At 42.3% G+C, this 288,358-nt stretch overlaps 2 protein-coding genes across 5 annotated transcripts; one reads left to right on the forward strand and one right to left on the reverse strand.

Annotated features, from left to right (window-relative positions):
- The first annotated feature begins 764 nt into the window (after positions 1–764).
- FARSB (phenylalanyl-tRNA synthetase subunit beta) lies at positions 765–78,834 on the forward strand. Of its 3 annotated transcripts, XM_088845291.1 has the most exons (18): positions 771–887; positions 7,898–7,953; positions 11,763–11,917; positions 15,448–15,517; positions 16,062–16,177; positions 22,182–22,332; positions 23,630–23,738; positions 24,863–24,933; positions 26,736–26,797; positions 27,612–27,663; positions 31,364–31,425; positions 31,701–31,908; positions 32,408–32,488; positions 36,345–36,437; positions 41,898–42,015; positions 54,631–54,786; positions 58,369–58,398; positions 78,557–78,834. In XM_088845291.1, exons 1-18 carry the CDS (start codon positions 830–832, stop codon positions 78,706–78,708), a joined length of 1,800 nt encoding a protein of 599 aa, XP_088701417.1. In that variant the 5' UTR covers positions 771–829; the 3' UTR covers positions 78,709–78,834. The 3 variants fall into 3 exon arrangements, with proteins under 3 accessions (XP_055254732.2, XP_088701417.1, XP_055254731.2); XM_055398757.2 differs by lacking the exon at positions 11,763–11,917 and having other exon boundaries at positions 765–887; XM_055398756.2 differs by lacking the exon at positions 58,369–58,398 and having other exon boundaries at positions 773–887.
- Positions 78,835–85,332: 6,498 nt separating this feature from the next.
- SGPP2 (sphingosine-1-phosphate phosphatase 2) lies at positions 85,333–227,967 on the reverse strand. 2 transcript variants are annotated; one of them, XM_055398758.2, is made up of 5 exons: positions 227,709–227,967; positions 173,564–173,722; positions 128,092–128,271; positions 123,361–123,450; positions 85,379–88,863 (listed from the first exon to the last, which is right to left on the reverse strand). In XM_055398758.2, exons 1-5 carry the CDS (start codon positions 227,925–227,927, stop codon positions 88,312–88,314), a joined length of 1,200 nt encoding a protein of 399 aa, XP_055254733.1. In that variant the 5' UTR covers positions 227,928–227,967; the 3' UTR covers positions 85,379–88,311. The 2 variants fall into 2 exon arrangements, with proteins under 2 accessions (XP_088701427.1, XP_055254733.1); XM_088845301.1 differs by lacking the exon at positions 128,092–128,271 and having other exon boundaries at positions 85,333–88,863.
- Between the last annotated feature and the right edge of the window lie 60,391 nt (positions 227,968–288,358).

Here is a 288,358-nt window from a genome sequence, read left to right on the forward strand (position 1 = left end):
ACTCCCGGAGTTCACTCAAACTCATGCCCATTGAGTCGCTGATGCCATCCAGCCATCTCATCCTCTGTCGTCCCCTTCTCCTCCCGCCTTCTATCTTTCTCAGCATCAGGGTCTAAAGAATGAGATAAAAGCAGAAGCGCTAACAGTTTGGCTCCCGCTACCTGGGTTTGCATATCACGCAGTCCCGGCTGCCTGCTAATAAGCGTCAGTCGTGTCTGACCCTGCGACCCCACGGACTGTAGCTCGCCAGGCTCCTCTGTCCATGGGAGTCTCCAGACAAGAATACTGGAGAGGGTTTCCGCGCCCTGTCCAGAGGATCTTCCCCACCTAGAGATGAACCCAAGTCTCTTGGCTCTCCGGCACTAGCAGGAGGACTCTTTTATCCCTAGCGCCACCTGGAGCTGCCTGAGACCTCGCCTTCTCACATTCTCACTCCCCCGCAAGAGGCGTCTCCATCTCTAGGTCCCGCCTCCTCCACGCACTCGCCCCCCCTTCGCCCCGCCCACCTAGCTGGCCGTCCTCCTTCCGTAAAGTGTTGGAGGCGTGAGGACCTTCGCGGGCTGTTCATCTTACTGCCTGTCAAACCCTCGCCCATTCTATCCAAGTATGTCACCTTTTTCGGCCTCCAGATTATTCTCCCAATGAATTAGATTTAATGAGCTTCATGGTGGTAACTCACCTGCTTTCAAATGAAAATCGAGAGGAGGAACTGTGAGAATAAGACCGGCAATATTCAAGACAGCCCGCACGGAAGCGTCGGGTCCTACACACAGCCCGGTCGCCGAGCCCGGGTCCGCGCCCCGCGCAGGCGCAGTGGGCCGGACTCGCCATGCCGACTGTCAGCGTGAAGCGAGATGTGCTCTTCCGAGCCCTGGGCAGGACCTACAGTGAGTGCGCGCCTTGTAGCCTGTGCTCTCCGCCTCTCCTCGGAGGCTGGGACCCTCTTGCAAAAAGGCATTGTGGCCACGTTTATGCTGCGCGCAGGTTTTGGCCTCTGGCGTTCGGGGTCCAGCTAGGGTAGGCCAACCGCGGATGTCGCCTTTGGGAACAGAGTTTGCCGCGGGTGTCAGGGCAGGACCCGCATGTGCTGGGCTCGCAGTGTCATTCACTCACCGGTCTCTTACGGAGCACCTTCGGCGTACCTGATGCCAGGGGGTAGAACAGGAATGAAGCTCCGGATAGCATTCCAAGTGTAGTCAGTGGAGTGCAAGAAGAGCGCTCTGGGAACTCCATTTGTGAGCAGGAACAGGGGGGACAGCTTGCTTTTCTTCCTAGTTTTATTTTTATTCACGTTTACCTAATGCCGGTTATGTGCCAGGCATTGTTCTTGCTGCTGCTGCTGCTGCTAAGTCACTTCAGTCGTGTCCGACTCTGTGTGACCCCTTAGACGGAAGCCCATCAGGCTCCCCGGTCCCTGGGATTCTCCAGGCAAGAACACTGGAGTGGGTTGCCATTTCCTTCTCCAATGTGTGAAAGTGAAAAGTGAAAGTGAAGTCGCTCAGTCGTGTCCGACCCATAGCGACCCCACGGACTGCAGCCTACTAGGCTCCTCCATCCATGGGATTTTCTAGGCAAGAGTACTGGAGTGGCATGCCATTGCCTTCTCCGGCATTGTTCTTGGCGTTTTGGAAATACAGCGGTGCACAGGGCGCATAAAGTCCACTACGTTCACATTCTGATGAAAGGGGCAGATAATAAAATCTGCTTAGTAACTGATGCTGGTTTGGATAATGTTAAATGCTAGAAGGGAAACAAAAAAGATACTGTGTTTGGAAAAACGTTAATTAGGTGGTAGCCTGTGGGCTGAGCCCTGAGTGACGAGGAGTCGACTCGGTGGACCTAGTCTTCAGGCTGCCCTTCATCTCTTCAGTTTTAAAAAAACACTGCTACTGAAAAAAAAAGGGGGAAATATAAAGTACACTTATCAATTATTCTATACATGTCGCAGTTGAAATGACATCTGCCGTGTCCAGTGTATCAGCTTGTGTAACGACTGTGATAATTGGTTTGTGAGAGCAGTTTTTAGTTCAGGGGCTCATTATAGCAACCCCCTCAGGTACTGCTCCCTACAATAAGGCACTATTGTGGAAATAAAGTTAGCTTTTAAAAACTAAAAGCTCTTCAGGTGTACTTCTAGATACTGTGGTGCAGCTAAGCCTTGAACAGTCCAAGTTTGAACTGAGCGGGTCCACTTATAGAAGGTTTTATCTTCAGCAGTAAATACTGAGGTTCTGCATAATTTGTGGTTGTTGAATCCTCCCATGTAGACCACAGGAGGGCCGGCCGTAAGTTATACAGAGATTTCCAACCTGGTGGAGGGATCGGAGCCCAGATCCCTGCCTCCTTCAAGGGTTACCTGTATTCTTAAAGTGTTATTCTCCCTAGTCTTTTGTCCTTGTTGTTTTGTCGCTAAGTCATGTCTGACTCTTTTGCTTCCCCTTGGACTGTAGCCCTCCAGACTCCTCTGTCCATGGGATTTCCCGAGAATCCTGGGAGGTGGGTTGCCATTTCCTTCTCCAGAGGATCTTCTGCACCCAGGGATGGATCCTGAGTCTCCCACATTGGCTCTTTACCACTGAGCCCCCTGGGAAGCCCAATATTTCCTATGTCCCTGAAAAGAGATGTAATTCTCTTGTCCTCTAAACGGGGCTTTTATTCTCTACACTGTTTATTTCATGCTATGCTTTTTTATATTTCTTACCATCTTTCTAAACCGTATTCTCACTAATTGTTTAAGATATATCTGAATTACACACGATGGTATGTAGCAAAATCTGTTCAGTCCAACCGTGGTAAATTTCCACTTGGATATCCATATCTGGCAAAGTAAGAAATAATCTAGGTTTTAAAAAATGGTAAGATTTATAGCTTATTTCCCATCATCTGATGTTTTATTCTCTAGCTGCCCTCTCCCTTTTTTTCATATTGAGAGACATCAGGTAAACTTGATTATTCATAAATATCTGTCGACTGCTGGCTCATTAAAGTTTCACTCAGGAGGATTGATGTTGGTGTACTTCAGACAGTTCAGGAATAATAGTCATCATTATTTTATATTTCACGTGTTCTTAATCTTTTAAATGTTAATTGAATTAAGGTCAGATTCTGTACCGCTGAGCCATCAGGGAAGCCCTCAAGCTGCTTTTATTCTATTCATTTTGCTCTTCTGGGGCGGTTTTGTCTCATTAGTCCATCTTTTTTTAATCACCTTTCTGTTAAGATGTTTTCCTCTTGCTACTCATTTTCTTGTTGACTGATTTGTTTTCACTGTTCTTCAATTCTGGTCCTGTCTTGCCTTGGTATAATTGCTGGCAGTGCTGCTAGAGCCACTTCTGTATATCATGTAAACCCCAAAGATGTAGTTACTTAGGGGTGTCATTTTGTTAGAGGGAATTATTAAACATGATTTATTATTGGTTCTTCCTTGCGTTTAAATGGTGAAATACAGCTGAGAGGAATAAAACAAATTGTCTGATAATTAGGACTCAATAAAGGATTCAGTATATTTTAATGATTCTGAACAATTTGGTCAGTAACCGTTTAGTTATCTATAGATAATCCTCAAATTTAGCACCTTAAAACAATGGTCATTTGGTATATGTTTCTGAGGCTCAAGGATTGGGGAGTGACTTAGCTGAGTGGTTCTAACTTTCACCTGGTTGTAGTAAAGGTGTCAGGTCTATACTCATCTCAAGGTCTAATGGGCTGGAGAGTCTTAATTCCAAGTTCACTCAAGTGCTTGTTGGCAGACAGCAGTTCCTTGCTGAGTTTTGGTCAGAGATTTCAGTGCTTCCCACCTTGACCTCTCCATAGCACTGCTTGCAACATGGTGACTCGTTTGTCCCGGAGTGAGAGGTCCAGGAGAGCAGATAGTCAAGAGAGAGCTCACAATAGAAGCCATAGTTTTTCCTAATGTATCAGAAGTGATATACCATTCCTGGCCATATTCTCTGGGTCACAGAAACCAATTCTGGCACTGTGCAGGTGGAGACTGCAAAGGATGTTGGTACCAGAAGACCAGAGGCAAGTGTTCTTGGACACCTCTTGGGAACTGACTAGTACTGTCTGTCCTGTGGCCCCCAGTGATTCATGTTCCTCCCACATGCAACATACGCTCCCTCCCAAAGAAGTGTCATCACATTACAGCAGCAGCTCAGAATCCAGTCTCTTCATCTAAATCAGGTCCAGTTGCGGACGAGGCTCTTCAGTGTAGTTCCCTAAGTGCAGCTCCTCGAGTATCATTACTCTTGACCCGAGAGACTGAAGAGACAGGTTACCTGCTCCACCTGCCCTAACATACAGGGGTAAGACAGGTCTAGGACATTGTTCTTCAAAAGAGAAAGATGAGAGACACAAAAGAGTTACTGGTCCATGGTAGTTCTGAAATTGAGCTGGTAAATGATGGAGATGCTTGATTAGAACTGCAGGCCTGGGACCTTTGTCCTTGGTTCTGCCCTACCCTCTAGTCTCTTGGTTCTACCCTCTGAGTGATGCTCGTCACTTTATTTTTTTGGTGAAAGGAAAGCACTCTTTACAGCTGATTGGTTTTCCTAGTCTTCTTCCCACTAACAGATTTTTGGGTATTCATTTCTTCCCATCTCTGTCCCTTTTAGCCCCAGCTTGCAATGTTTGTGCATATGTATTTCTTTAAAAAAAGAAAAACAAAAAAACTCTGGCTCTTCAGTCAGTTTTGTTGGTTTCCACTTCCTTGGTCAAAAGCCACAATACCCACGAATCTCTGAAATAAGCTGTTTTGTACCTTGGGCTTCTGCTGACACAGTGCTCTTATTTAAACTCAGTTGTGTGGCTGAATAAATTTGTGAGGCCAATCCTTCATTTCTTGATCCATAGTGCCTTTTGTCTGAATGATGTTTTTGATTTTGCTGAGTCTCAAGAGTTTACAGTCACACCCTTGATTTCATCTTTAGTCCATGTCTCCCTGGCAATACTCTGGATTTGCTCTTAGCTCTGAAGTCATTTTTTAATCTTAGCATTTGTTACATCTGGGGAGACTGAGAATTTTTAAAACCGTCAAGTCCCAGCTCCTTTTTATTTCCTAGTCTTCATCTCTTTTCTCACATTATAAACCAGGCGACACTGTCAGCCCTGGACGGAAAGCTTAGTTAACATCACCCTGTTCAGTGGGTACTTTTTTCTGTTCCTGTAACCGTCAGCAACAATGTTGCTAAGCTTTGCATCTACTTAAAGAGGATGCCGAAGAATTGATGCTTTTGAACTGTGGTGTTGGAGAAGACTCTTGAGAGTCCCTTGGACTGCAGGGAGATCCAACCAGTCCATTCTAAAGGAGATCAATCCTGGGTGTTCATTGGAAGGACTGATGCTAAAGCTGAAACTCCAATATTTTGGCCACCTCATGCGAAGAGTTGACTCACTGGAAAAGTCTCTGATGCTGGGAGGGATTGGGGGCGGGAGGAGAAGGGGATGACAGAGAATGAGATGGCTGGACGGCATCACCGACTCTGTGGACATGAGTTTGAGTGAACTCCGGGAGTTGGTGATGGACAGGGAGGCCTGGCATGCTGTGATTCTTGGGGTCGCAAAGAGTCAAACACGACTGAGTGACTGAACTGAAAGAGGATGCCGGGTCTGTCAGTTTCCAGTAACACTTCCTCACTTTCCTCCATATCCTTACCTGCCTCCTTGTCGGAGACTGAGGCTTCAAATAACAGCTTTGTCAGGCACTTGAGGTTTTACTTACACTGTCAAAGCCCACCTCCTGACTCCAGAGCCTTTCTTGGTTTTGTTCCTGCAGCACTGCACTTCCAGGGACCGAAGTCTGTGTTAGTTATTTACTGCTACAGCACTGATTACACCGGTACTTGCTGCTGCTGCTGCTAAGTCGCTTCAAAGGCTAAAATGACAAGCCTTTATTATTTCGCACAGTTTCTGAGAGAGGAATCGAGGGAGGAGTGGCGTAGCTGGGAGAACTGGCCGTGGGTCTCCCACCAGGCTGCAGGCAAGCTTTCAGCTGGGTGTGCAGTCATCTTAAAACTTGGCTGGGCTGGACAGTATGCTTCCAGGTTCATTCATGTGGTCGTTTGAGACCTCAGTTAACAGGGTGTGAGCACCAGGAGGAGGGATCTCTGGGGCCTCTGTCACCTCCTGCCCTAGTTAATGATACCCCTCACCTACGCGTTCACCCCAGGGACACACCAGGGACCTGGGAGCCATCCTACACGCCTCCTGCTCACTCACTCTTCCCACCTCCCAGTCAGCCTTTGAGCCTTACAGATTCTGCCTTCCACATTTCTCACATTCTTCCTTCTCCCTCTCACTCACTGCTGCTGCTTTAATGAATTCCTCACTGTCTCACTGGTTTGCAGTAGATTCTCTGCTCCAGTTCGTCTGCCGCCCTGCCACCATTCTTTTTTTTTTTGGCTGCACCATGCAGCACATAGGATCTTAGTTCCCTGACCAGGGATCGAACCTGTGTCCCCTGCATTGGGATTGCAGTCTTAACTACTGGGGATGCCAGGGAAGTCCTCTGCCACCATTATTTAAAGCAGGGGTCCCCAACCTCTGGGATCGAAAGCCTGATTTTCTGAGGTGGTGCTGATGTAATAAAAAGAGAAATAAAGTGCACGATAAATGTAATGTGCTTGAATCATCCCCCTAGGTCTGTGGAAAAAATTGTCTTCCACAAAACCGGTCCCTGGTGCCAAAAAGGTTGGGCACCGCTGCTCTAAAGTGCAGATCTGATCATGCGGTTTCCCCGCTGGAAGTCCTGGAGTGTAACTCCCCGTCGCCTCAGGCAGGACAGAGGGCAAATCCCTTGGCATCAGGAGCTGACTTCTCTCTACTTCTTCCATCATCTCTCTTCCTGACAGGAGTCTCATGCAGCATTCATATGGAACTTGCCAGATTTCTCATGCTATTGTCTCTCTCACTCCCCATGGTCCCTGCCTAATGGACTCCTTTCTGTGAAGTCTTTACTGACCCTTAGTTGATGGCTTCCTTTGTGCCAACTCTGTACCTTGCACTTAACATATCTGTATTTACGTATCTGGTTTGTTTCCTGGAGTAGGGAGTAGTTACGGCAGGAATTGTGTTTTATTTATCTTTGTAGCCCTGGCACCTAGTATAGTGCCAACTCATAGAAGGTGCTCAATAAATGTTAACTTGAATTGAAGTTCACTGTCAGGGTCAGAAATCTTATGACCAGCTTAGCACTAGAATATACTGGTAATGATGGTTTGTGTTCCATTCTTCGTAACATGAAAACCCTGACAATGCTGTGTATCCGCTAGCAAAGCAAAGTAAGATATAGTTTTAAAGTAAGGAAGAGAACTATTAATTACTGCAGACCTACTGTGTTTCAGGACACTAGGTGAAGCCCATTATCTGCAGGAACTCTCCAACAGTTGCATGCATGGTTGTAAAATGCTACTTTATAAGGCAGAGGAATCAGAAAGTTTCCATAAGGTGCCAAGTTCTCAGGACTAGTGGAGCAGTCAGAAATTGAACTTGGATTGAATTGGCTCCAAAGCCAGCTGTCAGGCCCCCTCAGAGAATTTGAAATGATAGGGTTTATATGACACGATTCCATTGTTTTGGATCTGTGATTTGGACCCACTTTATATTAGATCCCGGCTTGCAAATTGTTTTTCTTAATAAATGTAAGCTCTGCAGTGCTTACAATCAGGTAATCTGATTCTAAGCTGATATTAGTTAGGTGAATCAGCCCTTTATTTAATAATTTTGTTTTTCTTTCTTTAAAAATTGTTTTTGGTCAAGCTTTTTTTGTTTTTAAATGGTGATATCTGATGCCTGATATCTAGGATGCTTGGTGTAAGACAGTTAAAAAGATGCAGTATTTATGTGCTATTTGCATTTGTACTGAAAAGATTAAAATTTGTAATCTCTTTTTTTTTCCTAGCTGATGAAGAATTTGATGAACTGTGTTTTGAATTTGGACTGGAACTTGATGAAATTGTATGTATTAGATATTTCTTTAATATTCTAAGTTCATTACATTTTATCTTTGTTACCTTACGGTTAGACTAAGAGGAAACATTGTGGGCCCTGGTGGTTTCTGTGTTCTCTGTGTTATGAGACTAAGCTCTGATCCTAAGAATGTTGCTAAAATCTCTAAAGGGGTTCATGCCTTTATTAGGATGCAGTCCCTTCGAGTCATCAGGAAGGGGTCTGGGAGCAATGGAAACTGAGCTTCAGTCAGAGTTGCTGTCTCCTTGGCCTCTGGCTCCTCCTCCTCCATTTCCTCTGAGCCCCATCCCACCTTCCTCCCGTGCCTGTTCCAGTGTTAATTCATTCTTCACTTGTCACTCTGTACATTGATCTTGTAAAATGATCTCCTGCCTTTTGAAGAATTGCTTGTAAAAATGATTTTGAAACATTTTCCTGGTCTTTTCATTGTACAATGATTAAAACATTTGAAAAATAGCTTTATTTACCAAATAGATAACTAATATTGATTATGTGTTAGGGACACTGTACTTGTAACTAAAAAAGACAGCTTAATATTTCTCTGGTAATTAGTGTTATTTTTTCCCCCAAGTCGTCTTAATCTCTTTGGTGTATAATAACACTATAAGGTTAAAAAAAACCTTCAGACCAACAAAAACCTGCATTGTCTTGCCTTATTTTTCCTGCTGCTTCTTTACAAACGTTACAAAAAGAACTTTTTTAATGTTAACGAGCATCTGTATGCTTGAGAAGTCAGCTGAGATTTCTATCAGTTCAGTTCAGTTCAGTCACTCAGTCGTGTCCGACTCTTTGCGACCCCATGAATCACAGCACGCCAGGCCTCCCTGTCCATCACCAGCTCCCCCGGAGTTCACTCAAACTCAGGTCCATCGAGTTGGTGATGCCATCCAGCCATCTCATTCTCTGTCATCCCCTTCTCCTCCCGCCCCCAATCCCTCCCAGCATCAGAGTCTTTTCCAGTGAGTCAACTCTTCGCATGAGGTGGCCAAAGTATTGGAGTTTCAGCTTTAGCATCAGACCTTCCAATGAACACCCAGGATTGATCATTTCTATAGTATATATTAAATTATTATTAATTTTATTAGAACTCGAAATTGTGTTTGAGGCTTTGTAATAACTAAGCATTGGACTGAAGATCAGAATACTTGCTGTGGAATCATGGACATTACGTTGCCTCTCTGGGCCTGTTTTTCATCTGTGATATAAGGAGTTTACATGTATGATCCTTTCAGGGATCCCTGTAGATCCCTCTGGGCTTCCCTGGTGGCTCAGATAGTAAAGAGTCTGCCTGAAGTGCAGGAGACCCAGGTTCAATCCCTGGGTCAGGACGATCCCCTGACCTGGAGAAGGAAATGGCAACCCACTCCAGTATCCTTGCCTGGAGAATCCCATGGACAGAGGAGCCTGGCAGGCTTACAGTTCATGGGGTCTCAAACAGGTAGACACGTCTGAGGGACTAACGCTTTAACTTTCACTTTTCATAGATCCCTCTGGCTCTGAAGTGTCTGTGGTTATTGATTTCCATAACATTTTTGTTAGCATTGATAAACCCAGTCATCACCTGTGATCTTTGTATGGACTGAAATGCTAAAAATGGGAGAAGGCTTAGGCAGCCGTGTCTTTTTTGAAAAGGATCTCTAGTTACATTTTCTCCCCTTCTTTATATGGGTCCTGCCTGGAATCCAGCACCATCTTTCTTCACTAAAACATTAGCAATTTTGTTGACCCCTTTGATGGAACTCAGTTTAAATTCTAATTTCTCCTGCCTCTTCTCATATCCTCCCCGTCCCACCTCCATTTCTTTTCTCCCCTTCCTTTCCTGCCTCCTCTTCTTCCCCTTCCTCTTTTTCCTCTTTTTTTTAAGAAAAAAGCAACACATTTTTTACTTGAAGGATAATTATTTTACAATATTGTGTTGATTTCTGCCATACATCAACATTCTTTTTTTATTTTATTTTTAAATTTTCCCTAATTTTCACAGTATGCCTCCTAAGTTTGAGATGGCCAGTGAAGGTGTTCTTTGGAGCCCCTAGTCAAAAAGTAGTATGAGCCCTGGGCTTTTCCAACCTCCTGTGGACTCTGTGATTCCTCAGGTGTGACTCAGGTGCATAGTGTTCATTGAGGAAAGTGAATTCTTCAGCATGCTATACAAGTGTAGATTATGCTTCTTTGGGAAGTAATTTGAACTGCTCATGCTGTGGCAGTGGGAGAGCCCCATGTAAAACAAAGTACATCACATATTTTGATAGGAGTCCATCAGTTATTTTAGCAGATGATTTGTGACAGAAATAGCAGGAGTTCTAGTTAAGTGGGGATAACTTGTGGGTAATATTAACAGTTGGAGTATGACTTCTAAGGAATTTGATTGGAAATAAGTATATAGACAGTTTCCTGCCATGGTAAATGTAGAGAACAGAATTTAACTTCTTGGCAATGATTGTTTTTAAGAAAATCTCTACAGTGTGGTGATTGAGATATTCTAAACTTTTTACTTTTGCACTAAATTTATTCTAGTGGTATTTCTTCTCCTTTCTCCCTTGTTTGTTTTTGCTCTTGCTGCTCTGTACCCTTTATTGTCCTTAGACCTCTTCCCATTGTACCTATGGGTTGAGTGAGTGAGTGAAAGTCACTCAGTTGTGTCCAACTTTTTGCGACCCCATGGACTATACACCTATAATCCCTTCTGATTTACACCACAGCTTCCGATGATCTCTTCAAATGTTTTTGTTTGCTTTTATAGTATTATTCTCATTTTCATGTTGCTTCTAGTCTTGGCTGCCCATTGGTTCATTTCAGTCGCTCAGTTGTGTCCGACTCTTTGCGACCCCATGAACCGCAGCACGCCAGTCCTCCCTGTCCATCACCAATTGCCGGAGTCTACCCAAACCCATGTCCATTGAGTTGGTGATGCCATTCAACCATCTCATCCTCTGTTGTCCCCTTCTCCTCCTGCCCTCAATCTTTCCTAGTATCAGGGTTTTTTCAAATGAGTCAGCTCTTCGCATCAGGTGGCCAAAGTATTGGAGTTTTAGCTTCAGATCAGTCCTTGCAATGAACACCCAGGGCTGATCTCCTTTAGGATGGACTGGTTGGATCTCCTTGCAGTCCAAGGCACTCTCAAGAGTCTTCTCCAGCACCACAGTTCGAAAGCATCAATTCTTCGGCGATCAGCTTTCTTCACAGTCCAACTCTCACATCCATACATGACCACCGGAAAAGCCATAACCTTGACTACACGGACCTTTTCTTTTTTCTTTCTGTCTCTTTTTTTGCCCCCATTTCTTGGCTTGTGGGGTCTTAATTCCCTGACCAGGGATTGAACCCAGGCCTTCAACAGTGAAAGTGTGGCATCCTAACCTCTGGACCTCCAGGGAATTCCCAGAGTAGCTTTTATTTGGTGATTTTCCTTTACTTTGTCTCATTGACACTTTCGTTATTGCTGCCCTGTGTTCTCTTTGGTGTTTTCATTTTCTTTTGGATCAAGGATGGGCAAACCTTTTGTGCCAAATAGCAAGCTTTTGAAAGCTATATAGAGTCTCTGTCACAACTCAGCTGTTGCAGTATTGAAATAACAACAGATGAAATGTAAATGAATAGGTGTGACAATGTTTCAGTAGAACTTTATTTACAAAAACAAGTAGTAGGCAAAGTTTAGCCCACGCCTTGCTTTAGACAGCTTTCTGCTGCTCTGGAAAGAGAATGAATAATGTACTTACTTCTTTATAGGACTGATAATGACTTTTTTGAAAAAAATTTAGATTTATTTAGTTTTATTTTAATTTTGGGGTTTGTTTTAGACATCTGAAAAGGAAATTATAAGTAAGGAACAAGGTAACCAAAAGGCCCATGGGGCCTCTGATGTTGTTCTCTACAAAATCGACGTCCCTGCCAACAGATATGACCTGCTGTGTCTGGAAGGATTGGTTCGAGGACTTCAAGTCTTCAAAGAAAGGTAAGGGAGTATATTCATTAAACCTGTGGCTAAGTGGATTTCTTTTTTCTTTGCCTGTCATTATCAACAACCCTGTTTAAGTTTCTGAAAAAAAGCTTGTTGGACAGATGCACAGCTTTGGGTCTGCATGGAGAGCTGACTGGAGCTTGTAGATATAGCCATTTGAAAATTGAAAAAAAGAGTCATAGTCTTTCATTTGGGGAACATATTTTAAAACTGGAGTGGTTAATGATTTTATGGCTTCTTTAATAACTCCTTAGTGGGTTCATGTGAGTTCCTTCAGTAATCCAGTTGGAATAGATAGTTCATGGGGTTGGTTAATGGTTGGGAGAAAAGCAGAAGGATACATCTTTCTATGCTGTTTTCTTAAGAATTCTAAGGAAGCTCAGAAATGGAGCTTCCTGACTGGAAAACTGAAGATCTCATGACGGCTGTGGGCAAGTTAATTGACTTCTCTAGTTTCAATCTTGTAATTTATAATGAAGAATATTTTCAAGTCCCCTTCCGACTCTTCATGTGATACATATAGAAAATGATGAATGTGTAAAGTGAAAAAGAGGTGAAACAGTAAAGCTATCAAAAATAATTATTTTTTGATTACTTACCCATTATCTTGTTAGATGCAAAAGAATATGAGCCTTAGGCTGATAGGCTAGACTTTGAAACTATGAGGCTGTCAGATGAGAGACAGGTGTTGGTGAAAGGGTGGTAATAAGGCATTTGGTTAATAAGATGTTAAAATTTGAGGGTTGACGCAGTTGCTTCTCTGCATGACAGTCAGATGTTTGTTTTATTTTTTATTTGGTTGCTGTGGGTCTTCGTTGCTGTTCACAGGCTTTCCTCCACTTATGGAAAGTGGGGACTACCTCTATAGTTGTGGTGTGTGGGCTTCTCAGTGTGGTGGCGTTTCGTGAGTTGCGGGTTTGATCCTTGGACCGGGAAGATCTCCTGGAGAAGGAAATGGCAACCCATTCCTATATTCTTACCTGGGAAATCCCATGGACAGAGGAGCGTGGTGGGCTACAGTCCTTGGGTCGCAAGAGTTGGACAGGAGTTAACGACTGAACCACCGCCACCGTCTCTTGTTGTGGAGCACAGGCATAGGGGCGTCAGGAGTTACGTGCGTGTGCTCAGTAGTTGTGGCCCGTGGGCTGAATTGCACCGAGGTATGTGGAGTCTGCCCAGATCAGGGGTCGAATCCGTGTCCCCTTGCCTTGGCAGGCAGATTCTTATCCACTGTACCACCAGGGAAGTCCAGATGTTTATATTTTAGGGTCAGGGAGAGTCTGCTTACATTGTGTTTCCCAAACCTGCCTGATAGGAATTTAACAGGCACCTCATATGACTTTTATGAGAGAAAATTAGGAAAATGACTTAAAACCTTTGCTTCCCAAAGTGTGGACCAAGGACCAGCATCTGTAACACCTGGGAGCCTGTTAGAACTGCAGAATCTGCTTCTACCCAAGACCTCCTGAATCAGGATATATGCTTTAACAAATTCACCAGTTGATTGTAGGTATCTTGAGGTTTGAAAAGCACTGTTAAAACAATGGTTCCCACCCTCTCCTGATACAACAATTACCTGAACTATGCCTTCAGAATGTACCATTTACCTGGCCTTTCTCTTGAATATCCTGATTCATTAGGTCTAGGTGGGGCCAGACCATCTGTATTTGTAAGAAGCTCTGTTTTTCTGAGAAGTTCAAACTCATGGTTGGAATAAAACTTCAGTTCAGTCACTCAGTCGTGACCGACTCCTTGCGACCCCATGAATCACAGCACGCCAGGCCTCCCTGTCCATCACCAACTCCCGGAGTTCACTCAAACTCATGTCCACAGAGTCGGTGATGCCATCCAGCCATCTCATTCTCTGTCGTCCCCTTCTCCTCCTGCCCCCAATCCTTCCCAGCATCAGAGTCTTTTCCAGTGAGTCAACTCGTCTCATGAGGTGGCCAAAGTATTGCAGTTTCAGCTTTAGCATCAGACCTTCCAATGAACACCCAGGATTGATCTCCTTTAGAATGGACTAGTTGGATCTCCTTGCAGTCCAAGGGACTCTCAAGAGTCTTCTCCAGCACCACAGTTCAAAAGCATCAATTCTTCAGCGATCAGCTTTCTTCACAGTCCAACTCTCACATCCATACATGACCACGGGAAAAACCACAGCCTTGACTAGACGGACCTTTGTTGGCAAAGTAATGTCTCTGCTTTTTAATATGCTATCTAGGTTGGTCATAACTTTCCTTCCAAGGAGTAAGCGTCTTTTAATTTCATGGCTGCAGTCAGCATCCGCAGTGATTTTGGAGCCCCAAAAAATAAAGTCTGACACTGTTTCCACTGTTTCTCCATCTATTTCCCATGAAGTGATGGGACCAGATGCCATGATCTTCGTTTTCTGAATGTTGAGCTTCAAGCCAACCTTTTCACTCTCCTCTTTCACTTTCATCAAGAGGCTTCTTAGTTCCTCTTCACTTTCTGCCATAAGGGTGGTGTCATCTGTATATCTGAGGTTATTGATATTTCTCCCAGCAATCTTGATTCCAGCTTGTGCTTCGTCCAGCCCAGCGTTCCTCATGATGTACTCTGCATATAAGTTAAATAAGCAGGGTGACAATATACAGCCTTGACATACTCCTTTTCCTATTTGGAACCAGTCTGTTGTTCCATGTCCAGTTCTAACTGTAGCTTCCTGACCTGCATACAGGTTTCTCAAGAGGCAGGTCAGGTGGTCTGGTATTCCCATCTCTTTCAGAATGTTCCACAGTTTATTGTGATCCACACAGTCAAAGGCTTTGGCATAGTCAATGAAGCAGAAATAGATGTTTTTCTGAAACTCTCTTGCTTTCTCCATGATCCAGCGGATGTTGGCGATTTGATCTCTGGTGCCTCTGCCTTTTCTAAAACCTACTTGAACATCTGGAAGTTCACGGTTCACATATTGCTGAAGCCTGGCTTGGAGAATTTTGAGCATGACTTTACTAGCGTGTGAGATGAGTGCAATTGTGCGGTAGTTTGAGCATTCTTTGGCATTGCCTTTAATAAAACTTAAAGGTTATTTAATCCAGTCCCTCAGCTGATGTTTAATGCCTCCATACAGTTTGCTTAATTAAAGGTTTTCTAGTTTCTGCTGAGACTCCCAGTGATGGCAATATGCATTACCATGAGGCATCATAGCCCATTTAAAATGTGTTAACGACTGAGCGACTTCACTCACTGCAGTGTTCTTGCCTGGAGAATCCCAGGGACGGGGCAGCCTGGTGAGCTGCCGTCTATGGGGTCACACAGAGTCGGACACGACTGAAGTGACTTAGCAGCAGAAATGTGTTAGAATGTTTGTTAGGATTTTATTTTTATTTATTTATTTATTTTTTTATTTTAGGATTTTATTTTTAAATACTCAGCCCAAATTTGACTTGCTGTAACTTTAACCCATTGTCCTACTTCTGTGCATTTGTATACTTTCTATACACAGAATAAATTAGTTTCAAATGTTTTGATTAGTAATGAACATGTTTATTTTAATATTTTAGGATAAAGACGCCAATGTATAAACGGGTAATGCCTAAAGGAGAAATCCACAAGTTGATCATCACAGAAGAGGTAATCAGGATCAATTCTTATTTTTCGTTTAAAAACATCCCTTGTGTGTATATATCTCTAAGGTGCGACAGAGCCAACCCTTCTGCCAAATGTAGTTTTCTTTGATCATTATATATTTAGCCTTTAGCTCTGAAAAACTGTCATTTTGTTTTTACCAAAAAGTGAAAGGGAACAGCATCTGTTTTTTGAGAATAATTTTGGAAAATAACAGCCAAATGTTTGTTTAAAATACTTTTGAGATAATTTTTAAATTGTGATATGTTAATAATATTTAGAAAGAAAATCTCTTGGGGAGAGGCTGTTTTGGTAGAAATACTATGAGCAAACCACTTGAGAGGTTAATTTTTTTAATCAATAATTCAGTAAATTTTCAGAGATCTTGCTGAAATGTAAATTCAACGAGGACAGTGACTTCATCTCCTGTCACCACTGTATTTTACTGTTGATTGAATGAAAATTTGTGACAGTTGACTTTGTGTTACAAGATGTTGTTACAAAGAAAAGCCTTCATATTTACCATCTCTACTGATAAAATGAATTTCAGACAGCTAAAATACGCCCGTATGCTGTAGCAGCGGTTCTCCGAAACATAAAGTTTACAAAAGATAGATATGACAGCTTCATTGAACTTCAGGAGAAATTACATCAGAACATTTGCAGGTTTGTGAATGTATCTCTTGCTCTCTTGCTCTCTTGCTTCTCCCTCTTTCTCCTTCTTCCCTCCCCTTCTCTCTTCCTCTTTTCCTCCCTCTTTCCTTTCTCCCCCCTACCCCCACAGACTTGAAAAAAAATTTTCTAAAGTAAGAGTATGTGAGAATAACAAGCAAGTTTAATGAAATTTAAATTTAAGTAAGTTTAATTTGGGAGGTTTCCGTGTGGCTCAGACGGTAAAGAATTACCTGCAATGTGAGAGACCTCAGTTTGATCTCTGAGTTGGGAGGATTCCCTGGAGAAGGGAATGGCAATACACACCATCTCCCGGAGCTTGCTCAAAGTCATGTTCATTGAGTGGGTGATGCCATCCAACCAGCTCATCCTCTGTCCTCCCCTTCTCCTCCTGCCTTCTATCTTTCCCAGCATCAGGGTCTTTTCTAATGAGTCAGCTCTTCTCATCAGGTGGCCAGAGTCTTGGAGCTTCAGCCTTAGCATCAGTCCTTCCAATGAACACCCAGGATTGATCTCCTTTAGGATGGACTGGTTGGATCTCCTTGCAGTCCAAGGGACTCTCAAGAGTCTTCTCCAACACCACAGTTCAAAAGCATCAATTCTTTGGCGCTCAGCTTCTTTATAGTCCAACTCTCATATCCACAGGCTTCCCACGTGGCTCGGCTGGTATAGAATCCACCTGCAATGTGGAATACCTGTGTTTGATCCCTTGGTTGGGCTACCGACTCCAGTATTCTGGCCTGGAGAATTCCATGGACTGTTTAGTCCATGGGGTCTCAAAGAGTCGGACCCAACTGAACGACTTTCACTTTCACTTTCTCATATCCATACGTGACTACTGGAAAAACCATAGCTTTCACTATACAGACCTTTGGTGGCAAAGTAATGTCTCTGCTTTTTAATATGCTGTCTAGGTTTGTCATAACTTCTCTTCCAAGGAGGAAGTGCCTTTTAGATTTAAATAACTGAATTTTCTTATTCTGTCTTTAACATTGCTATACATCATTTCCCATACAGCTCCCTTTAGTGTGATGATCTTCAGATCAGTTTAATTCCTCAACTCCTAAAGGTCAAGGAAGGTAACAGTGGGAGTCCTTGAACTAATGTCAGTTTTTCAAAAATCCTAATAAAAGTTACTGATAGGAAACATCAGTCTTTAGCTAACATACCAAGTTTTTTTGTGTGGTCCTAAAATATAGCAACATAAATTACCTCATGCTAATCAAAGGTATGATTAATAGTTATGTATGTCTTGAGTATACAAGAAGAGAAGGCAATGGCAAGCCACTCCAGTACTATTGCCTAGAAAATCCCATGGATGGAGGAGCCTGGTTGGCTGTAGTCTGTGGGGTCGCTAAGGGTCGGACACGACTGAGCGACTTCACTTTCACTTTTCACTTTCACACATTGGAGAAGGAAATGGCAACCCACTCCAGTGTTCTTGCCTGGAGAATCCCAGGGACGGGGGAGCCTGGTGGGCTTCCGTCTATGGGGTCACACAGAGTTGGACACGACTGAATTGACTTAGCAACTTAGCAGCAGCATGTCTTGAGTATAAAAGGAAAAAAATAATTCTTCTTTTTTAGTAATTGCAGTGATTGCAGTTTGGTAAACTGTGGAAACTAAAAGAGGCTTGTGTGTAAGGGATGGGCTGGAGATAGGATTGGGAGGAGACCTTGGGTGTTTTCTGCTGGTGTGAAAAATATTTTAAAAATAAAACACCTGTGGTTAAGTTTACAGTTTCTTTTCTTGAAACATTTTTGAGTACATGGTAGAAGAAGCTTTTTCTAAGATTCTGAATAACATTTATTCCAAGTTTTATAAAAACAATCTATTTGTCGTCTCGCAAATATGTCACTCTTAAGCAAAACAATAAGAATTTAAATATAGTTTCACCATATAGGACAAGATAGAGGATTTTTGATAAGCATTGATATAACTAGTAAGTACTTGAGCCCTGTCATCTATTCTGGTCATTTGAAGAATCTAATTTTTATCTAAATTGTAAGGCATTTCCTTACTTAATTCAGCTTTAAGTTGTGTTTTATGCAGTATTTCTGGAAATCATGAGCTTTTTCTAAGGGGAGGTATAAATTATATCCTAATACTCTGATACCGGAGAAGGCAATGGCAAGCCACTCCAGTACTCTTGCCTAGAAAATCCCCTGGACGGAGGAGCCTGGTAGGCTGCAGTCCATGGGGTCGCTACGAGTCAGACATGACCGAGCGACTTCACTTTCACTTTTCACTTTCACACATTGGAGAAGGAAACGGCAACCCACTCCAGTGTTCTTGCCTGGAGAATCCCAGGGACGGCGGAGCCTGGTGGGCTGCCGTCTATGGGGTCACACAGAGTCGGACACGACTGAAGTGACTCAGCAGCAGCAGCAGCAATACTCTGATATGCCAGAGTCAGTAAATCCTAATTTGTGTTTTTCAAGAGATACAATCATTTCACTTAAATTATAAGTGATTTGCAGTAGACTTTTGTTGGCATGAAGTGGTTGGTCTTCCCTTATTATCCTTTCATAGCTGCAGTATGGGTATCAGTATCACTCTTTTATGCCCGTGTCTTCTCTGTTTTTCCCCTTTGATCAGTGTAGCTAGAAGTTGTTTAACCAGTTTAACCAGTGGATATCTTTGTGTGTCAGTTTTCACAGAACTAGCTTTTGGTTTCATTGACTTTTCTCTGCTTTTGTGTGTGTGTGTGTGTGTGTGTGTTTCTGTCTAGCTTTTGGTTTCATTGACTTTTCTCTGCTTTTGTGTGTGTGTGTGTGTGTGTTTCTGTCTAGCTTTTGGTTTCATTGACTTTTCTCTGCTTTTGTGTGTGTGTGTGTGTGTGTTTCTGTCTAGCTTTTGGTTTCATTGACTTTTCTCTGCTTTTGTGTGTGTGTGTGTGTGTTTCTGTCTAGCTTTTGGTTTCATTGACTTTTCTCTGCTTTTGTGTGTGTGTGTTTCTGTTTTTGTTGATCACATAGTGTCCTGTCTAGGGCTCGTTAGTCCTTACTACTGAGGCAAGACCTTGTCTTACTTTATCCATGGTCCCTGTGAAAGATGGGCTTTTCAGACTGTGTGAGCACTGTTGCGTTGGATGGTCCTTTCCCTGGCTTTGGGTGATTTCCTCATGTGCTCACACTGATCGATACTCAGCAAGTTCTTGAGGGGGCCCCTCTGTGGATCGCAGAGCTCTCTGTCTGTGTCACTCTGTCATCTCTAGAACTCTGTGTGGCGACCTCTGGCCGCCATCTTGGTCTCCCTAGACTCTCAGCTGGGTCTCTTCAACATAGGGAGTTCACTGGGCTCCTGCCTGACCCTGTTTCCTGCCCTGTGACTTGAAGTCCCTCCGGGCAGTCATAGGGCATAGCTTACCTGTTTACCATCTCTCATCTCCCTTCTCTCTTTCCTGTCCTTCATCGCCTGAGGTCCAGTGCCGGCCTTAGAAACCATTGTTGTATCTGTGTCTTCCCTCTTGTGTGATTGTGTCAGGCAAGAGAGTAAACCTAGTTTCTGTTACTCCTGGAAGTATCCAGCAAACTTTTTACTTCAATTGTTTTATTGTTTATCTCTATAGACTCTCTTTGGTTCCTTTTTAACGAAGTTTCTTTTTTTTTCGCTCAGTTCTTTCAATTGCTGCTTTTTCACAGCAAGACTTTACCAAAATTTTTGCCAGTATAATAAGTAGAATCTTGATTTCTATTTTTAGTTTTCATATCTTTTTATTTGGGGGATATTAATCCTTTTTCTCACCTATGTCGTAGACCTTTTCTCTCAGTGTCTTTTGACTTTTGGGGTGTTTTGATTGTGTAAAGTTTACAGTTTGGGTATAGTCAATATTTATCAGTCTTCCTATATGACTTTTATGTCTTAAGGGATGTCCTGCTCCACAGTTTTAATTAAGCATTGTTCATCTATGTTTTCTCTGAATAATGTTTATGGTTCCTTGTTTATGTGTATGTATGCGTGTATGTACCTGTGTTTGCTGTTTGTTTTTCAAAATGCATAGCTCTCTGACCCGTCCAGAATTTTTTTGTGATTCGCTTGAAGTTGAAATTTAGTGACATTTTTGAGACACTGTTTTCAGATTAAGAAACCAACATTAATGTCCAAGAAAACATGGATTTTCTTACCCATGGGTTTATCAGCTGCTGATTTATCTAAACTCGCTGGACCATTGTAGTAGCTTTTTTTGTAGTGATATTTAAAAAATTTGTGTGGTGATTTGAAAATCCAGGTCATCTTAGCACTGATTATTATGGGTTGGTTTGTTGGGACTATATTGTGTTTCCCTTTTTTCATATGCACTGCTTTCTGACTGTGTACAGAATATCTTGTTATGGTAGAGGCTTTTGATTTTGTTCTTTTTCTCTGAGGAGTGATTTCTGTTGCAGGCCGTGGGTATATTTCTACCTGTGCTGACTTCTCAGGTGGTGCAGTGGTAAAGAATCCACCTGCCGATGAAGGAGATGCAGGTTCAATCCCTGGGTTGGAAAGATCCCCTGGAGAAGGGAATAGCTACCCATTCCAGTATTCTTGACTGGGATATCCCATGGACAGAGGAGCCTGGCAGGCTACAGTCCATGGGGTTGCAAAGAGTTGGACTCAACTGAGCATGCACACATTTGATGCTAGTATATAAATATATAACTCATTGAGTAAAGTAACACTCCCTCTAGACTTGTCAACAGCTCTGTTCAGGTCACCCATTAAAATTCTAGTCGCCTGTCGTAGAGATTGAACAAAAAAAATTTATTCAGTTAGTTGATGTATAATGCTGTGTTAATTTGAGGTTGACCAAAATTTGTTTCAAAAAATTTTCAAAGCTATTTCATAGTTCATGTAATGTGGACTCAACACATTCCTTGATAACTAATGATTTTATCCATTTGATATTTAGTTTAGACCTACATAGTCTAAAACACATTTGAAGCCTTCTTCAGTTTAGTTCAGTCGCTCAGTCGTGTCTGACTGTCTGCGACCCCATGAATCACAGCACGCCAGGCCTCCCTGTCCATCACCAACTCCCGGAGTTCACTCAAACTCATGTCCACAGAGTCGGTGATGCCATCCAGCCATCTCATTCTCTGTCGTCCCCTTCTCCTCCTGCCCCCAACCTTTCCCAGCATCAGAGTCTTTTCCAGTGAGTCAACTCGTCGCATGAGGTGGCCAAAGTATTGCAGTTTCAGCTTCAGCATCAGTCCTTCCAATGAACACCCAGGATTGATCTCCTTTAGAATGGACTGGTTGGATCTCCTTGCAGTACAAGGGCCTTCTTAAGAATATCATAAATTCTGATTTGAGTTTCTCTGTTTGGATTGCCTATTGGAAAGCTTAGAGCCAAATTTGTAATCTTCCGTAATAAGACTATAGGCCTTGAGATTCTAATTTAGTATTGGCATTGTTCCTGGCTCCATTTTATATCCCTACTTCTGTTTCTTTCTTGCCTACTTTATAGCTTTAAGTTCCTAAAATTACCTTAAATCCTTTGTAGATAAGTTGTAGAACAAATGAAATTAATAGCTCTTGAAATTTCCTTATTCAGTTTTAAATGTTATTCTTAGTTCTTAAAATTAATTTCCATTAATAAAGCAATATAGTTGTGTGACAGGAAATTTAGGAAAATATAGAAAAGCCAAAAAACAGAGGAGTTTTTGGGTAGTTTATTCTAACTTAATAAAACATTTATGTTTACTTGAGGACATTAGAGGAAATAGGATAAAGGGAAATATGATTAAAAAAAAGATAAAGGGTATGTTAATGTCCTATTAATAATAACATATTACTTGGGAAAACTAGTAGAAGGAATTTCAGCTACTAAAACAATGTGTTTTTAGTAGCTTTATAATTTCTTATATTTTTAGTGGTTGTAAAGGTGTCATATAGTAACAGACTATTTTAAGGAATTATCTCAAAATAATTTTTAAAAACCTGTAGTCTTAAATTTTGAGATCTTCAAATCTCTTTACTCTTTCTCTCTCTCCCTCCCCCTCTCCACATTTAGGAAAAGAGCCTTGGTTGCTATTGGAACCCATGATTTGGACACTTTGTCAGGTCCATTTACTTACACTGCAAAGAAGCCTTCTGATATCAAATTCAAGCCTCTAAATAAGAGCAAAGAGTATACAGCCTGTGAACTGATGAACATATACAAGGTAAAGGTTGTTTTATATTGATGTAATATCTCTGCATAAATCGTGAAATTCCTCCAAAATCAAGTTATAGTTAGGGTGATGTCATGAGTGCTTTTGAAAAAATAACAGTGTCTGGACTCCAACCCAGAGATACTGGTTCATTTGATCTAGAGTGAGTTCTGGCTCTAGTTTTATTATTACTTTTTTTAATCCTTTCAGATGTTTGTAATGTATACCTAGGATTGAGAACCACTTACACAGGTCTTACTGCATTGTAATATTCATCAGTTCAGTTCAGTTCAGTCGCTCAGTCGTGTCCGACTCTCCGCGACCCCATGAATCACAGCACGCCAGGCCTCCCTGTCCATCACCAACTCCCGGAGTACACTCAAACTCATGTCCACAGAGTCGGTGATGCCATCCAGCCATCTCATTCTCCGTCGTCCCCTTCTCCTCCCGCCCCCAACCTTTCCCAGCATCAGAGTCTTTTCCAGTGAGTCAACTCGCCGCATGAGGTGGCCAAAGTATTGCAGTTTCAGCTTCAGCATCAGTCGCTCCAATGAACACCCAGGATTGATCAAAACTCATACAAATGTAATGCACAATAAGATTTAGCTAGATTTTATTTGTGTGTGTGTGTGTGTGTGGCATGCACTATTGCAAAGTGCCGGCCTCCCATGATTAGAACTTTAGAGTCTAGCAGTGAAAATGAGTTCCGTTGTCACTTTAAACTGCATTTAACAAACAGTAGAAGAGGTAGGTATCATTTGCAAAAAGCAGCTGTTATTGTTGGCCTGATTTGCAAGTGATTTTTTTCCTGTTTATCTAAATAGTTTTGTATGGTTTGTGTTTTGCTTAAGGTGATTCAGGCTTACTCTGCAAATCTGTTTTGAGTCTTAAAAAATAATTGTGGTCTCATCTTTCCTCAGTGGTAAAGAATCCGCCTGCTAGTGCAGGAGACATGGGTTTGATCCCTGGATTGGAAAGATCTCCTGGAGAAGGGAATGGTGACCCATTTCAGAATGCTTGCCTGGGAAATTCCATGGACAGAGGAGCCTGGTGGGCCCAGAGTCCATGAGGTCAACAAAAGAGTTGGATATGACTTAACGACTGAATAACAACTCATCTCTCCTCAGTAGGAGATGAGGCTATATGAAGATTCTGAGACATTATATTAGAAAATATCATACATTTAAAACTTTGAGGGCTGTTTTGTTATTTTTCTGATTTCCCCCCCCCCTCTTTTTATGCTAGGCATGTATGTAAACTAATTACACTGGTAGAAATAAGAAGCTGATTTTGTCTTAATTTTTTTCAGAATGACAACCAGCTTAAACATTATTTACATATAATTGAAAATAAACCTCTGTACCCCGTTATCTATGATAGCAATGGTGTCGTCCTTTCCATGCCTCCAATCATCAATGGTGAGTTATTTCTTAAGTACCATAGGTGTTTTGCCATTTCCTTCTTACTCTTTGTATTTCTGTGGAATTCTCAATTGTCTTGGCTGAATCAGTCGGGAGACTCAGTCTGAGAATCTCAGGTCTTTTGTGGATTTTATTGTAATAGTTCTTTTCATTTTTTCAATATTTCACTGGTGGTTTTTATATAATTTGTAAATGTATACCTACTTCTAGGGCTTCGCTGATAGTTCAGTTGGTAAAGAATCCTCCTTCAATGCAGGAGACCCAAGCTCAATTCCTGGGTGGGGAAGATCCGCTGGAGAAGGTATAGGCTACCCACTCCAGTGTTGGACTTCCTTGGTGACTTAGCTGGTAAAGAATCCACCTGCAGTGCAGGAGACCCCGGTTTGATCCCGAGGTTGGGCGGATCAACTGGAGAAGGGAAAAGCGAAGTTTATAAATATGTTTTGGTGCTAGTCCTCTGGATTCTGTTCTTCCAAAAGATGTTGATATTTTGGTTTTAGCCCGTAATTCATTTTGTTAAATTTAAAGTCGAATTCTGCTTGGCCTACTGTTTTATAAATTAAAATTTCAGAATTGAAATTTACCCTCTTAATTTCTTTCTGAAGCTTTTGTTGAGAAGCAACTTGAATGTATTTACAAAATTTAGTGATGTGAAAGTCATAGATGTTTGCCTTTCTGGAGGTGAGAAGGGGGTTCAGTTGATTCACAATGGGAAGGAGAAACTTCCTCCTCCATATCTTGGACTCTAATACTCATCGTGGACTTTGGAGTGAGCCAGATCCAGGCCCAAATCTTAGCCTTGTTGTTTAATAGCTTGTGACCCTGGGCCGTGAGCTTAATCTTTGAATCTTACTTGTCCTGCCTGCAGCCCTGTCTTACTGTTACGATGAAAATGAAATGAGATGGCTTCTGTTAAGCCGCATACTGTGTAATGCACTCTGTAAAGCCTTTTTTTTTAACCTTGTTTTTTATCTTTGTTCTCCAGCTTGTAATGGGAGATTAGAATAAAAGTTGTGTATCTCCTTACCTCTGAGGTGTCAGCGTATATTTGTAGAGTTCTTTAGTGCACCTTTATTTCTGAAACTGATTGCTTTGTTGTTCCTGTTTTGTGTTTGTTGCAGGAAACCATTCCAAAATAACAGTAAATACGAAAAATGTATTTATTGAGTGCACAGGAACTGACTTTACTAAGGTAAGTAAAACTTTTATTCTATTTTTGTTCTGTCAAGATAGATTTTTACCTCTGAGACGAGACCGTGTGACTAAACTTTAAAATTTGTTTATTTTTTAAATGGGGCTGTATTTTAGAAATTTAGAAAATGAGAAAGGTGTTTGTATTCTGTACTTTGGTTGTAGTGTGTGCTAAGTCACTTCAGTCTTGTCGTACTCTTTGCAACCCTATGGACTGTAGCCCACAAGGCTCCTCTGTCCATGGGATTCTCCAGGCAAGAATACTGGAGGGGGTTGCTGTGCCCTCCTCCGGGTTTCTTCCCGACCCAGGAATCAAACCAGAGTCTCTTATATCTCCTGCATTGGCAGGCGAGTTCTTCACCCACTAGCGCCACCTGGGAAGCCCCTTGGTTGTGGTGCTTTCATTCAGCTGACAAATGTTCAGTGAGCACCTACTGTCTTTCTCCGATGCCATGAATTTAACAATGAGTTACTTGTTCTTGATTTCAAGAAACTCATCGTCTTTGTGAGAGAATTAGCCACATACATTAAAACGGTAAAACTGAGAATAGGATCCACATTGTAATGCCATCTTTATAAGGAATTCATCTTAGTTGGCTTAATTTGAATCCTAATTTTGTACTTTTGTGTACTTGGTGAAAAAAAAAAATTAGGACCAGCTGGCAATAAAGTCTTATTTAACAAACTGATAAAGAGTTTACACACACACAAATATATCTAGAACATACAGAATACTAGTCATTCAGTCACTTTTCGTCACCATATATTAGATTGGAACGTCATGACAGCTATTTTCTCTGGCTTAAGATTTCTTTCCACATGTTAAGTAAGGCGTAGAGTTAGGTGGTAGTGAAGCAGATTAAGAAAGGTAGACCTTAATGGTTATAACTTTTATATATCAAATGTCGCTGGAGGAGGGCATGGCAACCCACTCCAGTATTCTTGCCCAGAGAGTCCCATGGACAGAGGAGCCTAGAAGGCTACAGTCCATAGGGTCACACAGAGATGGACATGACTTAAATGACTTCGCATGGTATGGCATACTAAATGTACATTCAGAAATAGTGTCAGGTAATACATAATACCTTTTCCTGTTAAAAACTTTTTAAAATTTATACATTAGCAGACCTTGGTTATCTTTCCTGAAGTTTGTATATGAGTGTGAAATATATAAAAAAGCAAAGCATGTATCTCAATAAGATTACTGTGTTTTTTCCTAAGTATTTCTTTTAATTTCAAAATGAACAAATCAATAGGGCCATCACTATGTGCCAAGCATTGTTCTATGTGTTTTACACCCGCACACACCACCCCCCACACACTCTTACACTCTTAATCTTCATGTTAACCAAATGAGGTAGGAACTTTTTATTATGTCTACTTAACAGACGGACTAAGGTATAGTGACAGTAAGTAACTTGCCCCAAATCAGACTGATGGTAAGTGATTGGGCTAGGAATCTGGTATCTGTCTGCAGAGGCTTATGGGACTGATAAGGTTTACTGCTGTCGTTAGCCATCTGTCTTGAAATTTGGTGAACCCAGGGGAGGGGGAGTGGGGGAAATAAATGATTTGTCTCGGTCATGGATTATAACTCTCAGAGAACTTCATAAATGCAGCACACCTGACAATAAGGTCAGGCCCATTCAAGCTCAGTTTTTATTCCACTTCTTTCTTTAAAATTTGTGTATGCAGGTCCATTTTTAGATGTTTGGAGACTATATTAAATGTTAATTCATTTCCATTTGAGGGAAGAGAGGATTTTCATGTATTATCATAATATTTGACTTTTTTCCTTTGCAGGCAAAAATAGTTCTTGATGTCATTGTTACCATGTTCAGTGAATATTGTGAGAATCAGTTTACGTAAGTTCATTTGGTATTTTTATCAATGATGGCCTGTTGTTCTGAAGTCAGAGCACTAGGGTCTTGTGCTAAATATAAAGATAAAAAATGCAATTCCTGTAATTGGAATACATAATCTCTTTGGGGAGCTAAGACATGAATTAGTAATGTAAAAGGTGATAAGTACTTTAAAAAGTTTCAGTGATGTTCTGGCTGTTTGTAAGGGCACATTACTGCTAGCTGAGCAGACCTCCTAGAGGCAATGACAGGCTTTTTGTAAAGATCACTGGAGTTGAGAATATAAACATGGAGGAATAGCAAAAGGAACAGCTGAACAAAGAGAATCATATATAAAAGCAAAGCATTATATCTTATATATACTAATAAGACTACTGTATTTGTTCCAAGGCTAAGTTTTTATATAAAAAATTACTTCCCAAACCTATATGGCCCTTACTGTATGCTAACATCTTTTTTTTTTAAAGTTTATTTGCATTTTAGTGGTTGTGTCAGTCAGCTTTCCTTGTATAACAATATGACTCTGGTAGAGCCTGGAACGTGCATATCAGTATCAGCAAGGAGTTCATCGAGGATGTGTGCTTGGCAGGACTGGGAGATAAACTGATCAAGGAGAGACACAGGGGCCACAGGAAATAGAATAGTAATGTTGTGTATTGGGAGGACTAATCTAGACAGCAGTGTTGATGCTGCAGTTGTAGACCAAGTGAACGTTGTGTTAACGTCACACATTTCTAGAATGTATGGCTCTTTTTTTCCCCGTAGGTTTTTGTTTTTATTTTTTTACTTCTGTTTCTGTCTTTATTTTTGTTTTCAGGGTTGAAGCAACTGAGGTAGTTTTTCCTAATGGAAAATTGCATACCTTTCCAGTAAGTATAGAAGTGACTTGATGATAATGACTTTGACAACAGTAACAGCAGTAATAAAGCTATAGGGTGCTTGTGATCTTTCTACGAGTCCATCCACCCACCTGCATGCCAGGCGCGATGCTGTGCATCATGTGGACTTAGTCTTCACATTAACCCTATAAGGTTGGGTGCCTCTATTGGGCCCTTGACCTTGAGATGTTAAATAGCTCACCTGTTACTATTGGTGGAGCTAGTGGCTTGCCTGCCTTATTACTAGTGGTAGAGCTAAGATTTAAGCTTGACAGTCCCAACACTATTTTATAGCACACTTCGCTCCTGACACCATTATACCACAGGAATTATATACTGTAATTCCTGTGGCTTATACCCTTATGAACTAGGTAACTGGGTAATTTATAGTTTCACCCCTCTTGAGGTTATACTGACTTGATAGACATGAGTTTGAACAAGTTCCGGGAGTTGGTGATGGACAGGGAAGCCTGGTGTGTTACAGACCATGGGGTTGCAAAGAGTCAGACACAGCTGAGTCCAACTGAACTGAACTGAAGGTTACTCAGCCTTCCAAACTTAGTCTATTCACATTTGATATACCAGTTGCGAAAGGCCATCACTGTAACTAATAAAATTACATCTGGATGTGTTAATAAAACTCATTTACTAGTAAGCACAATTCCTGTGAAGATATGGGATCTTGATAAAAAGTTCACACTAGCATTCTTAAACAACTGAGCTTTTTTTCCCCAAGATGGCTTCCCATACACAGGGTGGCCATTCTAACATTCTTTCAGTGTCACTGTCAGTCTGGTTCTGATTCAGTGAGGCCATTCTTTGACGAGCTCTTTATCTTTGGATTTTTCACAGTTCCTCTGTTACTTATGAAGTGAGTCAGAGCCTAGAATAATTTCTGCTATTCAAATGGATTTTAGAGTAGATAAAACCTGCCAAGATCAAAACCTTCCCCTTCCTGAAAACATTAGTATCTGGCACCATATATTATTCTAGAGTATTTATTATAATTCAAAACAAATGTATAACTGTAGAAAGGAAGTATTAGTCACTCAGTCATGTCCAACTCTTTGCGACCATATGGACTGTAGCCCACCAGGCTCCTCTGTCCATTGGCTTCTCCAGGCAATACTGGAGTGGGTTGCCATTCTCCAGGGGATCTTCCTGACCCAGGGATTGAACCTGGGTCTCCTGCATGGGCAGGCAGATTCTTTACTATCTGAGCCACTAGGGAAGCATAACTGAAATTTTGGGCTGTAGCAGTTTTTTGTTTTTTTTAAAACTGATTTTAATGACTGTTATCAGTTAGCTTTTTTTATGTAACTACCCCAAGATTTACTTACTTAGGACAACAATCATTTGTTTGTATTATGGTTCTGTGGTCAGCTGGGTAGTTTCCTAGGCTCGTCCCTGCTTCTTCAGCTGGTCGGTAGGCTTGGCAGCTGGATGACCTGAGTCAGCCTCTCTTTCATGTTGCTTCTTGGCAGTGGGGCGAACAGGTCAAGTGGCTCATCACCCAGCAACCTAGCTTGGATTTCTTTACCTAGTGGTGGTTGCACTCGGGTGGTAATGATGCTTCTGCTCTGAGAACTGCGTTTTTTAGAATATTTTGTATTGGGGTATAACCAATTAGCAAGCAATGTTGTGGTAGTTTCAGGTGAACAGCAAAGGGACTCAGCCATACATATACATGTATCCATTCTCCCCCAAACTCCCCTCCCATCCAGGCTGCCCCATAACACTGAGCAGAGTTCTGTGTGCTATACTGTAGGTCCTTGTTGGCTGTCCATTTTAAATACAGCAGTGTGTAGACATCCATCCCAAACTCCCTAACTATCCCTTCCCTTCAGCCTTACCCCTGGCAACCATAATCTGAGAACGGCATTTTGATTAGCAAGACTCTGGCCCATTGTCCTTACCTGAGTCCAAACAGGTGTTTAAATTTATGGCCCTTTTGCTAGTGTTAGTTACACTTCTGAGAATAATTCAGTGATAAGAAATACTCATAGGTAAAGCCTGGATTTATGTGTGTGTGTGTTCCTGTCTCACAAGGTAGAGTTGTGTACTGTTTGAAGGAGAGTGAGGACTAGTTCATGAGATGCTCCCAGCCTGGCTGGCTCCTGGAGAACGTTGATAGCTTGGACTGGAGCCTGGTTCCATTTCTCCCCCTTAAAAAAAAAAGAAGAGGAATGACTTCATAACACTCTTGGATTTAGTATGCTGGATAGTACAGTGCGACACATGAATTATTCTTTTTTGGTCATAAACACCTACTTGCATGAGATAAAATTGAAAGTCTTCAGCAGGATTTGTAAGCAGTGTTCAGTTCAGTTCAGTTCAGTCGCTCAGTCATGTCCGACTCTCCGCGACCCCATGAATCACAGCACGCCAGGCCTCCCTGTCCATCACCAACTCCTGGAGTTCACTCAAACTCATGTCGACAGAGTCAGTGATGCCATCCAGCCATCTCATTCTCGGTCGTCCCCTTCTCCTCCCGCCCCCAACCTTTCCCAGCATCAGAGTCTTTTCCAGTGAGTCAACTAGTCGCATGAGGTGGCCAAAGTATTGCAGTTTCAGCTTTAGCATCAGTCCTTCCAATGAACACCCAGGATCGATCTCCTTTAGAATGGACTGGTTGGATCTCCTTGCGGTACAAGGGACTCTCAAGAGTCTTCTCCAACACCACAGTTCAAAAGTATCAATTCTTCGGCGATCAGCTTTCTTCACAGTCCAACTCTCACATCCATACATGACCACGGGAAAAACCATAGCCTTGACTAGACGGACCTTGGTTGGCAAAGTAATGTCTCTGCTTTTTAGTAAATTATCAAGGTTGGTCATAACTTTCCTTCCAAGGAGTAAGCGTCTTTTAATTTCATGGCTGCAGTCAGCATCTGCAGTGATTTTGGAGCCCAAAAAATAAAGTCTGACACTGTTTCCATTATTTCTTCATCTATTTCCCATGAAGTGATGGGATCAGGTGCCGGGATCTTAGTTTTCTGAATGTTGAGCTTCAAGCCAACTTTTTCACTCTCCTCTTTCACTTTCATCAAGAGGCTTTTGAGTTCCTCTTCACTTTCTGCCATAAGGGTAGTGTCATCTGCATATCTGAAATTATTGATATTTCTCCCAGCAATCTTAATTCCAGCTTGTGCTTCTTCCAGCCCAGCGTTGCTCATGATGTACTCTGCATATAAGTTAAATAAGCAAGGTGACAGTATACAGCCTTGACGCACTCCTTTTCCTATTTGGAACCAGTCTGTTGTTTCATGTCCAGTTCTGACTGTTGCCTCCTGACCTGCATACAGGTTTCTCAAGAGGCAGGTCAGGTGGTCTGGTATTCCCATCTCTTTCAGAATTTTCCACAATTTTTTGTGCTTACAGTGTAGAAATGATGTAATTCACCGGTGTTTTGCTGAGGAAAATGGTGATTGACTATGTAAAAGCAAAGCATGTTTGGCATTTTGTAACATTTCCAAGCTTCCAGCTGTGTATCAATAGAATGTTCATTTACGAATATAATGTAGCAAATTGTGTTCTGAAATACCTAGTTTACTTTTGATATCTGGCTCTAATGATCGTTGCTTGGGAGCATAATGAAACTACAACAGCAACAACAAATTGAATTATAAAGAAGCTAAGGCTGTATCTGGCAGGAGTGATTTAAGCTTCTCTAACTCTTTCTCTCTCTTAGGAACTGGCTTATCGAAAGGAGATGGTGAGAGCTGACCTAATTAACAAAAAAGTTGGGATCAGGTACACTCTGCATGCTTCATTTATTTATTTGCTGTTGAATTCAAGAATGAAGTGCACACATGACTGCTTAATTTTTCCTGAATGAATGCTTAGAGAGGTTTTTCTGTCCCTTCAGAGAAAGTTAAGTGATGACAGAGCCTCAGTTAGGATGTCAGGGGTCTTTTGGAATTCACAAAGACGGGTTACTGTTTCAGGTAGTAGCATATTTTAAAACCAAATATAAACACATTTTAAATAATCCAATGACATTTATGGTTTGTACGTTCCTATTTCAGAGAAACTCCAGAAAATCTTGCCAAGCTTCTGACCAGGATGTGTTTAAAGTCAGAAGTCATAGGCGATGGGAATCAGATCGAGGTTGAAATCCCCCCAACCAGAGCTGACATTATCCACGCCTGTGATATCATAGAAGACGCAGCTATTGCTTACGGATATAACAACATTCAGATGACTCTCCCGAAAACGTACACCATAGCTAATCAAGTAAGATTGCACCCTTAAATAAACACTCCTTATTGTTAGAAACTGATTATTGGATGCCAGGAAGGCATGGAGAGAAACAGAGCCTAGGAATTAAGCAGTCTTGGACATGCTTTGCTCTGAGAGGCATTTGCTGTGGAGAGGATACAAAACAGATGCCCCATTGATTAGAGTACGTTAAAAACTTGTGATGACTGACTCTTTGAAGAAAGACAGGTTTTGAGTTTGGAGCCTTCCTTGCCTCTCTAAGTAGGAGGTTCATTTTCTGATCCTGGGCCTGAAGGCAGAATGGTGTGTGGGGAGAGAGCGGGAGGGTTTTTACCTGTAAGGAGGGGTGGTGGGGTGGTGGGGTGGTGGGGAGGGGATGGTGAGGTAGTGCAGTAATAATGGGACCAGAACGTATTAGAGTGGAAGGGCAGTTTCCTTTAAATGACAAGTTTTCTATACATTTTTTTTTTTAAGTGGGAAATTTTATTGAAGTGAAATGATTTCTTTCCCCTAGTTTCCCCTAAATAAACTCACGGAACTCCTGAGACAGGACATGGCAGCTGCCGGATTCACTGAAGCACTTACCTTTGCTCTGGTATGTTGTCTACATGTTTTCTGTCCTGCTGATGGTTTTCTTTAAATCTCCAGATTCCTTGTTCTGTGATGCTTTACATGAATTTATTAAGACTTATAAAATTTCCAAGCTCTGGAAGAATAACTTTTCTTACTTCAGTTCAGTTCAGTCGTGTCCGACTCTCCGCGACCCCATGAATCACAGCACGCCAGGCCTCCCTGTCCATGACCAACTCCCGGAGTTCACTCAAACTCATGTCCATTGAGTTGGTGATGCCATCCAGCCATCTCATTCTCTGTTGTCCCCTTCTCCTCCTGCCCCCAGTCCCTCCCAGCATCAGTCTTTTCCAGTGAGTCAACTCTTCGCATGAGGTGGCCAAAGTATTGCAGTTTCAGCTTTAGCATCAGTCCTTCCAATGAACACCCAGGACTGAGATTGTATAATTTCTGATACAGAAACGAAGATTTCTTTATTTAGTCACAGAAAGGGGTGAAGGACTAAAAAAGTATCTGAAATGACAGATGACAGTGTATTTTAGAGTTTCATGTCGTTGTTGAGGGCTCACGGTGAATTTCATAACCAGAGTTATTACATTAGAATTTTTAGTCTTGATTCAGTTGTGGTATGCCCGCTAGATGCCGCCCTGGTTAAGGGCTTATGGGCTGTTCTGCATTAAACTTGTTTCTTTGTCTTTGAACGTGTTCACAAACATTTGCTTTGAGTTGAAAAGCTGACATAAAAGGCCTGAATCAGGAAATGAATTTTATTACAAAATCAGACGGAAATCTCCTTGCCCCAGCAGATTGACCATTTGAAGAGAGGGGAAATGTGTGTGCAATTTGTAGTTTCTTTTTCTCTTTTGCTGAGCTGTTCTGTGGTGCCCACAGTGTAGTTCTTGAGAATTCAAGTCCGTTTCAGCTTAACAACATAGGGTAAAAACCAAAACAACCAGGAAAGCTCCCCCTGACTCAATTCCAGCCCTAAAATTCTCAGACTTTGATTTGCAGAAGAAAAGCAGTGGGAGTCCCGACCAGTACATGGAGGGTTGGTGGGGCGATGCGGCCTGTCTCACGTCATTTTATTGATCATTTGTAATTTGTAGAATGTTCATGTTGGGAGGGACCTTCCAGACTTAGCTTAGTTGTTTCTCTGGCTTGGCAAGTCGTTCATTGAACAATATTTATAGAACATCTGTTATATGCCAGGCACCGTACTGGTGAGGGAGCCTGGGGCTGAGAGAGAATAAGCCCCCGGCAAAGCGTACACAGAGAGCAGGAGAACTGTGACCAAAATCTGGCCTTTTCACTTCTAGAGGAGTGCTTTTTCTTCAGGTCAGACTGTGAAGGAACGTTAGGGTTTAATACGGTGTTCATATATGTTCATACATATGCCATCAGGAACAGCAATGATTTCATGTAAAATGATACACAAAAAAAAATCGCATGAGGAAATGTATTTTTTTTAGAAGTGTGTTTTTTTTTTTTTTAAATTACAGTAAGTGGCAAGGGAAGTGACTTTGTAAGTGCGTAGCCCCACGCATCTCAGGGGAGCCCATGCTCTGCCTGCTGACCAGTACCTACTCTGCAAAGAGAATGGGTCTGGCATGAAGGGCTTTGTGTCCGAGATTCCGTCTCTCAGGGCAGCCCTGTGAAGTAGGTGTTTCTGTCTCTCACAGCAGTTGATTGAGGTAGCTAGTTCCACTCCACGTAGCTAGTTGGCTGTGCACCAGGGATTCCAGACCAGGTCTGTCTGCACCCCAGGCCTGTGACTGATGGACTCCCACTAGGAGTCCATTCAGCTGTCCAAGGTCATATCAACACATTATCGCAGTGCAGGGTGGGAGAAGTTAGGTGCTAGAGAGTTTCAGATTTGGAGTAACAGTTTTCCTGTAGGCATGTCAACATTACAGATATTTATGGTTACATACTTAATGAGCAGACCTAAACATCACTGAGCCTTATATATCTAGTTTTGCATAAGAGTAATAGCCCTTCTTTTCATAAAACTCTGCCCTTGATTTCCCAAGCATAAATACATCACATAGCATCATGATTTTTGTTATATTTCCATACCAGTAGTAATATTTTCTTTTACTTTAGCTCACTTTTAAAACTAAAAACCTACTTTAACCTTATTATAAGAATAGTATTCATAAAAATTATGGGCTTCATTTACTCGATACATTTTTTTCTAGCACTTTAAACACATAAATATTAACACTGATAAACATTTCATCCTGTGTACCCACTACTACCCCTTCAGGATACCTGATTTAAATTTCTTCTTATCTCTGTCCTTTGCCATCCATCATCACAATAAAGTGGAAGTCACTCAGATACCTAGCTGGGTAGCTGTGTGTCTGTGGGGCCTTTTTCATTTATACAGACAGTACTGGTTCTGTTTGAGGATAGATTACATCATGTAAGTTGTGTTTCCTAGTTGATTGGTCACATTATATCTAAATCTTGTTTTAAAAATTCCTCCATGTTATGGAAGAAAAAATGTTTATTCCCAGTGTGCCTGCCACTGTTCCCCACCACTGCAGCTGTAGTGGTTCAGGAGCTCTTTTCTGCTGTGCCTGAATGTGTCTTCATAATCTTTTCCAAAAGAGCGAGGCAGAAGCCTTTAGAACTGACAGTGGCATAAAATCCATCTAAACCTGTTCGTTTTTTCTAAGTGAAATACAGACCACTAGTCCTTGAGGACAATTTTGTAGAACAGTGCAATGAATATCACCCAATGTTGGAAAACAGAAAAGAGTAATCTGATGATACATCAGTTTTCATGTTAATTTTTAAACTCAGTTAGCTTTAAAATAAGTGATAACAGTGAATTATTACCATCATTAATGGGCTTCCCTGGTAGTTCCAATGGTAAAGAATCCGCCTGGAGTATGAGAGACCTGAGTTTGATTACTGGGTTGGGAAGATCCCCTGGAGAAGGAAATGGCAACCCACTTCAGTATTCTTGCCCACAGAATCCCCATGGACAGAGGAGCCTGGTGGGCTATAGTCCATGGGGTCATAAGAGTCAGACACGACTTAGTGACTAAACCACCACCACCAGTCATCATTAATATTTTTTGATCACTTACTTTGTGCCAAGCGTTCTATTTCTTTATCTCATTACATTTATTTGAGTTGGTGTGTCTCCTAGTCATTGAGTTTTATTTTCATAATTCTGCCTACCATCCTGGTTTTTAAGAGTGGGTGGTGGGTGAGTGGGTTTTGGTAGGTGAGTGCTTAGAAGTTTGTTTATGACTCAGAGCTTCAACAAGCATGTATGCACAGAAGTTAAATGACATAACTCAGGCCACTTGAATTCTTCTCTCAGTTCTACCCACTTTTCTGCCACAAGTCAGTGTGGATTTTGCAGAGGTTACAATAGTAGTCAAAATAGAAAGCTGTATGAACACCACGGAGGGAGAGAGACTTTCTTCCTGGAGTCATTAGGGATATTTTTATGGAAGAGATGTCCTTTAAGTAGAATCTTGGCAGGAGGTGGTGGCCACAAGTTGGGCGGGAAGACATTTCAGGTAAAAGGTATGGAAAAGTAAACAGTTCAGGGAATGAGAAGGGAATGTCGGAGATTGGACTGCCAAGGTCAATGTAGGAGGGCCCGAGTACAGGCTGTACCACCAACTCCATGTGAAAAATGTGCTTTAGCTCTGCACCATGGTTAGAACTCTGGTAAGAGAACTATTAATGTTGAATTGCATCTGCTGTGGACCTGAATGTAATTCATATATGCTTATTCTTAGTTTACTGATTTATATTATCTGCATCGCCATGAGACCATTACAAGTTTTTACAGCATTAAATACTTTAAGATTTAGTCATTGTGTTTCCATATTGATCTATTTTCATGTTTTCCTTAGTGCTCCCAAGAAGATATTGCTGACAAACTGGGTATGGATATCTCCGCAACCAAGGCCGTCCACATAAGTAATCCTAAAACGGCCGAATTCCAGGTAAGAGTTTTAAGTAGACAAGAAAATGGGTAAAAACTGAGAGGCAGTACATGAGTTATAAAGTCTTGTCAGTCGTTTTATCTCGGGGGGCAGAATTTTAGAGCTTCTTTAGAATCTCTTCTTGGATAAGTTTATGTTGAGTTCTTATATACTTTGCTGACAAAACTTCTTAGGACATTTTATCATCTTTTCTTGACTAGCTGTATAGGTGGTTCTTACTTGCTTAGTGCTAACTAGCTCAGCCTTTCTTATCTCAACTTTCCACTTCACAATTGATTTTTTTAAAAAATATTTTCAGGTTTCACCTCTTTTCCGCCCATTTATGAGTGTATCAGCACCTGTTCCCAGAGCCTCCATTAAGTCTTTTGCTTTGAAATGAGTCGTTACGCCAGTTCTAGACGCTGCTGACTGTGCCTTTCATTGTGATTGACTAGTGTTTTGGGCAGTTTCATGTCAGGGTTATGATACATATAACCTAGATAGCATATTAAAAAGCAGAGACATTACTTTGCCAACAAAGGTGCGTCTAGTCAAGGCTATGGTTTTTCCAGTGTTCATGTGTGGATGTGAGAGTTGGACTGTGAAGAAAGCTGAGCGCCAAAGGATTGATGCTTTTGAACTGTGGTGTTGGAGAAGACTCTTGAGAGTCCCTTGGACTGCAAGGAGATCCAGCCAGTCCATTCTAAAGATCAGTCCTGGGTGTTCATTGGAAGGACTGATGCTAAAGCTGAAACTCCAGTACTTTGGCCACCTCATGTGAAGAGTTGACTCACTGGAAAAGACTCTGATGCTGGGAAGGATTGGGGGCGGGAGGAGAAGGGGACGACAGAGGATGAGATGGCTGGATGGCATCACCGACTCAATGGACATGAATTTGAGTGAACTCCAGGAGTTGGTGATGGACACGGAGGCCTGGCGTGCTGCAATTCACAGGGTCGCAGAGCGTCAGACACGACTGAGCGACTGAACTGATACCCCTTAAGAAGTGAATGTTAAGTGATATACATTATAGATTAGTGCACAAGCTATAAAAAGAGAGCATTTCAAAATTATAATGTCTTATTAATAAGTTTGAGTTGTCTTATTTTTCATACTTTAATAAGCTCACTCTTTTTTCTTATGTATGCATGTCTGTGATTTGTTTGGGCTTCCCCTGTGACTCAGCAGTAAAGAATCCACTTGCCAATGCAGGAGACGTGAGTTCGACCCCTAGGTTGGGAAGATCCCCTGGAGGAAGGCACAGTAACCCACTCCAGTTTTCTTGCCTGGAGAATCTCGTGGACAGAGGAGCCTGGGAGGCTACAGTCCATGCAAAAAGTCAAAAAGTCAGATACAGTTGAAGCAACTGAGCACGCATGCGTGATTTGTTTAACTGAGGCTTCAGAGAAGATCGTGTCTGTTAGATTCATTCTAGCATCAAAGGGAATCTTAGAAGGAAATGCTTTTAAGAAAGTTAACTTCATCTGAATTTTGTGATTTGTGAGTTTCTTTGGATCTTGATTTTCACTTTTAAAAGTAGTAGATGAGTTAGTTCTTAAAATTCTAAAAGTTCTAAAAATGTTAAAATTTAGATTTTTTTTTTTTTAAGTTCAGTTCAGTCACTCAGTCGTGTCCGACTCTTTGTGACCCCATGAATCACAGCACGCCAGGCCTCCCTGTCCATCACCAACTCCCGGAGTGCACTCAAACTCATGTCCATCGAGTCGGTGATGCCATCCAGCCATCTCATTCTCTGTCGTCCCCTTCTCCTCCCGCCCCCAGTCCTTACCAGCATCAGAGTCTTTTCCAGTGAGTCAACTCATCGCATGAGGTGGCCAAAGTATTGGAGTTTCAGCTTTAGCATCAGTCCTTCCAATGAACACCCAGGATTGATCTCCTTTAGAATGGACTGGTTGGATCTGCTTGCAGTCCAAGGGACTCTCAAGAGTCTTCTCCAGCACCACAGTTCAAAAGCATCAATTCTTCGGCGATCAGCCTTCTTCACAGTTAGATTTAATCAATAGAACTACTTGCAAGTAGAACAGGGAAGCCTGGTGCACTGCAGTCCATGGGGTCACAGAGAGTCTGACATGACTGAGTGACTGGAAGAATAACCAAATGTGGCAGATTAGAGCCAAACTACAAGCTGGAATCAAGATTGCCGGGAGAAATATCAGTAACCTCAGATATGCAGATGACACTACCCTTATGGCAGAAAGTGAAGAGGAGCTAAAAAGCCTCTTGAAGAAAGTGAAAGGGGATAGTGGAAAGGTTGGCTTGAAGCTCAACATTCAGAAAACGAAGATCATGATATCTGGTCCCATCACTTCATGGGAAATAGATGGAAAAACAGTGGAAACAGTGTCAGACTTTATTTTTTGGGGCTCCAAAATCACTGCAGATGCTGATTGCAGCCATGAAATTAAAAGATGTTACTCCTTGGAAGTAAGTTATAACCAACCTTGATAGTATATTAAAACAGGGACATTACTTTGCCAACAAAGGTCCGTCTAGTCAAGGCTATAGTTTTTCCCGTGGTCATGTATGGATGTGAGAGTTGGACTGTGAAGAAAGCTGATCGCCGAAGAATTGATGCTTTTGAACTGTGGTGCTGGAGAAGACTCTTGAGAGTCCCTTGGACTGCAAGGAGATCCAACCAGTCCATTCTAAAGGAGATCAATCCTGGGTGTTCATTGGAAGGACTGATGCTAAAGCTGAAACTGCAATACTTTGGCCACCTCATGCGACGAGTTGACTCACTGGAAAAGACTCTGATGCTGGGAAAGGTTGGGGGCAGGAGGAGAAGGGGACGACAGAGAATGAGATGGCTGGATGGCATCACCGACTCTGTGGACGTGAGTTTGAGTGAACTCTGGGAGTTGGTGATGGACAGGGAGGCCTGGCGTGCTGTGATTCATGGGGTAAGTTCCTTATGCTAAAAGGATTGCAATAATGAGTTTTTATATTTTGTTTTCTGAGGCCCACTGGCTTTTCTAAGATGTCGTAGGTGTTCTTTTTAATAAGAGGTACTCAAATTCATTTGGATAGAATGGAACAGGTGTTGATTCACTCATTATAAATGGGTAGAAAATTTTCAGTAAATCTTAATGGATTTTTGAGTTTTTTTCCAAGTGTGTCTTTTTTTTTTCCTTCTAGGTTCACTTATCAAGTTTGAGAGATATCTTTCAGCATGATAATGTTACGTTCTTTAGGGTTTACATCCTGCCTATTTTATATAAGTGGAAAGAAAATAAGTCAGAAGCACATTAAATGTCAGTATAAATAGCTGTACTTTAGCACGAATAAGAATCAATATTTCTGCATGAAATACATGAGAGATGAGAGTCTGTGTTTTAGATTTGGCAGATTCTGTATTTTACCCACGCTTTAAGAATAGCTATGTCCTACCATTACTAATGTGGCTAACAGATTTACATTTATTTATGGTTAAAATAAATGTACATTGTTCATGGCCTTCTATCAGTTTATTGTCTAAGGTTATTCTTTCTTTTGCTCAATTCTTAACTTTGGGCTATTTTTTGGTATTAGATATATTAGAAAATGGATGATATAAGAGAAGTGTTATTTACTGAAGTATGTGAAATTAAACTATAATTGTAAAGACTATTACAGAATATTACCATATCCCCTTAAATTAACAATAATATTCCTAATATCCTTAAATATCTAATTATTGTTCAGATTTTCTCAAGGTTCTTTTATTTTTTTTAATTTTTAAATTTTTTATTTTTTAATTAAAGGATAATTGCTTTACACAGTTTTGTTGTTTTCTGTCATACCCTCCACGTGAGTCAGCCATAGGTATACATATGTCCCCTCCCCCTCATTTTAGTTGTTTGTTTGATTTGGGACTCAGATGAAGTTCGTACTTCAATGTGATGTTGATTGATGTGCTTCTTGGTCTCTCCTAATCCACAGGTTGCCCCTCCATCCATTCATCTCTTCCTCTGTCCCCCTTTCACTTTGTGGGAGAAACTGGATCACTTGCCCTGTGGAGTTCTCACGTTTAGGGTTTTGCTGACTATGTTCTGGTGGTCCCTGATAGTTTCAGTAAATTAGAATTAGATCTAGGAGCTTGATTTGATTCCAGTTTAATTTTTTGTATTGCTGTGAGTTTTGAAGTAAATAAATCTTAACTATAGAATAAAGTGAATTAAAAAATTCTAAGAGAAGTTATCTGCAAAAGTAGCTTGTTTCGATTCCAATAAGTTAAACTTGTTTTTAACTTTTGTGGTTTTGTTCTGTGAACAGTTGGGCACTTTTCTCTCTGGTTGGGAAAGTGCCCCATATTTTCGGAAGCACGAAGTTGAAGGTTGATAGCAGCTGGCTGGTGGAAGGACTGTGGTAGGAAGGGTGTTCTCTTCTTTGCTCAGCACAATCTAGCAGGTCCTTTTAAGGGCTTACTTCTTACTGTTACTTGTGCAGGATCTAGGAGGGGCTGCTGTTTTAGCTAGAATGGGCAGGGCAAGCCCATGTAGAACCGTGTAGACCTTTAAGCAGAGATCTGAAGGAAATAAGATAGCTACATATGATCTATAGGAAGTACATGTGAGCCAGAGGAAAGAGCCAGTGTGGAGGCTGGGGTGGGGTGTGGAGCAAGTGTGCCTGGAACACGTGCAGTAAGCCGGGGGCAGCTGCAGGTGTTGGGGCTGGAGAGGGAGCTGAGGCCAGATTCACATAAAGCCCCATGTAGGGCATGGGTTTTATTCACAATCTGATAGAAGCCTGTTGGAGGTTTCTGAGCAGGAGAGTTCCATCATCTGCAGGTCTTAAAAGATCACTCTGTGGGGAGAATAATAGATCATAATAAAGTGGTAAGTAGAAGCAGAAAAATTAGCTTCAGAAGCTCAGGTGGAGCTTAGACAGAAGGTGTTGGAGGCTGACTGCAGATGTAACACCACCATGCATAAAACCCTTCTGGTAACATGATGTGTTGGAAACTAACATCTCATACAGCTTAGAAGGAGAAATTTATTTCACAGACAAAAGCAGGGAAGTTTTTCCTTTAAAAAAAAAAAAAGAATTAGGATGTGTGTTTGTATTTCTTCATTAAGAATGAAATAACTATGCGCGTTTTCCTGTTTTGGCTACTAAGCTGAAAACTGTGGTCATATAGCAGCTCATGGCAGCTTCATGGTTTTCTGTAGTGCCTACGTATTTGTGTCCTATTTTCCTCATTGTCCAGGTATTTTTTTATTGCATTTACATTTTCCCTGGTCCTAGTTTTTAAAAATTTGGTTTAATTCATGTTTAATCTATATAAAATATTTGTATTTTTTGTAATCTACTTCAATTACTTTGTTAAATGAAGCAGAAAATGAAGTCCTGAAATTAAAAATTAAAAATGACTGGGATATTTAGGCATTGCATTTTCCAAAAGTCTTCCTGTGAGACCACAAAGTCTTGAACTAAACATTTAATTCCTATTTGGTCAGTGCAATTTCATGTCTTCTCCTGCAGGTGGCACGCACGACCCTTCTTCCTGGCCTCCTCAAGACCCTAGCTGCCAATCGGAAGATGCCACTTCCTCTGAAGCTGTTTGAAATCTCTGACATTGTAATAAAAGATTCTAGCAGAGGTAAAAATGAGTCACCTTTGATTTGTATATTTAAAACATTTTTTTATTATGAAAATTTCAACTGTATATAAAAGTAGAGAAAATAATGTAATTACTCCTGTGATTCCAGCACCCAGCTTCAACAGTTATCAACACACAGGTGGCCAGGCTTCCTTCATGTCTACACCAATACAGTGCCCCATATTAGAGTAGTGTAAATCCTAGACATCATATCATTTCAGCAACAAACACTTTCGTTTCTGTTTGTGAAAGATAAGGAATATCACTGGTTTGGCTTTTTGTTTTTAATAAGCCAATACTGTTATTATATTTTATCATTAAATATCTAGCTATTGTTTGAATTTTTCCAGTTGTTTCATAAATTTAATTTTCATTACTGATTTGTGTGCATCAATCCAAGCAAGGGCCAGCTACTTGACTGTAGTATCTCTTATTTTTAATAGAAAACAAATTTTAACTGAGTTTAATAATATTTATGAAGAGCCCTATTAAAAACCTCAACCTGAAAAGCACTACAGAGCACTTCTTTTTTCCTTATGTTGTGATTTATATGTGTATCATTTTGACATACTTCTATCTTACCATTCTGGTTTAGCAGTGATTGTTCCTATCACTGTTGTCCAGTGATTATGAATCTGTTTTACCAGTTTTTGCTTCTTTTGAGTATGGTTTGAACTTGTTAGTACAGCAGGTTGCTTCATCTAGTATTTGGAATATAGTGGTTATTTAATAAATATATTAAGTATGTAGTAAGTACTTACACCTGATTGCCTAGAAAGCCAGTCTCATTCAGACTTCTCCATATCTTCAACTTTATATCAGTTTGACTTGACTGTTTGGAGCTGTGTATATGGTATCTCTTGGTGAGCAGTGCCCTCAAAGGCCTCAATTACTGGCAATGTTTCTTTTGAGTCCCTGGATTTAACCATTGAAGTCCCAGCAGTATTTATTCAGTCTTCCGCAGACTCTGCAAAATTCAGTGTGTTCCTTTGAATCAGTTCACAAAAGAAGAGGCCTTTTCCTCAGTTTCTCCTGAAGAGGACAATATGGCGTCATTCTGACTACCAGAAAGTAGTCAAGAACCACTGACTGTAGACCGGCCTGTGTTAGGAAATAGATAGTACAGAGGTACAACCACCTTGACTGTCTGTGGTGGACTGTCCATCGCAGACCTTCTAGCCAAAGGCTGGATTCCATCTGCTTCCCATTGTGTAGCCTGTCTTCAGTTTACAGTGTCACCGTGCATTTCTGTGTGCTTTTTGCTTTTAAAAATAAAAAAGTTTTTTTAAGGTACTTTTTCTTTTTTTATTGTTAAAACACCTCTGAGGCAAATGGGACAAAATATTGTCCCCATTTAAAATGCTGGAAAATTAAGACAAAAAACTGGTGATTTGTTCAGAGTGGCTTAAAGTGAGGAACTTAGGGCTTGGGCCAGGGTTTTGGTCTCAGTGCTCATATCCTTAGAGAATAAAAGTTCATTTTCATATCAGTCCCTGTAGAATGTTCCTTGGGTGGTAAAGCTGCTGTAATGGAAAAAGCAGCTTCAGTGCCAGCTGCAAATAGTTTTGAGGGTCCTTACTGCCTCTAACCATCCCTTGGTATAGATAGCTGAGAACTTGTTATTATCCCAATGTCAATTTTTTCTGTTAACTTTGACTTGTTATCTATCATACTAGTTCTTTGAGTTTTATGTTGTTTTCATCCTTGATGATCCACTCATATTTCTAAATATAGGCCTAGGTTAATTATTTGAGATTTCCTCAAAAGTTCTGTAATACTATTTTGGCACCAGTCCTCTTCCCTAGTAGCAGAGGCTCCTTGCAGGGCTCTCTGCTCTCAGGCAGGCAGCTTGGAGCCTGGAGACTGTGAGTGAGAAGCGAGCTGCGGTCCCTACAGTTGCCATCCAAGGAGGTTGAAAGAGAGCTGTTCTTAAATATCAGTGCCATAGGCCATCACTGAATAAATCACTCTGGTGATGATTCAAAAACCCCATCCGTATATGTACTTTTTAACTTGAAGATTTGTATTTCTGCTGCATTTCTTGTTTCCTCAGAAAGAGTAGTTCTTCTCTTTGCAGCAGACCTCTTTTATAACTGTGTTTGGTTGTGATCATTCTGCTCTGTTTTCCACATCAATCCATATTCTAACTGATACTACTTTGGTCCACTGTCTTGCACCATTATGGTTTATTCCTTTTCCTTAAAATTTTGTGTCGTACCAATGGCATTTGTGGAATAAAGAAGAGGTAAATGTGCTCAGTAAGTCTACCATCTTGAAAACATAGGTTTGCTTTAATTTATGTGGAGTGTGTTTCCTGTTTAAGTAGGCCTGGATTCTGTTTCATAGCAGAAGAAGCGCTGGTGGATTATTCTCACGGTGGACCTGTGGCCTTCCTGCCTGTCATCTGCTGTGCAGAGAGGACTCTGCAGGAGAGGCAGCACGTCTCCGCAGGTCCACGAGGGACTCTGCAGCCAGAGCGCCCTCATTTGAGCCCTGCTTCTGCCGTTTGTTGTTGTTCTGTCACTAAGTCATATCCGACTCCCTGTAATCCCACGGACTGCAGCATGCCAGGCTTCCCTGTCCTTCACTATTTCCCGGAGCTTGCTCAAACTCATGTTCATTGAGTCAGTGATACCATCCAACCAGTCTCATTCTCTGTCGCCTCTTACCAGCTGTTTTAGACAATTTAATTTTTCAGTGCCTCAGTTTCCTTATCTGTACAGGGAGAACAACAGTAGAACTTTTTTCATGAGATTTGTTGTAAAAGTTAAATGTATTTTAGAAAGTTGTAGCCACTGTTTAGTGTGCGCTCTGTCAGGGTATTGGCAGTCTCTAAGGCAAGATACCTAGCATCTTGAGGTCTCTGGAAATTTTGAGATTGAATTAAAAATTGGCTGGTCATTAAAGGGTTAATACCACCTTGCTAAGACAAGTGGGACTAATTTTTATCCTAACTTTTGACTTAATTGGTTTTTCTTCTGTTGTGCACCATTTTATTTTTTTTAAGGAAAAGAAAACCCAAACGTACTATAGGAATTTACTTAAAATAAGAAGGTTGTTTTTTGAGCAGTTTATCACCCACTTCTTTTCAATGAATTAGGGGTGTTTTTACTGTCTCTCAAATCAGGAACCTTCTCTCTTTTGGATTTACATTAGTCATTTCCTCCTAAATAATGAAACAATTTTGAAGCAAAAAATCTAGATCATCAAAAGTAAAATGTAGAGCAGTCTTCCAGTTAACTATAAAAATGTCCCAAATTTTCAGTGGTGAGTGCAGTACTCAAACTATTGTTTGAAAAAGGGTGAAGGTGTGTGGGAAGAGTGGTCAAGACATTCTCATTCATTATACTGCTAGAATGTATTTTTAAGCTCCTTTTCTTTGCCAGGGACCTGCTTGAAATGAGGGAAAGGTTGCCAGCCTTGAGACAGATCAGTGAACAGTTTTTACAGGTGGTGTTGCAAGGGAGTGTGTAAGACACCCTGATCACACAGAGAAGGAAGTGACAACTGCCACTAATTGGTTTTGTGACATTAGGGAAAACCCAGCACTCTCAGCGTCCCTTCAGTTTTCAGTAGCCAAGCATAACTTCCAAGATGGAAATGGAAAGGGAATTTATACCAGATTCAGTATGACTCCCACAAATTCTGTCTGACCTGCATTCCTGAAAGAGTGGATGAAAAGTCCCTCAGCCCCTATTTGACCTCATCAGACAGTTTCGTATGCCATTGTGGACTTTTTCACTGGCCATGACATGATGCTGACAGCTTGCCCAGTGAGAGACTTGGGCACCCTCCTCAAGTGTGAGGGTTTCCACTCTGAGTCAGACACACTCCTGTTCTTTGAGTCTGAGCTAGTCACTGCATTTGTTGAATCATAAGATCTGAAGTTGCTGCAACATTTAAAAAAAACATTAGTCCTGACTTGAGGGACTAAGCTGATTTATCCTTTTTATTGGGCAGAGTGATGTGTGTCTCTGAAACAAAAAGTTAAATGCAGACTCTGCTGTGGGGAGAATTTTCAGCTTTATTGTAACAACGAAGTCCAATAGAGGCTGAACTGAAGCCATCAGATCAGACTACCGTGTGACTAACTGGTCTTTTTCAATTGTTACATTTGTCTTTTCAGTGTGAAGGAGAAACTGCAAAAAAAAAAAAAAAAAGTAGTAAACGATTACTTCAGAGGAGCAGTTGTGGAGTGGGATTGCTAACCTTTGTGCCCATAAATGCAAATATATTTTGCCAAGTCCCACACTCAGGCTTTTTATTAAGTGCAGATTGAATTCTGCTTGTCACAGTTTATTCCACAGTGGTCCTTGAAGCTGCCAGGATGTCTCAAAGCTCACAATAATGGCAGGAGAACAAGCATCATAGGGTTGAGTCTAGGTTTAAAAGGAATGATAGAAGGAATACTTAGTTTGGCTTTGTAGAGCAAGTATATAGGGTGATTTACATTTAGCATGGTATGGACTTCCCTGGTGGTCCAGTGGCTAAGACTCCATGCCCCCAATGCAGGGGTCCCAGGTTTGATCCCTAGTCAGGGAACTAGATCCCATGTGCTGCAACTAAAGAGTTCACATGCTGCATCTAAGACCTGGCACAGCCAAATCAATAAATACATTAAAATATTTTTAAAGGAAACATTTATATTTAAATAAATACATTTAGCAGACAGGCAGGCCTGGCATGCTGCGATTCATGGGGTCACAAAGTGTCGGACACGACTGAGCAACTGAACTGAACTGAATGTAATCATCCAGTTGTCCGTTGACATATATCGTGATAATCATATTGTGCCTTATTTTAAAGAATTTTTGCTGTGTGCTTAGTCACTCAGTCCTGCCCAAATCTTTGTGACCCCGTGGACTGTAGCCCGCCAGGCTCCTCTGTCCATGGGGATTTTCCAGGCAGGAATACTGGATAGCCTTGCCCTCCTCCAGGGGATCTTCCCAACCCAGGTATTGAAGCCAGGTCTCCTGTACTGCAGACAGATTCTTTATTGTCTGAGCCACTAGGGAAGAATTTAGGTTTCTAATATTTATTCTAGTAGGAAAATTGGGTTAAAGGCCTTTGACCTGAGGGAGGGTCCAGTTACCTCACTGGCCTCAGCAAGGACTCTTGCTCCAAACCTTCGCTTCTTGCCATTCCTACATCTGCAGAGCATTGCTTCAGTTGTGGTAGGGCTGCATTTCTTCTGCCCTGCCAGATTGCTACTTGAATAGTTCCTAAACCTTCTCATTCTCCCTGCAGCTTTTCTAAATCAGAATGCTCTACTTCTTACCCCTGCTTAGTTTGGATGTGGAAATCCAGAAATTTTTTTTTCAACTTTGGAAGGTAATTTTTTTTTTTATCTTTAATATATTTAAGATTCTTGTCTGTTCTGCTCCCTGCACCACCATGGCTCCTGGAACATAGCTGATTCACTGTTCTTCTATGATTTGGTTTGTTCCTTCTATTTGCTGTTGGTTTGCACCATTTATGTATCTGTTCTATGTTAACCTACTAAAATAAAGGGGCCCAATCTTTGTAGTTTTTCATATAATTCTTTGCTTGATAAAAAGCTCAGTGAAAGCATTTTCATTATGAGCTTGTAAAATACTTCAGCTCTGAGAAATTGTCCATTAATTCTGCAGCCATTAAATATTAGAAGATTATCTAGCGTCCACATGTGGAATGTGACTCTCTGAAGAGAGCTTATGTCATCAGTCTGGATTAATTTAATTTTACTACTTTATATTTTTGGCATGTAGAATTTCCAATTAATAATTCAAAAAGTATGGACGTAGGGAACATTGACCTTAACAATATTTGAAGTGGCATCATTCACATGTATGATGGCATCTTAACTGTGTAAATAACATCATTTTTAATATAGAAAGTTATTTTAGTACATTTGGCTCAACATAGTTAAGATCTCTTAACGTGACTATAATGTGCTCTGTCATGCGTTGAATATTGTATTTTTTTAATAGATAAAAATCCATTCCAGGTTCATGTTAACAAAATAAAAGCCAGCCCACAAGGATGTAACTTTTTCCTTCATGCATTGAGAAGGTCATAGTTTTTTCCTCACATTTGTTTCTTGGCCTTCAGCATTATTTGAAAAAGATAAGTCTCTGCTTCGGTGCTGTAATATAGAAGTGCTTTAAGAAAAATTGTTCTTAAGTTTTACTATGTTTGTTTTTAAAATTGAAAATGTATTTGTAATATCTTTAAGAACTTTCCCAAATACATATTTTTAAGAGTAATTCTATTTTCACATTAAAAAATAAAACCATGTATCCACCTTTTCCCAAATCCTACTCCTTTAATTAGTTGCCAGACATTCTATGCATATTTAACTGTGTGTTTTACATTTCTGTATGTAGTCACAGATCCAGGTACTTTTTAGTGTTCATACAGGCTTCCCTGGTGGCTCAGAGGTTAAAGCGTCTGCCTCCAATGCGGGAGACCCGGGTTCGATCCCTGGGTCGGGAAGATCCCCTGGAGAAGGAAATGGTAACCCACTCCAGTATTCTTGCCTGGAGAATCCCGTGGACGGAGAAGCCTGGTAGGCTACAGTCCATGGGGTCGCAAAGAGTCGGACACGACTGAGCGACTGAACGGAACGGAACAAATAGAATTACGCATTTTCTGTCTTGTTCTGTCTGTACTTTTGCCCTATGAATGCATTCTGTCTACCTTATTGCTTGTTGTTGTTGTTGTGTGTGTGTGTGTTTTCTTTATTTTTGGCTTCGGCATGTGAGATCTTAATTCCCCGACCAGAGATTGAACTCGTGCCCCCCTGCATTAGAAGGTGGAGTCTTAACCACTGGATCAACAGGGAAGTCCCCTGACCTCATTCTTTTTAATGACTGCATAGCATTCCATTGTGTGGATATAATGTAATTTATTTACTCAGACTATTATAATGACTTTAGATTGTTACCAGGTTTTGCTAAAATACATCTATTATAATGAGCATCCTAGTACCCTTGTACAAATACGTTTTTTTTTTTGAAGTTGGTCAGTCCACAGGTATGCACATTAAGTGTTTGCTACCTTGTCAAATTCTCTACTAAGAAAAAAAATTTTTTAACACAAATTTGCAGTCCTATTAAAAGTGTGTAAAAGTTCCTGTTCTTCCACATTAGATCTAATTTTTCATGGTGTATGTCTTAACGAGATTCTTGTACTTTTTGTGAATCATTAGGCCTACTCTGAATTTCTTCTGAAGGTAAGTAAAATTTGCAATATAAGCTATCATCTCATGGGTACCACCAATATTAAATTTGTTGGATGGAATAAACTAGAGATCAAGATGATTTATTTTATGTTCTGAACTTGGCCAGACAGTTATTCTCAAGCTCAGTATCAGCCACCAGTTGTCCTGGGAGCTTTGTTGGTTTCCCAGTAGGCTTTCTCCTAGTATCTTCATTTGGGCTTCTCTGTGAATGTGAGAAGAAAGATGGAAAGATTGACCTGGAGACTCTGTCCTTTTCCATTCTGTGCCATTTATGCTGTTACCTAACACCCCTGCTGCTAAGTCACTTGAGTCGTGTCCGACTCTGTGAGACCCCATAGACGGAAGCCCACCAGGCTCCCCCGTCCCTGGGATTCTCCAGGCAAGAACACTGGAGTGGGTTGCCATTTCCTTCTCCAATGTGTGTAAGTGAAAAGAGAAAGTGAAGTCGCTCAGTCGTGTCCGACCCCTAGCGACCCCACGGACTGCAGCCTACCAGGCTCCTCCATCCATGGGATTTTCTAGGCAAGAGTACTGGAGTGGCTTGCCATTGCCTTCTCCGACCTAACACCCCTAATTTGATTTTAATCATTCATCTGGTGAAAGAGAGTCTACACTAAGCAGAAGCCTGTTCTAACATTTGAATTGTATGCAGTAGTCACTTACTAAGGGGCTTCATGTATCACTTTCCCCTTTTTCCTTCCTTTATAAGGTCATCTGGCACACTTGCAGCTTCCAGAGTTGTAGCAGCTGCTCCTCCTCTTGCTGGTTTAGATCAGCCTCTCCGGGCAGTGCTTTGAAGTCTGTGAAAGACACTGGTGATTTAGGCTGACATACTTGGCAGGCCCATTTAAAAAGCAGAATTGTTTGATGGCATGACACAAGAAGTCTGTTAACTGAGTTATAAAGAACTGAGTTATAAAGCATTTCCAACAAACCCTAGTTTTGGCATGAAATTTACATAGTTCTTATTTTGTGGCATGCAGTCAGTGAACTTGCTGTGATGTAATATTGTCCCTCAGTGCAAAATCCTAGGAAGTGGAAATTTTACTAAACCTAGCAGTTTCTCCAAGACGTTTCTGGGTAGAAGTGAGTATGTGGTTATCTTCTCTTTCAGTTCAATCCAGCTAATTCAGAGGAAGTATTTTAGCAGGATGTGATGAAGCAGGTCTAGAGGGACTGGTAGCATTTGGAAGAGATGTGAAAAAACAGCCCATCAGTGGTGGGGGCTGCAAGAGGGCACCTTGTCAATGCGTTTAATCTAGTTCTTACTGTGGGTTTAGTATAAAGCCCTGAAATCAATGGCCTTTCCTAAAACTACTATGACATTGAATTAAAAAATAAACAGCTTATTACTGTATATGTGTATGCTCTAAACATCCTGAAACCTTTCTTGAGTGGAGTATAATTTTAAGTCCTGTATTTTTATCCTTATTTCATTATTCTCATCATCAAAATCAATTTTTTAAAAAAAAAATTCTAAGTCTTTAAACCAGATGTTGTTCCTCTTATCAGAAAGGCAAGTACATAATGTGAAGATCAGGACAGACGTATTCTAAGGCAAAGGTTACCAAAACAGAGCTTTCAGTTTGTGTTACTAAGCTCTCTGAATGGTGGCATTACTGTGGGGCTCTTCTCTCACAGCAAGAATGGGGCTGCAACATAGTTTCAATACGTATCTGTGTGTTAAAGTGGAAGCATGTGACACCAGCAAATGGGTACCACATGGTAGAGATACCCAGGAGCAAGTCCCTAATACGAAAGGGATAAATTAGTTCTGTTTCATTGCATTTTTTTCTCTTCAAGGGGAAGTGGGGGGGGGGGCGGTGAGGAGAGAGGGAGAGAGGAGTGAAGGAGGAGAGGAGAGAGGAGTGTGTGTGTCTGTGTGTCTGTGTTCCTACAGAGCAGTCATTTCCCTCATTTTAATTAATGCATGTTGTTGATTAGTGAGGTTGGATGCCTACTGGGGGTAATATTAATTTTTATTCTGACACCTTCGACTATAGCTTTTAGATAGCAATTATCTTTATCCGTGCACGTGGAAGTGATAGAGAATGATGCTGGCACAGTACCAACTGTCCAACATCAGCTGCCTCTTGGGCAGACTTAGAATGTGGCCACTGTCTGGTCCTGACCTTGTTTAATTCTATACATGCTTTGCTTTCTTTCCAGGCTTTATTCATTTATTCAGAAAATAATCATTGAGCATTTAGTCTGTGCAGGGCCTATGCTGGCTCTGACCTCTACCCTCTAGGGATACCTAGAGTAGAGTGCTTTGAACATAGTGGGTGCTAAGAAATGTTACATGGCAGGGACAGTTATTTCTCTATGTATGTTCAGTCCAAAGTTTAACTTAGAATGTAATTTCCAAGAGTTACAACACTGATGATGGCTAGAAACTTTAGTTAACTCACTTTCAAAAATAATCTATTTCAGTTGCTTAACTAAAAGTCTTAAACATGAAAACTTTTGAAAATGAAAGCATCTGTTTAACATATCAAAAACATTTCAAGAATGCACGTCTTTGACTATACTAAGTATATTCATACATAAGTTTGCACTTATACTTTCTTTATCTTCATCTAAATCCTTTAGAGATTTCTTCTAAATCCTTTAGAGATTTAGAGATTTCTGCTGTATAGTGGAGAGGGTATGGGTTTTAAAGTTAGGCAGTCCTTGTCCAGTCCTGGTTTTGTAACTTATTAGCTGTGTAATTAATTACAGTTAGCGCCAGGCAGTTAGCTTGACTTTGGGCAAAACCTTTCTGAGCTTTCGTTTCTCCATCTTAGTTTCCCTGTCCGTTTTATGGTACAATAAAAACCTAGCTAACACGATTGTCTTGAGAATTAAGATGACAAATAGGCTGATAGCAGCTGAGTCCTGGCACATAGTAGATAATTCGTTCATGTCAGTTTTCCTTTCCTTTTACCATTTATGGACTCATTTTTATATTACTTGAGTATTAAAATCAGTGTATTAAAATAGTCATTTGTTTACTTGGATGTCTGGAAGGCAAAAGACATTGTATATTTTGTGCGAATTATGGCTATGAGAATAAGTCTGTGGAAGAACTTTTGCTTAATACATGCTAATATGAAGCAGCTTTTTATTTTCAGTTTGTTCCCCCAGATAGACATTAATTTGTTGTTTTTCTAATTTGAAAGGTAAAGTGAAGCCAATGTTCGTTGTTTGTGTAGAGCAGCAGTCTCCTCCAGAATTTATTAAAGGGCCACAAGTGTGTTTATCTGTTAGAAAATGAAGTGATCTCCAGTGAATTTGAGTTTGTCTTTGTATGCTATGCATTTCTTTATTAATAAATTAGTTTTAAGTTTTTCTAATCATCACTACAGATACAAAACAGTTCTGTCACGCCCCTAGACCCACAGGTTGTCTCACTGTAGTTACATTTCCCACTCCCCATCTAACCCTGGTGACTACTATCTTGTTCTCTGTAGCCTTGAGTGCATGCATGCTAAGTCACTTCACTCATGTCCAACTCTTTGCAACCCTATGGATTGTAGCCCTCCAGGTTCCTCTGTCCATGGGATTCTCCAGTCATGAATACTGGAGTGGGTTGGTATGCCCTCCTCTAAGGGATCTTCCTGACCCAAGGATTGAACCCGCATCTCTTAAATCTTTTGCACTGGTAGGCAGGTTCTTAACCGCTCATGCCACCTGTTGCCTTAGTTTTCCCTTTTCCAGCACGTCACATAAATGGACTTACATTGTCCACTTATATTGCTGTATAAAACTGGCTTCTTTTTATTCATCTTAGTACCCTTGAGATACATCTAAGTTATCAAGACTACTTTATTGCTGAGTAGTATTCCATTGTATGGGTGAACCAGTTTGTTATCTAGTCATTTGCATTTTTGCGATTCTTTTAAAAAATATTACATTTGTGGGACTTTCCTTGTGGTCTAGTGGCTAAGACTCCACACTCCAGGGGCCCAGGTTCAATCCATCCCTGGTTAGTGAACTAGATCTCACATGCTGTAACCAAGACCTGGCAAAACCAAATAAATAACTTAAAACGATCACATTTCATAAGTTTGTTCTGATTTTCAAAGTAGAAAAAATATACTAATCAAGGAAGGTTGGAAAATAAACTTAAAAAAAATTAATCCTACCCAAACATTACCTCTGTTAACATTCAGGTACATTTCTTTACATACTTTTTCCTGTGAATGAAATTTTTTGGCTTATGGTTACATTCACGTAGTTGTATCCTTCATAAATTGCTGTTTTTTTAATACTTTAATTGTGATGTATAAATATGACATAGATAGTTTAAAAAGATTGTAAAGCAGACACTGGTTTAACCATCCAAGTTAAGAAATGGAATGTTGCCAGAGTCCTCAGCTGCTCCTAAGACCCATCTCTATCGTATCACCTTCCCTTTACCTGGAACGGTCACTGTCCTGACTTTGATGACAGTCACTTCCCTGGTAGCTCAGTCAGTAAAGAATCTGCCTGCAGCACAAGAGACCCGGGTTTGATCCCTGGGTCGGGAAGATCCCCTGGAGAAGGAAATGGCATCCTACTCCAGTATCCTTGCCTGGAAAATCCCATGAACAGAGGAGTCTGGTGGGCTGCAGTCCATGTTTTCACAAAGAGTTGGGCAGGATTGAGCAACTAACACTTTCACTCCCTTATTTGTTTTATAGTTTTCCAACCTGCGTATACTCTTTAGACACTGTGATTTGGCTTTGTTTCTTTTTGAATTTCGTGGCCTCCTTTTTTTTGTTTCATTTACCATTATAAGTATTTGCTCTAGCTCTACTGTAATGAATCTTCATAAAGATGCTTTTTGGAGAAGGCAGTGGCAACCCACTCTAGTATTCATGTCTGGAAAATCCCATGGACAGAGGACCTTGGCCGGCTGCAGTCTGTGGGGTCACAGAGTTGGACACAACTGAGTGACTAACACTTTCACTTTCAAAGATGCCTTTTAGCTGCATAGTATTCTGATGAGTGATTGTGTTGTAACTCTATGTAGCCATTTCCTAATTTGGGTTGTTTCTAATTTTCACTGTTGAAACTAATGCTTTATGTAGAAGTAATAGCTTTCTGTATGAATCCTTTTTTTGTATTTAAGATTATTTCTTTTGGATAGTTTTCTGCCTTAAAGAGTATGAAGTTTTAAGGCTCTGAAAATGTTGTTAAATCCTTTACCAGTTCATACCACAATGAAGCCTATTGTTCCTGGGCCAGCCTTGAGGGTTGATGGTTGAAAAACCATCTTGTCTTTCTGAGGTTGATTGGTTCTCCATTTGTTTACTAATCGGTGTTCTTTTTTATTGATTTTACTTGAGTTTGTGTTGGAGCAAATCAGCTTCTTAAGTGACGATCAGCGTGTTCTTGTGACCATTTCTTTTATTTTTTTATTTTTTCAGATGTGGGTGCAAGAAACTACAGGCATCTCTGTGCTGTTTATTACAACAAGAATCCTGGGTTTGAAATAATCCATGGGCTTCTGGATAGAATCATGCAGCTGCTTGACGTGCCTCCTGGTGAAAAGAAGGGAGGATATGCAATCAAAGCATCAGAAGGTGAGACAGATCCATTGATTCTAGAGTCAGCGATGCCGTAACGAGGAGCCCAAGCCCTATTTGTGATAAAACTTTTTGGCTTGATGGCGGGGAGCGGGGATGACAGGGATGTAGGAGATAGAGCTTCATATCAATTCAGTCCAGTTCAGTCGCTCAGTTGTGTCTGACTCTTTGCAACCCCATGGACTACAACACGCCAGGCTCGCCTGTCCATCACCAAAGCCATGTCCATTGAGTCGGTGATGCCATCCAACCATCTCATCCTCTGTTGTCTCCTTCTCCTCTTGACTTCAGTCTTTCCCAGTATCAGGGTCTTTGCTAATGAGTCAGTTCTTCGCATCAGGTGGCCAAAGTATTGGAGCTTCAGCATCAGTCCTTCCAATGAATCTTCAGGACTGATTTCCTTTAGGATTCAATGGTTGGATCTCCTTGCTGTCCAAGGGACTCTTAGAAGTCTTCTCCAATACCACAGTTCAAAAACATCAATGATTTGGTGCTCAGCTTTCTTTATGGTCCAACTCTCACATTCATACATGACTACTGGAAAAACCATAGCTTTGACTAGACAGTCTTTTGTTGGCAAAGTAATGTCTCTGCTTTTTAATATGCTGTCTAGGTTGGTCATTAGAGAAGGCAATGGCAACCCACTCTAGTTCTCTTGCCTGGAAAATCCCATGGGCGGATGAGCCTGGTAGCCTGCAGTCCATGGGGTCGCGAAGAGTCGGATGTGACTGAGTGACTTCACTTTCACGCATTGGAGAAGGAAACGGCAACCTACTCCAGTGTTCTTGCCTGGAGAATCCCAGGGACAGGGGACCCTGGTGGGCTGCCGTCTATTGGGTCGTACAGAGTCGGACACAACTGAAGCGACTTAGCAGCAGCAGCAGCAGGTTGGTCATAGCTTTTCTTCCAAGGAGCAAGCATCTTTTATTTCCATGACTGCAGCTGCCATCTGCAGTGATTTTGGAGCCCAAGAAAATAAGTCAGTCACTGCTTCCATTGTTTCTCCATCTACTTGCCATGAAATGATAGGACTGAATGCCATCGTCTTCTTTTTTTGAATGTTGAGTTTCAAGCCTGCTTTTTCACTCTCCTCTTTAACTTTCATCAAGAGGCTCTTTAATTCCTTAAATTAATTAATTGTCCATATTTTCTAGAAAAACCTTTTTTTCCCTCCAGCATTTTGAGAAAATGCTTTTCAGAGCTCTTCCAGCACCACACAGTGTACTTTTGTTCAGCTGAGTGTTGGTAACCTCTAGTTACTGGCACCGTCAAGCCATGGCCAACCCACAGTCCTAACTGGAAACTAAGAGAAACTCAACTCATGACTTATGCTTACAGCCGCCTATGTGAAGCCTTTAAGGCAAATGAAGAAAAGGGAGAGAGAGTTGAAGTTAGGCTAGCTAAATGGTATATAAACTTAACATGCTAATTTCTTGTCTGAGGAATTCTGAAAATTTTGCTATGTCTTGAATCAGTATATTTTGTTAGACAAGAGATCCAGAAAAGCTTGAAAGAAACGTTTTACCACTTTATTTCCACTGTTTACCTGACAATTTTGTAACTCTATTTGGCATTTTAAATTTCTGTTGGAAAATTCACTTTTTCTTGAAGTGTTATTTAGCAGTACTTGTAGTGGTCTGAGATTTGGGGGGACATACTTTTGTTTTCCCTTTAGATTTATTTTTCTTAGTCCTCAAAGATAGTTTTTTACTGTTATTTATTTATTTATGTTTAATTTGGAAACTTATTTGAAAATGCAGTAGCCCTAAATATATGAGCCTTTTTAAGTTGAAGATTTGTGGAGTTACATGAATTTTTTAAATAAAATTGAAAGATTACATGTTGCAGGGAGTTATAGCTTTCTGCCACAGCTCTCTTTAACAGTCATCCAGTGAAGATATGTAGTACGCTTATAGAATTTTAAAGTGTTGGAACTGGGTCTTGGAGTTCATCAGGTCCAGTTCCTTAGTTGGACAAGTGCAGGAGCCAAGGACAGGCAGGTTAAGTGAGTTGTGCTGAGTCACACGTGTAAAACCCAGGGCTCCTGCCTTCTAGTGTTCTGTCCACAGGGCCAGATTGCCTGCCTTTACAGTGGCTTTCTGTACTCATTCACCAATTGCCGATTCTAGAATTATGCTTTAAGGTCTGGTCATCCATGTTACCAGCAACCTGAGAGCTGATGTGACTTTTTTTTTTTTAAACCTTCTATACAGTCTCTTCTCAGAAATTTTGTATTTCATATAGAGATTAGCTGGATAAAAATCTCTCTGAAACATTGTGCCATTATATGAGATTAATTATTTTTCTTGCTTGAATGGTTGCAAAGATCTGACATGAAAAATAGGAGCTAATTTGTTGTGGCTATGACACTTTTATATGTAGCGTTTATACCAATGGCGTTTCTGTAAGCCACAAACCAGCGTCTTAGCAATGAATCTCCTGCCTCAGTCAGCTCCTTAGAGGTGTTTCTCAGAAGAATCTAAGCGCCCAGTCGTGAAATAGGCTACATGAAGACCAAGTAAGTAGGAGATACAGGTCATTCTGTCAAGGGACCTACTGGGGGAATGACCATTGCACACCAACTCTCACACCTTGCTGCTAAGGCCAGTGCCTTGACGTTTCCAGAGAGGGATACGGTGTAGCTTCTTCAGGGTATCTGGGAAAACACTAGTGAGTTTCTGGGAGGTCACATGAGCCTTTGAACGAATAGGTGAGAGACGGGAAGCAAGGCAGACCACTGGAGCAAAGCCAGAAATGATGGGAAACAAGGCCTAGTGCAGTTCTATTTGACTATAGGGTAAGGAAGAAGCTTGGACCACAGTGTCCTGAGTGCTAGGATAAGGAATTTCAGCTAATTAACTGGAAGATATAGAAGCTGCTGCTACTTCCCTTCCCCGCCCTTAAGTGAGTGATATGATTAGATCTGTACTTTGAAGGGATTAATCTGACAGCAATATGTAAGTTGGATGGCATAGAGAGTAGAGCGGAAGAGAATGGTGGAAAGGTGTTAGTGTGTTTTAAAGCAGTGAAAATAAGACTTGAACTTGAATGTTGGCCAAGGCTATACCAAGGAGAAGATTGATTTAAGAAGCTTTATGAAGGTAGAAGCTACAGCATTTGGAAAAGTTCCACTGGGAACCTTTTGTGCTACTCAGAACCCTTATGATACAGCTTATGTATGTTATTCTATTTTTAATATTCTAAACCTGTGAAATTATAATTTTAATCCTTATATCTTTTAGCATGAAGACAATATAATACTTAATTTTTTTAACATACAGATCTGTTTTGTTTGGAGAGTGTGTGTGTGTGTTAGAAGTTGCATTCATAAACTGTAACCACTTATGATATGGTTGTAGATCTTCATGTTCAGTTTTTTAGATGAGTTGTTATTGCTATTTGATTTTGTATGAGGACAGAGGCCATATGTGTTTTCCTTTTGAATTTACTTTGGCTCTCAGAATATTATATTTTATTATATTTTGATTATCTAATAATAAGCATGATTACCTTTTTTTGTTTTTTTAATCTTTTTTTCTGATTGCCTTTTTTTTTTTTTTTTTCTTTTTACGGTTAAAGAAACCGACCTAAAGAAGTACCATTGTCAGAGTAAGTCAGCAGTAAAATTGGTATAAGTTCTTCATCTAAAATTTCATATATATTTATCTCCTGAGTAAAGTTCTGCACAGGAGTTTGGTTGCTGAGGCATGTTTACCTATATCGTTTCCTCAGGTTTATTGTTAATTGCATATAGTTTTTTCTGCTTCAAGAAAAGGTCTTCTGAGTATCAAAATGTCGAGTAGAAACAGATGAAGAGGTACTGTTTCCTGCCATTCTTGATCACTGCACTGTCTTCTGTTACTCTGGCATATGGTTTACCTTTTAATAATTAAAAGTCCCTGGTGGCCCTGCCATTATAATTGAGCAAAGTATGGTCACCGGAGAGCCATGCTAATGTCAGTTCATTGGCAGGTGTACCTAGTCTCTCTCTGTCCATTCTAGCGAGCACCTCTTGACTGCCTTTCGTGTCACTTTGTTTGGTGGCAGAGGGGGGAACAGACTTGATTCCCTTTGAGAAACTTGGCCCTGTCCGTTGTGAGAGAAATCTGGAGACTCGTTTCATTGATCATCACATTGATCCCAGGGAGTTCTGGAGACATTTGTATGTAACCTTGCTTGATGCAGGCAGCAGACCTCCGCCCCCGCAGAGTCTCTGAGAAGCAGAGGCCTGTGACTGCAGGCACAGTTAGAAGCCATGGGTGCTTAGTCTCACATAGTTTTTATTTGCTGAACACCATGGCGATTAAGAACACAAAAGGACAGTGTGTTCTAAGGCCAGTGCCTTGACGTAGAATGAAGGCAACTGCCAGTAGAATGAAGGCAACTGCCAGTAGAATGAAGGCAACCATTGACTGGAAAAAAAGAAAGCAAACCTTCAACCTTTTGAATCCGCCTGCCAATGCTGGAGATATGGGTTCGATCCCTGGGTCGGGAAGATCCCCTGTAGAAGGAAAAGGCAACCCACTCCTGTATTCTTGGCTGGAAAAATCCCATGGACAGAGGAGCCTGGTGGGCTACAGTCCACGGGGTCACAAAGAGTCAGACGACTGAGTGACTGAACAGCAGAGCATTGTGAGTGCTTCAGACCTCTCATAATGTTTCACTGGCATCAGATCAGGTCCTTGCAGCATATGTGTACGCTTTTTTTTCAGACTTCTTCCTCTCTGTTTTTGTGGTTTGTTGCAAACTAAATTATGTATGTTAAAATGCATTTATCGTTTTCAAAAACCTCTTCTGGGCAAGGAAAATTCCCAGCATTTTTGTGTTTACAGCAGTTATGTGGTTCCTGGGCAAAATATGGTGAAAATCACTTCTTATAGAAGATAGTGGGCTATGTGTGTGAATTTCAGTTTTGTTTATTCACAGATCTAGGGAAAGCATCAGTTTAACCTGAGACAAGATGGAAAAACAGAAGTTTTAGTACTTTTAATTTTGACAATTCTAATTTTCATGCTGCTCAGAATCCATTTTGTGAAATGAAAAATAACCTTGCAAGTAATAGGCACTTTTAATCCTGCACCATATGTACTTATAGAGGGTATTTAGATACCTTCTGTTAGTGTCACCTAACGATTCTTGACTTGACCTGTAGGTCATGACCTTTTCCCTCTTTCAGGACACCTGGGAAGAATTGCAGATGCTAAAAAATATGGGTGAAATTGTGATGTCTCCCCGGTCTTCACACTGGTTTTTGGTGTAACATGAGCTTGGAAATATACAAGAATCATATATATTGAACAGTTTGTTGGAGTAAAAGTATTCTGTTTATAGTCCCATTTGTACAAGACATCTAGACCGGAAGAAGGAGTGATCTTTATGGCATCTTCAAATTTTTAGTTACCGTCAACAAAGACTGTTAAGGCACCAGGTTTAAAAGAAAAAAGGTTTGGAAGTTTGTACGCTTCTGACCTTGTTAACTCTGTTTAAAAATATGTACATCCTCTGATTCTCTACTTTTTTGCATCCTCTGATTCTCTGCGTTTTTAGTGTTGGAGGCAGGCTTTCAAATACTGCAGTTTTTGTTATCTTCTTTGTGGGCTTTCTTAAGAGCGATATTAAATGCATCAGCAGGGATCACCCCGCATCCAGGCAGCGGGATGACATGGGGCCGAGGTGCTCGTAAAAGCCTCAGCTGTGATCCTGGTTCACATAGTCCTGTGTTTCCTTTATTTGTTTTTACTTTTTATTTATTTATAGAAAATGTTCATTTTGGCTGTGCTGGGTTTTCATTGCTGTGAGAGCTTTTCTCTAGTTGTGGCCAGCAGGGGCTACTCTCTAGTTGCAGTGTGTGGGCTTCTCATTGCAATGGCTTCTCTTATTTTGGCCGGAGGTTCTAGAATGCAGTCTCAGGAGTTGCTGTACTTGGACTTGGTTGCTCTGAGGTGTGTGGGATCCTTCTGGACCAGGGATTGAACCGCATGTCCCCTGCATTGGCAGGCAGCTTCTTAACCACTGGACCATGAGGGAGGTTGTGTTCTTGAACATGCTTGTTTGTTTTCTTGCCTCACTCCCTCTTATGGTATGAGGCAAAGTTCTCTCCACGCATGCTCAAAACCCCGTGCTGTTGGTGAGCTGTGGTACTCACTTGACAACTCAGTGCTCAGTGCTGAGATGGGTGCTGCACACCATGTCCCACTTGAATGTCTTGATGGGCTCACTTTCCCATCTTATAGATCTTATTGAAACACAAGTATGTCTCAAGTTCTTTTTATTATCACTCCCTTAAGAAACTTTTTAGACTTTTTTCCTAATTGTCCCTCCATAAAATGTTAATTTATAACATTTTATACAAGAGTATAACATTAAAAACTGTGCAGCAGATACAAAGTTAAATGTTAGTAGTTTTTTCATGCAAGCTCCTAGGCTTGAAGGATCTCAGTTCCCCGACCATGGATTGATCCTGGGTCACAGTGGTGAAAGCCCGGAGTCCTAACTGCTAGGTCACCAGAATTTTCTAATTTAACTCTTGACTTAAAAGTACTTATTTATTCTTAACCCTGAACTGAATTTTAAAAATAAGGTTTATACTTTTTTACGTATGAAGCCCAGACATGTGGACTGGTGTGATGCAGTACATGGGGTGGCAAAGAGTTGGACACCACTGAGCGACTGAACTGAACTGAAAATGTTAATACTGCTGGTATACTGCATATTTATTATGTACTATAGGAATATCTGGGCTTCATACATAAAGTATAAACCTGATTTTTAAAATTCATTTCAGGGTTAAGAGTAAGTAAGTACTTTTAAGTCAAGAGTTAAATTAGGAAATTCTGGTGACCTAGCAGTTAGGACTCCGGGCTTTAACCGCTGCAGCCCACGTTCAGTACCTGGTCGGGGAACTGAGATCCTTCAAGCCTAAGAGCTTGCATGAAAAAACTACTAACCTTTAAGTTTGTATCTGCTGCATAGCTTTTAATGTTATATTCTTGTATAAACTGTAGTGTGTCAAATTATATATGCCAGTTGGAAATTGATTTAAATACATAACTGTAACCAAAATTTTTTTAAAAACATTCAAAACTCACTTTTCCAGTGAAAGTAAAACACTTAAAAAAATGTCTTAAAAAGTATTTTCAGTGAATTTAACTATTCCTTGATAAGAGAAGATAACTTTTAAATAGCTGGTAGTCAGATGAACGTGTTAGTTGCTCAGTCATGTTCAACTCTGCAATCCTATGGACTGTAGCCCACCAGGCTCCTCTGTCCATGGAATTCTCCAGGCCAGAATACTGGAGTGGATAGCCATTCCCTTCTCTACGGGATCTTCCCAACCCAGGGATCGAACCCAGGTCTTCCACATTGCAGGCAGATTCTTCACCCTCTGGGCTATCAGGGAAGCCCCTGGTAGTCAGGTATGTTGATGTTTTTTCAGTTCAGCACTTGATGTACTTAATGATGTGTTGCATAATAACTCTTTAAATTAGAAACTGTTTTTATTCTCAAAGCCTGAGCTATGTACAGAAACTCTCAGGATCATACATAAACAACATCCACTTGGCAGCCTATGGTGGCTCCTGGCACATGCAGGTCACCTCTTAACATGACCTCGAGGTTGAGCACTTGATAGTCTTCCAGTCACAGGACCTGAGCCATCTGTCACCATGGTTATGGAGCCCTGGTCTTGCGTACATTAGCTATGTTTTCCACGCCAGTGCTGTTCCCGTGAAGCCCAAGACAAGCCAGTGAGACGAACTGAATACTAAGGAGAACAGTTTTGTTAAGTAGGGTTCAGCTTTGGGGGGTCTCTAAACCACTGTAATGTAAGATTGTTTCCATACCTGCCTCCCCAACCAAGAACCAGTTTTCATCCCCCATTGAAAGTGCATGCTGTGACTTACAGTGTACTTTGGAGTTACTTCAGTTTAACTGTATGTGCTGGGCAAAAAAGAGAGAGAGGTATTTTTGTTTAACACCATGTACTCCTTTTTTTCCTGCTTCTTAGACCCTGGCCTCCTCTGTTCTATAGAAAAGGCTTTGGCCCAAATACAAAGAGATGTAAAAGAAATTCATTTTGCAGTTTCAGGGACCCAAATCCTGAAAGTTGAGAGGGTTTTTAGGGTGATTTGTACTACTCAGGTTTTTTGGTTTTTTTTTTTTTTCTTTTTCTGATTCTTTTCCATTATAACTGTTACAAGATACTGAATATAGTTCCCGGTGCTGTACAGAAAATCCTTGTTGTTTATTTTATATATGATAGTATGCATCTGTTAATCCAATACTCCCAATTTATCCCACCACCTTCCCTTTTGGTAGTCATAAGCTTGCTTTCTTTCTCTCTGAGTTGGTTTTGTAAATCAGTTCATTTGTACTGTTTTTTAGCTTACACATGTGATAAAATATTTGTCTTTCTCTGTCTTCTCTTAATATGATATTCTCTAGGTTCATCCATGTTGCTTCAAATGGCATTATTTCATTCTTTTATGGCTGAGTAGTATTCCATTGACTTTATATGCCACATATTCTTTGTCCATTTATCTGTTGATAGACACGTAGGTTGATTCAATGTCTTGGCTATTGTAAATAGCGCTGCTATGAACATTGGGGTGCATGTATCTATTTTAATTAGAGTTTTGTTCAGATATATGCCTAGGAGTGGGATTGCTGGATTATATGGTAATTCTACTTTTAGTTTTCTAAGGAACTTCCATACTATTCTCCATAGTGACGTACCTGTTCGTTTTTCTCCACACCTTCTCCAACATTTATTATTCATAGACTTTTTGATGGCCTTTCTGACTTGTGTGATGTGATACCTCCTTGTAGTTTTGATTTACATTTCTCTGCTAGTTAGCAGTGTTGTGCATGTTTTCTTGTGCCTGTTGGCTGTCTATATGTTTTTGGAGAAATAGCTGTTTAGGTCTTCTGCCCAATTTTATTGGGTTATTCATTTTTGTTGTTGTTACTGAGTTGCATGATCTTTTTGTATATATTGGACATTAATCCCTTGTCAGTCACATTGTTTGCAAATATTTTCTCTCAGTCGGTAGGTTGTCTTTTCATTTTGTTCGTGGTTTCCTTTGCTGTGCAAAAGCTTCTATAAAAGTTTTGAAATAGTTACAAGCTTATTAAAAAAAAAAGCAGACACAAGACAAAATACTTTTTTCTGAACTGTTTTAGAGTAAATTGCCAACCTATACCCGTTAATACATTCGTGTATATGTCTTACAAACAAGGACATTGTGTCCTCCATAACGAAAATATAATCATCAAAACCAGAAAAATATCTTTCATGTTAATGTTAACCCCATCTAATCCTTACACCTTGTGCAAGTTTTATCAGTTATCCTTTATATCAAAGAATCACTTGTTGCCTTTAGCTATCATGTCATTAGGCTCCTTCTGGAGAGTTCTAGAATAGTCTCTCCTTGACTTTCATGACCCTGACACTTTTATATCATCGTGTGTCCCTCAGGTTGGGATTGTCAGATGTTTTCTTCCCAGTAGACTCAGGTTAGGCATCTTTGACAGGATGTTGCAGAAGGAATGCTGTCTTCTCAGTGCATCCTGTCAGCGGCGCTTTGACAGGATGTTGCAGAAGGAATGCTGTCTTCTCAGTGCATCCTGTCAGCGGCGCCTAGTTTCTGTTTACCTCACAGCTGAGGTAGTTAACTTTAATCACTTGATCAGGCTTGTGTCTACTGGGGTTCTTTACTGTCAACTTATTCCTCTCTCCCTTATCGTTAATAAGCATTTTGAAGAGAAGAGCTTTGAAATTACGTAAATGTTCTGTTCCTAATCAGTGTTCCTGTTTGTTTGTCTGTCTCGGTACAGATTCATTATTTCCCATTTTATCCAATGTATTTTGTTGTTGTTCGGTCTCTCAGTCCGCCTGCCTCTCTGTGACCCCATGGACGGCAACACGCCAGACTTTCCTGTCCTCCAGGATCTCCTGGAGTTTGCTCAAACTCATTTCCTTTGAGTCGCATCCAACCACCTCATCCTCTGTCACCCGCTTCTCCTCCTGCTTTCAGTCTTTCCCAGCATTAGGGTCTTTTCCAATGAGTCGGTTCTTTGCATCAGGTGGCCAAAGTATTGGAGCTTCAGCTTCAACAGCAGTCCTTCTAATGAATATTCAGGGTTGATTTCCTTTAGGATTGACTGATTTGATCTCCTTGCTGTCCAAGGGACTCTGAGAGTCTTCTTCAGCACCATAGTTCAAAAGCATCAGTTAATCCAGCAGTCAGCCTTCTTTATGGTCCAACTCTCACATCCATACATGACTACTGGAAAAACCATAGCTTTGACTAGATGGACGTTTGTCAGCCAAGTGATGTCTCTGCTTTTTAATATACTGTCTGGGTTTGTCATAGCTTTTCTTCCAAGGAGCAGTGTCTTTTAATCCGTTACTTATTCTGATGCTCATGTTGTCCTCACTTTGGCCAGTGGGAATCCCTTCAAGCTGGCTTCTGTGTCCTTTTAAATTAGTGCTCTTTTGCTTTGGGCATAAGAGGATATTCCAGGCTTATCTTGAACTTTCCGTTGTCCCATTTCTCCATCCTGGTTCCTTTTAGTGGAGAGTGGTGTCTGAAAGCCAAGATTTAGGCTTCTAGGTGCACACAGACATACCTGTATCTACTAATTTACGCCTCTGTCTATGTGTTTTGAAAACCATAAGCCCATATTAATATCTCCATTCCAGGTCAACACCTTAGGGTTCATTGCAGTTTCCTCGCTTTCGGTATTGGTCCCTCACTTCTCCAACATGAAAAGCCCAGTTCCCGTGATTCGTCCTTTATTCACTTACTTGCTCGTTGCCCCTGTTTGTAACTGAACCCTCTCTTGTACCCTGAGTGTCTGCCCGGCTCATCACTTACTCTCAGACTCTAGCGGCCCTGGGCCTGCCCACTTGGGGCTGCCCCCTCTCGTCTGTGGGTGCCCTCCCCGCCCCCTGTAGCTCTGACACCCAGTGCCCACCCTGAGTGTGGGGATCTCTGCCTTCCTTGGCCCCTTTAGGGCTAGATTATTCTGGAAGCGGGGAGAGGACTTGGTAAGTCTTGAGAAACTTTTCTTGGCAGGGAGGCTCTTACTAAAGTGAAAGGGAGAAGGTAGTTATATATGGTGGTGCTTTTTTGGAAGTGGGTTATAATATAGGAGATATATTTCTGGACTCATCTTATATAGTTTCCGCCTCAGACCTGGAATCGGCTATATCGCCACGTGGCCCTGGTTTCCTTTAGTGGGAAATCAAATTTAGATCATAATCTAGGTGCTAAGGCTGCTCATTGTTACTGAGTGAGTCTTTGTTTCTAGGACTTTTTAAAATGCAGAGCCGAGGAAAACCTTTTTATAAAAAAAAAAATTCTGTTTTTTAAAGAAAAGCATTGATTTCATATGGACAGTTCCAATTTATATTTAGGGTTAGAGGATTTTTACTTAATATGTTGGGTTTTATCTTTATAAGGTTTTTTTTTTTACATTGAAAATCTTGGCTCCTGATGAATTTATATTATTACTCTATCCATCTTTATTCAGAATATCAGTTATTATTACTAATAATATAATTGTTGCTGCTGCTGCTGCTAAGTCACTTCAGTGGTGTCCGACTCTGTGCGACCCCATAGACGGCAGCCCACCAGGCTCCCCTGTCCCTGGGATTCTCCAGGCAAGAACACTGGAGTGGGTTGCCATTTCCTTCTCCAGTGTGTGAAAGTGAAGTCTCTCAGTCATGTCCGACTCGTAGCGACCCCGTGGACTGCAGCCCACCAGGCTCATCCATCCATGGGATTTTCTAGGCAAGAGTACTGGAGTGCCTTGCCATTGCCTTCTCCGAATATAATTGTTAGAAACAGTTTAAAGCTTTATCTTCGGTTCTTTTTGTACTCAGAACATAGCCTCCAATAAAATACCTTTTGACCATTATTTTCCCAGTATTTTTAACAGGCAAGACTGTAGAAGCCTTTAACAATGCTTGCACTGGTAGTTTGTAAATCTCATATTAATTCAGAGTCTGCTTTGTTTAAAAATGAGAAATGCATATTTTACTGTGGACTTTGGGGCAGTACGGAAGCAGAACTTAATCAGATATCTATTAATACCTGTCTTCTCTGGAGTTTCTTTCATCTGTCAGCACATTTCTTCTGTCCCCCTGTTAGGCTGCCAATATTACATCATTGCAGGAATCCCACAGATTGACATTCATTTAAAGCATTCCTGATAATTTTCTATAAATGACAGGCAGATGATCTAACTTCATTCAGGCAGGTCCCTGTTGTAGTTTTGACCTTGATGAATTAGTTTGCTTTACCTTAGTGTCCATTAGCTGTGTTCTGGACTCCCCCTCTTGAGAAATAAAGTGTAATAGTCACTTGGGTGACCTGGACAACCTGTCCCTCTCCTAGAAACATCTCCAAGCACCCACCAGCCCTGGTTGGTCGTGGGTCAAGGTCAGAAATGTCATCGTCCTGCCAGGGGTTCTTCGAGGCCAGATAGGCTACGTGTGAGGTGGGCAGTTTGTCTTCAGACCCCAGCCCTCCAGCACTTACAGCGTTGGTGGCCCTTCCTATGTCTTAAGTTTTCCTCCTTCCATTCCTTCCTACCCTTCCAGGACTCTCATTGTAAACATCCTGCCTTATTTTAAAAAAAGAAAATTTCATTTCAAGAAAGTATCTGACTTGAGGTTCAGTTGATACATACCAGTGTGAACTTGCTTTAATTTTTCAGTTCAGTCACTCAATTGTGTCCGACTCTTTGCAACCCCATGAATCACAGCACGCCAGGCCTTCCTGTCCATCACCAACTCCTGGAGTTCACTCAGACTCATGTCGAGTCGGTGATGCCATCCAGCCATCTCATTCTCTGTCGTCCCCTTCTCTTCCTGCCCCCAATCCTTCCCAGCATCAGAGTCTTTTCCAGTGAGTCAACTCTTCGCATGAGGTGGCCAAAGTATTGGAGTTTCAGCTTTAGCATCAGTCCTTCCAATGAACACCCAGGACTGATCTCCTTTAGAATGGACTGGTTGGATCTCCTTGCAGTCCAAGGGACTCTCAAGAGTCTTCGCCAACACCACGCCCTTTCTTATTGTGAAAGGAGAAAATTTGGTCCCTTTATGGGAATGTTAGGTTATTAGCTTTAAAAAGGGTGGGGCAAATTTAGTGATATAGAAAAACTCTCTCCACCTTCTGAAACTTCACCTGTTTGACAGCAACGCACACACTACCTTATGTTTAGGAACAGGGGAAAAGAGAAACGTGGGAAACAGCAACATGGCCCAGCATATTAGCAAATGTTGTTGTTATTTAGTTGCTAAGTCGTATCTGACTCTCTGCCACCCATGGACTGTAGCCCGTCAGGCTCTTCTCTCCATGGGATTTTCCAGGCAAGAATAGTGGAGTGGGTTGCCATTTCCTTCTTCAGGGGATCTTCCCGACCCAGGGATGGAACCCAGGTCTCCTGCATTGCAGGCAGACGCTTTACCATCTGAGCCACCAGGGAAGTATCAGCAAATAGATAGACATTAATTAATTATTTGCCTTTCTTTAAGCAGTAAACTGTGACTGTAGTTACAGTATTTTTATTTTGAGTGATGTTGAAACCAGCCATAAAGAGTAAACAGTTGAGCAAAAATAGCAGATAAAATGCCTTGCTCTGAATGTCTCTAGAACTTCCTATTTCCTCTTCTGTGAGACCAGTTTTGATGTGCCCAGTATTCATCAGTAGCTATTAAATGTTTTATCAGTGCTGTTATCGCAGCCACTATACCTTGGTATTCTTCCAGAAGACAAGGGTTTCTGCTCTTTCTCTTAATTCCCAAAGGCTCCTAGCTTGTTTATGAATTGTATTATCTGAACAAAGATTTTCTCTTGAAATTATCTTCCTGGACTGCTTTGATGCCTTTTTTTTTTTTTTTTCAGTTCCACCAGTGGAACTGAAAAAAGGAAGTAATTGGTATTATACAAGGGACAGTTTTTTTTAAAATCAATGTTGTACAGAACAAGATCAGTTCAGTAGCTCAGTTGTATCCAACTCTTTGTGACTGCTTGGACTGCAGCACGCCAGGCTTCCCTGTCCATCACAAACTCCCAGAGCTTACTCAAACTCATGTCCATCGAGTCAGTGATGCCATCCAACCATCAGTATAATCTTATATTTATTTTCTGGTTTGTTGGTCTACTATTGCTGGAAGTCCATTGTTTAACATTTTGATATGTAATGAACTATACAATAATTCACTTTCACGCATTGGAGAAGGCAATGGCTACCCACTCCAGTGTTCTTGCCTGGAGAATCCCGGGGACGGCGGAGCCTGGTGGGCTGCCATCTGTGGGGTCGCACAGAGTCTGACACGACTGAAGTGACTTAGCAGCAGCAGCATACAATAATTAGCATTGTTTTACTTGTGTGGTACTACCTTTAGCAAAGGCAAGAAGCAAAGAAAGAGCAAAAAGTATTAATAACATATATGTTACAGGAACGCTATTTGTAATATTGAATAACTGGAAACACCAGCAAGATTAAATACTTGAAAAACAATTTGGCAAATGACATATAAATATAATGGAATGTGATAAACATGTAAATGTAAACTAAGCTGAAAAAGCAGATGTTAAGATGATACTGCTGCTACTGCTGCTAAGTCACTTCAGTCGTGTCCGACTCTGTGTGACCCCATAGACGGAAGCCCACCAGGCTCCCCCTTCCCTGGGATTCTCCAGGCAAGAACACTGGAGTGGGTTGCCATTTCCTTCTATACAGACTCTTACTAAAACACAAGGGAAGAGTACACTTTATTGGGCCCTAGGGGGCATGATTGCCAGTGAGGTATCAACCGTGAAGAGTTATAGTAACAGTAACTCCTGTGTGTTGGGTCGGGTTCTTCTGTAGTGTTAGCCCAAGTGATTTAGGACTTAATCCCTTTGTGCCAGTTTCTTCATCTGTAAAATGGGAATGATAGTATCTGTCCTGTCTGTACAGGGAAAGGCAGACTAAGAATTTGGGAAAGCATTTTGGAATGGCTGATCACTCCCCAGAGTTCCCTCAGGGTAGATGTTAGATCTGCCCTTTAGAAAGTCATCTTTGACTAAAAGTCACAGACTCAAAGAAGGAACTGGGTTCTCAGCTTGACTGTTACCTGGCTGGCTGGTTTTCTTAACCTGTTTGGTATCCATTTTCTCATATCTGAGATAAAGCATGGACAGAATCACCGCCAGGGTCATTTCCAGTTCTAAGATTCTGCAGGAGTTTAAATGTGTCTGAAGTGACCTCTGCCACAGGGTCTAATGTAACAGCGCACTTTCTTCCCCTTTTTAGATGGTGTTACTCTGGTGCTTCTTTATCTACTCAGATTATTCCAGCCTTGTTTCAGGAACCTGAAACTTATTCTTTAAGGATGCCTGTCTTAGATGGGATTTTTTTTTTAATGTAGTGCCATTTTCCTTGGAAAAACTCTAGGTTTGTCCGTATTATATTATGTTAATAATATTGCAGAGCATATGTTATTATGTCCTAAGGCTAGCTGTTGTTGGTCTTTTATTTAAGTGTTGTTTGTTTATTTAATTTTAAACCAGAAGAAGCTTGCACACATGAAATGGACAGCTTGACCAAAAGTTTGAAAACACTATTCGCAGGCCTTCTGTGCCTCAGGCCACACACAGAGGCACTCACTCTTGGGCCTATACTATTGCCTGCCTCGGGCAGGTCCACTAATCTTCTTGTGCTTTGCTTTTTCCATCTGTAACTTGCTTGTCCTTGGGGGCTTGGCCAGGGCTGCACTGGGACCAAGTCACTCCCTTTGCTGGGAATGGAAGATGAGTTGAAAGTAGGGTACTTTGTTTTCACAATCTCATTATTTTCTTTCTCTTCTAACACGCCCTACTTGTCAGCTGAAATTTAATTCTGAAATTACAGCACATCTATCCTAATGGCATGCTTGAAGTTATGTTTATTTCATGTTGGCCAAAAGTCTCAATTGAAAAGTTAATTGTGAAGTTATAGATACAATCTCAAATACACAACATTTCCAGTCTTTCCTTAATTAGCCATAGAATAGTCTCTTTATTGTTGTTTTTATTATTTCACTATAACTAAGGAGAAAGTAATAAATTCTGCATATTTTGATGTGCTTTAAAGGTTTTTATCGGATGAAAGAGTTGGAAAGACCCATTTTATTGACCCTGGAAAGCAGGATGATCTATACTTTTTATTTTTGAAGTTGTGATTCTGTATCTGTCCTGTGCACATTTAAGAAATGTGAAAATGTAGGAGAAATTATTTAAGTGCAAGGCAGATGTAGAATGAGGGTGTTATTTTAGAATTGTTGTTCAGTCGCTCAGGTCACAAGTAAAAGACATGGGGGATTTGCTGCCAAGGATTCAGGGGCAGTTGGGGCACCCAGGCTAGGAGGACCTTCACAAGGACCGGAACGAGGTGCCAACATGGAGCTGTCTTTCCAGGTCAGTTGCCTGCGTTACCTGACTTCTCTGTGCATCTGCTTTACTCCTTCCTTGTGAGCACTCAGCGGTAAGACTGTAACAGGGAAGAGTGAAACCTGACTCCACGTTGGACCTGTTGCTTTGACTTTGTTGTTCTTGTTCAGTCGCTCCGTTGTGTCTGACTCTTTGTGACCCCATGGACTGCAGTGTGCCAGGCTTCCCTGTCCTTCACAATCTGCTGGAGTTTGCTCAGACTCATGTCCATTGAGTGGGTGATGCCACCCAACCGTCTCATCCTGTCACCCCCTTCTCCTCCAGCCCCACCTTTCCGTGGTGTGTATGAGAGGAACATAGTTAAGATTAGACTTTAAAATAGATTCTAAGAGTGGTGATCATTTTGTGATGTATAGAAATGTTGAGTCACCATGCTGTGCAACTGGAGCTAACGTGGTGTTGTAGGTCAGTTACACTGTGATAAAAAAAATAAATAAAATGACAAATATCAAAAGGTGATAGCCATGGAAATAAATTATAAATTTCCTTATACTAAGTGAAACTGGGAAATTTTGCAGTCATGATTCTAAACGTTTAGTCATAAGGCGATTGTGGTGATCTATTAAAAAAATGGTTCCTTGTTGAAGACATTTCTCCATTACTCAGAAGCTGGGTAGTCTGGACTTTGCTGATTTCCTTTTTAAGCATAAAACCTGACAGGACCCAGTTCTTATTTGCAGGACAGATTTTGCCCTGCCCTGTTGATAGAATTACACTCATCTCAGATGTTAGTAAAGTAATGCTCAAAATTCTCCAAGCCAGGCTTCAACAGTACATGAACCATGAAGTTCCAGATATTCAAGCAGCATTTAGAAAAGGCAGAGGACCCAGAGATCAAATTGCCAACATCCGTTAGATCATCAAAAAAGCAAGAGTTCCAGAAAAACATCTACTTCTGCTTTATTGAATATGCCAAAGCCTTTGACTGTGTGGATCACAGCAAACTGTTAAAGAAATGAGAATACCAGACCACCTTACCTGCCTCCTGAGAAATCTGTATGCAGGTCAGGAAGCAACAATTAGAACTGGACATGGAACAACAGACTGGTTCCAAATCGGGAAAGAAGTATGTCAAGGCTGTATATTGTCACCCTGCTTACTTATATGCAGAAACATGCGAAATGCCGGGCTGGTTGAAGCACAAGCTGGAATCAAGATAACCGGAAAAAACATCAGTAACCTCAGATACGCAGATGACACCACCCTTACGGCAGAAAGTGAGGAAGAACTAAAGAGCCTCTTGATGAAAGTGAAAGAGGAGGGTGAAAAAATTGGCTTAAAACTCAACATTCAGAAAACTAAGATCATGGCATCCAGTCCCTTCACGTCATGGCAAATAGATGGGGAAACAATGGAAACAGTGACAGACTGTATCTTTTTGGGCTCCAAAATCACTGCAGATGGTGATTGCAGCCATGAAATTAAAAGACACTTGCTCCTTGGAAGAAAAGCTATGACCAACCTAGACAGCATATTAAAAAGCAGAGACATTACTTTGCCAACAAATGTCCATCTAGTCAAAGCTATGGTTTTTCCAGTAGTCATATATGGATGTGAGAGTTGGACTATGAAGAAAGCTGAGCACCGAAGAATTGATGCTTTTGAACTGTGGTGTTGGAGAAGACTCTTGAGAGTCCCTTGGACTGCAGGGAGGCCCAACCAGTCAATCCTAAGGGAAATCAGTCTTGAATATTCATTGGAAGGAATGATGCTGAAACTCCAATATTTTGGCCACTTGATGCTAAGAACTGACTCGTTGGAAAAGACCCTGATGCTGGGAAAGATTGAGGGCAGGAGGAGACGGGGATGACAGAGGATGAGATGGTTGGATAGCATCACCGATTCAATGGACATGAGTTTGAGTAAGCTCCAGGAGTTGGTGATGGACAGGGAAGCGTGGCGTGCTGCAGTCCTTTGGCTTGCAAAGAGTCAGATTCAACTGAGTGACTGAACTGAACTGATTGATAGAATGTCACTGTGAGGACAGGCTCCCTCTCTGAGCCCGTGCCATGGGGGTAAGTGGGCCCAGCACTCCTCTCCTGTCCAGTTGCCTCCGACTTAAGGGTTAATGATGTCTGCAGGTGTGTTGGGATTAGCACTGTAAAGTTGTGTAAAGGGCTTTTCTTTCTTTTGATCTTCAGAAAGAGATGAAAGATAGCCATTACACTCAAGGGATTAGGCCCCCTCTCTTTAAAGACTTTAGGTGCCATAAATATTTCACATCAGATGTAAGATGAAGACTTCTGTATGTCTGGGGCAAGTGGGTGTTTTATATTACCAGTTGGAAATTATTTAGTCTCCACTTACAAATTAAATGGTCTTTGCAGAGAATTTTTCTTCCAATCTGGAGTATACTAAGATCTGAAAAAAAGTGTGTGTTTATATCATGGTAGTTACGGCAGTTTTTCCTCCTGATGTTCCTAAACCTTTTTCTTTTTATGAGTTAATGTCTTACCTATATTGTGCCTTTCCCCCTTGGGTGCTCCCTCATTGCATTGAGGCACTCCAAAAAGCAATTAAAAAAAACTCCTGGTTCTAAAACTTTGAGAACCACCACCCTCAAGAACGATAACCTTGCTCACATAAGTGTGTGGTCAGTTTTCTTAAGCCCTATATTTTGTCTTCTTTTTTCCTTTAAATTATTTAGAAAAGGAAAGTGAGGTTGATGTGCTGGCAGCACAGTAAGTTGTAGTTACTACCTTATCGAAAAGTGGGGGGAAGCCAGGAAAAAGCCCGTCGTGGAAAATTATGATCAGAGCCCCACTCTGCTTGTGGCCTGTCACCTACTGTCAGTTTCACTCCAGAAATGGAACACTGGATTTTCTTTTTTTTTTCCTCTCATGTGATTTCCTAGGCCAGGTTATTGGACCACGGACTGGATAATTTTATATATATCTAGTTGTATTAGAATTAGGGACTTGGTAGATGGAAAGGATTGGCTTTGGGTGGGTGCTGGCCCAAGAGTCAGCTTGTTAAGTGATCTTTCCTTCTTCCCACCCCATATTTTTTAGAGTCATTTAGCAGGTTTAAAACACTTTCTCTTGGCCCAGTGGCTTACTCTATCTATATAACTGCATTTTGTGTTTTGTCCCTGAATTCGGGGTCTTATGGATGGTTATTTTTATTAAAGCTCATGATAATAGCTTCTGTTACTTTCTGTGATGTGTATGATATACTGACATTCCTTCTCCAGTGTTCTTCACCCTCCTTTTAATTTTGTTCTTTTTAATATGGAAAATCTGAATGATGAAGTACCAGATTGCTGGCAGTTACAATATGTGGGTGTGAACCTCAAAGCATATACTAGTAATGTGAAGAAAGGGAACAGTAAAACTGTACAAGTGGGTGATTTTTAGAGATGGATTACAGTACCAAATGAATTAGTTGAAAACAGTCGATGGCAAGTGGTGGGCATGGCGTGTTAAAGATTAAGGAATTAAGAGCTTCATGCTTGATAACACCAAGGAGCTTTCAGATTAGGGGTCTGCTCAGTTACCGCCTTAAGCTTCTGCTTCTGATGCTTCACACAATTATAGGAATAAACTCTATGCGTCAAGCTTATCCAAACTTCGGCCTATAATATTACTCCAAAAGAAAGACGAGGGCAAAAAGAAACTGTGAAAGGTGTTTGGCAACGAGCAAGAGAGGGAGCTCACAGACTCTTTGAAGGTCAATTAGCCAGAAAACGTGCTAAAGACTAGGTGCGCTGCCGGATTACTGGCCCAAGAATTCCCCCAAGGTCCTCACAGCGGTCCTGCCGTTTCAGCACAGGGAGACAATTACAGACCTGGAGGAGATGCTACAAAAGCTTTAATTAAGGGACTTACTCACACCCCACTAAGTTCTGGAAATTAAATTCTTGTTTGTGCTTAACTGACGTTTCTTTTGTCTGGGTTTCCACGTGGATTTCAACAGGGAACACTTATTTTCCCCAAATCTGTTTTTCCCTTGGAAGCCATTTTGCTGTGATGGATACCATCAAAGCTGAGGGTTTAATCAGTATAAAGAACTGGGTAGAAAACTGGGCTGAGAGGCTTTTTGGCTGGAGAGGTTTTGGGCACAGGTTGAAATTGTAGTATTTATGTACCTTGGTACAACAGTAAACCAGGAGCTCTGGGCTTAAATGAATGATTAAAAGAAGGCAGTTTGTAGAATTCGCGTTTCAGAATTCCCATTCACAAGGCAGTGTGGTTTCCCTTGAATTTAACAACTTTATGATTCTAGACACAGTAGGCTTCTCTTTCTCCAGAAATAATTTTGTTTGCCAGTGAGGCTGTCACCCAGGTCTGATTTTTCATAAGCTTAGACCCATGTTTAGGTTCCATTCGGATGTGATTTCTTTTACTTCTGGAAAGACTGATTCAGGTTGCCTGGTTCCTGGCTGGAGCGCACTCATGTGCTGAGCGCCCCTCCTGCTGATGAAGGAGGTGTGTCCATCTTTGAACTCTGCCCTAATTGCTGCCTTTGCGGGGGTGTGTTCACTTTTTTGTTGTTGGTGGTGAAGTAATTCTCTCATCTACCCTTCTTTGAAGCCATTCACTTCTGACTGCACAGTTTGGTTTGAACCATAAAAGATTTTTTTAAAAAGCACTAAGAAATGCTTATGTTCTAGTAACTTGAAATTTTCTTTCAGTATGTCTGGTTCACATACAACATCAGTCAGGTGGTACAGTGTCTCTCTGACCCCTTACAAACTTGAAGGCACTTTTGTGTGCCTCTCAGTTTATGTCTGAAGAAGAGAGACCTTCAGCCTTCCGCTAACTTAACAGAGGCATCAATCAAAAAATCTTAAGACTTTGTTAAACATGAAAAAGGGCAAGAAACGTGAAAATTGTTATCATGGTTTAAAAAGGTTTTCGGCACAGTGAGGTTATACAGAAACCCCACCATCGGATTTAGTTTTTACATGTGGATGGGCTGGGGAGGATCCCCTTGGGAGCCCCCGCACTGGGCAGCAGCTCCTCTGCAGGGAGGCCCTCTGACCCCGGGCAGTTGAGGAGGCCGAGACTTTTGATATTGGTGTCATTGACAATGTTCCCATGCTTGGATATGTTTGAAATAAGCATGATATGATTTTCGGTTCTTTTTGCCTTTCTTTGGAAAGGAGGAACATTCTCTCTGGTGATATGAATGTTTGTGTTTGATCAAGTTTTTAACCAGTTAGAGCTCTAGTAGAATTCAGTGCCAGCTTCTGGAGAGAGGGCCAGCTAGCTAAAGAAGAACGTCACTGAATTTTGCTTAAAAAAGCGCTGATTCGAAAAGTTGTTTTATGAACTGAAAATTCAAAGTTCTTATCTCTTGGGCTTTATTTTGCTAACACTGAGAACCAGCACATCTGGCTTAGATTCTAAAATAGTTTGGTTTTATGCTTCAGTTAAAATGAATCCAATCAAATTGGAATTGGAAGACAGATAAAAAGGAAGGATTTTGGTACAGTGAGTATTCTTAAACATAGCAAGGTTATGAGGAAAGTTCTTCAAAACTTCCTGTCTGAATGGCCTTTAAAAATAGGCTTTTTTAGATACTGTAGTTTATTCAGATAGAATTCTATGTAAGGGTTGTAACTCTACAATTCTTGGTTATACTGCTCACCACCAACACTTTTAAAAACTTGTCATTTGAAGATTATTTGGTGTGAGAGGGTGTAGTCTTGTCTTTTTTTTTGGTCGCATTGTATGGCATGCGGAATCTTAGTTTCCCAACCAGGAACTGAACCCATGTCCCCTGCATTGGGAGCACTGATTCTTAACCACTGGACTGCCAGCAAAGTCAAACTTAAGTTTGTTTGGCCTGGTTTTGTCTTTTAAGTTAGGTTTTTATTTCGACAGAATTAAAACATGTGATCTTTGTCAGATTTAACAGCGTTCGTATGTCACTAAGACCATACATTATCAATGAGTATGCTTTCTGTATTATTTCATTTGACCCCTCTCTCCAAGTGTGGATTAATGCACACAGCCAAATCATGAACTTCGAATGCAGTTCATTGAAATTCTTGCTTTTAATAGTAAAGCACAATTACTTAGTTTGGGGCGATATGAGAAGCAGACCGTCTTATATTTCAGTTGGGTTGCTTTGGGGTTTTTTAAGAATGATAGTTAAAAATGTTTTTCAGGAATGTAAACAAACATTCTTCCTTCCTAAGTCTCTAGCAGACTCTGACTTGACGGTAACTACACACACACACACACACGCACGCACACACACACGCGCGCGCACACACACACACACACACACTCTCTGTGTTTCTTCATTGTCCTGACCTTGGAGCCATTAGCAGAAACTCTGCTGTCTACTCTTTCATAAATAATGCACTCGCTCAGAGACTGCAGGCTGGAGGCTTGTGGCCCGGTGTTTTTATAGTTCATATGAGTAGATGTTTTGGTTGAGTCAGTGGGGAGCTGCGGACCTGATCCATTTTCAAGCTGGTGGTGAGAGAAACGAGTCAGTGTTTGCTTTCCCTCAGCAGAGCGTGGAGCGTTGCGGCACGACTGTGCCGGGGCCTGGGTGTCTGTCTGCTCGTCTTTTAGCTGTTTAAACCTCAAGAACTGTTTCTGGGTTAGTCAGCCATATCCATTTCATTGGCACCCAAGTGAAGAGGGGACTTTTTGCCGGTCTTGAGTAAATCAGGGGTCAGGCCAGCCCTTTGTTGGGGCTGGCCTTTGCCACGGTTTACAGTAGATGTGCCAGAACTGCTCAGAAGGTTCTCTTGCCCACAGGAATGTGGGTCACATTCTGGTCCAAGGCCTGCGCCTGCCGAGGACAGCACAGCTTGTGTTTCTCTGTGGAATGGGGTAGAAAAGAGTGCTGTCCTGAACAGGACGTGAATTCAGAATTCAGTGTAGAGTCTGCATCCAGCAAGTGTTACTATGAAGAACCTGTTTCAGAACAGGTTCTTCGCAGGCACAGTAGAGGTTGGTCTTACATTTCATTTTCCCTTTGTCCTCTTTCAGAGCAGTTCCGCGTCTGCACCCCCCCACACACACCCCCACCAGGTCTCCTCCCAGCTCCGCTCCTTTGGTCTCCTCTTCATCCTGTCTGGACCACTGCGATAAAACACAGGGTCCCATTTTCATGTTTGCCCCTAACCTTTTCCTTGTAAGGGTGTCTTGAAGAAAATGCTTCTTTTTAAGACCAGAAAGTGAGAGGGAGCATTCTGGTTTCACGGCCAGGAGTTTAAAGAATAGTTAATTTTTTAAAGGCGACTAGCGAACTTTCAGTGTTAAATGTCTATTGACATTTTTGCCTGGAGAAGCACTGATTCTTCTTTCCCTGTCTTTCAGGCCCTGCGTTCTTCCCCGGGCGATGTGCAGAGATCTTTGCCCGGGGTCAGAGCATCGGGAAGCTGGGGGTCCTTCATCCCGACGTTATCACCAAGTTCGAGCTGACCATGCCCTGCTCCTGTGTGGAAATCAACATTGAGCCCTTTTTGTGAAGATGAGTCTCTGCTGTGGGGTTGTCTACCTGAGGGTCTTTCTCTTCTCCTGGATGCCCTTTAGTCGTCCCCACAAGAAGTCCACTTGTGCATTGATGTTGAATAAAGTAGAAAGCAGTGTCTGGCTCCGTGGCTGATACTACCATTCCCACGTCCAACCAGCTTGTACCACACACATGGGGTGTCTGTGTGAAGCTGCCTTGCCCATGAAGGCCAGCAGGAGAGCCAGTCCAGAGAATCAGAAATGCTTCTCAAATGTCAGCGCTTCCACCATCGCCATCACTGCAATCCAGGATCCCGTTCTTTGCCCTGATGAAATGAGAGAGCTGATTAGAGCGCGCGTTTGAAGTTAACTTGGGATTTTTATTTTTTGACATTTGATGTGTGTTCATCATTGGGAAACAGTAATAGCATATTTAGAAAACCTTTAAGAATCGGTGATGGTCTAGTAGTTACAGCCTTTGAAGTCATTTGAAAGAAAAATGCACACATATTCAAAATATTTGAGAGTGGATACTTGGAGACAGCCAGAAGACTTTAAAGGGAGACACTGGTACCAGGGCCCTGTGAACATTAAATAGTATAAAGCTTACTTTTGCCCTTGGCCCCACATTTTATTGTGGTCAGCATTATAAAGTCATGGTTTTAAATACTCAGTAGAGCTACTAGTTTCTGTCATATTTTATAGGGAGGTATTAGATCTCTCTTCTGAAGCTAAGCTTCTGCCAGTCTGCCTTGTCTTACCCCCTAACTTACTTTAATGTTTTGATCTAGAATCCTCCAATATGTGCCATGTATTTCAAAAGCTAGATGAAATGTTTGAGAAAAGTTCTTAATTACTACCGAGATGAGATATGAAACAAAATGTAAAACTCTAAAAGTCCTTGTAGAAATAGCTAACAGGGATAGACAGAAATTATGTTTATGGAATTTTTGTGGCACCTAATACTGAGACCATATTCCTACCTTGAATCAGGGCAGCAGTGTCCAACTTAGTAAGATTTATGAACACACAGACTGTCATCAGTTCCTTCCGAATCCTGTTGTAAGCAGATCCTCACATTTCAGTAATGAAATGAGGTACAACCATAAAAAATAATGCTCTTCAAAGGGTTTGTATCTAGCAAGAAATCTATAAAATATCTTATAACAACCCAATTTTTAAAAATAATGAGATTTGAGCATACATTTTCCTAAGGAAGATAAATAAGCACATGAGAGGATGCTTAACATCATTAGTCATCAGGGAAATGCAAATAAAAAACTAGTAATTAAAACGGCTAAAATTTTAAAAAACTGTAGCAAGTGTTGGTGCGACTGGAGCAACTGGGACTGTCGCGTGTGGCTGCGGGATGCACAGAGAGGCAGCCACTTTGGAGAATAGTTTGGCAGCATGTTACATCACGAAACGTACATCTGCCAGCGAGCCGCTCTACTCCTAGGCTTACTCATGGCCATACAGAGAGTTTTATGCAGCTGTTCACAGCAGTGTTATTCAGTGTTAACATATGAACATAACAGATGAACGGATAAATATAGATTATTTATACTGTGGAATACATCACAGCCCCAAAATACATCAATTCCTTTTTTAAAGGAATGAACTACTGATACTCAAAACATGAGTGAATCTCTAAGCACTACATTAAGTGAAAGAAGCCAGACACAAGACTACATGTGATTGCATTTATATGAATGAAGAGCTGGAAAAGTCAAAGGCAGATTGATTGGCTGGAGCCTGTGGAAGGGAAGTTGACTGCAAAGAATTAAGAGTTAACTCTCTGGGGTGATCGGAATATCTGTACCTTAAATAAGGTGGTATTAGTAGTTAAGAAGGAGGTTATACCTCATTAAAGCTAGGAGACAAAAGTTAGTGCAACTTTTGTATTTTGATGTGAACACCAGCAGATGTATGCTTAGAGTAGAAGAGCATGAATTTCAGAATTAGCATGTCAGCTTGTGATAGCTTCAGTTCAGTCCAGTTCAGTCGCTCTGTCGTGTCCGACTCTTTGTGACCCAATGAATCACAGCACACCAGGCCTCCCTGTGCTCCACTACCATTAGTGAGATATTCTTTCCCAGTTTCAAGTTCACTGATTGAAATCAGGGTTTGTGAGTCAGGATAGCCATTGTTAAAGTGGGTGGAACCATTAATTCTGTTGGCAGCCACTGATACCTAACTGTGTATCCCAGCAGGAAAGGGGAACAGTCAACTCCATTCATCATGTGGCATTCCTGCCCTCTGAAGCAGGAAGCAGTAGGAAGAAAAACAGTATTGGATACATTAGATGAAGAACCTTCACTTACAAGTCGAGGCTCCACAACAAAACGGTCGTACACTCGTGCCTGTGCGTGTTTCAAACTGGAGCCAGAGCAGTCTGTGGGCACTGCCTGCCAGAAAGCTTTCACTGGAGAAGACACACCGGCCTAGTAAAAACTGGGAGCCCTCATATTAAAAGGGAAGTTAGATATAATTTATTTTTCTAGCTTACAGATAATTTCTTCAGCCTGATTTTCCTGCATTACTCTAGTTTATTGAGTATTTTCACATGTGATTTTTGTCTCAACGCATTAATTCTTTGGTTTAACAGTTGTCGGTGGGAGTTAGAATAGGGATTCTCCCTGACTTATAGGAAGAGAACAACGAGAGATTAATAATGTGCCCAGAAGTCACATGGCAATTAGTGGATTTGTGACACCGGGTAAGAGGGACGTGGCACCCACATCTGAGTGTTTTGTGTTATTTACCTATTTATCCAAACATGTTTTTTAAACAAGTTTTGTTCTTTATATATAAATACTAAAAAAGACAAAAAATTAAGAACTCTTCACTACTTTAAAAAACTGTACCAAGTAAGATCATCCAAGTGAGGGTAAGCTAATCTACCCTTCCTCCTGCAGTCCTCTGTCTAATCATTGTTAACAGTTTATGTTGCTCCTGACATCTTCCTTAGCTTGGACAGTCAGACCCATCTACATGCTCACAGTTCTGGGGTCATGCTTTTGGGCTTCTGCTTTCCATAGTGTAATCTCATGACATTTCACTTAATATGCCCCATTTTTCCAGGCCAGTACCTTCCTTTAGACCTACCTCATTCTTTTATTTAATGCAACAGTCTCTTGTGTGGATGTCCACAATCTGGTCAGCTATTCTTGTTGATGAATCTTCTGTTGTTTCCAACTCTGCGATAGTAAGCAGTGCTCCAGCCGACTTCCACGTGCCTCCCCCCAAAACAGCACTGTTTTAGGGACCATGAGAAACCAGCCCTAAAGCACACAAGACTATAAACACCCACATTTGGTATTACCTTAGGCACTTGAATACCACATTGGCAAGGCACAGGGCTAGCAAACTTCAGAAACCATGATGGGGAGTGTACCCAGAAGGGCCTGGCCTCAAGAGTGGGGAGAACAACTCGAGACTAAATGTCACTCTGGTTCCACCTGAAAAGTCTTAAAAACAAGACCCAGAAGAATCAAAGCTATTCTCAAGGAATGAACTGCATCCTGGAACAAAGCTTAAGAATATGAATAGTCAGACAAGACACCCAGTACCCAAGAATCTCAACTTCTTAGTATCTGGCGTCAATAAAAAATTATGAGGCAGGTGAAGTTGCCAATACAACCAATAAGGAAGAAAGTGAATTTTAAGAGTTAAAAATTACATAGCTGATAAAATTAATAGATAAAGATAACTCTCTTCCATATTTTTAAGAAGCCAGAGGAAAGACTGAACAGGTAGAGACTTGGAAGATGAGTATTTTAAATTAATATCAGTGAAAAAACTATGAGATAAAATAGAAATACCCTGATGAAAATACTAATACAGACTGAATGGCAGCAGAATTGATTGACAGGCTTTGTAACAAGTTTATGTTAAGCTGTGGTTTTTCCCCCCACAACAAAAAGTCTTCCAGCCAAATATTTTTATTGGTACCTAATTTTGATAAAATGATCTGGGTTTAGTGTGCCCTGTGCAGTTCCCCTTCTCACGGCATCATCCATCTAGCTCCCAGGAGACAGACACTGTGGACTGGAAGCCCAGGAGGCTCTGCTCCTATTTAGGCTCACAGATGCAGGTTGATGGCATGCCAGCAGTACCAACTGTCACCCTACCCCACCCCCAACAGATTAAGGCTGGCTTTGTGTGTGTTGAGGAGGCACTGACATTCTTTGAAACTCTCCAATGGGAAAGAATCTGGCTTGTGCTCCAACCAAGGGGACCCTGATGTCATAGCAAGAGAGCAGGACCAGCAAGTGTGTTGAGTGGGTACAGGGAAGAAACGTCCCAGCTGAAACACCAGCTACATCCTCGCTTGTCTTGCTGGCTTCTGCATGCCATGTAGACAGGCGTGGAAAAGGAAAAAGGGGTTTGGCTTTGTATGGCTTTCCCTTGTCTCACAAGGCTCCAGTTTTAAGAACTTAACCTTCTATTCATGGTCCGCATTGAGCTCTCATTCTTCTTAACATGCATCCTGTAAATAGTCACGTCTGCACCGCAGGGGTGCCCCACTTGCAGAAAACAATGCATGTGTGCTATATCCTAAAGAATCCATTAAGGAGCCTTATGTTGACAGAAATGAAGAGCTGCCGTATGATTTTTAAGCAGCAAACTTCTTAGTGCACTTAAAATTCAAGTTTAAACAAAACAGAGGCAGCTTTAGGAAAAGATCTATTTCCTAAAATGAGCTATGTCTGCACCCTCATTCCACTTGGTTCTGGTTAACCTCTTACCAGGGCTTTATTTGGAATCATTTATTTCCACTTGGTATGTGCTAAGTCGCTTCAGTCGTGTCCAACTCTTTGTGACCCTGTGGACGGTAGCCCACCAGGCTCCTCTGTCCATGGGATTCTCCAGGCAAGAATACTGAAGTGGGCTGCTACGCCCTCCTCCAGGGCATCTTCCTAACCCTGGGATTGAACTCGTGTCTCTTACATCCTCTGCATTTGTCAGGTGGGTTCTTTACCACTAGTGCCACTTGTGAAGCCACTGGGTATGATTTGTAATCATTAAAGAATGACATGGAGTGTTTACAGGTCCCTCTAAGAGACAGGATCATGGCAAAATATTTTAAAAAGTTTCATGGGACTTAGCTCAAGGACCTAAGCGAAGACAGGCAGGAAGGAGGCGTCCCTTGCTGCTGTCATATCTGCCGAGATGAACAAAGGATGTCGGAGTTAATTGACGGCAGAGGGAAAGGCACCCAAGGGTGAATGTTTGAGTGAAGAGACTGAAATCACCTGTAGATGTCACCGCCTCTGGATTATCCCATGTGAAGGCAAGGAAAAGGATTAGGGAGCTTCTTAGGCTCCCTTCCTGTTCTCGTGATGGGTTCTGCCCCATCAAAGCCTCTTGCTCACTGTTTATCCCAGCCCTGCCATCACCGTTAACTCCCACACACATGCACACCACCAGTGTGGTCTGGCTCCTCCTTGTAAGAGCTGGAAGTGTTGGGGAAGTGTCTCGCAAGCTGTGCCCTCACCATAGAGCATCATCTTGTACCTACTTTGCATCACATCTCCATTCAAACTCCATCTGTTCTTTAAGCCTGGCTCACACATTACCTCTCCTTCGAGCCTCTGTGGAGTCGCAGAATTCAATTCCCACTGGGAGCCTCTCTTTACCCTACAGCCTTAATAACTTTGGATCTTGGTTTGTAATTTTCTGAGCCTGAGTCTGCTCTCTGCAGAGACCTCCATTTGGCAGACGAGGTCTCATCTAGCCTCACATGCCCATGGGAAGCAGCAAATTAGGTATTATGAAATAACATAGTGTTCAAGGTACAAACAGGATCCTAACTTAGCCTTGCAAATAAGAGTGTCAGCTTTCAATACCATTTCAAAAAGCAAGGGATGCTTAAGGAAACAGCATATCATTGCAATGATGTGACTGTAAAGTGGGGTCATGTCCATGTTCAGCAGACAGTGCAGTCACCCGTGAAAACCTTTTGCTTGGGCTTCCCTAGTGGTCCAGTGGTTAAGAGTCTGCCTGCCAATGCAGGGGACATGGGTTTGATTTGATCCCTGGTCTGGGAGGATCCCATGTTCCGAGAGGCAACCAAGCACAGGCATCGCAACTACTGAGCCTATGCTATGCAAAAAGAGAAGCCACAATGAGAAGTCCGCACACAGCTGGAGAGTCGCCCCTACTCTCTGCAACTAAAGAAAGCCCAAATGCAGCAAAAAAGACCAGTGCAGCCATAAATAAATTTTTAAAAAGAGAGCATTTTGCTTAGCTTCAATATATAGTGACCTTTATCTCCGAATATGGTAAGAGGATGCTCTTTAGTATCGAGGAGCTGAAGGAGGGTAATTAGACATGCAACCATATTACTTCCTTTCTTTTCATCATACCTGTGGCTGCCGTGGTGCGCACCAACATTTGCATGTGGCTGAATCATGACAACGCTAGGGAACTGTATCATCATTGTTGTTTAGTCGCTTTGCAGCTCTGAGGACTGTAGCCCACCAGGCTCCTCTGTCCATGGGATTCTCCAGGCAAGAATGCTGGAGTGGGTTGCCATTTCCTTCTCTAGGGGATCTTCCTGACCCAGGGATTGAACCCACATCTCCTGCGTTGGCAGGCAGATTCTGTACCACTGAACCACCTGGGAAGCCCCAGAGAACTGTATAGCTGCTGTTTATTTTTGTCACCTCCTTTAAACTCAGGTCCCATGAACCCTGAGGATCTAGGGAGGAAAAATTGCAAGGAAGCAGAACACTGGCTTTTAAAGCATTTAATAAATCATAATCAAACAAAACTGATTTTAAAAAGAATAAATTTACATATAGTACATAAGTAAGACAGCTGAAGGTTTCCAAAATAGAAAACCAGAGCATATGGCCCTGAAACACCACATGCTTTGGTTACACTCGGGAAGCAGGAGTCGCCTATTTGGGCAAGAAAATTCTGCTATAGTGTGATCTGCAGGCACGTTGAGGGGTGATTTCAGTCGATGAGGGTTTTTTGTTCATGGTCTCCTCTGCGATTTTTTCTACTGCATGATCTGTTATGGTGGGAGTCTGGGGAAAACTGGCCTGGAATGATGGCTCTTTAGAATGACACTCACTGGAGGAAATGCCCTGGTCCAGAGTGGGTGTGAGTTGGGGGCAGGAGCAGTAAGGAGAAGCACATGCCGTTCTACCTGGAGGGGCTGAGGATGCCGAGCACTTTGGTGTCACCATGCCCAAACGCCGGACTGGCCAGACCACAGCTTCTAAGCTTAGACTGGACACATCAAGACGAGGGGGATTTTGAAACTTAATCTCTAAGACAGAAGTCTGCTCAACAGACTCTGGACCAAGACAGGGGCTATGCCAGCAGGGGGCAGTCTATCCCCAGAGAGAAAATCCAAAGGTCAGAGATGGAAGGTGTAGTCTTGGGGGGTGGGGTGGAGGGTGGTGGAGAGCGTGTGTATGATGGTGAAGGGCTGGGTAAAGTGAATGAGGAGGGCTCTGTGTGTGTGTGTGTGTGTGTGTATAACACGGTGAAGGGCTGGGCAAAATGAACGAGGAGGGCTGACTGGTCAGCTTGAAGCTGTTAAAACTTGTCTGAAGCAGTTAAAACAGTTTTTCTAAATAGTTTCTGCCTAATTCTAGGCCACAGAACCGTCGTGCTCAAAAACTAAGCTTGGCCTCACCAGTATACACTTTTCATTCTTCAGTTGATGTAACAAGAGACTTTAAAAAGTGACCAGTCTGTGAGTCTTTCTTTACTGAGCTATGGCTACCATATTCATCCTCAATCCAAACTGTATAAATACAGCCTTGAATACATCAATAAAGCTGACTGCAGTTCTGTTGTTGGGGCTTAAAACTAAGAGATGGCAGTAAAATTTATATATACACACAAATGAATCGCTCACACCCACTGCTATGACAATAATTACCACCCTTCTCAAAGGACACAAGTGGAAAAAGTTGATTCTTTTGCCCATCTGCTTCAGAGAAATCAAATAAAATCATTTTGTGTAAATATTACCCAGGGCTGTGATCTCAGGTCTAGCAGCCCACAGAGATGGGGGTACAGAGAGTGCTACACATACTGCAATGTGGGGTGGTCTCGGGTGGGGGTGCCTGTGACCTGGGGCGTCCCCCTACCAGAGTGCCACAGATGCTGGTCAGAGGATGATGTAACAGCAGGCAAATGGCAAGTCATTTTGACCCCTGCCTTCTAACTATGAAAAATGTCAGAAGCATGAAGTCAAACATCAGAGATGATTGCAACCAAAAGGCCAGGGTGTGTCTTTGAAATCAGGACAAACAGGTGTTCAGTTTTCGCACTGGATGCGGAGGTTAAGAACCTAACTGTCCAGACAGGCAGATTTCCCCTCAAAGTGTGTGAGTGGTGAGGACGCAGGAGGTTATAAAGCATTGGCTTCAGCAGCTCAGGAGCTCCACCACAAGACACTTTAACTGCCCACTGACACTCGCTTTTAAGAACATTGTTGACAGCTGTTCAGCTGTTCCTCTTCATTCTTGTTCCTCCTCAAGGAGCCCCTGCAGGAGGGTGTTTGCATAATGATCACCTTCCTAAGTCTAATAAGGACTTGCCTGGGGTCTAAAGGATGCTGGGTTGGGTTGGCTTGTTCCAAATAGAGGCTGACATTGTTCTGACATTAATTACCCTTAAAATTGCCAAGAGATAAGAGGTGGGGGGGTGGATGGAAAGGGAGCCCCTGATTCTATTTAGCGGATGAGAAAATGGATTTAGGAAAAGTAATGAAGAAACAGTGGCCAGGAGGGAGGTCTAGGCCCCAAGAAAGATTACATTCATCTGTTCTTCTATGATCGACTTTAACAGGCCCACCACAGTGCCTTCCCAGTTTATAAGAAAGAAAAAAGCTGAAGAAGGGCAGAGGGCTTGTCCCAAGTCACTCTGATGCAGGAGAGCCGCGCACCCAGAGGAAGCTGGATGAAGTGAGCTGGGAGCAGCCAGCTGGTTCACGGTTCAAAAGAGGACAGAACTAAATGGCACCTGAATCCTGCACAGTGTAGACAAGGAGGAGCAGATCCCCCCGTCCAATGCGCACCAGAGACCAGGACACATCAGGAAAGCAGGCTCTTGACTAGGACCTCAGTCCTTGCCCCGCCTTTCACGCTTCCCGGGAGGTTTACAGCACTCTCCCTGTGAGCTGGCACGGTTTCCTGTGATCATAACAACAGAAAGTCACCCTGTCCAAGGAACGTCACCCTTTCTCTCGGACCAACACTGAGACTAGACGATGGGCAGGGTCATAATTGGAAAGGAAACCCGACGTCCAGCTTTCTGGGTCATGCTCTCCAGAACCCAGGGTGTTTGTGGCCACTCCTAAGCCAGGCTGCCATTCCTGCCAGCCCAGGGCTGGCCCAAAGTCCATGTAACAGACAGGGTGGGGGACCCTTAAAGAAGTCAACTGTGGGTTTAGCCCGGCTTCATCTGTGACATGACCCTTACAGGCAAGTGGTTCCTGCGAGACAACTTTCCCCGCCATACAGCAGCAACATTTATCTCAGATATTAGCAAAATAGACATGACTTAAGGAAATTTTTTTTAAAGAAAAATGTGTCATCAAGACTTCCCTATTCAACTTTTTGATGTCTTGTCCAGTGACTGTTTGAGGCTCAGAGTAATCCCAGAAACCTGTGGAGCATCGGCACGAAGGTGGTAGCACAGATGCCAACAGACGTGTAGGTGACAAACTTGTAAGGCACTTCAATCTCCAGTCTCCGCCTGGCCTCCTTGTTTCTGGTGACCACCTTGAACCAGGAGTACAACACTTGCAGCGAGAGCTTTTGTACAAGCTGACGGACCAGGAGGATCAGCACAATTCCCACGGTGAATTTGGCCAGACCCAAAACTAACAGGTCGGTGGTGAGCGGTGGGATGTTCTGAATAACAGGGAGAGATTCTGTGGGCGCAGACACGAGCTGGAAAAAATGGTTGATCCAGAACCCTATGGTCACCCCAGCCCCAGCAGCCATGATGGTGGTGGTGTCTGCTCTGGTCGGGCTGTAGTAATCAGACACGGGGTAGTTGTAACACAGGAAGAACGGCACCACTAGAACACACACGGGGAAGAGGGGGCTGGCCGAGTCCAGGCGATCAATAAGGGTCCAGGCAGGGTAAGTGAGGACAATGAGGATGGCGGTGATCAGGATGCCTCCCAGCACATCCTGCGGGAAGGAGAGCAAAGAATGGTGAGAGCTCTTCCTGTATTAATTTCAAGTCAAGTAAAACTGATTTGATGTTTAAAACACAATTTTTACATTGCTTTATTTTATAGTACTATTTGTTTAAGATTTTTGTTTTTGATGTGGACCATTTTTTAAGTCTTTCCTAAATGTGCTACAATATTGCTTCTATTTTATGTTTTGGTTTTTTGCTCTCGAGGCATATGGGATCTTACGTCTCTGACCAAGGGATGAAACCCGTACCTCTCGCATTGGAAGGTGAAGTCTTAACCACTGAGCCACCAGGGAAGTCCCTTATAATACATATATTTTTTAAAATGTATGGTTGTAAACATCTTAAAAGTAGGAAAAACACAATCATGCTATTCATGATTGTATTGCTATTCATGATATGTCTTTCAGTTTTTCCATCTTTTGGAATAAATTTTGTTTATTTTCTTTATGAATGGCTATAACCATACTTTCTTCAATCTTTTTTTTTTTTTTCATTCTATACTTTTAAAAAATTTGCTTTTTGGCCATATACCATGTGGTTTGCAGGTTCTCAGTTCGCCAACCAGAGACTGAACCCAGGCAACTGGACCACCAGGGAATTCCCTTCAATCTATTATTTTTTATTTAATATTATGTCACAGGGCTTCCCTGGCGGTTCAGATGGTAGAGAATCTGCCTGCAGTGCAGGAGACGTGGCTTCGATCCCTGGGTTGGGAAGATCCCCTGGAGAAGTGAATGGCAGCCCACTCCAGTATTCTTGCCTGGAGAATTCTATGGACAGAGGAGCCTGACAGTCCACAGGGTTCACAAAGAGTTGGACACCTCTGAGCAACTAGCACACCCACACCTTAAGTCACAAGGATTGTCATGATCTTCACAAAGATGGTGTCATCCTTTCGTGGCAGGTAGAGGAAGTCACCTTCCACAGGAGCCATGTTAAAAGAAAGCGCACCATCATTCCTTACGGAGTACGTTTAATTGGGGTGGTCTGGGAAGGTATTTTAGATGTGGTGGTATTGAAGCTCCACCATGCCCATCTGGGCACTACCACTGTCTTCAGAGACAGAACTTCAGATAGTGTACATATTTCACTGGGTGCCTGCACAATGTTTAATCAATCCTTATTCGGGACACTTTAGACTGTGGTTTTCTTTCTTTGTTCCCGTGTCCCTCTCTCCTTCTTTCCCTATTTTTTCTCTTTCTCCCCTTCCCTCCTTTGCTTCCTTCCTTAAAGGCCTGTCCTCCATTTTCTTCTTCCTTTAGTGTTTTCACAGCAAAATTCATTAGGTAAAGTCTCAACATAACCAATAGATTAATACATTTAAGTCAGAGAATGAGGAGCTTGTTATGGTTTTATTACAGTTTCATGTGGGCTATTTTGAAATTTTATAATTGAAAAATTGAAACACTTTCTTCAATGCATTGGAAAATCTGGACAACAGCAAAACGTTAAACATATGCATTGTAGAAAATCTGGGAAGCACCAAAAAGTATAAGAAAAAACAGATCCTTATTTCCACTACCTACTGTCAACTGTGTCTGTATTTTGGCATGTTGCCCTCCCACTCTTTTTTTCCCATAAATATAAAATAGAAGTCTAAAGAGTTGGTTTTTTTCCCCCCTAATTCTTCATTCATTATTGTTCTTGTTTAGTGTCTAATAAAATGACATCTGATTCGGGTAAACAATGAGTGAGAATCAGACCTTAGAAGTAAACACTGAGGCTAGAGCATTTTTCAGATTAGAGGGTACCCATTCATCCTTCCAGTGTCCACATGTGTGAGCCCCTGCTGTATGCCACATTGCTAGAGGATCCAGTCTGAGCTAAACCATCACAATGCATGACTATGGGGAGCTTACAGTCTAGAGAAGAGACAGAGGATTGCCACTGTTGAAGAGGAAAAGTGGTCAGCTTGTGGATCGTGATGGTTTTAGGGCGCTGAAGAGGAAAGGGTAAACACAGGCAGAAAGTCCACAGGGTCCTAAAATCCAATCCACTTCATAAAGCTTACACTGAGGGAACAAAATGAAGCCACTGACATAGCTCTCACTGGGTACCAACATGACAAGATTTTACGACTGCAGTGGGGAGCATGAATACAGGAAGGGCAAGAGCATGGGTACGGCGAGGCCACTTGCCTCCTCAGAGGAAGCCTTGTACTCTGCATGTCCTCCATGTGACCCCTGGGCTTCACCTGATACTACTTCTGCCATCCTTCTCCTCAGTGACCCCTCAGGCTGCGTGGTTTCCTTGGTCACGGTCCCCATCACCGTCCCCTGTGCTATGATTATGCATGGATGTTGTCTTATTTGGGCAGGTGGTGGGGAGAAGCAGTCCTTCGTTTATTTAAGCTGCTTGGTTACCAAAACTTGAGGCAAACTCTTGAATTGAGTTTTTCTCCACATGTTGCCTTGACTTCTTTGCCTTGAAACACAACTGCTGACTAGACTAAACTTTGTTGATACACAATTCTCAAGGCCCACTTACTAGACATTTCCTGCCTGTTTCCTCGGCATCTGTCTTTGACCCAGTAGCCTCATATCTCTTCTTGGGGATCCATGAGGTTCTGGAAAATATGGGAGTTGGAGCACCGTGACCCAGGTAGGACAATCAGGGAGCTGTATCTCCTGGTTATCCTGATTGGATGGTCATGTGACCTGCACCAGTCCAATCAGTCAAAACTGGGGGGTTTTGCTTGGGATTCTCAGAAAGAGATGTTCTTTCTTTTTCTGAACACTGGACCCTGTGGGTTTACACCCTTTGCTTAGTAGACCTTCAATATTCAGCTTTTGTTAATGTTACCCTGTGCCATCATGGCTTTTCTCTGATCTCCAAGAAGTCTCTTGCTTAGTTTCCCCCTTCAGATCCTAAAACAGGGCATTTCCATAGATTCTGTCTTCAGGCTGTCTTTTTTTCCCTCCATTTAGAGCTTGTGAAGTTCCATGGCCCCATCTCTCCATTCTCTACCACTGTAACTCTAAAATCTTTTGTTTTCAGACATTTTTCTCTCAAACTTTGGTCCTGCCTTTTTAAACTAACAGCTATTTTCATTCAGATGCCCGTCAACTCCCCTAACCAACTTGTCTAAAAGTCATCAACACTCGAAAAGAAAAATAAGTAAAGGAAATGAACACTTTATAGAAAAGGAACTATGAATGCCTTATAAACATATGAAAATATACCTAAACTTACTCATAATAATAAGTGGAAATCAAACTAAGCTGAAGAGAAATTAAAGTTTACATCCACACAAAAACCAGTATGCAAATGTTTACAGCCATTCTATTAATAATGTCCCCAAACTGGGAACAACCTCCATGTCACTCAAGGGGTAAACAAAATGTGCTATGTTCATACAATGGACTATTTCTCGGCAATAAAAAGTGACAAAATACTAATGCAGGCAACAGCTTGGATGAAATCTTCAGGAAATCACGCTGAATGGAAAAAGCAGTCTCCAAGGGTAACATACTGTATGGTTCTATTTTTATGACATTCTCTGAAAGACAGAACTACACGACTGGGGAACAGATCAGTGGTTGCCAGGGTCTGGGGGACAGGGAGGGTTCATCTACAAAGGGAGAGCATGGGGGACTCTGTGGGGTGACAGAGCTGTCCTGTGTCATGGTGGCAGTTACTCAAATCGATCCTGGTATTCAAATCCAGAGAACTGGGACTTCCCGGTGATCCTGTGGCTAAGACTCCATGCTCCCAATGCGGGGGGAGCCTGGTCAGGGAGCTAGATCCTACACGCCGCAACAAAGACCAGGGGTAGCCAAACAAATATTTTTTAAAATATCCAGAGAACCATACACTCAAGGCAAAATCAATTTTACTGTTCATTTAACACATGAAATTAAAAATGACATTTTAGACAAAAGAAAGCTGGTGGGCTCTTTTGTTTTTACTCATTAACAGTGTTGAGTGTGCCATAGGTGAAGCAGTGCTATGGCCATCCAGAGGTTCCCAACCCAGCTCTCTCTCCCCTCCCCCACAAACTGCTGATAAGGTACCCCTCGCCTATCAGCATTAACAGAAATCCAGAAGTTTGACAGCATTCTGTTGATGAAACAGTAGGTAGGGGCAAAAGGGGCTCCTGTCTCTTAATTGTATGAATACAAAATGGAACAACACTTACAAGGAGGAACCTAGTGATATGTTTTTAAAAATGACACATTCATTTAACCTGACTTGCAATCTCACACTAGGACTTGACCACAGTGTCCCATGTGGGTACTTACTTTACAATACCACCTGACAGGACAAAAGTGGAGCATCCAGATCATCCACTGTATCTGCTTGGCCTAGTGAGGTGGCCAAAGAGATGCTGGTGACATGCAAATCATCAAGGAAGGATATTGACGGGGCGGGGACCACAGAACTCACAGTGACAATGGCATCTCCCCAACTGGCTGATGGGACAGTAGCAGAAAGCTACTGGGCCTGGAGGGCAGTAAGCAAGTTCAAGGTGCTCATGGGTCACAGCCCGGGCAGAGAGCAAGGGACCCAGCAGAGCAGTCTTCACATCATGACATCCAGCAGGACAACGTGGCCCTCGGGACTCAGATGGGTTCATGAGCACATGTGAGACGCCCTTGGGAAAGTCCAGGCATTTTTTCTGCGTTAGCATTTCTGTTAGTGGTGAGGGTTAAACACAGCTTTGCAGAGGGCTAGAGGTTCAGAGTGACCCTGGAAGTGTTCAGGGAAATTCATTTATTATACATATTTCTGTTGGTGCCACCCCCATGAGTCCTAAGGACTGTTCCTCTCTATTACTACCTCTGGCCACCAGTCACTTCCACAGACTCCCCTCCGCCTTGATTCACAAGCTCCTGCACCTGCTGTCACTGCTGAATTTCCCTGCCTGCTGGCCATTCACCTGCCCACAGCATTCACTGACTGCCTTCCTGGTTACCATTTCTATGCAAACGTTCACCAGTTTTAGTGTTCGTGTGCACTGGAAAAGTGACAGTCGCTCAGTCGTGTCTGACTCTTTGTGACCCCATGGACTATACCGTCCATGAAATTCTCCAGGCCAGAATACTGGAGTGGTTAGCCATTCCCTTCGCCAAGGGATCTTCCCAACCCAGGGATCGAATCCAGGTCTCCCACTATGCAGGTGGATTCTTTACCAGCTGAACCACAAGGGAAGCCCTGGAGTTTAGTGTGCACTGGAATGACTAAATCAAAATTTCATTTAATTTTTAAGATGCAGATTTCAGAGGCCTGCCTTCTGATTCTGACCTGCAGCATGGTGCAGGAGTCTGCATTTTTACATCTCAACATAGTGCTCATGTAGTGAGTCAAAACAGAAACAACTCTGAGAAATACCAGCCGCTCAATTGAGAGTCCGAGTCCTGCATGATATGGGTTTAATTAACCTATTATATCAGGGTTTTCTCTCATTCTTTTCCCGTTTGAACTTTCCACACCCGTCAGATAGGTCTACTTGCTTTCCCCAAAATGCTTGGCACAATTTTATCAGAATTTTGCATCCCTTTCATGTACATTTTTAGCCATCTTTATCTCTCAAGATATTATCAGCTCATCTAAGGCTCAGCTCAAAAGCTACTTCCTTTGCAGAATATCTTCCTCTGCTTCTACAATTAGAAATAGCCTGTCCCTGAACTGAATGTAAAGGTACTTGCTTAACAGCACTCAAAAAGCCCTTCTCTTAAATCGCCTTCACTGTAGTTCTCTGTTCACATGCCTTTTTCCTGAGTTGATTGTAACACTGATTGGCAAGGAGGAAGTTCTCCTGCAACTTGACCTTATTCTTCAAAGCTCCCAGCACAGTGCCTAACATGTCACAGATATTCAGCTACAGAGATCTAGAGAATGTAATGCCTTTCTCTCAGTGGACTATCCATAATACTCAAAACCCACTGTTAGGATTAGGACTTCCCTTGGTGGTTCAGTGGTTGAGAATCCACCTGCCATTGCAGGGGACATGGGTTTGATCCCTGGTCTGGGAAGATTCCACAGGCTGCAGGGCAACTAAGCTCATATGCCACAAGGACTGACGCCCACGCCCTAGGACTCTGTAACAAGAGAAGAGACCATGATGAAAAGCCCAGGTATCACAACTAGAGAGTAGCCCCCACTTGTCACAACTAGAGAATGCCCACATGTGTCGATGAAGACCCATCGCCAGAGAGAAATAACACATAATTTTTTTAAAAACACACTGTTATGTAATGGGCTTCTCTGGTGGCTCAGATGGTAAAGAATCTGCCCCCAGTGTGGGAGACCTGGGTTTGATCCCTGGTTTGGGAGATCTCCTGGAGAAGGGAATGGCTACCCACTCCAGTATTCTTGCCTAGAGAATCCCATGGCCAGAGGATCCTGGCAGGCTACAGTCCATGGGGTCACAAAGAGTCAGGCACAACTGAGTAACACTTTCACTGTTTTAATACACAGAAGACAATTTGCCTTCCTTCCCTCCCTTCCTTTGTACCTGCAGTTACCAAATTCCTGGATATCTGGTTAGAATATTTTTCATCAACCAACTCTGTTCTTCAGTGTATCAGCAAGTGAGACTATTCTTGGTCCACAGCCCTAGCATTTGAGGTGAAAGTAATTTTGGCCAACATGCCTGCTGCTGTGGAGGTTCTTTCCTTCTATCCACACAGTTGGGTTTTGGGCCATAAAAGGTGGTGCTGTATAAAGGCAATTTAGATATTTTTGTAAGAAAAGTACTTGAACCAGTTCTAATGAACTTTCTACATTCATTTGGGATCTCTACGTTTCTGATAATAAACTTCTTCTAAACAGCTTCTAAAAAATAATGCTTGAAAATTCAAGGACAACTTTTTATACTAATTTTTTCAAGCTACTAAATTTATAGAAACAAAAAACTCACAAAATCTTCATCTGAGGATAGTATCTGATGTTTTGATTTTGGCAGATTCTCAATGAGGAGGTGATCTTCATGTGTTTGGCACAGTACGTGGGACCAGAGGGATAAGAGGTCTCTCTTCTCTGGGATGGCAAAGGTGAGCCGTGAGGCTGAGGACAGTGTGTTCCTGTTCAGTCGCTAAGTCGTGTCTTACTCTTTGTGAGCTCATGAACTTCAGCACACCAAGCTCCTTTGTCCTTCACTATCTCCCAGAGCTTGCCCAAACTTCTGTCCATTGAGTCGGCACTGCTATCTAACCATATATCATCCTCTGCTGCCCCCTTTGCCTTTTGCCTTCAATCTTTCCCAGCATCAGGGTCTTTTCCAATGAGACAGCGAACACAGAAGTGCAAGCCATGAGACAGCACTGGGATAATGCTGTCCAGAAAAATGTGGATTTGGGGGTGGGGGAAGAGAAAAAAGTGTGTGTGGTTTATAAGGAGATAGTCTATGGAAGATGGGAAAAGATAATGATGCAACAAAGCCCGATAAAGCAAAGTCATGAGGGCAAAAATGGCTGAATAAATGTGTTTTACTTTGTAGAAAACACATTTAAAACTCACTTTCAAGAAGAATGCAATTAGACTACAAAGAGTACAAAATACACAAAATATTCACCACTTAGAATGATGGCACTCCTAGGAATTTATCCTAAGAAAATGATCCTAGAAAAAGTTGCTCACAAAGGCTATTAGATAGGAATGCTTCTTGTTATTTCAGTCTGTACTGATGAAATCCAAAACCTTAACAGTGCTCTACCATAGAACAATCAGAAAACACAAATAAGCAAAAAAATGATAAAGAATGAAGCATATGTTGTAATAAGAAAGAATCTGGAAAGACATAAATCAAGCATGGTATAATGTTTATATATGGTATATATTTAACAGCATAGCAGGAATATTTCCATTTGAAAAGATACATTTCTGTACCCTATGCCTTTTTAAAAAAATAGTTTCAAAGTTTCAAAGTATCTGTAAATGAGAATATCAAGCAGAATACAAACTCTACATAAAGGATGATCCTAATTTTAGATAAATCTACATTTTCATGGATGGATAAAATATCAGGAAACAGATGAATATATTAAGAGTAGTTTTCTTCTCTTTGGATATCACAGATGATGATTACCTTCTCCAGGCTTTGCAAATATTTTCTAAGTCTTCTAGTCAACACCTTTATTATGATAAAAATATAATCTACACAAAAAGTCAGGATGTTAAAATCAGACTTTCAAAATAAACAAAAATGAAAATAATTAACTGATGCTTATAAATTTTTACATCATCCAAAATAATGAAATGTGCCCAAGAATCTATATGATAATCAAGACACCATCCTTCCATGATGTAGGTAATATTTAAAATAAAGACATAAAAAAATAAAGGCATATAAATTGTGTGGCCCATGTTATCCTAAAGATCACATTGAAATGTAATAAATCTTTAACTCAATTTACCATCAAGGCTCAAATGAAGCCTTTTAAATTATTTGGAGAAAAAAATAAATGATTACATGAACCTAACATTTTAAAAGTTAAAGTGCAGGAAGATCTATCTTAATGCCTTTGATTTTTGCCCCTATTCTCATTTTCAGTTATAAAAGTTAATATACAGATGAAAGCTTGGGCTTTATTATACCTCATTACAGAAAACAATAATAAAGACAGGAAATCTAAAGTGTTTAGGAAAGACTCCTAATGGAGCTGTCCCATGCATCAGAACAAACTTTAGTGAATGCTCACACAAACACATAAAACAGTTGTTTTTATTCTGAGCCAAACAGAAACATTCTTCCTTTTGGTAAACATCTCTAGATAATTCAACAGGCAGGCCTTGCAAACTCCCCGCAGTTGTGAATTCTAACCCTACATCACATTCCCATATGCGGTTTACTGGGGCACATTTATATTCTACCCCAAATATCTTCACTGAAGAATGCTCTTGAACAGACCAACACAACACAAGGTTAGCTCACCAGAAAGAAGGGGAGAACAAACCCATTCATTCAATTGTTAGGAAAGAATGCATTCAGATCTTGGAACTATTTATGCCGAGAACTCTATGATTCTGGCATCTTCCCCTCTGCCAGGTCCCCTGCTGAGAATGTGACGGGCCCTCTCTGCCCTTGGCTGCCTTTGGAGAGCAAGCTGAAGTCAGGAGCGGCGTAAAAAGCCAAGACACTCTTCTTTGTAGATGCAGTGAATGCTCTGAATGCAAGCAGACCCTGACATTAAAACAGACTTTAAAGAAAAGAACAAAACCCGCCCACCCTACAATTATTTTAGAAAATAATTTTTAGTTATAGATCAATGTTTCCTAGTTAATATACTCAGAATACTTATCTTCTTCCATGCTAGCTCACAATTAATTCAGTTTCTGAGAATAATGCAGACGAGATTCAATGGAAGCCAAACGGCAAGAGGGAGGAAGCACTGTTGATGAATATGAACATAAATGATTACAGAGAGAAACGTACATGTTATGTAATTAGCACATGTATGGGGGAGAAGGAGTGAGAGCTTAATTTCAAAAATATTAATTTCCTACTGAAACACACCAGCGTCCACAGAGAACCAGAAGCAGGGAGCAGATATACCTTGCCAGGTGGTGTGAGTGTGAACAGTAGAAACTCCTGATATTCACACCTCTTTGAGTGGGCACTCTGTCATGACGGTTCTGAGCCACCTCAGATATCCAAGCACAAGTTGAGTACTCAGGATCACTAGCTATGGAAATCTACAGTTATTCTGAAAACCTACTGGTGTTCAGGAGTAACTGTAGGATGTAGAAAAAAGTATGCCAACTTTCACCTTCTGCTGTTTTAGAATAAATGCCCACTTGGAAAGTGAGCATATGCAATCTTTCATTAGAAATAATGCTGACACTTTTAACAGAAAATGGTTTTCTATGAGTGTAAGAAAAATTATATAAAATTTGGATGTAAAGTAAGGCAGAAAACCTCATTTCAATGTCTTTTGGGGGCACAAACCACTCAAGGATAATAGAAGGAATAATACTTTATTCACTCCACTCTTTAATACTGATTAAAATTCTCAGAGTTTGTGAAAGAACAAGCTAAGTGATAGATTTGTGTGTGGGGGGGTGGGGGGTGTCAGAGATACAAATAGGGACTTCCCTGATGGCTCAGAGGGTAAAGTGTCTGTCTGCAATGCAGGAGACCCGGGTTCGATCCCTGGGTCGGGAAGATTCCCTGGAGAAGGAAATGGCAACCCACTCCAGTACTATAACCTGGAAAATCCCATGGATGGAGGAGCCTGGTACGCTACAGAGATACAAATAATTGCTGTTAACCTCAAAGGTAACGGTTTGTTGCCCTGTAGAATAGTAACCAGTTTTGTATATAACCCAGCAATCATAAAGTAATATTTATCAAGCTGTCTGTAAATATTTAGTCCTTCTTTATATTTGACTGGTTCCTTCATTAACTACTCAGTTGAATAAAATCTTTGGCACATTCATTTTATATTTGGACAAATATTATGATTTTACCATTTAAAAATTATATTCTAACAAGTAGATAATTTTTCAATTGTTTATTCATATGACTAATTTTCTTGAATGATTGAATATGCATAATCCATGTAACAATGTAGCATTTTTTTTTCTTGTTTTCCAGTGTATACTCTCTTTAAACGACACTGGTTTGCTCAAAAAGTAAATAAGGCAGGTGTTAACATTTCTTGACATGGTAATGTAATAAGACATTATTGCATGCTTTTTATAATATCAACTAGAAAGGATCCAGGAAGACTATATATTACTAAATTCCATATACAGTATGGTTTAGGAAATAATCACTTCCTTGTCTCGGTAGATCTTCATGAAACAAAGCTTCCCCACCCGTACTTCACATTAATATGAACAGCTCTAACTATAATGAATCACAGGGCTTGGCAGGTCAACAGGATTATGACATCAGATCAGACAAGCTTCCCAGGCAGGTTATAACATTGTCTTTGACAACTGCTAAGCAGCATGCAAGAATGACAAGTATAGGGAAGGTCAATCTGCTTGAAGACACAAAAGACACTGTCAAACATTTAAGCGACTTTCCTCAGATCTGGGTGGGTAGAGGGGCCTCTGAGCAACAAGAGAACAGATGAAACTCATGTTCAGATGTAATAATGATTGTTGAACAGGCCCATGCAAGTTGAAATGTAATTGGCATTGTTACCATATAGGCTAGAACGCTGTGTAAAAACTGCTTCAGGGTTTTTCTAACTGCATTTTGCATTGGAGCCCACTGGTAACGTGTTAAAATGCAGAATCTAATTCAGCAGGTCCAGGTGGGGCCACAGGGTCTGCATTTCTAAGAAGGTCCCAGAAGATGCTGGGGCTCGTGCCTAGGGGACCACACTGGGAACGGCGAAGACCATCTCACCTTGCTAAATTCCAGAGGCCAACACAGACTCCTCAAGCCAAACATGGCATAGTCGGAGCTCCCTGAGAGCTTTCTTGAAGTACACATTAAAAAAGTAAAAAACCTTCTGAATTATATGAGTACCATATAATATATTCATACAGTACTTCAATGAGTACTATAAAAAAGTGATAGTACAGGACCTCCCTGGTGGTCCAATGGTTAAGAATCCGCCTTCCAATGCAAGGGATGTGGGTTTGATTCTTAGTTGGAGAAGTAAGATCCCACGTGTCACACAATTAGAGAGCCAGCCTGCTGCAACTACTGGGCCAGTGCTGTAGCACTTGCACGCTACAACCAAAGATCCTGTGTGCTGCAACTAAGACCCTAGGAGAGCAAACAAATATATAAATATTTTTAAAAGGTGATAGTAAATTTTGAAGGCCTTCGAGTGATACACCAATGAAGAAACATTTGAGTATAAAGCGGTCCCAGAGAAATATCTTTAAAATCTTCATAGACTTGGTGACATGAGTGCTCACATTAGAGGAAAATTAACTCTGCCCCAGTCCTTTGTCACTCACCCGGGGGAATGTTGGCTCAAACCATTGAGTCCTGGCTCCTTGAGTAGAAACAGAACTTCCTGGAGGAATCCTGTGCAACTTGTGTATCACAAGAGGAACTGGAGATTACTGGAGAATTTAAAAATGGCAGTCCTGCTCTGCAGACTGTTCCAGGTATGCCCGATGTGGCCACACAATGTTTATGATGAGGCCGAGGGTGTGTGTGCTAAGTCATTTCAGTAGTGTCTGACTCTTTGAGGCCCTCTGGACTGTTGCCCGCCAGTCTCCTCTGTCTGTGGGGATTCTCCAGGAAATAATATTGGAGTGGGTTGCCATGCCCCCCTCCAGGGGATCTTCCTGACCCAGGGACTTAACCGACATCTCTGATGCCTCCTGCACTGGCAGGGGGGTTTTTACCACTAGCATCACCTGGGAAGCTCTTATGAGGAAGCTGGACAATCTCAATTACAGAGATGGTCAATTCCAAGTCATTGTGAGTGAAGTGAAGATGGTAACACCATGTAATTATTAAAGTGGAGAAACAGATCCAAGACACAGTGAGGCACAGGATTGCGGTACATGCATGACCCTTTGTTTTCACATGTGGTGAAAGCTCAGGGATGTGGTGTGGAATCCAAACTGTGCCATAAACCTGTATACATGGAATAATTTAAAAAGCAGAGATATTACTTTGCCAACCAAGGTCCGTCTAGTCAAGGCTATGGTTTTTCCCGTGGTCATGGATGGATGTGAGAGTTGGACGGTGAAGAAGGCTGATCACCGAAGAATTGATGCTTTTGAACTGTGGTGTTGGAGAAGACTCTTGAGAGTCCCTTGGACTGCAAGGAGATCCAACCAGTCCATTCTAAAGAAGATCAGTCCTGGGTGTTCATTGGAAGGACGGATGCTGAAGCTGAAACTCCAATAGTTTGGCCACCTCATGCGACGAGTTGACTCACTGGAAAAGAGTCTGATGCTAGGAGGGATTGTGGGCGGGAGGAGAAGGGGACGACAGAGAATGAGATGGCTGGATGGCATCACCGACTCTATGGACATGAGTTTGAGTGAACTCTGGGAGTTGGTGATGGACAGGGAGGCCTGGCGTGCTGTGATTCATGGGGTCGCAAAGAGTTGGACACGACTGAGAGACTGAACTGAACTGAACTGAACAGGGTCAGAAAAAAATCAAATAAACCACAGCACTTACAAGAAGCCCTGTGTGCATTTAAAAATATGATACATGAAGTGTTTATTTCCTTTCCCCAGTGAATACGTTTTAAGAAACAGTCCTACAGATATACATAAACACGGTCCTCAGTTGTGTTTTGCAATTAAAAAATTAAGTACTCGACTGTCAGCTGATTTTCAGAGTATAAGATGCAAGGCAGCTAATTCACTCCTCTACATCTGTCTGCTGTGTCCCAATTAGTGTTCATTCGATCACCAACCAGGCATACCTTGGTAATGAGATGAATTCTTAGGCAGTTTCATGGTTGTGATGGATGAACCATCCATCTGCCCATTATGGCAAGCTAGATATTACTATTTCACTCCACAGATCTTGGCTCACCTTATCTCTCTAAACCCTTCAAGGTGAATTTCTTATTTTGAAACTGCATCACAGAGAAGGTATTAATTCTGTGGGGAACTTGGTTCCCTTTCTCAATCAGATTTGGGATGCAGGGTTATAGCACCAAAGAGGAATTTTGAAAATCAATGGTTTGTGAACTTTTAAACTGATTCCCAAACAGTAAAAGGACCACAGACAAAAGCACTTTGAAATCTATGTATTTGTTTTGTTGTCAAAGTCCACATTAAGTGTTGTTCTGTTTTAAAAAAAAAAAAGGAAAAAAAGACAGTACCAGGGAAGATATAAGAAATACAAGCATACAACCAGTGAAGAGTTATTATTCATCACAGCAAAGTCTAGAATCTTCCTTCTCTTTTAGGAAATCCTTATGTAAATAATAATGGAGCTCAAATATTTCTTTATTTATTCATTCAATAGTTATCACATGGTTTTATTTTCAATTGGTTATTACGCCCCAAGAAATATATTCAGATAGAAGAAGAAGATATAACCTCTGTCCATTAAATAAAAATAGCTTTATTGTTTTGGTCAAAAACTATTCCAGTCTACTATTAAAGACACACTTCTGAGCCTTCTGTCCATAACCAGCTTCCCTGCCCACACACATAATTTTACAGCTAATGGACCCATATTGTACAAGCTGTTCTGTAACCTGGTTTTCATTGACTGTATGTCTCATGCATTATTTCATTACTACAGAACTACATTATAATGGCTATATCACATTCTACTCTATGGAAATACCTTATTTAACTACCTCTGATTGATGGGCATTTACTGTATTCTCATGTTTGCTACTAAATGCATTAATGAGCACCCTGGAGGGGCAGTATAGAATGGTAATTAAAAGCATGGATTCTCAAGTCAGATTGCTTAGTCTGAAGTCTCAGTTCATCTCTTACCAACTGTATAATCTTGGTCAGGTTTTTTTAACCTCATCTATAAGTCTGGAATAATAACAGTACCCTTACAGGGTCACTGTTAATTACCCTGATGAGGTTGTTAATACAAGTAAAGCACTTAGAATGGTGCCTAGCAGATAAGTACTTTATAAATGGTTGCTATTATTTTTACTTTTACACCTGTGTAATTATATGCATTGGGAAATGGGCTAAGTAGTTTAGAAGGCTATGTATGTACACTTTAGATCTTTATACAGTCTACAAAGTGCCCTCTCAAAAGCTTATACTAATGGATTATCCATAATTTTGAAAATAATCATTCTTGCTTGGCAGGTATGAGACCCGGAAACTCACTGCCATATGACCAAGATGGCTACACTGATTTAAGTGTACACTGTAGGCAAGTGGAAATGGTAAGATTCCAGTTCAGGGACACTAGAGGAAATGACTCAGAGAACGCTAAACCTAGCAAAATGGAAGTGAAATGAAGATATTTCCAGAAAAAACAAAACTGAGAGAACTCACTACCAGCAGAACTATGCTAAAAGATATATGCTAAATAGAGTTATTTTAGGCAAAAGGAATGAGATGCCAGACGGAAGAATAAAACTGTAGGAAGGAATGAGGAACAACAGAACGGATAAATATGTGGATAAACTTAAAATTATATTAAATATACAACAATAAAAAATAAATCCTTGAGGGCAAATATTTGTAGAACTAAATGTCATTTAATAACCCATTCTTCTCAGGAAGTAGAAAAGATACTAACTGCATTTGATGCTCATAAACCCAGGATATATATTATAACCTCTTGGGGAACCTCTAAAAGAATTATGCAGACTTCATAACAAGCTAATAGAGGAAGGGTAAAGGGAGAATCAAAATACTTGATTAATACACATGAAAGCAAAGGAACAGATGAAGAACAGGGGGAGAAAGTTAACAAAGAACAATGCGGTAGATTTAAATCCAAATATATCAGATTACATTAAGTGACAATAGACTAAATATACCAATTAAAAAGGCAAGTTGTCAAGCTAAATTAAAATATAAAACCCAACTACATACTGCTCATAAGAATCACAACGCAAATATTAGGATACAGAAAAGGCAAAAAGTGAAAGGATGAAAGCATTTGCTTTGCAAACGCTCATGAAAACAAAGCTGGTGTTGCTATATTAATATTAGACAAAGTAGGTTGGGGGACAGGAAACATTACTAGAGAGAAAAAGGACATTTCATAATGGTGAAAGGGCCAACTATCAGAGAGACAACAATTTAAAAACTATATGTACCAAATAATATAGCTTCACAATGTTTCAAAATATGTAAAGGACAGACTAAAAGGAGAAAGAGACAAATTCACAACCATAGGGAGTAATACACCTGTGTAATCAACATAGTGAGTAATACATAGTGAGTTATACACCTCTCAGCAATTCAGAGAACAAGCAGGAAGAAATAATCAATGAGGATACAGGACTTTGAAAATAATTAAAAAAAAAAAAATATGACTTAACATATAAAACACCCAATGCAGAAACTACACAAAATACAACAAATTGTGGGGAAATAAATCTTAACAAATTTTAAGAAATGGAAGTCTACATATAGAGTACCTTCTCTGACTAGAGGGAAATCAGGTTAGGAACAAAATTTAAAACAGTAATTAGAAAATTCCCAAATACTTGGAAATTTAAGTAATATACTTCTAAGTAGCCAATAGAGGAAATGAGAAAATATTTCCAAATAAATGACAATGAAAAAATAATTTACATTTATAGGCTGCAACTAACTATATTTCAGAGGCAAATGTAGAGCCTTAAATGATATACTGCAAAAGGACTAGAAATCAACTTCAAATATTCTAGAAATAACAGCAAAGTAATTCTGAAAGAAGGATGAAAATAATAAACAAAAATTAATACATATACAATGGAGAAAATTGAGAAAACAAAAAGTTGGTTTTTTAAAAAGTCTACTAAAATTGATAGCTCCCTAAAAAAATTGATTAAAAAAGAATACAGATTCAGAAATGAAAAAAGAGAATCATGGAATATGATCATGTTAAGAGATGCAAAAAAATCACTTAAGAAAATCCAATACTATTTAGGATTTTAAAAAAAACCTCAAACTCATAGCAAATCAGGAATAAAAAAATACTTTCTAGTGCTGATAAATAGAACCAATAAAAAAAATCTATAGCTAACATCATCCTTAAAGATGAAATATAAAATAGTTTCTCCCTGAGTTTAGAAACAAGAATAACCATTTTATTTCTATTCAGCATCATACTGGAAACCTAAGCCCATATGATAAAGCAAACAAAAGAAATAAATATTAAAGAAAAAGTAAATTTGGTATTGTTCACCAATTACATAATTGTGTTAAACAGAAAATCCAAAAGAACATTCAAGCAATTAATGGGATTAATTGAATTTACCAACATCACTAGATATGTCAATGTACAAAGATCAACTGTATTTATACAAAAGGGCTATAAATAATTAGAAAATGAAACAAATACAATTTTCATCAACAAACATATTAATACATAATAATGAATCCATAACATGCAAGACTGCTACAGAGAAAACAAGCACATTATTGAGCTTATGATCATCTTTGGGTCGCAAAGATCCCCCAGAGGAGAAAATGGCAACCCACTCCAGTATTCTTGCCTAGAGAATTACATGGAGAGAGGAGCCTGGCAGGCTTCAGTCCATGGGGTCACAAGAGTCAGACATGACTTAGCGACTAAATCACCACCACCACTACAAGGCCCAGGAATTTAAAAACTCACTACTACAAAAGAAGTCAATTCTCCCAAGTTGATCTATTAGAGTCAATATAATCCCAATTAAAAGTTTAGCATTGGAGAAAATGACAAACTGATTCCAAAAGCCACATGGAAATCCAAAGGGCCAAGAATAATAAAAAATAGTTTTCCAAAAGAACAAAGTTGAGGACTTTTACTAGCTGACATCAAGACTTATTGGTGGTCCAGTGGTTAAGAATCTGCCTGCCAATGCAGGGGACAGGGGTTTGATCCCTAGTCCAGGGAAATCCCATGTGCTGAGGGGCAAGAAGGCCTGTGCGCCACATCTATTGACCCTGTGCTTTAGAGCCTGGGAGCTGCAACTACTGAAGCCCTCATGACTAGATCCCACGCTCAGAAACAAGAGAAGCTACTGCAGCGAGAAGCCCACACACTGCAACTAGAGAGTGGTCCCCACTCACTGCGAAGAAAGAAAGCCTGTGTGCAGCAGTGAAGAACCAGCGCAGCCATAAATGAATAAATAAATAAACTGTAAAAAAAAAAAAAAAGAGTGGTATTGGCATGAAGATAGACCACTAAACTAATGGAAAAGAGTAGTGAGTATATATACATATACAGAGAGTGTATAAAGTCATTTGATTTATGACAAAGTTGATACTTCTGTTAGTGGAAAAAAGACAATCTGAATTTTCAATAAATAATGCTGAGTGTATATGGTAAATCTACAGAATAAAAGTGAATCGCAAAATTAATTCCAAGAAGATTGTAGATCTAAGTAAGAAAAGCAAACTAATAAAACTTTTCAAACTAAGAGAATATTTTCATGACCTAGTGGCAGGCAAAAATATCTTAAAACAGGACACAAAGAGTTGTAAACACAGGTAAAGATTGATAACTGGAGTAGGTTAAAATTAATAACTTCTGTTCATTTAAAAATACCACCAAGGGACTTCCCTGGGGGCCGAGTGGTTAAGACTCCACGCTCCCAATGCAGGGGGGCCAGGTTTGAGTCCTGGTCAGGGAACTAGATCCTGCATGCTGCAACTAAGATCCAGCACAGTCCCCACCAAAAAAAAAAAAAAACACCAAGAGTAAAAAGGCAAGCCAGAGAATGGGAAAAGAAATCCGCAGTACATCTGACCAGTGACTTACCAATAAATCAGTAAAGAGAAGACAAACAATCCAAGTAAAACATGGTCAAAGATAAATAGGCATCCCACCAAAGAGGACATATAAATGACCGATAAAACATCAAAAGGGGCTGAATTCATCAGAAAAAAATAAACAAAAACACAACAAAATAAAAGCACACAGCTATACTGTTAACACACCCATTAGAATGTCTAAAATGAAAATGCCAATAAGGAATTGGTCTCCAAAATTTACAAACAGCTTATGACACTTAACACCATCAAAACAAACAACCCACTCAAAAAATAGGCAGAAGCCCTGAACAGATATTTCTCCAAGAAGGACATACAGATGGCCAATAGGCACATGAAAAGATATTCAACATAGTTATTAGAGAAATGCAGCTCAAAACTACAATAAGGTTATCATCTCACACCGGTCAGAATGGCTATCATTAAAAAAATCCACAAATGCTGAAGAGGGTGTGGAAAAAACGGAACTCTCCTACACTTTTGGTGGGGATGTAAATTGGAACAGCCACAATGGAGAACAGTATGGAGGTTCCTTAAAAAACCGAAAATAGAGCTACCATATGACCCTGCAGTTCCACTCCTGGGCATATTCGGAGAAAAACATGATCCAAAAGGATACATGCACTCCAGTGTTCATTGCAGCACTGTTTACAATAACCAAGACATGGAAGCAACCTAAATGTCCGTGGATAAAGAATGGATAAGAGTATATGGTATATATACACAATGGAATACCACTCAGCCATTATAAAGAATAAAATAATGCCATTTGCAGCAACATGGATGGACCTAAAGAGTGTCATACTGAGTGAAGTAAGTCAGCCAGAGAAGGAGAAATATCATCCCTTATGTGTGGAATCTAAAAAGCAGTGATACAAATGAACTTACTTACAAAACAGAGACTCACAGACTTAGGAAAGGAACTTACGGTTGCCAGGGGAAGGGATAGTTATGGAGTTTGGGAAGGTCATGTACACACTGCTACATTTAAAATGGATAACCAACAAGGACCTATTGTATAGCACATGGAACTCTGCTCAATGTTATGTGCCAGCTTGGGTGGGAGAATGGATACATGTATGTGTATGGCTGAGTCCAATACAAAATAAAAGTTTAAAGTTTGGGGGGTGGAAACAGAAAATGACTGACGTTAGCAAGCACTGGCAAGAATGTGGAGAACTGGAAACTTTATACACTAACTGGTAGGAGCGTACAGTTCTTCAGAAAACACAACTGGACGTCTGGAAGCTGAACTTACCTTAATGATCCACTTCTATTTTCATATTCAACACTAAAACATACATCTATGCTTTAAAAGGCACATCAAGAAAGCTTTGCATCATTCACAGTACCGTCAAACTGGAAACAACCCAAACATTCATCAGTAATAAAAGAGATAAGTAAACTGTGATATAGTTCTGTGATTTAATACAGTATAAGACTAGAAATCAATGAACTAAAGTGACATACAATATAGGTGGTGGTGATGGTTTAGTTGTTGTTGTTCAACTCTTGGGATTCTATGGATTGTAGCCCTCCAGGCTTCTCTTTTCGGATTTCCCAGGCAAGAATACTGGAGTGGGCAGCCATTCCCTTCTCAGGGGATCTTCCCAACCCAGGGATAGAACTCAGGTGTTTTGCATTGCGGGCAGATTCTTTTCTGACTGAGTCATCAGGGATCACAAACCAAATGGCAAAAGCAGCCCAGTGCTGAGGAAAGCATACTGTACAATTCCATTTACATGAAGTTCATAGGTTCATGGGGAGTGGGTGCCTTGGAGGAGATGCAGAGAAAAGGACACAGGTCTGAGATACTGGTCATGCTATATCTACAGTAACCTGGGTGGTGATTCCTCAGGTGTGATTACTTATCTTTCCTTACCCTCTACGTAATACTTACACTCCTATACACAAGGTAGCAGGTTTTCTCTTTATAAAATTCTCAAGTCCACTAAGAACTGCAGAATTTTCTCTCCACCTCTGGCTACATCCTCACCGCATTTATTAGATGAAAGGTGTGAAGCACTGAAGGACCATGTCTTCAGATACTCTTCTCCTGAGAACTGATCTCTCAAAGAGCCTTAAAGCTTCATGCTGATGACCGCTGTTCCAGGGTTCCCTTTTTACATGTCAAGACTCCTGACACATTCAACTCTGGGAGTTCTAGAATCTTTGAAATGGAGCATCCATGCCTGCACAGTATTTACTATCGCATACCACTCTATTGAACTTTTCACAAGTTTATTCTTACAGGCAAAACAAAACGATGTTAAAAAAGAATATTAAATATGGGAGACTTCCCTGGTGATTCAGGGGTTAAGAATCCACCTGTCAATGCACGGCACACGGGTTCAATCCCTGGTCCGGGAAGATCTCACAGGCTGCAGAGCACCTAAGCCCATCGGCCACAAGTACTGGGCCTGAGCTCTAGAGCCTTCGAGTCACAACTACTGAAGTCCATGTGCCCTCGAGCCTGTGCTCTGCAATAAGAGACGCCCCTGCACTGTGAAACCTGGGCAATGCAATGAAGAGCAGCCTTTGTGTGCCACTAGAGAAAGCCTGTGCACAGCAATGAACACCCAATGCAGCCAAAAATAAATTTTTAAAAAGGAATGTTAGATGTGATCTCATCTGGTCTTCTACACTGAATGCAATATTCAGACTAATGGCTGAATCTTGTCAAATCTGAGTCAGTAGAGTACAAAGAAATAAGAGAGACTGATTTATGAACAGATCACAGTTGATAACTTTTACAATTCACTCAACATTTACTGTGCACTTACGGTCAGGCACTCTATTGGGAATTGTGGGGCATACCAAGGGGAGGCAAATAAGATTCTTAGCTTCAAGGGACTCAGAATCTCCTGGGACAGACAGACATGAATATAACCAATCACACGCTTATATTATAGCCTGTTGTTACTGCTATGAAAGTGGTATATGCATTAAAATGCTAGACAACCGTAGGGACTTTGAATGAAAATCTTTCATGTGTCCTTTTATCTACTGGAATAGAAATATTTGTATATAACCTTAAAAGAAACAAATTTCAGAATATTCACATTCTTGCCTTTTCATCTGGTAAAATGTCACAGTTTTCCCTAGGATGCCTGCTCCTAGGAAATGATCCTAAGCAGAATTTCCCACAGGGATGCTCAGAGGAATGCACCAGACAACCAAAGCACAATGGAAATTGTCAACTACCACCCCCTGTCCATTCCCGCCTCCCCTTGAACTTGGGCTGTGGGAAAGATCAAAACGACATTTCCTTGGCTCCTTTGGAAATCAGGTTCCACCATTTAAATGTACTCTTACGGAATCTGGAAAGTGGCAAAGAGATGGAGCATCTCAGGACAGAAAGTGGAAAAGAGATGGAACATCATAGGAAGTTGAGTGGCAGCAACAGGTCAGAGGACTGCAGCTGCTGGCTTCTCAGAGACAACAAAAGCCATCACAGAGGCTCTAGCCTAGCATCAGCTCATTTGGTTGGTGAGTGTCCGGAAATAAAGATTATGGATGGGGCTGGTGGTGACAAGCCGTCAGCAGCACTTTGATTTCTGGGTGACAGAGAGAACAGTGGGTTCTCCCTGCTCATCAAGCCCTTCTGACATTTTGTAAGCACTCCATTCCCTGTATTAAATTCCACTTTTCCCTGGTGGTCCAGTGGTTAAGAATTCTGCTTCCATGGCAGAGTGTGTGGGTTCCATCCCTAGTCAGAGAAGTTCTGCATGCCAAACAGCGCAGCCAAAACAAATTTCCCTTTATTAAGAACACCTAGAGTTGCTTCTTGGAGAAGGCAATGGCAAGCCACTCCAGTACTATTGCCTAGAAAATCCCATGGATGGAGGAGCCTGGTAGGCTGCAGTCCATGGGGTCGCTAAGGGTCAGACACGACTGAGCGACTTCACTTTCACTTTTCCCTTTCACCCATTGGAGAAGGAAATGGCAACCCACTCCAGTGTTCTTGCCTGGAGAATCCCAGGGATGGGGGAGCCTAGTGGGCTTCTGTCTATGGGGTCGCACAGAGTCGGACACGACTGAAGTGACTTAGCAGCAGCAGCAGCAGCAGAGTTGCTTCTATTTTGTGCCCTAATATAGCATCTGGGGCTTTTGTTATTGCTAAATAAAATTCTGTTGTTCAGTTAGCATTTATCAAGCATGCGTCGATAGTTCTTAGGGAGGGGTCCAGAAACATGCAAATCAGGAAAAAGAAAACAATTTAAGTTTCAGAAATCTTCAAGGGAATTATAAAGAGTTGGCCAGAGACCTACAATGCATTTTAAAGTAAGAATTTAGAATTTCTTTGACTGGATTGAATGAGATACAGCCTTGGGTAAGCAACGTTACACTAGTTTCTTTGATTTCAAATGGTTAAGAATCTTTCTATACTACTGTGTATTGGGTTGAGGAGAATCAGCACACTTGTCACAAACTGCTTGAAAGTGAAACTGACAGTCACTCAGTTGTGTCTAACTCTTCGTGACCCCATGGACTATAGTCTGCCAAGCTCCTGTGTCCATGAGATTCTCCAGGCTAGAATACTGGAGTGGGTTGCTATTCCCTTCTCCAAGGGATCTTCCCAACCCAGGGATTCAACCTGGCTCTCCTGAATTGCAGGTAGATTCTTTACCATCTGAGCAAGGAGGGAAGGCCATCTTTATCTGTATCTATATTGCCATTAAAAAAGAAGGAAATCCTGCCTTTTGCAACAGATTGGATAAACTTTACAAGCGTTTATGCTAAGTAAACTACATCAGACAAATAGTATATGATCTCAATTATACATGAAATCTAAAAAAACTGAACTCATAGAAACAGTAGAGTCGTGGTTGCCTGAAGCTAGACGGTGAAGAAATGCAGAGATGTTAGTCAAAGGGTACAAACTTCCAACTATAAGATGAACAAGGTCTGGGGATCTAATGAAAAGCCTGGTGTTTATAATTAACAAATGGTATTATACTGTACTATATGCTTGGAAGTTAGAAAAGAGTAGATGGTAAATCTTATCACTACCAATAAACAAAAACAGGTAATTATGTGAGGGGACAGGGGTGTTAACTAATTTCTTTTGTGGTTGGTAGTTTAGTTGCTAAGTTGTGTCCGACTCTTGTGACCCCATGGACTGTAGCTTACCATGCTCCTCTGTCCATAGGATTTCCATTTTGCAATATATATCTTTATCTAATTATATTATACACCTTAAATTTACATATGTTCAATATGATCAATAATATCTCAATAAACCTATAAGAAAAAAAAAGAGGACCATCCAACATATTGCATGAAACAGCAGTTAGCTCTTCATTATTGTGGAGTATGGGGCTTCCCTCATAGCTCAGTTGGTAAAGAATCAGCCTGCAATGCAAGAGACCTGAGTTTGAAAGATCCCCTGGAGAAGGGAAAGGCTACCCACTGCAGTATTCTAGCCTGGAGAATCCCATGGACTGTTTAGTCCACGGGGTCGCAGAGAGTCGGACACGACTGGGCGAGTCTCATTATCACTATCACTATTGTGGAGCACAGTCCATTGTATGGAGGTACCAAGGTCTGTTCATCAGTTTACTAGTTAAAGGGCATTTGCACTGTTTCCAGTTTTCAGAGATTATGAACAAAATTGCCATATATCAATAAATATTTAATTACATAGTGTTAAATAGCTGAACATTGTTCCATATCTTGACATACAGTTAATTTAACCTGGCAGTTCCTTATTATTACACATTGAATTGTTTTCCCTGTTTCCCTATTTTAACCTTATTCTAACCTTATTTCAAATGTATATATTTGTTCAATTGTCCTTTAGGGTAAATTCTGAATTTTGTTAAGCAGTAGAAGCTAACAGAACATTGTAAAGCAACTATATGGCAATAAATAATAGAAAAAAAATTCTCAAAGAATTCCTAAGTCAAAAGGTATGCAGCATATATTTTACTGCTTTTGATACCTATCACATGAAATGGTCCCTCATGAGAACATCTCATTACTCAACCCCTTGTCAACATGAATTGCCATCTTTTAATTTTTTTACCAATCTCAGAGGCAAGAATTTTTAAATGACACCTCACTTTTATTAATATTTGTGCTTCTTTTATGACTTTTAAAAATATCTCTATAAATACAGGTGGAATTTGTTCTATTTGGGGGACATTTTTCTTTTGGGAATTGCCTTTTTTTATGTTGGGCTTTTACTCACTGACTCCTTATATTATATTAATTCTTTGTCTATCACTTAATACATTTATGTTTTTACCAATGACTTTCATTTTGTTACATATAGAAGCTTCTAAAAAATGTAGGTAATCAGTTTGTCTAATCTTTCATGAATTATCCCGTTTAATATATGACAAGAAAGGTCTTTTTCTATTTTATGTTTATATAAATATTCACTTACATTTTCTAATTTTTCCAAATGCTTTTTGAGACAACATGAAGACTTTAGGAGCCTTCTGAGGTGAGGCAGAAAAAATTACTTTGCCCTAGCATACTGGATTTGCTTCTGCCTTTGTGGTTTTTAACTACTGATATTAAGTACGTAGGAGTCTTTTCTTTTTCAAATTCATTATTTTTTGGCTGCAGCATGTGGGATCTTAGTTCCCTGACCAGGGACTGAACCTACGCCTGATGCATTGGAAGCATGGAATCTTAACTGCTGGACTGTCATGGAAGTCCTGGATTCTTCTTTTCCAAGGGGTGCATCTGCTTTCTGAAGGAGTTGAACAGTTTAGGAAACTAGATTGATTTTTTTCCCCCTATGATTGGGTTTGGTTCATAAATAAAGCTTTGTTCTCTGGCTTCAATGGGTAGTTGAGGAATCACAGGAAACCATTTTATCTCCCTTTTCTTTTGTTGCAGGACAAAAATAACTTAGAGAGATGCAATGAAAATAAAGTGCCAGTGCATACCAGTATTTCCAGGAATGTCATAACAATAGTGAACATAATGGCAGACATTTGTGTATATATTTCCCCAGAGGGTCAAAGAATCTTTTTTAAAAATCATGTAAAAAAATGGGAAGGTCTGACACATTTTACAAACATTGACTTCACAAACAAATATTGAAGACAGTGCTCTTTCCATTAAGAGAGGCATCTGATTACAAGGTGGGAAGAGAAGCCAGATCCTCAGGTGACCCACCAGTCTGGACCATTCTGGTTTCTGGTGTGAGAAACAAATTTAATTTTCTTTAAAAAAAGAAAAAGAAGGGGGGCATACAATTAGAAGCTTACAGAAAACCTTCACTTTCAAGGAGACTGTAATACACTCTGATTCAAAAAGAAAGAAACATGCAGACTGGTTTCTATGAGAGGGATTGGATTTTAATTCAATCCCTTACTCTTATTTTACTGGTACCCTGGACTTGCGTGGATCATAAATACAAGCCACAGTAGTGCCACGTCTGGAATCCATGCTGTCTCTGAATGTGCTTGTTTTTCATGTGTTGGAGAAAAATGAATGCATTCTCAATACAACAGAGACCTTAAGCACTGACCCCAGCTCGCTCTTCAGCAGTCTGGGATATATAGACACTCTGGTGCCTTTCTTACTGAGATAAGCTACTAGCTTCCTCATCACCACCTCTCCTCTCCACCTAGCTGCAAGGGACCACCTCTGTAGCTGCAGGCCCGGTCTGTTTGGCTTGGCTGCCCCGTCATTAGCCTCAGAGAGTTCCCTGACTTCCTACCCCTTGTCACCCTAATGGGCAACTGTCATACTCCAGCACTTCTGGGCTTCCTTTGTGGCTCAGCTGGTAAAGAATCCGCCTGCAATACGGGAGACCTGGGTTCGATCCCTGGGTTGGGAAGAACCCCTGGAGAAGGGAAAGGTTACCCACTCCAGTATTCTAGCCTGGAGAATTCCATGGACTATATAGGCCATGTGGCAGAGTCGGACTGAATGACTGACTTTTACTTTCTCTTCAGCACGTCTGACAACATAACCTATGGAAGCAGCTTCTGAGGCTCCAGCTCACAGAATGTAAAGGTCAACCAGTTTTCACTGCAGCAGGAAGAATAGAGTGGCTTCCGGTCTGAGGCAAACTGGCCTAGGACCAGTCTGTGCCTGAGCCTGACCTTCAGGTTTGGCTCACTGCCCTGAGGAACCTCTGAACTCCATGTGATTCTGGTGCTTGGACCAGCTTCTGTCTCTGCATATCTGCTGTGGGCTTTACTCAAGGCTCAGTCCAGTTCTCCCTGCTAGATTTAGGGCATCTCCAGTCATCTGTGAACCTCACATTTATGGAATACCTGGGAAAAACTGACCCAACAGTGGCCTTTTAGATCGCACTGAGAAAGCAGGTAAGAAATTAATTTCCCTATGTTTCTTGTTAGGAATACGTATCAAGAGCAGTTCTTGCTGGAAACTGTGCAGAGTCCTAAATTTGGTTCATTTAATACAGAAACATAAAATACTTTCATTTCCTTTCGCATTATCCTAACAAATGGCTGTCTAAACTCTTCCTGCGGTGGATTGAATAATAACTATTTTGTCTTAAACATACACATATACACAATAACTTGAAAAAACAAGAGGAGATGAGGGTTTTACTGTGGGTACTTATTACTTCTGAAACCAGAAATAATCCTCTATTTTAATGAAAGCATACAAATATTTCTCTTCAAGGTAAAGAGAAAACAATGCACATAATAACGTAGTAACTGATGCATAGAAACGTAACCAAACTCCCTTTTTATCTCAGTAACTAACTCATCCAACAAAATAGAGCTTTGTAGGGTATAATTTATATTACAATTAGCTTTTTTCTCTATATTAAGTAAGGCAGTTTGAAGTCTTTTTTTTTTTTTTTAATTTCAAAGACCTTGGAAAAAACACACCCAAAATGCTCTAGTCCAAAGCCAGAACATAGTTTTGTATGGTCTGCAGATAATTTAATATTTGAGAAACTGTTTCAACATCCTCCAACTCCAACCAAAACTAAAGCAATATTTAGGGGAAAAATAAATGAGTAAGCAAACAAAACCTAATATCTATATAATTATTCACAGATCAAGCAGTTTAGAGACAATAAAATAGAGCAGACTTTCAGCTAATCCAAGTTCAAAATAATGGAACAATTATTCACTAACCTAACAACAATAAAACTCTAATTTTACTGTTAATGTATTGGGGGGTGATTATGTTATCAGTTAAAAGACCTATAATCAATTCTGTGTAAGTTGATTAATTTCAGGCATTACAAACATAGTACAATCAGCCTTCCTGAATTTCTCTCGTCCTTTCCCCACAAATACAACATCCCAGTTTTTGAGTCTGAAACAATAGGAAAATGCAATGATGTCAATGCACAAAGTACACTGCTGGTGCTTTGCCTGTTTTCATCTTCTGGCAACAGACTTTAGGGAAAGGTTCCTCTGACATGCTGACTCCACCCATCACTACGAGTCACAGTCCTTGCTCACACAGGCTGACTCCTGACCCATGAGCCCAATCACACCCCCTTGGACAGTGCTTGGTGCAGCAAAAGGCTAATAATCCAGGCTAGGCCAATTAGACACTTTTTCTGAACGTCTTTCCACTGCAATCCTTTCAGGAGTAAAACAGAAAGAATTTAAGCCCTGAGTCTAGCCTTAGAGGGAAGGCAACCTAAAAGAATGGATCCAGGGCCAAACCTCCGGAGGCCCCGGGAGGCAGCGGGCCCCTAGCAGATCCCGGATCCGGAATTTTCCGGGCAGGACTGGAATCGGGATCAGCCCTGCCCCAAAGTGGGTTTCTGAGGAACTCGAGAACTTGGATTAGGAAAGCCCGGAATCCGGATCAAAAAAGTAAAATAAATAAATAAATAAAAGGATGGATCCACCATGTGGAAAGATGCAGAGATGACTTTGGGAAAAAGGGAGGTAAAGATCCAGTAAAGAACTAGACCCTAGGCCCCACTCTCCGAGTGGCTACCTGCACCTCTGCCCTTCCTATGTTATACGCTGTGGTTATAAAAACCATTTCCTTTCAAGCTTATACAAGTTTGAGGTGGTTTCTATTTGTATTCAAGGCATCCTGCCTCATGCACATGGTGACCACTTGAGTTTGGGCATTCTCAATTATGGTCAACTTACTGGGTTTTTTTTTCCAGTTTTGCTCTTTGGGTACTGTCTTTGCAGCCCACAGGGGTGGCTTTTGGGGGCCCTCTTTCTGCTCTGTGACCCTGTTCCCCTGGCCAGGTTCCCATGTCCCAGGGTAATGCCCAGTTCAATCAGTTTCATCTCTTCAAGGGAAGGCCTGGATCTGGGAGAGAAGCTGTTAGGAGCTGGGTTCTGTGCACAGAGGCCCTCTACAGGGAGAGGAAGAGGCATGTCAGGCTTGGTTGTTCAGTCCCATCTGTGCTGGATTCCACGGGCTACCCCATTTTTCCAAAATATTCTACCCTCTCCCCTGCCCCTTCAGCTGGCTGTAACTGATTTACTTTCTCAACCAGGAGAACATGAAATTATACACTAAAAAATTATTTCTGTAAACCACTGGTGAGGATGCTTCATACTATGGGAAATGTAAGATTTTAATAAAAATCAGCTTGGGCATAAAAGAACAGCCAGCTTAGAGGTCCCCAGGTGTGGGACAAGAATGTCACCAGGGACCCTGTGTTTTATTTCCATGTTTTGCCATAAATAGTTCTAGTAAGTAAGTAAGTGTTAGTTCCTTAGTTGTGTCCGACTCTTTGTATATCCTCTGTCTAGGGGATTCTCCAGGGAAGAATTCTGGAGTGGGTTGCCATTCCCTTCGCCGGGGACCTTTCCAATCCAAGGGTTGAATCTGGGTCTCCTGCATTGCAGAGGGGTTCTCTACATCTGAGCCACGAGGGAAGCCCAGAGACAGTGCTACCTTCTCTCAAAGGTCAGTTGCCCAGAGTCCCCTGCTGGGATGACCTGTGTCATTCTTCACATTCAGTAGGAGCTTTAGAAATGTCTCCATGCATGGAAGGACATCATCAGATTTGGAAATAGTATCCAGGCAGTGGTGTGAGGACAACTCTGTGACATCTTTAAGAGTCAGAACTAATTTGACTTGGTGACTACCTGACTGATGGGTGTAAGGAGTGAGGGTGGTGCTCTGGTTTCTTACTCAGGCGTCCCTGGCAGAAGGAAGCGATGCCACAGCTGGTCTGGCCAGATGGCAACACGTGTGGGTTCGGTGCCTCCCCATGCTTCACTTGGGCTTGCCCAGGAGTCAGCTGAGCCCGTCCAGAAGCCTTGACATAACAGCAGACCACTCATCTCTGACAGGAAGGATGTCTTAATGGGCAAGAGAAACAAATGACTGCGCTCCATGAACTATTCCTCTTCTTGATGCATGGAGAACCATATCTGACTCTTTATGACCCCACGGACAGCAGCACGCCAGGCTTCCCTGTTCATCACCAACTCCCGGAGCTTGCTCAAACTCATGTCCATCAAGTCAGTGATGCTATCCAACCGTCTCATCCTCTGTCATCCCCTTCTCCTCCTGCCTTCAATCTTTCCCAGCATCAGGGTCTTTTCCAATGAGTCTAACTCAGTGAAACTATAAGCCATGCCATGTAGGGCCACCCAAGACGGATGGGTCATGGTGGAGGGTTCTGACGAAATGTGGTCCACTGGAGAAGGGAAAGGCAAACCACTTCAGTAGTCTTACTTTGAGAATTCCATGAACAGTATGAAAAGGCAAAAAGGTATGACACCAAAAGATGACATACAGTTTGACAAAGCATCAAGAAACAAAGCTTAAATAGCAGTTTTAGTAGAAAAAAATCAGTCTTTGGTCACCAAAAAATAGTCTTATGGATTCCTTGCCATTGCTCAAAATACACTGTTGCCAGTCCACTAAGAAGCTGCTATCTATAAAACACTATTACAAGGGGAAGGACAGAAAGTTTCCCATGTAATGTCACCAAATTTTCTGAAATTAATTTGTAATGGAGCAGAGCTGCTTTACAAAGCTGTTAGTTTCTGCTCTATAGCAAAGTGATTCAGCTGTATGAATACATACATCACCTTGTTTTTGGACTTCCTGCCCACTTAGGTCACTACAGAGCACTGAGGAGAGCCATTTATAGGAGGCTGGCAGCCTCCTGGATGACCTGTGTGCTGTGAACCTCGAGCCATTGAGGCTGTGCTGTGGACACAGTCGGTGCCTAAGGAGCACTGTCCCCACCTTCCTTTTTTGTTCAGGCTTGTGCCTATGCTCAGTTCTAAAGGACAGTCTAGTCAATGGCTCTCAACCCTGGCTGCACATTAAGACCAACCAAGGAGCTTTGAAAAAACACCAATGCATAGGACTGTATCTTTTACTGTGGTTAAACACACACACACGTATAACATAAACTTTGTCATCTTAACCATTTCAAAGCATACAGTTCAATGGTATTAAGAAAATTTACCTTGTTGCCCAACCATCACTGCTGTCCACCTGCAGAACTTTTTTGTCACCTAAACTAAAACTCTGTACCCCATTAAACAATAACTACCTGTTCTTCCTCTCATCCCTCACGCTCTGGTGACCACCTCCTACTTTTATGTTCTGTGGGAATCCCAGGTGGCACTAGTGATAAAGAACCTGCCTGCCAATGCAGGAGATATAAGCCAGCCAGGTTCGATCCCTGGGTCAGGAAGATCCCGTGCAGGAGGGCATGGCAACCCACTTCAGTATTCTTGCCTGGAAAGTCCCATGGACAGAGGAGCCTGGCAGGCTATAGTCCATGGGTTCACAAAGAGTTGGACATGACTTTACTTTCTGACTTTGTGAATATGACTCTCTAAGAACATCATATATGCACAATCCTATTGTATTTGTCTTCGGTGACTGGTTTGTTTCACTTAGCATGATGTCTTCAAGTTTCTTCATGCTGTAGCATGTGTCAGAATTTCCTTCCTTTTCAAGGCTGAATAATATTTTATTGTACGTATGAATCACAGATTATCCATTCATCCATCAGTGGACACATGGGTGGCTTTTACCTTTTGGCTATTGTAAATAATGCTGCTGCTGTAAATCTGGGTGTCCAAATATTTTTGAAAAGTTTTCCATGGGATTTGAATGTGTAGCCAAAGTTGAGAACCAGTTTGTGGCTGTTACTGGAGAACGTGAGGGGTCCAGGGGGAGGCACTCCACCTAGTTGGCCTGGCCTGATTTAGCTGTTCCAAGCTAATTATAAGACTCATTAGAGCCAGTAATCAGAAGCTCATATGTCTGACTCCATCAACAGACTTAGATACTTGGAGGGTGGCGTAGGCTTTATTTACCCCACTATTTTCCAGATCTAGCTCCAAGCCTGTAGCCTAAGCTTATTAGTCTTAGTTGCGAAGTCATGTCGGACTCTTTGCAGCCCTGTGGACTATAGTCTGCCAGACTCCTCTGTCCATGGGATTTTCCAGGCAAGAATACTGGAGTGGGTTGCCATTTCCCTCTCCAGGGGATCTTCTCAATCCAGGGATTGAACCCTGGTCTCCAGCATGGCAGGCAGACCCTTCACCATAGAAGCCAAGAAGCTTACTAAGTTGCTGCTAAATAGAGAAGACAGCTAATCCATAATTCAACTCCATCTTTCTATTAAACACATTTGCTTTTGCTACAAGAAATTACGTATCATCCTACCCTGGGCCATGGGCTTCCCCGTTGGCTCAGTGGTAAAGAATCCACCTGCAAAGCAGTAGATTTGGGTTCCATACCTGGGTAGGGAAGAGCCCCTGGAGAAGGGAATGGCAACCCACTCTAGTATTCTTGCCTGGAGAATCTCATGGACAGAGGAGCCTGGTGAGCTAAAGTCTATGAGGTGGCAAAAGAGCTGGACACGACTGAGTGATTAAACTACCACCAGCACCCTGGATCATGCCTCTAGCCCTGGAGCCTGACTTGTATCTGGGCCTGAGTCAGGGTCTCAAATCTCTTATTTTTTGGCCCATTGTGTAGCACATGGGATCTTAGTTTTCCAGACAGATTTGGATCCCACGTCTCCTGCATTGGCAGCATGGAGTCTTAACCACTGGACTGCCAGAGAAACCCAGGGTCTCTGATCTTTAGGAGACAAAACCATGAAAGTGAAGGATGTCCCTGCATGCCAATGGTGGTGCAGGATGGGGTGGGAGGAAGAGTTGTGATTACGCAAAGTGTTAGACATGACTGAGTGACTGAGCACACACACACACACATATACCCCTTGTTCTAGTTTCTGCTGGGTCAGATTTTCTAAAATGGGTGGGGGACTCATGCCTCGCATTTCAAAGAGAGGCCTTAACGATCTTTCCCGCAGATTTGTGCTTCTCTATCCCCTAACCTACTTTCGGACCTAAAGATAGACACAGAGCTGGATCCTTATTGAATCCAGGGTTTTCCGTGCCCTCTATTCATGTCTGCAGCCCCACAGTCTCATGTTTACTTTGGTTTTAATTTTAACCTGAGTTCCTAAGATCGCTTTTTAATAAAACTATGGAAATTCGAAAAGTTGCCCTGGATAAAAGACTCAAACACCCAAGAGAGTTCTGCTTTGTTCCATATGCAAGCCTGTGGACGCATTTGGAGAGAACCCCTTAATGATGAGGTGCAGTGGTGTAGCAAATTGAGAATGCACTCCTCCCCTTTTTCCCTGAAGTCTTAGAAGCCACGCAACACACTGTGCGGTGGGACGGGAACAGCAGGGACCTGTCTTGGTAGGTAGATAATAAGCCTGACCCCTAACTGTTGTGTCATAATTTCACACCCCTTGCATCCTAGGCTGCACTCCAGGACCAGCATGGTGCAAAGTCAGCAAGGTCATACACAGGCCGGAGTTTATCTCAAACTGGGATGTTTTGTTCATCATGGAAAATTTCAGCACTGATTTTGATTTTTTTTTTTTTACTGTATTGCCTGAAAATCATTTCTCTTGATTCCAGAGTTATTTGGCGCCTCTTCGATTTCCTGCCTTCCTGGCCTCACCCTGGGTTTGGCCCCAATTCCACTCAGGTCCCCACTTTCCTTGAAGCTAGAATTTGTTTTGTTTTGAGAGGAAAGCATGGGGCTTCCCTGGTGGTCCAGTGGTGGTCCACCTGCCAATGCAGGAGACACGAGTTCGACCCCTGGTCCAGGAAGATCCCGCCTGCCGTGGAGCAGCTAAGCTGGTGTGCCACTACTGAGCCCACGTACCCTAGAGCCTTGTGCTCCGCAACAAGACAGTAGCCCCCGCCTGCTCGTTGCCACTAGAGAAATCCCATGTGCAGCATCAAAGACAGAGCACAGTCAAAAATTAATCAATTTTTTTTTTTTTTAAAGAGGAAAACATGATGGTACCGCTTTCTGAATCCCATGCAGCCATAAACTCTCGGGCTCTGGGTTTATTTTCCTTCCCATTCTCTGCTTCTGCCCATTCTGACAAACCCTCTCCCTAAATCTGTTCCCCTCTGTGGCTTCTGTCCTTCCACCCCACCCCCCACCCCCAATGACCAAGGTCAGGCACCAGAGGAGAAACAAGAAGGCCAGTGAAGGCTGGCCTTTCCCTCTGAGGCCTTATGCTAATCCAATTGCTGAGCTTCATATGGAGAGTAACACAATTAGCAAGGGCCTAGTCCTCTTTAAAGAAATCTATCACCAATTACCATGATAAATAGTGCCCATGGTAAGCCATGGCCAGCGTTATGCTCTGGAACTCCTAGGCAGATGGCTGGCACACTAGGAAATAGAATTGAGTCATTTCAACTCTGCTAACTGTGGCTCAAAAAAATTCCTAATATGGTTAAAAAAAAAAAAAAATAGCTCTTTAAATGCAAATCCACTATGGAAGGAAGCAGGCCCATGATAATGGGCTCTTTTGACCTGGTGGGACTCCTATCCTGCAAGGGCAGCTAAGACCCCTGAATTTCAGAACCATTTCTGTGAGGACCTAAGTGAAGAACTTCATCCATCACTCAACATCCCTGACCCTGGATGTGTTTCTGCACTGCCTGCTTCATCATCAATAAACCAGCATGAAAACAAATTACCTGAATCTTCACTGCTGTTCTAGCCAGTCTAGCCCAGACCAGCCTACTTGATAGCATCTTAATGATTCATTACTATTATTATACATGTGCCTTAAGATAATCATTTCCTAATTCATTGGCCTCATGGGAAATAAAATTACAGTCTTCACTGGCCTTCTTATGAAATACAAATAGCTTTATAAACATATAGTGTGAAGAACACACTGACACACTGGCTACACTCCTATTCAGATATCACCCCAAGACTCGCCCACAAAGCCTTACCAGGACTGTGTGCATCCCAGTGTAAAGTCGGCTGAGACCTACCAACGTGGAAAACACCACAGCCATCATCAGTCCCAAAACAAAGGGATACTGCAGGGGAAGAAGAGAAAACAAGGCATTAGTTTAGGCTCAGACACACACAATTTGATTCTTAGAAGGGAAGGGGTTTCTGATCCATTAACTCCTGGTTTCAATCTCATATTCCTTAGGCCAGCAGTTTGAAGACCTAAAATCACTCAAAAAAAAAAGAGAGAAAACTAAGGAAAAAGAAGGAGAAAATGCCTAGGAATACAATTCTGGAAGGAAGTTTCACAACATACTGATATGCAAATAAGACACACTGGAACTTGACCATAGCTATGTGCTAAAAGTTTTAGTGGAGTAAATAATTTTTTATTTCTACCTATACTTAAACCTTGTGAAATATACAGTATTTCCAAGAGGCAAGGTATATGGATGGTGCTATAATTTTACAAAGTCCAACCAGTTACCTTCCCAAGATGTGCTGTAAAGATAAAGCTTGGCAACAACTGGCTTCATAGGGAAGTCTGGGAACAACGGCCAAGCTAAGACTGGCATATCTGTACAGAAGTCAAGGCAAAAGTCCAGACTTCACTGAATCTTGACATTTGCAGATGAGCAATGAAAACAGTTGGAGGAATCTGGCTAATGATAAGTCATATAAGGAACACACAGATATGCTTATAAACTAGATGTAGAGATATAATTCAGTTGCTTCAAGTACTAATGTCTGTGGTCTTCCATGGTGCTAAGAATAAAGATGATACAGAACTGTCTATATTACGTGAAGTACTTTACAGTCACTCTTCACACAACCCTATGAAGTACAGTCTATTGTTAGCCCCAGTCTACAAATGAGGAAACCCTTAACCTAGATAATAAGTTGCATTAGTCCTGAACTTTTGCACAAAGATGGTTGCCCATCGATCATCCCATTTGATCTGCCCAACAGAAGCCAGGGCTCAGAGAGGTGCAGGGACTTGACCTAGTTAGCACAGTCAGCAGTGACACAGTCTAAACGAGAAGCCACATCTTCTAAGCCAACATGTCCTTTCCAACGTAACATCTGAGTACAATGATATAGGGTTGTACCTCTTTTCTGAAGATTTATCGTTAACTGGGTCTCTGATATTAATGGAAAAAGTGTTAACAAATGAGCTAATGCAGTCACAATTTAGAGGTTGGGTATTAGCTTAAACACATATTTAAATAAAGAAACCCATTTTTAGGGCTATTCATGAGTAAAGAACCCAATCAGCTAAATATATTTACCATAACAACGGAGGCCTTAAGAAAACTGTTACATCATATGAGCTGTAAAGAAGTTTTTAAGAAGATCCAGGTGGCCTTAAAATAAGCATATAAATGACTGTTGTTGCTTTCTTGCAGTCAGAACCACTTGTTGCTTTTTTCCTAAGAGAAGCAAGTTCACAGGCTTCTCTGGATGCTGGCAGCACTATGTCCCTCTGGGACAGATGGCATGGGGGCAGTACAACATAGCTCCGACATCTGCATCCAATAAACTTCAACAGTATTGGGGAGCTAAGACATTTTTTAAAAAATCCTGGCATGACATTTAAGTTGGATAAGATCAAGAGTGGTATGGGGGCTTCCCAGGTGGAACAGTGGTAAAGAATTCACCTGCCAATGTAAGAGATGCAAAAGATGCAGCTGCGATCCCTGGGTCAGGAAGGTCCCCTGGAGCAGAAAATAGCAATCCAGTCTAGTATTCTTGCCTGGAGAATCCAATGGACAGAGAAGCCTGGTGGGCTACAGTCCATGGGGTCACAAGAGTAGAACGTGACTGAGCACACAGTCAGATATAATCGTATATTTGCCTTTTCTCATTTAGGAGACTGAGGTCTGATCCCAGGTGACCAGATAGAAAACCAGGTGGGCTCAGGACCTGACACTAATCTTCAGTTCAGTTCAGTCGCTCAGTCGTGACTGACTCTTTGCGACCCCATGAATCACAGCACGCCAGGCCTCCCTGTCCATCACCAATTCCCGGAGTTCACTCAAACTCATGTCCATCGAGTTGGTGATGCCATCCAGCCATCTCATTCGCTGTCATCCCCTTCTCCTCCCACCCCCAATCCTTCCCAGCATCAGTCTTTTCCAGTGAGTCAACACTTCGCATGAGGTGGCCAAAGTACTGGAATTTCAGCTTTAGCATCAGTCCTTCCAATGAACACCCAGGATCGATCTCCTTTAGAATGGACTGGTTGGATCTTCTTGCAGTCCAAGGGACTCTCAAGAGTCTTCTCCAGTACCACAGTTCAAAAGCATCAATTCTTCGGCGCTCAGCTTTCTTCACAGTCCAACTCTCACATCCATACATGACCACGGGAAAAACCATAGCCTTGACTAGACAGACCTTGGTTGGTAAAGTAATGTCTCTGCTTTGTAATATGCTATCTAGGTTGGTCATAACTTTCCTTCCAAGGAGTAAGTGTCTTTTAATTTCATAGCTGCAATCAGCATCCACAGTGATTTTGGAGCCCCCAGAAATGAAGTCTGACACTGTTTCCACTGTTTTTTCATCTATTTCCCATGAAATGATGGGACCAGATGCCATGATCTTCGTTTTCTGAATGTTGAGGTTCAAGCCAACCTTTCCACTCTCCTCTTTCACTTTCATCAAGAGGCTTTTGAGTTCCTCTTCACTTTCTGCCATAAGGGTGGTGTCGTCTGCATATCTGAGGTTATTGATATTTCTCCCGGCAATCTTGATTCCAGCTTGTGCTTCTTCCAGCCCAGAGTTCCTCATGATGTATTCTGCATATAAGTTAAATAAGCAGGGTGACAGTATACAACCTTGACGTACTCCTTTTCCTATTTGGAACCAGTCTATTGTTCCATGTCCAGTTCTAACTGTTGCTTCCTGACCTGCATACAGGTTTCTCAAGAGGCAGGTCAGGTCGTCTGGTATTCCCATCTCTTTCAGAATTTTCCACAGTTTATTGTGATCCACACAGATAAAGGACAGAAATGGTATGGACCTAACAGAAGCTATTAAGAAGAGATGGCAAGAATACACAGAAGAACTGTACAAAAAAGATCTTCACGACCAAGATAATCACAATGATGTGATCACTGACCCAGAGCCAGACATCCTGGAATGTGAAGTCAAGTGGGCCTTAGAAAGCATCACTACGAACAAAGCTAGTGGAGGTGATGGAATTCCAGTTGAGCTATTCAAATCCTGAAAGATGATGCTGTGAAAGTGCTGCACTCAATATGCCAGCAAATTTGGAAAACTCAGCAGTGGCCACAGGACTGGAAAAGGTCAGTCTTCATTCCAATCTCAAAGAAAGGCAATGCCAAAGAATGCTCACACTACCGCACAATTGCACTCATCTCACACGCTAGTAAAGTCATGCTCAAAATTCTCCAAGCCAGGTTTCAGCAATATGTGAACTGTGAACTTCTAGATGTTCAAGCAGGTTTTAGAAAAGGCAGAGGAGCCAGAGATCAAATTGCCAACATCTGCTGGATCATGGAGAAAGCAAGAGTTCCAGAAAAACATCTATTTCTGCTTCATTGACTATGCCAAAGCCTTTGACTGTGTGGACACTAATCTTATTCTCTCCCAAACCCAAAACAAGCCTCCCATTTTATCTACAACCTGAATCATGGAATGCCTCTGGGTTTTTGGTGTAAAGAGGGCAGGAGAAGCAATACTGTCATTTACACATGAGACTGTTCGAGTTAACGAAATCTAAATTTTCCAACAGGTAAAAGATATAATTTCTGAAATTAAGCACCAAAATAGAGCAAGAGTTCTCAGATAGGAAATATAAATATAAATCTTCATTAAAGTAATCATATAACTTTTATTTATTTTTTAGCTGTGCTACGTGGCTTCTAGGATCTTAGTTCTCCGATCAGGGATTGCATCCAGGCACCAAGTTTTTAACCACTGGATCACCATGAAATTCCCGATAATATAACTTTAAAAAGGTCTTGCTATAATTGCCATTTAAGCAGATAATAAGTGAAATTCTATTTTTAACACTCATTAATCTCCTGTCATTTAGAAGATTTGAACTAGACGTAGAGATATAATTCAGTTGCTTCAAGTCCTAATGTCTGTGGTCTTCCATGGTGCTAAGAATAAAGATGATACAGAACTATCTATATTACGTGAAGCTTTCTAGAAAATGTGGACTGATTATTTCTAATGGTTGAGCCCTGAGAAAGGGCAGATGCATCTTTGGGAGCTAATTTGAGCCAGATTCTATTTCACCCTGGGCCCTGAGGTATCGAGCTTGAGGATTTGGTGAAATCATCTCCACCCTGAAGAGTCGTTTACCAGAATCATCAGCCTCTCGCATCTCTTGCAAACAGAGGATGCAGGCAGCAACTGAAGAGCCATCGGGTCAAGTAGCTCAGGGTGAAAGTGCTTCCAGAAGGGGCAGACAACACAACCCGGTGATGCTTGTTTTACTCTTATTATCAATGGTATCCACTTACCCTCTTGGGCATAACCTGCTTTGGACAGTAAATCATATGGTCACTTCATTTATAAAGAAATCACTGTTCAATAAGTGATCTCCCACCTTTACTTCATAAGTTTCATCGTCCTTCAAAAAAAAGCAAAACCCTGAAGAAAAACCCCTCTTTGCCCTGAAGTCCTGAAGCAAAACCCCTCCTTGTTCCCTCACTGTGTGGATGGTGTTAAACGGGGGAGAAGGGTCACTGTCTCACCTGGTACCTGTCCATGGTAGAGATAAGGAGGGTGAAGGAGATGGCCGTGGCTGCCATGGCGTGGGTGGATGGCATCCCATATTCAGCGATCACTCTCTTCTCAAGTTTCACGACAGGAGGGGAGAAGGGGCGGGGCTGCTTCAAGATCTCTTTGGTTACCTGGCCAATATACATCACCAGCTGCAAAACCAAAGGATGGAAGTAAGTCTAACCAAACAGCAAAATAATAAACTCCTGGATTCTATTAATTTATTTTAAGGTTCCCTATTGTTTGGCTGAAATCACCTTTCTCTCTGACCCAGTTGCTTGTTGGGGAAGACTTGTAGGATGATGTTTTCATTATTTCAAAAGAGAAACTGGATTCCAGAAGGTCACTGGGCAACCAAGACATGACACTAACATATCTTACTTTGGTCATATAGTTAAACATTTAGATAGCCAAGCACTGGTCTAAGAGTCTTATAAATATTACTACTACTACTAAGTCACTTCAGTCGTGTCTGACTCTGTGTGACCCCATAGACGGAAGCCCACCAGGCTCCCCCATCCCTGGGATTCTCCAGGCAAGAACACTGGAGTGGGTTGCCATTTCCTTCTCCAATGGGTGAAAGTGAAAAGTGAAAGTGAAGTCGCTCAGTCGTATCCGACCCTTAGCGACCCCACGGACTGCAGCCTACCAGGCTCCTCCATCCATGGGATTCTCCAGGCAAGAGTACTAGAGTGGCTTGCCACTGCCTTCTCAGTTAAGTAAGCTAAAAGCCTTTAATTCTATTTTCACCTCTATTATTAGTTCAAATGAAAAAAAATGCAAATTTCCTCTTTTATCAGGAGTTTCATGTATGAAAAGGAAATTACCACCTTCCCAGTTGTTTTTGAAGGTCTAACATGTATTGGTAACACTGTGCGTAGTAAGTCATCTGGGCTTCTACAAAGTCATTCAGACAGCGAAGGTGATGGGCGTGTGTTAATATAAATATTAACTCAATCCAAAAACAACTGTAAAATGCAGACCCATTTTACAGAGGGTAAGGTATAAATCATTGCATATAGTTAGTAAGTGGTAAAGACTTATTGGATTGAAATCCAGGGAGTTTGGCCTCAAAATATGTGCCTTAAACTACCACAGTAATGCTTCAGGGATGGTCCTGGACTAAGATAACCTAATATTCAAATCAGACAGTCTTTATTTTCAAGTTTTAACCAGAAAAGTGACTATTCTTATGGAACTTTTGGCTTAAAATTTTTTGAGTGCCACTGTTATTCCTGATATATGTAGGCAAGATACTGGATACAATTTAATGTTATCTAGTAATCGACAGCATCATACAATAAATGGTGGGACTATTTTCAACCCTAAAACAAACACAATTCAGTCTGGAATTTTGTCAATTGATTCCCCCCCACCCCACAATGTCCTTAATGTAAAAAATCCATTTCTCTTTTTCCCTTAAAGCACAATGTAGAAATCAGAATCAATTTTCATACCCTCCCAAGACGCACAAGACTGTTAAGAACAGACTCAGTTACTATGCCAGAGAGCTTCACATCAGAAGTTTCAAGATCTGTTACAAAAGAGGGAAGAGCAACCTGCTTACTTAAGTCTCTGCATATGCAACTCCAAGTGCTGCCTGAGGACAGACAGCATGCACACTCCCTGAGGGCTGTTGTACAGGCTCCAGCCTGTACCTGCGGGATTAGCACCCTCATTTTCACAAGGCTCCTGTACCGGCAGGATTAGAACCCTCATTTTCACAAGGGTCCTGTACCGGCAGGATCAGAACCCTCATTTTCACAAGGGTCCTGGGTGGTTGCTGTGCACACGAGAATTTGAGCACGGCTTTTCACTGTAGTCTTGCTCAGGTCACTTTGTCATGGGCTTTGATTACAAACCTCCTCGTCTTACTGTATTGATCTTACTAGACTTTATTTAGCTTGTGATGGCTGGAGTTACTTTGCTTTGGAACAAAACCCATTAAAGAGTATTTCAAAATACTTTGGGTTAGTCAGCCAGATTGCTTTAGAGTTTCCCATATTCTGGTGCTTTCTTTTAACTCATCTTCTTGCTGGTGAATTCTGAGCATTGCCCCAGTGTACTCAGTATCCTCCAGAAGGCGCTGCATATATATATATTTTTATGCTTGGCTGCCACTTTGCTCTGGGTTAAAAATCAAGAACCACTGCCTGTGCACAGCAGGCCAAATCCACAGGCTTTAAAGCCTCAGTGACAATCACTCCAAATTCTGTAGCTGTGATTTCTAATCAGACTTTGAAACTTAACCCTTTTACCATCCCCTTCTTACCAGAAACTACTGTCTTGGAAACCAGCTAACTCTTCTATGTTTCTGCCTTCCTTCTGCGAGCCCATGACACCTGCATCAGACTTTTTCTGGGGAGTTGAAAAACTTGCAGATACTAGTGACTACTAAGAATTTCTCCAAAGATGCTTGAATATATTTCTCAATCCTGGCCCTTCTTTGCTTATCAATATCAATAAAATATTACAGGCGTAATGACTAACTCTAGTTCACTCAAAAATAATTAGAATCCTCAGAGAGGAAACATTAAAATTCCAAGAGTGAAGACAGACTAGATGACCCTCATTCAGACAAAATTTAATTTCCTTGAAGTTTATGAGCTTCTTTGGTTTCATTTATCTTTTGCCTTCTCTGTCTGAAGGTTGTTTTTAAGAATGAGGGCAATTGTTCATTTTATTTAAAAGTATTCTCATAGCAACACAATTGTTTCTGATCAATAAATTACAAATAGCAATTACTGTAATGGCAGCGCTCTTTGAACAAGAACAAGTGAGGTGATGTTTTTCAAGTTGTAGGGAAAGAGCACCACTCTCAGGATGACCGATGCTATCTCTGCTGTTGCATTCATTACAGCAAATCAACGAGGTGCCCAGGCCTGTACTGGGGCCCCATCCTTGAGGGGGGAAAATCATCACACAGAGGATCTCACCATAATGCAAATATGCTCTGAAAAAAAATCATCCACAAAATTCTATGGGTATATATATATATATATATATATATATATATATGTGAGATAGACTTTGGTGCAACCTGGGGGAACCGGGAGTTCTGGGGCTGAATGTTAAAAGGAAGACTGTTTACCTAAGGTGAGGGATGGACAGAGAAGCATCCAGGTTACAAGAATAGCATGAGCAAAGACTTAAAGAAGTGATGTTGGGTGGAGCTCCTAGGTGGTTAGGACCAGTGGCGTTTTTTGTAATATTTATTTATTTGGCTGCACCAGGGTCCTTAGTTGCAGCCTGCGGGATCCAGTTCCCTGACCGAGATTGAACCAGGCACCCTGCATTGGGAGCATGAAGTCTTAGCCACTGGAGCATCAGGGAAGTTCCCAGTGGAGTTTAAACTGTGAGACACATCATCTATTACAAGGGCTGAACCTAAAGAAACTGACCATACAAGGCGCTGGGGAGGAGGGGGAGCCTGGAACTCCCATACAGCACTGAAGAAGGCGCAAAATGAAACAACCACTGTGGAAAAACAGTTTGGCAGTTTTTTAAAAAGCTAAAACAAATGACTGCCATAGGACCCAGCCATGCCAATCCTAGGTATTTACCCACAAGGAGTGAAAGCATAAGTCATACAAAGATTTGTCCATGAATGTTGATGGCAGTTTCTTTAACAACTCTAAACTGCAAACAACCCGATTTCCACTGTGGAATAATCATGCAATTGAATTGTTATTTAGTCACTAAGTTGTGTCTGACTCTTTTGAGGTTCCATGGACTATAGCCCACCAGGCTCTTTGTCCATAGGATTCTCCAAGCAAGAATACTGGAGTGGGTTGCCATTTCTTCCTCCAGGGAATCTTCCCAACCCAGGGATCAAACCCACATCTCCTGCATTGGATTCTTTACCACTGAGCCACCATAGAAGCCCATACAATTGAATACTTCTCAGCAACAACAAAAAAATGAATTATAGAAGTCAAGCTACAGCACAGATGAATTTTAAAGTAATTCTGCTGAATGAAGAAGTCAGGTCAAAAACAAAACAACAGTACACACTATATGATTTTGGTCATATAAAATTCTTCCCTCCTCCCCTTTTATTTTTTGGCATGGGGAATTCTCAGTTTCTAGACCAGGGAATTGAACCCATGACCTCTGCAGTGGAAGCACAGCATCTTAACCACTGGACCTCCAGGGAAGTCCCTATATATATATATAATTCTTAAACATGGAAATGACTTTACAGAATAGAAAGGAGATCAACAGTTGCCAGGAGGGAAATAAATTACAAATGGGCTTGAAATTTCTCAGTGACAAGTATCTAAATTATGGTGATGATTTTAGGGGTATGTACACATATCAAAATGTGCCACATGGTACATTTCAAATATGTACAAACTTCATGAATAGGGGCTGCTCTCGTGGCTCAGAGAGTAAAGAATCTGCCTGCAATGCAAGAGACTCATAGTCAATTCCTGGGTTGGGAAGATCCCCTGGAGAAGGAAATGGCAGCCCACTCCAGCATTCTTGCCTGGAGAATCCTATAGACAGAGGAGCCTGGAAGGCTACATACAGTCCATGGTGTCACAGAGACACGACTGAGAGACTAATACACATACACACAAACTTCGTGAATACGCTAAAAATTACTGAATCATACACTTTTAAAAAATGAATTGAATAGTATGTGAATTACACCCAATAAAACTAAGTATGTACAGTTTATTGCATGTCAATCACATCATAAAAAGTTGTTGTTGCCTTAGCCAGCTTGGGCTGCTGTAACGACTAACCACGGACGGGGTGGCTTACAAACAGGAATTTATTTCTCTCAGTTCTGGAGGATGAAGTCCAAGATCAAGGCACTGGCAGAAGTAGTAACTGGTAAGGACCTGCTTCCTGGGTCACAGAGAGCATCTTCACAGCACTTGAAAGAAGTAACTTTCAAGCCATGAAAAGACATGGAAGGCTCTTAAACACATTACCAAGTGAAAGGAAGTCAGTGTGAAAAGACTCCATACTGTATGATTTCATCTATGTGACGTTTTGATAAAAGCAACTATGGAGACAGTAAAAAGACCAGTGATTGCCGAGGGTTGGGGACATGGGCAAGTGGAGCACAGGGAATTTCTAGGTCACTGAAACTATTCTGTATGATACTCTAAGGGTGAATATTATTATACATTCGTCCAAATCCATAAAATGCACAACACCAAGAGTGAACCCTAATGTGAACTAAGGACTTGGGATACCAGTGTGGGACCCCCAGCTGTAACAAATGTCCCACTCTGGCGGAGGATATGCACGTGTGTGTGGGTGAAGGGGCGATTTACAAATACTCTATACTTCCTGCTCAATTTTGCTGTGAACTTAAAACCCACTCTAAAAGTAAAGTCTATTAAAAAGAATACTGTGGCAGAAGAGAGCTATTTCTCTGTTTAGTTCTCAGGGAAGGAGTACAATGATTAACTCATTATGGCGTCCCTTCTGTGAAGGACTTTGCTCTGCATTGTTGAAAGGCCCTTCTACCTAAAGGAACTAAATTAAGTTCCGTCATCCATCACGCTCCTTTGGGCTGAGGCCTCCAAGGCCTAAGTGTGAAAGCAAAGATCCATGGGGAGGCGAGACAGGAAGCAATTACAGCTCATTAGCCTCGCCACCTGGCTGGTCCCCTGCCTGGTGCTGACGGGTCTGCAGCCCCGTGGTGCGGCGTTTCATGATGAGAAATTAGCCTACTTGCTTATTTCTTCCCTAATTACTGCAGACTGGAGAAAGAAAATCCATTTCTCTTGATCACCTACTGCTGTCCCCAAGCAAACAGAAGGCACGAATTCTGCCCAAATGCAGTGTATCTTCAGAAGGTGTACCGTCCAACCTAGGATCATCATTGACGTCTGGGTCTCTTTGGGGCGAGCGGAAAAAACAGTGCTTTTTCTCTTAGTGTGGTGGCCCTTCCTGCTTATTACTGGGTTGACCAGTAATTTTGTTTGGTTTTTTTCACAAGATGTAACAGAAAACCCAAACAAATTTCTGGCCAAGCCAATACAATCCAAAATGACAATATTTCCGTGTCTAACACAGCTCTGATGAACAGAACTTTGGTCTTCAAGCCGGGATAAATAAAAACCTAGATAGTTTAGGGAACAGAGAATCTTGAAATAACAAGACCAGTAAAGCCCCACAGGATTTTAAAGAACAGCTACATGTTGGTTTTTTTATGTTCTGGGATTGCTCGCTGCCCACCCCTTTCTGTCTTCCTCCTCCCGAAGAATCCCCCTCCCCAAGCATCCATCTCCCCCTCCCCATGGTGTGAGGGCTTCACTGTTATAATAAAACTGATTCCTCTGCAGGGTGGAAGGAGTACAGAGAAGCTCTTTTCAAATTATACCTCCAACGCCCCTAAAACCACACATTTTTAAACTCTAACATCTTTCTTCCCTCTGGCTTCACCCATAGTCCACATCACCATGGGGGAATCATAGTGCAAGCAATTAACTAAGAGGCATGTAAGCTGTTCCAGGTGGTGCAGTGGTTAAAAAAAAAAAAAAAAAATTCGCCTACCAATGCAGAGATGCAAGAGATGTGGGTTTTTGATCTCTGGGTTAAGAAGATCCCCTGGAGGAGGGCATGGCAACCCACTCCAGTATTCTTGCCTGGAGAATACCATGGACAGAGGAGTCTGGCAGGCTACAGTTCATAGGGTCTGAAAGAGTCGGACATCACTGAGCGCACACATACACACACACGCAAGATGTTACTCAGGTCTCACAGGGCAGAAACGTAGTGAGTCGCTAGGGTTTATGGTCCACCCATAGATTTATTTTTAAAAAGTCAGGAATTGATTTCCTCATTCTAGAGAACAATGAGATGTAGCCCAAAGACCACAGATTCTCTATTCACCCCATTTCTTAATCTGTCCAAATTAAGCTCAGTGCTCTTCTCCTCAGGTTACTAACACGATAATTTGGATAAAGAAAGCCCAGACACCCAACCACCCCACTCCTAGGTATGAGGAGGAAAAGTAAAAATTTTACATAACCTCCCTCTCCTTCCGCCTCTGTAACTCAGCTTGCCCCTTAGAGTCTAGATCACACAGGTCACGTGGTCTCAGAAAGTGGGGACTTGCAATACTAGGAACTGGAGTTTATCTCACTCACCCTTGTCCTGCTCTTTGCAATCGCCCAGCCCCTGCAAACCTGCTTTATCATGCAGGTGCAAGCCAGGCATCCCCTCCCCATCTTGACTGCTGTTCCCGCGCATGCGAAACTCCTTAGTTTAAACCAGCCTCTTAACAGCGAGTGTTGCCCACTACAGTCTGTCTATAAAAACTCTGTAATCCCTTTGTTTGGGGCTCAGTGCTTGGAGTGTTAACTCCTCTGGGCCTGCCGGCATAATAAACCTGAGTTCTCCAGCTCTTTGAGTGTAGTGCTTGAGTACTGGTTCCTGCAACAGGTACATATTCAAGAACCCTGAAAATGCATGTCCTTACTGAAATTTGTACATGAATATTCTTAGCATTAGTCTTCACAATAATCCCAAAGTTAAAAGTTTAAACCGAATGTCCATCAGCTGATGAATGGATTGAAAAAACAGGGTACATCCGTACAAAGAAGTATTATTTGACCTTGAAAAACAATGAGGTACTGATACATGCTACAGCAAGGATGACCTTTGAAAACCGTGTGCTAAATGAAAGAAGTCAGACAAAAATGACAAATATGGTATGATTCCATTTACATGAAATGTTCAGAATAGGCAAATCCATAGAGATTAGTGGTTATCTAGCAGGTAGGGGCTGTTTGGTGGGTGGAATGGGGAGTGAATGCTAGTGAATATGAGACTTGTTTTTAGGGAGATGAAAATATTGTGGAGGTTGACGGTGGTGATGGTTGCTCAACTTTGTGAATATAATAAAGCCATTGAATTATTTTCTTTAGAAAGGTTAATATTATAGCATGTGAACTGTAACACAATGAAAAAAAGAGAAACTAGATATCAAGATGGATTCTGAAATACCTCTTCTATGTGTCCCTGAAGTCTTTCATTTCAAAATGTTATAGACAATGCCTTCAAATATGGATTCAATAGAAGCAGCTATGGCTGCTACTGATATTTTCTTCAAAAGTCCTGCCCAACTCTGCCCCAAACCCCAGTTCTACAGGGCACTGAGGTGGTGACCGACCATGACACAGAAAGCTGAAAGTCCTACCTACTCAAACCCCTGAGGATGGGATTCATTTTAAGAGCAATTTTAAGCTCTTGAGGCTTTTTAGATCAATAGTTTTACCAAAAAAAAAAAAAAAAAGAGAGAGAGAGAAAGAGACTGCACTCGCCTGTGCAGCTTTTGTTTGCTCAGTGTTCTTTTTTTCCTCCCAGGAATACACACTGCTCTGTGGTCTTCTATTTGGCTTCAGGGAGTGGATTAAAAGCAGTTCTTTGTTATGGTTATGGGGGAACATTCGAGAGACTGCTGCTTACCATTCTGTATAAAAAGTTGTTTTCCACTGGTGAATGTCCTCTCATGCTTGTGGCATTATTTTTATTTACTTTTTAAAATTCAAAGCCCTTCTATAGTGCATGTCATGTGGGTTTCTGTGTGTCTGTGGGGGGTGGGGTGGATGGGGTGATGGTGAATCAACTGGGACAAGCAATTAGAACTTCAAACTAATAAAATTTCATTCCATGCCTGAAGCACCGAAACAAAGAAATTACAGAGCAAACACCATAAATCACAAAAAGTTATCAGCAAACTGGTCTTGACATAGTCCACGTCCTATAAAAATTAAGATATAATAAAGAAAGCACAAATGGCAGGTAAGAAAAATAAAACAATTAAGTGACAAAACTTTCAGGTTTTTTCTAACACTCCAATTTTTCAAGCTCAGATCTGCTTCTGAAATTTTTGAAGACGAACACTAAAGGTACAAAGATAAGTAATTAAGTCATGTATGTATGCATGTCTTTAGGGAAATTACTTTAAAACAATTGAGGCTTCTTTTCCTTATTAAGAATGACTTGGGTTAAATAATAACTAGTATTAGTACAGTGATTTTAAAGCGTATTTTCACTGATATAATTTGTTTTAATATTCATATCATTCCTATTTCACAGATGAGGAAATTGTAAAACAGGAAATGCTTAAAGAAGGTGACTGACCCCCTAAAGATAATACAATGAGTAGAGAAGCTGAGTTTGAATTTCGCTGATTCAAAATCCTAAGGTCTTTTCACCCCACCCTCTCAAATCTGGCATGACAGTTATTACTGAAACCAGATATCTATTTTTAAAGAACCCAAATTCTATGATCCCAACTCATTAGATCCATGGAACATTCACTAGAGGCTGCCTGATTGCCCTGGGGGCTTGAGTCTTAGACATGACATCTGATGAGACAGTTGTAAACACTTATCCACACCACTCCAACAACGCCCAGCCAGCAGAAGTCTGGGACCAGTGTCCTTTACTCACCACTGGACAGATGTCACACCCCAAATGGCACCCACTGAGGGAATGGGTGTCTTCAGTCTTAGGAAATATGGAGTGTGCAAAAGCTAAAACATGCATAAGCCCATCTTCCTTCAGAGAGCCAACTAACCACAAAACCTGGAAACAATTCAAAGTTCATGACAGGACACTGGTTAAATTATGTAAATATTTAAAAAGCACTGTGAGATATACTGTTAAATGAAAACAGTGAAAGGCAGCAAAAGCAAATGCATATAGCTTACAGGGCAAACTGTGGACGGTGGATCCACCGGGGGTTAGAACTGCAGTTGGTGTCTTGTGTGTCATTTGAGTTTTCATGCTAAAACCAATAAGGTTTGCTTCCAATAAAAATGTAAGTACTGCAAAGAAAACTTCTCATTATTAGACTCTTCCTTCACATTTCTAAGGATATCAATTGTCAGCCCTGCTGACCATAGGGGGAAAAAAAACAAACTGCAAAATAATACAAAAAGATCAAAACCTTTACTTTATAGACCACTGAAAGCAAAAATGCAACAGACGTTAGCCGCATGCCATGCTCAACTTTCTCATCTGATTAAAACCACAAACTAAATAAAAAGAAAGAAAGAAAAAAACCCACAAACTATTCTCATCGCCAAGCATGCTGCCATAGATTTCTGTGGGTAACCCAGCCAACCAGTCTAGGCAACAGCCACATACATACACCAAAAGGCATTTAAGTACAAATTTCCATTAAATATAGTCTCAGATTTTACAAGCTGAAAAGAAGTCCGTCTTCAGTCTTGACTGATGGACTACTCATCTGAGACTCTTTCTGCTCTTGAGTGAGTGAGTCAAAGTCACTCAGTTGTGTTCGACTCTTTGCAACCCCATGGACTATACAGTCCATGGAATTCTCCGGGCCAGAATACTGGAGTGGGTAGCCTTTCCCTTCTCCAGGGGATCTTCCCAACCCAGGGATCGAATCCAGGTCTCCCACATTGCAGCTGGATTCTTTCCTAGCTGAGCCACAGGGGAAGCCCAAGAATACTGCTCTTACCAGATCAAAAACAGTAAAACCTGCTAACTTTACAAATTAGAACTCCTCCCCCAAATTCAGGAAAATCGCCCCAAAGAAATTCCCCCAAGCAATCTGAGCCAACAGCCCTACATCTAAACCCTCTGCCAATCTACTCCACAAACTGGCATCATCCTTGGTCTTTTTGAGGTAAGAACAGCCTAAAATACCAGCTTTGTAGTATTTTCAAGATCAAGTCAACATAGTTTTTTGGGGTTGTTTTTTGGGTGGCGGGGCCTACACTGCACCAGGCATGGGGGATCTTAGTTCCCCAGCCAAGGATGTAACTGGGGCTGCTGCACAGGAAGTGCAGAGTCTTACCCACTGGACTGCCACGGAAGTCCCCAAGTCAGCACAGTATTAAGTGGAACATAGCTAGACGTTCTTGCCTGGAGAATCCCAGGGACGGGGGAGCCTGGTGGGCTTCTGTCTATGGGGTCACACAGAGTCGGACACGACTGAAGTGACTTAGCAGCAGAAGCAGCAGCAGCTGTATCCATGGACCGCCCATTTTATTATCACTTTAATGTTGGTCTTCAAACTGGCTCACTCCTTTTCAGTGAAACACTCAAGAAAACATGATCTGATTGTTATATTTTACAGATACACACTAAAACCAAGATATATATATTTAAAGGAAAAATGAAAAAAACTCATTTCATGAACTAGGCTCTTGGGGTGACAGGCTTCTGGAAGATCTGATTTGTTCTGGATTTGACTTGCTATCTGGAGATGTACGGGCTTCCCTGGTGGCTCAGTAGGTAAAGAATCTGCCTGCAATGTGGGAGACCTGGGTTCGATCCCTGGGTTGGGAAGATCCCCTGGAGTAGGAAATGGCAACCCAATCCCATATTCTTGCCTGGAGAATGCCATGGACAGAGGAGCCTGGTTGGCTACAACCCATGGGGTCGCAGTCAGACACAAGTGACTAACACTTTTTCACTGGAGATGTATTGCCAAGTACAATAACATCAAAAAGTCAATGAAGGACTTCCTTGCGGTCCAGTAGCTAAGAATTCTGCCCATGCAGGAGACATAGGTTCCTTCCCTGGTCCAGGAAGATCCCACATGCAACTAAGCCCATGCGCTCCTACTGAGCCTGCATGCTGCAACTACTGCAGTCCAAGCACCCTAGAGCCCATGGTCCCCAACAAGAGAAGCCACTGCAGTGAGAAGCCCACATGGTCCAACTAGAGAAAACCCACTCACAGCAGCAAAGACCCAGTACACCCAAATAAATAAATAATAAATTGAAAAACAAACAAAAAAGGAAGTCAATGAAGCAAGAATCCAGGGCCCCAGAAAAGCATCTTGGGCCACATGCAGGGTCAACTGGTTGCCTCTGTGACAACTACTATCGCACTTTGGGTGCTGGGGTGGGTATTGTCCTCAACAACCACATCATCAAACATTGTTTGTTATGACCATGAATCGGACCAGAGCAAATGTGTGTGGGGTTTTATGGTTCATGTGGACTCTAAGGAATCGGAATCCTGGAATCTATCCTTTCTGGCAAAGGCATGAGACAGAGAGAGCCCCTCAGCCACTGCAGAATCCTTGCCCCAGTTCTACCCCCAATATCGTGAGAATCTTCCATGCTTTGCATACAGGTATCATCCAGCACTGGTGAAAAGCAGGGGACTTAATGAGAGTCTCCCTTTGTTGCACATTCTGGGAACCAGCAATAAAATCTACGCTGTACACAGCGGGGCACCGATGAGGGCAGAAACCCATGGGGACACAGAATGGACCTCAGAACCATCGACACCATAACGCATGATAATCACCAAGATCCCCCAAACTAAGCCGGGAAAAACACTGGCAGTCTGTAATTTACACACAGACTTGAAACAACCAGGGAGTGAGCCCTCTAAAGTTGACCTCACATCTCTCTTGAAGGTGGACAGACTTGAGGGTTGAAGGCAAGTGAACCAATATAAATCTACGCTCCTAACACTTACAATGAAACAATTCACAGCCAGCCTTCTCCTGTTTATATCATTTCAGTCCTGTTAGTTATATGATTTCAGTATGCTTATAGTACATTTGAAATATTTCATATATATTTAATAAAATGTATGATTCAATATCATTTTACTATATAGCTTTGGCTATAATAGAAGGACCTCCTGACCATCCTTCATGAATCAACCATGCTCTTGATTCTCATCCTTTCTCTTGTCTATTTTTTCACTTGTGTTTTTTTTTTAATGGGATATGTAGTCTGAACAGAGATCTTTTTACCAGAATTGTAAAATTTCAAAATTTTCATAGGTCTCCCCAAAGCAGAATGTTCCAGAGCAGGTAATTAGGGCAAAAGGATGCTGAGTGCTATCCCTTGAATGGGCATATTTTCTTCAACTAGAAATAAATCAGTTGTATATAATTTCATATCAAGCTTCAAAATAAGACAGGGCACTTCAACTCTTTACTCCCTTCTATCCATGTTTGTAAATGGCAATGCAACTCTGTAATCGAAGACGTCTCAAAAGACAGAACTTACACAGAGTAAATCCTTTGTCAGTAGTGGTAACATTTTTAATAGTAACCATTTCTAATATTAGCCTCCACGGTGAGCTATCATTCTCCTCAGCACTCCCATCTTTAGCAACAGCAAGCTAGAGCTTTTCCATACATGCATTCATAATGAGCTGCTGCTCCCTTTATCTAAATCCTTGCTTGCTTATACATACATCAGCTTGGGAGTCATTTAGATGTTAAAAACCAACACTGCTAACAGCAGTCTATGTATGATGCATGTTATAAAGCAAATACGAGCTATGCTTTGGCAGTAATTCAGGAAAGTACTATTCACCTTCAAAGGAACCTTCCTGGGAAGTCACTCTCTTATTTTTCTGCATAGATGTAATAAGATAATGATACTGGTAGGTGAAATTTAAATAATAAATTTATAACCTGGAAATTTTCCCAAGACATTTTCATGTGCATATCCTGATTCCTAGTGACTTAAAAAAGCAAAAAACCTAATCAAGCAATTCTAGACCAATAACCCTATTTCATCCATATTTTACAATTGTGCCCCCATTTTTTATCACGCATGTTCTATGAATGAACCTATTTGTGCCTCACCAAAGGGAAATTATGAGTGTGGCATAAAGAACAGCTGCCCAGACCTTTCTAAAGCTTGGGTCATTCTAATAAGTAAACTCGTGTTTCCCCATAAAGACTGAGACAGCATTTGTCTTTAGAATGCTGGTCACAAAAACAAAACATTTTCTTTAACCTGTCCTTCCCACCTCCACCATCATCAAAAACCTAAACCCACGACAAAATAAAAACAGCTCTGTAAACTATACTATCTGGGTTTTTGTAATGTGTCTCATAATTTTCTGGAAAAAAAATGTTCTGTTGGAAAAAGCATGTTGTTGTTCAGTCATGAAGTTGTGTACGACTCTTTACAATCCCATGGACTGCAGTATGCCAGGCTCCCCTGCCCTTTACTATCTCCCGGAGTTTACTCAGATTCATCTCCATTGAGTTGGTGATGCTATCTAACCATCTCATCCTCTGCTGTTCCCTTCTCCTTTTGCCTTCAATCTTCCCCAGCATAGATAACATTAAAATGAGATTCTGGCTTATTATACCCTGAAACACATCTTGCCCTAGAGAATGTTTAGGCTTGAATTACCCTGAGACAACAGAAAATGTGACCACGCTGCACTTGCTTGTCTTTCTATGGAAGCACCTGTGTATAAGAGTCTCTGGACGTGGTGTGAGGTTGGAGCACCCATCATGATGACCTGAGGAACCATGAACCCCACCTTAGGCTAATGGTCACTGACGTTCTAGGTTTTCCTGGTGGTTCAGCGATAAAGAACCCGTTTGCCAATATAGGAGACATGGGTTCGATTCCTGGGTTGGGAAGATCCCCAGGAAAAGGAAATGACAACCCACTCCAATATTCCTGCCTGGGAAATCCCATGGACAGAGGAGCCTGGCTGACTACAGTCCATGGTATCTCAAAAGAGTCAGACACAACTTAGCAACTAAACAACAACATTGACATTCCACACCTAGTTTTACAGGCTGTCACAGGCTTTTCTTACATGTTCTGTCAGAGTTCATTTCACCTTTGTCTCCAGTTTACAATCTTGTAGAATTTAGAAAAGATGGGGGGGCGGTCACTCAGAAGAAATTAAAAAGATTTATATCTGAAGGGATTTAAAGACTCCACAGAGTCAAGTCACACAACTGTATCCACCCAAGTTCTGAATGACCATCAACCACATCTCTGTGGCCTGCCTTCTTTGTGACCAGTCAGCTGTACTGCACAGAAAGGAATCTGAATTTGTGGTGCTGATCCACAACGCTTGCTGTAGCCCTACGGCATTAAAACCACCTTTCATTGTGAAAGCAATGTCAAATCTACTGTTTGCCTGGATTTGGTCCCCTTCGCACCCCAAATTCTGCAGTCCAGCTGCTCTTTGTCTCTAAAGGCTGGTATTGCTGGCTGCATTTCCTTGTGTTAGAAACATCTGCACACATGTGGGGGGAGGAGAAGCACCATTTCATGATGAGATGCTCTGTCATACAGCAGTCCATGAGCAAACGAAATTACCAGTTAAGAGGCTGGGGAGGAAATGGAAAGCTAAGGAAACGCATAAGAATAAAAACTCAATATGCAGGCTAACAAAATTATGGGAGCCATAATCACAGGATGTAGGAAAGAAAATTCACTTATGACCGCGCAGATGATGTCCGCTTTTGGTGAAGGTGCCCTGGATATGCATCTACTCAACTCACCAGGGGAACAGCCAAGCGGACTCTCATATTTCTTTACACAACACCTATTTCCATTCTCAGGCTGACGTCATGAGCTGGGCTATCAACACTGGGCAAAGCCAATTTCCTACTCATTTTGAATGACTATCAACATGATGACTGTGAAGAGGGAGTGGCTATCAACTCTGTGTGCCAAAGTTGGTTGAGCCAAAGTCAAGAGACCTGGGACTACCCTGGTGGTCCAGTGACTACCCAACGCAGAGGTCCTGGGTTTGATCCCTGGTCAAAGAACTACATCTCATATGCCGCAACTAAGAGTTTGCATCGTGCAGCTAGAAGACCTAGGTGCATCTAAATAAATATTTTTAAACAGAATTTATTAAAAAAAAAAGAAGAAGTCTTGGGCTTCCCTGGTGGTCCAGTGGTTAAGAATCTGCCTTGCAATGCAGGGGACAAAGGTTCAATCCCTGGTCTGGGAAGATCCCACGTGCCACAAAGCAACTGAGCCTGTGTGCCACAGCTACTGAAGCTGGTGTGCCCGAGGGCCTGTGCACCACAAGAGAAGCCACCGCAATGAGAAGCCCACGCAGAAAGGAGCCCCTCCTTACTGAAACTAGAGAAAACCCGAGTGTAGCAACAAAGACCCAGTGAAGTAAAAAATAATAATTAATTAATTAAAAATAATAAAGTCTAGAGACCTGAATATACTATCTCTACAACACCCTGCATCAACTAGATGTTCATCAGTGTCCCTAACATTCCTCACCGTCCTGCCCCCAACTTCTCCTGGTTATCACCTCTCTTCTGCCCGAATGGAAATCAGGGACATTCTGGTAAAAGTAAGGATCCACGCTGTGATGGCAGCACTGCTCCCCTCTACACCCATCACTGCCATCAGCAGCCCCGGCTTCATGTCTCACTTGGGAAAGTAACAGGCCCTGGTCTGAGATTTAACTTTCCTCCTGGGAAATGTACAAACCCTGTGAAGAGTCTCTTTTTTTTATGGCGCTAACAGTTCAGGTGAAGGCTCTCATATCTCACCACTGAAACCGCTCAGTCAGAGTGCCTGAATGAACAGTTCTCTTGACTTTGAGATTTAATTCCACTAGCTGGTCACACCTTTCCGACAAGCAAGGTTCGGACGTACACCTAATCAGGCCCAAGATGAGAGGTTACCATGCTCAGCTCTGGTCCAGGTCACTAGCAGCCTCTGCCAAGAGGCCGCTGGTCTAGTAAGTCCTACGACAGGGCCTGCCTGGAATAAACTCACTGACATTAACTTGTAGAGCTCAAAAATGTAATTCACCACCTCCTTAAATGAAAATAGTCCAAGAACTAAGATTACAGTGCCTTTGACATGTAGACATTCTCTAGCCCATCATCTGCAAAAATCAAGTATTTCATTTGGCTGCAATGATGTCTTTCCTCCAAAAGACTCAGTCTTCCCCGCCTCTGTCCCTTTAAACACACCCCATCCATCCTCCATTCTCCCATCCCCCCCACGCCTCCCCCTCCTTTTGCTGCTTCCTCTTCATCCTTGGCAGGATGCCTTCATTACAAGGTTTCTCCCAGGCAGAGAAGAATGGGTTCTCCTCCCCTGGAGTTAGATGACTGTCCTCCTGTAGAGCCAGTCTTTGAGCAGGACTAGACAAGCATCCCAGAAAACTCCCTTCCTGACGCCTGTTCACCGCAGGGAGCGAAGGAAGGAGGCTGGATGGACATAGGAAAGGCGGAGGGGGAGAGAGCAGGGCACCATTGATTTACCAGCCGGTCAGTGAGTGATTAACTCTAGCTAGTAAAAGGGGCTGTTGATCACACAGTCAGTACCTCCCCAACAGGACTGTAACTGGGGCTATAACCTCCCTGTGACCCTTTGTAATGAGAGAAGCTCAACTTGAGAAGGCCAGCCTCAGCCTTCCAGGCTGACAGGCATATCCATGCTCTACCCTCGGAATCCTTTCCTCTGCAATTTCTACATTCCACCGTCAGGCTGAGATCTTTAGGATGATGAGCAATGCCAGAATTTTTACAGAACTCTTTGATGAGGTGCCAATGGTCAATTTTCATTCCAATCCCAAAGAAAGGCAATGCCAAAGAACGTTCAAACTACCGTACAATTGCACTCATTTCACATGTTAGCAAGGTAATACTCAAAACTCCTTCAAGCTAGGATAATTCAATAGTACATGAGCAAAGAATTTCCAGATATACATGCTGAATTTGAAAAAGGCAGAGGAACCAGAGATCAAGTTGCCAAAATTTGTGGGATCATAGAAAAAGCAAGGGAATTCCAAAAGAAAAAAACAATCTTCACTGACTATACCAAAGCCTTTGACTGCGTGGATCACAACAAACTGTGGGGAATTCTTAAAGAAATGAGAATACCAGACCACTTTACCTGTCTCCTGAGAAACCTGTATGCAGGTCAAGAAGGAACAGAACTGAACATTGAACAATAGACTAGTTCAAAATTGGGAAAGGGGTACGTCAAGGCTGTACATTGTCACCATGCTTTTTTAACTTATATGCAGAATATATCATGTGAAATGCTGGGCTGGATGAAGCTCAAGCTGGAATCAAGATTGATGGCAGAAATAAACAATCTCAGATATTCAGATGATACCACTCTAATGGCAGAGAGTGAAAAGAATCTAAAGAGCCTCTTAATGAGAGTGAAAGAAGAGTGAAAAGCAAGCTTAAAACTCAACATTCAAAAAACAGAGATCATGGCATCCAGTCCCATCACTTCATGGTAAACAGATGGGGAGAAAGTGGAAACAATGACAGATTTTATTTTCTTGAGCTCCAAAATCACTGCAGACAGTGACTGCAGCCATGATATTTAAAGGTACTTGTGCCTTGGAAGAAAAGCTATGACAAACCTAGATAGAATATTAAAAAGTAGAGATATCACTTTGCCGACAAAGATCCATATAGTCAAAGCTACAGTTTTTCCAGTAGTCATGTATGGATGTAACAGTTGGACCATAAAGAAGGCTGAGCACCGAAGAATTGATGCTTTCAAACTGTGGTGCTGGAGAAGACCCTTGAGAGTCCCTTGGACAGCAAGGAGATCAAATTAGTCAGTCCTAAAGGAAATCAACCCTGAATATTCATTGGAAAAACTGATATAAAGCTGAAGTTCTAATACTTTGGCCACCTGATGCAGAGTAGACTCATTGGAAAAGATCCTGATGCTGGGAAAGATTGAGGGCAAGAGAAGGGGGCGGCAGAGGATGAGACGGTTAGATATCATCATTGACTCAATGGACATGAGTGTGAGCAATCTCTGGGAAATACTGAAAGACAGGGAACCCTGGCATGCTGCAGTTCATGAGGTCACAAAGAGTAGGAAGCAACTTAGTGACAGAAGAACAATAACCAGATTTGAATCCCAGGAAAAGTGTGTTTTTAAAGTTAGAAAAGACCACCTCAGTGGTGTCTTTCCATTTAAAATCTAGCTGTCTTTTTAGAAGGCTTGTTTACCATTTAGACTTCTTGGGAATATTGGTTTCCAAATGAATACAGAAATTAGTTACAAAGACTGTTGATACATTTTGAACATTCTAGATTTACCATAAACAATTTCAATGTGAGTAAATTGTAAGTAAAATCAGCCCTGTGTCCAAAAGCCACCTCCATGGGAAGGTTTTTCCTGACTACCTGACCTAAGACAGCTGTCTGACACCAGCCTGCATACCCTGCTTTTATTTTTCTTCGCAGAACTCTACCCTGCCTGCACTTAGACTATACACTTTGATTTATCAGCTTCATCTCCACCCTCAAGGGGATGCTTGGCCCAGAATCTGGGAAGGTGCCTGCTTCTGACTCAGTTTTGGACCTTTGCCCTCTCCACCTATCTCAGCCTGGAGCCCTCTCCCCTGGGCCCTCACCTGGCTGGCTCTCTCTCATACTTTAAGACTTAAGTGAAACTACCACCAAATGCTTCTTTTTGACTAGCATTTCTAATGTAGATCTCTGTTCTCACCCAGATCATGCTGTAAACAATATCTGTACAATCTGTAATTTCTATTTTGACTTATGACTCTGTGTTGCCTAAAGGTGAACTCCAGGAGAGTAGGAAGGAGTTTGTCTTGTTCACTGCTTAATCCTCAGGACTTAGCATAGTATTTCATAATCGATCTTGTTGGAGGTTTTTCAAGTGAATAAATGAAGACTAAATAAATTTAAAAGTTGTGCACCAATCACAAGGTGAGAAAGAAATCTGAGGCTCTTTTAAAAAGGCAAATAAAATCTGGCTTCTGGTTCAAAGACCCCTTTGCTTTTGATAAACATGAAACATAGAATTACTACTTGATATCTTGACCAAATTTGGGTCCTGATTGTCCATCAGGGCTGGGGAGAATCACTCAGGATGGGGAACTACTTTTTTAAAATTAATTTTATTTCTATTTTTGGCTGTGCTGGTTCTTCACTGCTGTGCACAGGCTTCCTCTAGTTGCAGTGATCACGGATCACCCATTGTGGCAGCTTCGCTTGTTGCAGAGCACAGGCTCTAAAGCAAGGGCTTTGGAGTTGTGGCGTACAACCTTAGTTGCCCCGAAACATATGGGATCTTCCCAGACCAGGGATCGAACCCATGTCCCCTGCATTGGTAGGTGGATTTTTAACCACTGTACCATCAGGGAAGTCCAACAATTTCATTTTAAAAACATCTCTAGGATGCTCCCTTAGCACTCTATAGATTTTTCTAGTGTATCTTTAGTACCCTGAACTGTAATTACTTCTTTACATCTGTCCCCTCAAGGGGGACAGCTCTGAAATCCTTTTCATAGAATTATGAATCTTTACTTATTTTATTCAATAATTATGTATTGAGCTGCTACTACATGCCAAGTTCAAGGAATAATAAAGAACCATCTAGCAGAGAATGATGCTGTGGTAAAGAATCTGCCTGCTAATGCAGGAGATGCAGGTTTCATCCCTCAGTAGGGAAGATTCCCTGGAGGAGGAAATGGAACCCACTCCAGTATCTTTGCCTGGAGAATCCCGAGGACAGAGGAGTCTGGCGGGCTACAGTCCATGGGGTCACAGGGTCAAACACAACGGAGCATGCAAGTGGACAATACAGGTTCAAGGTTTTCTAGAGACAATGTGTATAGTGAAACTTGAAGCTGGTGAGAGCATGCAGGGCAGGGACAACAGTAGAAGGAGGAATAAAGTCAAGTGTGGGTGTGTCTGCAGGGCAGGAACTGGGGTGGACGTAGGGGTCATCAGCAGTTAGTTCTGTGATTCCAGAGAAAAGAATAGATCGGGGGAGGGTTAAAGGTAGAGATTTAGGCAGAAGCACAACTATCTTAAGGTGCTTGGACATTAATATGTTCTAAATAGTGGACCACGGTCATACTTGCACCTGAGATAGGTCACTCTATATAAGACCAGAAAGCTAACTGATGCACCACTGGGGCTCCTGAGATAGGTCATTCTACATGCTAGCATCCGGTCCCATCACTTCATGCAAATAGATGGGGAAACAAGGGCAACAGTGAGAGACTGTATTTTCTTGGGCTCCAAAATCACTGCAGATAGTGACTGCAGCCATGAAATTAAAAGATGCTTACTCCTTGGAAGAGAAGCAATGACAAACCTAGACCATGTATTAAAAAGCAGACGTTACCTTTCCGACAAAGGTCCATAATGTCAAAGCTACGGATTTTCCAGTAGTCATGTATGTATATGAGAGTTGGACCATAAAGAAAGCTGAGTGCCAAAGAACTGATGCTTCTGAACTGTGGTGTTGGAGAAGACTCTTAAGAGTCCCTTGGACATCAAACCAGTCAATCCTAAAGAAAATCAATCCTGAATATTCACTGGAAGGATTGATGCTAAAGCACTATAATTTGGCCACCTGATGTGAAGAACTGACTCATTGAAAAAGGCCCTGATGCTGGGAAAAATTGAAGGCAGGAGGAGAAGGGGATAACAGAGGATGAGATGGTTAGATAGCATCACCAACTCCATGGACATGAGTTTCAGCGAGCTCTGGGAGGTGGTGAAGGACAGGGAAGCCTGGCGTGCTGCAGTCCATGGGGTCGCAAAAAGTCAGACACGACTGAGTGACTGAACAACAACACGCTGTGGGGTGGACGGATTTGAAGGTCATAAGAACTGCTGTAAGGAGATTCATTAGATGGTTAACATAAGCAGGCAAAATAAAGATGATGCAGGCTCAAAGTGAGGGAATATTTCCAGAATTGTTGGAAATGTAAAATTACAAGTGCCGAGTAGAGTTCCAAAATCTTTACTAAATGAATAAAAGGACACACTGGGGCTCCCTGGAGAATGAGACTCTGCTCTCTACCCCATCTGAGAAGTGAAGATCTCACTAACAGGAACTGTTATAAGTTGATTGTCTTTACTTTGTAGCTTTTCTATTTCATATCTTCCCCTGTGAAGGAAGATCATTTAGATGTTTCAGCTTAAAAGTCCTGCTTTTGGGATCTACCAAGCTCAAGGAAAAAATAAGAGCAAAAATGTCACTTCTATTGATAAACAACTTAGGACTTTAGGGACTTCTCTGGTGGTCCAGTGGTTAAGACCGCAGGTTTCCACTGCAGGGAGCTAGAGTTTAATCCTCGGTCAGGGAACTAAGATCCTGCATGCCATGTGGTGTAGCCAGAAAACAAATGAACAAGCAAACAAGCAAAAACTTATGTGACAACTTCTTTAATACTATGTAAATCCTAGTATATAATTTCTAAGTTATATACTAGAATATCTAGGGCTGAAAAAATATTGTACGCCTCCTTATTACAGATCTGATCATACAACTGGCTAAAATAAGGTCCCTGAATTAACTAGTACATAAAGTAGAACACATATTTAATAAAGTTAATCAATAGTCTAGATGTCCTAATAGAATTAAAACTGACTTTCCATATATTACTTTTAAATGATATAGCGTTCCTTAAAACCTGTATTTTTTGTGGAGTATTTATTCCTTAGAAATAGTAACAAAATAAGATGATTGACTACCTGGACAGAGCTGAGAAGGAGATACCATACAGCACATTCTCAATGTCTGTAGTTAATGCTGGGAAAGTCAATTTTACATAACGCAAATCCTCTGTCCGTGGGATTCTCCAGGCAAGAATACTGGAGTTGGTAGCCATGCCCTTCTCCAGGGGATCTTCCCAGCCTAAGGATCAAACCTGGACTTCCCAAATTGTAGGCAGATTCCCTACCATTTGAGTCACCAAAGAATCACCATTGAGTCACCCCATATAAAACAAGAGACAATACAAATAATTTAATACTGAGGGGTGGAAGGTGCTTTGGTAGTTACATTTGAATGTAGTTACCTCTAGAGTTTGTGATTTGGAGCTATAATAATAAAGTTAGGAAATCACTTTGTATTTGAACAGCAATCTAGTCTCAAGTGTATGTGAAATACTAGCCTAAGCAAAATAACTGCTTCTTCTCATTTTCTTTAATGTTTATATGCTGCTTTGGTTAGAGGAAGAATTCAAATGCTTTCCTGAAAGCTATTCAGCAATACAAAAGATTGTATGTTGCATAAGAGGGAGTAAACACTAAGTACATTTTGCCAAAATGATTTTGGAAAGTGAGAACTAGAGGGCAGCACACAGAGGGACTTCAGGGTTGAATTCTCTTTCTATTGTCTTTATCAAATGAAAAACAAATCTGGGTTTAGGCAAGGACAGCTTTTTATTTGAAGGGACTGGAAGATCTCTAAGATCCTAAGATCTGTGAGTGTTCAAAGACCAGGCAGAAAAGGGCTTTTCTTTCATGCAGAGGTATGATCAATACTGCAAAGGTGTTCTCTGGGTGTGGGGAGGTGGACAGGGCAGTAGATCAGAGCCTTGTTTATCTTGTGGTCAGCTTATCCTCAGGAGGGGCTGTGTGCTGGCTGGTATGAGATGAATCAAAATTCAGGGTCCAGCCATGGAGAAAAGCTTAACTCAAGTTTGATCAAGTCAAGGTAGCAGGTATTTTGACCAGATGGGCCAGTGCGGATGGAGTTAAAACCATTTATAAATCAAAGAATGGGAATTGGAGGGGTCATGACCGGCCTTGTCACAGGTAAACAAGGTGGGGGTGGGGCTGTGAACCTTGTCATGTCATCTGCTGAAGGATGGTTCCTTGTAGTAAATTATTCCTAGGACACAAAAGGGTGAGTGGATTACCTTCACGGTTTCTGTTTTCCAGGAGCATAGGGCTCAGGTAGAATTCAATAGGATCACCTTCTTTCTTTTAATTTTAAGCCAGCAGTGTATTTAGGGATTTATCTAATCAAGTTTTTATTTGCAGAAGAAAATGTAGATTAGTACTTTAAGATAAACTCTGGCAAACCCCTTTATGCTCTTAGACCATCCCCATCTCTTAGGTGGAAGGTGTCACCTGCAAATTGGCACTTGCCATTGACTTCTTCATTGCAGCTGCTGACCTTCAACCTCCCTGAAAGGAGTCCAGGTGGAGTCAGGAAGGACGTGCTCTGTGCTCTGGGAAAACTGACAGGTCTTCAGACAGTCAGGCATTTTTAGGAGAAGATGTTATGAGCCCAATTCTTGCATCTCCCTGTATCTAGAAAAGCACTAAAATCCTCCAGAGTGGTATCTGCTCCTCGTGCCTGCTGCTGCTGCTGCTAAGTCGCTTCAGTCGTGTCCGACTCTGTGCGACCCCATAGACGGCAGCCCACCAGGCTCCGCCATCCCTGGGATTCTCCAGGCAAGAACACTGGAGTGGGTTGCCATTTCCTTCTCCAATGTGTGAAAGTGAAAAGTGAAAGTGAAGTCCCTCAGTCGTGTCCGACCCATAGCGACCCCACGGACTGCAGCCTACCAGCCTCCTCCATCCATGGGATTTTCTAGCAAGAGTACTGGAGTGGCTTGCCATTGCCTTCTACGGCTCCTCGTGCCTAGAGATTAGCAAAAACCTGCAAAAACTGAGTTTGATTGCATGTATTCCCTCTTCACCAAAATCACATATAGACTGACTCCCCACCACGCCTTTTTGGAGCAGTTTCTCAGAGCTTCTGAAACGCCATCTCCTGGACTATTATCCTGCCCTAAATATAACTTAATTCACAACTCTCACATTGTGGGTTTTGTTTCGCTTTTTCTCCCAGTCAACAAGGGCCAGATGAGTAGGGGCTTCAGGCGCTTTCTGAGAAGCTGACGGTAGCCAAGACTGCTAGCACTCAGTGGAAAGGAGCAAACTTTCCTTTAAAATTAAAAGAACACACCCCCCCCCTCAACACACACACACGTTGTTCAGTCTTTACTGAATGTTTAAATGTCTTTAAATCCTTTAATCTCTAGCCTGTTGGGCTCTTTTCAAAGATTCTTCATTTGCTTCTTAAAGAACCTTTATATTAAGCTTGACACAGTACGATGAAGTAAGAAGAGGGCTGGAGTGAAAAAGAGATCTGGGTGATATTAATATCTCATCCTCAGTTTCATCTTATGTAAATGTAGGCATTAATATCACAAAAATGCTGTTGGATTGAGATAAGAATATGCTTGGAAGGCTCAGCCATCTGTGGAGTTGTATGCTTTTTTAAAACATTATTTTTAGAAACAATGACTGACTCTGGAACTTCTTGGTAACATGCTCCTGACATCACAGTTTAGATACAGATATGCTACAGAACTTACTTCTACAGAGTTTATCTCCAGCTATTCTCAGAGTGGAAAGGAGAGCTGGCATGAGACCACATACACTCTCATAGCACTTCATCATTTTAAGAGGCAACCACATATTCACATCATTTAACTTTTCACTCTTGGGCTGTACTGCACTTAAGAAAACAAGCAGGCCCCTGTGGGGCTTCTGGGTGCAGGAACTTTTCTGTTTACCCTCCAAGATCTTCCCTGAGTTCCAAACAGCAGGTTCAAACCATTGCTAACCAGGGAAGGGAGGGGATACAGAGACAAGAGAGGAGCAGCCAAGGAACAAAAGTGCAGTCTTGGGGCACAGTCTTTCAGTTCAGTTCAGTTGCTCAGTTCTGTTCGACTCTCTGCGATCCCATGGACTGCAGAGTGCCAGGCCTCCCTGTCCATCACCAATTCCCAGAGTTTACCCAAACTCATGTCCATTGAGTTGGTGATGCCATACAACCATCTCATCCTCTGTTGTCCCGTTCTCCTCCTGCCCTCAATCTTTCCCAGCATCAGGGTCTTTTCCAATGAGTCAGCTCTTCGCATCAGGTGACCAAAGTATTGGAGTTTCGGCTTCAGCATCAGTCCTTCCAATGAACACCCAGGACTGATCTTCTTTAGGACGGACTGGTTGGATGTCCTTGCAGTCCAAGGGACTCTCGAGTCTTCTCCAACACAACAGTTCAAAACCATCAATTTTTTGGCGCTCAGCTTTCTTTACATTCCAAGTCTCACATCCATACATGACTACTGGAAAAACCACAGCTTTGACTAGATGGACCTTTGTTGGCAAAGTAATGTCTCTGCTTTTTAATATGCTGTCTAGGTTGGTCATAACTTTCCTTCAAAGGAGTAGCGTCTTTTAATTTCATGGCTGCAGTCACCATCTGCAGTGATTTTGGACCCCCCAAAAATAAAGTTAGCCACTGTTTCCCCATCTATTTGCCATGAAGTGATGGGACCAGATACCATGATCTTAGTTTTCTGAATGTTGAGCTTAACCCAACTTTTTCACTCTCCTCTTTCACTTTCATCAAGAGGCTCTTTAGTTCTTCCATGCTTTCTGCCATAAGGGTGGTGTCATCTGCATATCTTATTGATATTTCTCTCAGCAATCTTAATTCCAGCTTGTGCTTCCTCCAGTCCAGCGTTTCTCATGATGTACTCTGCATCTATGTTAAATAAGCAGGGTGACAATATACAACCTTCACGAACTCCTTTTCCTATTTGGAACCAGTCTGTTGTTCCATGTCCAGTTCTAACTGTTGTTTCCTGACCTGCATACAGGTTTCTCAAGAGGCAGGTCAGGTGGTCTGGTATTCCCATCTCTTTCAGAATTTTCCACAGTTTATTGTGATCCACACAGTCAAAGGCTCTGGCACAGTCAATAAAGCAGACATAGATGTTTTCCTGGAATTCCCTTGCTTTTTCAATGATCCCGTGAATGTTGGCAATTTGATCTCTGGTTCCTCTGCCTTTTCTAAAACCAGCTTGAACATCTGGAAGTTCACGGTTCACGTATTGCTGAAGCCTGGCTTGGAGAATTTTGAGCATTACTTTACTAGCATGTGAGACGAGTGCAATTGTGCAGCGGTTTGAGCATTCTTTGGCATTGCCTTTCTTTGAGATTGGAATGAAGACTGATCTCTTCCAGTCCTGTGGCCACTGCTGAGTTTTCCAAATTTGCTGGCATATTGAGTGCAGCACTTTCACAGCATCATCTTTTAGGATTAGAAATAGCTCAACCTGAATTCCATCACCTCCACTAGCTTTGTCTGTAGTGATGCTTCCTAAGGCCCACTTGACTTCACATTCCAGGATGTCCGGCTCTAGGTGAGTGATCACACCATCGTGATTATCTGGGTCATGAAGATCTTTTTTGTATAGTTCTTCTGTGTGTTCTTGCCACCTCTTCTTAATATCTTCTGCTTCTGTTAGGTCCCTACCATTTCTGTCCTTTATTGAGCCCATCTTTGCATGAAATGTTCCCTTGGGATCTCTAATTTTATTGAAGAGATCTCTAGTCTTTCCCATTCTATTGTTTTCCTCTATTTCTTTGTACTGATCACTGAGGAAGGCTTTATCTCTCCTTGCTATTCTTTGGAACTCTGCATTCAAGTGGGTATATCCTTCCTTTACTGCTTTGCTTCTCGCTTCTCTTTTCACAGCTATTTGTAAGCCCTCCTCAGACAGCCATTTTGCTTTTTTGCATTTCTTTTTCTTGGGGATGGTCTTGTTCCCTGCCTCCTATACAGTGTCATGAACCTCTGTCCATAGTTTATCCAGCACTCTATCAGATCTTGTTCCTTAAATCTATTACTCATTTCCACTCTATAATCATACAGTGGAACCAGGGGCAGGGTCCTGGTTCCCCCTAAAGGGATACATGTAACAATATATTTGAGCCTCAGTTCAGTCGCTCAGTCATATCCGACTCTTTGCGACCCCATGAATCACAGCACGCCAGGCCTCCCTGTCCATCACCAACTCCCGGAGTTCACTCAAACTCAAGTCCATCGAGTCGGTGATGCCATCCAGCCATCTCATTCTCTGTTGTCCCCGTCTCCTCCCACCCTCAATCCCTCCCAGCATCAGAGTGTTTTCCAGTGAGTCAACTCGTCACATGAGGTGGCCAAAGTTTTTGAGCCTACAAAACTAAAAATGCCAACAAATGAAGATATTAGCATTCTTCATTCAATGCTAAAGAAACCAGAAAAGTTCTCCAAGAGACCACCTGAGGCCAGATTAAAGCAACCTCAGAAACTCATTAGACTACCTAAAGCCAGATTAAAGACCCTGCAGACAGCCTAATTCTTATCAGCAATCCCACCCTCAAACCATGGTTATAAGATGCCTCACCAAATCCTCCCGGGATTAGGACACAGTTTTGGGGGGCAGGAGCTCTGCCTGGCAAAACAGTTCTTTCCTACTTCACCCAAAAAGCTGTCCGCATGAGTCCATTCAGCACCACTGCGAGTCAGAGCTTTCAGCATCACCTACACAGTTTAGGGATGAGATACTACATTACCGGTGGGAATTAATGAAGTAGGCTCATGGTTACAAGACCATCAAAGATAAAACTACCAAATTTGAGTTTAAATCTGTAAAACTACAGGATTCATAAGATGATATAAGACACACCTTCAAGAGATTACTATGCTTGTCTTCTTGCTTGGATCAACGTTGTGTTTAAATACACGTATCAGAATTCCAGCCTGCAAAGGATGAAAGTTGTTCAGGTGACCACGAAAGATATCTGGGTTTGATTTTGGGGTTCCCAGGTGGTGTTAGTGGTAAAGAACTTGCTTGCTAATGCTGCTGCTGCTGCTAAGTCGCTTCAGTCGTGTTCGACTCCACGACCAAATAGATGGCAGCCCACCAGGCTCCCCCATCCCTAGGATTCTCCAGGCAAGAACACTGGAGTGGGTTGCCATTTTCTTCTCCAATGCATGAAAAGTGAAGAGTGAAAGTGAAGTCGCTCAGTCATGTCCGACTCTTAGTGACCCCATGGACTGCAGCCTACCAGGATCCTCCGTCCATGGGATTCTCCAGGCAAGAGTTCTGGAGTGGGTTGCCATTGCCTTCTCCGGCCTGCTAATGTGGGAGATGTAAAGAGACGTGGGTTTGATCCCTGGGTTGGGAAGATCCCCTAGAGAAGGAAATGGCAACCCACTCCAGTATTGCCTGGAGAATCTCATGGACAAACGAGCCTGTTGGCCTGCAGTCCATGGTCGCAAAGAGTCAGACACAACTGAAGTGACTAAGCACGCATGTACAGGTTTGATTTGGGTGTCCTTTCACCTTGGGTTTTCTAGGAGAATTTACTTCAGAAAAACTGTTCTACTTACCAAACAGAATTTCTAAGCCAAGGCTGATTCTATACATGCTTTTCATATCTTTATCTTAATGGTAACACACTGAAAAGGCTCCAGGCGGTTTTATGCCTCTTCTATAAATTTTCCTTAAAATATATACCTCATGAATACATATAAAGTTACACAAAATTAGCATCCATAAGAGAGCTAGATAACAGATTAACACAGCCTTAAAGACATCATTTTAGGCAGCTGAGATGTTTTAAATAAAGACAGGCACCTGGTTTTCTGAAACTCAGGGTCTTGGCAGAGTTATAGTGATTTTAATCCTTTTTGGGTTAAAGACACACCCTTTTGATTGCCCTGTAGGGGAAAAAGTCTAGCATTCTTTGTAGATTAGCAGACTTTTTCTTTTTTTAAGTATAAAACCCAGACTTACACACTTGAAAAGCTTTCCTACAGTACAAATTCAGGTTTAAATTTCTGAATCCGGTCCCCAAAGGGCAAAAGCCTCAAAGAACACTAGGCTTGTGTGGAATGCTTACCCAAGTGAATGAGCCCCGTTCCTTTTTTTTTTTTTTTAATGAATTCTCAAGAAACTACTCTGTTGTGGTCTTCATTGGCTAAAGAAAAGTGGAGCCGTTTAATCCATCCCCCCGTATCCATTCTTTCTAAATATTTTCCCCAATTATGTAGACAAATGCAGAAAATTGCTCAACCTTTATCTCAAATAGCCCAGGTTTAAGAAGTCCTGGTTGGGGGTGTGGTTGGGCTGGGAGGGGCGCCCATGGGGGCAGGGCAGCCCGCACACAGGTGTGCCATGCATCCTAGCTTTAGTATTCAATCCAGAGTTTCCTTTTCTCCTTTGACTGAACCTTCTGTTATGGCCTAAAAAAGAAATCATTTATTTCATTTCGCTCATTTGGTCTTTGTTGATCAGTGTTAGGTTAAAAGAAGTCAGTTTACTGCTTCTCAGTTGCTAATTTCCAAGTTCATGTTTTTGGAAAAACCTTCAGAATGTCGTTTCCCATTCCCTAGAGTTGAAATGCTATGTATTTCAAAAACACTTTCAAATAAAACGAAACTTCTTTTCCCTCTGATTTCAGTGCCTGTGAATGCCAGAAGAAATTTAATTTTCAGAGGAACAAAAACATAACATCTTTTTCTAGTTAAATCAGAGCATATGCAAAGCAAACAATGGATTGTTATGTGTTCTCTCTCTCTCTCTCTCTCTCTCTCTCTCACACACACACACACACACACACACACACAGACACAAGCTCAGAGCAAGACTGTGTGCTTGCTGTTTGCCAGTGTTTGCGCCTGGACTAAGAGCACTACACCTTCAGCAAACCCCACTGTCACTTGGTTTGCACTTTCAGGGTCAAGTGATTCCTGGTGACTCAGAGCCAGTGGTCCAACAAAGGGTCTCAGAAGTTTTTTCAGAGAATTGCTAACTATTGTTCCTCAGAGAGACCCTAGGAGCAAACCCAGTCAAGGCACGTGTGGCAGTCACCTGGGGGAAACTGTATAGGGCCAGATGCACTGTTGAAGCCAGAACATATGATTTTAAAAAACAGAATATCATAACTAAAACACACATCACCGTTATTATTTTTAACTGTGACACTTTCAAACTGAGAAGGACCCTGTGGTCATTTTGCTCAACTGCACATTTCAGAGGTGGTCAAACTGAACGGAGAAATAAACATCACTAGGCTAATTATTAACAAACTCTGGACTAATTACTTGCCCATCTGGAACAGTCAGTAGTTATGAGCCCTTGACTCCAACCAAAATATCTCCCTCTATTTTACTAAAACGTATGCTAAGTAAAATAGAGGTGGAGCAATTCTCACTTGGATTAGAATCCAAGTTTTCTAATTCTTAAAGGAATTAAGATTGAACGATTTCTTTTAGGTTAAAAGCTTAGAGAGTCATCCCATCTCATTCCGTTTAAGGTATGCACCATGAACCCCAAGACATGGTTAGTGTAAAATCAAACCATTTACCACAAAATAGCAGATCAACTGTATCCTGTGATCAAACAGTGCATAAAGACAGACAAACAGGCAGACAAAATAGAAGGAAAGGGGACTCACTCTTAAATCAATAAATGAGGATCTAGGAAATTTTCCTTCTTTGCTCAATTTTTTATTAGTATGGTTCATACTTGTAAAATGAAAAAATCAAATTAATTGAGCATGTTTAATAAACAGAAAAGCCCGACTATATTTAACACAATTAAAGGAAAAGGTTAGTGAGAGTAGTGGTTTATAGCCAGGATTCTGGAATAAGATATTCTTTTTTTTTTTTTCTAGCTTTATTTTTTAATTTATTTTTTTTTATTTTACAATATTATATTGGTTGGTTTTGCCATACATTGACATGAATTCACCCCAGGTGTACATGAGTTCCCCCTCCTGAACCCCCCTCTCACCTCCCTCCTCCCTTTATCCTCCCTCTGGGTCATCCCCGCACACCAGCCCCGAGTATCCTGTAACATGCATTGACCCTGAACTGCTGATTCGTTTCACATATGACAACATACATGTTTCAATGTCATTCTCTCAAATCATCCCACCCTCACCCTCTCCCACAAAGTCCCAAAGACTGTTCGATACAACTGTGTCTCTTTTGCTGTCTCGTATACAGGGTTATATTTCCATATTTCTAAATTCCATATATATGTGTTAGTATACTGTATTGGTGCATTTCTTTCTGTCTTACTTCACTTAAGATATTCTTGAGTTCAAATCCTGAGTCTGCTCCCTACTGGCTATGTCAGCTTGTCAGGCCTTCCATGTTGTGTTCTCACTTTTGGACCAGAAAAGAGACTGAGTACCAAAGGACTGATGCTTTCCAAGTGTGGGGCTGGAGAAGACTCTCAAGTGTCCCTTGGATAACAAGGAGATCAGACCAGTCAATCCTAGAAGAAATCAATCCTGAATATTCATTGCAAGAACTGATGCTAAAGCTCCAATACTTTGCTACCTGATGCAAACAGCTGCTGCAACTGCTGCTGCTAAGTCACTTCAGTCATGTTCGACTCTGTGCGACCCCATAGACGGCAGCCTACCAGGCTCCTCTGTCCCTGGGATTCTCCGGGCAAGAACACGAGTGGGTTGCCATTTCCTTCTCCATTGCATGAAAGTGAAAAGTGAAAGTGAAGTCACTCAGTTGTGTCCGACTCTTTGAGACCCCATGCACTGCAGCTCACCAGGCTCCTCTGTCCATGGCTGCCATTTCCTAGTCCAGGAGATCTTCCCAACCCAGGGATTTAACCCGAATCTCCAGTGAGACTGGCAAGCACATTCTTTACCACTGAGCCACCTACAATACCTCACTCCCCAACATTTATAGGGTCCACGGCCCTGTGCTCAGCACCCAGATAGGACACAGCTGACTTCAGCTCACAGAGAGCTGTCATCATTTTCAAGGCCGGCACAGAGGCTCTGCGCACAGCCAAGTGCAGTTTACATTCATGAATTCTACACTGCTATTTATTCATAAGCAATTAGGCTGTGGCACCTTGAAAATGACACATTCACTCTGCCTCACAGTTCAGTTCAGTTCAGTTCAGTCGCTCAGTCGTGTCCGACTCTCTGCGACCCCATGAATCACAGCACGCCAGGCCTCCCTGTCCATCACCAACTCCCGGAGTACACTCAAACTCATGTCCACAGAGTCGGTGATGCCATCCAGCCATCTCATTCTCTGTCATCCCCTTCTCCTCCCGCCCCCAACCTTTCCCAGCATCAGAGTCTTTTCCAGTGAGTCAACTCGTCGCATGAGGTGGCCAAAGTATTGCAGTTTCAGCTTTAGCATCAGTCCTTCCAATGAATACCCAGGATTGATCTCCTTTAGAATGGACTGGTTGGATCTCCTTGCAGTACAAGGGACTCTCAAGAGTCTTCTCCAACACCACAGTTCAAAAGCATCAATTCTTCGGCGATCGGCTTTCTTCACAGTCCAACTCTCACATCCATACATGACCACGGGAAAAACCATAGCCTTGACTAGACGGACCTTGGTTGGCAAAGTAATGTCTCTGCTTTTTAATATACTATCTAGGTTGGTCATAACTTTCCTTCCAAGGAGTAAGCGTCTTTTAATTTCATGGCTGCAATCAGCATCCGCAGTGATTTTGGAGCCCAAAAAAATAAAGTCTGACACTGTTTCCACTGTTTTTCCATCTATTTCCCATGAAGTGATGGGACCAGATGCCATGATCTTTGTTTTCTGAATGTTGAGCTTCAAGCCAACCTTTTCACTCTCCTCTTTCACTTTCATCAAGAGGCTTTTGAGTTCCTCTTCACTTTCTGCCATAAGGGTAGTGTCATCTGCATATCTGAGGTTATTGATATTTCTCCCAGCAATCTTGATTCTAGCTTGTGCTTCTTCCAGCCCAGCATTCCTCATGATGTACTCTGCATATAAGTTAAATAAGCAAGGTGACAATATACAGCCTTGACGTACTCCTTTTCCTATTTGGAACCAGTCTGTTGTTCCATGTACAGTTCTGACTGTTGCTTCCTGACCTGCATACAGGTTTCTTAAGAGGCAGGTCAGGTGGTCTGGTATTCCCATCTCTTTCAGACAGAGGACACAATAAGGACTCAGGAGCTGGACTCAACTCAGCACTGCAGAAGGCAAGAGGCCAGAGAAGGCACTCTGGGTCAGAGTCTTGTCAGGAAGCCTCAGTTTCCCAGATTAACCCTGTTAGCTGAGGCCCAACTCCCCCCCCACCCAGCCAAGCAGACACAATGCCTCCTGGCCAACGAGCCCACTGAGGCCACTGGCACGACACAGCCTGACTGGCATCTGGTGGCAGCTGGGCCTGGGAGGAAAGGAATAGAGGTCAAATCTGTTGACTGCACTGGGGAGAAGCGGCTATGAAGTGTACACCCGGGGAAGCCCCAGGGCCGCACTGGAGAAAGGAGAGGGAAGACGACAGGCGACTGCCATTATGTTTAACAAGACTGGGTTGGTCTAGTACCCCAAGCTTCCAGAACATTCCAAAGTCAAAACACATATGGCCTCTCCAGCTGTAAACTGGAAGAGCACTTGGCTGATTAAAGAAAACTTTTCTTCCCTTTCTCGGCCTAGAAGTGAAGTAAAATGAAGTGAAGTTGCTCAGTCGTGTCCAACTCTTTGCGATCCCATGGACTGTAGCCTACCAGGCTTCTCCATTCATGGGATTTTTCAGGCAAGAGTACTGGAGTGTCATTTCCTTCTCCAGGGGATCTTCCCGACTCAGGGAATGAAGCCAGGTCTCCTGCATTGTAGGCAGACGCTTTTCCCTCTGAGCCACCAGGGAAGTCCTGTGGGAGAGTTGCTGAGGGGTGCAGGGCTCCTCCCTCCTCCACCAGAGGCTCCTGAGGCAAAGAGTCAAATCCCCGCCTTCTTGTGGGACAGTCTTAGCCTCATTCCTCCTTTTCCACCTGGCTGCAGTGCAAAATACAATCAGGAAGTACAGTGTTTGCCTCGGCACCACAAGCCTGAGGGGGCAGCAGGCCATCTCCTCAGACCTCCTCTGTTCCCTGCCCCCAACCAAGGTCCCAAAGCCCTTCTCCCCTCCCAGGCCCTTGGAATGCCCCAGCCTCTTTTGGAGAGTAGAGAGTTTGGGGCACACAGTCTGAAAAGAGAGGGAGGCACTCAAGGGATCGTCGCACAGAGAACTGGGAGGCCAACGTCTGAGGAACCTGGGACGTGTATCTGCTGCACATGGAAGGCACTTGCTAATGCGATGATATATGGAGCTTTCCAACCAAATAGGCCAAGCACCTTCTGAATAATTGGATTGGGGGGGAGGGGGAAGTAGAATTTAGCCATTTGAGGCAAGATGCTGCAGTGGAAAGGAATCAATGGGGTGGGGAGATAGACATGTTTTCCACTTACTGGATGTGTTCCCTTGGGTGAATCCCTTAACTCCTCTTTGGGTTTCAGTTTTCTCATCTGTTAACTGGGTAAAGTAACTGGCGAATAGAGGAGGCTCTGGAGCAGTGGCTGTGACAATCCTACCCATTCCAGAAGGCAGCTTTGCAAAATGGGATTGATTGGTTAAAAATAATAGAGCATTGTTAAGATTTTACTTGAAAATTTCCTCTGAAAGAAAGGCCCCTGTGGCCTATTGATTAGTTAATTTTTCTTTCGTTTTGTTTTACAAATAAATGGGAGAGGCTCTGGGATGAGGTCCAGCAGAAAGGCCCTTAGGGACTGATCCCCTGCAGTAAGTGGGGAAGGGCAGCTTTGGGCCTAGTCCCAGAAGTCAGCTGAATTCAGAAGGTGACCTCCTGAGGCCCTATCCTACTGGAGGCTCCATGGTTCATGGTCTGGATATAACATGGCAAAGGCTGTTTTTCTTGATAAGACACTTAAAGCTATGATAAAACCAAAAGGAGGGGAGGACTAACTGCATATCCACACTCTGTATGAAATGTTTAATTCTTTCTGCGTTGTTTTAGTGGATCTAAACCAAGTTCATCCTTAGAGATATCCTGCTCTCCAGGCTCCTGGTGTTTCAAACAATTTCATACCTAGCTAAGATGGAAAGTAATCACACATCCAGGAGAAAAAATGAAGCATTTACAAGTGGTGCTTGGGGGTATAAAGTAGGGGGTGCTGGTCTCTTTGTGGCAGGATTACAATTCTGCTCAATCAAACCCAATCCAAAAACCAGCATTTCAAATCTTAGGGGGTTGAAAAGAGAGACAGCAGAGGAGGTGAAAAGTGAAACTCAGAACTTGAACCTACAGTCTTTTAATTGAGGTCACACACCTGGTCTCAGGACTTAATGACACTCAGGTTTTTGATGTCTGGTCACAGAACAATATCAGTGAGAGACAAAGTGATAGGAAAGAAGTGGATTTATTTAGAGAGAAACACACTCCACAGACAGAGTGTAGGCCATCTCAGAAGGAGAGAGGCCCTGAAATATGGGGCAGTTAGTTTTTATGGGCTAGGTAATTTCATAGACTAATGAGTGGGAGCTAATAGTTGAAATATTCCAACCATTTCAGGGAAGGGGCTGGGATTCCCAGGAACTGGACCACTGCCCATTTTCTGGTCTTCTATGGTTAGCTTCAGAAATGTCTTGGCGCTGGTGGATGTGTTGTTTAGATGCTAATATATTTCGCTGTTCAGTCGCTTAGTCATGTCCGACTCTTTGTGACCCCATGGACAGCAGCATGCCACACTAATGTATTACAATGATACTATAATGAGGCTCAAGGTCCATTGGAGGTCTAAGTTCCTGCCATCTTGTATCTAGTTGGCTCTAACCAGTTTTTGTCATGTCCTGTGGCCATGTCAGGGCTTCCCAGGTGGCTCAATGGTAAAGAATCTGCCTGCCGGGCAGGAGACAAGGTTCTATCGCTGTGCTGGGAAGATCCCCTACAGAAGGAAATGGCAGCCCACTCCAGTGTCCTGCTGAAGAATTGATGCTTTTGAACTGCGGTGTTGGAGAAAACTCTTTTTTGAGTCCCTTGGACTGCAAGGAGATCAAACCAGTCAAACCTAAAGGAAATCAACCCTGAATATTCATTGGAAAGATTGATGCTGAATTTCCGATACTTTGGCCACCTGATACGAAGAGCCAACTCATTGGAAAAGACCCTGATGCTGGGAAAGATTGAAGGCAGGAGAAAAAGGGGATAACAGAGGATGAGATGGTTGGATGGCATCATCGACACAATGGGCATGAGTTTGAGCAAACTCCGGGAGATGGTAAAGGACAGGAAAGCTGGGCATGCTGCGGTCCATTGGGGTCACAAAGAGTCAAACGCAACCTAACAGGTGAATCACCACCAGTAGTCTTGCCTGGGGAATCTCATCGCCAGAGGAGCCTGGAGGGCTACACTCCATAGGGAAGCAAGAGAGTCATGCTGCTACTGCTGCTGCTGCTAAGTCACTTCTGTCATGTCCGACTCCGTGTGACCCCATAGACGGCAGCCCACCAGGCTCCCCCGTCCCTGGGATTCTCCAGGCAAGAACACTGGAGTGGGTTGCCATTTCCTTCTCCAATGTGTGAAAGTGAAAAGTGAAAGTGAAGTCACTCAGTCGCGTCCGACTCTTCGAGGCCCCATGGACTGCAGCCTACCAGGCCCCTCCGTCCATGGGACCTTCCAGGCAACAGTACTGGAGTGGCTTGCCATTGCCTTCTCCGAAGAGAGAGTCATGACAAGCTACTAAATCCACAACAAAATGGCTATGTCATTCTTTTAAAGGTTGTGCCCTGCCCACTTCCCTCCTGTTTCAGGGGTGGGGTGGCAGATGAGTTCTGGAAGAATGTGGTCACATTCTCCAGTCATCATCAAAAGGGGAGAGGGACAGATCATTTTTCAGGTGATGATGTTGATAATTAGATCTGAATCTGTTGAGTCCGGGTTTTCAAGTTTTTTTTTTTTAAACCTACACTAAAACCAAAACATTTCCTTATTGCGAAAACCGAACTAATACAGTTTGCATAACAAACCCTCTAGAGACATTTACTTAATATTTAACCAAGGCTAAATTACAAGATTCTACTTCAGAGGGACTGGTCAGAACCTCTGACGCCTAATTCCGTTTCATTCACTGCAAGTTACAATCTGGCCTTTGTTGAATACTTTTCAAGACTCATTAATCTCAAGCAAGAACCAACTTAACAGGCAGGACAACCTTTTGAAGTGAACAGTGGTAGTGGTTTAAACAGAGGATTAGAAGATAATCACATTAAAAGTCATCTTTTGGCACTAAAATTGACCCCAGTCTGGGGGCTGTGAATCAGAGCTGGGAGAGGCTGTTTTGCCCTCCTGTCTTACCATGTCTCAGACTCCCCTGTGACACAGCCAGATGGCAGTCTGCCCACATCCAAGAGACACCACTGCATTTTGACATGTTATCACACAACTGCCTCTTAGCCAATTTATGGAACCCTTTATAATACCCAAGTCTCTACTGCAGTTAGACATTAGGATACAGGCACAATTTAAACAAAAAATGTTAGGTCTGCTTTGTAATATAGATATCAGCCAGCTAGCTTTCAATAAGGGCTTCCCTTGTGGTTCAGCTGGTAAAGAATCCTCGTGCAATGCGGGAGACTTGGGTTTGATCCCTGGGTTGGGAAGATCCCCTGGAGAAGGGAAAGGCTACCCACTCCAGTATTCTGGCCTAGAGAATTCCATGGACTGTATAGTCCCTGGAGTCTCAAAAGAGCTGGACACAACTGAGCACCTTTCACTTCACTTTAGCTTTCAATAATCAAAGTGTGAGAGATGCGAAACCCATCATTTTAAACTCAAGCTCTTCAGCATAAGTTAACTTGACTGGGAAGAGGAGGAAAGGAAGGACCTGCCAAAAGGAAATCTGCTGTTATGACTTCCTTATTTGCCAGGATTTTGAGAGTAACAACAAAAAAAAAAGGAATCTCTAGTCATCAAGCAACTCAGCATTCCCTTTTAAAGCATTTCTCTGATTGTGTTGAATATGCATTTCTAATGGATCATCATTGAGCAGAAGATGAAGCATGTAAAACCATATTAGCATTCAGTCTGCAAAAGAGATGAGAGGTTTTTGTTTTTTTTTCGTAATTCCATTCAGCATTTAGTGTTTGCTTTCTTACTCCAAGCCATGGATGGCTCTCTTAAATGTCACATAGTGAACATATAAAGAAGAGTCATGACCATGTTACATATCTCCCAAGGTCCTCTAACTGAGTTCTTTCACTTTGAAGCTGGGATGCTGCAGGCCAGAATCAAGCAGTGAGTGCCCTGAGCAAAGTCTCACTGCTAGGATTATAGTCCAAGTCTCCTGATATCTTAACCTGGTCCATGGATCTGTGCCCCAATTAATTGCCTATCCTCACCCCCAACACAGCTGCTTGGACCAAATACAGTCAATACATGCATTAGCCAGAGATGGGTGGAGTTGCGCTACACAGTGAGCTGGGTTGTATTGTCTTGGAACTCTGAACCAAAAGGCAGGAAATTACCAGCTGGCATCAGGAGGTAAAGAGGCAGAACCATGGAATCACTGCTTAACTGTAGCAGAAACCAAGCTGTTCACTGCCATCAGCCCCTGTGTGCTTCTGGCTCCAACGGAACTCCTTGTAACCTGACAACATCTCCCCTTTCTGGAGCCAGTTTTGAGTGGAAACCAAAACCAACACCCTATAAACACCATCTTCGTGTTCCCTTCATGGTATTGATATTTCAGGATCAGGAACCTCTGTGTGTGTGTGTGCGCGCGCGCACAGTCGTGTCTGACTCTTTGCAACCCCATGGACTGTAGCCTGCCAGGGTCCTCTGTCCTTGGAATCCCCCCAGGCAAGAATACTGGTACTCATTTCCAATCCTCCAGGGGATTTTCTCGACCCAGGGATTGAACCTGTCTGTGTCTCTTGCATTGGCAGGCAGTTTCTTTACCATTGCACCACCTGGGAAGCCTGGGAACCTCAGAGTGTGCAAGTGTACTAAGTTGTTTCAGTCACGTCCAACTCCCTGTGACCCTATGGACTGTAGCCCGCCAAGCTCCTCTGCCCATGGGATTCTCCAGGCAAGAATACTGGAGTGGGTTGCCATGCCCTCCTCCAGGGGATCTTCCCAACACTGGGATCAAACCCTGTCTCCTGCACTGGCAGGTGGCGTCTTTAACACTAGTGCCACCTGGGAAGCCAGGAACCTCTGACCAAACCTCAGAGCTGCTGATAGAGGTGGAACAGCCCCCCACCCCCAACATCAACACTCCTTGATTTCATTCAAAGAGTTCATCAAAAGCCATAAATTCAGATGGATTGAGGGGGTTTCCCTGGCCATCCAGTAGTTAAGACTTCTCACTTCCACTGTAGCGGGTGTGGGTTTGATCCCTCGTCAGGATCTAAGATACTGCATGTTGTGTAGCGTGGCCAAAAATTAAAAAAAAAAAAAAATGGATTGAGGGAATTAAAAAAAGAAAAAGAAACACCCATGAATTATTAGAAGAGAGATTACCCCTGCCTGGGAACTCAGAAGCAACCAGGGCCTTCAACTAGACCTTCAACAATCAGAAAACAGTTTGGATAGGATGACAATTACTTAAAAATAACCACATATGGGTCAGAATGGTGAGGACTGTATCCTTTAAAGTTATGTAAAAGAAGTGTTTACAAATGGGGGGAAAAAAGGGAAAAGAAAACTCCCAAGACAAATTTAAAACTTTCTGGAGTTTGGGCAGCGAGAATCAGGTTTTCTAAGGGCTGGTTGCCCCTGAGTAAACTATTTCACAGCCAGGGAAACTCCAGGTCAGAAAAATTTGGTGCCTAAAGATGGGAGTACCAAATTCAAATGTTTTATAGGGGTCAAGGATTTCCCTGGTGGCTCAGTTGATAAAGAACCTGCCAATGCAAGAGATGCAGGTTCGATTCCTGGGTCAGGAAGATCCTCTGGAGAAGGAAACCCACTCCAGTATTCTTGCCTGGAAAATCCCCTGGACAGAGGAGCCTGGCCGGCTACAGTCCATGGGGTCACAAAGAGTAGGACACGACTAAGCACGCATGCACACACATACAGGCCATGGAGGTCACAAAAGGTAAGGCAACGGAGTGGTGAGATCTCTGCCTAAACTAATGTGAACACCCTGCATAAAAGCATTGAAATTCAATTTTAAGGGATTTTCTTCTGTTGATACCATCAACTTACATACCACTTCTTAAAATCCTGAATTTCTAAAAATCTTCTTTAAAGACACATGGCCTCTGAGACTTGGAAAATCAATAGTTGAATCTCACTTGATGGTAACCGATAAAAAGAGATTAGAAAAGCCCCTTTAAAATATACTCAAAAGACAGACTGAAAATCCACAAGAGTTAACACAAGTGGCATCTGGAAAAAATTTTTAGTGATATTAAAAATATATGAAAATTAATGGAGGTACCATTATGCTACCTCATGTTACAGAGCTGAACACCATGCATTTTCAATGAAATTGGAGCTAACCTTTTTAAGACACAAGCAATATTCTATTATCTTGTTTGGTGGGGCTGTCACCACGCCAAAATGGAAGACAGGAGATCAGATAATCACTCAGTTGAGCAGTGACTCCTAAAGTTCTATGGATAACATCTCTTATGAGGATCTAATGAATAACCCATTCATAGCCTTTTCTGTCCCAAGGTCAAAGATTCTATTGAATCGAACGACAGGTTAAAAACCTTGGTAAGTGACAGAGGAAGAAAATACCTCATTGATGTTTCTCAGCTAAATTAAAAAAAAACTTTATCTAAGTTTCCTGGGATAAAATACCTTTGACTTGTCAAGAAAGGTCTATGAAAGACACTTAAGGAGTAGATAAAGTTAATAAATGCCATATGGGCAAAACTGAAATGCAATCATAGCAAATATGCAATGGAACAGAACCTAGGGCAAGTTGTCTGAATGCTTAAAGCCTCAACTTCAACATCTCTTAAAAAAAAAACAAACAACAGTAAAAGGCTCTTAGTGTAATTCAGCAGTGCTTTTCTAAGAAACAATGGTGTCCCTCTCTAGTACAAGAGGCCTTAGGGCTCTGGAAAAATCTACTTAATCCAAAGTGATTCTTTCTACATGTTAGTTTCCTGATTGCCAATAGTCATGTCTCAGGTGCTGGCAGGATTAAATTAGATAGTATATGTAAAGCACTATTACACTGAGTGTCCTCAACAAATAACATGGCTTATTATTATTTGAAGTGTTACAATCCCAATCTACAAAATGATAAAACTGATACCAACCCATTGTTATGAAGATCAAAAAAGATAATGAACATGGGGATGCCAACAAATGCAATTAACAGAGGTGGAAGAGACAAGAAGGAACAATTATAACTGTGATAAGAAAGTTGTTCATGTAACCATAAATTCAGTTAAGCTGCTTCAGACAATGAGTCACTCCTAATATAACAAATTATTTTTAAAAGCGATAAAACCTGCTGAGACTTCATCCAATGGCAACTGTCAAATTAATATGCAATTTGTCAAGAGATCTGGCACACTTGAACATAGCTACCTTCCAAAGGATTTTGAGTGAGATAAGATGTTTAAAGTTAGGGGACTTCAAATTCTGTCCCTTATATAATAAACATTTCTTCATCCTCACCCCTTATTGAGGCAGCCACTAATTTAGTAATATCCCTTACAGGAGACAGGCTGCCACAGCAGGAAACTGATAGCCCAAAAGAATCTCACCCATCTCCATCCCAGGTGGCCCTAGTGGTAAAGAATCCACCTGCCAATGCAGGAGATGTAAGAGACATGGGTTGGATCCCCGGATTGGGAAGGTGCCCTGGAGAAAGGAACAGCAACCTGCTCCAGTATTCCCGCTTGGAGAATCCCATAGACAGAGGAGCCTGGTGGGCTACCGTCCATGGGGTCGCAGGGACTCAGACATGATTGAAGGGACTAAGCACTTAGCATGCATGTCCATCCCACCTCCCCTCCTAGCTCCCTGTAACACCATCAGGAATTTCCTTCCCTCCACCCAGTGGAGGCAAACCAAGCCTTCAACAGTGGAGCCAAACCAAGCCTTTTCCATTATTATCTCCACAACTGAGGACAGAGCAACCACCTTCCCACTTCTCAGTATCTGTCCCCTCCAAACCTCTACCTCCCTTTGCCCTTCCTTCCTCCCTTCCCTCCAACCCTCCTTGGACCCACCACTGTCTCTCTACTATTAACTGCCAGGAATGCCTCACTGATACAAATTACATAACCCTCTACATGGTTGTCTTGTGGATCTGACCATTCACTCATCTCTAAAAGCAAATAACAGGTTGCCAAAGCTCACAACAAATAGCACATTCAAAGACAGCTCTTTCCTCTCTCAGGTGAAGACTTTACTTGCCCACTCTCTGACAAAAGACTCGTAATTCTACCTCAAGTAGGAAATCCTTTGAGTGATCTGAAATCAGGACTCCAAAATGAAAAACCACCACCCACGATAACAATCAAAGTCCCATAACCACTGCCTCCTACAGGGTCTAAAGATCTTCCCAATCCCTCAAAAAAAGTTTTCTACCCTCAGTGGGCAAGATAACTGACCTCAAACTGACTGTACACAGTATAAGATATTACTGGGTTATTAAAAATGTTTTGCATCATTTACCACACTCAGCTACCATAAAAGTTGGATTAAAAAAAAAACAAACAACTCAGAAAAAGCGGCTTCCCTGGTGGCTCAATGATAAAGAATCCACCTGCCAATGCAGGATACATAGGTTGGGAAGAAGGAAATGGCAGTATTTCCCAGTATTCTTGCCTGGGAAATCCCATGGACAGAGGAACCTGGAGGGCTACAGTCCATGGGGTTGTACAGTCAGACACAACTTAGCGACTACACAAAAATCTCAGAAAATAAATGACAAGAAAAGGAATGCAAGTACCATGGATCTTGGGTGCACATTCACATCCTAGGAACAGGAGTGCTCCCAGCTCCCCCTCCTCCCCGAGCCGCTCTAGTGGACATCACCAGCTCTGCAGGAACGGAAGGCACTTCAGAAAGGAAGGGAACAACTGCACTAACGTTCACCTCTTCCAAGATTCTTATGTCCTTGCACGTTCTCATTGGATCATACTTTTAGACGTAAGACAGATTTCAGAGAGGGCTGGCTGGGAGACAGAGACGGAGAAAGGAAACAGTGACTTGTAGCATGAGAGATAAAAGGAGCAAATAATCAGTAAGAATTAGGAGCCAAATAATCCTGACCACAAGCCTGAGGGACCTTAGTTGTCCTTTGGGCCCAAGACTTCAAACCAGGCCTTGGAAGTCTGCATTTCAAGGATGCTTTTGTTCAGTTGGCATATAAAGCTTTTAAAATGCAAGCCTAGGACTTTCCTGGTGGCCCAGTGGATAAGAATCTGTGGGCTAATGCAGGGGACACAGGTTTGATCCCTGATCTGGGAAGATCCCACATGCTGTGGAGTAACTAATAAGCCCATGCGCCACAACTACTGAGCCCGTGAGCCACAACAACTGAAGCCCAAGCACCCTAGGGCCCACGCTCAGTAACAAGAGAAGCCACTGCAACGAGAAGCCCAAGCACTGAAATGAAGAGTAGCTCCCACTCGCCGCAACCAGAGAAAGCCCGCACAAAGCAACGAAGACCCAGTGCAGCCGAAAATAAATAAATAACTGTATTTTAAAAAACTGTAAGCCTTCATTTAAAGACTTCACAGAAAAAAGAGATCTGACAATTCCACCCTGTTTTTCCTCTCTTGGGCACAGGTGGTGGAGAGGGGCAGCCACTCCCAGTGCCCCGAGATGCCTCCCCACCCACCAGCCCTCTCCACCCATCACTTCAGTATTTCTACCCCCTGCCTGTTGTGACATTTGCACTTATGGCTCCAAACAAGACCCCTCTCTCACTTCTTCTACAAATGAGAAAAATAAAGCCCCAGACGTGCAGCCACAGCTTCTCAGAACAGAGCCACCTGAGAACCTCAGTGCCTTTACACATGACCAAGTGCTTCTGAAGTTCCGTTTTCAGGGAGGAATCTTGAGGTAAGGAAACAGCTGTGCTGACAGCCTTGTTCCTGAAGCCATCCTCTCCTAACTAAACAATCTTTGACCTAAGAATAGATCTTTAAGACTTTCACCTTCATGGACTCATCACTATGCATTACGTGCTTATAGCAACATGTAGATCCCTCCCACATGCTAGGCCATGCTGCGAATGTCTTCAGGATTATTCTGGAAGATGCACTTTATTAACACTGTTTTACAGGCTCAGGACAAGGGGACACAGACAAGTGTGCTGAGCTGCACTTGAACCCAGGCCAATCTGATTCCAGGGCCTGGATGTTCACAGCACACCTTGCTACTATCTCCCTCAATTAAAAAAAAAAAAATCAGAATTTAGTCCTGAACAAAGTTCAACGATAGGGTCTGAAACAAAACATCAGAAGGGGCTCCACCTCTCCACCTGGAATTGTCAATGGGTTTCCATATATAGGCCAGCTGCCCCTCTAATACTAGCTGCTCCTGCTGCTGCAAAGTCACTTCAGTTGTGTCCGACTCTGTGTGCCCCCATAGATGGCAGACCACCGGGACCCCCGTCCCTGGGATTCTCCAGGCAAGAACATTGGAGTGGGTTGCCATTTCCTTCTCCCATGCATGAAAGTGAAAGTGAAGTCACTCAGTCGTGTCCGACTCTTAGCGACCCCATGGACTGTAGCCCACCAGGCTCCTCCATCCATGGGATTTTCCAGGCAAAGGTACTGGAGTGGGGTGCCATTGACTTCTCTGCCTAATACTAGAAACTCCCTCAAATTAAAGCTGCCCTGCCTTATATGCCTTTGTGTCTAATAGGTACGGAGTAGTCACACTTAAAACCACTTGGAATTAAGTCACACTTAATACCACATCATGTCTCTCCTCTCCTAGGAATTCCAAGTGGTATTAGTCAACAGCTCCTGTTTTCAGTTTACTAAAAGGGACTTCTTGAGAGGAGGCATTTTATGGCCCATCTTGGGTTCTGGGCTACGTCCATGCGGTCACAAAGTGCTGGTCATGACTGAGCACGCATACATGCAGCACCGCTACTAGGATTCTCAGAAAGGTCATTTCTCTGAACATCATTGCTCTCCTCTCCTAGTCTTACTCACCCAAAGCTTTAACAATTTTTTCCCTTTCATTTTCCCAAAGGAAACCAGGTAAAAATTTAGCTCTAAGTGATTTTTTTAAAAAAAGAGCAAATATGCAGAGTACTCGAATACCAAAGCAGATGGCTGTTGCAGAAACAATACTGGTCCATAAGTAATAATAATACTTACAACCCATATGATGGTCAGTCTTCTGGACAAATAAGGATCTATATTCCAGTGAGTGAATGGAAGAAATGTGATGTAGAACACTTCTTGTCCCAAAGCAGCTGAAAATCGGAACAGGTAATAGTAGAAATAATTCTTCACGACATACTTCTGTACATAAGCCTAAAAGACAAAAGTTAGAAGGCTCTGTGAGTTCACTGAACAGGTCACCATAAAGACGAGTTTTAAAACCTCCGCCTGGGGACCTCTCCGGCAATCTAGTGGTTAAGAGTCTGGGCTTCCACTACAGAAGGTGTAGGTTCCATCCATCCCTGATAGGGGATCTAAGATCCCTCATGCCTCAAGCTGCAGCCAAAACAAAAAACAAACAAGAGAACAACAACAAAAAACACCTCAATCTACAACTCACGGGGTTTCAATTGCCAAGTTGCTGCCTCCTTTTCCACTATTAATTACTGGTTGGCCAAAAAGCTTATTCGGGTTTCCATATGGTATAATAGGAAAAACTGAGTGAATTTTACATTATCATTGTATCAACCCAATACATTATCATCATTGTCCGAATACCGTGTTATTGAACATCTATTTATCCACCCTGATGTGTCCACACAAACACAGATAATGTTTTGCTGATATTGTTGCTGTTTAGTCACTAAGTCACATCTGACTCTTTTGCCACTTTATGAACTATATAGCCCGTCAGTCTCCTCTGTCCATGGGATTTTCCAGGCAAGAATATTGGAGTGGGTTGCTATTTCCTTCTCCAGGGCATCTTCCTGACCCAGGGATTGAACCCATGTCTCCTACACTGGCAGGCGGATTCTTCACCACTTCATAAAATTCAAGTAGTAACATCCAAGACAGAAATATCAGGGGAAGACACACAAAAAAACTCAAAGCCTTTCTCCTGAGTACACAGAAAGCTAGAAACTCGAGGGAGCAGAACTCTGTGAGAACACTGTGTGGGTCTATGACTATGGTGGTTTCCCAGGTGGCGCTAGTGGTAAAGAACCTGCCTGCCAATGCAGGAGACATAAGAGTCCTGGGTTTGACCCCTGTGTCAGGAAGATCCCCTGGAGGAGGGCACAGCAACCCACTCCAGTGTTCTTGCTTGGAGAATCTCATGGACAGAGGAGCCTGGTAGGCTGCAGTCCTTAGGATCACCAAAGTCAGACACAGCTGAAGCGACTTAGCATGCATGCATGCTTGTGGTAGACAGGAGAATGGTCCCCAAAGATGTCCAAGATAATCCTTAGAACCTGAAAATATGTTCCCTCATGTGACAAAAAGAGGTTTGCAGATGTAATTAACAATCTCGAGGTCGAGGGGTCACCCTGGACCATGTGGATGGATTCAAGGCAATCACAAGATTTAAAAAAAAAACAGGAGGCAGAAGAGTCAAATCAGAAACCGGGTTAGAATCTGAAGATGCTACACTGTTGACTTTGAAGATGGAGGAAGGAGCCATGATTCAAGGAATACAGGCAGCCTCTAGAAGCTGGAAAAAGTGAGGGAAAGGACCGACCCTCTGCTTGAGGCTCCTGAAGGAAGGCACCTTTGCTGATGCCTTGATTTCAGCCAAATAAGAACCATTTAGAATTCTGCCTTCCATGCATCCTGTAGCCACAGAATAAACGGGTGTTGTTTTAAGCCACGATTTTTGTGCGAATTTGTTGTGGCAACAAGAGATAGCTAATATGAAGACTTTAGAAAAATCACTTGCTGATGAATGTTTGTAATTTATCTTTTAAAAGGGATTTGTTAAAGTCAACCCACTACAGTGACAACCTAAGAAACAGCAAGTACAACCGGGCCTGCTAAAAGGCACTCCCAATCTCTATCATCCTGGTGGGAGGCAGGGAGAAGAGGAAAAAAAGCAAACTTAAGGCTATTAAAACAGGAGTAAACAAACAATCTATTTTAAAATACGGTATATGTCCTCAAATTATGGTATAATTGTAATGAAGTTAAAAAAACAAAAACAGTCACCCTGCTAAATGAATCTAAAAAATAGAATTTTAATGTTAGTGAAGGTAGCTGTGAACTTCATAAAAATAAAATCAAAGTAAAAAGCCAGTACTGAAAATGAGGAGGAAAAAAGGCAGCCCTATCACAGGATTGACGCTGTGAAGGGTCTTGTAGGTCTGGATTTTTGGTTTGTTTTTACACAATGTCTGAGGTCCTTGAATCCTGGGGGAATTCAGAAAATAAGTTATATGCATTTATTCTGCAAATTTTCATTGTCTATGATGACTCAGAACTTGGGCTGGGTACCAAGAATATTAGATGAGCCAGGCATGAGGCCTGGCTTCAAGGAGCTCTTATCTGGTGGGGGTGGGTGGGCATCAAAATCTATAATTTGAGGAAATTATTTTTTAAAGGACCAATATTTTATTTGAAGCCTTGAAAAAGGCCAAGAGTGCTTTTATACTAAAAAAAAAAAAAAAGACCTTGGAAATTGCCAGAATATTAACTGTGCTAGACACTGCTGGCTACCCACCAAGTATGCATCACTTTCTTTCTCCTCTCTCTGAGGTTCCTGATTTTATTCCAGCATGTCTACCTCCCCTACAGAACCCAGTGTCTCAGGCGGGAGTTGACACCACCCTTGACTCCAGAGGTATACCTAGATTCGTGTAAACCAGTCACGGTTAAGTTCAAATCTTCAGCCTCAAAAACCAGCGGTACATGGCACTATCTGCGAGAAAGTTATTAGTCAGGAGTAAAGTTACTAGTCAGGAGCACACAACGTAAGCCTGAAGTTCATCTCTCTTTGGGGAGCAACTTTACTTCTAAGTGAATTCATAGGAGAGAGAATGGATCCATCCTCAAGAGCAAAGACAATAAAGCACAAAATGAATTAAATAAGGAAGTGTATAGTTCTACCTCTCTGCCAAGATAACTATGGCTAGATGTGCAGAACGAGGTCAAGGGACCGTGATGAATACATAAGTGACAAACTCCTCCCTCCTCCTTCTGTCACTCATTATCTAAAGTGAGGACTAATCTCTACAGACTCTGTTTTATAAACATACATCCAACAGACTTGACCTTTGGCCAAATCCTGTGAAGAGACCCTTTGTATGTGAAGATTAGTTATTTTAACGCACCAGCTGCCAGGTACACTTGGGACTCTCTCCTGCTTTGAAGCTTTAGGAGGAAAAACTTTTGCCAAACTTTGACAAGGGTCAAGCCCCTCCCTCATGTCATATCACGGTACCCAAGGGCTTCCCTGGTGGCTCAGACGGTAAAGAATTCACCCGCAATGCAGGAGATCTGGGTTCAATCCCTGGGTCGGAAGATCCCCTGGAAATGGGCATGGCAACCCACTCCAGTATTCTTGCCTATGGAATTCCAAAGACAGAAGAGACTAGAGGGCTATACAGTCCATGGGGCCACAGAGTCAGAAATGGCTGAGTGACTAACACTTAAATAATAAACACTTAAGTGTTACATGACATCATAAACAATCAGCAACAACCATAACCTACCCTACAGACCTATTTGAGACCAAGTTCAATACCTTAATCTTAGTAAATAATGGAAAAATTTGCCAAGGATGACAGCAAACTGCTTTAGTGTTACATGTAACTAATTAATATCTTTAGGCATGCTTTCGACAATCTCTTAGGAACTATTTTTTTTGGTGGAGAACTGAATCCTCTCTAAATCTTAGAAACAAAAAGCAAAAGTGAAATTAAAAATATCAACATGTATGTGAAGTGAAGTAAAAGTTGCTCAGTCGTGTCCGACTTTTTGTGACCCCACGGACTATACAGTCCACTGAATTGTCTAGGCCAGAATACTGGAGTGGGTAGCCTATCCCTTCTCCAGCAGATCTTCCTGACCCAGGAATCAAACCGGGATCTCCTGAGTTGCAGGATTCTTCACCAACTAAGCTATCAGGGAAGCCCCCAACATGTATATAGGACAGCTCAAGGAGTTTTTAGGTGACATCTCTATATGTAACTAAATAGTTTGAGAGCCAATATTTGCCTCCAAATTCTTAGGAATTATACATACTATAAATAATTAAGTATTTGTCTTTTCAGAACAAGAATCTAAGTTTCCCTTGTGGGAGATCACAGTGTATTTCACTTTAATACATCTCTGTTAAGAATTTTAGTTCCAGGGTATGTGCTGGTCCCACTGGGAACAATTAGAGGGAGCAGAAACTGGGGTTAGAAAAAGAAACAGTAAGTAAAGTGAATGGCAGAAAGAAGAGAGAAAAACTGAGAGACAGAAACATCAAGTCCCGGAATGCAACATCTACATTCTACATAACTGGCCACACACAAAGGGATTACATCCCAGGCAGTGGGGCTGCATTTCTGGGGCCCAGACTCAGGAGGGAGGCAGTGATTAGCACCCAATTTTTTAAACAAAAGATCAGGACAAGCACTGAACATACAGGTGGGTGGAGAGCTATTTTTAGAAATAAAACATCTCTTAGTATGCCAATCATCTGCCTTAAAGAAGTTTCTAGTAAACAACAGCTGATATGATGGAAATTACCCATATATCCATCATTACTAACTGTAAACTGTCATTGAAATTCTCATTTGTCTGTTTCACCTATTGATTTTCCTGAAAATGAAAGAAAAAAATATTTTTGCAGGAGCAGGGAGAAATACATGATCTCAGTCTTTCAATGCCATCTTTCCCTTTTGGTCACAAATTCCTCAAATGCACATTCTCCTAAAATGGGGGGTTTGGTAAACTAATGTTTGGAGGGGAGAACAGCTGCTCTGTTTTGCAGGTACCGGAATATTCTGTGTTCTCTGCAAGGCTGCCTTCAATGGATAACTAAGTCAGGACAGTGAGAGAGACGTACAGCTTCACCCCAAGATGAAGACAAAGAATGCTGCCAATATATGACTTCTTGACTTAGCTTTGCCCCTAAAACACCTGAACGGTGTTTGGTTTTCCAAACACACACAGAGGAGTCCTAAATGCAAAGGAAAAATGGCCAGGTCAGCACCGCTGACTCTAAGAAGGGCTGACCCAGACAGCAAAGAGCTGAATGCCCAGCAGACTTGGCAGCTGGCCCAGCTTCTGCGCTTTCAAAGGAGGAATACAAGAAATAGCCTTTGGCCAAAACAATGCATGACCTTGGGGAAGTCAATTTGCCTTTTCGAACCTCAACAGCCTCAAGTGCAAAGGATGGAATAGTTTAATTGGCTTTTAATATACAAAAAGAAAATTCTGTCCATGGAATTCTCCAGGCAAGAATACTGGAATGGGTAGCCATTCCCTTTTCCAGGGGGGATCTTCCTGACCAAGGGATCTTACCGTGTGAGCCACCAGGAAAACCCTAAGTAGGGAAGGGCCCATTAAATAGAATGTTACCCCAGGACCTATTATACAAAATGATGTAAAACTGAAACTAATTGGTTGAAAGTGAGGTGGGGCCCAGGAAACCTCTGTTTCAGCTCAGACACTACCTCACACCCCAGCCTCCAAGTTTTTCTCTGGAATATTCCCTCAAAGCAGTTCAATAATCAGCTTGAAAACCACTGATCTTAATCTCTGCCAGACCTCATATAGCTAACCTCATGTAACGAAACTCTGGCCTTGAGTATACAGGCTATAAGCATTCTGACCTTAAGGTCTTCAAAGGACTTGATAAACTCTGCACCAGTGTCATTGAAGGTCATATGAATTATCTCCATTTTTTTTTTTCTGATTAGAGCTGTAAATGTAAGGATTCTTCCAAAGGTCAAGTTTGAGATACTACACTATCTCAACACAGCCAGAAGAAGTTCACATCCGGGGAGGTAATATCTGAGGCTCAAAGTGGCCTGTATTAAATCGGAAGCAGTAGAAAGAGCTCCTTCTCCTTGGCTGAGAGATCAAATCTCTACAGAGTACAGCACAATCTTCCTTAAAAATAACTTTAGGACTCAAAGCTTTTCTAGAAGACACCAAACAGCAGCATTTCCTTCACTTTGGCTTTGCTTTAGAGAAGTTTTACAGACCACTGACAAAGAGGCAAGAGAGTCCAGAGCTAATAGACTTGGAGGGAAGAGTCCAGAAAAGGGGAGGATGCAGAGCCGATAGTTAGGAGCATGAACTCTGGAGGCAGAGTGTCTTGGATTAAATCTGGGCTGCTCCAGTACTCACTACCTGAATAATCTCACGACTATGTGCATCTCCCCAAGGCCTCAGTTTCCCCTTCGACAAATGGGAATAACAACAGTACATACCACAGGGAGACACTGGGAAGATTAAACTGGAGTGTGCTGCTCTGCTCTACACCAAGCAGTTGGGTCAGAGCCAGGTGGAGAAATGTTGCTCTAAGACCTACTTGATGGCTATGAATGATGATGGTAGCAGTGAGGATTTCCCAGAAAGCATTTTTCCATTCTAACACACACGCGACTCGCCTGGATCTTAAAAATGCTGACTTTGATGCAGTTCACCTGTGGCAGGGTTGCGAGTTCTAATGGGCTCTCGGGTGATGTAGATACTGCCAGATATACCCATGGACCACACTTTGAGTAGCAAGGGCCAAGGACATTCCCAGTGAAGGGTTTTTAAACCCAGAAGGAAGGTTCTTAGGTTTAATTCTCAGTGTTAGAGGAAGCCTCAAATGGAGTTGAAGAGAGTAAGAGAGCGTGATCAAAGTGACGGGTAAAAATGCTGGTGACAAACCAGAGGGAGCAGTTAGTGAATGTTCCACGGAGGATCCCACACAGTCTGAGTGCAGGCACTGAGCCCCGGCATGCCCCTCAACCACAGAAGGTACTGACAGGAAGGGCACGAGGAAGAGGCATCCCACTGAAATAGCAGCCGATCAACCGACCCACTGATGATGCAGAAAGAAGCCGTCCCGGGCTCCCTGCCTTCATCTGAGAAGGGTTTGCATAAATTCCTGGATGACAAATCCAAAATTAATCAAAGAGCCATGAAGCGTGAAAAACATTCCTGACCTCTCAGACCATCACAGAAAAAGAAATTTCATTTCCCTAAAAAGGGTTCTTGTACCACCGTCCGAATCCTGGCTTGGAGACAAGGTTCTCTGGCTCTGCAGACAGGAGTATCTGCCCTTATGTTCTCTCCTAAGATAGAGGCAGCACTTTTTTACTTTTTGAGGAAAAGATAAAAACTAAGAAGAGAGGGGTTGGGAAGGAGAGGGTAAGATGAGAGAGTACCATGGAAGCACATACAATACTATATGTAAAATTAGATAGTCCATGAGAATTTGCTGTATGATGCAGGGAGCTCAAACCTGTGCTCTGTGGCCACCTAGAGGGTGGGAGGCGGGAGGGAGGTTCAAGAGGACGGGCACATACCTATACCTATCAAAAAACAATATTGTAAGTCAATTATCTTCCAATTAAAAACAAATAAAAATTTTTTAAAAAGAGAGGACTTTGCTGGTGGCTCAGTGATAAAGAATCTGCCTACCAATTCGGGGGACACCAGTTCAATCCCTGATCCAGGAAGATCCCATATGGTGCAGAGCGACTAAGCCCATGTGCCACTACTCCCGAAGCCTGTGTGTCCTCCAGCCCATGCTCCACAATAAGAGAAGCCACCGCAATGAGAAGGCCATGCACAGCAACTAGAGAGTGGCCCCCGCAACTAGAGAAAAGCCCACACAGCAATGAAGAAACAGCACAGCCAAAAACAAATAAAAATTATTTTTTAAAAAAACTAAGAGGAGAGTATTCCATTAAAATCTATGGTTTTTGGAATTCTAAACTGCTTTTTTTAACCCAACTTGGGAAAGCCTTGGTCATTTCTAGTTACATCTGCTATACATTCAACATACACACAGATTCTTCTCATCAGCTCCCGGGGGTTGTCACCTTGGCATCATTTTCCAAGGTGGGAACCACTTCATGTGCTTGCAGTTTGGGGAGGAAAGGGACATCAGCCTAGTCTCCAATCTAGCAGTCATTTATGGAGACCGGGGCCTCCGAAGAAATGCCTTCCATGGTGGGAGTGGTGTCCTGAAAGGTTGGTGATTCGGGACTAAAACTCTAGCCTTGCCCACATTCTGCATGTGCGTCCTCAGTCGTGTCCAACTCTTTGCAACCCCATGGACTGTAGCCCACCAGACTCCTCTGTCCATGGGATTCTCCAGGCAAGAATACTCTTGTGGGTTGCCATTTCCTTCTCCAGGGGATCTTCCCAACCCAGGAATCCTAGCATTGGCAGGCAGATTCTTTACCACTGAGCCACGTGGTAAGAATTTCTAATCTAGAGCCTGGAGATGAGGAAGGGCAAATCTAAGAAACTTGCCATCTCTTCGTTAGAGCCTACACTTTGCCAGGTTTGGGTCTCGCCCTCTCTCTCTGAAAGAGCAGCTTTGGTGGACATGTCAGGACACACTGTAGAGATGGAACATTTATAAAATAAATACTCCAAGTTATTATAAAACAGCAACTAGCATGTTAACACGCCAAGTACAAACCAAGCAATGCCCCCCTTTGTATTTTAATTGAAAGTGGCAAGTCTTTTGCAGAGAGAGGCCGCATCTACACAGATCATGCATTCACTGCTTAGACTTTGTGCTCAGTCACTTCAGTTGTGTCCGACTCTTTGCAACCCCAGGGACTGAACCTTCGTTTCCTGTATCTCTTGCACTACAGGCTGACTGTTTACTGCTTGAGAGATGGAAGATTGACAACAAGTGAGATTATTTAATTGAGCAATAAGCACTATGATGAAATGAAAGCAGGATCAAGTGATACCAAATGATTTGTGTGTGTTGGAGGATGTTCTCCAAGGAAGAGACATTTGAGCTGAGCCCTGGCATCGGGAGATGAGCTGGTTCCTTTGGGATCCAGGGTTAGAGAGACCACTTAGCAAAAGGCCCCTAAGGAGGAACCAAGCCTGTGTGCCGGGACGTGGCAGGTGGAAAAGAGAGAGAGGAGATGAAATTAAGAGGAGAAGCTAGATCAAGCCAAGGTTTGGCATCTCAGTTGAGAATAACAGCAAGTCCCTGAAAGGTTCTGAATAAGAATTTCATTATTTGAACTCTGGCAAAACTAAAACAAGCTTTGGCTCTGAAGCTAAGGGAAAAAGCCACGCTTTAATTCTTTTGTTTTTAATTTCTTAAACTTAGTGGAGAAATATCATTAACTAGTAGTGCTAAACTTAAAAGTCACTGGGGGTGGAGTCCCATTGTTTGCCCAGTGAGGTAGAGGTCCATTTTCTTGAATTTCCATCTCTTTCCTAATATGCTTCCATCACTTTTAATTACTCTTTTTTTTTTTTTAAGTTTAGGAAATCAAGACTTTGATACCTACAAAGAAAATTAAATGATGATCACTCAGGAAGCCTAAGGAAGATTGACAGTGTCCCTTGAAGGGGAAAGCAGAAGGAACAAGAGTGCATGAGGGTGTCCTCTTTCATCTTGCAGTTCAGATAGAATTACGAGTTGGGTGATCTGAGATGACGTCTTCGTGCTCGGGTGATTAAAATTTCACGATGGTGAGACTGAAAGTCAATAAAATGGAAGGACAACTTCTTCGAATAAAAGAGCTTGAAAGGGAACTAATCACTTTCATCTGCTTGGTTGGCATTTGCTGGGATCACTCAGTCTGTGTTCCAGAACAAGAGGGAGGCTCAAGAGAACTGAACTGAACGTGGCTTTTATTTACAGTGACGTTTTCATTGTAGCCTTTTCCACAATTTGAGCTTTGCTTTCCTCTGGACCATCCATCAGATTTCAGCTCCTCCTCTGAATGTTTGATTTTTTCTTTTCCCCAGAGACCAGCTCTCGCCATCAGGAAGGGTGAAAGGGACAAGGATTATTAAATTCTGTGAACCAGTGTGACAACAATGTTCGACCTGAACCTAGAGCTGGATCTCACAACTCAGCAAAATGCTGCCTCATCATCGCTGTTAAAACTGTGCCTGAAACACAGGGTGTCTGCTGAGGAACCAAATGGAGGATTGAGAGAGAGAGAAAAGAGACAATGAGAGGGGAGGACAGCACTTGGCAGAGACCAGAGACAGGGCCTCTGCGAGGAGAAGTCCCCCCACAGTCAGTAAGCGCAACCAGAGTTGACACAAAGAACAGAAATCACCGCTCTCATTTTTAGAGCGGGCGGGAGAACCAGCTGCCTTTTAAATTCTCAGAATGTCTTAAGAACTTAACTGCTTTGCAAAATAGTTTGGATCCGCTAAAACCTGAACCACATTGTGCCAAACATTCTTCCATTTAATTGTTAAGCCCTTGTGTGTTCAGTGAGATTTCTGATGCAGATGTTTCTGATTCATTTATATTAACTTATCAAAAGGACATTTGGACGAGCTATAGGATGTTTAAGAAGGAGTCTTATAAGCTTGGGTTCGTGAGTTTTAATGCAGGAATTCTACCCCCTACCCGGATGCACATACTCAGAATTCAGAACTTGGGAGGACTGACTCAGTTCTGCTCTAACCTGGCAGCATGAACTCACCCATTCCTAATTCCCTTCAAGAAACATTTGCTAAAGATTTATAAAGGCACCACCAAAATATGGGTAAAGGGGGTCAAAGATATAAACTTCCATTTATAAAATAAACAAGTCATGGGGAATTAATGTTCAGCCATGATGACTATAGTTGATAAGACCAAAATTGCATATTTAAAAGTCTGCTGAGAATAAATCGTAAAGGTTTACAAGGAAAAAAATTCTGTATCTATGGGTGGTGATGTACACTGTTGTGATGATCATTTTGCAATATATACAAGTGTTAAGTCACTGAAATTAATATAATGTTATCTGTCAATTATACCTCAATTAAAAAAATTTTTTTTTCCTTTTTAAAAGGCACCACCAAAATGTAAGAAACTATTCAGATACATCTTAAGTTTTCTCCTTGGTGAACTTTTATGTATGGAGATTTAAAAACAAGGCTTCCCCAGTGGCCCAATGGTTAAGAACCTGCCTGCCGGTGCGGGGGATACAAGTTTGATCCCTGATTCGGGATTTTCCACACGCTGTGGAGCAACTAGGCCTGTGTGCCACCACTAATGAGTTTCTTCTCTAGAGCCCAGGAGATGCAACTAGTGAGCCCTCGTGCTGCAGCTACTGAAGCCTGCACGCCCTAAAGCCAGTGCTCTACAGCGAAGCCACCGCAGTGAGCTCTTCTTTCTTGATCCCTCCCTGCCCCCATCTGGGGCATTGTTCTTACATGGTGATGGGCATCACAGGTAAAGCAGGGATGGGGCATTCTGCTGAGAGGGTCTCACTCCCTGCACGCTTCTAAGGCCTTGTCTACACCAAAAGTTCTTGGGAGGTTCCATCAATTTCCGTCACATTTTCAAACCACAGTTCCCTCTGGAAGCCTATCTCTGAGCAAGTTTAAAGCCACTGATCACAAAAATAAACTTAGGAAAAGCTTTGAAATTGTGCATACACACATAAAAGAACATTAAGAAGAAAGCCATGCTGGGTGAGAACAATGGTCCTCCCCACCCAGCCTGTTTCTGGGCACACTGATTTCCTTATGCCCTGTGAGGGTTGTTTTTTGTTTTGTTTTCAGTTTTAATTTTTTGAGTGAACATTTGGGCTTATTTTATATCATTTGCTTTTTTCCTGATTATCTTATGATCACTTGCTATTCTTCTGATAACACATTTCACTCTAGAACACGTGGGATTTCAAAAACTGTACAAAGTAAAAACTACCCAGTATCCTAACCCTCAGATTCAGCCCCTATGAATATTTGCATTGGTCTTTCTCCTCTCTGGTGCCCAAGCATGTGGCCTGTGTTTACAAAAATTGAGATTCTATTGAATCTTACAATTTTAAGTATTATTTATTATATTGTAAGCATTTCCCTATATTATTTTAGATCATGATTACACACCTTTAGATCATTATTACACCCCTCCTTACACACCCATTCTCATAGCAACTCCCAGGACAGACCAAGACTGCAAACACATCTGCAGGCTGGATGACCAAGAATCTTATCACCCAAGAACCTGTTTACTGGAGTTCCCCACCCACTTCCGTTAGAGCCCCCAGAGGTACTGTTCCATGGATGCTGTCTCACCTTGCTCATTCCTCAACGTGGCCAAGGATAACCGTGCACACCAACAACACTCCCTGAGACCACCTGTCTGCATTTTTTGGTCTTACTGCGGCTTGCTTGTTTCGTTTTCCAGTGACTTCAAGTCTCTTTGCCAGATTTTGCAGAAGCATCAGGGATACAGTTTAAGGTGACCTAACGGCCACAGCTCTGAGGGCTTCCCTCACAGTTCAGTCGGTAAGAATCACCAGCCTTGGGCAACTCTGGGGAAGTTTGAATTTTTCAGCTGTGCAGTAGATATAATACAGCCCCTCTGCAGAGGCCCTTAGAAGATAAAATGAAGTTACTTATGTAAACCACACCACAACACACTAGACACATCTCTCAAGAGATGGTAGCTGTATTTGCGCAGTCTTTATTATAAATAGTAAGGTGTTTCCCAGGTGGCTCAGTGGGTAAAAAAATCTGCCCGCGATCCGGGAGACCCAAGTTCAATCCCTGAGTCAGGAAGATCCCCTGGAGAAAGGAATAGCAACCCACTCCCATATTCTTGCCTGGAAAATCCCACGGAAAGAGGAGCCTGGCGGGCTACAGTCCATGGGATCGCAAAGAGTCCGTTCCAACTGAGCGACTATCACACACACACATATGTAAATACTAAGGATAGTGTCAGAAGTGCCTGGTTATAGGAGAAAGCACAGAAGAGGGAAAGTAGATGAGAAGATTTTAAAAAGATATTATAGAGGAGGAGGAAAGGGAGCTGTCCTGGCAGGAGGCTGGAGCTGCAACAGAAAGAGAAAGGGAACAGGGCCATTCCAGCTGAAGGGAACGGCCTGAGGAGAGGTCCGGAGGCAGCAAGGCACAGTGCTCCTGGAACAGAGCCCGGTCCACACGCCTGGAGGGTTAGGCATTTACAGCAGGGGTCGTAGGCAGCAAGGCTGGAAGGGGTGACGAGAACCGGGGAGCGGAGTCCTGAAGGCGGTAGCGAGGACGGGTCTATCACGTGGATGACGGGGGCACTGAGTGTCTGAGCAGGGAGGCGTCATGGTCAGAGGTTCTGTGCTCATCCCTTCTCTGTGGCTCCCCCATCTTTGCGGGCTGGCATGTGTCTCAGGAGAGGTCAGACGCCCTTGCACCACGGCCGGGAAACCACTTCTCAAGCTGCGCTCTTAGGGGCTCTCACACACAACCTGCCTCTGCCACCCGCAGCCCGGGGTGAGCCTCCTGGGCTCCGGGTTCCCCTTCGGTGCTCCCAGGGCCTCCGGGGACCATCGTGGAAGACGAAGAAAGCTCGGTTTCTGTTTCTGGCCTTGGCTCTGCCGTGTGGGATCTGAGGATACAGTTATTTAGCAAGAAACCACAGGAACAAAAACAAGCTGATGAAACCCAGAGAAAGTGAGTTCCTCCGCAGAAGGCGGCCGAATGCCACAGGCTGTGACCCACCCCAAACGAACCCTCGGGCTGTGGGCCGCAGCTCAGTTCTGTCACCGAGGGACACATGCTTCAGAGGCCTCCCTGCCAGCGGAGACCGCGGCTCCTACAGCGTAGGACACAGAACTCGCTGAAAGTACCGCAGTGTGGAAAATGTGGTTCTCATTTCTTTTCCTAGAATACTATTTCCAGAAAGCGCTGTGTGACCAGAACCGATGACCCGGAGGCAGAGATGGTCAGAGAAACGTGGGTTTGCAGCCCCGATAAGGAAGGGAACCAGACCAAAGTAAACAATGGAGTGTCTCTGCCTGCTTCCACAAGGATGCTGACAAAGCAGAGGGAACAAGGGTTGAAAGAAAAGACAGAAAGGAGGCCTGGGGTCCTCACAGGCCTCATTTCAGAATGGTAGACAGAGGTCCATGTATGCAAAGCTCTACCCACTGCATCACACACACACACACTTCTTCCCCTCCCCCGCACCACTTTCTACTTTGGGATAGAACCCTGCCATCCTAAGCCAGTTGAAATCACAAGTCATTGCCACACTGTCTGAAATGGAGGCTGTTTTTGTGTGTTAGTCACTCAGTTGTGTTCAACTCTGCGATCCCATGGACTTTAGCCCACCAGGCTTCTCCATCCATGGGATCTTCCCATGGCAAAAATACTGGAGTAGGTTGCCATTTCTTTCTCCAGGGATCAAATCTGGGTCTCCCACACTGAAGGCAGTCTCTTTACTATCTGGAGCCACCAGGGAAGCCCAGGAAATGGAAGTTACTCCAGTTAAAATAATGACTTCAGCATCATCCATTATCCTATGAAATATGGTCCCCAGACCCAGAGCATGGGCATCACTTGATAACAGTTCAGAATGTCAAGCCTACCCCAGACCTGGGGAATCCCTGGGAATTTTAACCCGATTCCCCAGGGGATTCACGTATACAATGAAGTTGGAGAAGCACAAATCCACATCTGATGAGAAAAATAAGATTGGACGGATGTACTAAGGTTTTACAGTGCTCTCTAGGCCTATGGACACATGAAAGGGGAAAACTACTTTAACACAGAACGTAGATTGGTGGTCGCCCACAGCTGGAGCTGAGGTGGGGAGGAAAGGGGGAGGGGCGCTAATGCAGATGAGCTTCTTTGTAGGAGGATGAAAATGCTCTAAAAATGGATTCTGGTGAAAGTTGTACAACTCTGAATATACTGAAAACCATTTAGATAGGAGCATTGCATGGTATGTGACTTGTACCTCAAGAAAACTTAAAAATAGAAATAAAAGCCCTCAAGAGCCTTGGAAACACCAAACTGAAAATTCATGATTCCACTGCAAAAGAGACCACTTATAGAACCAGATGTTGAAGGGCACCTCCAGTAAGAGACTGCTCTATTGTCCTAGGATGGTGAGATTTAAGGGGCATGTTAGGAAACAGAGTTTCTTCCAACAGGGCAGCACTGAAATGGTCACTGGCTCTCAAAATATGAAAGCTTCCATGCTGCCCTTAGACCCAGGCCACAGGGGCTGTGTCCTGGACTCACTCTGATCCTCCTCCAGCCGTGTCCTTCTTCCCTGAGGAAGGGAAGATGCTCAGGCTGCTAGATCCTTCTCCAGACACCTGGTGGCCCAGCATTCCCTGCCCAAATGCCAGAGCTCACAGGCAGGGCCTCTGCAGGTCTCTCCTCCAGGGTCATCCTTCCTAGGGTAAATGAGACCATTGGTGTGCGTGCGTGCTCAGTCACTTCAGTTGGGTCCAACTCTTTGCGACCCCATGGACTGTAGCCCGCCAGGCTCCTCTGTCCAAGGGATTCTCCAGGCATGAACATAGGAGTGGGTTGCCATGCCCTCCTCCAGGGGATCTTTCTTACCCAGGGATGGAACTCGAGTCACCTGCGTCTCCTGCACTGCAGGTGGATTCTTGTACCTATTGAGCCCGTTGGGAAGCCCGAGCACTGGTGTGCACTCCCCCAGACCCGAGGGCTGGCTAGTGTGAGGAAGGATACTGGGCGCTCGGGAATCCATCGTACAGTCCAGGCAGTGACAGGCTGGCTCCCTGACTCCACAGCATGCCAGCGAGGAACTCTGGGGTCTGAGAATCTTAACTATGAACCTAGCTTTCCAAGTCACATGACGATCGATATGTCAAGGTAGAAGGACAAAATCTATCAAATGTAATGCTTTGTGGCTTCCCTGATGGTTCAGTGGTAAAGAATCTGCTGGCCAATGCAGGAGACACATGTTCAATCCCTGATCTGGGAAGATTCTACATGCCACGGAGCAACAAAGGCTGTGTGCCACAACTACTGAGAATGTGCTCTAGAGCCCAGGAGTTGCAACTACGGAAGCCCACTCACCCCACAGCCCATGCTCCGCAACAAGAGAAGCCACCACGAGAAGCCCACGCACTGCAACTAGAGAGTAGCCCCCGCTTGACGCAGCTGGAGAAAAGCCCAAGCACAGTAACAAAGACCCAGTGCAGCCTAAAATTAATAAATAGAAAATGAAAGTACAAAAAAATGTAATGCTTTTTTAGCTTGATAAACATCTTGAAAAACTACTTTGACCTATGGAATCGTTCTCTCCATTTGCGCACTTGTCCTAAAACCGAACCACTTTAGAGGTCAATTATTTTTTTCTTCTAAGTTTGTCAAGCAGTCAGTGAATATTTGTGGTTTTCTCCTGAGCATGTCGTATTTTATAGGTAAATATTAATTATTCAGTAAAGGCCAGCCCATCTTTTCATAGCTTCATACATAATTAATGCTAAGGATCTTTTTTGCTCCAAAAGTATAAGAAGTTTTGGGATAAGAAGCATCTTCACTGTGCTTGCCTACATGTATGCCTCATATTCACAAAACATGATAACTGAAAAAAAGAGAAAAACAGGAAATAAAGAACAATGAAAAAAAAAAAACCCACTGTATATTTTACAACATTCATAAAGCTTAAAGATCCTCTCGGGCTACTTTTCTTCTTCTTCTGTTGTTGTCCGGTTGCTTAGTTGTGTCCAACTCTGTAACCCCATGGACTGCAGCACGCCAGGCTTCTCTTTCCTTCACCATCTCCCAGAACTTGCTCAGACCCATGTCCAATGAGTCAATGATGCCTTCCAGCCACCTCATTCTCTGTTCTCCTCCTGTCCTCAGTCTTTCCCGATAGAAAAGCAAATTCTCGAGAGAAAACACACAAGCTGCTGAAGACTTTTTTTCTTTTAATAACAGAAACAGCTTAACTGGAACTTTAGGGACAGGAGGAATTTAATGAGTTGAACAGTAAGAGTTTAAAGAATCTTTCATGGTTCTTTGATTCTTCTCAACTGCTGGTTTGGTGACAGATTATTAGAAAGGGTGATTTTGCTCTTGTGTCACATGGGACCCCAGTGTAAGCAGGAGAAGCAACCATACTCATCAGGCCCTCTCAAAATATTGGAATTATTTTTATTCTGTGTGAGCCGTGAAGCTGAGGCCAAGCTCATGAGTTTACATTGCCCTCCTGTGAGCACACAGATGTCACCCATGCCTGGTGCCCACCAAGTAGACTCCCACTCAGATATATTTCCAGAACAGTCTCCCCATCCTATATGTGGAACCCCTGTCATCTGGATTCCCTGTGGGAACGCGGCAATTTTTCCTTTGTAGTGAGGATTAAGTTTAAATACAACAATTTGTATAGCACATGCTTCAAACTTTCCAACATTTTGGAAGCTGGGGTGGTAGGGGAGATGGGGAGAATGATCTCAGATAAGACTGTGAATTTGTAAGTTGCCCTGCAGTTGTGCTGGCCAATATGGTAGCCATATGTGGCTATTTAAATGTAAATGTAATTAGATAAAAATTCCAGTTACTCAGTTGTACTAGTCGCATTTCAAGGGCTCAGCAGCCACATGTGAGTAATGGCTACCCATGTGGACAAGCACAGATACAGAACCTTCCAATCTTCATAGAAAGTTCTATTAGAAATGCCAAATTAAGAGTTTCTGTGTTTTCCCTGTAGTCCCACCAAGTCTGCCTATACTCTGTTCTTGGGACTATGATTTCTTATATAGCCACGTGTTTGCAACTTGAATCAACTTATCCTTAAATTCAAAAAGCAGATAGTAAGTGATGTACAATCTACACAGCTTCACGGCTTTGTGAATAAACAAAAACCACATTTTAAAAAGGTGAAAAAAAGCCTAATTGATCAAATATCAAGCAATAATTTCATAAATCCACCTGTCAAGTATGACAGAACAGCCAAAATGACTTTATTCAATCAAAGAGAATCGATTCACATCTCAAAACAAGCAGACTGAACAACCTCCATCCCCGGTGGCTTCTCACTGCACTCAGAATAAAGTCCAAATCTCTGACCATGGTCAAGGGCCTGAGATCTGACCACTGCTCTTTTCTGCTGTGTCTCTGCCCACCTCGGTTCATGGACTAGCCACCCTGGCCTTCATTCACTACTTGTTCCTTCAGCATGATGAGCAGTTCCTATCTTCTTTATTGAGCATGTCTCTGCATGGCTGGCTCCTTCTCATCTTCGAGATGCCAGCCCCTCAAGGTTTCCCCTGCGTGATGCCTCCTCTGGCCACTTTCTCCTCAGCTGCACTGTGCTACTCTGTGATATTTTCTTTGTAATTTGTATCCCACTTGAGTGCTTTCTACTCTTGGACTTGTTTCCTTGTCTACACTGGACTGCAAGCTCCTGGAAAGCAGGAAGCTTGACCTCTGACTTCCTGGAAACCCTAACATCTGGCACAGCAGCCATGTTCTGCCCACCACATAGCAAGCACACAATAAACACCTGTTGAACGAACAGACACAGAAATGAAGAGTGAGCCGCCATCGTCACAGGCTCTGGATGGAAGGGGCCTTAGAACCATGTAGAAGTTCATAATGACCACCCAGGTAGGGGTGCAAAATATACACGTTTGGACTCCACTCTTACAATCTGATTTACTAGGTCTGGAGGGAGGCTCAATTGGTCTGTTTTTTACAAGTTCCACTGTTTAGTCTGATCACTTCACTTTGAGAGGAGGTAACTCAGGCTCAGACTTACCTGAGCTTCTAGCTAGTCAAACAAAAACTCTCATTGTGAAAAACAAATATCATATATCAAGGCATATATGTGGAAAATAGGAAAATGTTATAGATGAACCTATTTGCAAAGCAGAAATAGAGACACGGACATTGAGAACAAATGCGAAATGGGGGTGGGATGGATTGGGACTGGGACTAACATCATATACTCTGCTGCTGCTGCTAAGTCACTTCAGTTGTGTCCAACTCTGTGCAGCCCCACAGACGGCAGCCTACCAGGCTCCTCCATCCCTGGGATTCTCCACGCAAGAACACTGGAATGGGTTGCCATCTCCTTCTCCAATGCATGAAAGTGAAAAGTGAAAGTGAAAAGTGAAAATGAAGTCGCTCAGTCATATCCAACTCTTTGTGACCCCATGGACTGCAGCTTACCAGGCTCCTCTGTCCATGGGATTTTCCAGGCAAGAGTACTAGAGTGAGGTACCAGTGCCTTCTCCGATCATATACTGTACTATGTATAAAATAGGTAACTAATGAGAACATACTATATAGCACAGGGAACTCTACTCAGTGCTCTGTGATGACCTGATTGGGAAGGAAATCTAAGAAAAAGAGGGGATATATGTACATGTATAGCTAATTCACTTTCTGTACAACAGAAACTAACACAACATGGTAAAGTAACTATATTCCAATAAAAATTAAAAAAATAAATGCATGCTACCACAGGGATCAAAGATCCCATGTACTGCACCTAAGACCTGGTGCAGCTGGCTAAACAACAAATAAACAAAGAGAACTTCTGAACCCCATCAGGCACTAAACATCCATGCCTAGGCAGTAAGTTCCAAGAGAAAAGCAAGAGAGTTCCATAAAAACATCTACTTCTGCTTTATTGACTACGCCAAAGCCTTTGAGTGTGTGGATCACAACAAACTGTGGAAAATTCTTCAAGAGATGGGAATACCAGACCACCCGACCTGCCTCCTGAGAAATACGTATGCAGGTCAAGAAGCAACAGTTAAAACTGGACATGGAACAACAGACTGGTTGCAAATTGGGAAAGGAGTATGTCAAGGCTGTATATTGTCACCCTGCTTATTTAACTTATTTGCAGAAAACATCATGCAAAATGCCGGGCTGGATAAAGCACAAGTGAGAACAAGATTGCTTGGAGAAATATCAACCTCAGATATGCAGAAAACAAAGAAGAACTAAAGAGCCTCTTGATGAAAGTGAAAGAGGAGAATGAAAAAGTTGGCTGAAAACTCAACATTCAGAAAACTAAGATCATGGCATCCCTTCACGGCAAATAGATGGGGAAACAAAGAAAACAGTGAGAGACTTTATTTTTGGGGCCTCCAAAATCACTGCAGATGGTGACTGCAGCCATGAAATTAAAAGACGATTGTTCCTTGGAAGAAAAGCTATGACCAACCTAAGAAGCATATTAAAAAGCAGAGACATTACTTTGCCAACAAAGGTCCGTCTAGTCAAAGCTATGGTTTTTCCAGTAGTCATGTATGGACGTGAGAGTTGGACTATAAAGAAAGTTGAGCACCAAAGAATTGATGCTTTGGAACTGGTGTTGGAAAAGACTCTTGAGAGTCCCTTAGACTACAGGGAGATCCAACCAGTCCAAGAGAAATCAGTCCTAAAGGAGATCAATCCTGAATATTTATTGGAAGGACTGATGCTGAAGCTGAAACCCCATTACTTTGGCTACCTGATGTGAAAAACTGACTCATTGGAAAAGATTCTGATGCTGGGAAAGATTGAAGATGGGAGGGAAAGGGGACGACAGAGGATGAAATGGTTGGATGGCATCACTGAGTTGAAGGACATGAGTTTGAGCAAGCTCTGAGAGTTGGTAGTGGACAGGGAAGCCTGGTGTGATGCAGTCCATGGGGTTGCAAAGAGTCGGACATGACTGAGCAACTGAACTGAACTGAGGCAGTAAGATTCCATGCATCCCTACTCAGTGAACATGAGAACATATTTTTAAATCAGTGTATATTATCCTTTTACTTTTAGTACCATTGCAATGTTGTTGTTGTTCAATTACTAATTCGTGTCCAACTATTTTCAGTCTCATGAACTGCAGCAGACCAGGCTCCTCTGTCCTCCACTATCTCCAGAGTTTGCACAAACTCATGTCCATTGAGTTGGTGATGCTGTCTAACCATCTCATCCTCTGCTGCCCCCTTCTCTTTTTGGCTTCAATCTTTACCAGCATCAGGGTCTTTTCCAATGAGTTGGCTCTTTGCATCAGGTGGCCAAAGTATTGGAGCTTCAGTTTCAGCCTAAGTCCTTCCAGTGAGACCTCTGCAACACTAGCAGTCTAAAATCTGAGGCACAAAACTGCTGAAGCTGCAGTCTATGAAAAGTAAAGAAGCACTGGATTCTTTCTCTTCTGATAAGAGAAGGAAGCACCCAAGGGGTGGCTGTGCCCTGGGCTCAATTCTCAGATGATTCTGCAGTTTTTAAGCCAGCTACAGTCAGTGAAGAGGGTTTAGACTCCTTGGACACATCCAAATAAGTTTTTACGTACTTATTAGACTAGATAAAGAGGCAGCTGGATAGTGCCGTGTGTGGTCACAGCTGTTTTTGAAATAGAATTGTGACTTTCAAAATACTCACCATCAACATAATGAGGAATAGATTATACTTTTTTTAAAGCCCCATGAAGAAAATACACAAGTCACTTTATAGGGCATTTCTCTTCCTTCAAAACAGCCCGCAGATGACTGATTTAGTAGGTATTCTGAAAGTTGTTTCTGGAATATTGCTTCAGTGAGTTTTATTAAGTCTCTGCTTTCAGCACCCCTACCCCATCCCTTAAGTATGGTTTTTACTCATTTGTTACTTTTCATTAAAAGTGAAGAAACTGGGGCAGGGATGGAATTACAATTAATTATGAGTTCCAATCAATTAATTCCAATTAATCCTAATTAATTATGAACTCCAGTTAACATTTTTGATGTTATAAAGAAAATATGCAAAAAAAAGTTGCTAATTATAAATCAGTAGACAGTAAACTTTCCCTGGTCGCTCAGCTGGTAAAGAATCTGCCTGCAATGCAAGAGACTCTGGTTCGATTCCTGGGTTGGGAAGATCCCCTGGAGAAGGGTTAAGCTACCTACCCACTCCAGTATTCTCCCTGGTGGCTCAGACAGTAAAGAATCAGCCCGCAATGTGGGAAACCTTGGTTTGACCCCTGGGTTGGGAAGATTTCCCTGGAGGGAGGCATGGCAACCTACTCCAGTATTCTTGACTGGAGAATCCCCATGGACAGAGGAGCCTGTGGGGCTACAGTCCACAGGGTCGCAAAGAATCAAAGACAACTGAGTGACTGCACACAGAGAGTAAACTAAATGGTTAAAAAATTGTGTCACCCTGTTTATCCAGACAGCTCTCAGAATTGACTGGAGAAATCCTTCCATCAGAGTTGGAGTTCTAGGACACACTGGGAGGCCAGAGAGGTATCAAGGTTGTTCTTCTAATATCCGTCTTTCTCCTCTAACATGAACAACACTTGGCATCCCATACCCTTGCTTCCCAGGGGTCAGGCATCCGAGGTGGACGCTTCCCTTCTGGTTCCTACGAGGTGGTCTGCCACCCAAGCCTCCCCCAACACGCCTTGTGTTCAAGAGACTGAAACCATCAGTAAGCAATCTAATTTCTCCCTGGCTGAAACAGAACTCTTCTGGCTTTGAGAATATGGCCATCTGTCTACCAGTAACAATTTTCTTATCCTCAGCTATGCCTAGATGATTTCAAACTAATGATATTTGTAGAAAGATGTTCAGTAGCTAAATTGTGTCAGACTCTTGCAACCCCATGGACTGCAGCATGCTAGGTTTCCCTGTCCTTCACCATCTCCCGGAATTTGGTCAAACTCATATCCACTGAGTTGACGAAGGTGGCAGCCTATAATGACATGGAAGATGGGAAGAGAAGAGAAGGATGACCGAGAGGATGCAGCAGTTTTTGATGCTGCAGGAGAAAACATGGTTTACATTTAATATTATTTTTCTTGAGTAGTAAATGATTACTTTACATTGAAGCAAATTAAATTAACAATATTTGATCATTGTTGATGTTCAAAATAGCAAGTTCTTATGGTGCAACCTGTGAATATAGAGTTTCTGATTTTATCTTAATTTTTAATTTTTTTTTTTGAAATTTTTCCTATTCACTCTTACAGGCCCACAAACTAATTTTTTTAAAAAATATTTATTTACTTGGCTGCACCAGGTCTTAGTTGCAGCACTCGGGATCTTCACTCTTCATTGAAGCATGCAGGATCTTTAGTTATAGCACGCGAACTCTTATTTGCTGAATGTGGGGTCTAGTTCCCCGACTAGGGATTGAACCTGGGCTCCCTGCATTGGGAGTGAGGAGTCTAAGCCACAGGACTACCAGGGAAGTCCCCAGAGGCTCTCATTTCAAAAGGGGAATTTTGCGGCTTCAAGTGCTTGTTTGAACTTAGAGAAAGACTTAATCTTCTCCTTGCTGACCAGACCAACAAAGCCAAGGTCACAGAAGAGAGTCCTGCACTTTGAATTCTGACCTCCTCACTTTAACTTGGCCCATATGTAGCTGGCTTTTTCAAAGTTAGTCGTCAGAATCTTTTCCCAGGTGGTGTTAGTGGTAAAGAACCCGCCTGTCAATGCAGGATGTCAGAGATGCCAATTCGATCCCTGGGTCAGGAAGATCCCCTGGAGAAGGAAGTGGAAACCCAGTATTCTTGCTGGGAGAATCCCAAGGACAGAGGAGTCTGGCAGGCTGTAGTCCATAGGGTCGCACAGAGTTGGACATGACTGACACGACTTAGCATGCATGCATGCCAGAACTGTTAAACTCCCTAGAATTCATACTCCTTTGGAGAATCAAAGTCTGACAACAGTGTGAGTTCCCACCGACCCTGCGATGAAAATCAGCTGATTCTCCTACGGGTCTACCTTCTTCAGGGCCAGCCTGTGTCCTCCCCGTCCATCCAAGTCTTAAACCTGACCACCTTTGCATCTCACCTGGCCCAGCTGGGCTTTCCAGCCCAAGGCTGTTGATGCTCATGTGTCCTCACCCAGAATGCCAAAGGCCGGTTAACCAGGCACCCTGTTCCCTTTTCTGCAGCCCAGCCTCCTCCTCCCTCATCCTTCAGATAAAGTTCATTTGGTTCCAAGCACCACAGAGAGAGACAAGGCAGAAAGTGCTGGTAGAAGGCAGTGTATGTAGTAATCACACAAACAAACATATGTTTGCAAAATCTCCGCAGACGGGAATTCTCCAACCTCCTTCTCTAATCCAGTCCTAATGTTCAGCAACCTTCACTGTCAGGAAATTCTGGCATAAATAACCCAAATCCTTCACGCAGCTTAAACCCATTTCCTCTGACTCTCTGCTCACTGGAGATGGGGAACAGCTGGTTACCGTTCTCTGTACCAAGTTCTTTGTCAACGAGATGACTGGATTCTGGCTCTGGACCACTGTCATAATTAGGAGTCTGACCAGTTTCACATTGTGCAGTCTGCAAAAGCATGTCAAATGGGAAGATACACTTCTGAGGAGGCTGTGCTTTAGAAATGAGCCATCGGGGGAACAGGATCCCTAGCCACACCACCAGGCTGCTCACAGTTTACAAACGTGTGAATGTGAGGTTTCAGCGTGGAAAAAGAAATAATACATTTTTCTGAGGCTGGCTCTGCAATGTGAACACATCAAAGGAGAAAAAGACTCCATAGAAGACTCCAAGAGAACCAACACACAAAGTGAGCATTTATTATGGGCTTTCTGTGCTCCTATTATCTGTATTATCTCAGAGACTCCACATCTAGGCACTAAGGCAGAAATTAGGGTTAGTCCTGCTTTCCAGGGGAGGACACTTGGCCACACAGAGGCTAACTTGTCAGGTTTATACACCAATGAGTGACAGAATAAGCACTGAAACCCAAACCACTGGAGTCTAGAGCCTACAACCCCTCAACCATCTCTCCATCCTGCCCGTAAACCCGTGCTGGCCCAGACAGCTCATAGAATGGAACACAGTCCCTGTGTTTCAATGACTATTGGCCAGTGAACACCAGGAAGTCATGGCAAAAACCAGGTGGTTGGTCCCTGATATAGTGGACTGGAAAAACTCAAAGGAGCTTGACGCCATGGAGGTTGACTTCTTCTCATATGCAGAGTCCGACATGAGATGATTGGTCTCCACTTAAAGGCAGATGTTAAGTGGTTCCCCAGGTCCCAGATGGATGACTTCCCAACTATATGCTCTGGGGCTTGACCTGAATCAGAGGCCAGGTTCTGCCAATTACCGCCTGCCTGCCTCAGTGTCCCCAGCAGAAAAGTGGTGCTGATGAAGCTGCTTCCTGGTGATGCTAGAGACACATCTCTCATCTCTCTCCATCCCCTGGTTGAGCTGTATGTCTCCTCACTGTACCTATTTCCACCTGAATTACTTGTTTCTCTGGTTATTATTTTGCCTCCTTCACTAGCCTGTAAGCTCAATAGTGAAGGGGCTTGTCTGCTTTATTCGCCATTGTATCCCAGTGCCTAGTTCAGCACGTGGTGAAAGTGGCAGTGACAGGCAATCAGTCAAGTCTGACTGTTTGCAACCCCATGGACTGTAGCCCGCCAGGCTCCTCTGTCCATGGGATTCTTCAGGCAAGAATACTGGAGCGGGTTGCCATTTCCTTCTCCGGGCGATCTTCCTGACCCAGAGACTGAACCTGAGTCTCATACACTGCAGGCAGATTCTGTACCATCTGAACCATCCAAGAAAACCAGCACATGGTAAACTGCTGGTTAATATTTGGAGAATCATGAAACCATTAGGAGGATTAAGTGAAAACACCCATGGAAAATTTAATAAATATTAGTTTTTCTTACTTCTCAGTTTTCTCCTTCAAACTGAATAATCTGTTGTATTATGTGTCTGATTTATTATCTTTGGCTCCTTCTATGGCTATGCAATAACTACTCCAATCTTTTCTTGCACAGCTTTGACCTCGATACCAGGGTTCTTTGCTGCCCAGTTACTCAGTTTTTCAGCATAGCGTCTAAAACATCATGAATTGCTTACTAGAAACTACTCATCCCCCTTTGGCTTATTAGCAAAATCAAACTCAGATTGGACTTTGGGCAACGGGGCAAGTCAACCTGGACGATTCTTTTTCCCTTACCAGCCTCATGTGCCAAAGACTTGGACGTAACTAAGAGACTGAGCAACAAGAAATTTTCAGCTTAGCATTGAAGAATAGATTGAAGGACTTCCCTGGTGGTTCAGTGGTTGAGAATCTGTCTGCCGATACAGGGGACACAGGTTATATCCCTGATCAGGGAAGATTCCACATGCTACAGGGCAACTACGCCTGTGTACCACGACCACTGAACTCATGTGCCACAACTACTGAAGCCCACACTTTAGAGTCTGTCCTCTGCAGCAAGAGAAGCCACTTGCAATAAGAAGCCCATGCATGGCAACCAGAGAGTGGCCTCTGCTTGCTGCAGCTCGAGGAAGCCCTTGCACAGCAATGAAGATCCAGTGCAGCCTAAATAAAAATTTTTAAAAAAGAACAGATTGAGGAGCCAACTAGCCAGCTTCCACTCTTCTCCTCTGCTTTTGTCAGTCTGGTTTCCTAAGTGTCCCTTTCTCATGGCACATTCATTCCCACCACCTGTATTTCACTCTGCGGTGCCCTCTTTCTGGAATGTTCACTCCAACTCCTCCAACATTACAAATTCTCCTCATTCTTCAAAACCCATCCTATCCTTTCTCTCAAGCCTTGGCCAGGGACAAAGCTCCTGGGCTAGTGTATGAATGAGGCAGGCGGTGGGTCTACCTAAGCCTAGTATTGGGAGGATTCAAAGAGGGCAATGTCCAAGGCTTCTTTTAATCAGCAGTCATCAGCCTTTTCCATGTACTCCCACCCACAGCAGGGTCTTTTTTTGTTTTAAATTTTTTTAATTTATTTATTTAAATTGGAGGCTAATTACTTTACAATATTGTAGTGGTTTTTTCCATACAGCCATGGGTGTACATGTGTTCCCCATCCTGAACCCCCCTCCCACCTCCCTCCCCATCCCATCCCTCAGGGTCATCCCAGTGCATCAGCCCTGAGCACCCTGTCTCATGCATCGAACCTGGACTGGTGATCTATTTCACATATTATAATATACATGTTTCAATGCTATTCTCTCAAATCATCCCACCCTTGCCTTCTCCCAGAGTCCAAAAGTCTGCTGTTTACATCTGTATCTCTTTTGCTGTCTCGCATATAGGGTCATCATTACCATCTTTCTAAATTTCATATATATGCGTTAATATAATGTATTGGTGTTTTTCTTTCTGACTTACTTCACTCTGTATAATAGGCTCCAGTTTCATCCACCTCATTAGAACTGATTCAAATGTATTCTTTTTAATAACTAAGTAATATTCCATCGTGTATATGCACCACCGCTTTTTTATCCATGCATCTGCTGATGGACATCTAGGTTGCTTCCAGGCCCTTGCTATTGTAAACAGTGCTGTGATAAACACTGGGGTACACGAGTCTCTTTCAATTCTGGTTTCCTCAGTGTCTATGCCCAGCAGTGGAATTGCTGGGTCTGTTTTAATTTTTTAAAAATATTTATATATTTGATTGCATAGGATCTTAGTTGTGGCATGCAGGATCTTTGTTGCATCATGCAGGATCACCAGACTCTCTAGCTGTGGCATACCGGCTTAACTGCTCCTCAACATGTGGGATCATAGCTCCCAGACCAGGGATCAAACCCACATCCTCTGCACTGCAAGGTAGATACTTAATCACTGGTCATGAGGTAAGTTCCCTAAAAGCAGAGTCTCTGATCGCCTAACCAGTCCAAAGTGATTCTGTGTCTTTCCTCTGGGGACCACTGCCTATATCCAAGAGTATCAGGCAAAACATCCTGGTCCCCAGGGCAGTGCACACCATTTCTGAGAGTGTCCTGAAGGCTTCTACCCTGGGAACCCCTGCCATTCTCCCTTACTTTGGAATTTTCTAGACCAGGTGCTGCAAATTCAAATGCATGGATTTGAATGCAAATTCAAATACATGGATTAAGCAAGTGATGAAAATCAGCAAAGCCAAGCAACAGCAGGTGTGGGATAAGATGCAGTGGAAGCCTGTTCTGGTTGAGACAGGCTTCTGCAACTGGGAACTAGCCTCTTCCAGTAACACAGGAATGCAAGCAGGTACTGCCCCAGAGCTCATTTTCTTAGAAAAACAGAAGCCAGAAAAATCTAGAAAGATGTTGCTAATAAAACCATGTGTGAACAAAGCATATGCGTAGCCAACACTAGGTTTGCCTCGTTTGTGACCTCTACTTTGCAGTTAAAGAAGAGCCACCCAGGCAAGGCCAGGTCCCAGCAGTGGAGGTTAGTTACCATCTCCATCACAGATGGTTCCCCATAAGGGTGGGTGACCTTATTTTCAAAACTCCACACATCGTCAATGGAAGAAAGGATCAGGGGAGACCCTCCTTTTCCCTGATCACTGGATAGTTAACATTCTCCTAGGTTGGGGTTTGGCCAAGGATTGACAAAAACCTTGACACCCATATGTTCGAAGCTTTATCTTGGACACAATTTCTTTTCCCATTTCTAAGTTTTAAACTTACAAAGTTCTAGTCTTAAGCATGAAATCTCTTTGACACAAGTTGCAACAAAAAAATCTCCAAGCATTTTTTTCCCAGATGATATCCACATTTATTGTTTTCTAAAATCTGACAACATCATCTGTCCTATATTTGGCATGTTTCAAATCCTCTTAATGATTCCATCAGCAATCTTAGAAACATCTTCTTTTGAAATGTTCTCTTCAACTTTTCTAATGGGGAATGAGGGAAGCTGAGAGAGGAAAACTTGCTCAGTTCCACATCGATCTTGGAAAATTTGTCCTTTCCCCTCACGTCATGTTCATCTGTCTCCTTGTCTCCCCGACAGACTAACAGTTCTTCGAGAGCAGGCGTGGCAGTCCCATGCCTCTTGCTGAGAGCTCAGAGTGTGACCCCCGATCTGGCACATCATTAGATGCTTCATACAGATTGGCTGAACATGGATAGTGTTTTTTCAGAGCAGGAAACACTCTAAAATGCACTTCCCACACGCATGAGGGGAAGCAGGACCTGGGAAAGCATTTTCATGGCAGATGATCAGGTGCTGTGAACTATCAGAAGGAAGGAAAGCCAAATTTAATATAGTGCAACAACTGAAAGATCGGCCCAAACTTTAAGGTAGAAGCCACTATGAAGTGGCATAGAAAGATTTGCACTACTTATATCAACTTTCCTCCTCCCCCACCACTCGTGCCCTGCCATCAGAGATTCATTCCAGACAAGGTTCAGGGATAAAAAATAGCAGTAGGGATATTTGCAGTAGTAGGAGCCAGAGCAAGTAGCATCGGTGGTGACGGGCTGGCAGAAATGATGGTGAAGGGGCTTCCCTGGCAGCCCAGTGGTTAAGACTCTGCATTTCCAACGCAAGGGACACAGGTTCCAACCCTGGTCAGGAACTGAGATCCCACATGCCACACAGCAAGGCCAAAAAATAAAATAGTAATTTAAAAAAAAATGATGGTGAAAACAGCATTTGAAGGCTAGCTTGAGGCTAAAACAATGTGTCTGGCATTCCCACTGATGATCTTATTTGCATCTCAGGACACTTGGAGGTTGTTGTTCAGTCCCTAAGTTATGTCCAACTCTGTGACCCCACGGACTGCAGCATGCCAGGGCTTCCCTGTGCTTCACCATCTCCCCGAGTTTGCCCAAATTCATGTCCACTGAGTTGGTGATGCTAACCATCTCACCTGTTATTATTCTCCTGCTCCTCAACGTTTCAGAGAGAAGGTAACCACGGTGGTATAGCTTACCTGATCTGTTCAAGGTTACAGTGTTTGCAAGTGTTAAGAAGCCAAGCACTGTTTTGGCCCATTCCTTATACTGCCTCCCTGCAAAGTACAGCACAGACATGAAACTCACGGCCTTCTGCTGGGGCACAGGCAGCCATGAAAGGTTGCCAAAAGCCCTGTAGCACGTGACCCAAACTAACACCAGCAAAACCTGTGGTTGAAAAGACAAAAACAGGAGAACAAACTATGGCAATGCCTGCTCCTGGCAGAACACAGATCACCCAAGGAACTAGCAGCAGGAAGACATGATTGGAGGCACATCAGAAAGGAACATCACTGCTGCTCCTTCTCACCAGGCTGGCCCCTCCTAAATCCTTCCCTTCAGCAAGAAAAAAGGGCAACATTAAAAATAAAATTCACAGGGTAATACATGATATACTACTTCCTAAGACAATTAAAAGACGCTTACTCCTTGGAAGGAAAGTTATGACCAACCTTGATAATATATTAAAAAGCAGAGACATTACTTTGCCAACAAAGGTCTGTCTAGTCAAGGCTATGGTTTTTCCCGTGGTCATGTATGGATGTGAGAGTTGGACTGTGAAGAAAGCTGATCGCCGAAGAATTGATGCTTTTGAACTGTGGTGTTGGAGAAGACTCTTGAGAGTCCCTTGTACCGCAAGGAGATCCAACCAGTCCATTCTAAGGGAGATCAGTCCTGGGTGTTCACTGGAAGGACTGATGCTAAAGCTGAAGCTGCAATACTTTGGCCACCTCATGCGACGAGTTGACTCACTGGAAAAGACTCTGATGCTGGGAAGGGTTGGGGGCGGGAGGAGAAGGGGACAACCAAGAATGAGATGGCTGGATGGCATCACCGACTCAATGGACATGAGTTTGAGTGAACTCCGGGAGTTGGTGATGGACAGGGAGGCCTGGCGTGCTGTGATTCATGGGGTCGCGGAGAGTCGGACACGACTGAGCGACTGAACTGAACTGAAGACAATTTCTGACCTTACCTGATGATATACTTTCAGTTTTAATATGTGATCATTTTTAGGGGATTAACTACTAAAAATGTCATTTTTCTTTTAAGTGTGGGTGTCTGATAAAGGCCAATACATGCAAATTTGCTGATTCCTTCCAAGGTATTCCTTGTGATTCAATCCCCCTTGCTCACTGATACACAGATTCTTGCTCTGCTTTTGGTCAGAATCTTCAGAATACTGAGCTAAAACAGTGTCTTCTCTGAAGGAGGAAGTTAGAGAGTCCCTGAGTCAAATCTTTCCAATGTGACTCCATTATATTATAGTGGATTCATAAATGTTAGACACATCAGAGTTCATACATGAGAACAGAATCACACTGCAAAAAGAAACCTACTTATTAAAAAATATTTTGGGTTTTTAGCCAAGAGATACTCATGCAGTTAACCCCTTAGGAATCAGGAATATTTACATAACTAAGCAAATTTTATGATACATATTTAATATTCACAGAGACATGAAGATAAATTCTACAATTAAGTTGTTCAGTGTTTTTTCTGTGCTTATGAAAAATATCACCCAACAAAGCTGGAAGGGGTGGGGGAAAGGACTGAAGGAAGATATTTTTAAAATATACAAGTACAGATACTTCCCTGGCAGTCACTTGGTTAAGACTCTGAGATTGCAGTGCAAGGGGTACAGGTTCAGTCCCTGGTGGGCAAGTAGACCCCACATGCTGAGTGGCATGGCCAAAAAATAAAATAAAATCACTTTCAAACTCATCTTAAAAAATGGTAAAAAAAAAAAAAATGTTAAAAATAAAAATACACTAGTACAAAACATTTTAGATATTTTCATAATATCCGCTATAAGCAGTGAATATTGCTATTGATTACATCATGCCACAGATAGTATATCCCATAAATGGAAAGTTGAGTCAACAAAGAAAATCTCTTTTAACTCACCCTTTCATAAGATTAAAGGCGATTAAGGAAAAAAAAAAAAAAAAAACAACCCACATATGATCCCCTCATTACAGATACAGAAAAAGAATTCAACACAGTTTAGCCAAAATTCATGAGAACATCTCTTGGCAAGCAAGCTCTAAAAGCCAAGGGAAAACTAAATCAAGTTTAATACTCTGGTGAAATGTTAAAACCATTCCCTTAAAATCAAGAACAAGACAAAAATGTGCAGTATCCCCACTTCTGCTCAACATAATACTTGAAGATCCTTATCTGTGCAGTAAGGAAGAAAAAAGTAGATAAATGAAAGGTATAGGAATCAAAAAGGAAGAAATAAAATCCATTTTTTATTATTTTTATAATAAACACAAAGAAATATGAGACAATTTGTTGGACTTAATATAAGTTTGGTACAGTTGCCAAATCAACAGACAAAATTCAACTGCATTCTAACACATCAGCAGAAAACCAATTTCAAAAAATTGTTTTGATACTAACAAAAATATAAGACATCTATGAATAAATCAAGAAAAAGGGTGCAATATTTTATGGGGAAAGTTGTACAACTCTACTGAAAGACATTAACAAGAATTAAATAAATGTCAGGGCTTCCCAGGGGGTGCTAGCGGTAAAGAATCCACCTGCCGACTCAAGAGTTACAAGTTTGATCCCTGGGTGGGGAAGATCCCCTGGAGTAGGAAGTGGCAATACACTCCAGTATTCTTGCCTGAAAAATTCCATGGACAGAGGAGCCTGGCAGGCAACAGTCCATGGGGTCGCAAAGAGTTGGACACGACTGAAAGACTAAGCACATCTGATAAGCACACACACACAAATAAAGAGCTAGACATAATTTGTTTAGGGATGACTCTGTGTTATAAAGATATCAATTATCCTAAAATCAACTCATACATTTACTACAACTCCAAATAAAATTGTTAAAACTGACTTCATCTACAAATTATTTTGGGCTTCTCAGATGGCAAAGAATCCACCTACCAATCCAGAAGATGTGGGTTCGATCCCTTGACTGGGAAGATATCCCAGATGAGGAAATGGCAACCCACTCCAATATTCTTGTCTGGGAAATCCCATGGACAGAGGAGCATGGCAGGCTACAATCTACAGCGTCCCAAAGAGTCAGACATGACTGAGCAAGCACGCACACAAGTTATTTTTTAGGAAAGTGAAGAATATTACTTTTGAAAAGAAAACTATTATTCATTTAATTTTTGAAATTAGTAATTAGGCCCTTCCCTCATGGCTCAGATGGTAAAGAATCTGCCTGCAATGCAGGAGACCTGAGTTCTATCCCTGGGTTGGGAAGATCCCCTGGAAAGGAGATGGCAACCCACTCAAGTATCCTTGCCTGGAAAATCCCATGGACGGAGGAGCCTGGCAGGGTACAGTCCATGGGGTCATAAAGAGTCAGACACAACTGAGTACCAAACACTAAGTTTTATTTTAAAATAAAAATGGGTGGATTCTGAAGTTATTCAATTAAGAACCACATCAAACATGTGGCAATGGTAGTTAAGATGCCCTAAGTCCGATCTTACTTTAAGATCCCTTTACTTTAATCACTGTCATCAGATTAAGAGGAGCCAAGATCCAACACAAAACATGCCTAAGATATTGCCATCAGATAACTAATGAGCTAAACCAGCTAAAAAGTAAAAGTGAAAATGAAACTCCTATTCTTTGTAACCCCATGGACTGTAGCCCACCAGGCTCCTTTGTCCATGGGATTTCCCAAGCAAAAATACTAGAGTGGGTTGCCATTTCCTTCTCCAGGGAATTTTCCTGACCCATGGATCAAACTTGCCATCTCCTGCATTGCAGGCGGATTCTTTACCCTCTGCGACTCCAGGGAAGCCCAAACAAGCTAAAAATCACTTACAATCATTTGGATCTACAACAGTAAGAAGAGATCTTTCAAAGATCTTGAAAAGAAACAAAAAATCTTTGCCAAAAGTTGCCTGAAGGGTGGGGGTGATAACACACAACATCTGCTTTTCTTAAGACTTTCCTGAGCTGTCTAATAATACATTTTGGGCCGAGAAAAGAAGAGATATTTTTCGGGCCAAAATCTTTAATTGCATTACTATTCCCAATAGTACAGAAGAACATTATGTATTTAAAGCTCTTGGGATTTCACATGATTGTCTGGACAGACAAGGAAAAGGTGTTCTGTAATTTCACTCAGGGTTCTTATGCATACAGGGAGGGAGCCATATTGTTTTTAAGAAGGCTTTCATGTACGTCACATGATTTAATAAATATTTCCTCAGGTATAGATCATGACCAATACAGCTGATATTTGGGACTCTCTTACAAAAATGCCAATGGCAATTGTTTTTAAAAATAATTCTTATATGGAGTAATGTTAGTAATCTTAAAAACTAATAATCCTAAAAAGTACAAAAAGGCCTAAGACTTTTTCCTTTAAAACAACAATGCTTTAATCTTATCTAAACATAAAACCACTACCTTCTAGAGCAAACAGAACTAAGGAGAAAATACAGAAAAGCATGAGTAAGAGAAAAGTTCCAAATTCCCAGAGAGAACCACTGGTAAGATTTGCTTCATTCCTACAGATCCTTTAAAAAGTTGTTCAAACATGAACTTAGACAGTTTTTAAAATTGGGTCATAAATATTTTTTATATTTGCTTTTTTTTGGGGGGAGACGGGTTGAAAGATATATCATGGATGTTTCCATGTTTAGAAATATATGGAATTTTAATAAATTTGAGATACCCTTTCAATATCATGATTAAGTTTTTCCCTTTGTAGAAGACAGTTGAAAAAGCCTTTTACAATTAGATATTTGGGAAACACTTTCTGGTAAAAACTACTTGTGGGAGGGACTTCCCTGGTGGTCCAGTGGCTAAGACTCCGTGCTCCTGATGCAGGGGCCCTGGGTTTGATCCCTAGTAAGGGAACTAAGATCTGGAGCAGTCAAATAAACAAACATTAAAAAAAAAAAAAAAAAAACTACCTGTGGGAGAAAAACATAAATCTAACAAACAGGGATGAAGGAGGCCTACCACTTGTGCAGCATATTGTTAAACTTAAGAGCAGGAAAAGCAGCCATTAAAATATGACCTTGTGAGTTTCTATTCAGCTAATCCATTGTCATAGTTTCAATGGTGCTGTGCTCAGTCGTGTCCGACTCTTTGCAACCTATGGATTGTAGCCCTCCAGGCTCTCTGCCCATAAGATTTCCCAGGCAAGAATATTGGAACAGGTCGTTATTTGCCATCCCAGGGGATCTTCTCAACCCAGGGATCGAAACTGTGTCTCCTGTACCTCCTGCACTGGCAGGCCGGTTCTTGAACCAGCTGAGCCATGGGAAGCCATAGCCTTGGCTCTTGACATCTGGAGTGCAGTTGAAATAAAGAAAAGTCCCCGTTGCCTTTGATGTATATAAGAGAGAATGCTCTCTTTTACAATTTTTTAAAAATATATTTAGTTATTTGGCTGCACTGGCTCTTAGTTGTGGCATGTGGGATTGAGTTCCCTAACTGGGGATGGAACTGGACCCCCATTGAGAGCTTGCAGTCAGCCACTAGACTGCCAGGGAAGTCTCTCTCTTTTACAATTTTTAATTTAAAATTGGCCAACTATCTTCAATGAAATTACACACAAGCAAAGTAAACCTCTGGCAACCCACTCTAGTACTCTTGCCTGGAGACTCCCATGGGCGGAGGAGACTGGTGGGCTGCAGTCCATGGGGTCGTGAAGAGTTGGACATGACTGAGCAACTTCACTTTCTCTTTTCACTTTCATGCATTGGAGAAGGAAATGGCAACTCACTCCAGTGTTCTTGCCTGGAGAATCCCAGGGACGGGGGAGCCTGGTAGGCTGCCATCTATGGGGTTGCACAGAGTCAGACACAACTGAAGTGACTTAGCAGCAGCAGCAAAGCAAACCTTAATCATCATCTTATGGTAAATAATCTCTTCATTTTAGTGTATACTATGTCAACACTGTGGGAAACCCAGGTTCGATCCCTGGGTGGGGAAGATCCTCTGGAGAAGGAAATGGCAACCCACTCCAGTACTCTTGCCTGGAAAATCCCATGGACGGAGGAGCCTGGTAAGCTGCAGTCCATGGGGTCACAAAGAGTCGGACAGGACTGAGCAACTCCACCTCATGTCAGCTAGAGTTATGCCACAGGGGGAAAAATAGATAGAAATGGAGCATAGATCTCAGATGACTCAAGATGTCACATGACTCAAGATGTCACATGATTCTAGAAAGACAAGGGTGTCAGACTCCAGGCAGGCTGAATGCAGATGTTCTGTCCTGGGTAAGGAGGGGGTTGAAGATTTTCAGTCTGTTTGTAGACTGAAAAAATGACAACTGAGGGGAGACAAATGATGTGTGAATTTGACCTGCTTGTAACATCAATTTGAACTAACGTAAGAAACAGAAACCAACAACAATATTTTTTAATGCAAAAATCCTGCAGTTATAAAATGAATCTGTTGAACAAAAGTTAAGGGCAAACAGGCTTTTGTGACCCTCAAACATTTCCCTGTGTTTGTCCCAGGTAGATAGGTGAGGCCAGTGAGGAGGTTTCCAATCACCCCAGTTCTGGAAGCAGAGGCCCCACAGAGGAAGGTCTCCCCAAGGTTGCGGTCTGCACACTGGGTTTTCAGTTTCTAAGTCGTGTCTGTCTCTTTGAGACCCCCCCATGCATTGTAGCCCACCAGGCTACTCTATCCATGAGATTTCCCAGGCAAGAATACTGGAATGGGTTGCCATTTCCTTCTCCAAGGGATCTTCCCCACCCAGGTATCGAATTCAGGTCTCCCGCATCTCCTGTCTGACAGACGGATTCTTTACCACTGAGCCACGTGGGAAGTGTGTGTGTGTGGAGTGCCTGCTATTAGAGTTGTGATGAGTATTAGGGACCCATTTTTACAAGGCAGTATTGATTTTTAAACTGTAGATTCACGAGCAACAGCAAAGGTAGTAAGCAAGGTCCTGTAGAGCCTTCACCCATTTCCTCCCAGAGGTTACATTTCACATAATTACATCTCACATGATTACATAATCAAAACCAGGAATCTCTCTATTTGTAGGGGCTAGTTAATTATTAATATTTCTGTCTGGAGTCAAGAAAGTATGTGGATCTCATGAGTAAAATGTACTCTAGAAAATGCTCCTCTTTTAAAAAAACAAAACCAGGAATCCAACATTGGTGTAGTGTGTAGAGTTATGACAGTTTACCACACGTGAAGACTCACTAACCACTACTGTCATCAAGTTATAAAGTTTTTCCATCACCACAAAGATATCCCTTGTTACAACCCTTTTATAGTCATGCCCCTCCGTTCTTAATCCCTGGCAATCATTAATCTGTTTTCCATCTTTACATTTGTGTCATTTCAGAAATACATAAATGGAATCATGCAATATGTGACCTTCTGAGATTGGCATTTTTCTCAGCATAATGCCCTTGGGATCCATCCAAGTTGTTGGGTATATCAATTGCTTGTTCCCTTTAACAGCTGAGTAGTGTTCCATGGTATGGATGTACCACAGTTTGCTGATCCATTGTCTGCTGAGGGACATTTTGGTTGTTCCCAGTTTGGGGGTTATTATAAATAAAGCTGCTATGAACAATCATGTGCAGATTTTTGTATGCATAGGTTCTCCTACCTCTGGAAAAAATGTCCAGGAGTGCAATTGAGGGGTGCATGGCAAATGTATGTTTGTTGGTGTTTAGTTGTTAAATCACATCCGACTCTTTGCAACTCCGTAGACTGTAGGCCAAGAGAAGGTTCTAGTCATAGCAAACACCCTCTTCCCTACTTATTTAACTTATATACAGAGTACATCATGAGAAACGCTGGGCTGGAGGCAGCACAAGCTGGAATCAAGATTGCCAGGAGAAATATCAATAACATCGGATATGTAGATGGCACCACCCTTATGGCAGAAGTAAAGAAGAACTAAAGAGCCTCTTGATGAAAGTGAAAGAGGAGAGTGAAAAAGCTGGCTTAAAGCTCAACATTTAGAAAACTAAGATCATGGCATCTGGTCCCATCACTTCATGGCAAACAGATGGGGAAACAGTGGCTGACTTTATTTTTCTGGGCTCCAAAATCACTGCGGATGGTGACTGCAGCCATGAAATTAAAAGACGCTTACTCCTTGGAAGGAAAATTATGACCAACCTAGACAGCATATGAAAAAGCAGAGACATTACAAAGGTCCATCTAGTCAAGGCTACGTTTTTTCCAGTGGTCACGTATGGATGTGAGAGTTGGACCATAAAGAAAGCTGAGGGCTGAAGAATTGATGTTTTTGAACTGTGGTGTTGGAGAAGACTCTTGAGAGTCCCTTGGAAGGAGATCAGTCCTGGGTGTTCATTGGAAGGACTGATGTTGAAGCTGAAACTCCAATCCTTTGGCCACCTGATGCGAAGAGCTGACTCATTTTAAAAGACCCCGATGCTGGGAAAGATTGAGGGCAGGAGGAAAAGGGGACGACAGAGGATGAGATGGCTGGATGGCATCACCGACTCGATGGACATGAGTTTGAGTGAACTCCGGGAGTTGGTGATGGACAGGGAGGACTGGCGTGCTGCGGTTCATGGGGTTGAGAGGAGTCAGACACAACTGAGCGACTAAACTGAACTGAACTGAAGACTGTAGGCTCCTCTGTCCATGGAATTTCCCAGGCATGAATACTGAAGTGGGTTGCCATTTCCTCCTTCAGGGGATCTTCCCAATCCAGGGAAGGAACCCACATCTCCTGTATTGGCAGGCAGATTCTTTACCACTGAGCCACCAGGAAAGCCCTAAATGTATGTTTAGGACTAACTTTTAAACATTAAATGTTTCTCTTCAAAAGTAACATTTTCCCATCATAGATTATTTATCTGGTGAGTCACTTAGGCTGAGGGTTGAGGGTCAGGTGAGGCAGAGGGAGAGGAGGGGAGGTAAGAGAGGCTATCACGTTTACGGGCTTCATTATGACATGTGGGCTCCATAATCTATGCAGGCATACCTGTTTCTATTGGAAAGCACTCAGAATGAGCGTGGGACATCTCTTTTCTATCGTCCCAATGGTACTGGGGTGGTAAGCATGAAGATATCAGGGTTAGACCATTTATAACCCAATATATTGGGAAATTTCTGGTAAGTCCTTCAGGGTCCAGATTTTTAGACAATAAAATATGAAAGACCCTGTTGCTGGGAAAGATTGAAGGCAGGAGGAGAAGGGGACAACAGAGGATGAGATGGTTGGATGGCATCACCAACTCGATGGATATGAGTTCGAGCAAGCTCCGGGAGTTGGACAGGAAAGCCTGTTGTGCTGCAGTCCATGGGGTTGCAAAGAGTCAGACATGACTGAGCGACTGAACTGAACTGGGCAGAGGGTTGAGATGGAGGCAAAATTAAGTGATCAACAGATGATAGTCCTGCTTCTCCAAAAGTAATCGTTATGCCAGAATATACTACTAAATAAATACTGGGAATATTCATTCCATTCTTTCTGTTTGAGGATATGTGTGTTGTAAATGACTGTGGCAAGACGGCTGTCCTGCAGCCTCCTCAAGGAACCATGCAGAAGAGGGAGTCCCAAGGCAAGGAGGACTCTGGAATTGTCTGCCACCCTCTGCACAACAGAACAGATTCATTTCCCTGCTTCGCGGTCATAATGTCATAAAGTGAGGGAAACATCCTCTAGGCATACATTACCTTCTTGGCTCAGAGTTGCCAGAGGATATTTGCTTTAACTTTTACAGAATCTTCAGGCCCTGCCCGAGGCTACTGAAGTATCACAAACATGTCTCAGGCTGTGAATGATGGACCTGACCTGGAAGGAGTGGGCAGAAGCACCAGGGGGCCAGGCACGACTCATCTAAACGCTCAGGTGTCTGGAAGGGAGCTATCACCTCCCACCCCCCACCATCCTTCACTTTCTCAGGCTCCAAATATTCTTTTTACAAGGAAAAATTAGAAATCCATTAGTTGTGAGATTATGTTAGCTGATGTACACTGGAAGATCTTAATGCACAATGGATAAACTGAGGAGACCATCAAAACTCAGTAAGGAAATCATTAAAATCACAATGGAAAAGTGGATACAGTATATGACCAGACCATTCAAGAAAATAATACAAGTATCTGCTAAACAAAAGAAAATTACTCAACCTCACTAGAGATAAAAAGAAATACAAAACCAAAATAATGAGATGCTTTCATCTGCTATCAGTTTGGCAGATTACTTTCTTAAATGAATGACAAAATTAGAGGATGAAAATACACAGTAAAACAAGATATTTACAATGCCTCAGAATGGTGCCCTATAAGATATTTATTAATTACAAAGAGAAAAACATTTATGGAAGACATCACTGAAGCAGCTTAAAAGATGTGTGAAGTTAAAATTACTAGGAATGGGACAAATCCACATTATGTGCATCCTATAATATCTTGCCTGTGGTATTCCAGCTAAAATTATAGAACCTGAATGGAATCATGAGAAAACATCAGACAAACCCAGGTTGAGGAATACTGTACAAAATAACTGGCTTGGACCCTTCAACAGTCAAGGTCAGAAAAGGCAGACTGAAGAACTTCCAGGTTGAACTCAACAGGCATACCAATTACACGCAATTTTTGGCTTTGTGTAAGATCCCAGAATAGCAAAAAGAGATCAATAGAGCAATTCATGAAAACTGAATAAGGCCCACAGATTACATACCATTTCCTCCTTTTGATAATTGTATTGTGGTTATATATGATGTTAACATTAGGAGAATATTGGTCAAGAGTACATAGGAATGTTTTATACTATTTTTACAAACTTTTAAAAGTTTTATTTCAAAATAAAACTTAAAAATGCTCTAAAGATAATACTTGATGCTGTCCTTTATTCATAGAAACCTAAGTATCCATAGACAGTAGAACGTATAAACACACTGTTGTATGTTCCTGCAATGCATGTCAATGGGCATGAAAAATGTACAGCTTATATGATTCATTTATATGAAGTTCAGGAGGAGGTGAGACTATGCTCTGGTGATGGGGGGAAATCAGCGGTTATCTGGGGGTGAGAGTGGTATTTAAAAAAAAAAAAATCTAACTACTTGGCTGTGCTGGATTTTAGTTGCAGCATGTGGGATCTAGTTCCCTGATCAGGGATCAAATCCAGGCCCCTGGCATTGGGAGCTCAGAGTCTTAGGCACTGGACCACCAGGCAAGTCCAAGGGAGCTTTTTGAGGTTCTGGAATTGCTCTATATTTTCATCTGGGCAATAGTTACTGGAATCTAGACATATAGTCATATTTACATTTATTATACTGAAGTTATAATGCACTTATATTGAAGTTATATTTAATAAGGGCTTCCCAGGTGGTTCAGGGTAAAGAATTTGCCTGCCAATGAAGAAGATGCAGGAGATGGGGATTCAATCCCTGGGTCTGTAAGTTCCCTTGGAGGAAGACATGGCAATTCACTCCAGTATTCTTGCCTGGGAAATCCTGTGGACAGAGGAGCTTGGCAGGCTACAGTCCATGGGGTCCCAAAGAGTCACACGACTGAGCATGTACATAGTATATTATAATAAAGAAAAAGAAAATACAAAAGAAGATAATAAATGCTGACAACAGACTAACAGTCTTGGATTGCTGTTCAGAACAATAACTGAGATACATTTTTCAAAAAGCAATTTGGCAGTTAGTGTGAAGAGCTCTGAAATAAGCTTTTCTTCCACTTCTCCAGAAACAATTAAATATTTAAACTCTAGCTGAAGTACAAAGATAAACAATGAAGCAATCAAAATGCATAGTTAAGAAAATGCTTTAAAAAATCTAAATTACAATCATCTGATAAACTATAATACAACTATTAAATCATATAAAGACTATCCAGTGATCTGGGGAAGCACTCATGATATGAGTGACAAAAACTAATCTCAGTGAAATACCTTCACAGGATGTTGATAACGTAAATATTCTGTTTTCCAGAGATAAAGGGAAGTACTACTTTAAAACGCTAATATTTTCCTCTGGGTTGCAGAATTATGACAGGATTTTGTTTACTTCGTTATACTTTTTGGTGTCTTCCACTATTTCTAACATGAACATTCATTCCTTTAATAGTGGAAAAGCATAAACATTAATTTCAAAGTATCTAATAGCTTTCTGGTTGAAAAAATCAGAAGATCAAGATTCAGAAAGGAGAAAACCAACTTCTAATAGAGCTTCCTTTCACCCATCATGCTTTTAACAAAATCTTTGAAGTTCTACTTCACGGCCACCTTTTAAGTCAGCTATCAAAACAGGATTTTTTTTTTAACTGCAAAAAAAAAAAAGTTCACCTATGCCCTTTCCCCACCAATTAAGCCCTGGCCTCTCAGCTGCTCTGGTGACTCAGAGGGTAATGAATCTGCCTGCGATGCAGGAGACCCAGGTTTGATCCCTGGGGCAGATCTCCTGGAGAAGGGAGTGGCCACCCACTCCAGTATTCTTTCCTGGAGAATTCCTTGGACAGAGGAGCCTGGCGGGCTACAGTCCATGGGGTCCCAAGGAGTGGGACACAACTGAGAGACTAGCACATCCTTTTTCAGCTGCCAACATTTTACCCTCAGAAGTCCTCTTTGCACGATCATCAACTCCTCCTCCTACTCAGTCCCGGCTTTGATGAGCTGTTTCCCATAAAATGCTGTGAGAACAAAGTTTTTGCCACTTGGAAAAATCAAAACAAACCCAGAGATCAAGTTTCTCCTGCAGGCATGATTGCTAAATACACAGCATTAACAAAAAAGCAAGAATGAATCTGGTGTTTTGTTTTGTTTCACTTTGTTCTATTAAAGAGGTATCAAACTGCCAGTTAGCATTTGAAGGACTAGAGGCAGTATTTCTAGATGGTTCAAAGAAACCAGTACTCCCCATTCCCCAAATTCCGAACCCGCTCTCCAGGTCTCAGGTGGCTCACCTCCTTCCCTACTGCCATCCACCCTGGCACATGCCCAAGGATTCTTTCTTCCTTTTCAAAACACTTTGCTAATTAGCCTGCACTGCTTCAGGCCAGAGTCAAGAGGAAAAGTAATGTAAATCACAGTCTTCTGGATTTTTCAGTATCTCATTTTCTTAATAGTGGCTCAGATGGTAAAGAATCTGCCTGCAGTGCAGGAGACCCAGCTTTGATCCCTGGGTCGGGAAGATGTCCTGGAGAAGGGAATGGCTACACACTCCAATATTGTTACCTGGAGAATTCCATGGACAGAGGGGGAGTCTGGCGGGCTAAAGTCCATGGGGTCGGAAAGAGTCGGACACAACTGAGCGACTAATACTTTCACTTTTTCATTTTCTTAATATGTAGAAAATATCTCACCAGGCAAGCCAGATTATAACAACCAGTGGATGCCCCAATTTTAGTATTTCCATAGCTTTCCAACAGAGATAGGAGCCTTCCAAACATGTTGCCAGGAAACGGTGACAGTATTATTTTCTCCCAGGAAAACTGTGTACCAAATAAAATGCAGGAAAAATGCCGTTGCTCGAGACATAATTCTTATCAGGACAACAGAAGATGTAATCATTAACTGTACCCACTGAAGCAAAAGTGCTTTTAAAAGTGGTAAGTGTCAACCTCTTAATTATAAATCAAAAGTTAAAATCAGATTAGACTTGCTATCAAAAGCCTTCCTAAAGGTTACCTAATCACATTTTTAAAGCTGATGGGTGTTTCACCATCATCAACTTCTAGCGATACCCCAACTCCCTTCACAGTGTCCAACAGAAGAAAGCAAACCAATTAAAAAAAAAAGTTATTCATTAATCAAAATCCTTCATCAGTTTCCTGGATAAAAAGGAAGGTGCTAACACTTGAAAACACCATTAAGCTTAAAGGAGGACACAGTCAGGTAGAGAGGTCAGGGACCAAATGACCCCAGTTCTGACAGGAGACATCACATTTCTGCCAGGAAAGAAAAGGTTGAGCTCAGCACAGTTACATGCTTCGTTCAACAGGGAATGCCAGGTACCTGTTGACAGATTAACAGGTTCCAGGCGCATGTTAGCCTGAGGATGTATAGGTGAAGAAGAGAAACCTGGCCCCTTCTCCCCTACCCCAGTTCCAACTTCACAAAACATGCTAGAACTAATGATTTAATTGTGATTATGTGAAAGTCTTCAGAGCACTAGAGACCAGCATGTTCTGGCTGCAAGTGGAGACCCACTCAGGTCCCCTCCAGTGAATTACATAAATCCTTGGAAGTTCTTGGGCTCCAGAATCACTGCTAATGGTGACTGCAGCCATGAGATTAAAAGATGCTTGTTCTAAAAAAAAAAAAAAAAGATGCTTGTTCTTTGGAAGAAAAGCTCTGACAAGCCTAGACAGCGTATTAAAAAGCAGAGACATTACTTTGCCAACAAAGGTCTGTATAGTCAAAGCTATGGGTTTTTTTTCCATCATGTATGGATGTGAGAGTTGGACAGTAAAGACGGTTGAGTGCCAAAGAATTGATGCTTTTGAACTGTGGTGTTGGAGAAGACTCTTGAGAGTCCTTTGGACTGCAAGGAGATCAAACTTGTCAATCCTAAAGGATATCAATCCTGAATATCCATTGGAGGGACTGATGCTAAAGCTGAAGCTCCAATACTTTGGCCACCTAATGTGACGAGCCGAACCACTGGAAAAGACCCTGATGCTGGGAAAGATTGAAGGCAGGAGGAGAAGGGGATGACAGAGGATGAGATGGTTAGATGGCATCACCTACTCAATGGACATGAGTTTGAGCAAACTCCAGGAAATAGTGAAGGACAGGGAAGCCTGGCATGTTAGAGTCCATGGGGTCGCAAAAAGCTGGACATGACTAAGCAACTGAACAACAAGGACACAGACCATGTCGACCTCACCCTAAGCCATTCTATCCTGAAAGTCAGCAGTCCTCTAGCACCTGCCCCCTCAGAAGTGGAGTCTACCCCTCAGGACTCCTGCTGCTTTCTCCACTTGGAGTTTTTCCTGCTGCTTCTATTACCCCTTGCTGTGGACTCTCTACCTTGCTACTGCTTTGTTTCTGCTTACGACCTCCTCTTTCTCTCTGAAGTCCATCACCACTCTACCATTTATGTCCCAACCTCTGGGTCTTCCATTCAGACTCCCTAAGGGAGCCACTAAATTGGTTCCCTTAGTCACCTTCCATGATGCAGTATCCCAATTAGGTGGAAGTTCCCATGTGGGGCTACATCGTAAAATACTGACCAGCCTAAACAATCTGCCTTTGACTTAAGGGCTGATCGTTGATCCAATCAGCTTTCAGCCGTGATGATGGGGTCCCATGATTCTAAACATGGCAACCTGCGTCTTAAACCATTTGTGGTCTGTTTCTTTCCTCCTAAGGCATTTTTAGGTGCAGGAGACACTCAAAGTATCACCAAGGACCCAAAACAGATACTAAGGCTTGATTTTTTGTTAGTCCCATGTTTGCTGCTATTTGACTATAACATCGCCATTTCTTTTTTTTTAAAATATGTATACAAAGCTAACAACGTTGTGATAATTTCAAGTATACAGCAAAGGGATTCAGTCACATATATCCTTGTATCCATTCTCCTCCCTGCTTCAGACTTCCCAGGTGGTGCAGTGGTAAAGAATCTGCCTGCCAATGCAGGAGATGCAAGAGACGGGTGTTCGATCCCTGGGTTGGGAAGATCCCATAAATGAAGGAAATGGGAATTCGCTCCAGTATTCCTGCCTGAAAAATCCTATGGAAAGAGGAGCCTCGCGAGCTACAGACATGGGGTTGCAAAGAGTAGGACACAACTGAGCAAATGAACAATCTCCCCTAAAATCCCCTCCCTTCTAGGCTGCATACTGAGCAGAGTGCCCTGGGCTATACAGTGGGACCTTGTTGGTGACTCATTTTAAATATAGCATGGTGTACAAGTCAATCACAAACTCGCTTAACTATCTCTTCCCCCATTCTTATCCCCTGGCAACCATAAATTCATTCTATAAGTTTGTGAGCCTGTTTCTGTTTTGTAAATAAGTTCCTTTGTATCCTTTCATTTTAGATTCTGCATATAAGGGATCACATCATCATTTCTTAGATGCTTCAGCACTAGGTCCCTCAGTACCCCACACAGGCATCACCATTCAGCCTCACACTCTTTCTCGTGAAGCACATGGGATGAAATTGATTTGCTATTCCCTGTCTGTAGGATGAAGTCCAAATTCTGCAGGAAGCCACACTTCAACTCTGGCTCTATCCCAACACTCCAGCCAATATAACACCAACTTCTTTACACAACTGGATATTCTTCATTTGTCCTTCCAGATCCATTCTCCATGTTTCTCCAGGGTGGGCTGACCTTCTTGAATTATATCAGCCCAGGCTCCCTGGCTTCTGACTGAATTTAGAGGGAGAGAGGCAACTGGTAGGATAGGAGAAGGCATACAGAGAAGTTAGAAATAAGTTTCCCTTTCAGCTAATGCCCAGTTGTGGCTGTTTCTCCACTGAAGGGCTCATTCCAGTCAGGGGCCTCTCTGATGCTAAGCTCTCCTTGGGTCTGGGGATACCAGAATGCCATTCTCTCTCCTCACCTTTTTAGACTAAAGTTGTCTGTTTCAGGATACTTCATCATCCCATGCTGATTTTTCCCAATCTTCCTACAGCTTTGTAAAGGATCCCATCTTTGACCTTCTTCAACTGCTCATTCATTCCCCCTTTAAAAGTTCCCACATATTCTGCATTCTTCCCTTATCCTCTGCAGCTTGTTTTTTCTTTTTAATATTTATTCATTTTGCTGTGCCAGGTCTTAGTTGCAACATGCAGGATCTTTAGTTGTTGCATGTGAACTTCTTACTTGTAGTATGTGGCCTCTAGTTCCCTGACCAGGGATGGAACCCGGGCTTTGGGAATGTGGAGTCTTAGCTGCTAGACCTTCAGGGAAGTCCCTGCAGCCTTTTCCCCATCTTTAAACATCTTACCAATATGGTACACTGGTTAAAATACTAATGTGCTGTTTTTAACTAAGATCCATATTTTACTCAGACGTCCTTAGTTTTTACCGAATGCTTTTTTTTTGGTTCTGTTCCAAGGTCCCATCCACGACTCCACAATTACACTTCTCAGTCTATCACCTTAGGTTCCTCTTGGCTGGGACTGTTCCTCAGACTTATGATGGATGACCTTGACAGTGTTGAAGAGGACAGGTGTTTTGTAGACTGTCCCTCAACTGGGATTTGTCTGTTGTCTTTCTCAGGATTAGAATGAGAGTTTGGGGGAAGAAGGTCACAGAGGTGAAGTGCCATTCTCAACATGGATCAAGAGATTATCACTTCAATGCACAGCAAGAGCACACACATCAACATGACTCATCACTGTTGACACCACCCTGGATCACCTGGCCGAGGGGGCACTGTCAGGCTTTCACACTGTAAAACAACTCTTTCCCCCTACCCCTTTCCATACCCTTCAGAAGGAAGTCACTATGTGCAGCCCACACTTAAAGAGAGGGAAGTTATGATTTCTCCCCCTGGAGTAGAGCCTATGTTTCCTTTCTTTCTCCCTTCATTTCATTTTTTTGTAAATTGCAGTAAAATATGGTGGCTCAGTTGGTAAAAAATCCACTTGCAATGCAGGAGACCCAGGTTTGATCTGAGAGACAGGAAGTTCCCCTACAGAAGGAAACAGTAACCCATTCCAGTATTCTTGCCTGGAAAATTCCATGGACAGAGGAGCCTGGCAGGCTACAGTCCATGGGGGGCAAAGAGTTGGACCCACCGAGCGACTAAACCACCACTACCATACATAACATAAAAGTTGCCACGTAACCATTTTTAAGAGTTTCAGTGACCCTTTATCAGTAGACCATCTGTCTCCTGCTGGGACTCTTACTATGCCAAGATGAACTTATCACTACTCACCAAAAATAATGGTAATGTGTCTTTATGTTTTATTACATGAGATTTCCATGTAAGAAAAACAGAGTCTCATATTTTCAACTATTTGCTACCTGCTGCTGCTGCTGCTAAGTCACTTCAGTCGTGTCCGACTCTGTGTGATCCCATAGACAGAAGCCCACCAGGCTCCCCCTTCCCTGGGATTCTCCAGGCAAGAACAATGGAGTGGGTTGCCATTTCCTTCTCCAATGTGTGAAAGTGAAAAGTGAAAGTGAAGTCGCTCAGTCGTGTCCGACCCTTAGCGACCCCACGGACTGCAGCCTACCAGGCTCCTCCATCCATGGGATTTTCTAGGCAAGAGTACTGGAGTGGCTTGCCATTTGCTACCTACTGCTCTTTAAGCCTTGATTCAAGACATCATGGGTCCCCTGATAGGGATCACCATGACTCCTGCTCTCATCTCCCTGACCACCTATCTCTCCTTGTATTCTAGCATTTGCTGCATTGCATTGTTTTCTTGGTGGCTTTCCCAGGGCAGCAACTAAATCTCCTTTATCTTGTACCTTTAAGGCTGAGAACTGTCCTAGAAACACAGTAGCTGATCAATAAATGTTAGCTGGAAATCAAGGAAGCAAAGATGAGACAGACGCAGAGATGGCCTATTTTCTCCAAAGAGTAAAGAGAATGTTAATATCTAAGACTGGTGAGGGTGTAGGAAAAGCTCCACTCATAGCTATGTATCCCTCCACCCTTTCTGCAGGACAAGTTGGTAATACTTATTGAAAGCCATAATATATACATATTTCTACCCAGCAATTCAGTTCAGTTCAGTTCAGTTCAGTCGCTCCCAGCAATTACAAGACTGGAAATTTAAATTAAGAAAGCAATCAAAGACTGACATCAGTCTTGGCAATGATTTTTTGGATTTGACACCCAAAGCGGAGGCAACAAAAGCAAAGAGAAACAAGTTGGACTACATTAAATTAGAAAGCTTCTGCATGGCAAAGGAAACCTGGGAAACCTTGAGGGCATTATGCTAAGTAAAATAAGTCAGATAAAGATAAATAATGTATGATCTCACTTATATGTGGAATCTAAACAACAAAAACAACAACAAACAACTCACAAATACAGACAACAAGTTGATGGCTGCCAGAATGGGGGTGGGGCTTCCCACGTGGCTCCGTGGTAAAGAATCTGCCTGCCAATGCAAGGAGATACAGGAGATGTGGGTTCGATCCCAGGGGTGGGAAGATCCCCTGGAGAAGGAAATGGCTACCTACTCCAGTATTCTTGCCTGGAGAATCCCATGGACAGGGGTGCCTGGCAGGCTACAGTCCATACGGTCACAGAGTCAGGACACAACTGAGCATGCGCACACATGCACACGGGGGCGGGGGTGGAGGACAGCAATGAGCAAAATAGATGAAGATGGTCAAAAGATACAAACATCCAGCTAAAAAATAAATCAGTCATGAAGACGTAATGAACAGCACGATAACCACAGTTAACACTGTATTGTACATTTGAAAGCTGCCGAAAGAGCAGATCTTAAAAGTCCTGATCACAAGAAAAAGAACTCTAACTCTGTATGGTGATGGGCATTACCTAGACTTACTGTGGTGATCATATCACAATATATACAAATATTGAATCATGTTGCATACTTGAAACTAGTAAGTTGTGTCAGTTATACCTCAATTTAAAAACAAGACTATTGGGACTTCCCTGGTGGTCCAGTGGTAAAGAATCTGCCTTGCAATGCAGGGAACATGGGTGGGTTCGATTACTGGTTGGGGAACTAAGACCCCACATGCTTTGGAGCAACTGAACCCATGTGCCACAATGAAAGAGCCTGTGTGTAGCGACTAAGACTCGATTCAGCCAAATAAATAATAAATATTTTTAAAAATAAATAAAAACAAGACTACCAAGATATGAGGGGCTTCCCCAGTGGCTCAGCAGGAAAGAATCTGCCTGTAATGCAGAAGCTCCAGGAGACAGGGGTTCGATCCCTGGGTGGGGAAGATCCCTGGAGAAGGAAATGGCAACCACTCCAGTATTCTTGCCTGGAGAATCCCAGGGACAGAGAAGCCTGCAGGCTACACACACAAAAACAATATTTTTAAAGCAAAAACTAGAAAGAAACTAAAGACTTACCAAGAGGTCGACTAAATTATAGAACATCCATGCTATGGAGCAATATATAGCCATTAAAATTCAGGTTGAACATTTACCAGGTGATTATCTTTGAGCTGTGGTATAATGGACATGGGTTTAACATTTTCTTTGTATTTTTTCCCATATTTTCGCATCTGAACCATATCTGCAACTAGGAAAAAAAATGATCAAATGTACCTTCTCACAGAGGTACATTTATTTTGCACCTCTGTGCCATTATTTTGCCATTTCCAACCTGAGCATCCAGCTAAAGACAATCAAAGCTTGAAGGCTGATCGTTGGACAGTTTAGATATAATCAAGTCAAAATGTCAACAGACACCATGACTGCTGCCTCCAGCCATCACTACCCTGTCCTAAACACACTAAGGGAGGTGGGTCCCAGGGAAAGAGAATTCAGAACTTCCTACTTCTGTTTGCCAGCTTCTCTGGGGCCCTGGGCTTCACAGGTGGCTCAGTGGTAAAGAATCCACCTGCAGATGTACAAGACGCAGGAGACACAGGTTTGACCCTTGGTCCGGGAAGATCCCCTGAAGTAGGAAATGGTAACCCACTCCAGTATTCTTGTCTAGCAAATCCTATGCACAGAGGAGCCTGGCGGGCTACAGTCTATGGAGTCACAAAGAGTCAGACAGGACTTAGCAACTGAGCACACATGCACTGGGGCCCTACTTCTGACCTGGATCCTGGACATTGGTCTTTTGCTTGTTTGTTTTTAAAATTTTTTTATTTAACTACACCAGGTCTTAGTTGTGGCATGTGGGATCTAGTTTCCTGACCAGAGATCAAACCTGGACGCCCTACATTAGCAGTACGGAGTCTTAGCTACTGAACCACCAGGGAAATCCCTGTTTGCTTTGTTTTTAAAGTTTCTCTAACTGACTATAATGTACAGCCATAGTTGGAAACCCAAGGTTCTGTTCCACTCTACTCATTTTGAGGATGGGACAACAGAGGCCTAGAGAAGTTCAAAACGACATCGGCACAGAGCTAGACCCTGGTCCTTTGCACTTTTGCAAGCCAATAAAATTAAGGTTGGGGCTTTATAGATTGACAGTCTTGGAGGACCCCAAAAGTTTTAAGAGGAAAATGCGAAGTGTAAAGACTTCTAAAAATAACCTACTTATCAAATAGTATTTATCAAGCACAGTACAATTTGGAAACATTAACTACAGACTAACATAACAATGGGAAAGGCACTACAAAAATCTAACTTGATGCAACTGTATTGAGCAAGCAAAGAGGACAGAAATCAAAATACCATTGTATTCAAGGTTGGCTTTACTCCAGAACAAATAAACAGAATTCTGTCCAGGCCTTTGTCCCCCACTTAGTTGGGTCCAAAGACCCCTGCCTGGTGCTCCTGGTGACTTCCAAGAATGTCCTCCTCTGGTTACCCTTGCAAACCAGTTACCTTTACAAACCAATCCATTTAGTCCCTACCCTGACCGAGAACAGTCCCAACACCTCACACCTCCTCCATGAGGCAGATGGAATAAAGCCTCGAGCTGTTTTCCCAGGAAGGTGCCCATGTAGAAAGAAGTTTAAACATAAGTCACGGATCTGACTGTGTAATATCAGGAAAGTCCTCAACAAAGCATTTAACTCTTTAGGACTCAAACTTTTTCTGTCTGTGACATGTAGGCCTACTGGGAAATCTATGAGGTCCAGTCTAATTTATACCATGACAGCTTTGTGCAAGTTCAGTCCAGCCTGGTTTGTAAATGATGTAGTTAATCTTTAAGCTAGCAGTGTGTGGTGTTACAAGAATGTGTAAAGGAAGCCCTTCTTCAGTCATTTTCCTACTTGTCCCTTCTTTATAAGCACTACAAGAAATACAGAAAATATGGAAGGTAAGAAAAAATTAGACTTGTTACTATCTGAAGTCACTCAGGGGCTTCCCAGATGGCTCAGGGGTACAGAATTAGCCAGCTGCAGGTTTGATCCCTAGATTGGGAAGATTCCCTGGAGGTGGAAATGGCAAGCCACTCCAATATTCTTGCCTAAGAAATCCCATGGACAGAGGAGCCTAGAAGGCTCCATATAGTCCATGGGGTCGCAAAGGGTCAGACACAACATAGCAACTAAACAACAACAAAGTCATTCAGGGAAGAAAACAACTTCTCTGTTGTCTGATATATCTTAAATCAATACCCTGGTGTTGCCTGACTTCTAGATTATGTGTAAAAATTTGATTTTCAATATTTACACTTCAGTTTTAAAAAATCTTCAGTTTCTTATCTTGAATGTTGAACACTCTCTTTGTCATGATACAGCAAGTGAAGAGTGTTAGATGGGAGGGGGAAACCCTACCATTTGGTTCACTGAATACCCAAGAGGTAAGAAGATACTTCTCTGCAAAAAAATCTCCTTGCTTAGCTTTTAAAAGGCAATTTTATATTGCAATCTGCACTCCTTTATTTATAAAATTCATTGAGCTCTCAGGCACCAGGCCATGAGAAGCAAATAATGAGCACTGTAGACAAGTTTCCTGTATCCTTAGAGCTTATCATCCCCTGGAAGAGGCTAGCAATAATCAGATAGCCACAAAGTGGCACGCTTACACAACGTGATAAAGGCTGTGATGAAAACTGGCAAGAAGCAAAGAGAATCTATAAAGAGAAGAGGGAGATTGGAGAGTGAGCGAAAGTGTCTCCTGAGAAACTGACCTTTGAAACTGAAGGATGAGTGGGAGTTTACTCAGAGGATGCACAGGCAATTCAGACAAGCCACAAGCCAGACAGAGGCCAAGGGGAAGAGTAGCTAATTGGAGAGTTTTGTCCGCTGTCCCTTTAATGTCCTATCAATTTTCTGGGGGCAAGTATGCAATCATCTTGCTTTGGGAACTCCACCTGTACTTGCAAAATATGAATCTTCCCAAGTCACTTGATACCAACCCACCTTTAAAAACATTATCCCATTATTTATCAAGTGCTCTCATTTTTTTGCCCATTGCATGTGGGGATTTCTTATCATGAATTTTTAACCTTCTTACATGATCTATGGTGAGTGAGGTCCTGTGTAGGATGGAAAGGGGATTGGAGATCTAAGTATACATACAGCTGATTCACTTTGCAGTACAGCAGAAACTAACACAACATTGTAAAGCAATTTTACTCCAATTAAAAAAAATTGTTTTAAAGAAGTAAAGAAAGGGGATGATCCTTTCATTTCCTTCACCGAAAGGAGCAAGATAACTCCTTTCTACACGGAAACCCGCTTCTCTTGCTTTTAAAGGGCAGGAGGTTCCTTTTCCAGATCTTGAAGTTAAATGACTAAGGGTAATGTTTTTGAAACAGTTTGAGAAATACTAGTGGAAAACTCTTCTTCTTTAGTCCAGCTCCCTGGACTAAAGAAACAGAGTAGATGCCAGAGGAGAAAGCAACAGGGAGCAGCCCATGCATCTACCTGTGGGTATACACTGTGTGCCCAGAAAGTGCCAGACAGCGTTTCAGGAGTGAGGCAGGTTCTTAATCTCTCCTCTCTGCACCACTTTAAAGAGAAAGGAAGGGGAAAGGGGCAGGGGTTCCCAAACGTCTCTAAAAATTTCTGGGTGTCCTGTGGGATGGAGAAGGAAACACAAAAGGAGAAAAGAAAATATCATGGAGGAAGATTTCTGTGGAAAGGAACCCACTGCCCACCCCCACCCTCTAATTAAATCCTACCATTTAATGCCCACAGTATTCCATTCCCCGTGAAAGCCAGGTTCTTCAAAATTCCTCAGTTACTAGATCTAGAAATCTACACATAAATACATGCCACCTTCCAGTCATCAAAACTTCTAGGAAGAAAAATATACCTGGTTTCCTCCCCCACCGCCAAGACCACCACCTCCATCAGAGTTGTAATACATTGTTTCCCTTTTCCTTTGTCACACTTTCCACCTCCCCTGGGGGAAGGGCACAGACGCTGTCCGGGCCCAAGGTGTCTCACTGCTGCTGGGAGTCCTCCTCCCAAAGGGCAGCCCTGCGCCCTGGCACGTTGGCATCTGCAGCCTGTCTCCTCTCTCCCGCCTGGAGTCCTTGTGCACTGCGACGATGCGCTGGCTTCCCAAAGCCGCAGTGGATTGTATAACCATACTATGCACGCCTGGAGGACAGCGTGGTGAGCCTCCCTCCTGACAGCATCTGTTCAGAGTCAGCGGTGTCAGCTAGAAAGAGACCCACCAGGCCGGCGGGACCCGAAGACTCTAGGGGAGGGAGGGAGCGAAGCGCGCTGTCTGGACAACAGCACTGTTGGTAGGCGGTGGGGTTGGTAAATCTCTCCAGCAGCAGTATTTAAACCCGAAATTCTGCCTGGAGAGCCGGCGGTGCAGGACCGTGAGGAGCAAGCGGAGTCCTACTGCACCAGCTCAGCGCGGATCAAACAAAGGGGGATGGCGCGGAAACTCAGAATGAGGGAGTGGGGAGTCGTCGGAATTTCTCCCCAGCGAAGCCTCTCGCGAAAATGACAATGACATCTCCGCTCCGCTTTTCAATTATGTAACTCTCATACATTTGGAAGAATATACATGAACATATACTTAGGACGGCAGAAAATCTCAAAATAGACTCAAAAAAAAAAATCTCTAAAAATAGCTTTAGCTCAGGGTGCATCTGAAGTCTTAACAGACCTGGTTGTCACCTGGCAGCGTTAGAGGATGTCATCCTAGGGGTGGGACCCACCGCGCGGACAGCCGGGTCACCGCCGGGGACGCGGCCCTCTCGGCTTGGCAAGGATCGCCGGAAGCCCCTCGCAGCGTCGCGGGGTCGGCTGGACCTACCAGTGCGCAGGCTGCCGAGCGATCTGCCCCCTTCACCTCCCGCCTCTGCGAACACCTGGTCCGCGGTTACCTGCGGGGCCGCCAGTCTCCGCAGCCCATTGGCCGGCTCCCCGGCGCCCTTGCCTTTGGCGGCGGGGAGATGCCCAAGCCCCGGCGTCCGCGCCTCGCCGTCCGCGGGGCCCGCGCCGTTCTCGCCGGGGCCTTCCTCCGGCGCGGGGAAGAGCCCGCAGCGGCGCTGGAAGCGGGCGACGAGCTGGGAATCCTGCAGGCTCCAGAGCAGCTCGGCCATGGTGCTCCCGGAGCCGCCGCCGCCGCCCGGTGCCCTGTGCTCGCGCCTTCGCTCCCGCCCTCGCCCGCGCGGGGCTGGGCGCTCCGGGTGGCGGGCGGGGCCCGGGGCGCCAGCCAACAGGTGCGCCGCTCGGGTCCTAGCGCCCGCCCCCCGCGCGCGGACGTCCAGGTGTTCGCCTCCACCTTGCGCAGGGCACGTCCGGGCTCCTCTCCTTCCGGCGGGCCCGGGCGGACTCGGGTGATCTCTGGCGTCCGGCAGGCTCGAAACTGGGCGAAAAGGTACAGGTGTCTCCACCCCTGTCGGCTGGTGCATAAGTGCCACCTAATGGGGAGCGGCCGCGCACGTGTGGATCTGCGTGAGTCCACTTGGCGCGCACCAGCCGATCGCTTAGGGACCTACCTGTTCACTGTTGAGCTCAAAGGGAGGTCAGATTTTCCACCCGCACTACTCCCCGCATCCAGCCTCTAGTCTCTGCCTTTGCCCACTTCCGGCAGGGAGCGAGAGCCCCGCTAGAGAACATTTTTTGAGTTCTTGCCAAACTCTGCGTGATGTCGCGTCTCCCCACAGCCCCAAACTTCTGCGACATTGCTCCAGAACCAACCGAGTGGGTTTCGAGTGGATTCCGAGTCATCCTCCGCGTCCCTGCCCTTGCCCTTGTGATTTGGCAACTGGGGAACACCTAGATACGTGGAGAGGAATACTGATTCTTTCTTTCTTGGTGTTCCGCATTAAGAAAGATGGTGTTTGCCCCTCCCCCCGACTACCCCCCACACACACAACACACACACTCTGCCTTTAGACACTTGAGACCCAAAGAGAACAAGGTGTTGAAGGATCTGGAGGAGGAATTGACTTCTCCCCGCACCAGCGCGGGCTTTAGATATCTCTGCAGAAGAGCAAAGAAAAATCCTGCCTGTCGACCTTGGTTTTGCCTCCGCCCTCCTGAATCCTCTAGGGACACTGCACTTCCTCACAGAGAAAGGCAACAGTCAAATTAGGCCCAGCTGACCTGCCTGCAAGGAAAGTGCAAATTCAATCCTTCTGTCTTCAGTCTGCAGCTGAAGCCTGGGGTTTCCTGGTAGCCCCCATATAAAGCTGCTAAGTATTTGGTTGCACACATGACTAGGGAGGCACACCTGCACATCACCGACCTTGTTTATGCAGTTGTCGGTTCAGGCCAGGAGTCTTTCGGATGCAGCCTTCAAGCCTCCCTTGTGTCTGTGTTTCTGCTCTTCTTCCCAGTCCTGTCTGGCAAGCCAGATCAAGGTGGCTGAGAGAGCAATAAAATTCTCGGCAAATAGCCGTTTTCTACTTAATTTACAGAAGAGGCACAGAGCTGCTGGCCCAATCAGGCTGTGTCACACAAAGAGATGTTCAGTCCTAGAAGCAGAAGGCTCCTCTTCCCTCTGCTGTGGTCATTTACAGCCACTGGGACCAAATTCTGTGGGGTTTTGTCTTTACTTTTGGCTGTTTGTCTTTGTTGCTGAGCGTGGGCTTTCCCGAGCTGCGGTGAGTGAATGGGGCTGCTCTCTGGCTTTGGGGCCGGGCCGCTCATCGCAGTGGATTCTCTGTTTGCAGAGCGCGGGCTGTAGATCTGAGGGCTCAGTAGTTGTGGCACATGGGTTTTAGTTGCTCCCCAGCATGTGGAATCTTCTGGGCCCAGGGATCGAACCCGTGTCCCCGGCATTGGCAGGCGGATTCTTAACCACTGGACCACCAGGGAAATCCTGTGGTTCTGTTTTTACAGTAGGAATTGTGGCTTAGGACCTTTTCTTTTTATGTGATAAAGAAATATGCTTTCCCATGAAGACACTTAAGTGATGTAGCTCCCCAACTTGATGTTGTGATTTCCCTTTCTCCCAAATAGTAGAGTCAAAGCCAAACATGGCATATGGACCACAAGGCCAAAAAAATGCATATTCAGACAAGGCATTTTTATCCCCTTGGGGACCAGGTACTAACCCCAGCTTCCAGTGGCTTGTGACATCACTGTGGGCCTCAGTTGCCTTCCCTGATGAAATGACATTCCTCGCTTCTTGTGTGTGGCACTCCTTGTCTTGAGGCAGTGTCACGCCATCTCCTTCTTTGTTGTCACGAAGCACTCTCCCTGTGTGACTCTCTGTGCCCAGATCTCCCTCTTCTTATAGGGACACCAGTCCCAGTCTGTGGATTAGGGTCTATTCTAAATCAGTCTGGCCTCATCCTAATGTGATTATATCTGCAAAAATTACATTTGCTCCACATTCATAGGTTCTGGGTGCACGTGAATTTGGAGCAAATGCTACTCAACCCAGTTAAGTATCGGGTTGGCAAAAAAAAGTTCCTTTGGGTTTTTCCCACAAGATGTTATAGAAAAATACAAGTTCCGTGTTACAAGTTAGAAGCTTTTTGGCCAACCCAGTTCTTACTCTGTGCCAGGTATGTGCTCAGTACTTTCATACCATAACTAGTTTAATCACATTTTATCCTCCAAGTAGCCCTCTGAAGTAGCCACTCATCCTTCACGTATTTGACTATTATGCATTTATTAAAGTCAGACCCTATTCTAGGACTGGGAATGCATCAGTTAAAGAACCAGAGCTCCTAGATCATGAAACATATTTTAGTGGTCACTCAGTCATGTCTGACTCTTTGCGACCCCATGGACTGTAACCCACCAGGTTCCTCTATCCATGGGGATTCTCCAGGCAAGAACACTGGAGTGGGTAGCCATGCCCTCCTCCAGGGGATCTTCCTGACCCAGGGATTGAACCTGGGTCTCCTGCATTGCAGGCAGATTCTTTACCATCTGAGCCACCAGGGACAGCTATTTTTAAAAAAATCAAATAAATCTGTACTTTTAGTGAGCAACAAATGCCATGGAGAAGCACAAGGTGGTTGGGGCAGGAAGAAGATATGCAGGTAAGATGGTCACCTCCAAGAAGGGGATATTGGTGCAGAGACCTGGAAGAAGAGGAGCCCACTCGATCCAGATCAGGAGAAACAGCAGTCCAGATAGCGGACACTGCACTTGTAAAGGCCTTGAGGCCACCAAAGCTTGGAGCATTGGACAAACCACTGGGAAAGGAACCACCTGATAGTGTTATAGGAAGGGGGAGGCCCCCCTTTAGGGCCCCAAGAGTGGGCTCTTGTTTCACATGCAGAAAAGAATAGTCGGAGAAGACACGTGCTGACAAGGCAAGAGATTTTATTGGGAAGGGCACCTGGGTGGAGAGCAGTAGGGTAAGGGAACCCAGGAGAACAGCTCTGCCACGTGGCTCACAATCTTGGGTTTTATGGTGATGGGATTAGTTTCTGGGTGGTCTCTGGCCAATCATTCTGACTCAGAGTTCTTCCTGGTGGTGCACGCATTGCTCAGCCAAGATGGATGCTAGCGAGAGGGATTCTGGGAAGTGGACAAACACCCAGTGTCTCCTTTTGACTTTTCCCAAACTCTTCCGGTTGGTGGTGGCTTATTAGTTCTGTATTCCTTACCAGGATCTCCTGTCATAAAACAACTCATGCAAATGGTTACTAAAGGGCCTGGCCAAGGTGGGTGGTTTCAGTCAGTGTGCTTCCCCTAACTGTAGGAGAGGCTTGAGTACAAGGATTGTCTTGGGAGAGGTGGGGTCTAATAAGGACCATTTGAGTTCAGTTCAGTTCAGTTTAGTCACTCAGTCGTGACCGACTCTTTGTGACCCCATGAATCACAGCACGCCAGGCCTCCCTGTCCATCACCAACTCCCGGAGTTCACTCAAACTCATGTCCACAGAGTCGGTGATGCCATCCAGCCATCTCATTCTCTGTCGTCCCCTTCTCCTCCTGCCCCCAATCCCTCCCAGCATCAGAGTCTTTTCCAGTGAGTCAACTCATCGCATGAGGTGGCCAAAGTATTGCAGTTTCAGCTTTAGCATCAGTCCTTCCAATGAACACCCAGGACTGATCTCCAGAATGGACTGGTTGGATCTCCTTGCAGTCCAAGGGACTCTCAAGAGTCTTCTCCAGCACCTCAGTTCAAAAGCATCAATTCTTTGGCGATCAGCTTTCTTCACAGTCCAACTCTCATATCCATACATGACCACTGGAAAAACCATCGCCTTGACTAGACGGACCTTTGTTGGCAAAGGAATGTCTCTGCTTCTTAATATGCTATCTAGATTGGTCATAATTTTCCTTCCAAAGAGTAAGCGTCTTTTAATTTCATGGCTGCACTCAGTATCCGAGTGATTTTGGAGCCCAAAAAAATAAATAATAAAGAGTTAGGGGCTTCCCTTATTGTTGAATCAGTAAAGAATCTGCCTGCGATGCAGGAGACCTGGGTTCGATTACTGGGTCATGAAGATCCCCTGGAGAAGCAAATGGGAACTCACTCCAGTATTCTTGCCTGGAGTATCCCATGTTCAAAGGAGCCTGGCAGGCTACAGTCCATGGGGTCACAAGAATTAGACATGACTTAGCAACTAAACCACCACCAAAAAGTAAAGTGCAAGTGTTAGTCACTCATTTGTGTCCAACTCTTTGCAACCCCATGAATTGTAACCCACTGGGTTCCTCTTTCCATGGAATTCTCTAGGCAAAAATACTGGAGTGGGTTGCCATATACTCCCACTTTACAGATGAGAAAACTGAGGCTCAGAGATGGGAAACCTAACCAAAGCCACACAGCTAAGTGCCAGAAGGAGGATTCAACTCAGGTTTTACTGACTAAAGTGTAATCTTTCTATTACTAAACCACATTCTATTCCTGGAATTTATCTTCACTCTTTACTTTTGTATTGAAAAGTTCTCCCAGTGTGTAGTGAGTGCTCAATAAACACTTTGGGAATGTTCTAGACTAAGTACACCTCACAGTTTTTAGAGCTTTTGGACTCATTTGTAAATTTTTGCATGTGAATTCTACAACTCTCAGAGACCAGTGGTTTTGAAATTGGAAAGAAGGGGGGGAGGTGGGCAGGGTAGGGCATAACTTTCTAAATAATGACATAGCCTGAGGACACAACATAAACCGATTAGAATTAAATGGGTCCAAGGTGGCAGACAAGTCAACTTTGATTAGAACTTTATCCTCAATCCACAAGCTAAATGACACACCCAGAGGTTCCAGGACAGTCCCAAGTCACTATCAAAAGACCAAAAAGTGGGCAGTAGCTGGATTCCTGGAAATCTCCACTCCTTGCCCCAAATTGTTGGAATAGTCCTCCCACCGGAGAAGGCAATGGCAAGCCACTCCAGTACTCTTGCCTGGAAAATCCTATGGACAGAGGAGCCTGGTAGGCTGCAGTCCATGGGGTCGCTACAAGTGGGACACGACTGAGGGACTTCACTTTCACTTTTCACTTTCATGCAATGGAGAAGGAAATGGCAACCCACTCCAGTGTTCTTGCCTGGAGAATCCTAGGGATGGGGGAGACTTGTCGGCTGACGTCTCTGGGGTCGCACAGAGTCGGACATGACTGAAGCGACTTAGCAGCAGCAGCAGCAGTCCTCCCGCTCATTAGCCTATGAAGTTACCCAGTCCATAAAAAATAACAATGCTACATTTCAAGAATGTTGCATTTGTCCTCTGCAATGGCCTGCACTCTGTCTGTGGAGTGTGTTCCTCTCTGAATAAATCTACTTCTTACCTATCACTTTGTTTCTCATTGAATTCTTTCTGTGATGAGACATCAAGAACTTGAACTTTCAGTTCAGTTCAGTCGCTCAGTCGTGTCTGACTCTTTGCGACCCTATGAACCACAGCACGCCAGGCCTCCCTGTCCATCACCAACTCCCAGAGTTCACTCAAACTCATCTCCATCAAGTCCGTGATGCCATCCAGCCATCTCATTCTCTGTTGTCCCCGTCTCCTCCTACCCTCAATCCCTCCCAGCATCAGAGTCTTTTCCAGTGAGTCAACTCGTCGCATGAGGTGGCCAAAGTATTGCAGTTTCAGCTTTAGCATCAGTCCTTCCAATGAACACCCAGGATTGATCTCCTTTAGAATGGACTGGTTGGATCTCCTTGCAGTCCAAGGGACTCTCAAGAGTCTTCTTCAGCACCACAGTTCAAAAGCATCAATTCTTCGGCGATCAGCTTTCTTCACAGTCCAACTCTCACATCCATACATGACCACGGGAAAAACCATAGCCTTGACTAGACAGACCTTTGTTGGCAAAGTAATGTCTCTGCTTTTTAATATGCTATCTAGGCTGGTCATAACTTTCCTTCCAAGGAGTAAAGCGTCTTTTAATTTCATGGCTGCAATCAGCATCCGCAGTGATTTTGGAGCCCCAAAAAATAAAGTCTGACACTGTTTCCCCATCTATTTCCTGTGAAGTGATGGGACCAGATGCCATGATCTTTGTTTTCTGAATGTTGAGCTTCAAGCCAACCTTTCCACTCTCCTCTTTCACTTTCATCAAGAGGCCTTTGAGTTCCTCTTCACTTTCTGCCATAAGGGTGGTGTCATCTGCATATCTGAGGTTATTGATATTTCTCCTGGCAATCTTGATTCCAGCCTGTGCTTCTTCCAGCCCAGTGTTCCTCATGATGTACTCTGCATATAAGTTAAATAAGCAGGGTGACATACTCCTTTTCCTATTTGGAACCAGTCTATTGTTCCATGTCCAGTTCTAACTGTTGCTTCCTGACCTGCATACAGGTTTCTCAAGAGGCGGGTCAGGTGGTCTGGTATTCCCATCTCTTTCAGAATTTTCCTCAGTTTATTGTGATCCACACAGTCAAAGGCTTTGGCATAGTCAATGAAGCAGAAATAGATGTTTTTCTGGAACTCTCTTGCTTTCTCCATGATCCAGCGGATGTTGGCAATTTGATCTCTGGTTCCTCTGCCTTTTCTAGGTCCTGAAACCAGGTCTGTGACCTCAGTGGGAAAACCATGGGGTTTGGCTGGGTTTGAGTCCTGGTCTTGTGGGTTCGATTCCCAAACTGAGGTAAACAGTCTCAGTTTTACCTCTTTTTTTTGTTTAAGAAAAGAAAACTGAGATTGAGATGTAAAATGATTTTTCCCAAAGTTAAAGAATTTATTAGATCCTCTGCAGCGTCTGCCATTTCACAATGCTCTTAAGGGGAGAATTTCCTTCCTTCTTCATCTGTACCCAGGAGGTAAGAAAGGAATGAGAGAGGAGATGGCAGCCATTTTTGAGCCATATGATCTGGCCCTGACCAGAGCCAAGTTGACCCTGGACTATACACCACTTGATCACATTTAGGATCATCAAATGCTTTCTCCTTGGGAATTTGGATTCACAGACCTCTGTCAGTATCTGGTAAACTAGGGAGAAGAAAATTTAAAAAGTGGAGGCCATGCCATGGGGCAGACAAGTGGCCTTGTTACCAAATCCTAGCTCAGTCTGCTCACCACACAACTAAGCCAATAATCGGGAGACAACCTGTTGAGGCAAGAAATAGGGACTTTATTCGTACAGCTGGGCATCCTAGAAGGTAGGCTAGTGTCTTGAGAGTACCATCTTATGGTGAGGGGAGGGTGTCTGCATGCCAGTTTCTTTTATAGTATAGAGGAGGTGAGAAAGTCAAGTAAAAAGGCCATTGGTTTTGCAAAGTACCTCTTGATTGGGCCAGCATCAGGAAGAGGATGTGTTCATTTCTTCTTTTCTGCAACCATTCACAGGTGGGCAGGGTCAGAATGTCTCCCTTCCTACAGAACAAAGGCTCTTTAGTTTAACTTTGGGCAGAGGGGCATGTTCCCTGAGGCAAGCCATTATGTATGCTGATAGCTAAAGACAGCATCCTTTTAGCGATTATAATAACAAAAGAAACAGTTAAAGTCAAAGATGCTGATGCTGGGAAAGACTGAAGGCAGGAGAAGAAGGGGAGCACAGAGGACGAGATGGTTGGATGGCATCACCGACAGCTCCAGGAGATAATGAAGGACAGGGAAGCCTGTTGTGCTGCAGTCCATGGGGTTGCAAAGAGTCGGACACGACTGAGTAGCTGAACCACAATGAAGTCAAAGAAACAGATCCAACATGGAGTCAGGTTTCACTCAGCAGTCTTACTGCTGAGTGTTCACAAGGGAGGAATAAAACAGACAGACACACAGAGAAGTTAGCCAATGCAGGCAATTAATCTGGAAAGACAACTCTGTGTCGGCACCTTGTTCCGGGCCTTGTGAAAGTCCTCCTAGCCTGGGTTTCCCGAATTGCCCCTGAATCCTTGGTAGCAAATCCCCCATGTCTTTTACTTATGACCTGAAGAGTCCTAATTCAGACAGCCAGGAATTGCAGAATAGGGAAACTGGAGCAACTCTTCACCTTCAAGTCACCATCAAGTGATTACCGAAGCCCTGCCCACATCTTGCTGCTGGAGGTTTCATCTTGCTGCTGGAGGTTTCATCTTGCTGCAATGGAAACTGAAGATTCTGACTCCACCTCAGCCTCTCAACGTGCTGGAAAGGGCTTCCTAAGAGATTAGGGAACACAGTGAGTCTATCGTTATTATTTCACCTCATGGTGACTCAAACTGCCTCTGGGCTTGGGGAAATCTAGTCATTTTCTATGGGGAGGGCATTCTGAAATCCAAACAAACTTCTGGCATGGAATCCTTTCAAGATTTGCAAACTACTGTATATGTGAATTTGTTTTCTGGCAGTCTTTTTAAAAATGATAATTTATATCTTTGCAGATATGTAAAGTATGCCATGAAATTAAAAGACGCTTACTCCTTGGAAGGAAAGTTATGACCAGCCTAGATAGCATATTAAAAAGCAGAGACATTACTTTGCCAACAAAGGTCCGTCTAGTCAAGGCGATGGTTTTTCCAGTGGTCATGTATGGATAGGAGAGTTGGACTGTGAAGAAAGCTGAGCGCCAAAGAATTGATGCTTTTGAACTGTGGTGTTGGAGAAGACTCTTGAGAGTCCCTTGGATTGCAAGGAGATCCAACCAGTCCATTCTAAAGGAGATCAATCCTGGGTGTTCATTGGAAGGACTGATGCTAAAGCTGAAACTGCAATACTTTGGCCACCTCATGCGATGAGTTGACTCACTGGAAAAGACTGAAGCTGGGAAGGATTGTGGGCGGGAGGAGAATGGGACGACAGAAAATGAGATGGCTGGATGGCATCACGGACTTGATGGAGATGAGTTTGAGTGAACTCTGGGAGTTGGTGATGGACAGGGAGGCCTGGCGTGCTGTGATTCATGGGGTCGCAAAGAGTCAGACACGACTGAGCGACTGAACTGAACTGAACTGAAAGTACTCAAGGATTAATAACTTTAGAAGATTAAAGATGTATCATTTGTTGACAAATTGATCAAAACCCTGGGCTCCATGGACTGTTTATAGATCACTGAGATTTTGAAATGCAAAGCATAGAATTCTTCTTCTATTTTTCAGGGTGCTTTTCTTTAACTAATGAAAAACACTTTTTTCTATTAAGACAGTTTCAGTAAATCATTAAACATAAATTATTTTCTTGAGGCAGGGGGACCTTTTAGGTTGGGAGAAATTTCAGCTTAAAGTGTTGCTTTAAAAGAAAACATTTACAGGTGATATTCCTGTAGAGTGGGGGGCGGGGGAGGGGGCAGAAAGAGGGAAAACAGTAAGAAGAAAGACTAGGAGTCTTGAGTTTCCCTTGCAGCAAACAGTCAAGGAATGGTCCAGTTTGCACGCTCTCACAACCATGAATATTGATTAAGAGTTTGATTTTAGCCAGCACTTCTTGGTTTGAATCCAGTTGAATCAAACCATATGAGACTAGATAGTTTTTTCCAATGAGTTTTGATGGATTTTGACCACTTTATGAGGAATATTGTAGAGTTTAGCTGGCTCTACCCAACTAAAGAACTTGGGGGAAGGGGGATATCTCATGCCAACCAGTTTTAAAGGTCAGTCCTCTTTGTCTGACTTATGCTTTGATGAAACATCAAGCATCTAATGGAAAAAAGCAAGCCATTTCTTCCACTTCCATCAGACTTGCACTGGGGATGGTCAAGCTCATATGCAGAGAACTCCAATTTAAGACAAAGAAAAGATATTTGACTGTCCACAGTGATCTATTAGGGTGGTCATTTTTATTTCTAAAGGATAGTCCCTGTATCACTCATTGTTGAGTCCTTTCCAATAATCATTTTCCGGGATACTTTTATAATATGATTCAATTCATAAATTCAGTTAACATAACATTTTCCAAGACTAGGTTTATTAAGTAGATCTAAGTAGAACCATCAGAGAAGGCAATGGCAACCCACTGCAATACTCTTGCCTAGAAAATCCCATGGATGGAGGAGCCTGGTAAACTGCAGTCCATGGGGTTGACAAAGAGTCCGATACGACAGAGCGACTTCACTTTCACTTTTCACTTTCATGCATTGGAGAAGAAAATGGCAACCCACTCTGGTGTTCTTGCCTGGAGAATCCCAGGGACAGGGGATCCTGGTGAGCTGCCGTCATGGGGTCGCACAGAGTCAGACACGACTGAAGCGACTTAGCAGCAGCAGAAGTAGAACCATACCACTTAGTTGTCAAAAATTTAAAACCTCATCTACTTTGAAATAAGCTTCCAAATCTAAATGAAGGCTATACTTCACTCATATATTAAAATTCATGAATTGTGTGTAAGCTACAGGTGGATTGAAAGACTTCACATTCATCTCCAATACACATTGTTTATTAAACGAAGCAAGTCCTAGAATAATATGAAACACTAGGAATAACATGTTGATATTATGTTTAAAATGTTAAAATACACATTTGTGTGCGTGTATGCACATGTGCATATGTGTGCACACATGCAAAAGAACTGAAAAAGTCTGAGGGACTTGCTTGTCTGTCCAGTGGTTAAGACTCCAAGCTCCCAAAGCAAGGGGAAAGGGTTTGATCCCTGATTGGGGAACTGAGATCTAGCGGCCTTAAAAAAAAAAGAAAGAAAGAAAGGAAAAGAATAGAAAAGAAAAAAAAAGAAAAAGGAGGCCTGGGGTAAAGGCACCCATTAACTAAGAGGAACGATTTCCTGGCATGGGATAGGAGCCAAAGGGAACTTTCAGTTTTTACTCTACATACTGGAGTTTATTTGGCTTTTTCATAGATGTGTATTACTTTTGTAATTTAAAAAGATTTGTTGTTTTGGACTTCCCTGGTGGCGCAGTGGACAAGAACCTGTCTTCCAACGCAGCGGACAGGGATTCCATCCATGGTCCAGGAAGATCACTCATGTCGAGGGGCAAGTAAGCCCGTTTGCCAAAATTAGTGAGTCGCTGCTCTGGAGCCCGTGAGTTACAACTACTGAGCCTGAGCTGCAACTACTGAAGCCCATGCGCCTATAGCCTGTGCTCCACAAAAAAGACTTCACCACAATGAGAAGCCCATGCACCCCAAAATAGAGTGGCCCCTGCTTACCACAGCTAGAGAAAAGCCCACGCAAAGCAATGAAGACCCAGCACAGCCAAAAATCAATCAATCAAAGATCTGTTGTTCTTTTAAAACTCTTCTGACTGGTCAGGCTTGGTGAGTGAGAGAAGCCAGTTTTTAAGATGCTTATACAAATGAGATTACTGAGTAATTATACCAAGAGATTACAATCATTGAAAGTGGGCTGTGAGCCATCAGATATTACTAGCATGCCTTTCTCACAAAGCTAGCAACACCCCTGTCAAACTCATCTGATAGACAATAAAATATCATTTTAAGCGTATAGTCCAGGGACTTCTGCGTTTCTGATTTGGTGACTTAATAAATCATTTTGTTGTGGTGAGAGATTGGTGGGCAGTAGGGGGTACAGTGTGGAGGACGGTGATCAAGTACCTAGGGACTCTATGAGATCTCCGTGTTCTTCATTATCGAAGGCAGGTTATTAAAGTTCCTTTCAGCCGGAGCATCTGCAGCTCTGACTGGTGTCTACAGTGGGCAGATGACCAATCCGTAACTGGCCCAAGTGCACAGGACTCCCAGACCCACTGTGTATGAAAGCCCTGCCCATCAGGCCTGCCAATATAGTTTCAGAATCAGTGCAACCCCATGGCTTCAGCTGAGCCATCAGCAGTAGAGAGGCCCCTTAAGCAAAGTTTCCAGACTTAAGTCAGACTACAAATATATAGGAAGTGACACCTAGAGCAGAAGCTTCAGAATCGAGCCCACACCATAATTTTAAAAATGGAATTAACTGTGTCTGATAAAGCTAGGTGGTACAGTGGTAAAGAATCTGCCGGCCAATGCAGGAGATGCAGGATACGTGGTTTCAATCCCTGGGCTGGGAACATCCTCTGGAGAAGGGAATGGCAACCCACTCCCGTATTCATGCCTGGAAAATTTCACGGACAGAAGAGCCTCGCAGGCCATGGGGTGGCAAAGAGAACATAATTGAGCAAACACACAAACATCAGATAATTTTCTGTGAAATATAGATTTATCAGTTCAGTTCTAGGTTGGTTGCTATCTAGGTTGCTCATAGCCTTTCTTCCAAGGAGCAAGCATCTTTTAATTTCATGGCTGCAGTCACCATCTGCAGTAATTTTGGAGCCCAAGAAAGTGTCCCTCTTTCCATTGTTTCCCCATCTATTTGCCATGAAGTGATGGGATCGGATGCCATGATCTTAGTTTTCTGAATGTTGAGTTTTAAGCCAGCTTTTTTACTCTCCTCTTTCACTTTCATCAAGAGGCTCTTTAGTTCCTCTTCACTTTCTGCCATAAGGGTGGTGCCATCTGCATATCTGAGCTTATTGATATTTCTCTCGGCAATCTTGATTCCAGCTTGTGCTTCCTCCAGCCCAGTGTTCCTCATGATGTATTCTGCATGTAAGTTAAATAAGCAGGGTGACAATATACAGCCTTGATGTACTGCTTTTCCTATTTGGAACCAGTCTGTTGTTCCATGTCCAGTTCTAACTGTTGCTTCTTGACCTGTATACATATTTCTCAGGAAGCAGGTCAGGTGGTCTGGTATTCTGATCTCTTGAAGAATTTTCCAGTTTGTTGTGATCCACACAGTCAAAGGCTTTGGCATATTCAATAAAGCAGAAGTAGATTTATGACTTCTCTTACGAAATGAAAACCGATACCACTGGGTCAAGATTCATTGTAGCCACACTTGCCTAAGCTCAATGTCTTCTGCTTTCTCCAGACAGGGCATTATTCTAGGGTTTTCCACAGTTCTCCCACTCTACTATTTTACCTTCTTCCTCCCTTGCTCATGTCATTGCCAACTTGGTACTTGAAGCATGTAGGATTACCCTCACTGCATTTAAAACAAGGAAGGCCAGTACGGTTCGTCAGCAAAGCTGTCCACTGGGATCCCATCCCCCAATCTCAGGGACTTCCCTGGTGGTCTCCATGCTCCCAATATGGGGGAGGCCAGGTTCGATCCCTGATCAGGGAACTAGATTCCACATGTTGCAACTAAGACCTAGCACAGCCAAATAAATAAAGTAAATACTTAAAAAAAGAAAGAAAGAAAACACAAGAAATCACAGCCTCACCTTAAGAAATCTAGAAGGCAGTGGAGTAGACAGGATACAAATCTCTATCATTAAGTCTAGATGTAAATTTAGTCCCTGGATCTTCTTGCTTTCCTTAGGCAAGATCTATAAATGATCTATAAAAGATCTATAAATGATCCTGTATTTCAATTTTTGGGGAATATGTATAAATTTCAACCATCCTCACATTTGTAGCACTTCTCTAAGGGTATGTGTACCTGTTGGTAATTTTAATAGGGGTATGTTGCCTTGCTTAGAAAACAAATACTTATCTCCCCAGAAGAATAATGCACAAAATGTTAATTCATCATTCTGCTCCTGGTGCTTTCTCATGCTTGTTGCCTCCTTTGTGCACATAATACCTTTTTCTATCCTCAATAGGTTGGAGGATAGAAGGATCTGGCAGTGTGGATTTCAGAGTCAGGAACACCCAGGTTCAAATCCAGGTCTCTTAGTCCTTAGGCAATTCTCTTTTCTTCTCTGAGCCCAAGTTCACCATCTGTAAAATTGGGATATCATTCCATACCCTATTTTTCTTGAAGGCTCATTTCATGAAGTTAATGCAATGCTTGTTTCTTCCTTAGTTTCACAGTAACAGAATTTTCTCCAAACCCCTTAAATTTTTTGTATCTGCATCATCATTGACATAGCTTGACTTACATCATTTGGCTTTGTTGAAATCCATAACACCCTGCTTAATGATAACATCTGTGGTCAAGGTGCAGTAGAAAACAACTTTCTTGAGCTGAAGTGATAAAAGGAGGAAAATAGGATAATCAAACACAATTTGATTTCTGAACTGCCTACATTAATTCTAAATCATAGAGTCTTAAATGTTATGGCCTTTACAATGTATTTTTTATCATTGATTTTATGTCCCATTGAAGTGTATTACTTAGTAAATATTTGTGAAGGCTTATAAATCCACATTCTAGTCATGAACTGAGTTTATTAACCATGCTAAATTTCTCTCTGACTCTGGTATCTGTGGATTTGGTGAACACTAGAAACAAGGCTGAAAGTAGAAATGTTAGTCACTCAGGTGTGTCCAGCTCTTTGGGATCCCATGGACTATAACCCGCCAGGCTGCTCTGTCCATGGAATTCTCCAGGCAAGAATACTAGAGTGGGTTGTCATCTCCTTCTCCAGGGGACCTTCCTGACCCAGGGTTCCAACTAGTGTCTCCCTCATTGCAGGCAGATTCTTCATGGCCTGAGCCACCAGGGAAGTTTAAGAAAGGAGGCTAGAGAGTTCTTTCAGTTGTTTTGCAGATTGCTTCCACACCAGTGAGGTTTTCATTCGTAAGAGCCAGGAAATTGTTCCTTTTTTCAATGAATACAAAATCTATCCTGCCTTAAAATTTCAGCTTCTTTCTCTATTCCTGGTTAACCTTTCGCCTTGGTGGTTAGTATCAGGGAACAGCATAGCTGAATCTGTTCCAACGTCCCTGACCTAAGAACTTTTAACTTCACCTGCGTCTCGTGGACTTCTGGAAGAAAGTGGCTTAGCCACTAAGTCAGAGTGCAGGGTTCCTGGAGACAAGGCCACTCACTTCTGAGAGTCAGCAGGCAGGAGTCCCCCCCGGTGGTACAGCTAATATTTCAGACCTTTGCTGTGAGAACAAAGGAGGACAATTTAGGAGATTGTTATTCAAGTCAACAATATTTTACCTTATAAATTCTTTCCTGTGTTTTTGTTTTTTGATATGTCTAAGTTCTCCCTTTATCACCTGCTGGAGGCCCAAAACCTACATTTGCCAAACTCACTCTTGTTAGTCGAGTTCCAATTTATAGTCCTTCTGAGAGAGAGGTTGGTGTGATACTTGAAAGTGAGAGTCAAGCAGAAGCCTTTTTGCTCTGAAGCCTGATAAGTCTATTGTGGAGGCTTCCGGACCATAGACATGGGGCTTGGCAGCAGCTTCTGGGGTGTCTTACTTTGAATCCCCCCTTCCTGGGATTCACTGCAGTATCCTAATTACCTATATGCCACTGGTGAATTCCCTACCTTCCCCATTCTTTTTCAGTGGATGAAGAGCTTCTCATTTCTGTTTCTTTTTACTTTACGTAATACCGAGAGTAATGTATTAGTCAGGGTTCTCCAAGGAAACAGAAGCAAGGCCATTTGGCCATTTATGTTCTTTATAGACCTACATCTATGTGCTCAGTTGCTAAGTCGTGTCCAACTCTCTGTGACCCCATGGACTGTAGCCTGCCAGACTCCTCTGTCCCTGGGATTCTCCAGGCAAGAATGCTGGAGAGGGTTGCCATTTCCTTCTCCAGGTGATTTTCCCAACTCAGGGATTGAACCCACATCTACTGTGTCTCCTGCCCTGGCAGGTGGATTCTTTACCACTGTGCCACCTGGGAAGCTCATCTTTATCTGTATCTATTTATAAATATATCTATATATTTATATTATGTATGTTATATGTAAAATACAAATACACGGCTATATAAATGTATCTATATGATTTCTATATCTACATACATCACAAGGTTTATCACAAGGAAGTGGCTCATGTGATTATGGAGGCTGGAAGTTTCCAGATCTGCAGTGTGAGCTGGCAAGTTGAAGACCCAGGACAGCCAGTGGCACTGTTCCAGTCTGTGTCCAAAGGTCTAAGAACCAGAGGAGGAGATGTATGTGGCTACTTTATAAACATGACCTTTAATCATCAGAGCAACCAAAAAAATTGGGAAAGGTTACTATTAACCTATTGGACAGATGAGAAAACTAAGATTTAGAAAGGTTAAATCATTTGCTATAAAATATAGCTTTAAGTCATTATTAACTAGCATCATCAATTCACTAGTGGCCTGACCATTGAAGAGCAATCATGTACGTAGCTTAGGACATAAAACAGCTTTTCTTCCATTCAGCTGCTGCTGGGGAGAAGTTCCACTTGACCTCCTTACCCAGCAGTCCCTTATGAAATTACTGGGAAGGCCAACATTATGTGCTGGATAGTAAATAACTTCTAGCACAGTGAGGATGGAACCGGTTCATTCTGAAGGGGTGTCTAGTTGGATGGTCTGCTCTCCTCCCAGCTTGTTTCCAACTCCCTGCAGGATGTGGGGCTCTCTGCACATTTAGTGATTCTGCTCTGGGTCTGTTAACACATCCTTCCAGCATTCTTCAAAAGCCTTCTAACGCCAAGACCTACAAAAACTGTATGAAGGAATTCTGAATCCTTGTGGGTGAGAGCAGAGAAAGAAAACAACAACAACAAAACAGGATGCGATTCAGGGCGGAGTTGTCCAGCACCAGCTAAATGAAGAGCTGTTTTCATGTTTTAAGAATAGGAAATTAGAAAGAGAAATCAGCATAGGCCTTGTCCTCCGTGAAGAAATAGTGTGTGGGAGGATATTGGCAGATGTAGTAATGACTGTAATAGCCAAGCTGGGGGCTAAGTTGAGGCAATGAGGAAATAAGGGAGACAGAAATTAATGACAACCAGAGGATCAAAGAAAGCACTAGGGAGGAGGCAGGATTTGAGAAGACCAGTCTGTAGTTGGAAAGACTGTGACAAATAGAGATCATGAAACGATATATCAGACAGAAGACAGAAAACACAGCACAAAGAAAAGTAGAAACACAGAACAGTGTGGGTTGAAGTCCACGAGTGAAGTGAAGGGGAAGGGTTCTGTCAGAGACTGAGGGTGAAAATAACAATATGGCCAGACTAGGACCTGCAAAGGGAGCCATCGACAGGCTATATGTGGATGAAACTGAAATAACAAATTATTTTAATCTAGCCAATTGTCCAAATATTTTTCTGATTAGTAAATTTAATCAAAAAGTTAGACTCATAAAATTTGGCCAAGTATTAATTTACACAAGCATATATAGTTATTCAGCCCTAGCACAGTTACTAGACTCTATGTATTGGGTTAAAAATCATGAAAGTAAGACCAGCTATCATCTTACGAGCAACGGTAGGTTTCCATGTACTGATTAAATATTTTAAAGAAGAAAAATTCCATTATGTTCAGAAGCCAGGACCATTGGATGTGGGTCACATAAATGGAGTACTTTTAATACAAATGATTATGTGCTTGGTTCAAATGACACCACTAAAATGGATTAGGATCCATTTTTCTCCTCAGATGATTTTGATCTATGTTTATTTTATTTATTTATTTGGCTGTGCCAGGTCTTAGCTGCAGCATGTGGGATCTTCTGTCCTCACTGTGCTGTGTTGGATTTTTAACTGCAACTCTCAAACTATTAGTTGCGGGATGTGGGATCTAGTTCCCTGACCAAGGATGGAACCCAGGCCCCTGCATTGGAAGGATGGAATCTTAACCATTGGACAACCAGGGAAGTTCCTGACTATGTTCATTTTAAAATACAAACAAAGGAAAAAGCTTCATTTTACCAACTTTTAATTAGGCTCACAAAGATTATGTAACTAAATTATCTACCTCAAGTATATTGTTTGGTAAAACTTGTCTTGTTTCAAGAGAGAATGGCATCTCTAAAAATCATCATAAGGAAGAAAAGCATGTTTGATGAGCTCTTATGGCAGCTGGTCAACTAATGGATCCTATAACTGGCAAAGAGATCAGCTTCTGCTGATATAAGGAAGAATTATAATCACATTGCTAAAAATACATGTCGGTGTTCAGTTCTTAGCTAACAAATGGGATGACACAGGACCAAACACATGAAGCTAAGAACACTTTGCAAAATATCTGTAACAAGGTACCCTGGGCATAATAATAGACCACTTTATCTTGGCTGTCAGACCAAACGTTTCCCTATTTGAAGAATATACACAAAATTATCATTGTGGCAGTGGAAGAAAAAGTGAAAAGGGGACTACACTAAAGCCTTTGACTGTGTGGATCACAACAAACTGTGGAAAATTCTTAAAGAGGTGGGAATACCAGATCACCTTATATGCCTCCTGAGAAAACTGTATGCAGGTCAAGAAGCAACAGTTAGAACCAAATATAGAAAAATGGACTGGTTCAAAATTGTGAAGGAAGTATATCAAGGCTGTATATTGTCACCCTGCTTATTTAACTTATATGCAGAGTACACCATGTGAAATGCCAGCTGGATGAAGCTCAAGCTGGAATCAAGATTGCCAGGATAAATATCATTAACCTCAAATATGCAGAAGACATTACCCTAATGGCAGAAAGTGAAGAAGATCTAAAGAGCCTCTTGATGAAAGTAAAAGAGGAAAGTAAAGAAGTTGGCTTAAAACTCAACTTTCAGAAAACTAAGATCATGACATCCGATCCTATCACTTCATGGCTAATAGATGTGGAAAATCCTTAAAGAGATGGGAAAAGGAAACTACCTTACCTGCCTCCTGAGAAATTTGTATGCAGGTCAAAAAGCAACAGTTAGAACTGGACATGGAACAACAGACTTGTTCCAAATTGGGAAAGGAGTATGTCAAGGCTGTATATTGTCACTCTGCTTATTTACGTTATATGCACAGTACATTGTGAGAAATGCTGGGCTGGATGAAGCACAAGCTGGAATCAAGATTGCCAGGAGAAATATTAACCTCTAATATGCAGATGATACCACCCTTATGGCAGAAAGTGAAGAAGAACTAAAGAGCCTCTTGATGAAAGTGAAAGAAGAGAGTGAAAAAGTTGACTTAAAGCTCAACATTCAGAAAACTAAGATCATGGCATCTGGTCCCATCACTTCATGGGAAATAGATGGGGAAACAGTGGAAACAGTGACAGACTTTATTTTTTTGGGCTCCAAAATCACTGCAGATGGTGACTACAGTCATGAAATTAAAAGGTGCTTACTCCTTGAAAGAAAAGTTATGACCAACCTAGACAGCAGATTAAAAAGCAGAGACATTACTTTGCCAACAAAGGTCAGTCTAGTCAAAGCTATGGTTTTTCCAGTGGTCATGCATGGATGTGAGAGTTGGACTGTGAAGAAAGCTGATCACCAAAGAATTGATGCTTTTGAACTGTGGTGTTGGAGAAGACTCTTCAGAGTCCCTTGGACTGCAACGAGATCCAACCAGTTCATCCTAAAGGAACTAAGTCTTGAATATTCATTGGAAGGACTGATGCTGAGGCTGAAGCTCGTCCAATACTTTGGCCACCTGGCGAGAAGAACTGACTCATTGGAAAAGACTCTGATGTTGGGAAAGATTGAAGGCAGGAGGAGAAGGGGATGACAGAAGATGAGATGGTTGGATGGCATCACCGACTCAATGGACATGAGTTTGAGTAAACTCTGGGAGTTGGTGATGGACAGGAAAGCCTGGTGAGCTGCAGTCCATGGGGTCACCAAGAGTCACACACGACTGAGCAACTGAACTGAACAGTAAGGCATGCATTTGGCTGCAAACAGTGGAATACTAAACTACTAGAATTTCATATTCAGTAGCACAAGCAATTCATGTTACAAAGCTACTGCGATTACTCAGTGAGGCTGGCATAAGCCCTTTCTATCCTTCTGAATCCCTGACATTTTTATTTGTTGGCTTTTGGACCTCATGTGTCATGATCGTAAGACGCTGCTGCACCTCCAACCATTGCATAGTTTCTAGTTATGAAGAGAGGGATAGGCAAAGGGTTTTGCCAGTTTAGTCTGATATTTTGCCATGAGAAAGCAAAATATTTTCTGAAAGCTCTACTCAGAAGTTTCACTTACATTTCAGTGACCAGCTTAGAGCAACACTGGCCAAGGGGAATGAGATTAGTATCACTGATTTATTTTTTCATTTATTTTTAATGTATTTCTTTATTTATTGTCTGTGCTGAGTCTGCGTTGCTGCACAGGGGCTTTCTCTACTTGCAGAGAGTGGGGACTACTCTGCAGTTGCCGTGCACGGGCTTCTCATTGCGGAGGTTTATCTTGTTGTAGAGCACAGGCTCTAAGGTGCACGGGCTTCAGTAGTTGTAGATTGCGGCAGGCTCAGTAGCTGTGGTGCTTGGGCTTAGTTGCTCCACAGCATGTGGGATCTTCCCAAACCAGGGATCTAACCGGTGTTCCCTGCATTGCAAGGTGGATTCTTAACCACTGGACCACAGGAAAGCCCTAGTATCACTGGTGTAGACCAATCACAACCCATCTTGTTTCACGGGGGTGGAGATCACCGTCATCACCTGAACACATCAAGGTTTTCTTCATGGGAGGGGCAGAGGCAAGAGTGGATATTAGGAGGTGATGGTGTCTCCCACAATTGGAGAGGGCATTTCATCATTAACTCAAGAAACATTTATTGAGCATCTATTAGGGCATGGCCCAGGGTTTACAAAGACAGTGTGCGCGCCCGCGCACCCAGGCACACACACACATGCACATATTATTTGTGGGTATGCGTTTGGTGGGGAGGAGGACACAGGCATGCAAACAGTAATGACAGCGAGAAGTGCTTTACTTACACGATGAGAATCTCTACCTTTTTTTTAACATAATGTACTCTTTATCATAGATGCATTAGCTGAAATCACTAAAACAGCAATAACAGGCCCCAAGAAAGCATATATTGATTAGTGCTTTCAAAAAAGAAGAAAATGTTTGAATTAGTAGAAAATATGTTTAAACTTCTAAGAATGTTGAACTTAAGTATAGATCAATACTTTGAACTAAATCTGGTTGAGAGCCATAGCTCTTGTTTAAAATGCAGAAGTGTGATGACCCCATAGATGGGAAACGTAATGCTGAGGTTTAATATAGTTCACATGACAGTCTCATTTCCACCCATTTAAATAAACCACTCTTATTTTAAAAGATTTGGGTTACATATGTATCTTTTTCAGATTATTTAGCTTTTGGTTCAATAGCTTGTAAAATAGCTTTACAGAAATAATTTTATTTTCCAAACTATAATTTTATGGTATAGAATATGATACAAGTTTATTCGTATTAGAGAAATTAATTTAGTAATTATTCTGATGCACACTTGACTTTAAGCATGGTAACCAGTTTGGCATCTCATAATTAACCAGATGGACTTTGCTCTGACTTTCCAAGTCCTTGTACTTTCTAAAGATGTAATATAAGAGTACTGCTGAAGAGGAAAAATTAAAATTTTTACATAACCTCTTGCTCCTTCTGCCTCTGTAACTCAGCTTGCTCTTTGCAAAGTCTAGATCATGCAGATCTCAGAAAGTGGAGATGCAACACTGCTACTGGACTTTCCTACACTACGGTGTTTTTTAAAAGAGTTTCAAAAAAATAGAACTCTTTTCTTTTTGGCCTCACTGCATGGTATGCAGGATCTTAGTTCTGTCACCAGGGATCAAACCTGTGCCCCTGCAGTGGCAGCAGTGGGTCTTAGCCATGACCACCAGAGAAGTTTATTAAATAAATAACTCTTTATTAAAATAGCTGAGCATAAGCACTGGGTGGTTCTGTGAATGCCTTACTGATTTTCCACCCCAACTCTTGCTCACTGCATCATTCTGCCTTCTCTCCAGTAAAACTTTGGACAAAATTCAATACCCATTTACAATAAAAACTCTTCAGAAAGTGGGCACAAAGAGAACATACCTCAACACAATTAAGGCCATATATGACAAACCCACAGTTAGCATCAGACTCAATGGCAAAAATCTGAAAGCACTTCCTCTAAGATCAGGAACAAAACCAGGATGCCCACTCTTCACATGTTTACTCAACACAGCATTGGAAGTTCTAGCCCCAGCAATCAGACAGAAAAAAGAAATAAAAGAAATCCAAACTGGAAAGGAAGAAATAGAGTTGTCACTGTTTTCAGATAACATTATACTTTACAAAGAAAACCCTAGAGAGGATACTAAAAAAACTACTAGAGCTCATCAATAAATTTGGTAAAGTTGTAGGACACAAAACTGATATACAGAAGTCAGGTGCATTTCTATACACTAAAACAAAACTTATCAAAAAAGGAAATAAGGAAATAATCCCATTTACCATTACATCAAAAAGGATAAAATACCTTGGAATAAACATACATAAAGAGGTTAAAGGCCCGTACTTAGAAAACAATTAAGATACTGATGAAATAAATTGAAGATGAAACAAAGAGAGGGAAAGATAGACTGTTTTAGTTGTGGTGCGTGGACTTATTGCAATGGGTTCTCTTGCTGCACAGCACAGTCTCTAGGCTCACGGCCTGCAGCACGCAGGCTCAGTAGTTGTGGCTTGTAGGCTCTAGAGCTCGGGCTCAGTAATTGCGGTACCTGGGCTCAGTTGTTCCATGGCATGTGGAATTTTCCCAGACCAGGGATCGAACCCATGTCCCCTGCATTGGCAGGTGGATTCTCATTCACTGTCCCACCAGGTAAGTCCCTATTTTATTATTACTTAATAAAATATTTATTCACACATTTAATTAAAAGAACACATACTTTTCAGGTTTCAATGCAGTACTGGTCTCTTGTTATCTTTAGTTTAACTGGGTAGACTATAAGCCTTGTCTTGTAGGAATGAATACTTCCTGAAACTATGAAGCTGACCCTAGGACCAAGAGAGCTGAGAAGTCTTATCCACTTTTGGTTATAATCTTAGGCTGAATGATTTTCAAGTAGCTTTAAGCAACTCCTGAGAAAAGTTCTGCAGAAGAAGACATTCCAAGGTCTGCCAGAGAGAAGCAGGTAAGGAATCTCTAATTTTAAATATAATTTTTGGCAGCTGGATCTTATATCAATTGCTTTTCTTTTACTTGTTATTGCAGATCTCAAAAGCCAACCTAAATAAAAGATGCTAAATTATTTTGAAGTGATTCATGTTTATAATATAAGTGGGTATAAAGGAACCTGATTGTCCAAGACTGGTATAAACTACGAGGCTGCTTCTCAGTCTAGGAAAAATAAGACCAACATTCTCACAAAGAAACTTTTGGAATATGATACTTAACTCCTCTATAACAGGAAAAAATCCCAATCATTGATAACCTTTGAAAAATCTGAAACAGTGTGTTATTACAACTCACAGTATTACCAGCCGAAGGGAAGATGCTTCGGCCTTACAGTATACAAAATATGTTAACAAGGAGAGAAGTACAATGAAAATAAAGAAATCCAAGTATACTTTCCAAGGACTAAAATAGAACCTCTCCAAAAGATGGAAAGGATTTCTCCATCTCATGGAAAGGCAGTGGTCCGTGGCATTGCCTACTTTGTGGGGCTGAGGAAATAACTCTAGTTTATTTTAATGTACCGTGTAATCTGGCTCATTTCCCATATTGTTCTGTGATCTTAACTGTGCAAGTCAAAGGAAAAGTTGGGCCAGTGTTTCAAATGTCATCTTGATACAACCTTTCCCATTTCCAAGCTCACTTCAGTAATTTGCTTTTCTATTTTTCCCCTTTCTTATTGCATTTATAAAGTTGAGCCAATGATAATAAAATCAGTAGAAAGGAATGACAATGTAAAAGACAAGTTACCACAGTACACAAAGAGTTCCTGAGAGTTGGAAGGCAGATTCCTGGTCTTTAAAAGCATGCTTTCCACTATGCTTACATGAGTGATATTTTACTTGAATTATTTTTTGTTGGTAAATGCTTCATTTTCGATTCCTTCTGCTTTTATTCTCTTTCCAAATTGTCCAGACATTTTGCACCCCTCCAGTATTTGGTTGGGGTTTGTTCTGTCTCCCTCCCTCTCCCAGCCCCAATAGTGGCTTCTATTGTAAAGTCTCTGGTATCAAGGTTACAATTGGCACAGTTCCGACTCTTAACAGAAGGTCATTTTCAACAAAGGAATTCTAGCTTGTTTGTGTGTAATAGAGCTCTGCTTAGCTACATGCCAGGTTGTCGAGAGTCACATGGCGATTTCTAAATGCATTATCCTCTGATCCGATAATGTAAGCCTCAGCGGAAGGACAGCCCACAACCAAATCTCCAGCAAGGTGTGACTTTAGCCAGGAAGAACTAAAGTGATTTCTAAAATCCTCTACCAGGTGTTTCTATCTGGTCTAGACATAAAGAGATACCCTCCTAGGTAAATGCCCTTCCCCAGACATAAAGTATGGTATGAAGATAATGTCTGTACCCAGGTCCCCTGCATCTTTTTCATGAATACTTGCTACAAATTAAGGCAAAGACTATTCAGCATCAATGATTTGTCTGTCCTTGATATCAGGTGATTGGACAGAACGTCCCACCTTACTTCTAGTGGTCTAGAAAATAATTCTCTTGGAAGGTCTAAACTGGAGAAGCATTGGGGATAGTCTTTTAGACAATTATACAAAAATAGACCTTCCTGTAAGTTTCAACTGGAAAAATTGTTAAAAGACCATTTTTTTTTTTAAATCATTGCATGGCCTTAAGACTTGCTATACTAGAAATGAAACATTTTGTTACGTATTTGAATCAAATGCCACAGAACTTGCATTTTAAAGGAAGGAACTGTATCACATATTGTTTCTTCATCAACATAAACTGCAGCCCCAAATCATTTTCCATATTCAATTACGAGAGTCAGGACTTGGTCCAGCTCTAATTGACTCCAGGAATTTTTTTTTTTTCATTAAAAAGATAATTTAATTCACTGCCATATGTTTGCTAGATTGCTTCTCTCTGATCTTGGCCCTGACAATTCCTCTGTCGTCACTCCCAGGTGTGGTTTCCAAGAACTCCAAGACTTCCTCTGTTCTCTTCTCCATCATTTGCACTGGCTTCATCTTCTTTTCTGGATGGCATTTATTTTTCTGTGCTTTTTTTTTTTTCCGCCTATAGCGTCTTTCTCTTTTTTTAATCACAGAAGTATTCACGCTTGAATTGAAATGGTGAAGTCAGCTTCAAATGCTAGATCAAAACTATCAGAGAGGAGCTACCAATTTCACGGTTCACAAGCTAATGGTATCAATCTGTACCGTTTAAGAGATACCAGAATCTTCTGACCCAAATGCAAAGTCCATTGGCTTTGAAATAATTTTGCTCATATCTGATGACTGAGGAGTCATATTAAGGTTTTGCTTAAAATTTTCCAGGTCAATGACTGTCATCTCTGACTTTCATCCTTAAAGGGGTAGAACTTGGGGTTTTAAAACTCACTGAATATCAGAAGATTCAGAATTGTATCTTCTGGAAAAAGAAAATGCCCTCATCCAATTTATAAGTTCATGAAGCTCACTTTTGTGCAGAAATAGGATGGCTATCTCTTCAATTAGGTGTGAGGTTTATCTTCCCAACTGCATAAGTCAACTATTGCTTGTGTAAATAGACAATCACAAAACTTAATGGCTTAAAACAACAACTATTTACTACTTTTGAATCCATCAGTCAGCTGGGTGGTTCTTCTGATCTTGGCTAGGACTGCTTGTGCATCTGTGGTCAACTGGCTGGTTGTATTGTTAAATCTATGTTCACGTTCATGAACCCGACATATGGTGAGGCCAAACAAACCAGAATGCCAAGTTTGGAGCAGAGAAAGGTTTATTGCAAGGGCCAAGCAAGGGAAACAGATGGCTCATGCTCAAAAGACCCAAACTCCCCAAAGGTTTTCAAAGGAGAGTTTTAAAGGCAAAATTTAAGGTGAGGGCTGCAGGGTACGTGACTTCCTTCTGACTGGTTGGTGGGTGACGTAACAGGGTGGTATTCTAGGAATCTTTGGCTCAGGTTGAAGTTACCATCCTCCACCTGGGTGGGAGCCTTAGTCCCTGTAGAAGAATTCAAAGATATATTGTTCTGTATGGCCCTTAAGAAGGAACTAGGACTCTGCCTTACTGCTGCACTATGCCGAAGAATCCTCAAAGTACCGCACAACTGCACTCATCTCACACGCTGGTAAAGTGATGCTTAAAATTCTCCAAGCCAGGCTTCAGCAATACGTGAACCGTGAACTTCCAGATGTTCAAGCTGGTTTTAGAAAAGGCAGAGGAACCAGGGAGCAGGTTGCCAACATCTGCTGGATCATGGAAAAAGCAAGAGAGTTCCAGAAAAACATCTATTTCTGCTTTATTGACTATGCCAAAGCCTTTGACTGTGTGGATCACAATCAACTGTGGAAAATTCTGAAGGAGATGGGAATCCCAGACCACCTGATCTGCCTCTTGAGAAATCTGTATGCAGGTCAGGAAGCAACAGTTAGAACTGGACATGGAACAACAGACTCGTTCCAGATAGGAAAAGGAGTACGTCAAGGTTGTATATTGTCACCCTGCTTATTTAACTTCTATGCAGAATACATCATGAGAAATGCTGAGCTGGATGAAGCACAAGCTGGAATCAAGATTGCCAGGAGAACTATCAATAACCTCAGATATGCAGATGATACCACCTTTATGGCAGAAAGTGAAGAAGAACTAAAGAGCCTTTTGATGAAAGTGAAAGAGGAGAGTGAAAAAGTTGGCTTAAAGCTCAGCATTCAGAAAACTAAGATGATGGCAACTGGTCCCATCACTTCATGGCAAATAGATGGAAAAACAGTGGAAACAGTGGCTGACTTTATTTTTCTGGGCTCCAAAATCACTGCAGCCATGAAATTAAAAGATGCTTACTCCTTGGAAGGAAAGTTATGACCAAACTAGACAGCATATTATGGAGAAGGCAATGGCACCCCACTCCAGTACTCTTGCCTGGAAAATCCCATGGGCGGAGGAGCCTGGTAGGCTGCAGTCCATGGGGTTGCTAAGAGTCGGACATGACTGAGCAACTTCACTTTCACTTTTCACTTACATGCATTGGAGAAGGAAATGGTAACCCACTCCAGTGTTCTTGCCTGGAGAATCCCAGGGATGGGGGAGCCTGGTGGGCTGCCATCTATGGGGTCGCACAGAGTCGGACATGACTGACGCGACTTAGCAGCAGCAGCAGACAGCATATTAAAAAGCAGAGACATTACTTTGTCAACAAAGGTCCATCTAGTCAAGGCTATGGTTTTTCCAGTGGTCATGTATAGAGGTGAGAGTTGGACTGTGAAGAAAGCTGATCGCTGAAGAATTGATACTTTTGAACTGTGGTGTTGGAGAAGACTCTTGAGAGTCCCTTGGACTGCAAGGAGATCCAACCAGTCCATTCTAAAGGAGATCAGTCCTGGGTGTTCATTGGAAGGACTGATGCTAAAGCTGAAACTCCAATACTTTGGCCACCTCTTGCGAAGAGTTGACTCATTGGAAAAGACCCTGATGCTGGGAGGGACTGGGGGCAGGAGGAGAAGGGGATGACAGAGGATGAGATGGCTGGATGGCATCACCGGTTGGATGGCATCACCGACTTGACAGACATGAGTTTGAGTAAATTCCGCAAGTTGGTGATGGACAGGGAGGCCTGGCGTGCTGCGATTCATGGGGTCGCAAAGAGGCTGACATGACAGAGCGACTGAACTGACCTGAACTGAGTAACCATTTGAACCTGCTGTTTGGAACTCAGGGAAGATCCAGGAGCTTGAAGCCTTTGTCCTATAAATGAGAATCAGGGGACAGGCTTTTGTACCCGGGAGGGCCCTACAGGGTTTCTGCTTGGTTTCAGTTGGCTAAAGGGCTAGATGGTCCAGAGTGGCTTCAACTGATAACAGTTCTCTTGCACGTGTCTTAATCACCTTCCCAGAGCAGGCTAGCTCAGGCACGTTCTCAGGGTGGTGGCCCATGTGTGAGAAGGAGGGTCTGACTGTGCAAGGGAACAAGCAGAAGCAAAAATATGCAAACTTTTCAAGTCTCTGCTTTGTCAAGTTAGCTCTTATCCCATAGAACAAAGAAAGTTACTTAACTAAGCCTAGAAGTAGACCAGGAGGGCATTACCGCAAGGCATGCCTAGAGGGAGGCCAACCTGTACCCCGATATAATCAGAGCACAACAGTCCAAAGCCAGAAAAGGGGTCACTTTCTTATGCTGCTGAATGTGTGGGGACACAGGGAGGGGGGCAGTGGAAATAGAACCCAAGATAGGGAAACTGAATCCTCCGAAAACTGAGTTCCCCTTGGGAGTTTGCTGGGGGTCCAGTGGTTAACAGTCTACCTCCCAATGCAGGAGACACAGGTTTATCCCTGGTCTGGAAAGATTCCACATGCTGCAGGGTAAGTAAAAGTCCATGCGCCACGATTACTGAGCTCGCCCTCTAGAGCCCACAAGCTACAACTACTGAGACCATGTGCCCTGGAGCCTGTGCTCTGCAACAAGAGAACCGCTGCAATGCAGAGCCAATGCACCACGAGAGATAGCACCCCCTGCTCACTGCAACTAGAGAAAGCCTGTGCATTACACTGAAGCCGCAGTGCAGCCAAAAATAAATAAAAAAACAGAAAACTGTGTTCCTCTTGGGATTGACCTCTCTATCCAAAATTTTATTCCCTTTGTGTTCCCTCAGGATTGAGAAATATCAAAGAAAAGGGGGGTGGACTGAAACTGAGCAGGACTCTCTGGGACCCTTCCGTATCCCCTGTTCCTTGTTTGCAGGAAAAGGCTGTTAGTCTCTCAGGCATTGCCTGAGTTCCACAGAGCAAATTCAAGTAGATGCTAATTTCGGAAATGAGGAAATGCAGAAATAAAGGAAAGGCAGTCAAGAAACAATTGTTCAGGACTTCCCTGATGATACAGAGGATAGGAATTCTCCTGCCAATGCCAGAGACACAAGTTCAATCTCTGCTTGAACCTTCTGGTTGAAACCAGAAGACTGATGATGGAAACTGCTGAAATCCCATTACCTTACCACCAACCAATTAGAAGAAAGTCATGCACCCTGCAGCCATTGCCCCAAATGACACCTTTAAAAATCCTTCCCTGAAAACCTTCAGGGGGTTCAAGTCTTTTCAGCAGGAGAGGCTTGTACTCCTTGCTGGGCACTTTCAGTCAACACTGTACTCACCTTCACCACATCCTGGGGTCAGTAAATTGGCTTTGCTTTTCAGTGGCTAAGTGGATGCGCCTTTCCAGGTGGTGCAGAGGTAAAGAATCCAACTGCCAATGCAGGAGCTGTAGGAGACGTGGGTTCAATCCCTGGGTTGGGAAGATCCCCTGGAGAAGGAAATGGGAACCCAGTCCAGTATTCTTACCTGGAAAAATCCCATGCACAAAGAGGAGCCTGGTGGGCTACAATCCATGGGGTTACAGAGTCAGACATGACTGAGCAACTGAGCAGGCACGAATGGGTGAGTCATCAACTTCAGTTTGGTAACAGTAGCCAAATTAAAAATCTGGAAGTCCAAGTCCAAACTGAGTGACCAAATAAGAAATCAGAGACACAACTGAGGTGTGCCTCTATAAAAAGGGGTTAAAGAAGAGGAAAGGTCTAGAATAGGGACTTGGAGTGTAGACAAGCCTGAGACATTTTACCCTGCCCCAACGAGAACGTATTAGGAAGAATATATTTGAAGGAAACCTTTGCATATTAAAGGGCATACAGGACATAAACTATATAAAACTGTCACTAAAAGATTCCAGCACCTACAGAGAGGTCCTAAAATTTCTCCACAAGGAAGTTTTGTTTCTTGTCTTGCTTTGAAGAAACTGTTGCTTCCATACAATTCTTAAACAATTTTTTAATTTATTTATTGTTGACTATACTGGCTCTTCATTGCTGCATGGGCTTTTTCTCCAGTTGTAGCAAGTAGGGGCTGCTCTCTAGTTGTGGTACACAGGCTTCTCATTGCCGTGGCTTCTCTTGTTGCAGAGCATGGGTTCTAGCTCCCAGGTTCTAGAGCACAGGATCAGTAGTTATGGCACACAGGCTTAGTTGGTCCAAGGCATGTGGGATCCTCCTGCATCAGGGATCGAACCCATGTCTCCTGCATTGGCAAGAGGGTTCTTTACCACTGAGCCACCAGGGACACATCTTACATATTCTTAATATGCTTGATCTCCAGCACAAATTTTCTTCAGAACTAAGGCTGGGAAAACCATTTGCTTCTCAATGAATTGAAAAACTAATCATTGCTAACACAGCCACAAAATTTCTGTAACCCAGTGCTTTCTTCTTTGTCTTGATCGCTAGAATGTTCAGAGTTGTTTTCTCATCCATTGATGGGAATTTTTCAGCCAGAAACTTTGGGCATAATTTTTCTACTCTTCTCATTTTCTCCCTTGTCTCCTGTCCTATATTTCATAATATGTGCAGCCTGATTGTGGGGCTTCCCTCATAGCTCAGTTGGTAAAGAATCTGTCTACAATGCAGGAGACCCTGGTTCAATTCCAGCCTTACTGTATCTCTGACATGTACAGAAAGGGCTTTGAGGAGCTTGCCAGTGGATCTCAGCCCCCATTTTGATTCCAGAATCTCTTGTGATTCTGGCTTCTGTGAGTGCTGTTTCTCAGAGAAACAAGAATATCATACTGTCCTCTGCTTTGGCAGGCCCTGCACAGAATCTCAGCTGAGGGAGTTCATGTGCAGAAATAAGAAGCCAGGCTTTCTGAGCAAACATCTTGGCAGTACCGGAGACTTGTGGCTGTTCCCACATTTCAGAAGTGGGGTCAAGAGGCTGACAGTGTCCTCAAATGATACTCTTCTCTGGTATTAAAGCTCCTTCCTGGGTCTTCCCCACCCTACTGTGATAGAGAGTTTGTCCATAGGTTGTTAGATTTAGCATATAAAAATACAGGATGCCCAGTTAAATATGAATTTTAGATAAATAATAAATAATATTTAGTATAAGTATGTCCCAAAATATTGCATGGGATATACTTATGCTAAAAATCCTTATTCTTTGTTTACCTGAGATTTAAGTTTAGCTGGGCACCCTGTATTTCTTTTCTGGCAATCCAAACATATCAAATAAATGGAAACAGAGTCATAGCATCTATACTCTCACATTCAAAGACTGTTTTCCTTGCTGGCTTCTCTAGCATCAGTTTACAATTTATACAATGGTATTCATTTACAAGGCACACAGTAGAGAATATTTTTCTTAAGGCACTATTTCAAATGTTCTTTAAAAACCTAAATATTCTGTAAATTTAATTTCTTTTTTATCACAAACAACACACTCAAAAAGATATTGAAATGTATTATACCCATTTAGTGTTGTTGTTTTAGCTGCTAAGTCATGTCCGGCTGTTTTGACCCCATGGACTGGCCCACCAGGCTCCTTTGTCCATGGGATTTCCCAGGCAAGAATACTGGAGTGGGTTCCCATTTCCTTCTCCAGGGGATCTTTCCAACCCAGGGATTGAACCCATGTCTCCTGCATTGGCAGGCAGATTCTCTACCACTGAACCACCTGGGGAGCCCATCCCTTTAGTATGCTGTTTGATTAAATCAATCTTTTCACCAAAGAATCCCACTATGGGTTGCTGTTCATCACTATCATCGAAAGGGCTTTTATGTTTTGGAGACGTTTAAGCTGGAGAAGAAGAAATTAAAAGACACTTACTCCTTGGAAGGAAAGTTATGACCAACCTTGATAGTATATTAAAAAGCAGAGACATTACTTTGCCAACCAAGGTCCGTCTAGTCAAGGCTATGGTTTTTCCCGTGGTCATGTATGGATGTGAGAGTTGGACTGTGAAGAAAGCTGATCGCCGAAGAATTGATGCTTTTGAACTGTGGTGTTGGAGAAGACTCTTGAGAGTCCCTTGGACTGCAGGGAGATCCAACCAGTCTATTCTAGAGGAGCTCAATCCTGGGTGTTCATTGGAAGGACTGATGCTAAAGCTGAAAGTGCAATACTTTGGCCACCTCATGCGACGAGTTGACTCACTGGAAAAGAGTCTGATGCTGGGAAAGGTTGGGGGCGGGAGGAGAAGGGGACGACAGAGAATGAGATGGCTGGATGGCATCACCGACTCTGTGGACATGAGTTTGAGTGAACTCCGGGAGTTGGTGATGGACAGGGAGGCCTGGCGTGCTGTGATTCATAGGGTCGCAGAGAGTCGGACACGACTGAGCGACTGAACTGAACTGAACTGAACTCCCTGCCAGAGATAATCACTACCTTATTGTGTTATCCTATTACGGGATTATGCTGCCCCCAGGAGAGGGAGAGGAGATGAAGATGGTGGAACAGAAGGGCGTGGAGCTCACCTCCTCCCACAAATACATCAAAAATATATCTACATGTAGAAAAAGTCTCGCAGAATACCTACTGAAAGCTCACAGAAGTTCTCATACAACCAAAATTGCAAGAAAGATCATCACATAACTAGGTAGGATGAAGGAAAAAAAATGGAATGGGGATGGGACCTGTGACCCTGGGAGGGAGTAGTGAAAGATCAAAGGTCCTGTCTCTCTGGAAATGTCCTTCACCAGCTGAGAGATTAGCTGGGACAGAAAGGGAGCTTCAGAGGAGAGCGCAGCAGGCACAGCAGACAGAGAGCAGCACAGAGGGTCCTGGCCACTCCCCTGTACTCCCCAACTTGAGATGCATGTCTGCTGGTGCACACAGGAGTGGCTCCTGAAACACGGGCTTCAGCAGATAGCCTTGGGGAGAGAACTGGGGTAGCTTGGATGGAGACAGCCTGAAGGGGCTTGAGTGACGTCCGAGCAACCTGGGGTGTATTCAGCACCTAGCCTGGGTCTGCCAGTGGGGCCTCACTGTTAACATGCACGCAAAGGGCAGGGCGGGGCTTCCCATCACAGCCTCCTTCTCAGTTTGAGGGTCACAAAGAGTCAGGCACAACTGAAGTGACTCAGCAGGCACCAACGAATCTGTGCTTTTTGAGCATAGTGCCCGAGGGACACTGGGACTGCCTGCCTGCATTCCCATGGTTAAGGTGGGGCTGGGGGCAATGCCAAAAGCAGTGTACTGTGTGAGTCCATGCAAAAGGTGACACCCAGTGCGCACCTCCTGGTGGACTGGTCCGGCAGAGGAATACTCAGTGGCTTCTCTCCTAGAGGAAGTGCTCCATTCCCACCTACCTCACACCATAGCTGAGAAATGGATCTGCGGGCTTCTACCCCCAAAACTGGGGAGAAAACCCTGTTGCAGACCGTGCTATGATAACCACAAAGCAAAGAGGAGGCTCTGCTGAACATCCAGTGGACATCACAACACCAGTCACAACCCCTATCAAGGGTATAATGGCCAGCATACACCGAGGAAAGACGTGGCAGACATCCATACTAAAAACAGCACTTGCACAAAAAATATTAGACTTCTGCAGGCTACAAAGGGATGATCCCACATAAAAACAGCCCTTCGTGACTGCAAAAAGTAAATTTCTTCTAAATCCACATGTGTGTGCTCACTCAGTCATGTCTGACTCTGCGACCCCAGAGACTATAACCCACCAGGCTCCTTTATGTGTGGAATTCTCCAGGCAAGAATACTGGAGTGGGGATCTTTCCAACCCAGGGTTGAACCTGCATCTCCTGCATTGGCAGGAGAATTCTTTACCACTGAGCCACCACAGAATCAGAGAAATATAAGTACAGTGAAGAAGCAGAGGAATGACTTCCGAACAGAAGATCAAGCGAATTCCCCTGAAAGAACAATGAAACAGACCCCTCCCATCTATCAAATCCAGAGTTCAAAAAGGAGGTGATTAAAATACTGAAGGAATTAAGAAGAGCTACTGACAGAAATGTAGATCACTGTAAAAAAGGGAACTAGAATCTATAAAGAAGAGCCAGTTAAAAACTAGTAAACTCATTTGCTGAGCTAAAGGCAAATAAACAGCAAACTAAATAATGCAGAAGAATGAATAGGTGATCTGAAAGACAGAATAATGGAAATCATCCAGTGAAAACAGCAGATGGAAAGACAAATTAAAAAAAAAATGAAAGCAGTAAAACCTATGGGATAATATAAAGCATGCCAATCTATGCATACATGGGATCCTAGAAGGATGATAAAAAAGGGTCAAGAATGTATTTAATGAAATTATGGCTGAAAACTTCCCAAACCTAAAGAAGGAAACAGATATCCAGGTAAAGGAACCACAAAGGGTCTCAAACAAGATGAACCCAAACAGACCTACACCAAGACATGTAATCAAAATGGCAAAAGTTAAAAGGAAGCAAGAGAAAAGCAAAGAGTTAGTTACAAGGGAACCCTTATACAGCTATCAGCTGATTTCTCTACAGAAATATTGCAGGCCAGAAGGGCATGAAAAGGTATATTCAAAGATATTAAAAACCCTGAAATGGAAAAATCAGCAACCTAGGATACTCTGAGCAAGATATGTGTTTATATATATACACAACAGAAACTAACATAGCATTGTAAATCAAGTATACGTCAATAATTTTTTTTTAATCCTGGGGAAATGCTAACTTGAGGAATGATATAAGCAGGTATCTTTCTTTCCTAATTCACTTTTGACTAGGTTCAAAAGTTGGCCTGCTACTGATTTTATGAGCCTTCTGATGTGGTATAATACAAGTACACAGCATCATCTATGAAATAGACCTGACAAAACATTTAACCTGAAATTTAATTAAGCCTCTACATCTGTATCATTTGCTTTTGCTGCAGGACAGATCACCCCAAAATTTAGTGGTTTAAATCAATAACTACTTATTATTTCATATTATTCTGTGAATCAGATGATTCTTCTGGTCTGAACAAGATGGATGGTTGCAGGTGGCTTCACTCTTGATATCAACCGGGGGGATGGAGATGTAACCATACATTTCTCCTTAGCCAAAAGACTGGTTAAGTCACAGCCCCTCAGGAGCAGCAAAGATGGGTAAGCCTTGGTACACAAGCACATTTCAAGCTTTGGCTTGTATCATATTTGCTAAAGCAAATGTCCCATGGGCCAAAGTATGTCTCATGGCTGAGCCCAGAGTCAGGGGAAGGAGAAATAAACTCCACCACTTAATATGAAAAATATTGGCAGTTTTACAGTCTCACACAATATCTACTTTCTGTTTTTAATTCAAAAAACTTTTTTATTTTTTGGGGCTACACCATGCAGCTTGTGGGATCTTAGCTCCCCAAGGATGGAATCCATGCCCTGTGCATTAGAAGGGCAGAATTTTAACCACTGGACCACCAGGAAACTCCCCACAACATCTAATTTCTAATTTCTGTATGAAATTAGATACAGTATGGAGAGGAGCAAGTTAAATGGTATCATAGGGAAATAACTGGTCATCTAAAATGTGAAGCATTCAAAATATAACTTGTTAAAGTGTTCTTTAAAAAGTCAATGCTATTGAGAAAATAAAGATGAAAAACATGATGGCTGAAGGAGGGGAGACTGTAAAAGACTAAAACAATGTAACAACCAAATTCAAAGATGAACCTTCAGTTCAGTTCAGTTCAGTTCAGTCGCTCAGTCGTGTCCGACTCTCTGTGACCCTATGAATCACAGCACGCCAGGCCTCCCTGTCCATCACCAACTCCCGGAGTTCACTCAAACTCATGTCCATAGAGTCTGTGATGATATCCAGCAATTTCATTCTCTGTCGTCCCCTTCTCCTCCCGCCCTCAACCTTTCCCAGCATCAGACTCTTTTCCAGTGAGTCAACTCTTCGCATGAGGTGGCCAAAGTATTGCAGTTTCAGCTTTAGCATCAGTCCTTCCAATGAACACCCAGGATTGATCTCCTTTAGAATGGACTGGTTGGATCTCCTTGCAGTACAAGTGACTCTCAAGAGTCTTCTCCAGCACCACAGTTCAAAAGCATCAATTCTTCAGCGATCAGCTTTCTTCACAATCCAACTCTCACATCCATACATGACCACGGGAAAAACCACAGCTTTGACTAGACGGACCTTGGTTGGCAAAGTAATGTCTCTGCTTTTTAATATACTATCTAGGTTGGTCATAACTTCTATTGGATCATTATTCAGGAAAAGAAGAAGTCATTAAAACGTCTTTGGATAACTGGGGAAAATCAAATATAGATTGAATACACAGAATATTTTAAATTTCTTAACTGTGATAATGGCATTAAAATTGTGTAAGAAAATACGCTTATTCTCAAGAGATGTAAGGTGACTTATTTAGGAGTAAGATGTCATAACGCCTGTAATATAGTTTAAAGTGGATCATCAAATCAGTACATCTGTGTCTTTATACATGATAAAGAAAGAAAGAAAACAGTGTTAGAGGCTGAACTGTGCCTCCCCTATTCATATGTTGAAGTTCTTACCACAGTACCTTAGAATGTGACTGTACTTAGAAACAGTGCCTTAAAAGGTGATTCCCTGGTGGTTCAGATGGTAAAGAATCGGCCTGCAATGTGGGAGACCTGGGTTCAATCCCTGGGTCAGGAAGATCCCTTGAAAAAGGGAATGGCTACCTACTCCAGTATTCTTGCCTGAAGAATTCCATGGACAGAGGAGCCAGGTGGCCTCAGTTCAGTTTAGTTCAGTCACTCAGTCATGTCCGACTCTTTGTGACCCCATGAACTGCAGCATGCCAGGCCTTCCTGTCCATCACCAACTCCCGGAATTCACCCAAACTCATGTGTATCAAGTCGGTGATGCCAGCCAGCCATCTCATTCTCTGCCATCCCCTTCTCCTCCTGCTCCCAATCCCTGCCAACATCAGGGTCTTTTCCACTGAGTCAACTCTTTGCATGAGGTGGCCAAAGTATTGGAGTTTCAGTCTCAGCATCAGTCCTTCCAATGAACACCCAGGACAGGTTTCCTTTAGGATGGACTGGTTGGATCTTGCAGTCCAAGGGACTCACAAGAGTCTTCTCCAGCACCACAGTTCAAAAGCATCAATTCTTCGACGATCAGCTTTCTTTATAGTCCAACTCTCACATCCATACATGACCACTGGAAAAACCATAGCCTTGACTAGACGGACCTTTGTTGGCAAAGTAATATCTCTGCTTTTTAATATGCTATCTAGGTTCGTCATAACTTTCCTTCCAAGAAGTAAGCATTTTTTAATTTCCTGGCTGCAATCACCATCTGCAGTGATTTTGGAGCCCAAAAAAACAAAGTCTGACACTGTTTCCACTGTTTCCCCATCTATTTCCCATGAAGTGATGGGACCAGATGCTATGATCTTAGTTTTCTGAATGTTGAGCTTCAAGCCGACTTTCTCACTCTCCTCTTTCACTTTCATCAAGAGGCCTTTGAGTTCCTCTTCACTTTCTGTCATAAGGGTGGTGTCATCTGCATATCTGAGGTTGTTGATATTTCTCCCAGCAATCTTGATTCTAGCTTGTGCTTCTTCCAGCCCAGCGTTTCTCATGATGTACTCTGCATATAAGTTAAATAAGCAAGGTGACAATATACAACCTTGACGTACTCCTTTTCCTATTTGGAACCAGTCTGTTGTTCCATGTACAGCTCTGACTGTTGCTTCCTGACCTGCATACAGGTTTCTCAAGAGGCAGGTCAGGTGGTCTGGTATTCCCATCTCCTTCAGAATTTAACACATTTGATTGTGATCCACACAGTCAAAGGCTTTGACATAGTCAATGAAGCAGAAATAGATGTTTTTCTGGAACTCTCTTGCTTTCTCCATGATCCAGCGGATGTTGGCAATTTGATATCTGGTGCCTCTGCCTTTTTAAAACCAGCTTGAACATCTGGAAGTTCACGGTTCACGTATTGCTGAAGCCTGGCTTGGAGAATTTTGAGCATTACTTTACTAGCGTGTGAGATGAGTGCAACTGAGTGGTAGTTTGAGCATTCTTTGGCATTGCCTTTCTTTGGGATTGGAATGAAGACTGACCTTTTCCAGTCCTGTGGCCACTGCTGAGTTTTCCAAATCTGCTGGCATATTGAATGCAGCAGTTTCACAGCATCATCTTTCAAGATTTGAAATAGCTCAACTGGAATTCCATCACCTCCACTAGTTTTGTTCGTAGTGATGCTTTCTAAGGCCCACTTGACTTCACATTCCAGGATGTCTGGCTCTAGGTCAGTGATCACACCATCATGATTATCTGGGTGGTGAAGATCTTTTTTGTACAGTTCTTCTGAGTATTCTTGCCACCTCGTCTTCACATCTTCTGCTTCTGTTAGGTCCATACCATTTCTGTCCTTTGTCGAGCCCATCTTTGTATGAAATGTTCCCTTGGTATCTCTAATTTTCTTGAAGAGATCTCTAGTCTTTCCCATTCTGTTGTTTTTCTCTATTTCTTTGCTTTGATCACTGAGGAAGGCTTTCTTGCCTCTCCTTGCTATTCTTTGGAACTCTGCATTCAAATGGGAATATCTTTCCTTTTCTCCTTTGCTTTTCGCCTCTCTTCTTTACACAGCTATTTGTAAGGCCTCCTCAGACAGCCATTTCGCTCTTTTGCATTTCTTTTCCATGGGGATGGTCTTGGTCCCTGTCTCCTGTACAATGTCACGAACCTCCGTCCAGAGTTCATCAGACACTCTATCTATCAGATCTAGTTCCTTAAATCTATTCCTCACTTCCACTGTATAATCATAGGGATTTGATTTAGGTCATACCTGAATGGTCTAGTGGTTTTCCCTACTTTCTTCAATTTAAGTCTGAATTTGGCAATAAGGAGTTCATGATCTGAGCCACAGTCAGCTCCTGGTCTTGTCTTTGCTGACATATACAGCTTCTTCATCTTTGGCTGCAGAGAATAATCAACCTGATTTCGGTGTCGACCATCTGGTGATGTCCATGTGTAGAGTCTTCTCTTGTGTTGTTGAAAGAGGGTGTTTGCTATGACCAGTGTGTTCTCTTGGCAAAACTCTATTAGCTTTTGCCCTGCTTCATTCCGTATTCCAAGGCCAAATTTGCCTATTAATCCAGGTGTTTCTTAGGGGCTTCCCAGGTGGCTCAGATGGTAAAGTGTCTGCCCACAATGAGGGAGACCTGGGTTCGATCCCTGGTTTGGGAAGATCCCCGGGAGAAGGAAATGGCAACCTACTCTAGTACTCTTGCCTGGAAAATTCTATGGACGGAGGAGCCTGGTAGGCTAGATTCCATGGGGCCACAAAGAGTTGGACACAACTGAACGACTTCACTTTCTTTCCAGGTGTTTCTTGACTTCCTACTTTCTCCTTCCAGTCCCCTATAATGAAAAGGACATCTTTTTTGGGTGTTAGTTCTAAAAGGTCTTGTAGGTCTTCATAGAACCATTCAACTTCAGCTTCTTCAGCATTACTGGTCGGGGCATAGACTTGGATTACTGTAATACTGAATGGTTTGCCTTGGAAATGAACAGAGAGCATTCTGTCATTTTTGAGATTGCATCCAAGTACTGCATGTCAGACTCTTTTGTTGACCATGATGGCTACTCCATTTCTTCTAAGGGATTCCTGCCCACAGTAGTAGATATAATGGTCATCTGAGTTAAATTCACCCATTCCAGTCCATTTTAGTTCGCTGATTCCTAGAATGTCGATGTTCACTCTTGCCATCTCCTGTTTGACCACTTCCAATTTTCCTTGATTCATGGACCTAACATTCCAGGTTCCTATGCAATATTGCTCTTTACAGCATCAGACCTTGCTTCTATCACCAGTCACATCCACAACTGGGTATTGTACTTGCTTTGGCTCCATCCCGTCATTCTTCCTGGAGTTATTTCTCCACTGATCTCCTGTAGCATATTGGGCACTCACCGACCTGGGGAGTTCCTCTTTCAGTATCCTATCATTTTGTTTTTTCATACTGTTTATGGGGTTCTCGAGGCAAGAATACTGAAGCGGTTTGCCATTCCCTTCTCCAGTGGACCACATTCTGTCAGACCTCTCCACCGTGACCCGTCCATCTTGGGTGGCCCCACATGGCATGACTTAGTTTCATTGAGTTAGACAAGGTTGTGTGGTCCATGTGATCAGATTGGCTAGTTTTCTGTGATTAGGGTTTCAGTGTGTCTGTCCTCTGATGCCCTCTTGCAACACCTACCATCTTACTTGGGTTTCTCTTACCTTGGACATGGGGTATCTCTTCACGGCTGCTTCAGCAAAGCACAGCCATTGCTCCTTACCTTGGATGAGGTTGCCCCTCCTGACCTTGAACGTGGAGTAGCTCCTCTCAGCCCTCCTGCGCCCGCACAGCTGCCGCTCCTTGGCTGTGAGCTCAGGTGGCCTGCTGCTGCTGCTGCTGCTAAGTCACTTCAGTCGTGTCCGACTCTGTGTGACACCATAGATGGAAGCCCACCAGGCTCCCCTGTCCCTGGGATTCTCCAGGCAAGAACACTGGAGGGGGTTGCCATTTCCTTCTCCAATGTGTGAAAGTGAAAAGTGAAAGTGAAGTCGCTCAGTCGTTTCCGACCCCTAGCGACCCCATGGACTGCAGCCCACCAGGCTACTGAGTGACTAATACTTTCACTTGCAAAACGTGATTAAGTTAAAAGGAGGCTCTTAGGGTGGGCTCTAATCCAATCTCACTGGTATCCTTATAAGAAGAGATTAGGACACAGACTACAGAGAGGAATGACAGTGTAAGCACTAAGTTGTATCAGACTGTTTTTTTGCGACACTGTAGCCTGCCAGGCTCCTATGTCCATGAGATTCTCTAGGCAAGAGTACTGGAGTGGGTTGCCATTTCCTTCTCCAGGGGTAAGCACTCAAGGGAAGATAATTATCTACAAGCCTAGAAAGGAGGTCTCAGAACAAACCATCCCTGCCGACCTCTTGATCTTGTTCTTCCAGCCTCCAGAACTGTGAGAATAGAAATTTCTGTTGTTTGAGCCATCCAGTCTATGCTGCTTTTTATGGCAGCTCTAGCAAACTAACACACATGGCAAAATTCTTTAATTGTTAAATCTAAGTGAGGGATATACAGGTGTTCATTGTGCTATTTTTTTTCAACTTTTCTGCAGATTTTAAAATTCATGTAATAAAAAGTTGGAAGGACAAACCTTCCAGGACATCTTCTCTATTCAGCTGGCTCTTAAGAAAATATTTTCAATCAATTATAATTGAATTCTGCAATATAGAGATTTGGCTGCAACTTTGCTTAGAGAATAGATGAGTAGTTGGAAGTCTGACAAATTAAATGAGGAAGCCATTTCTCAGTACACCAGCAGTTCCACTGTTTCAGATTTCAGGCCATCACATCGAGAGAGACACTCAGTGACATGATTGATTTGGAAAATGATTTTGTGCAACAGAATGAAAGGACAGAACAGGAAATGTCCTGAGTTTCAGTTCGTTATCGCAAAACAGCAGCGAAGGCAGTTGGCAAACTTTGGGACATAGTGGCATGGATAAGGGACATCAATGCTTGAATTATCCAAATGGTCCATTAACTCTGTCCCTCTGCCAGTAACTCAAACAAGTACTTCTGATAAGATGTTATTGCTTCTTTAGTAAACAATTTAGAGACCTTGGTTACTGGATTTGATCCAACTGAAAAAGCAAGTTCATTTTGTATATTTTGCTGTCTTTTCTTTTTTCTGTTGTTTTCAACAGTTGCTCAGACACTCAAGTGTCCTATCTATTTCTCTTCTCCCTGGCATCCATGAGATGTAAAAAGAAGCAATCACACATTTAGGTGTTACTATTCTCAGCAGGTGATTGCATTTCTAATAGCATCAAGATCCTAACAGAGTAGTTCTCAATCCAGGTAGCACATTTGGAAGAGTTAAAACAAAATAACAAAGACAACAATGCTGGGACATATTCCTAAATATTTAGAATTAATATGGTCTGAGGCAGGACCTCGGTATGGGTCCATTGTTGTTGTTGTTTAGTTGCTAAGTCATGTCTGACTCTTTTGTAACCCCGTGGACCGTAGCCCACCAGAATCCTCTGTCCATGGGATTCCCCAGGCAAGAATACTGGAATGGGTTGCCATTTCCTTCTCTGGGAATCTTCCCGACCCAGGGATTGAACCTGCATCTCCTGAATTGGCAGGTGCATTCTTTACCACTGAACCACCAGGGAAGCCCAGTATGGGTCCATACCAAGGTATTCTTAAAAAGCTTCTCCAGTGATATCAATTTGCAGCCGGTAAGAACAACTGCCCTCACCTAAAGTCAGTTCCTAACCACAAGTCCAGGTACTTCTGGGGAGTCTTTGACGAGCCTTTAAAGGATTCTTTAAACCATCTCCAACATGATCCTTTTCTTTGATGTTAAAATTCATTTTGAAAAAAAGAGTATTTCCAAATATACTATTAAAGAATCATTTCACTCTTAAAAAAAATGTTAAAAGCCATGTTACCAGTCAGGGTAAACATGACATGTGCTTGAACAGACTCCAGAGATAGTGAAGGAGAGGGAAGCGTGACATGCTGCAGCCCGCAGGGTCCCAAAATGTTGAACTCAACTTAGCAACTGAATAACAACCAGTCAGGGATGTTACTGCGCCAAGAGGGTAGGCGGCTGGCAGACTGCAACATCTAAAATATTTTCCCCCATTGACAACTGCATAACACGAATTTCCACTAGAACACAGATCTTAATTTCCAAATAATATTTTCTATTAAAGGAAACCAAAACTTCAATGAGCACTTTCAGTTCTGAAGCATGGGAAGTACATGGCAAGGCCAAGACATCTGTTTGCATTAAACAAGAAAGTGCTCAAAATCTAGGACTTCCCTTGTGGTCCAGGGGTTAAAAATCCACCTTTCAATGCAGGGGATGCAGGTTCGATTCTTGGTCAAGGAAATAATATTCCACATGTTGAGGGGCAACTGAGCCATTTGCCTGCGTGCCACAACTACTGAACCCATGCACCGCAGTGAAAGATCTTGAATAACACAGTGAAGATCCCATATGCCACAGCTAAGGCCTAACACAGCCAAATTAAATAAATAAATAAATTTTTAAAAAGTGCTCAAAGGCCAATGGAGATGTTTCAAAAGGGCTCTGAATCCAGAATGAAGGAGCTTCTTTTGGCTAAATTTGGGACAATTTGAGCATCAGAAGAAATAATAACTATAAAGTGACTACAGAACAATAAATAAAAATTCCCAGTCCATAATGCAAGAGGAAAAGGTAGTGACAGAGGTTGAGATGGCTGGATGGCATCACTGACTCAATGGACATGAATTTGAGCAAACTCTGGGAGATAGTAAAGGACAGGGAAGCCTGGCATGCTGCAGTTCATAGGGAAGCAAAGAGTCAGACACGATTTAGTCACTGAACAACAACAATGATACTCAAAATGGAAGAAAAAGAACAGGAAAAAAATGGAGAAATTTATTTGCCACTATGGAGGTGACTATTAATAATTCTTTATTCTGAAAGAAATGAGTTAGAGAGTAATTTTATCCTGAAGAAAGGACAGAGACTAATCTCCAGGTCATGGTGGAAATCTCTTCCCTTAATGGACGCTACTTAATTACAAAAAACAAAAAAGGAAGACTTTAAAAAAATCACCAGGCTCCCATGAAATAATTGATTAATACAGCAGTCATTAATAAATGTGATAATACTGAATAAAATGTTAACAGGATTTCTGCTTTTGTTATGGATGAAGTAATGAAGATAAGATATATTGTAAAACAACCAAAACACCAGATAAGAATATATGAAACAATGACCCAAAAGATGTTGGACATCAGCTTGGTAAGGACAGTGATCCCCAAGAAACTGAAAGCAAAGAGAAATGAGTCCTCTGAATATCGTGGCTTATTCCTGCAGTTTCTAGGCTGCAGTGTGAAGAAGGGGCATTTAGGCAGAGCCCAGTGATATCCTTGAACTGCTTTGAGCTGGTGGAGATGGCGATCCAGGGAAGCTAAGATGCCTAGAGTTTGCAGGGGAGGATAAAAGTGAGCTGAACAAAGAAACTTGAGATCTAAAGGGAATGTCCCTCACACATTCAACTGAGTGTTGTTTAGCACATACATGTGAGAAAGCTATCTGACATCAGGGAAAGAAAAGGTCAGAGAGAACAGTGCCTGGAGATTACCCAGGGTCAGAAATATTGCCTGTGTCCACCAGACAGAGTGGAAAACCTCACAATTCACAGAGAACCAGATATAGTACTTTGAAGGATCTTGTTTCAATAGTGGGAAAAATTCACCCCAGAATTAATGCAGTTTTGGTCCCACCTAGCAATGCTTAAATGTAAGCTCCAAAAGGATTAAACTATAAGCAACTCTCGGGCTTTGCTGGTGGCTCAGATGGTTAAGAATCTGCCTGCAAGGCAGGAGACCTAGGTTCCATCCCTGAGTCAGGAAGATGCCTTGAGTAAGAAATGGCAACTCACTCCAGTATTTTTGCCTAGAGAATTCCAAGACAGAGGAGCCTGGTGGACTATATATAGTCCATGGAGTTGCAAACAGTCATACATGACTAAGTGACTAACACTTTCACTTTCATGAGCAACTTAGTCATGTTCTAGAACAAAGCTGAAAGCATTCATTTGTGGGGGGAAAGGGGGACCATATCACATAATTCAAAATATTTGACATCCAATCAAAGATAACTTCAATGAAGCAGAAAAATACAACCCATAATGAAAAGAAAACTTATCAACTGAAAGTGACTCATATATGACATGGGTGGCAGAAAAAGAACATTAAAACCTTTATTATAACTGTACTGTATATGTTCAAGAAACGGGATCAAAGATTAAACATGTTAAGAAATTGAATTTGTATTAAAACTGTTTAATAAAAAAAACTCTGGATTCAGATGGTTTCTTTGGTGAAATAGTATCAAGTTTACACAAAGTCTTCCTAAAAATTTAAGGAGGGAATACTTTCTAATATATTCTATGAGGCCAAGATTACTCAGATACCAAAATCAGACACAGACTTCTTAAAAAAGAAAAAAAAAAAAACTTTTACAGACTAGTATCTTTTAAGAACATAGATGTACAAATTCTAAACAAAAGCTCACAAATTCAATCTAACAGTAAATGAAAAGGATAATACATCATTTGCATTTCCAGGAATTCAAAGTTGGTTTAGCATTTGAAATTTAATGTTTCTAAAAAGAAAATCCAGTAAATTAACAGCAGAAGAGAACCTTCTCAATCTGATTAAAAAAAAAAAAAACCTGCAGACATTATATAGAATGGTAAAACACTGAATCCTTACCCCCAGAAAAACTTTTCACTCCTTCTATCCAATATTGTTTAGGAGGTTATAGCTGGCACAATAAGGCAAACCATAAAAAGAGAGAGAGAAAGAAAGGAAGAAGAAAAAGTCATACAGATTGGTAAGAAAGATATGAAACTATTCTCAGATAACATGATCATTTGCATAGAAAATCCTAGAGAATCTATATAAAAGTAATTAGAAATAAGTGAGCTTAACAAGCTTGTAGGATCCCAACTCAATACATAAAGTCAACTTCATTTCTTATTTTTTTACTTTCTTACATACTAGAAACAATTTGAAATTAAAATTTAAAACCATAAAGGGATACAACTACACACCAATTAAAATAGCAAACATCTACAAAGGTTGAGCGCACCAAGTGCTGTTAGGTATGTAGAACTGGAACTGCCGTCACTGCTAGTGAGACTGTAAAATGGTACAACCCCTCTGAACAACAGTTTGGTAATGTCTTAAGAAGTCAATCTTTAGGTTATTTACCACAGGGATGGCATCATCAGCTCAATGGACTGAGTCTGAGCAAACACCAGGAGGTAGTGAAGGACCGGGAAGTCTGGCCTGCTGCAGTTCACGGGGCTGCAGAGTCAGACACGACTGAGCGACCGAACAACCACAGAGGTACAAAGGCACACGTCTGTTCAAAGACCTACGTGTGAATATTCAAAACAGCTTTGTTTGTAATGGCCTGAACTGGAAAACATCCCAAATATTCCTTAACATGTGAACGGATAAACAAATGGTGCAATATCCACACAACGGAGTCTATTCAATAAAAAGGAATGAACTGCTAATACACAAACAATAGGGATGCAGCTCAGAATAATTATACTCAGTGAAAGAATCCAGACAAAAAGAGTACCTGCTGTGGGATTCTGTTTACGTATAAAATTCTAGAAAATGCAAATTAATCTATCGTGACAGAAGCAGATCTTTGGTTGCCATAATGATAGGGGAGAGGACAAGGGGAAACTTGCAGAGGAGGTAGTGGGTATGTTCATTGCCTTTATTGTGTTATCATTTCATAACTGTACACACATTGGAAAACTTACCAAATTGTACACTTTAAAACATGGGCAGTTTAATATATGGCAATTATATGCCAATCTTGAGAGTCCCTTGGACTGCAAGGAGATCCAACCAGTCCATTCTAAAGGAGATCAATCCTGGGTGTTCATTGGAGGGACTGATGCTAAAGCTGAAACTCCAATACTTTGGCCACCTCATGCAAAGAGTTGACTCACTGGAAAAGACTGTGATGCTGGGAGGGATTGGGGCAGGAGGAGAAGGGGACGACAGAGAATGAGATGGCTGGATGGCATCACCGACTCAATGGACATGAGTTTGAGTGAACTCCGGGAATTGGTGATGGACAGGGAGGCCTGGCGTGCTGTGATTCATGGGGTCGCAAAGAGTCGGACACGTCTGAGCAACTGAACTGTACTGAACTGAAGGATGTTTTTAAAAGTTGATACACTGTTTGCCCACTACCAAAGTATTAGCTTGGGTTTCTCAGGTGGCTCAGTGATAAAGAATGTGCCTGCAATGCAGGAGATGCGGGTTCAATCTCTATATGGGGAAGATCCCTTGGAGAAGGAAATGGCAACCCACTCCAGTATTCTTGCCTGGAAAATCCCATTGACAGAGAAGACCGGTGGGCTACACGCCATGGGGTTGCAAAAGAGTTGGACACGATCTAGCAACTAAACAACAACAAAGTATTATCCCGCAACTTAACTGCTAGTTAAATAGCGGGAAACCAACCTATGAAACAGATACCTGGCAGCTGTCACGGTAACCAGTTAATAAAATATAACATGACTAATGGGACAAAGGGCAATAAGTGCCTCCTGTTATAACTTAGGACTTAAGTTCACAGCAATATATTTTGAAAATTTATTTATTTAACTTTTGACTCTGCTGGGTCTTCATTGCTGTGATCAGGTTTTCTCTAGATGCCTTGAGATGGGGCTACTATCCAGTTGCCATGTGGGAGTTTCTCACGGCAGTGGCTTCCCTTTGTACAGAGCACAGGCTCCAGGGTATGTGGGCTCAGTAATAACGGCATGAACTCAATTGCTCCACAGTATATTGGATCTTCCTGGACCAGGGATTGAACCCGTGTCCTTTGCATTTGCCCGTGGATTCTTAACCACTGGACCTGCACGGAAGTCCCCATAGCAACCTATCTTTACACAAAAGATTTAACCTAAATCTTATCAAATCTTCAAGTTTAGAGAAAATACCAGGGATAGATGAGGGGGTTAAGATCTCATGAAAAAGACTAATCAAGAATGTGAGATATTCTATAAGACAACTTTCCTAGTCTCTTCACAAAGTCGATACATGGAAAAAATTGATGACAAATGACCAATGCCACTGCTAAGTCACTTCAGTCGTGTCCAACTCTGTGCGACCCCATAGATGGCAGCCGACCAGGCTCCCCCATCCCTGGGATTCTCCAGGCAAGAGCACTGGAGTGGGTTGCCATTTCCTTCTCCAATGCATGAAAGTAAAAAGTGAAAGTGAAGTCGCTCAGTCATGTCCGACTCTCAGAGACCCCATGGACTACAGCCTTCCAGGCTCTTCCGTCCATTGGATTTTCCAGGCAAGAGTAATGATGGAGTGGGGTGCCATTGCCTTTGAACCTTTATTGAATTTTACTTAAAAAAACAAAAAATATTTTGGAGATGACTGATAATAATTCAACAAGGATTAAAACTCTATTTTTGGCTGCCTCTGAGGGCAGAACACTAATCCGACCATGGTGGGCCTGTCGCACTTGCCCTAATAAAAGCAATCTTAGTTCAGTTCAGTCACTCAGTTGTGTCCGACTCTTTGCAAACCCATGAACCGCAGCACTCCAGGCCTCCCTGTCCATCACCAACTGCCAGAGTCTACCCAAACCCACGTCCACTGAATTGGTAATGCCATCTAACCGTCTCATCCTCTGGCATCCCCTTCTCCTCCTGCCCTCAATCTTTCCCAGCATCAGGGTCTTTTCAAATGAGTCAGCTCTTTGCATCAAGTGGCCAAAGTATTGGAGTTTCAGCTTCAACATCAGTCCTCCCAATGAACACCCAGGATTGATCTCCTTTAGGATGGACTGGTTGGATCTCCTTGCAAGGGACTCTCAAGAGTCTTCTCCAACACTACAGTTCAAAAGCATCAATTCTTTGGCACTCAGCTTTCTTTATAGTCCAACTCTCACATCCATACATGACTACTGAAAAAACCATAGCCTTGACTAGAAAGATCTTTGTTGGCAAAGTAATGTCTCTGCTTTTTAATATGCTGTCTAACTTTTGATCATAACTTTTCTTCCAAGGAGCAAGTGTGTTTTAATTTCATGGCTGCAGTCACCATCTGCAGTGATTTTGGAGCCCCCAAAAATAGTCAGCCACTGTTTCCACTGTTTCCCCATCTATTTCCCATGAAGTGATGGGACCGGATGCCATGATCTTAGTTTTCTGAATGTTGAGCTTTAAGCCAACTTTTTCACTCTCTTCTTTCACTTGCATCAAGAGGCTCTTTAGTTCTTCTTCACTTTCTGCCATAAAGGTGGTGTCATCTGCATATCTGAGGTTACTGATATTTCTCCTGGCAATCTTGATTCCAGCTTGTGCTTCTTCCAGCCCAGCGTTCCTCATGATGTACTCTGCATAGAAGTTAAATAAGCAGGGTGACAATATACAGCCGTGATGTACTCCTTTCCCTATTTGGAACTAGTCTGTGTTCCATGTCCAGTTCTAACTGTTGTTTCCTGACCTGCATACAGGTTTCTCAAGAGGCAGATCAGGTGGTCTGGTATTCCCATCTCCTTCAGAATTTTCCACAGTTGATTGTGATCCACACAGTCAAAGGCTTTGGCATAGTCAATAAAGCAGAAATAGATGTTTTTCTGAAACTCTCATGCTTTTTCGATGATCCAGCGGATGTTGGCAATTTGATCTCTGGTTCCTCTGCCATTTCTAAAGCCAGCTTGACCATCTGGAATTTCACGGTTCGCGTGTTACTGAAGTCTGGTTTGAAGAATTTTGAGCATTACTTTACTAGCATGTGAGATGAGTGCAATTGTAAATCCAACCTCAGAACAAAAAACAACCTCTGTCAAAATGCATATTTACTCTCACAAAACCTTCTCTCTTCAAGGTTATTCACCACATGCCTAAATGCAAAGCAAACTGCCCATATGTAATTATAGAGATCTTGTCGGTTCACATACTGTTGAAGCCTAGCTTGAAGGATTTTGAGCATTAACTCGCTAGAATGTGAAATGAGTGCAATTGTGCGGTAATCTGAACATTCTTTGGCATTGCCTTTCTTTGGGATTGGAATGAAGACTGACCTTTTCCAGTCCTGTGGCCACTGCTGAGCTTTCCAAATTTGCTGTCATATGGAGTGCAGCACTTTCACAGCATCATCTTTTAGGATTTAAAATAGCTCAGCTGAAATTCCATCCTCCACTAGTTTTGTTCATAGTAATGCTTCCTAAGGTCCACTTGACTTCACATTCCAGGTTGTCTGGCTATACATGAGTAAACATATCATCATGGTTATCTAGGTCATTAAGACATTTTTTGTACAGTTATTCTGTGTATTCTTGCCACCTTTTCTTAATCTCTTCTGCTTCTGAAAGGTCCTTAAGCATAAACATGAAGCTTAAGCATAAAGATTGTTTATACATTTGTAAGTGTGAAAAAGGAATTTCCTTTGTTGGAAATAATGTAAAACATTGTGGGTCTATGTTTACACGCTCTTTTTCTGGCATGTACATCATTGCTTCTCTTGGTTTCTCAAAGTAGTACCATTACCTAAAAAGGTAAGAAACGGTGCTAAAAGAATGAAATTCTGGGAATTTCAGCCACTTCTCAGTAGTTAGAGTAGGATTCATAAAGCTTTCAGCTTTTCCATTGCCCTAAAACCTCACATCGATGTCATCTATGTCTAAGCTCATTCTTGTAGAGTCTACTTCAAGAGATGAAAAGTCAAATGTTGCCTTATTTATTTAACAAATTTGTCTTTTTCAGCCAATTGTTTCACCACTTTGTTTTCTCTCTTTTTTTTGGTATGCTGGGTCTTTGTTACTGTGTACAGGCTTTCTCCAGTTGTGACAAGTGGGGCTACTCTTCATTGTGGTGGGAGGACTTTTCTTGTTGCAAAGCATGGGTTCTAGAGCATGCGGGCTTTAGTTGTTGCAGTACACAGGCTTAGTTGCCCTTCGGCATGTGGGATCCTCCCAGACCAGGGCTAGAACCCGTGTCCCCTATGCTAACAGGCAGATTCTTTACCACTGGACCACAGGGAAGTCCATTTCACCACTTTTTTAATGTGGTCTAGGCTTATTTAGCTGTCAGGCTTCTCTGAGTTTATTAACAGAGCTCTGGTCCTATGCATAAGAAGCAGTGACAGGGAAGTCAGTCTTTATCTTGTTTTTATATTTGAGGCTAATAATACCTTAGATTTTATGCTATATTTTGAACATAATTCCTGCATACTTGACTCTGTCAGTATTGGAAAATAAGTCTGCTACTGAAAATATTTCTGGCATCACAGGGTTGATCCATTACTAGAAACAGAGACAGTTAAGTACAAACAGAAGGGATTAATGACATAATCATTAATTATATCAATGGTGTTGTATTATCACACACAGTGTCATGTCTGTCTTGCTTTTTTTTAAAAAACTTTTTATTTTGTATTGGGATAGAGCCGATTAACAATGTTGTGATAGTTTCAGGTGAACAGGGAAGGGACTCAACCATACATATACATGTATCCATTCTCCCCCGAACTTCCCTCCCATCCAGGATGCAACATAACACTGAGTGGAGTTATCTTGGTATACAGTAATTTCTTCTTGGTTAACATTTTAAATATAGCAGTTTGGTCATGTCCATTCCAAACTTCCTAACTATCCCTTCTCCCAATCCTTCCCCCTGTCAATGCATCTATCTTTCTTTGCTATATGAACCAATGATATATGAACAAAGATTAATGTGGTGGGGAGGAGAAATTTTTCACATTATATTAAATATTTACCAGTTAACAAAGTAGCTCAAAAGCTATGATGAAATAGGAAAATCTAAAACTGACAGCAAATATAATTTTGTTTGTGTGCTTCAAATCATAGTATTCTCATTCAAACTCATCCATTTATAAAGGTCATACTATCATGGTAACTACAATCTACTCCTCTCTACTATGTGTTTAATTAAAAAGCTGTTTCATGATCATACAATCTCTTTTGAATATACATTTCAGGACAAATTAATAAATTCCATGGCACTAGACTAAGTACAATTGAAGCACTTCTCAAGTAGGAAACATAATATGAATTTTTCTGCTAGATATAGAATTCAAATAGTAAAGATGATTAAAATCTGTCCAAACTATTTTTTAATTGTGCTACTTTTTGGGCTCTCTCCTATACATGGCTTTCTATAAGATGGGATTTTAGGAGCTAGGTAGAATTTCTAAAATGTTACAAAGGTCTTAAAATTTTTTTCTCCAACAACTTATCTGACTTCTGGGAATTGATATAAAGAGAATAAACCTAAATATTTTAAAAGTTATATTAAAAATGTTTATTGCAAGGAAAACTATGATTCAAAAAAAGTTTAAAGTTCCTATAATTGCTTAAAAGACTGAAAATAATTTAAGCATTTGAAATAAGAAACATGAAAAATACTAAAGACTAATGAAAATACAGCAGGAGATGGGACTTAATCTAAAATCTCTGAAATTATGAAATAAAAGAAAGAACACAGAGATTTCCCTTGTGGTCCAGTAGTGGAGAATCTGCTTTCCAGTGCAGGGGATGCAGGTTCGATCCCTGGTGAAATAAGTTGGATAGAGAAAGACAAATACTGTATGATGTCACTTATATGTGGAATCTAAAAAGTATAACAAACTAGTGTATATAAGAAAAAAGAAACAGATTCAAAATATAGAAAACAAACTAGTGGTTACCAGTAGGGAAAAGGAAGAAGGGAGGGACAAGATAGGGTTAGGGGACTCAGAGGTACAAGCTACTACATATAAAATACATAATCTACAGGATATACTGTATAACACAGGGAATATAGCCAATATTTTATAATAATTATAACCTTTAAAAATTTTGAATCAATATGTTTTACACCTGAAACTTATATTGCCCATCAAATATAAAATACAAAGGATCATAAAAGACTATTATGAGGAACTATTTGCCAAAAAAATGACAACCCGGAAGGAATGGACAAGCTCTTAGAAAAATACAACCTTCCAAAACTGGACCAGGAAGAAAGAGAAAGCATGAACAGACCAACCATAGCACTAAAATCGAAACTGTGATAAAAAATCTTCCAACAAACAAAACCCAAGGCCAGATGGCCTCACAGGTGAATTCTACCAAAAGTTTAGAGGAGAGCCCAATCCCGCTCAAACTCTTCCAAAAAATTGCAAAGGAAGGAAAACTCCCAAACTCATTCTATGAGGCCACCATCACCCTGATCCAAGAACCAGACAAACATACCACAGAAAAGAAAATTACAGGTCAATCTCACTGATGAACAGAGATGCAAAAATCCTCAACAAAATTCCAGCAGACAGAATCCAACAATACATTAAAAGGACCATACACAATGATCAAGTGGGATTTATCCCAGGGATGCAAGGATTCTTCAATATAAGAAGATCAATCAGTGTGATATACCATATCAACAAACTGAAACATAAAAACCATATGATCATCTCAATTGATGTAAAGAAAGCTGTCACCAAAATTCAATACCTATTTATGATAAAAACTCTCCAGAAAGACATAGAAGGAACCTATCTCAACATAACAAATGACAAACCCACAGCAAACATTATTCTCAGTGGTGAAAAGCTGCAAGCATTTTCTCTAAGATCAGGAACAAGACAAGGGTACTCACTCTCGCCACTATTACTCAACATAGTTTTGGAAGTCCAAGCCACAGCAATCAGAGAAGAAACAGAAATAATAGGAATCCAGATCAGAAAAGAAGTAAAACTCTCATTGTTTGCAGATGACACAATACTACATATAGAAAACCCTAAAGATTCCACCAGAAAATTAGTAGAGCTAATCAATGAGTATATCATAGGATATAAAATTAATACACAGAAATCCCTTGCATTCCTATACACTGACAATGAAAATCAGAAAGAGAAATTAAGGAAACAATCCCATTCACCACTGCAACAAAAAGAATAAAATACCTAGGAATAAACCTACCTAAAGAGATAAAAGACCTATATGCAGAAAACTATAAGACACTGGTGAAAGAAATCAAAGATGACACAAGCAAGTGGAGAGATATACCATATTCTTGGACTGGAAGAATCAATACTCTTCCAATGAGAATGACTATACTACACAAAGCAATCTATAGATTCAAAGCAATCCTTATCAAATTACCAATGGTATTTTTCACAGAACTAGAACAAAAATTTTCACAATTTGTACGGAAACACAAAAGACCCCAAAGAGCCAAAGCAATCTTGAGAAAGAAAAATGGAGCTGGAGGAATCAACCTTCCTGACTTCAGACTATACTACAAGCTACAGTCATCAAGACAGTATGGTACTGGCACAAAAACAGAAATACAGACCAAGGGAACAAGATAGAAAGTCCGGGGATAAACCCACAAAGTTATGGGCACATTATCTTTGACAAAGGAGGCAAGAATATACAATGGAGAAAAGACAGACCCTTCATTGAGTGGGGCTGGGAAAACTGGACAGCTACATGTAAAAGAATGAAATTAGAACACTTCCTAACACCATAGGTGGCTCAGTGGCTCAGAAGGTAAAGAATCTGCCTGCAATGCAGCAGACGTAAGAAACATGGGTTCAATTCCTGGGTTGGGATGATCCCCTGGAGAAGGGAATGGCAACCCACTCCAGTATTCTTGCCTGGAAAATTCCATGGACAGAGGAGTCTAGTGGGCTACAGTCCATGGGGTTGCAAAGAATTGAGCACACTGAGCAACTAACACTTCAATAAGTGGTGCTGGGAACACTGGACAGCTACATGTAAAAGAATGAAACTAGAACATTTCCTAACACCATACACAAAAATAAACTCAGAATCAGTTCAGTTCAGTCGCTCAGTCGTGTCCGACTCTTTGCGACCCCATGAATCACAGCACGCCAGGCCTCCCTGTCCATCACTAACTCCCGGAGTTCACTCAAACTCATGTCCACAGAGTCGGTGATGCCATCCAGCCATCTCATTCTCTGTCGTCCCCGTCTTCTCCCACCCCCAATTCTTCCTAGCATCAGACTTTTTTCCAGTGAGTCAACTCGACGCATAAGGTGGCCAAAGTATTGCAGTTTCAGCTTCAGCATCAGTCCTTCCAATGAACACCCAGGATTGATCTCCTTTAGAATGGACTGGTTGGATCTCCTTGCAGTCCAAGGGACTCTCAAGAGTCTTCTCCAGCACCACATTTCAAAAGCATCAATTCTTCGGCCATCAGCTTTCTTCACAGTCCAACTCTCACATCCATACATGACCACGGGAAAAACCATTGCCTTGACTAGAATATTACTCAGTTATAAAAAAGAACTCATTTGAGTCAGTTCTAATGAGGTGGATGAACCTGGAGCCTATTACACAGAGTGAAGTAAGTCAGAAAGAGAAAAACAAATATTGTATATTAATGTATATTGTAATTAACACATATATGGAGTCTAGAAAGATGGTACTGATGAACTTAACATTCAGGGCAGCAGTGGAAACACAGACAAACAGATTTGTGGACACAATGTGATAAGGAGCGGGTGGAACGAATTGAGAGACAAGCATGGAAACATACATATTACCATATGTAAAATAGATAACCAGTGGGAATTTGGTGTATGACATGGGGAGCTCAAACGCAGTACTCTGACAACCTACAGGGGTGGGATGGGGTGTGAGATGGGAGGGAGGTTCAACAGGGAGAGGAGATAGGTATCACTCACCTGGAGCCAGACATCTTGGAATGTGAAGTCAAGTGGGCCTTAGAGAGCATCACTACGAACAAAGCTAGTGGAGGTGATGGAATTCCAGTTGAGCTATTTCAAATCCTGAAAGATGATGCTGTGAAAGTGGTGCACTCAATATGCCAGCAGATTTGGAAAACTCAGCAGTGGCCACAGGACTGGAAAAGGTCAGTCTTCATTCTAATCCCAAAGAAAGGCAATGCCAAAGAATGCTCAACTACCGCACAATTGCACTCATCTCACACGTGAGTAAAGTCATGCTCAAAATTCTCCAACCAGGCTTCAGCAACATGTGAACCGTGAACTTCCATATGTTTAAGCAGGTTTTAGAAAAGGCAGAGGCACCAGAGATCAAATTGCCAACATCCGCTGGATCATGGAGAAAGCAAGAGAATTCCAGAAAAACATCTATTTCTGCTTCATTGACTATGCCAAAGCCTTTGACTGTGTGGATCACAATAAACTGTGGAAAATCCTGAAAGAGATGGGAATACCAGACCACCTGACCTGCCTCTTGAGAAACCTGTATGCAGGTCAGGAAGCAACAGTTAGAACTGGACATGGAACAACAGACTGGTTCCAAATAGGAAAAGGAGTACGTCAAGGTTGTATATTGTCACCCTGCTTATTTCTCATATGTAGAGTACATCATGAGGAACGCTGGGCTGGAAGAAGCACAAGCTGGAATCAAGATTGCTGGGAGAAATATCAATAACCTCAGATATGCAGATGACACCACCCTTATGGCAGAAAGTGAAGAGGAACTCAAAGGCCTCTTGATGAAAGTGAAAGAGGAGAGTGAAAAGGTTGGCTTGAAGCTCAACATTCAGAAAACGAAGATCATGGCATCTGGTCCCATCACTTCATGGGAAATAGATGGGGAAACAGTGGAAACAGTGTCAGACTTTGTTTTTTTGGGCTCCAAAATCACTGCAGATGCTGATTGCAGCCATGAAATTAAAAGACGCTTGATCTTTGGAAGGAAAGTTATGACCAACCTAGATAGCATATTAAAAAGCAGAGACATTACTTTGCCAACAAAGGTCTGTCTAGTCAAAGCTATGGTTTTTCCAGTAGTCATGTATGGATGTGAGAGTTGGCCTATAAAGAAAGCTGAGCACCAAATAATTGATGCTTTTGAACTGTGGTGTTGGAGAAGACTCTTGAGAGTCCCTTATACTGCAAGGAGATCCAACCAGTCCATCCTAAAGGAAATCAGTCCTGAACATTCATTGGAAGGACTGATGCTGAAGCTGAAACTCCAATACTTTGGTCACCTGATGTGAAGAGCTGACTCATTTGAAAAGACCCTAATGCTGGGAAGGATTGAAGGCGGGAGGAGAAGGGGACGACAGAAGATGAGATGGTTGGATGGCATCACCAACTCAACGGATACGAGTTTGAGTAAACTCCAGGAGTTGATGATGGACAGGGAGGCCTGGCATGCTGCTGTCCATGGGGTCACAAAGAGTTGGACATGAATAAGTGACTGAACTGATAATAGTAAAATTCTATATGATACATATAAATAATGACTTTATCTATAATAGTTGTTTTTACATACAGTATTTACCCTTTAGTAATAGTAATATTTATTTAGTAAATAATCATAATTACTGAGGGATAAAGAACTGAATATTATAAAGACAATAAGTAATATTTGGGCAGTTACTCTTACCTTGAATTTTATAAAATATTTATTTCCTAGAGCTTAATGTTGAAACCTTAAAATTTACTTCAACTCTTAAATATCATGTTTCATTAGCAGTGTGGAATTTCAGCCTCCATTAGCTAACCCCTGTAGTTCTGTGCTGACATTCCTGTGCATTAGCTTAAAACAGTTGTGTTTACAGTGTCTAGGGCTTTTGAAAATGTCATATTAATAGTCAATAAGTAAATATGATTATGTAAATCCAGCATAGCAAACTCTGCTGTGGCATGTCATAACAGAGAGAACTACCATATACTATAAGAAAGAAAGTTTGGGGGAAAATGAGGAATATTACCTCATACAGTCTTACTGGACCATCATTTGGCATCCTAGAGCCTTTGTCCCTCCCAGACTAACCAGATATCATATATCATATCTCTAATAATCACATAACCAGATATCATATCTTTAGAAATATAATCTCTAAATAATCATGTTATTTAGAGAAATAATGACATATCAGTAAAAGACATACCTTCTAATTTCTTCCTTCTGTACCTAATTGAGTGTTCATGCTGTCCTAAACATATCTACTTGCCAACCAGCAAACTCAGTGGCAATAAAGAGATGTGTAAGCTAATGACACCAAGCAAGGGTCAAGACCATTATAAATTCCCAAAAAGTGCTCCCTTCCATTTTTTTAAAATCCTCTTAACTCACGAAAAACATGCAGGTCAGGAAGCAACAGTTAGAACTGGACATGGAACAACAGACTGTTTCCAAATAGGAAAAGGAGTGCATCAGGGCTGTATATGGTCACCCTGCTTATTTAACTTCTATGCAGAGTACATCATGAGAAACGCTGGGCTGGAAGAAGCACAGGCTGGAATCAAGATTGCCGGGAGAAATATCAATAACTTCAGATATGCTGATGACACCACCCTTATGGCAGAAAGTAAAGAGGAACTAAAAAGCCTCTTGATGAAAGTGAAAAAGGAGAGTGAAAACGTTGGCTTAAAGCTCAACATTCAGAAAACTAAGATCATGGCATCCGGTCTCATCACTTCATGGGAAATAGATGGGGAAACTAGTGGAAACAGTGTCAGACTTTATTTTGGGGGGCTCCAAAATCACTGCAGATGGTGACTGCAGCCATGAAATTAAAAGACGCTTACTCCTTGGAAGGAAAGTTATGACCAACCTAGACAGCATATTAAAAAGCAGGGACATTACTTTGCCAACAAAGGTCCGTCTAGTCAAGGCTATGGTTTTTCCAGTGGTCATGTATGGATGTGAGAGCTGGACTATAAAGAAAGCTGATCGCTGAAGAATTGATGATTTTGAACTGAGGTGCTGGAGAAGACTCTTGAGAGTCCCTTGGACTGCAAGGAGATCCAACCAGTCCATTCTAAAGGAGATCAATCCTGGGTGTTCATTGGAAGGACTGATGCTAAAGCTGAAACTTCAATACTTTGGCCACCTCATGCGAAGAGTTGACTCACTGGAAAAGACTCTGATGCTGGGAGGGATTGGGGGCAGGAGGAGAAGGAGATGACAAAGAATGAGATGGCTGGATGGCATCACCGACTCGATGGACATGAGGTTGGGTGAACTCCAGGAGTTGGTGATGGACAGGGAGGCCTGCCGTGCTGCGATTCATGGGGTCGCAAAGAGTTGGACACGACTGAGTGACTGAACTGAACTGAACTCACTAGAATAAAGATCTTGATATTAGTATGATATCTTGACTCCCCCAGCCTCCAAGAGTTTTTGCCTGACTCAAAAGGAAACCCAATAAAGTCATCAGATCCAAAGGAAACATTTTTTTTTTCAGCATTTCACCCAGTATATACCAGATTCTTTGAGTTTTAAGGCAAAGAAACCCATTCAAACTAGCATAGGTAGAAATGGGGAGAGGAATGGCAATAACTTAGGGCATCAGGGAAGGCTCCCAGAACCTAAGGGTCATCACGGTGCGTGAGTCTAGGAACAGAAAGAAATCCTGAACCACAGCCTTGCCTCCATCTGTCAGGCCTTGTTCATTGTCTCTGCCAATGTTTAAGTCTGTTTTCACTCATATGGGTTTCCATTCTTGCCTTCTCTCCCAGCTTCTGCTTCCTCTTCTCCTACTTGTCTCAATTTCCTGGAGGGTCTCATAGTAGAGACTCTAGGCAAAGGGAGTGTGATTGTTGAACCCATGAATGAGCATATGTGTGGATGAATGGGTCAATAAATAGATAAATTCAGCATTACTCTCCTTTGAGTTAGAAAATTAATTGAAGATAAATCACTGACCTCAGTTATTTGCCCCAATTATCCACAGGCAGAATTTTGCAAAGATGACTTTGGGTAAGAATAGTGAGCCATCTGTCTTAACATGATGTAATATTTTGAGCTTTCTATTTGAAGTCCCTTATATTTATGCTCCTGAACGATATCTACCAAAATAGTGGCATGCTGAATAAAGTTCACTAATATGTAGCAACAACAAAAAAATCTTGTTAAGTCAGGCATTTGTTAAGTACTTTAGTACTTAAGCCTTACAACAGCTAAAGAATAGGTACTATTATTAGACCATCAAATGAAGAAACTTCGGAACTCAGGGTTTAGAAGTCACTTTCACAGGGGACAAGGATTCCCACAGGGTTTTTCTGACTATAGCTTCAGGGCGTAGCCATTGCCCTCTATAGCCTACTTTGTACTCAGAGTGAAATGAAACTTTTAATCTCTGTGTTATGTAAGTCTAGTTAATACAAATGTTTTGCTAAAGTTTAGCAGTTAAACATCATGACTAGTTAGTAGTTAACTTGAAAGTACAGGAGAGTTGGCAAACTGGAGAGATGATATTTGTAATTTTTAAGTTTTTTGAAAGTGTTTAAAGTGTTGGTCGCTCAGCTGTGTCCAACTATGCGACCCCAGGGACTGCAGCCCACCAGGCTCCTCTGTCCATGGAATTCTCCAGGCAAGAATACAGGAATGGGCCTTTTACATGAGATCACAGCAGTTGTCCTTCAGTGCATCCTCTTGTCTCCATAGAGAACTTTCACCCATCCCAGGCTAAAGAGTTGTTTTTCTAGTCTTTTAAATCTCCAATAAAGAAAGGTATGTCCAAAAAAAAGAAGGAAAGATATGTCTTCATTATCTCGATAATGGCCTCAATTCTCCATTTATTTTTGGGTATGAACGTTGGTCTAAAACTATATTACATAATCTGTGATTCCAAGTTCATTTCTAACATCAACACAGAGGCACCTGAGGTTCTATCCCTGAAAGTGAAAGTGAAGTCGCTCAGTCGTGTCCGACTCTGCGACCCCATAGACTGTAGCCTACCAAGATCCTCTGTCCACGGGATTTTGCAGGCAATAGTACTGGAGTGGATTGCCATTTCCTTCTCCAGGGGATCTTCCCAACCCAGGGCTCGAACCCAGGTTTCCCGCATTGTAGACAGATGCTTTACCATCTGAGCCACCAGGGAAGTCCCCTAAAAGGGATCTAAACTCCAAGGATCATAGTTCAGGTACAGCATCTCGTTATCATCCTGGTATCTTACATCACTGAGGTTTTCTTCTCTCTCATACAGACGATTTTACCAGCAAGTGTTACCCAGCTCTGGCTCTAAAATTTTCTCAGGCTTACAGGTTCTTTTACTGACTTTACTTAAATTTAAGTACACCTCAAGTTTGGAG

The sequence above is a fragment of the Moschus berezovskii genome, chromosome 2 (assembly GCF_049115385.1).
Source record: "Moschus berezovskii isolate FMDL1 chromosome 2, NW_MosBer_1.0, whole genome shotgun sequence".
NCBI lineage: Eukaryota > Metazoa > Chordata > Mammalia > Artiodactyla > Moschidae > Moschus > Moschus berezovskii.

Excerpts from the sequence above, each read along its gene's own strand:
- FARSB (XM_088845291.1), top strand. The coding sequence starts at position 830 with ATGCCGACTGTCAGCGTGAAGCGAGATGTGCTCTTCCGAGCCCTGGGC. Across the intron at positions 24,934-26,735 it reads CAGGAACTGACTTTACTAAG|GCAAAAATAGTTCTTGATGT; the intron begins GTAAGTAAAACT and ends TTTCCTTTGCAG. Across the intron at positions 36,438-41,897 it reads CTAAAACGGCCGAATTCCAG|GTGGCACGCACGACCCTTCT; the intron begins GTAAGAGTTTTA and ends CTTCTCCTGCAG.
- SGPP2 (XM_055398758.2), bottom strand. The coding sequence starts at position 227,927 with ATGGCCGAGCTGCTCTGGAGCCTGCAGGATTCCCAGCTCGTCGCCCGC. Across the intron at positions 128,272-173,563 it reads GACTGACCATCATATGGGTT|CTGGTGATGTATATTGGCCA; the intron begins GTAAGTATTATT and ends TTGGTTTTGCAG. Across the intron at positions 88,864-123,360 it reads CTGGGATGCACACAGTCCTG|GATGTGCTGGGAGGCATCCT; the intron begins GTAAGGCTTTGT and ends TCCTTCCCGCAG.